The sequence below is a fragment of the Poecilia reticulata genome, chromosome 16 (assembly GCF_904066995.2).
Source record: "Poecilia reticulata chromosome 16, P_reticulata-male-v2, whole genome shotgun sequence".
NCBI classification, from domain to species: domain Eukaryota; kingdom Metazoa; phylum Chordata; class Actinopteri; order Cyprinodontiformes; family Poeciliidae; genus Poecilia; species Poecilia reticulata.
The window spans coordinates 16,394,191-16,634,288 of record NC_088845.1 but is presented as its reverse complement, the minus strand read 5'-3'; the positions used below and the strand labels follow the sequence as shown (position 1 = coordinate 16,634,288).

The window sequence follows — 240,098 nt, the reverse complement described above, 5'->3', positions numbered from 1 at the left end:
TCTTTTCTGTATCTGGTCTTAAAGTAGCATAATCAACACTACAACAAAGTAAATAACAAAATAATGCAACTCTCAGTTTAAGTCAGAGGGATAAATAATGGCAAGAACTACAAGAACTATAACACATATACCATACCATACCAACGTTATTTATAAAGCACTTTAAAACAAGCACAGCTGATACAAAGTGCTGTACATTAAAACACAACATAACAATAAAAATAAATAAAAATAAATAAAAACTCTTACAGTTTAAAAACAAACAAACATACAATTTAAAGCTAGATCCCGCTGGAGTTGAAAGCCAATAGATGGGTTTTAAGACGAGCTTTAAAAGTGGACAGTGAAGGTCAATGCTTATACATATGTATAAGCATTGAATTTATTAATAGCTCATATTTTAAATACTACTTTAAACAAAGTAATAAACTCTTTCATAGTCAACAGATGCACAAAATAAAAATTGGTCACAATGTTAAAAAGGAGAATCATAATTGTGTTTTATTTTCTTTGTTATCAACAAGCTTCACATTTTTTTTTTCTTTTACCAGAATGACTTAATTTAAAATAAAGGATCATTGTCAGATTTCCATGGCTGCCCGGCTGTTCTGAGACGTCCTTGTCCCCAGAGACAAGGTAATTTGTGATTGACTCTCATCACAGCAACGCTGGTGCAAGAATCCGGTTTACGAATGACTTCGCACCATTCTGGGTAGTCAACGGGCTTGGTCGCACTGTAGGGAGGAAGAAAAGTAAATTAGAGCAAGACATCAAGAGAAAATGTCCATAAAAGGTTTATTTGAACTGCATATGAAAACAAACTCACAGGTCACAACATCCCACTCCAAAAGGCTCCAAGCAGACACACTGGTAGCAGTCACTGGTTATCCAGCTCTCCCCAATGCCGTACACCTGACCCGTGTATTCACAGCTTGCTGATGAGGATAAGAGAGAGAACCGTTTACTTAAACAGAACAGTAAAAAATAATGTGCTAAGAATTTTACTTGAATGAATGACAAATAAACTCAGTCAGTAATCATTTTCAGATTTGAAAGTAAAGCTTCTCAAAACATTTTTAGTTTAGAGCGTATCATTAAACAATATGAATACAACATATAATACAGTATAAAAAAGTATGCTTTCTAATGGATGCATTTATTAGCAAAAATGTTACTAAAATCTACCTTTAGTGTTGAAGAAGCATTCGCCACTGTTATACACCGAGAAGCAGGGCAGACTGACTCCCAGGAGCAACAGTGAAGATAAAAGTACTTCCCTTGCGTTGGCCATTTCTGGGGAAAAGCTTTGCAAAGGTTAATGAGAAGAATTTAAAAAAAAAACACTGAAAGCACAAAAATCCAATCACAGGTACAAACCTGGGTCAATTTTTCAGCACTTGTGATTAAATCTTTCCTCAGACCTTACAGTGTTGTGAGTCAGTTCTTCTCTTCCGCTTGCTCTTTGTTGCAGTCACCGTCGCGATGCCTTCATGTTCCCTTCCCTAATTCTATTATTTTCTTCCTAAGCCTCCACACCTCCTCCTTGGTGCCCCAGATGAACCGATGCACTTTCTCCCTTTTGGTCTCAGATATTTATACTGCACCGCTACAGACTCATCAACCCCCACTCATGTATTACCTTCTTCTATCTGCACACAAACACAGATGCATGAACACACAAGCATTATGTTCGTCATTGCTTCTCCCCTCCTGAGCATACAGTGTGCAGGCTTTCAGATAACGTTTGTATCAATGCATCCCATTTGACCCCATCTGTTGCAGCGCTGTTCACGTCGTCCGTAAGACAGTCAGCCTATAGCTGATTGTTCAAGCTAAGAAGCTGCATTTATGTGTGCAGGAAGGTAAACAACAACCTTTGACCTCCCGCTCAAAGTAACATTTTAAAAAAAGGCAAGTGTGTCTCTGATTGTTCAAATGCATCTTTGTAAAAGTTTGGATATAATTTTTTTTGCCTACTTAATGAGAGATTTTATTCAGTTGGTTTGGTTAATAAATCCTTAATTAGCAAATGTGAGCCTCAACCTTCTTCATCTGACGACGTAGCTCTATAAATAGTCCTGTGCGTCAGTGTGAGGTTTGTTTTGAGAAAAAGGAACACAGTGACCTATGAGGGTTTCTTTGTTTAGTTTAAGGTTATTTTTGGCTTTCTACCATTGGTAAAAAAAAAAATGGTGATGGTTGTGGGATGGTCAGGATAGTTTCTGCAGCAGGATGACTCACTGTAATTGATGGAGCCTTGATTTCTGCTCTTTGTTTGAAAATGAGGAATATTTGACCTTCAGTTTGTGACCAAAAACTCAGGTCACTTATGCAGTGATGCAGCAGAACAATGATCCAAAGAACACCATCGTATCCATGCATAAGCATCCACAAAACAAAACGAGCGTCTTGGAGTGACCAAGGAAAAGTCTGAATTTAAATCTTATTTCTGCGACATGAACTTAAACAGTCTGTTTTTGCTTGAAAACTCTCCAGTGGCTCATTGGTCACAACTCAGTTTGAGTCTTTCTCTTGGGATTTGGACTCTTTTTCTGAATGAATGCAATAATTTTTTTTGGATAACACAAAAAAATCTAATTGTTCATCTACAGCTTTGGAAAAAAAATAAAGAGATCACTTAAAATGATCACTTTCTCTGACTTTACTTCTTATAGGTATATGTTTGAGTAAAATGAACATTGTTCTTTTACTCGATGAACTACTTAAAACATGGCTCTGAAATTCCAAGTAAAAAATTTATATTTATTTGCAGAAAATGAAAAATGGTCAAAATAACAAAAAAGGTGCAATGCTTTCAGACCTCAAATAATACAAAGAAAATAAGTTCATATTCATTTAGAAACAACAATACTAAAGTTTTAACTCAGGAAGAGTTCAGAGATCAATATCTGATGGAATAACCATGAGGTTTAAATTAGAAAAAAATCATTTTTAGAGGAGCACCTTTTATTTTGTACTTTTCTAGTTTTTCTCAGTCTACTGTGGGTATTGTGCCAAAAACTAACAAACAAGCAAACACAAAGCAAAAAAAACTGCTGGCCGTTGATTGGACATGTGTACCACCAACTCATCTCTTTTTTTAATAGGAGACGTCGTCTATCATTACTAGTACCCAGTTTGAGTTTTCTATCTCAAATTGCAAATTGTTATTGTAAGGAGCTGGAAACTTGTCCATTGTGTATGTGCCCCTCAAAACTTTACCAGGATGGATGGATGAATGGATGAATGGATGGATGGATGGATGGATGGATGGATGGATGGATGGATGGATGGATGGATGGATGGATGGATGGATGGATGGATGAATGGATGAATGAATGGATGGATGGATGGATGATGGATGGATGGATGGATGGATGGATGGATGGATGGATGGATGGATGGATGGATGGATGGATGGATGGATGGATGGATGGATGGATGGATGGATGGATGGATGGATGGATGGATGGATGGATGGATGGATGGATGGAAACGTCTTTAAATTGGACTTTATATATTTATTTTCACTGACCACAATTTGCAACAAAATATCAACATGTAACAGAAAACTTTTATTTAAATAAATGCAATTAAAACATACAGTAACGGTGAGGGTTAATGAAAATAAAACAACAAACATGCAGGGGATCATGAAGCAAAGATCAGAGGGAGAGCTGACTGATCATATGACTGATCATACTGAAACACTGTTGTCAACCTGGTGTGATGCACAAAAGCTTTACTTAGTTTTCTGCCCCTTTGTAATTTGATGCACCTAAATAAAATTCACCCAACATTTATTCACCCAACATTTATTTGGGGTAGCAGCAAATACCATGTTGCCATAGAGCATTTCAAAAAACATTGTTGTTGAGCGTCTCATTTAGTTAAAAATCAAATTATTCCTCACATTATCTCCTACAAGCTCAATAGGACGATATTAATAGTTCCCTTAAAAATTGACTCTTACATAATAAAATGTCCTTTGGAAAAAAAAAAAAATCTGAATTCGTTGGTAGTTGTTCAGTTACAGCCAAAAGCCAAAAAGCATCTTATCATTACATAAGAGCAGCTGATGAAATGTTAAAATTGGTAACCGAAGCGTGCAGTTATCTTTCTAATTGAAGCGATACAACACGAGTCACGCATGTGACGACATTAACAAATCATTCGCCCTGCTTCCGTTTAAGCCTTGCAGAGAATAAATGCAGAATTCACGAAACAAACACACATACACACAAAGAACAGTTTTTAGAAGAAGAATAATGGGACCAAACAGTGAGTTTCCTGTCCATAACATGGGCTAATTCTTTCCTGCTGTAGTAAGACAAAGACTGTTATCTGGATATTTTGTTTATTCTTTATCTTAAGAACCAGGATCCCAGCTACAGCAGCTGTTTGCTCATGAAGGAGGATCTTCCTGTATACTTAGAAGATACAGTGCAGAGTCACAAACTAATTGTGAGTTTTGGAGGGTGTGTGTTTAAAAACAAGAACAGTGCAGCTTAGAAATTATCATTACTTTGTTTTCCATTCCAACTGTTGTTTGAGGCATTGATAATTTACACAGACATGGTCGGGGCAGGTCATGAATTTGTTTCTAAAGCTTTGCTCTCATGATGATACAAACCACTTATGTAAAGCGTAGCATCCTTTTACCTGAGCAGCCTCTCTGCAGAAGATCAGACGTCAGTGCCAGACTCTGTAGGAATATGTCTGATATTTAGTTGATACGATGAAGCACAAGAACAACCGAATATCAAACATATCACACAGCCTCTGGCGAATTAGTGGCGTGGTCCAGCAGACTGGTAAAACCTATTGGGAACAAAATAAAAAAGAAACTCTATGAAGAAAACAATTCAGAAATCCCCCCCCCCCCTTCCTAAAAGATATCACCGACTGCCAGGTAAAAGACCTGAACAACCAGTTCTGAAGGAAATGACACAGGATCAGCCTTCGGGGCTCTGGGCCTCCGACACTGGGAGTCTGAGACCCTGCTGACATTTCAGATCATGGTGTGTTTGCTTCAGGGAGTGCAGGGTTGAATATTTCTCCTGCATCATGTAGAAACACAAAATGATACTCACCTGCTTCGTTTATCCAAAGATGTTACTACTGTCTCTTTTTGCTTAAATTCAACGGCTAAAAATAAACATTTCAGTGAGTTATAAAAAAATTAATTTGATAGTTTGATAAAAAAAAAAAGTAAAGAAGAAAAAGAAAAGTCTTGCGCTGATTTAGGAGTTTAAATGCTTTACATTGGAAGGGCAGCTCATATTTATACCCGTTGTTTGAGTTTAGGGGGTTGGACCCAATGATCAGTCTTTTGGGAACGTAGAAACTCACACTGATGTAATTAGACATGTATTGATCAGCTGCTCTGGCCTGCAGCCTTTCCTCCACGCATTAACCTGATCAATACATGTGATGTTCATCCTGCTGTGAACACGCTCACGCAGTACAGACACACACACACACGCACACACACATGCACACACACAAGCACACCCATGAAAGCATATGCAGAGTCAAATAACTTTCAGTTTTTGCCTGTAGGGAGGACAAATGTCAAGCATGATGGTCACTTGATTATGTCCTTTGTCATAGGGATAAAATACTAAATGTAAGAAAAAATTTGACACATCCAGTTCAACCAACTCCCTTCAGAAATTAAATAAGTAGTAAATAAGATCCACCTGTGTAGCTATAAATACAATCCTTCTGTGAAGGCGTTAGAGGTTTGTTAGAGAACATCTGTGAACAAATCTTCATGAACACAGCAGACAGGCCAGGGAGAGGATACAGCAAACATGTGGAAGACAGGGCTGTGGTTGGATGAGACCAACTTTTCTTAAACAAACCATCCTGAGAGCGGAACATGGTGGTAACAGGAAATCCTGGAACAAAACCAACCAAAAAAAAAAAAAACAGTTGAGACTGGAGTGGAGGATTAACAGCAGGATAGTAACCCTGAGCATAGAGCTGCATTGAATGGTTTAGCTCAGAGTAGATTCATGTGTCGAATGGCCCAGTCAAAGTACAGATCCAAATGCAGTAAAGAATTTGAGCAACATCTAAAAGTGTATTCTCTCTACCCGATCTGATCGGGCTTGAGGCATTTTACAAAGAAGAACTGCCTAAAATGTCAATTTCTAAAAGTGCAAAGATGTGATAGATCCAACATTTATTATTTCAGTATCACTGCTGCCAACATGCAGGATATTGTAATAAGTGTTAGCTAATTATTTTAGCACCAGGCATCCAGGCTCTCTGCACCCTGTTGTATTTGGTGACCCTTCCTTTTAAACAAATATAAAATGTTTGAGAAGGAATTTAGCAAATTCAACATCAAAAGAAACCACTTTTTAAATAAAACTTAGTGTTTGAGATGAAAATTATGATTTTTTTTTTTTTTTTTAGTGGTCGGGGTCATTATCTACAGTCTGTGTTTGCTATGAACCTAAAGGTAGATGAGAGTAGCATTCAATAATGTTTTGTTTTGAGTTTTACTGTTATCACAACATTCACAAATATCATATGCTCTCCTGACATTGTGCAGCCGTATTTCCTGAGCGCAAATTTTCAGTACCTTGTGTTTGTCTACCACACGTAATCACATTAAAATATTTTTAGATTTGCACTTGTAAAGTCAAAAGCATTTAGAAAATAGTAAGAAATATGAACATAAGGAGCTATATTTTATTTGTGTTCAAGAGAGATCTTTGGCTTGTACCCTGTTTTTAATGACTGTAATCAAAAGTTTCATAATGCATCAAAATTCAATTGTTTTAGTTGTTGTTTTTCATGCATTGTGCCACTTAAGCACGATTTACAACGTTTGGGATTTGCAACAGAGTCAGGATAAACTCAAAGGTTGCACTGTCCTCTGTTTTCAGGTTCTCGGACGTTGGGTTAAAAGTGATTGCAGGCAGGCATATGGTTGGACTCTCACGTGTGAAATCAACATCATCTGCCAGATGCCTGCCAATAACAACACAGTATTTTCACCTCTACATACACTGTAGGTCATAACTGTGTTTGCAGTTAATAATTGATGCAATTCAAAAGCAATCGCCCTTGTAAACAAATAAGATGTCTTGTAGTAATGCATTAATGGATTCTTCGTCATTAAACTCCCTGCATACAGAAACGAGCAATTTTCTCCATTTCAAAATTTACAACTAAATGTAGCAGAACAAGTTTTGAATTTTTGTGTCAAAAAAAATAAAAAAAAATTCTCATTCATGGACAACCCAGATGTCAGTCAGACTACTGTTTCAGTCCCACTCTATCACCTCTGCATCCTCTCCTGCTATGACCTTGACAGCCTATTGGGACGTGATGATGGCTCCCCGATCTCTGATCGCCTGTTGTGAGCCTGGGGGCGACAATTAGGCAATGCTCCATCCGCAACAGATGAAGGACAGTGTGAGAAATAATGGACAGTGCAGAAATCAACAAAACAGTGCATATCCTTTAAATGACAAGTACAGTGCCTGGCAAAAGCATTCGCACACATTTTTGTCAACTTCGGATTGCAAATTTTAGTAAATTTAAGTGGAACTTTGCAGTAGAGATTAACATAAAGTAGTGAATAATACATGTGTAAATAGATAAACGCGTAAGAAAAGCAATACGTGGTTTTCAAGGCAGAGATTCAATTTTACACAGGGAAACTGTTTATATGAAGGCGATGGCTTAAAGTTTTGGAGTGTAGATGAAAACCAAACATTTCATATGTTCATTTGTAGAAACATTAAAAAAAATTCACAATGATTCACCTTGAGTTTATCAAAAGAAAAAGGAGTATGGATGCTTATGTAAGACGCTTGTTTATTTATTTCAGACATTAACCATTTGTGAAATCTTTTTTAAAGACTTCAGAGGAAAATAAATGCAGACTTATTCCATGTTTTATTACAAAGTGACGTGTGTTTAAATGTCAGAAATGTTTAAAATTCAACATCTGGAGATTTTAAACTGGAGATTTTTAGCACTGACAACAGATTCCACATAAATGTTTTAATAACTTAATGTTTTTGTCAAGACAGGCTGATGTATACATTTAGGATTACTCTATGATATAAATGATTTCACTTAGTAAAAATCAGCATAATAGAAATGTCTGTTTTCTCAAAGTGTAGGCAAAGTAATCACAGTAGAAACAAAAAGTCATATTTGATTACTTATTTTTGTGCAATTTTCTAATAAACCTCATTCAAACACTTTTATTTCATCCGATTGTGATAAACAGAAATACCCTTTATTTTTCACAAAGTGGGGAAATTCAGGTACAACAGCTGCAAAGTGACTCATAAAGATGAAAGAACTGAAATAACAAAAGTACTTTGTGAAACTGTTTTGTAGATTTATTTTGATTTAAATTATTGAGCTTCTTTAAAAAACACACACACACACACACAGAAATTGTGTGAACATGTGTGTCACGTTCACACAGACAGCAAAACGAGAACGTTTTATTAATTTATTCAAAGCTAACATCTAAATTGAGATAACCGTACTTTAAGATTAACCCGTACCCAAATGAACCTGCATTTAGTTGTTAGTTTAGACTTTCAACAGAAAACACAAGGATCATCAGGAGTGACAAACATTTCCAGCTACTCTTTCCCTCTGTTGTTCTCTCTCTCTCTCTCTCTCTCTCTCTCTCCCTCTCTGTCTCTCTCGCTTGCTCTCTTTTGGTCTCTGTGTTACATGCTCACCAGCACACAGGCCTGAGGCAGAATCAAAGAGGAAGAGAGAGCCAGGCAAGGTTAACAGTGATTATTCAATACCTATCTCTATGTTTTCAAAATTGAAGGCAAAGGAGTTATCTAACAGAGAGAGGAATGCAAATCTGAAGCCATAGCTAAAAGACGGAAACTATAGGAGCTAAAAGCCAACAGAGAAAGCACAACATAAACCAGAATAGCATATCCAAGCAAATGATGACTCTGCAACGAATCAGTGGAGTGCTGAAAACCAACCACTGACATTCTGCCTTGTTCTTTTTTCACTGTCAGTAATTTGTTTTGATGCCTGTCCTCTGAATTTACATAAAGTCAAATATCAGCCAAATACTTAAACAAATCAACTCTTATGTGCATTTCTGTGTCTCTGTGCTCTAAATGACATGCAGAGAAATATCCTTCCTGCTTTCTGTGGTTGTGTATGCATTAATCATTACCAGCGTAGGAAAGATTCAGGTTTAACAAGTATTTTACAACCACCCATTTGTTCAACACACCCTGATTGAGTGTATTGTGCAGTTACTGAATGTTGATGGCGCAGCACCTGTACCATTCATTCGCCAGAGAAAAACACGCAAGGCTTCTCGTGTTCTTAAATCATTGTGTCGTATATCTTTTATTTTGAAACTGTTTACCGTAACTTTTGCTTGATTTTGGTATGGTTTGTTTACCATTGAGATCATGCTTAAGCGATTTGTGGTATCAAGATATCTCTTTTGTAAGTTCAAAGTTCATTTGAAGTATAATAGCCTTTCATAGTCTTGAGATGCCTCACCCAAACCGGAATGTGTGGATAAGCTCGAAGGACAGCATCTTTCCCCGAACATGTCACAGTCAAGTTAATAAAGACGACATTCCAGAAAATTTCATCTTAAACAACTTATTGAACCAAATCACATGAGAGACAGATACCAGCTGTTAGCCTAGCTGTTTTTGTGACTTTGAACTTGTCAGTACTAAACCTGCTAGCTTTCACATATTCCTCTGTTACTACGTATTGCGAATTGCTTGTTATGTATGGTGTCAATTTAAAAGAATAAAGTTTTTTAAATTTAATTATGTCATCATGTTATGCTAAGAAAAACATTGCCAGCCTTGCTACGTTGAGCAAACATTCTCCTTTCAAAAATGGCTAATAATTACTTGATTTTCACTTTATCTATTGAGTTTATTTAAAGGAAATTTTACTTTAATACTTTTAAGACGTAGTTTAGGGGCTGATAATTGTATAATTCAACATACACCCTCTTCATGGACTGTTGTAAATGTTAATTAAATCCACAGCGGTATGCTAACATCAAACTAGCAATCATATTAAAGTTCACTGAGATTTCTTTTCAAACAAGTTATGTGAACAAAATGTTCTGATTATTCCACTGGTTATATATAATGCTTATTCAATGAGAACTTAGTTCCTCCAAAATTGTTTTATTTTTTTGTTTCTGACCTTGCAAAGACATTGCTAGCCTATCAGACTAGTTTCCCAGGCCAAAATAGCTTATGAGTAATTTGTGAATATCTGTAAAATGAAGGTTGTTTCAGACTAATCAAAGTAGTACTACACTTTAATAACATGTCAATTCAGTAAATATAAAGTCATTTTAAAGTGTATTATTTCATCATCCCATGCTAGCTAACACCAATCAAAATTGTATTTTATCCTCAGTTTTTCTATTAATAGTTTATTAAAAGAACAGTTTTCTTTGTAATTTTACCACATATAATTTAATTATAGAAACTGGAAATGTCAGTTAGCCTCAATTGATTACAACTGCTGCAGAGACAGCAGTAGCTATTATACTGGTTGAATTTCTTATGTCTTTTCAGGTTATTCCAGTTATTTATACATACTGGTCCTTCAATAAGTTTTCTATCATCTAAAATATATTTTGTTTTATTACCTGTTATGTGAAGAAAAACATTATAGCCAAGGTGGTGCAAATCAAAATGAATTGAGATGTTTAAAAGCATGGCATATTAAACTCTTTGGGGGAATTGTGAAAGCAGTTGTGTTGTATTTTACTTTATTTAGGGGCATCAGTGTAAACAAAGAGACACTAGATTTTCACATTTTAATTTGTAGAAAAAAAAAAAAAAAAAAAAAAAAAAAGCTTGAAAACCATGCATCATTGTTCTCCATCTTCACAATATTTAACTACATTGTATTGGTTCATGAAAAAAAATCCCAACCAAATACATCTTTAAGAGACTTGACAAAATGTAAAAAAAAAAAAAAAAAGTTTAAGGGCGGTGTGGCTAATCTAGCTGGGCACTTTAAGTCCAAGCACTTTACTAATATGTTCCAAAAAACATAAAATAAACTTGGCAGTCCCAATCCTTCTAATAAATTATTTCTTTTCAGCTGTGCAGTGCAAGTTTATTTTATCCATATAGCAGAATCTTTTGGGAAAGTGCTTGACATCCATTCATCTATCACCTGCTGGTCCATGCAGGATCATGGGGCAGCTGTTTATCTACTGCAGTCTTTGGCAGGGTTCACCATGGACAGGTCACCAGTCCATTACAGGGTTTCCCATTAAAAATACAAATAAAAAAAAAAACTATCATATTAAAGCTGCTCAGGATTAAAATACAACAAACCCAACAAATTTCACAAAATAAAACCTGTGCAAAACAAACCCTGCACCATGACATGCTTTTATTTTTCCTTTAGTTACGAAAACAGGATCTTGAAAATTCTAATGAAGAGTCATATCTGAGGACCTACCTTTGCTACATGTAACATTTAATGTCTTGAGGCAATTCAGATGACACATGGTAGAAAACCGGGACATATGGCAAATTAGGACATAATATGTCAAGTTAGTGGTTGCAGAGTTGGTCTTTGTCTCAGAACAAAAGCCAATTTTATTTTTAAGTTTACAGAATGTGCGTTTTTACTTATTGATTTAGGTGGGAGGGAACATAACCACATTAATCTATTTATTTTCAATTAGGTTGCTGTGGCTGATTTAATTCACTGTTTAAATCTACGGACTATTGCACTGACCATTTTCAAACCAGAGCTTTAAAATCAAAGGTCAGTTTGCAGAAATGTCAAGTGACTGAAAACCTAATCCACATGTATCCCTTCTTCTTGGAAATCCTTCATGTCACCAGCAACATTGTATCCCAGCCGAAATAAAAAGCCAGAATAGGTGTGTCCTTCTGAACAGATCTGCCGACCTTGAGATGTAGAGGATAAAATGGTTGTTGTGCACATTTTTATATCAAGACATTTGTCTTTATGTCCACTTATTTGGCAGGGTTCACCTATTGTTTGGGAGCCTCTTCCTTTTTCTCCTCTTTTTTGGGGGGTTCTTCTTTCTTCTCTTGTTTTGGGGGTTCTTCCTTTTTCTCCACTTGTTTGGGAGGCTCTGCCTTTTTCTCCTCCTGTTTGGGAGGTTCTGCCTTTTTCTCCTCTTGTTTGGGAGGTTCTGCCTTTTTCTCCTCTTGTTTGGGAGGTTCTTCCTTTTTCTCCTCTTGTTTGGGAGGTTCTTCCTTTTTCTCCTCTTGTTTGGGAGGTTCTGCCTTTTTCTCCTCTTGTTTGGGAGGTTCTGCCTTTTTCTCCTCTTGTTTAGGAGGTTCTGCCTTTTTCTCCTCTTGTTTGGGAGGCTCTGCCTTTGGCTCTTCTTTAATGCCGCACATGGTCCTTGAAGAAAAAAAAAAAAAAAAGTAAAAAGTTATAAAATGTGATCGGTGGACTTATTCTGCAAATTCAACTGAAATAAAGATATGACATTACTTTATTTGGTCTGGGTACTCTTTCAAGAAGTTACACACTGGACTTTTTTCTGTCAGCTGCTTTTTCAGTCGATCTAGTTCTGCGTTCCACTCCGTCTTCTCCTTCTCAGTTTGAGCTGTGGAAGTTATAAAAAATAAAAATTAAATGTTTCAGTATACTGCTAGTAAAAGAAAAAAAAAGTTAGGGGGTTACGCATACAAAAGTGTGAACATCGTTTCCTACATTTAGAGAAATTAAGATTTGATTACCTTTGAGGTTGCCCAAGTTTGTTTCCTCTGCTGCCTGCTGATCTGCACCAGATTTCTGCCAATGAACAAGAAAATGTAAACGTATTGCTTGTAGTTTATCATTTATTTCCATTGCCAAACCACAGTTTTGCTTTTGGGAACAGGGGCTGCCTTAAGTTGGAAAATAAGAGAAAATGTGACTTTGGAACTTGCAGAAAGAATACAAACCACTATAGCTAACAGGCAAACCTTTAATCCTGCTACCGTTTGGCTGGCCTGCTGTCAGCCACTCTGCAAGTGGCCTGCCACTCTGGCCTGCTGTCAGCCACAATATCAGTCAAGCCTGATTTTCTGGTTTGTGCTGATCAAAGATTAAGCATGTCACTTGACATTCCTTCACTCAAAGAAAAGCGTTCTTAATGCTTTTGTTGGAGCAATAAGAAACTTTAAGAGTTAATCCAACAAGAAAATGGGTCATAGGCTCCCACCGGTTTAACACAGAAGTTTGAGTTTTCCAGACATATTTTTAAATGTTAAAAATTAAACAGAATTGCCTTCATTGTCCTATTGTAATGTTGAATATGCCCGTTTTCACACCACTCTGTTCAGTTTGACATTATATTAGGCAGGAATAGATTTGATTCAGACATATTTTAGACATGTATCTCTAAACATATATCTATTGTTAGACGTATGTCTAAAAATATTGAGGAGACCATATAGTAGAATATGACTCTTTTAATAGATAACTACAAATTTGTGTCAATAGTAATACTTATATATCAGATTGCCAATAGTCTCTTCAGATCTGTGTTTTAGTTGGACGTGTCAGAAGTACATTGAATTAAATGATCACGCTGACTTTATGTAACCAATTATAATCACCTGGGAACCCTCGCAGCCGGTTAAATCTCCAGCCGCCTTCTCTGCTTTGGTCTGCGCAACCTTCACTTCCTCCTCCATGGCCTTCAGCTCGCCCTGAACCTTTTCCAGCTCGTTGTGTCTCTCGGCCTTCTCTTTCTGGTACTCCTGGAGGACATCGCTGGTCACCCGCAGCTTGATGTCCTGGAACCGGCTCCGCTTCTCTTCCTTATCGTGGTCCCTTTTGCGCATCTTTAGTAATCCCACCAAAATAACAGACGTCAGCAGCGCCAGAGGGAGCACGAGTTGCACCTTCATCCTGTGCAAGAACAGAACACTTTCTTGTTTGGTGTCCTTAAGTTTCTTAAGGTTTAGGGGGGAGGGCGTGGGGGGGTTAAGAGTTCTTCCTACAGATGTCCGGGTTCTTCACTCTCCATGCGCCATCCGAGAGCTCCTCAAACCTGAACGTGAAAGCTCCGCGTCACCGCGGTTACACCTCCTCTCTGCGCATCGCTGGCAAATTGAAGCCAATCCACCACCCACCTGAGGTTGACTCACCTGAGCTTTCTTTGCTCACCTGTTTGGATCGGAGCTGGAAGCAGGAAGAAACGCCCCCTTCCTGCATCGCTTCTAAAACAGGAACAGGTTGCTGCACCTGTTCGTGCGACGTCCTGGTAACACGTCAGACCTGCCACCTTTTGTCTCGCCACTTAAAGGGAAAGTTCAGAATTTCCACCGTAAGGTTTTGTTGAAAGTTTGCACGGAGTTATTATCTTACCTATACTTGCTGAAGCCCACTACACATTTCTATTTACTGTAAATAAAGTTCAGTTGGACCCGAGTACTGAACTTCTACTCCGCAGAGTCCAAAGGAACTCTAATCTAAAACAAAAAGCAGGTGATATTTTAAAAATCTATAAACCATTAAATTTTGGGTGGTTATTTAGAAATAAGTCAAAAAAATTAAATTATAGGCTTTACGATCCACCATCCTGAGAAACATGCTGAACAGCATGTTATCAGAGTAACTATATGTGTGTATAATCGATATTCAAACTGTACCTTTTTGTTGTGACAAAACATGGAACATGAGGAAGAAGATGTATACAATCCATGGACATATGTGTGCTGTTGTGAAGGAGTCAAAACATGTTGTTAAAGCAGTATTTTTGCATATGTGCAGGTGAAAATATTCTCAAAAGCATCGAAATAAACTCAACATTCATGTAACAGTTATTTAAAAAACAAAAAAGAACAACTATTATTACACTTGACACTCTTACCACCAAGAAGTCACCGTAGATTGGACACACTTGTCTTTGTACTTCTCACCTGGACACCATCTGAACCACATGAGTTTATGTTGGTCTCATCAGACCACAGGACATGTTTCCAGTAATCCATGTGCTTAGTCTACTTGTACTCAGCAAGCAGTTTGTAGGTGTTGTTTTGCATTTCCTTCAGAGGAACCTTCCTCCTGGAAAGATAGCCATGCAGATGAACTTGATGTAGCGAGCGGCGAATGATCTGAGCGCTAACAACCTGACCTCTGCAGGACTGCTGGCAGCACTCATGCATCTATTTTCAAAAGACAAACTGGTGCGGAGCAAAGTGTCATATCTTCAGGCCCATGAAAAGATATAGGCTAACATATTTTCAGAAATTTGATTGGTGTACTTGCTTTTGGTGAGATATTGTATAGTGTTAAAATGTGTTTTAGTACAACTTTACCTATAAGAGTATAGCTCATAAATGTTGATATATTTCAGCACATCATGCCTTCTGTACTTTATTTTATTTTTGTACATCCTAAACTAGTTTAGCACGCTAAGCAAGAAAGAGCAAGCAAACACATATTCCTCCATGCATATGTATGTTTTTCTAGATTTGTGTGACACAAAGGCCATGGCCAAGGGCCATGGGGCAGATTAAGAGGACACTTTAAAATAAATAAAGCTGCATTTGCTTAACACACACCCAAGCAATATTTTTTTTACACCGCTTTACTTTTGTGCCCAAAGTGTCTCTGGCCAGAAATACTTTACTTGTTCCTTTTCCATGAGGATCTTTGAATGCCTCACCTTGAATAAACAACCTAAGGTTTTTTTTTGTTGTTGTTATTTTTTGATGGAGCTGTTTTAAGATGAAGAACTCCACTTTAGTCTTGGAAGTAGCTGCCTCAATCTAACAAGCTAACCTGGATTTTTGAGGCCAAGAGAGTAATTTACTGGTGGTAAATACCTTAACAGAAAGTCACTTAAAAAAACTGAACTATCCCTTTAAGAAATCTAACTGATTTGCAATCTCATATTTTATATAAAACCAACTTAAAAGTTTTCTGAACTTTTAACAAAAGCCACACAAAGATTTAGGTAATTTTCTTGCAAATGAACACATTTAATTATCAATTAACCGTATTTTATATTTAACAGTAAAACTATAATTATGTAGCCTATAAGGATTTTTAAGAAAAAAAATCCAACATCAACTAGTTTTTGGAAAAAATGAAAATTCAAAGGTAATGTAAATATATAAGTTTTTCTTTTCATTTTTTTTTAAAAAAAAGCCTTCTTTAGTGCCAACGCATAAAATATGTCACCAGGAAGCAGGTGAATCGACACGCCCAGCTTGCTCGGCAGGTAGAGCCGGTTACTACAACTTTTGGCGTCGCTGATCTCGGGAAGACGTTCTTCCAGGGATGAACAAGTGACCACCGGCAGGTTTTTACCACAGCAGACGGCCCCAATCAAAATCTACCATCGATCGAGTGAGAACAACAACAACAGAAAAAAAACAAAAAAACGATGAAGCTGGTGATTTTTTTTGTCGCCGTCAGCGTGGCGGTTATGGTCGCGATGATTTTTCAGACTCTGCGTCAGGAGCTGAGTCTGCGTAGCCTGAGGGCCCGCATGGTGGAGAGCTCTGCGGAGGTGAAGAGGAGGGAAGACTCCATCATGGACATGAAAAGTAAAATCCAGGAGCTCAAATCCACAGTGGACAACGCCAACCTGAAGCTGGAGGACCTGAAGAAGGAGAAGACGGAGAAGGAGAAGGCGCTGAAGGAGGCTGAGAAAAGTCTGGAGACCTGCAACGCGGCGAAGGCAAGGCGCAAACACTCACATAAAAGTTTTCAACGTTTCAGGTCCAAGCAGCGGCGGTTGCCCCATGATTTGTACCCCTTTTCTTAAATCTCAGTCTGATTAAAAGAATCTCTCAATCAAACCTTAAAATGTGTACTTTCAGCATAAACTGTTTCTTTTGGTTCTTATAAGGTGCAGAATACATGAGAATGCTTAATCATCCTGGAGAGACATCAAGGCAACTGAAAAGCTATTTAGCACGCAGCTGATATTTTTTCCCCCTATATTTATGAATTTGAACATTAATTATGCGCTAACAGATAACAAGCAAACATAAATTCCTGAAATATGTTTGAAAAATACAAATATTAAATACTCAGCAACTGAGACGGATGGGATTGGGATTCAAACCTGCAGCTCCCCAGTTACAGGATGAACTCCTACCACCCTTGCCACTGTGGTCTCTATAATATATGTTGTTTTGCACATGGCCTTTTTCTTTTCCACTCCTAACAAGTACATTTATATTCGTCATTTTAGGGAAATGCTGAAAAGACGAAGACTGATTTGGAGGAATCCATAAATAAACTCAAAAGTAAGTCCAGACAAAAAAAGAACAATGTCACTGAACTGTAGCAATATGTATGCAAATATGTTTCCTGGTGCAGTCCTACAAACCCACATGAAACTTCATTTGCCCTCTCTTCAAACTTCTTGTTTTGTAACATGATATCATGTACTCAACTCTAATGGCGATGATATAGCAATCGTTTAGACCTGTTTCTAGGCATCAAATACAGAAATTCTCCAATTTATTAATTTTTTTCAGCTGATCATGAAGCAGCTAAGAATAAGGCTCAAGAGGAGATTGGGAATTTGAAACAACAGATCTTGGACAGAGAAAAAGCAATTTGTGTCCATGCAGATATGACTAAGGAAGAAGCACGGTGAGTAAAGCAAAGAGCTACTGGTCATGGAGACATCAAAGCCTTTATTATATCAGGTCCTGATTTCTGATTTTCTCTTTTTGTTTTGGTAGGAAACTGTGTGGAGAGTCCGCTCCACCACAATAAAATCAAATCCGAGTAAACTTGGTTGAACTTTTCCAAACAGGGTCAAACCCGAGAAGGACCATCTATAAGTTCTGTTGGCATCTTTTTGGTTTGTTTGTTTGTTTGTTTGTTTGTTTGTCTTCTTATTTTTATATATATTGTTGTCATGCACATTTAGCTGACTTATGGGAAAAGGGAAATAGTTTTTCACATTTTTATTTAAATTATGTTCTGTTTTTGAAGTGATTTTTTTGGTTGAATATTGTTTTGGCTTATTGAATCTTTAAAATACTTTAAAACGTATTGTGTATTGTGGAATTCATTATTTACACTCCTAGACCCAAATAAGTTTTGTTATTATCTGACACATCACTGTACCCACAACAGTAAAATAGTTAAATAATGTGACAAGCCTTCAGCTGAGAGGTTTAGTCCTTTGACTCCCTCTACTGGAGAATTGAAGGTTTTTTTTCATAGTGTCAATGGCAAAACCTTTTATAATACTTTGGTTGTGCTTAGTAAATATTCATTGTAGAAAAATGTTTTTAAAATCAGAAAAACAATCTGATACTTGAGGGGTTTAAAGCAATGAAAACTTTGCACCATTTATTTTCTGGTTATGAGTTGGTTATTAAAGCTGGCTATTTTCAAAATTGTCTGCTAAAAGCTTTGTGGTTTTTGAATATGTTCAATTTTTAATATTTATTTTCTATGCAGTTGTGCTTAGTCTCTTTATTTTTGCCCATTTATTGTTTTTTTTAATATACTAACTTCCTTAACCATGTTGCCTCTGCAGTCAGACATTTAGCATTTGTTATGTTATTTTTATCAGAATTTCAGAGAAAACGTCTAAAAAATAACATGACTGGTAAAAACTTTCACAACTTTTTAAAAGAGAGCAGATAGTCATTTTCACATAGACCAATTTGTTTGAACTGAGGTTTATCCAAATAAAATGCCTGTAAATTGTAAGTTTTGTTGGCTTTAATCGTTGTTGGTACAAAGAACATCTTTTTTTTTTTTCATACAGAAGGCACATTTACAGAAATGTATGGGAAATGAATACATTTATTGTTGTGTTATAATACATTTAAATTGAGAAAAAATATGTTCTATTGATATATGCGTACTTTGGAATACATTAAAGAAATAATTTAATTTTTTGGGATTTTGGAACAAAGTTGTACACAAAATATATTTAAACATCTATACTTTCAATATTGACTTCATTGTCAACTTGGCTATATATCGACAACAACTTTTTGAAGTAAATTATTCAACAATTAATTTTCCTCTCGGGTTAATACATTTTTTTTAAATTGAATATATAATTTTCTGTATTCTATCTTCTAAGTTGAAATCTACATCCCAGTGACTAAAAATGGAAATTTATTGGATTTAAATTGTTTTTCACTTCAGGTTAAAAGGGCACATTTACGATATCTAACTCATTAATACTCATTGTCTATTTCACTACTAAATAGACATTGAGTCTATACATTACATTGATCAACTAAGTTATTTAGTCCTTCGTCCCTCATTTACATCACATTGTGAAATTGTAAGTACGTGTGACAGAGACTGGGCTTCAAGAAACTGGCCACCTCTCCAACAAATTTAGGAAACTAGTTTTTTCCGTTTCAGTGAGTCAAGAAAGTGAGCAAACGGCGTTAAATCCAACTCCCAGTTGGGCGGTTTATAAAACAGATCACTGGTTGCTATGACAAAGTAGGTGTTACAGGAAGCTTTGTTCATCCTTCAACCAATCCTGATGCAAATCTCAAAGCACGTGACATGACCCGGCACTTACGTCACTGTTACCGATGCCGGAAGTTGGCAGACACTGCGCGTGACACATGAAAGTCACCGGTAAAACAACAACAGTGTTAGAGTTATCCGAGCTCGTTGGCTTAAAAATATATATAAACGAGTTTAATGAAGGAGTTTTTCAAGTTTTTATTGAAGTGGCAGTATTTTAGTCTCGATGTTAGCTATGACAGCGTTTTAAAGCCGTTTAGAAACAAACTCGGAGCGCGTTATTAGAGCAACCTTACAGTCACAGTACTATCCCCATCTTGAATACAAAACATAGTTTTTTTTTCTTAGATTTATCTTCAGATTAGAAATGACACGAAGCGTCGGTCGAATATTCAGCGGATTTCGGTGCTTCGGTTCTCTCCCGTTCGGGAATCCACCACTGAAGACACAATGTTCCAGTGTTTTATTCAGGACCACCTCAGAGCGGACCTTGATGGTAGGTACCATAATAAGCTGGTTATTTGTGCTGAATGACGCTGTGAACCTCATGCTATTCTCATTGGATCCTGGGCCTTCTGTTTAGTGTGACTGCACCATATGAATGACGGACAACCAAAAAATTACTCAGGCACTCTGTCACAGGATGAGAACAATAATATATTTTTGAACGAGATGGACATTTAAAAAAATTAATAAGTAAATCTGTGCTTCAGCGATGACCTAAGCTAGTTTAAAACTACTTTTTTGTCTTGCTTTGCAAAAGTATTCACATTTATTACGTTACAACCACAATGTATGTCATTGGGATATATAGAAACTCTCGTTTTGAAGCAGAAGGAAGGCTTTACATGGTTTTGATCATGCCATGGATTCGGACCAGCTTGCTTGTTTCTGCTATAAAAATACTATACATCTTGAGACTACCACCACATCCCACGGTGGCAATAGTTCTCTCTCATGTTAACATAAGTAGTAGATCTTCTTGCCACTTTTTCGTAAAGGACAGATTTGTGAAGTGTGTCACTAATAGTTGTCCTGTCAACAGATTCTTCCAGCTTAGCTGTGAATCTCTTCAGAGATACTATGTGTATTTTGGCTGCTTGTTCTGTAGATTTACACTTAATGAAGCTTTTTTTTTTTTTAAACAAAAACTGTAATTTGTTTTAATGTTCAGCATGCACTGCCAAAAATCTTTGGCCGAAAACCTCGAGACTTCAGCCTGCCCAACTCGTCATGGGGGAAAGAGATGATGCAGCTGTACAACCATTATAACAGGCTGAGTAAGGAGACGACAGAAGGACAAGAGGACCATGGAGAGCAGTGGACAAGACTGCCAAGCTACAATCGGACTCTAAAGTATGCAACAGGTACAGGTGCAAACTGGTGGCTTTGCTTTGAGACAACTAAGATAGAAATTGTTTGAAGAAAAAAAAAAGGCCACAGAAATCCTGGCCTAAGTTTGCAGCTTAGTGAATTTTTCCAAATACATTTGCACCTTCTTTACATTTAGATGTGAATTATAATTTAAAGCTGAGATTCTCATTTTAAGATCATACACTCAAACTAGTCGGTATTTTAAACAGAATTTAAATCCTCAGAGTGTTTTGAGTCGTTTAATTTGCCACCCATGACCACTGGTTCTCTTGAAAACTCTTCAAAAGGGGAAAGACAAGAGAACATGCTGTTCAAGTACTCAGATGTGTGTTTTTTGCGACTTTGTTTATGTCAGAAAGTCAAGAATGTGGCTACTCCCATAGACTTCACTGTACTTACAGAAAGAGCAACTAAATGAATTCAAATTTTGTTGTAGTAACACATTCTCACACTGTGACATTGTTTCTAAAAATTCTTTTAATTTTAATATATTCAGTTTTTGAAGAAAGTCTAAGGAAATTCAAAGTAAATTCAGTTCCATTCGAAAATACTTGATTAATCTCAGAGGGAAATTAAATGTTGTAACTGCGGTTGTACATCCAGATCTCCTGTAGCAGTCTGAATGAACCCAGTCATGGTTCGCTGCAATTTTCTTGATTTCATGAAGAATCCCTCTTTGCTCCGTCATCTCCAGTGGTTCCACCAGAACAGAACCAACCTTCTTTTTCAGGTTGTTGAGCCTTTTTAAGTCCCTAGTTTTGGTGCTGCTGCCCCCAACAGATGATGGCAGAAGAGATTACTCTCTCCACGACAGACTTATAGAAGATTTGCATATCATCTTGTACAGCCTGCTCTAGTCTGTCCCTTCTTGTAGTTTGTCTCGCTGTTTCATTTCCAGTCTAGTCTGTTGTCCATGTGAACACCGAGGTATTTATGCTCCTCCTCCACCTCTTCCCCCGTCATGTCTCCTGTTTTTCTTGAAATCTGTAATCAGCTCTTTTGTTTAGTTCACATTCAAGATAAGACGATTGTCTCCACATTATGACGCAAAGTGGTATGCAATTCCTGTTCTAGTAAAGTCAGGAGAATCACAATTTGGCACCTGTTTCAATTCTTATAAAAATGAATGCAACAGGCATGTTCGCAGTTGAGCAGAATCTTTAACTTGATAATCAAGGACTTTCTGCTTCCTTGGAGTTAGTTAGCGTTCTTCAAAACTGGTCGGACAACAGCGTAGGCCATTCAGGTTAGGCAAATGTGTGCTGATATGCATCGGCAAGGACACAGCTGCTCATCTAAACTTGTTTATATTTACAGTCGGAGGGATAATTTAAAAGTTCAAAACGGCTGGAGCTGGCAGAAACGAGGCTGGATGAGGGCCCAGGTTAATCTTGTCATCATGCAAGGTGCAGAAGGTGGTAAGGAGGGTTAAACTAAGACAAACACAAAGCTCACTGTAGCACACATTGGCGTCACCATGTTTCTATAAGAGCCATTTTGGTGTTTTGTAAAAATGTACAGATTACATGTAGATGAAGTGATTTGTTTGTAATTCCTCATTCTGGTCTTGGTTATGAAGCACATATATTTCAAACTAATCACTGAAGGCTAGCTGCTGATCGGTCTGTGTTCTTGTGTTGTGTCTCATCAGGGGGAGTGTATCTCAGCAAGATAATCCAGTCAAAAGCTCGCCTTTTCACCCGGAACATCAGGGACCCTGGAGCTTCGTTCGAGTATGTTATATTTTTCAGACAAGATAAGCTCAAGTGCGCGTGCATCTTCCAAGCTGGACACCTTTTAGAGGGGGCGCCAGGGTGAGCTAACGTTTACTCCTGACCATGTTTATGTCTGAAGGTCTATATTTGTTTTCCATTTTTGTCCGTAAATATTTGTCATATTCTTTTGCATGTTTGCTTTATTTAAAGGAAATGTTCCATTTGCTTTGTCTCAAACTTTGAAAACAAAGTCTCTCTTTAATAAAACACAATTAAAACCAATCTCTTTATAGGAAGGTGTTAAAGCTTCATTTGCCACAACTCTTGTAGTTAAACTACGCAATAAATGTTTGAGACATCATGTGTGCTTCCAGACATGTCCACGGGGGGGCGATAGCCACCATGATAGACACCATTACAGGAACGCATGCCTCTCTGCTTTCTGCACCGGTTATGACGGCCAACCTTAACATCAACTACCGCAGGTAAAATAGGGATGGATGGATGGATGGATGGATGGATGGATGGATGGATGGATGGATGGATGGATGGATGGATGGATGGATGGATGGATGGATGGATGGATGGATGGATGGATGGATGGATGGATGGATCTGAGGTTATTTCAAAACCAGGTGGACTAATATATGTGGAGAGCAGAGGATCATTTTTTTTAGTCTAAAATTGTTGTTTTGTCTCTAGTCCCATCCCACTTGGAAGTACTGTGCTGATTGAATCCATTCTGGACAAAGAGGATGGCAGAAAAAGGTATATTTCATGTAGAGTGACCAGCACGGACGGCTCCAAACTGCACACAGAGGCAACAGGTGACTTTCTTCAGTGTCACTTCCATTTCTGTCATGACACCTTCCGCATTTTTACCCTTCTTTTTCTTCTTCTTTTTCTCCTTGCAGGACTGTTTTTGTCAATCAGTGTCAGCCACCTGCTGAAAAGGTGAAGCAGCATGCCAGGCTGGCATAACAGAGGCCAGAACAAGCCAGCGTGTTTGACTTTGTGAGAAATTGGTTTGGATTAAGGACGTATTTTCTAGATTATCTTGAAGAAACCTCTACTAACAGACTGAACTTGAATGCCTTTGCGTAAGGGTACTAACACAAAAACAGTACATATCTGTGGTGTATTTATTGAACCAAATTTTAAGGTTTTACTGACTGCATTTTGAGTTACCCAGGGGCCTTACAGTTTGAAGCTTCCCCTGAGATGTTTTGTATATCTTCTTCAAGATCAAAGATTCTTGTGTGGATGTTATTTTCACTGAAGAAAGAAAAAATATTGTCAATAAAAGCTCTTTTTAAAGACCAAATGTTTATTCTGTGATGTGCTTGAATCTGGGTTAGGAAGTGCTTTTTTTGTGTGATTCTGCTCAAGTATTTATCACAAAGACCTCTAAACCACTTTATTTAAAAGAGTACTGGTACTGCCAGTAACAGAAAAAAAGGAGAGAAAAAACCGGTGTTTAGGATGAAAGGGTAACACTTTTGAATTTGGTCGCCTTTCTAATGAGAAAGCGTGAGTTTCATGCTTCTTGTATTACACCTCTTACACATTTTTTGAGCTTTGATTGTCAGGTGTGGGTTGTTAGCTGCTGCTCCGCCATGTGGTGTCTGTGGTTGGTTTAGAATGTGAAATGTAGCTTTTTTCACCAGCAGAATATCGTAACTTAGTCATGAAGACACGAGGCCTTCGAAAAAAAGTTCATCACGTCGGCCAATGCCGCTCACGCTGGCACTTTGAGCGTGTGTCTGCATATAGAAATGACTGTGGCGTGTTGAAGCAAGCCGTAAATGGTAACGGCTTCCACATCACACAGAGGCACGCTGCTCTGGTATCCACTGCAGGCCACGAAGTCAGAAAAACTGATGAGATGCAGCTGCTTTCTTTTCTCTAGTGCGATGGGATTTTTGAAATTGGCATGTAATAGCAAAAATGTTTAATATCTGTTTGTTGTTAACAAAAAATGGAAGAAAAAAAATTCTCTATTTGCATTATGGGGCTGATGAACGACTTCTAAAAACACAATTGTTTTATTAAAGAGAAATTTTATTACCAGGATCTACAAGACGTGTTTTTGTGAGTTTTCTTTTTCTCGTCTGACACAGATTTTATTTAACCAAGTGGTCATATTAAAGATTTTTTTCTCCTCTAAATGGTTTTTCTGATGCAACGCAAGTTGAGTCAGATTCACATGCAGTCATTACGTCTATAAATATCAGATTAATTTGGTGCTTTTATCAATGAGTTTCACTGGTGTACTTTCCATCTGAGGATGAACAACTAGCACAATGTGCTACACACAGCTTCAGAATCAAGCATTCTAGCTCAAATGCATGTCGATGAAGCCACATATTTATACATTCTGGATAGAATAAGCCGGACAAAATTTCTCCTAATTTAATTCTGTTAAAGAGTTACCAAGATTATTTCTACAAGCCAAATCAATAGCAGAACAGTTTAGTACTACATTCACGAGACCGCTGTAAAATTGTAAGCTTCTGATTCACTGGCGTTAAATGGAGGCCCACATCAAACACAGTGCTACCTCATGTGACATATAAAAACCGTAAGAAACCAGCCAGAACATCTGGAACAGAACTGTGGATCTTTACCACTTTAGCTGGCATAAACAAAGCTTTTGTGTACTGTCCACAAAAGTTATGGCTCTTTCCAGAAACTCAACAATAGTCTATGTCTAAAACAAGACACACATCCAGCCAGAACCTGAGTGTATGCACATATCTGAGCCAAAATGTATGAGGGACTTGACTTGATGGGTGACTTTTGTTTATTTGGCATGTAATAATGACCACCTACTAATAGAATCACTAAACCTTTAAGAGCTCCTCCACACTGATGTTAGATTATGCGTTAGCAAATAATGGTCATAACCGTAGCAGCCTCCACACTCTAACGTCAATTCTTCCACACGTTGGTCTCCTGTGTGGTTTTCTGTGTATGCATGTTCATCGCAGCACAGGCCTGGCGAGTCTTCTGAGGGCCCCTCACATCTCTAACCTCGCTGAAGAAGCATGCATACGAATGGAAATGCTACCTAGTTTTTAAAAGTCTTTCTATTGCATGAAAGTGCAGGACAAATAAACACAAGCTTCTCTTTTTTTCCCCTCTCGCTCCAGTCTCATGTGGTCAAGTTGGGTTTGAAGGAAGCGGGTGAGGGGCGGCTGTTTTCCACTTTCAGTTAAACCACCTGCAGCTTGCTCTGTCCACTGCAGCGCTTCGGGCCCATCAGTCTTTTAATGTGGGGGAGCGCCATTTCACAATCCCTCGGCATTGGCAGCATTTACTGCAATCAAGCTGGCTTTCAGCAGAGCCATTACTGATCTGAAGACAAGATGCAAGCTTTGTTTTACCGGGTACTGTTGATAAAGGGTAGTAGATATTTAGAAATAATAATCATTAATAAGTTTTCTCAAAAAAAAAAAAAAAAAAAAAAACAGACAGGAAATGGCTATGCTTAAACCTTCATAAGATTCTGGTAGTTTGCTTTCATTTAGTGTAATAATTTAAAGTGAAATGCTCCAAGCACCCTCCAGCACAAATGGAAGTCAATGTCAAAAGTGCAAGAAATATTGTTGAACATTTTTGGGTGAAAGACTGATGACCCAAGTTAAATCAAGCAAACTCCTTATTATTAAACTCTACATGTGTATTAATCTTAAATTTTACTTGAACAATTTTACTTAAGCGTTAATTGAATTAATATATAATTAAAAATATTTTTTAACCTACATTGTAAAGAGTTATCATGGTTTTAGGTTAAGTGTTGTATTGTGAGAAACAGATTCCTTTTTCTCTAAGCTACACAACTGAAAACCTAAAACCAACAGAGACTATTAGGTGGATGGATGAAACATATATTTATATTTAACTTTATATTATTTTCACTGACCAAAATGATATAAAGTTAAATATAAACTGCATAAAAAGTGCAAAACACTTTGCACTTTTTATGCAAAGCGTTTAATGCAAACACTTTGCATAAAAATATAACCAAAAAACATTTATCTAAATAGATGCATTTTTTTATATTCTCATTTGTCTTTTTGACCCAGATATATATTTTTTAAATTCATTTTCACAGTTTTGAAGACTTTCTAGACTTACTGTTATTTCTGACATCACTGTGGCTGAGAGAAGTAATTCTTATTTTTACAGCATTGAGCTGAAATGAACTTAAACTTTAATTGAGACCTTCAACCCAACAGATTCTCCACTCCTGGTCCTGTAGGAGACAGAAGCATCCATGTTTCACTGCCTCTCTGTTCGCTGTAAAGCACCAGGTTTTGCCTCCTTGAGTAAAAGTTGCAATAACGCACAGTCGACATGCTCAGATATTCAGAACCAGCTCAAGCTGGAGCTGCTCTCGGCATTAGTCTGGACCCTGCGTAAGCACTGCGTCTTACAGAAACATTTGATCGTGTAAACCGAGAACACATATTGATTATTCATCGTTTTCTTTGTCTTTCCGCTGTTGTAAAAAAAAAAAAAAAAAAAAAAAAAAAAAAGCAGGGATTAGATGCCGTCGATAAAGTGAATCCCTGCAGAGGTGTGCACCTCCGGGGCGCACGCCAGTCGGTCCCTGCAAAAACAAACCATAAAAAAAAGTGGGGCTTTATCCAAGCGTGTTCCCCGTTCGCACATAACATGAAATCAACAGGAACGCCACGTCTCCGCGTTTTATTTTGTCAATTGGACTTTGTGGCAGCAACATGGGATTATATTTCACAGCCGAGCACTTCAAAGCAAACCCGATCCGCTGGCGTTACGTAACAGCCGGTGACATAACTCTCTCCAGCCCGGCTTGGGACGGCCAGGGCGCGCTGGAGGGGGCTGGTGGGGGGTGGGGAGGGGGGGTGAGAGCAAGCGGGGCTTGAGAAGCCACGGCCCGGCCTGGTCCAGCTGCACTCTCCGCACTGCCGCTGCTGCTGCCACGGGGGTGAAAGCAATTATTTCACAACAGCCACACGCAGGAGAAGAAAGAAGAGGAGGAGGAGAAGGAGGAGGAGGAGGAGGCGCGCTGCTAGAAAGAAAAATAAGAGTGGAAGAAGAATGATGGTTGAGCTTTTGGACCTGTGAGGCCGGAAAGAGGAGAGATGGCAGTGCACGTTTTTAAATGCCTGCGCCGGCCCGGGCGCTAGAGCAGCCAACAGGTAGCATGTCTTCTGTCATCTTCGTTTTCTGCTCAAATGGAGGAAAGTAAGTGGAGTTCGAGAGAGGTTCGCTGACTTCTGGTTTGCTTGTGGCTGTGTGGGTGAGAGGTGTGTGAAAGAGTGTGTGTAGGCCCGTCCAGCGCTGTGACAGCAGCGGCATGGAATATGAGGAGTCAGACTTTCTACCTGCAGACACCCCCAGGAAAAAAGGTAAGCCAGATCTTATCCTGCACCCAGGGCCGACCCGAGGAATACGCAAACATGGGGCCCCCTGTTGGCCCCAAGAGAAAGTGTAATTAGCATTTGCACAGAGGCTCATCTCAGTAAATGATTATATTATCGCAATACTAATTTATTTCATAATTTAATTGAAACAGCAAAATGCATGTTATTACGCAGTCACTACAGTGAGCTCTTTATTTCGAGAGTTTATTTTTGTTCATTCTTAAAAATTCTAAATTAATTTTCTCAAGAAAATATATACTACTGATGAAAAGTGTTTTCAGAAATTTATATATCCAGACCAACACAATCACAGCTGCTAACCTGAAAGTCGTCCAGCAGACAGACACTGACAGACAAGAGTCCAAGCATGCTAACAAAAAGTTGAGTGGAAGGACGAAGTGGGGTAGTTAAGTTAAGGTACGTCTGTTGAGCCCTTCCTGAAACAATGCCAGGAAATAGGCCCAAGAAGGAAAAAGACTGGACTATTGCTCCGTGGTACAAAAATCCTCTGCTCAAATAAAAGTAAAATTTCTATAAATGCAAATAAAGATTTTAAAGTCTAGAGGAAGAGAAGAGGGGGAATAAATCCAATTTCCCTGGGTTCTGTGTGAATTTTTGATTCCCATCCATTATTTGAACATTTCATGTTTCCTTCTGGCAATAAAAACTATTTTGTTGCCAGTTTAATAAACCTCTCTGAATGGAAATAACATTGTAGCTACAGAGAGCACATTGTTTCCACAGCAGGCCTTTTCTTACATGAAAGAAAGATTTTTGTAGCTTTTGTTGCAACTAATTCATAAATAAGTTACTCCTTACATTCCTCACATTACACGCAGTTTGCTTAATCAAATAAATCCACGATCGTATTTCTCAACATGCCACACACTATATGTCCTCTTCTACACACTCTTTATCTCACCTTTCTGCCACTCCCATCTCTCACTATTCTTTACCCCAGTAACCCTCTTTATCCCATTGACTGGGCAGCAGCAAGGTGCTCTGAGTGGGTAAGAATGACACTAAGACAGCGTAATCCACTGGGATTAACCCTTATTTTTGCTTCTGCTTGTAGCCAATGCCTTTCTATTCTGAGCAGCCACTTGCTTTAATCAACCAATAAGCTAACATGACAAGATAAGACCGACCGCTCGTCCTTCTGCTGCAAAAACCCACTGCGCATCGTTCGCACAATGCAGGAGGGGGCTTTTCTTAAGGACTTTATAGGAATAATAATGCATGAGTGCAAAATGCGAAGAAGACACCTTCTATCTGTATTTGATGGGGAAATTGCATCAGGAACATGCTGCTTTATCAGAACACGTAGGATGATGACGCTTCAGTGAAGCTGCAGTAAAGTCTGACTTCAGCATTTGACTTATAGTCTTACAGTCAAATCTCAAAATATTAAATACGCTGTAATTAATTAATCATAATTAATTAATGAGGCTAATTAATTAATTAATTAATTAAGTGAGTAATTAAGGCATACATAGTGATGCTTTGTAGATGATATGGACCTTAACTGTTGTTTTCAGACACATTTTTTTCATTCATGGATTAATGGAAGTTTTTTTATCATTTCAATTTATTCAATAAAATACTAGCACACACGCGCACACACACACACACACACACACACACACACACACCCCCACACACACACACACACACACACACACACGCGCGCGCGCACGCACGCACGCATACCCACACGCACTCACACACGCACTCACACACACACACAATAATGGCAAATGTCGATATTAAGCCTACATGCTTATTTTTGGACGACCGGAAGGAGCGCACATGCACACAATCCTGGTCAGAGTTTGAGGGAAAAACATTTTTTGTTGATTGCTAACAACAGCCCCGCCGTGGCAACTTGTACCGAAAGCCCACCTGTGACAAATACTGCTGACTCAACTCGATTTAGAAAGGATTATGCTTGTGTATGGAAGGCTTCATAACTGGCATTCATGTCAGAGCAGAACATAAACAACGAAGGCAAAGGAAATGTTTGCAGACCCCTGGGATGGAATTGCTTTAAAGTCGAAATCTAAGGAAGAACACTATTAAAGAAATTATCTGAATTGAATGTTTTGAGTAAACAGATTGAGGCAGAACGAGGCTGAGCGGTAAGAGCTCGGGGAGGTGAATGAGAACAATGGACCCTGGGTCCACCCCCACTAAGAGGCTAAAACTTTGCCAAATGGCAGCTTAGAGGTTATTTGAACAGCAGATTTATTTACTTACTTTTTTTTGTATAATGAGGCAAAAATAAATGGTCTTAGCTCCAGTCCCCAAGTCGACTTGGCTAAAGCTCTTTTGTGAAAAATGGTGATGGCAGCATCATGCTGTGGGAATATTTTTCTGTGGCAGAAACTGAGTAATACTGGCCTGAGATGACAGCAGTGAAATGTATCAAGATTCTTCAAGAAAACCTCCTGCATGATACCCTGGATCTCAGATTAGCAACAATTCATCTACAACACAGGTGCCAAACTTGAGGACCCCGGGCCAAATCTGGCCCGCCCCAGTTTTTTATCTGGCCCTCTAGGCTCGAAATTACATCACTAAGTCCTTCCAGTTTTTCACAAATCTGCAAAATTCCAACAAAATCTACAAACCTCCATGTTTTTTACCTAATTTTTCAGAACATTTTCTCAAAATTGGTCAAAAACATTGGGTTTAAGTGACTGCTGTCTCAGTCTTACTTGATTTTATAGTCCATAATTGATACAATGAGTAATAAAAAAGGTGTATTTAACATCATACATTAGCACAAACATTGGAACAATCCCTAACGAGCATTTCTAAATCTATTTTGATTGCCAAAAACCTCTAAAACTATAACAAAATCCTGGAGTAACAGCTATGTATTGATATTTTAACAGTTCAATTGGTTTTCTCAATATATTCTGGCACAACCAGACCTTTATGAACATTCAGATTGTTGATATGGCTGACCCTGTGGATGTTCTATGATGGCCAAATCAGAGATAAATCTAGATGAATATCTCCAAAAAAACTAAAAAAAAAACTAAAAAAAAAGGTTACTGATGAAGCCCATGTACCCTGACTGACCTTGAGAATATCTACAAAGACAAATGGGAAAAACACCCAAAAACAGATTTTACACGTTTGTAGAAATACTAAAGAAGACCTAAGGTTGCAATTTGTGCCAAAAAATATTTCAAATAAATGACATAAATGTTTTTTGCCTGTGATGACTAAATGATAATTTGCTTAAATAGTTACAAAATAGTTTCTCTTTGCTATGGTCATTTTTTTAAGAGCTAATCAAATTAGTGTTAATTATGCTTTCTGCTCTGGATCTGACCTTTGATGCACTGAGTAATTCAACTCGGGATTCGCCTGTAGATGACACAAGACCAAATATGATTGAATTTTAGAGCAGCTGCAGGCAGAGCTGAAGCTCCAACGCTGTTATGCAATACACACAGTGTTAAGTAGAAGTGGAAAAAGACAGTTTTAACAAGATCAGAGTTACTTAGAAGGAAACAAAATGTTAAAACTGGATGCTAAGGGGCTTAAGGATTTGGAGTAAAACAGCATCAGCTTACTGATCAGGTCCTGGAAACTGGTTTATTCAGGGTGAGGCGGAGAGTCGCCGTGTTTGTGCAGCTCTTGTTCGGTTTCATGCTGCTGAGCCGGCTGTTCTTGGGGTGATGAGTTTGTTGGGTTTTGTGGCTGTTGTGGGTGTCTTCTCATATTTCTTAAGCAATTTTGGTGTCGCTCACACAAAAAGAAAACCCCTCTTCTCTGTTCAGAAATTAATTCTTTGTGTCGTCACTGCTCATCCGCTGTGGATTCGATCCGCTTCATCAGTCGTTTGTGAATCTGACATCCGTTTCTGTTGCTGCCGCATCCGGTTGCTACCCTGCTTAAATGTTGCAGTTTAATAGTTATACTCTTCTCAGCTGTTCGAGAAATTAAGCTACGATGTCTTAATGATTGTTCTCTATTTCACGAGAGTAAATGCTATTATTAGTCTTAAATTAGAACTTTTTCTATTTTTTTAAATTAAGAAAATAAGATTTTTACTAGAATTCAGTCTCATCATGATGCATGTTGTCAGCCTAAAATATTTAATACATTTTCAACAATTATTATTTTTTAAGTTCATGACCTCTGAGCTGCCTGGCTGAACCCAGAAAGCCTTATTATCTCTAAGGACATGGAGTTAATGCCATTTGTTGGTCAACAGTCCAGTTTAATCCTCATCATCAACTAAGTTATCCTCATCGGGCTTTTATGTAGTTACAATTAGTGCCATTTTTTATTTTTTTTACTTTGATAATTTTCTTTAATATGATTTTTTTCCCCTTTTAATCAACAATGAAATCATATGCATAAAAACGAATGTATTTATTGTAAAGGTGTGTTTTTATTCAGGCAAACCTGTCGTCCTCCTCTCCGGGCTCAGTGGTCTCCTGTGCTGTTATGTAATGCAGCGACTGTCAATTCAGTAGCGAGCCTCGATGTCAGCGCGCAGACAACCCAGTGAAATTTTGACTGACGGGTTTCGCCAGCAGCCGGCTTCCTGTACGGAGGCTTAATGGCCACCCCGAAATCTGGATGTAACTGAACGTGTTTTCACCTAATTTTACAGGAATACGGCTAGTTTTTATTTTTCAAAAGAAACATGAATATGTTTTAGGCACAAAAATAAAAGCAGTAATCCTAATTTTTTGCTGTTCAGTGCATTTCTTTAACTTAGTTCATCATTCACGTAAATGCTAAATTGTATTGTTAAACGGTCAAATGAAAACGGAGCAAAATTTAAGAAAAATGCGTCACTAAAAGTTGAAAAACAAAACCTTTTGCGAAACAATTCCCTTTAAAGCACCTACCCGGCTCGTGTTGACGTGTTTTTTGAATTTTCCGTGCGTGCACTGCTCTGCTTTCATTCCATACTTTCTGCTTATGAAGCAAAACTGATTTGATGAGGGCAAGAAAACAGAGGAAACCACAGAGGACCTGAAGTGGCGCCAGACAAAGGCCGGCAAACTCTGCGCCTTCCATTGATACTTATCTGCTTTGCCTTAAAACATCTCTCTCCTTCTCTTTCTCTCTCTCTTTCTCTGACTGACACACACACACACACACGCGCGCGCACACACACACACACTGATGTGTACGACTCCAGAAATAAACTCTTTGGTTCAGAACCGACCCTCTCTCACACCTACTGCAACACCGACTCTCACAACTGCGGTCAAACAGGCAGACGAAAAAGGAGGACCAGTTGCTTCACAGACACCCACCTTCCTCTGCCTTTATCTCTGCTGTGTAAATGCACTGAAGTGTCACACAAACAGACACCAGCGCAAACAGGAATCTGCTAATTGAACCACTTTTACGCAGGATTCTTATCTGTCCAGTTTGTGCACCAGAAAGAAAAAAAAAGATCTTTCATCCAAGCCACCCGATAGGAAGATGACTTAATTTCAGCTTAGCATGTGTAACTGAATTGCTTTCTGAGTTATTTAATTGTTAGGATGTCCCAAATGTTCAGGAAAGCGGGCTGCCGTGTTTAATTGCGTGTTTTGCTCATGATAAGAGGATGTTGTGATTCTGAATTCAGGCGTCTCTGCAGTTGGCACATCGGCACGTTGTCAGCCACCTCATCACAGTTAGTCATGCTGCAGTGAAGGTTTCGGTGGCAGAAGCATTTAGATTATTCATGTAGTGAAAGACAGTATCAGTGTACTGTAAGTAGCCGAAACATTAGAAGTAGATTATCACAATGTGACGGCAAGATGGTGATTAATTTGGATCATTTTCTGCAGATGGCAGCTGATTTGGTCTTGATAACTTCAATTGTGTCTCCATAATTATTTATCGCGAGACGCGTTATTAGTGTCAAAGAGTTTGTCGTTTATCTGTGTCATTATCTTGTGATTACATTTTAAATATGTAATTTTAAATAAGCTGTAGATGTGACAACAATTTAATTTAACCCTTAACTTTAGACAACTCCTTTTTTGGGAAATGAGTTTAATAATGTAATTGTCCAGAGATGACCTAATTTGTGATAACTCGGATTCTAGGATAACTCAGCTTGTGGCAAATATTTTCTAATTTTATGACTAAAGTTCATCATTATCTCAAAGCTACTCATTTTACAACAACAGTCTCAGTGCTCTAAAATGAATATGAGATGAAATGGAAATGTGAGTAATTAATCACATCTTGAAATAAGAGCTCGCTGCGCCTTGATGACATTTTACATTTTGTCTTGATCTCAACATATTTAATTCAGGATAATAATTTAGTTATCTCGATGTAGTTAGTCCTCATTTTTATGATAACTGTTTATTAAGTCTTTGTGCTCAATATGACTAATTTAGTGATGTTTTGTAGTAGTCCTTTGGCTACGCCCTTTTCTTGACATAAATAATTTCGCCAATACTTGCTAGCTGTATAATTGTCATAACACGTTTTGTGACTACTGCCTCTACTGAGCTGCAATAACAGTTTAATTATTTTGAGACAGCAAAGTTGTTTGTTCTTTTCAGGTAAAGAGTTAACATGGAAATAAGGAAAGGAATCAATGCGATTATAAATTATTCATTAACGTGTTGCTGCTGCAGATCATCAGCTTCTGCCATGATAAGAGCGGCTCTTTCTTGGCATGCAATGGTTATCTGGTGATCTTTAGCAAACAAGGCTCCTTTTCTCAAGATATCTAGAGAGATAAGCAAGCCTCCTTTTGGTTTTGCTAAGATAACAAATACTGTTGTGTTTTGTCTAAACTGTATTTAGTGAAAATGGTAAGCATTTTGATGTTTGTGTTGGCAAAGGCATAGTCTGAGTTTGATTTTTTTTTGTGATTAAATCTCTTACAGATGTGTCAGCATGTCAGTGGTGTTCTTACAGTGTTGTTTTTTTTTTTTTTAGTTTGATATTATTTAGAAATGTTGACAATTTGCTGTAATGTTCAACTGAGACAATGAGCAATCCATATTGTTGTTTTCTTTTAATTTCTGTATTTGGAGCTAAATAATGTTTACTGTTTTCCCCAGGAGGCGCCGTGTCCAAGAAGACTCATTTGAGTAAGTCGTCTGTGTTCCAACCGTCTCTGTGCGTTAGCCTCACATGATGTGTGTGTGTGTGTGTGTGTGTGTCTGCATATGGTAATGACATTGCTCGTGTTTGTGCTAGATATTTGTGCATGCACTGCGGTTAACTTCATAGTTTGTGAACATGCAACTTTGCACCTGTACAGCAAACACACACACACATACACACACACACACACACACACATATTGGTGTCGCTGGGGTTGAGCTATTAGCAAACCCGGTGAGGGTTGTATGTGTTGCACCTGTGCGGCCCCCCTCCCCTCCTTTCTCCCATGTACAGGCACACACACATGTGCTCAGACACACACAAACTCCAGCTACTTTGGCATCTGAATGCAGATGAGAGCGATAGCATCTCGTCTTTTTTTAACTCTTTTGGTTTAACACTTTCTGCCACAACTTTAGCACACCTGGCCGTGTTATCAAGTGTGGGATGCTCTGCGTAACACAGCTTTTGTATTAAGTGGTGTGCTGATAAACAAGCTGAGGCTGAACGGTGATGAATTCGCTGGAAATGTGAATGAAAATTAAACCCAGAGCTATTGAAGCGTTGGTGTCCTTTTTTATTCATCATTCAGCTGCTTCAGAAGGAGAAATATCAGTGTGGGGAGACAAAGAAATGTACTGAGAAAGCAGGAGTGTGTTGCCTATTTGCATATTTACTCAAACACTGTTAATACAGTTTAGAAATTCAGACTGTTTTTGTTTGTTTTAAGTGTTAAAACCTACCCCTGAGGCATTTTAAAGATAGTTTCAGTGTGAAAATTATTAGCTTACGTAATATTTCCTTTGAAAATGTGGGATGAATCATTAAATGGATATTACACACATGACCCTCACTATTTCTCGTGAAATAGAGAACAATCATTAAGACATCGTAACTTAATTTTTCGAACAACTGAAAAGAGCATAACTATTAAGCTGCAACATTTAAGCAGGGCAGCAACCGGATGCCGCAGCAACAGAAACCGATGTCAGATTCACAAACGACTGATGAAGCGGATCGAATCCTCAGCGGATGAGCAGCGGCCCCTCACATGCCCCTCACAGGGCCCTCTTGTTTGCCTTTTCCAACACTCATGTTAATCTGTCAAATTTTTGTGATGAGAAAAAAAACCATTAGAGGTGGGAAAATGTACAAAAACTAATCTTCGCTAACCTTAAACTAGAGCGCTCTTTATGCAGCTTTTGATGCATCCTGCTGATGCTAACAAATTAAATCTGTCTTCATCTTGAGCTCAGTTTAAAAACGACTGGCACTAATCCATACTGATACCAACCAGGTCCATCTGAAGAGAAAAACACCCAGCATGATACTGCCACCACCACGGGGTTCTTTTGGTGATATCCAGTCTTGTTGTTTATGCCAAACGACCCTTTTGGAGCTGCGATCAAAAAATTAAGACTTTGAGAAGTTTTAGCCGAACCTGGATGTTTTCTTTCTTCCAAACAACCCTTCCTCTCAGTCACAGCATGTCTCATGAAAAACACAACTTGCCTTTCTTCACTTAGTAACCAGTGTTTTTAGTTTGTAAGTAATGCTATCAACTCGTTCCACGCGCCCTTGACTGATACCTTTTTTGAAAAGCTCCCTTTTGTTTCAGCTGAGAGGTGTAAACAAGAATATGTTAAGCTAATCAAATGCACAGCAAATTATGTTTGTGTGGATTAAAGTGGTGCATCAAACACCAGCTTATTGTGGCTCTTTAGTTCTTAAAACACATTTTGCCTGTAAATTAACGGAGAAACTTACCTGCGGATCTGCAAGCTAAGCTGAAAGCTTTGGAGTGAAAAGGAGCAAATATGTTGCATAAATATTTGTACAACTCCACAAGCTAACAGGAAAGCAAAAGTTTTTAAACATTGTTTGCACGGTAGGAATCAAATAAAACCCAAGGTCGTTTCTGCAACCAGCACGTTTCAGCTGCGTCGTCCAGGGACGCCTGCTTAGCCGAGTACAGTTTTATTCACATGGAGAGCCTGAGAGGCACCAAACATTATGAGGCTTTTCTTCTTCTCATGTGTGTTATAGAGTGAGGGGGTGCAGGATAACAACAAAGGCATAAGGGGGAAAAAAAAGTACCTTGAGAAAAAAAAAAAAGTCAAGACAGGGGACAGTCCCCCCCTTTTCTTTGTCTTATGTCTCTCTCTCTCTCACACACAGAGAAGGAAGGTGAGGCGGCGACTGTCACTCAAAAGTCTAAATATGTGTGCTGAAGCTGCAGTGAGTACCTGACCCAGCTCTCTGAAGGACGAACAGGAAAAAAAAGAAGAAAAGAAAGAAGGCAGATTAAAAGATATTGTTCACCAAAGAAAAAAGAAAAGAAGTGATAGACGCTAGGCAGACAAAGTGAGAGGAAAGTAGAGTTTGTGAAAGTGGGACAAACGTCTGAGACGAGTGGAGGAGTGAGGATGATGCGAGGTAGGGATGAACTTCTCCGGTCCGTATCTGTGTGTAAGTGTGTGTGGGCAGTGCAATCAAAGATATTTTATCGGGTTAAATCGATTAAAGTCGATGCTTCGTGATGCTCCGAGTGCTTTTGGTTTCAAGCAGCAGCGTTTCTGTTCTGGCTTTCATGAAATACTTGAAATAAGTTTTCTTTCATGCAGACACCTGTCGCTTCAAACAGCTCCCTCGTGCAGCTTGATTAAGCGTTTTGTTCAGTCTCTCTCTCTTTTTTTTTTTTTTAAATAACGCAGTTATTCTTCAAAATCTACTTTGCCACAACTCTCAGGTTCACTCGAGAAATTTTTGGTCACTCTGCTTTGGATCCTCTACGGGTTGCATTTTTATCTCATAACTGCTCTCTATGAAGCCTGGTGTTTTGAAACTTATTTGTTCTCTCCAGAGTTCTGCATTGGTTGACTGTTGGCGACGTTCACGTCGATTGATGTGTTTCGCTTTTATGCTTTGGTAACATGATTCAGAGTTAGCTCCCTTTGATGACTTTAAGATTTGAATCATTGCCACGGTTATTTCTGCCCACAGGTACTGTACAGCTCACCTATGGCATTTCGTTCAATTCAGAGAGCGACAATTCAAAGTGCGGCGAGAAACACACAAAAGACCGGCTGTAACGCAGCGCATCTTGCCCTTGTTCCGAGTCGATTACATATTTAGTTGTAGTATTCCACTGGCTGAACTGAATTATTCATGAAAGCATAAAGTGGAGCAGGTCGAAATGCAATGTTGCAAGCCTGTTTTTTTTTTTTTGCGTTCTCTTCCACTGAATACAAATCAACGGAAAACAGGATGCAACCTGACCGCAGCTTTGGTTTAAATGGACTAACTCCATGCTCAGTCGAAAGTGATGATTGAACAAGAAGAATGTCGCTTTCTGGTGTAGTAGGAACAGAAAGGTGAAAAACTGAGGCGCAAAAAGTTTTCCCGTGCAAAGCTGCTTAAATGGTTTTGCTGTTGCAGCCTGCAGACAGACAGACAGACACACACACACACACACACGCACGCACACACACACACACACACACACACACACACACACACACACACACACGCACACACACACACACACGCACGCACACACACACACACACGCACACACACACACATTTACAAACACACACACCTTCGCAGCTGCTTCTTAGATGGCGCCTAGATGCAGCCTATCTCTCTCCTGCAGCTGCACTGTGGATACTGCGAAACCATAGAGCACCTTCCAACTGATAGAGATATTACTAAATATTTCTGCCTCTTAGCCGCAGCAGGTAAACCTGTTTGCTCCCTGAATTTACACACACACACACACATACACACCCACACACGGCTCAGTTAGTGCATTTTGTGGGATTCCTGTGCAGATCTTAGAGTTTTTTTTGTTTTTTTTTATCAGAAAAAGGATTTCCTTGTTCCTCCCGCTGCAGAAAACTTGCACACAACTCTTCCAAAAGCACCAGAAGCGGTTTTTCTTCAGATCAAAGCCGACTTCACCATCGCAGGTGACACATTCTCCCCAAAATATGGTAAATGAAATACAGCAGTTGAGCTGATTCATACCCACTGCTACCGTCAAAACACGACTTTTGTCTAACACCTCCGAAATCAGAAGGCACTTCAAAGTCCTAACGGATGTCAAGTGGTGCTCAGATCAGCTTTAATAAATCCCCTGTCCTTCAAAAAGGATGCCGTGGGCAGTTTTCTGTCTTTTTTGTTTATTGTCTCAAAGCAGCTCACCGATGAATGACTTATCGATCGTCTACAACCGCATTTGTTTCAAAAACAAAAATCTAACCAGTCATACATTTAAATATATTTAAACAAGATGTACTTTGCAATAGTCGTCCTCCCAAGGTCATGCAGAGTGCTTTTTAATTACTCACTTATGATATTACTGTACTGGCAAAAATCTTTATTTTTATTTTCATTCAAATTTTTTGGCCCTTTTTTGTTAAAAACAAAATTTGCTTTGCTTTTGGTCGCTATTTAAAATTTCAATGAAGTAAAATAACTGATTATTGTTTCTCTATTTATTATGACACAATTAATCTCCTGTGCAATTTAAAACAAGTTATTTTGGCAACGTATTTCACATATAAAAAAACCCTCGGAAATTAATATATTTTCAAATGCATATTCAGAGAATAATTCACTTTCTATATGATGTCTTACTTATTTAATTTCTTGGTTAAAAATTGTCAAACAATTTTTTTCGTTCATACATTAGGAGACGTTTTGCTCTTCAACCCAAGTTTACCTGTAAGGCTTACCTGCATATATTTTATTTTGATTATTGCGATGACTTAAATAAAGAAAACAAATTCAGAAAATAATTTATTCTATGTTGCAAATAAATAGATGAAGTGATTCTAAACTACATTGTCTTTCTCTGGGTAAAATGTGAATAGACTTTCTGATCGTCTTTTTGCTCTGGACAAACTCTTAATGAGTGTGTGTGTGTGTGTGTTTGCGTGTGTGTTTTGTGTACATACAAACTTTGGTTGCTGCTTTGCTTGCGTTTGTAAGCTTCCGTAAGAGGAAAGCTGAGGGTTTTTTTTGTTTTTTACAGTGCAAAGAGCAGATTGCTGACAGGGTGATTTTAGGCGGACTGACTTTAGAGTCGTGCGTAATCAGTAAAGTGTTTTTCTCCGTTGTTTGTCCTCTCGTATGTAAAAATAAATACAGTGGCCTTAAATCAATTTTACACAACTGTGGTGGGAAGAGTTTAGTAAAACTCTTTTAGGGTTAAAAGCTCTCACAAACAAAATCTCTCCGTTAGATTTCCTGAGTATTTGACTTTTTTAAATTTCAATATTTGTTGTTTAAAATGTTTTCCATACCTTTAGCTCGCTAGACCAACCTGAATCTACTTTTACTCATTCATGATTTAGTGGTTGTGATTTTTTTGTTTTTTTTTTAAATCGAGACTTCTCATCTTTGGCCCATTTTCTATCACATAGGAGGATATTACAGAGTGAAGCCTGACACACATTTAGCTGCACAGGGCTGCACCTCGGTCAGATGAACCTGAAGCCAAGTAAAGTTTTAATGTGATGCAGAAATAGGATCGTATTTCTGCATCACATCAGAAATGTTCTGTGTTTTTTGTCTTATCAGATTTTTCTCCTCTTTGTCTTTAATAGATTGTCACAGCTTGGACTTTATAACTTTAGTTAGCTGCAAAACTTTTAAAATGTAGGATTAAATTTCTTAGACTTTGTGAAATCACAGGCACCCTAACCCTATCATAATGCACTGTAACCTTACTAAACTCATAAAAAGTGAGAATGAAAACAGTGCACCTGACCTTCTTTGAAATAAAAGGAAACTCTTTCGAATGTTTGCGTTTGCAGTCATAAGTCATGTTTTAAGTCTCTGCAGCACCTCTGCTTTTCTAAACCGAAGCAGATGAATTATAGATATGGGTAAACATTAATCGAAAGACACGTCTTATCATTAATTGCCAGTCTTCTTTGTTCACTGACAAATCAGAACATTTCCATCACTAAAAATCCACTCAGCTCAAGACTCCTCGCTCCGTAACGTACCACCTCACAGGTGCACACTTAAACTCGTAAATGAGTCGAGTGGGTGTTTTGCTAAAAGCTAACGCGTGTTGTAACAGCAGCTTTCTGTGTGCAGAGCCAGTTCAGCGTCAGCAAAACAGAGCGGAAATGCTGGAAAGCAGAACCGACCTGTGCTTTTAACAAACATGAAGACAGAGAGCTGGTTAATCGACGTGAACGGGAAACTTAGTGGAAAGTCTTTCATGCATCACACTTATTTAAAGATTTTACAAAAAAAAAAAACTATATTTATTTGTACACAGAATGCACCTGTTGGGAATTTAATCAGAACAATTAAGACTTTTTGTGTAAAGCTTGTTTTAGTCCATCATTTAAACGAAACAAACAGAAAAGAAATAAAACAAAGAAAGGTTTCTGATATCATTATCTTTATTCATCAAGGCAGATTTTTTGTCAAATGTTTTTGTCCATTTCAAATAAAAATCATCAGGCACCACGCTTATTGTTCAGGTGTTTAACAAATGATGAAAGCTACATTCTTCGGATTCATTACGATAAATGGGCAGAAAAATTTACATTTTCAGTCTTGACTCTGGCAATCACGGCCTAAATAACGAGTTGGTTTCTGTTAATTGAGTGGTGCAACATGTTAAATGTTAATTATTCAAACTAAGAGAAATCAAGCCCAGATAAATATGTTAACATTTGGACGTTTTCAGCCCATATCTGTAAAAATGTGGCCTCAAAAAAAAAAAAAAAAAGAAGACATTTACAATGTTTCGACAGATGTCTTCTTTTCTTTTTCTTGACTTCTACAGTGCAACACAAAGGGATTCTTACACATTTTTTATTTGCTCTCTTTAAACTGCAATGCATTTTTAGAACTTTACGTACTAAATCAGAAATAATTATTAACAGTAAAGGGAAAGGATGCGTTGCAAAATCCAACTCAACCGAATACCTTACAAAGAGTAAAATAATGTCTTGCCAGTGAACGAGAAGAGATTGAAGAGAATGGCACAGATACAAACCTGTAGAGATGAGGACATCCACGTACGCTGACAGAACGGCTAAGGAAACAGAGCAGCAGCCAAGAGACCAAAGGTCACTTGGAGAAACTGCTGATCCACAACGCAGGTGGGAGAGAGTTTTTACCGGAAGAAAGAGTTTCATTCAGATGAGGATCCAATTAAACCCTACACTTCACATTGCGCTTAATGTTGTAACAAAGCATTTTGTCTTCCACTTGTTGTTGGTCTATCACGTAAAATCCCAACGGAAACCATTGAATTCTGGGGTTTTAAACTGAGGTAATGCAAAAAAAGAAAAAAGTTTTGAGTAGTTTTGCATGGCGCTGTAACTTTCCCAGTCGTCTTTGTCATGTTGCGCTAATAAAAGTAGAAATAATACACAATTTATTTTTGTTGTTTCTATTAGGTTTTTCCTACAATCCCAATTTTTTTAGAGAAAATATCACAATATTTGCAAACCCTGTGCTGCGCTCGCCCCAGACACAATCTCTCTTCCTATGGTTAACAAAAATTACACAAATGAAAGCGATAAAGCTGCAAAGTAATTTTATCTCGCAACCTCTGACAAACCTGCGTGCATCTGGAGATGTTGGGTTTTGATTTTATTGAGCTGTGGCTGGAGATAAGAAGGTGAGTCCCAAAATGCCTGGAAGTGCCGTCTTTCTGCTGCTGATGTCATGATTTTGTTCAATTTTTCTTTGCTCGCGTCTATTGCAGCTTGAGAACCACCAGCGCTGCGATTGCATGGAAACATGGTGTTGTTTGATTATTGTGTGTTTCTGTGTGTGTGACTGAGTGCGTGAGCTGTGAAAGATTGTGGGTCACGGTGGATTTCCTGTTGTTTGAGGTTGACAATCAGAACTGAAATAGCAGAAAAAGACAGAGACCACTGATGCTCTCTCCACATATCCTGCAGCAGCTCTCAGAGAAACTTAGCCCACCTCACGGCTCTTTTTTTTTTTTTTTTTTTTGCAAAACTACACGATCCACAATGGATCTGAGCTCCTACGTCTTGAGGTCAAAGAGTCATGGCTACCTCTGTGAAATACCTTCTTGTCAGCCGTGCTTTTACTGCCTTCCCCACTGTACGTACTTCCGCTTTTATGCGTTCAATTGCTATTTAATCTCATCCTCTGAAGCCTTCGGGTGATCCCTGTGGCACCAGATAAAGAGGGCACACACTGACACACTAACACACACTTGCGACAAAACAAAATCTGACACAGTTCTGCGCGGAAACACAAATACTTTTGTGAATAAAGGCAACATCCACAAGCAGGCGTGCGAGCTCGTCTCGCCGGGGACAGTCACACCTTCGGAGCATGAGTGGAAGGAAGACAGGAGATGACACGACTAGATGAAAAGATTGCGGCGTGTTATGGCTTTCGCACGCTTCCAGATTTCGTACAGTAACGCAGACGGAACGCGCCGAGGCCTTTCTGTGAGGAGACGCGCTGAAAACACACATTTTCTAGATGGCTTTCTCAACATTTCTGCCGGTTTCGCATATTCTTTTGTGACAAAAACCAGCACTGAGCATAAAGACTGAGGGGTGTGAGAGTTTACAGAGATCAGGGGCACAGGGGGAGGCGAGTGGGGGATGGACATTACTGGCAGCGATGAATGAAAGACTGCATTACTGGCAGTTGTCCTTTATGAGCGAGACAGAGAAGAATCACAAAGTAAAGAAATGACATGAAAGAGGGACAGTCAGAATGAAAGAGAAGTCAGGCAACCACTTAAAAGGACTTTGAGGTTGACACCTTCACATTCGCCACCTTTCTCCATTTGCAAATATTCCACGTCCTTAGACGACACCCCTCTTATTGCATTTGATGTTATTTTGTTCATTTTTACTAAGTCAGAAGGCGCTGGAGAGGAAAAAACCTTTGGTTTGCCATGGTCGCACAACTGCTGTTTGATGTTAAAGGGGAAGTACAGCATTAGAGAAATGTTCCCACTGCTGAGTTCACCTTTCTGTCTGCTTCCTTGGGTAAAATTGTGCAATTATTTCAAAGGGACTGAAGGGGTTTCCTGTCTAGAGACACATAAACAAGTTTTAAAGTGATTTTGCTTTTGTAACTGAGATAGTCATTTGTTTAGGCACGGGCAATGTGGCAGAAAAATATCATATTGTTAATTTTTTTGTACATTAAAAATCCCAGTTAGGGTTTTATTACTTTCTGCTTTGAACATTTAACAAAATCTAATACTTCTAACCAGATTTAATCAGCCGTGCAAATTTGAGCAACTTTTGTGAAGTGTAATGAATATAGGATAAATATGGATTCGTGATTTGGTGTGCACTCATTCCCACTCTGTTTGATGAACTTTAATTGCTTATTTTAATTTGAAATGTAGGCAATGACAGTAACACTCGGATTATTTGCACTATCGCGACATTCAGAGTGGTTTCTTAAGTGAAAGGGAAACTGATCATCCTGAACAAGAACCCTCTACTTCGACCGATCGTCAATAATTTCTAATAATTCCAAATATCACATTAAATCATCCACCACTGCTTTTATTAAAACACAGCTTCACAAGACACAGCCTTTGTCTGATTCTAAAGGTATGAATTCATTCCCAGCTATTAAAAAAAAGCTTATACATTTTCAAAATGTTACAAAAGCTCAAATTTATCATTTTTGTTAAAATTAGTTGAATGTTTTACAGATAACATTCTTCACATCAGCTTTATTATCACTTATAGTAACAAAACCATGCTGATTTTCATAAATATAATAATGAAAAAACATATAAACAATGTTCCAACGGTCGCACGGTAGTTTTAAAAATGTCGCAATGCACGTCATTGTCATCTGTACCTTCAAACAAGAGCAAATTTGCACTAATCTGGTGACGAATGCTTGTTTCTGCACCCCGAGGAAACAACAGCCTGGTCTGCCTGACGTCTTCCTCACTCTGAGCTTGTGCCTCAGGAGTTTGCTCCGTTCATCTGCAGAGCCGATTAAGTCGATCTTTGCAAATGATCTATCAGTGGTTTCAAGGCATTTGGGCACTTTGAGTCTTTCTACATTTCAAGTCACCGTTAATGTTAAAAGGCTTTAATGCTTTTTCAGATTTGCATTAAAGAAATCTTTTGACTGTTTGGCCAAACGATTGCGGGGCAGAAACTGTTGCAGCTCAAAAAGGTTTCTTGTTTACTACTTTCACATCTAATGCTGACGCACTCGCCGATAAATCTGCTGACTGTCAAATCTTCCAGACCTCAGGTTACGTCTGTCCTGGCCTCTGTCAGGACTCTGTTTTCAAGTTAGTTACTTAGTTCTGTATGTTGTAAATGCTAAGAAAAAAAAAATAATTATTTATATATACATATATATATACATATATATATATATATATATATATATATGTATATGTGTGTGTGTGTGTGTGTGTGTATTTTTGCATACTTATTAAATAAGAGTTGTCAATTTTTTACAAATTTACTTTATTTCAGAAACTTCATAGATGGCATGGAAATGTTTTTTTTTTTTTTAAGTTGGAACATCAGTGTGATTTATTCACACATTTTCTGAACTTTTAAAGCCATCATATTCAGTTTTTTTTTTTGTTGTTGAATTTTCCTTCCATGTCTGAAGTTGTGATACAAAAGAGTTTAGTGCTAAATCTTGAAAACTGTTAATTAAATTTTTGTTTTTTGTTTTTGCCTCTTTTCAGCCCAGATTGAAGTTATCCCATGCAAGATTTGTGGCGATAAGTCTTCTGGAGTGCATTATGGAGTTATCACATGTGAAGGCTGCAAGGTGAGAAACAACAGACAAGAGAAAGGTGTTAACCACAAACTGTCTCTCTTTAATTTGTCCTCTTGTGGACTTTTTCACCTCTTAACCCCCACTGGGTCTGAGCTTTAAGTGTTGGAGGAAAAATAAGTGCAGCAAATTGTTCCTACATGAGATCTGGAGCACAAATTGCACAAAGTCCTGATGCAAGATAGAAAATTCCTCCAAACAAATTGTACAATCCAGCAGCTTGTATTTTTGTTCTTGTTATCTGTTTGTGTTATGTTTTTATTATTAAAATAATGAACCAATTGTAATCATCCCTTAACATATATTTCAATATTTTTATGTACCTTCATTTTCACAAGTTTTAGGTCATTAGCATGAGAAACAGGGTCTTTTGGTTTGTGAGCAAAGCATTTTCACTGCTATTTACTAGCAAAAATAGAGGATATGAAAGATGAAACCTGAAATCCCTAAAATCTGTGTTTAATGTATTTGATAAGTGTAAACAATTTTCAGATATAGCTAATATTCATTTATCAAAATGGCAAACAAAAAGCTGTAAAATAACCATTTACCAGACTGACGAATTTCGACTCTAAACTCAGCGTTTTGGTAAAACACATAAAATAAAACTCAACCTGATCAATGTTTTGCACCGAAAAGACACAAAACTTTTGATTATGCAAAAGTTTAGCATAATCAAACATTTTAGTCAAGAAAAGTAAGAAATTTTGAAATTAAAATTCAAATGGAGTCCTGTCTTAAGGTAACTTTGTTTTAAAAGCCACAGGCAACATTTCTGCAAAGCATCAGACTGCAAGCTAACTCATGGAGGAGACAGCATTATTTAATAACCAGCTTGTTAGACATGCATTACAATATTTCGCACAATAAGCACGTGTTATTATTGATTATATATTTCATAATAAGTTCTTATACGAGACAGGAGCATCAGAAAATTACCATAATGTGATCATACCAGTCCATGCCTCCCTCAGAAAAGCCTGTTTTCTCACTATATCCAATACAAAGTCTAAGTGTTCAACTAAGTGTATACTTCCAGTAGTTTTTTTCATCAGTAGTTGACAAAATAGCTGGTTAATGTTGCCTTTGTAGCAAAAACACTGCAAAAGAATTAGCCCTGCTGAGTTTTTGCAGTGCAACTCACCCTAACCCAGCCTTCTTCATCTCTGAAGCTCAGTTATTACAGTATCGTTCCTTGATGTTGTTTAAATTGTTATAACAGTTTTCAGTCTGACTGTGCATCGACTTTGAGAGTCAACTGAGATGGTGAGATGAGCTGAAGTGATGTCATATTTGAGAACCGTGCAGCCAGAAGGCCAAGATGGGTAAATCCCAACAAGTTGTGCCAATCCTTTAAACTTCACAGGTAGAAGTCTGTCACAGACCAGACTTAGTTTGTTGTTTTGTTCTTATGCTTATTGTCTTGCAAGTCATTTCACAAGTGAGCTCATCAGAGACGTTGTAAACCTGGAGTCCCGTGACCACAAAAACACTTTCATACCAAAGAAAAGCAGTCTGTCCAGGTGTACGAGTTACTGATGTCTTGAATGTTTCAGAATCTACAGAGCCGTGATGATATATTTCACTAAAGATTTATTCAGTTTTGCTTCTTTTTGCCACACTTATGTGTTTCCGGACGTCACAAAAGTTTAAATAACAAAGTCAAAATGTGGCTTTCAGCTCATGATTCCACTGATTAAGGAAATGAAACTATTCAAACCAACATTATATTAGCCCACCTTGCTTATAGCATGAATTTTGGTTGTATTTCACCACATACACACAGGATTGGTTTCTGCCTGACCCGTAGAATCAGGAAATTTTATAATAAAAGCTGACTGACAGCATGATCTAAAAAAAAATTTAAAAAATGGAAAACATCATGCAGTGTAAAGAAATTCAAGAACAAATGAGGAACAGAGTCTATTAATCTGGAGAGAATTATGTAGTCATTTGTAACCCTCCCACGGTGAGAGCCGTTTTCCACAAACGGAGGAAATATGACACAGTGGTGAACCTTTGCATGAATAGCTAGTTCACCAAAATGGCTCCAAGAGCGAATGAGCAATCAGGAAGTTTTCCTCAAAATCTGCATCCAATGAAGAGTTCAAAAATTGAAACCAAAGCACAAAAGTTCATCTCACATTTGCTTAAAGAATATTCTGAGGATCCCCAAAGGTTTCTGATAAATGATATCCTGATAAATTGCGTTATTTCTCAGGTTACCTTTATCTGAGCTGTTTTTGACTTTGTCTTCTCTGTTATGACAAAATGTATCATTTTCTAGTGAAATAATGAAATATTCAGTAAGAATGTACCTCATGTCTTAGTGTTTCTGATTTAAAACTCATGCTTGTGTCTTGCGCTGTTACCCGAACCCTTAGGGCTTCTTCCGACGCAGCCAGCTTCCCACCGTGTCCTACTCCTGCTCCAGGCAGAGTAACTGTCAGATCGACCGGGCCAGCCGAAACCGCTGCCAGCACTGCCGCTTGCAGAAGTGTTTGGCTCAGGGCATGAGCAGAGACGGTGAGGCAGAACCGGACATGTTGACTTTCCCCTTTGCTTGCAGAAGTTCCCTGATTGCTCGTTTATCACCATGTGCTCTTTACAGCTGTGAAGTTTGGCCGCATGTCCAAACGTCAGAGGGACTCTCTTATTGCCGAAGTGGAGCGACACAGACAGCAGCAGCAACAGCAGCAGCTTCAGGACGACACGCAGGTGGAGCTGTCCTACCCACCAAAAAATCGCCAGGACCACTCCCCGCAGCTCCTCCAGCCCATCGCCACGCCGTACTCCTACGTTGGCGACACCTACGGTGCAGAGGTCCACCCCTATCTGGTTTACTCCCCGAGCGACTCGCAGGGGTACCGGGGCTCCGGTGTCTCCCCTACATCCAGATTCCAGGGGAGGGGGGACAGCGGTGGACACCATGACATCAGAGGTGAAAAACTGCAGTGGGAGCTCTCGTTAAAAGCAGTTTTTTTCGTCTTACTCTTGTCGTTCCTCACTATTGCTATTTTCTTCATTTTTGTCAGGATTTGACTCCAGACAGCAGCATCAGGATCTCATGGCTCTTCATTCCTACAATCCTCTCGATGACCTCTACAACCACTATCCCCACTCTCTGCGAAACATAGGTGAGCAGTCAGCACAGTGAGTTCCTCGTGGTTAATACTTTGTAGAACCGAGTCTTTGCAGGCGAATCTTTACCAGTTTTGCACATGACTTTTTCTCCTATTCTTCTTTGCAAAATAGCTATAGCTCAGTCAGCCTGGATAGAAAGCATTACTGTCATTCGCGTCCAGTCACAAGTGTTTCACAGCCTGGAACATCCATCGTCCTGAGGAACTTTTTACCCACAGCATGATTCTGCTACCGCTGTGTTTGACAGTGAGGAAGCTGTGTTCAGCATTGTTTTAGGAAAACTCAATATGGTCCCACCTGATTGCAGCCTTTCTTTAACATATTTGCTGTGTCTCCGCTTGATTTGGGGCGACATTAAAATGTCTAAAAACTATCTTTCAACAGTGGCTTTCTTCTTGCCACTCTCTCATGAAGACCAGATTTGTAGCGTGAGTGACCAACACTTTTACAGGCAACCGATTCTCCTGCCTCAGTTGTGAACCTCTGCAGCTCCTCCACTTATGTCTCTCTGATTAAAGCTCTGCCTGTCAGTTTGAGTGAGCTTCCATCTCTAGCTCGGTTTGCCTTTGTGCCATCCTCTTAATTTTCAAACATGACAACACTGAGATAATATTTATAACCCTGCCTGCCTTCTCAACCTGCCTGCCGTGTTACTTGATCTTTATAATGGCTAATGTTCACTAACATCCATCCATTCATTTTCTTTACACCCTTGTCCCTTAGTGGGGTCAGGAGGGGTGGTGGTGCCTATCTCCAGCTAACGTTCCGGGCGAGAGGCAGGGTCACCCTGGACAGGTCGCCAGTCTGTCACAGGGCAACACAGAGACAAACAAGACAAACAACCATAGACACACACACTCACACCTAGGGACAATTTGGAGAGGCCAATTAACCAATTAACCCGACAGTCATGTTCTTGGACTGTGGGAGGAAACCGGAGTACCCGGAGAAAACCCACGCATGCACAGGGAGAACATGCAAACTCCATGCAGAAAGACCGGGGCCGGGAATCGAACCCAGAACCTTCTTCCTGCAAGGCAACAGCTCTACCAACTGCGCCACTGTGCACTGTGAAGTTCACTAACAAACAAGTGGAAAAACGGACTTGTTGCAAATTCACGGCACACTTATCCTTTCACTTTCATTTTATAGTTATGCACTTTGTTGTGTTGCATTAAACCCGGATACATGAAGCAAGGTGGTGCAAGGCACTGTATGCCTTCAACTCGTGATTACATTTGTAACACACAGGCGTTTTCTCTCCCTTCTTCAGATGAGCTGTGTGCCAGCATCGTGCGTTCCCACAGAGAAACCAGCCAGTACAGACTGGAGGAGCTGCAGGCACTCAGATGGAAAATGTTCAGCAGAGAGGAGATCCAAGCCTACCAGAGCAAGGTATCACCACACTAAAATTACCGTATTCTACTTGTTTTTTGTTTTTTTTTATTTCTCAGGTTTCCTCTTGTGTGATTCAGACAGTCTCATATCAAAACACGTAGCTTCTCGTGGCTTCAGGTCGCCTTTGTTTGATGAATCAAACAGAAAACAGAGAAAACTTCTTTCATTGTTTTTTCCCCTCCTTCTTGCGCTCTGATCGCTCGCGTTTGTGAAATATAAGGACGGGGTGATGGTGGTGGGAGTAAATTAGGTCATTAAAATTGCAGCAGCAGAAGTATTTATAGTGTCTTTAAAAATATTCCTCCCCTTTGATTGTTTTTTTCCATTTTGTGCTGCTGCAACCACAAATTTCAGGTGAGTTTTTATGTGACAAAGTAGTGCAAGACTCAGAGGCAGGCAGCTAAAGATACACAATTTAAAAAAATTTTATACTAACAGAAATATGAAACATGTGATTAGCCCCGTTTACTCTGATTCCCATAAATAAAATCCAGCTTTAACACCTGCCTTCAGAAATCACGCAAACAGTAAAAGGACTTCTACTGTGTGTCATTTAATCTTAATATAAATCCATCTGCTCTGTGAAGCTCAAAGGTTTGTTACGTTTTGAACAAACATCAACATGAACAACTTATATACACTTACATCTCTGACCTTTATGGATGAGTAACATGAAGAAAACCACATCTAGTCAATTCTGCTGCTCAGACACTTTATCGTGTCGTTAAGCCATACAGGTAACACAAAAAACGTGGAGGATGGTGGCAATGGGTGGCAAAAGATACAGATTTATGCCACACTTAAGATTTTTATTTTGAAGTTTATTTTTGTCATATATTTTTTATTTTATTAACTAAAAAAAAATAAAAAATTCCAATCCCACAAATGCGAGGAACATCTGTTGAGGTTTGTGGTTGTTATGTGAGAAAAGGGTGAAAAAGTTTCAACGAGTTTTAATAAATTTTGCAGGGCTATCTTAGTGGAAATAGAATAAGCTTATGTGGGACTGCAGAAGTTTGCAGCTCATTTATTATGCTGCGGATAAAAACTGTGATAACAAGCAATCCTAATTGCGTTTTCCAGACGGTGGACGAGATGTGGCAGCACTGTGCCGTCCGACTGACTGAAGCTGTTCAGTATGTGGTGGAGTTTGCAAAACACATCCCAGGTTTCCGCATGCTCAGCCAGAACGACCAGATCGCACTCCTCAAAACCGGTAAGACTTCGGCAATCTCTCGCTTTATCCCAGTAAAACTTGAATCCCTGCAGAAAAAAAGGTCAATCCTCCGTCTTTCTTATATCTCCCCCGCCAGGCTCCATGGAGGTGGTTCTGGTCCGAATGTGCCGCTTCTTCAACACAGAAAACAACACTGTTTTCTTTGATGGAAAATTTGCTGGGACTGAAGTCTTCAAGTCTCTGGGTAAGAGTCTGACTCAGGCTCATAAGCCCTTTGTGATTAAGTTGATGGAAAATTTATGGGGACTTATTGGTCATTTCCGATGTCTTTTCCCTGAAGCGTGCGGTGATTTAATCGCAGCGGTGTTCGACTTCGCTCACGGCATGTGTGCTCTGAAACTCACAGAGCAGCAGCTCGCCCTCTTCAGTGCTCTGGTCCTAATCAACGCTGGTAAGTCTATAAAAATAAATAAATAAATAAATGCAAGAAGTTGTTCAGTATTGACATGTTGAAGCTCAGATTTGTCCCACTTTACTCTTCCCCAGGAGTTTTAAACCTTTTCTAGACCATAAAGATCAACTACAAACACATCATAGTGCTCTTTCACCCCCAGATAAAGATGAAAAACAGGTTTGCATCTGGAAAATGCAAACATGATTCATTATTTGATTTATTTATTCACACAAAATTAGTCTTCCTGTCACTGAATGACTCCTAACAGACAGACACTTTTCTCATTTACAAAAATATTCACACCCCTTCAGCTTTTTCACATCATGTCACACCACAACCACAAACCTCAATGTATATTTTCATCAGAATTTCATCAGAAAAAGTGGAGCACAATTGTGAGATAGCTGCAGGCTAACTTTTTTGGCCATTCTTTGCAAAAAAAAATGCTCAAGCTCAGTGGCAATGTAAAGCTTCTGTGTTCTTGGATTTTACCACAGATTTTTTGTTTAGGTCTGGACTTTGACTGGACCAGTACAGCACATGAATCTACTGTGTATGATTAGGATTGTTGTCCTCCTTTTTACAACCCTTTTACATTTATCTTCATCCATCCAGAACAGTTCCTGATCCTTTCATGCAAAAAAAAAAAAAGTCTTAATTTTGAAGCATGTCTCGATACTGTTTTTATAGAAATCGGTACGCAGATGCTTTCCATTCAATCTGCTTAAGCTTAAGCTATTCTGGAAAGAAGAACTGTAAACAATTTTTGTCTCTAGACGTGCAAAAGACACACTTGTTACAGTGAAAGGCGATTCCAAAAAAAAAAACATTAGTTGGAAGAGTTTAGCACAAGGCATGCAAGATTTCTAATTATAACATTGCAGCAATTTCATTTGAGATCGCAATTAGGCACCACGTCACGTTCACATACAGTAAAATTTGTGGTTTGTCAAAGGATATAAATACTTTGCACTTGCATGCTTTCTGTCAATCAGGCAAATTTTATAATTGTTTTAAATTTGTGCAGACCGTCCCTCTCTAGAGGACAGAGTGAGAGTCCAGCGAGTACACAGAAGTGTGGAGGTGGGACTCACTCACATCCTTCACCGAGACAACCACGACAGTCTGTTGCATAAGGTACATGTTTCCTCTCGCATAAATATTCTCACACACGGTCCTCACCGCCTTTGCTCGTCTGACTGTCCACATCCTCTCTGCAGCTCTACCAGAGGATGGCAGTGTTGCGTTCGCTGTGCAGCCTGCACATGGAGAAGCTGCGCTGGTTCAGCCAACGATACCCGCTCACTGCTCACTCCCTGTTCCCCCCGCTCTACAAAGAGCTGTTCGCGTCCGAGGCCGAGCTGCTGCCGGGGGCCACTCACTGAGCGACCGGCGGGAGACCCAGACATACACACATGTCCGCAGACGAGCAGAACCTGGAGTTTTATTGGTACTTCTCAAAGGAATCTGTATTCTGAATAGGAGGAAACTGTAACTGTATTGGATTACTCAATGATTTCCTTTGATTATTTCAGGGAACTGTGAATTTTGATGTTATTTGAGAGTATATTTTTTAGGATTTATTTTGTCTCAGGATGTGCTGTCATGATTCTTCCCAGCTGTAGTTACTGAGTTTGTCACAGTTTGTTTATGCAGTTATTCAAAGAGGCAGGATGCGCTGTCAGTGTCAACTTAAAAATGAGCCCAACATCTCTCTGCAAATGAAAAACGTCACTCAATGCATCTACCTTGTGTGTTTCGCATAAGCTTGGATACAACCTGAAATTACTTTTTTAAAAAAAGTTACAGTAAAAACAAAATACTTTTAGTCCGATTTAAAACCAGAGTGTTTCACTGGTGCTGTAAGCTTTTTTAGCAGTAAATACCACACTGGTTTAAAAAAAAAAAGAAAAAGACACAAACTGTGCTTTCCGGTAAAAAAACAAGCAATAAAGATAACGAACTGTAACAGATGTTGACCCCATTTCACAGGAAAAACATTACATAACCCCAATTTTTCTGCTGTCACTTTATTTTCTTTCCATGTTTCAAGTTAGTGTAAAGTTTCTTTATTATTCACATCTAGAGATGTTGATGTAATGTTAAAATATTCTTGTTCGAAATGTTTTCTGGTTCGACCGTTCTCTCTTCTGCTCAGTGTTTGTTTTCCAAGCGGTTTTTGGCTGCATCATTGCTTTAATAAACATTACAAAAACAGAGACACTTTTTGCCTCATCATAGCATCTCCTCCCTAATGTAAGAAGATTTGTCCCATTGTAAATGTTACTAAGTTCCAGCCAACCTCACTTTCTGTTTCTGTGTCTTCAGAGAAGTTTTTTCCCCCTTTTTTGCTCAGATTGACCATTAAAGCCAACAGAACTGTTTCCCTTTGTTTAGCAAAACTCCTGCAGGGTTTTATAACTTTTAAGCTCTGAAAGGATTTGCATTAAATCTAAAAATGTTTTGTTACATCTAGCCTTTTCCTTTTTTTTTCTCTCAAAATAATATTTGCCCTACATATCACTGACAGGCACTAAGGTCAAAATTGATTTCGGCAAAAGTATTGAACCCTCCCCCACCCCCAGCTCTACACATCTACAGACTGTATTTTAATGTTTTCTTGGCTACATTTTCTTTGTAGAATATCTCAACCTCAGACAGAGTGGATGGAGGATATGTGAATGTTCAATTTCAAGTTGTGCAACAGATCTTCAGCTGGATTTTGGTCTGACTTTACTAAATCATTCTAACACATTAGCATCCTTTCATCTGTACCTCTTTTTGGATGTTTAGTGTTATGTTCCTGCTGTAGATGAACCTCCGGCTCAGTATTAAGTCTTTTGCGACCATTAACAGGTTTTCTTCCAGGATTGCCCTGCATTTAGACCCTGCATTTTTCCATTAACTCTGATAAGCTTCCTTTCTGTTTCTATTGGCCCATTTTTACATTTGCAAAATCCCCTACATTGCTTGTGGCAAACTACAAAATGAACTTTATGTGGCTTTGTCTCAGCATGGTTTTATTTTGTTCCAGTCTTCTGAAAAGGCCGGACAGAAGGAGTGTCCGACTGTTTACCTCTGCAACTCCTCCATCGACCTCTAAATTACTTTCCTTGTTAATTTTCTTCCTTTCTGAGTCAAAAAAGAAGAAAGGATCAACCATCTAAAGTGACAGGTCTAAATAAAAGCTTGTGTTGCTCGCTGTTCTTTTTTGAGATGGTTGGACTTGATGTATCAGAGTAACGGGTGACAGAATACACATTTATGAAAGACTTTTTAGATTTTTAACAAACATGAGAACCATAAATCTCCTTCATTCGTCTTCACGACCCTCAATACTTTGTGCTGATCCCCAAAAGGCCTGCGCAATGCATTGGAATTGGTGGTTGTCACACGATAAACTGAGAAAAAGTTCAACTGGTTTGAAAGAGGTACTGCATTCTTCAGTGTTATTGGAACAGACAATAACCCTGAGTCTACGTAAACCTTCAGATTAACTCCTGAGGTTGTGACAAACAGACGTGGCAGTAAGATTAAACTAACTCTGCATGGATGACTGAACCGTTTTCTCTGGAGTATAAAAATGTTACTTTGTGTAAATGCAACTGTATAACACTGGAAATACTTGTCCTTTTGCATGAGTTTCTTTGGAAAGTTTTCCTCAGTTTGCCAAATGCAAATCTGTTGCTAACCAGGTTAAGAAAATGCCATTTAAAATAGCCTCAGTTTTTATTTGATCTGACAGAGAGCGGACGCTTGAGTTCATATGGGGAGGTAAGGAAACGAAGGCATGACACTACAAGTTAAATAAGACATAAGTCAGATTCTATATAATACAGGTATTTGGATATTAGTTACCGAAACCACTTTAAAAGAGTTATGCTTTTGCCTACCATGAAAATGATTAAATGACCAAGGAGCAAAATAAGAGGACAAAGTTGAACCAAATAAAGTAAAAGTTCTTCTGAAGAGTAGAGAAACTCGAGGACCTTAAAGTAAAACAACATGTGTCAGGAATGTACTCAGTTCAGAAGGGAGTTTTCCCAGCTTGGTACATAAACATGTGGCAGTGTTGGTGATAAAGTCAAACAAACCACAACATAAAGTAGAAATTAATGCGTTACGTGCAACAAGCTTAGTGTAATTAGGAATACAGTGAACGGGACTTTTCACTTCTCGTTTCATTTAGAAAATTTTTTAAAAACAAGCTCTTGGAAAGTCAAACTTCCAGAAAACTGCTCAGACAGAGTTCCTTTAAATCAAGGCTAAAACCCCCATTAACTGGAACATAATTCCTTTTACTCTGTATTCTAGCTATTTTTTATTTCCCCTTACTCTGCCACTGTGATGTCATTTTGGATGTCTCCTTCAAGAAAGGCACTTTGAATTTTTGTTGCTGGAATACAAATACAAATGCAAAGAATCTTCCCTTGCCTAGCAGTGTGTTTGGCACAAAAGCAACACTGCATCACCAAAAATATATAAAAAGAAAACCTTCATATTTCCCCGATGGTGAAATATGAAGGTGGTAGCGGTCTTCAAAAGGAACTGGGCTGGAGCCAAGGTGGATGAAGTTATAAATACTTGCAAATGTTGACCCCGAACCTTCAAGTGTCAGATAGAAAGAGGACTAGTCCAGAGCATAGTGAGCCATTATCATGTCAAGCTGTGGTATGCGGAGGGAAGATTGAATTCCGAAACTGAGCAAACAGCTTGAACGGCGCAAACCTGTGCAGTGAGGTTATTACACCTTTTTAAACGTGATGTTTTTTTTTTCCTTACTGATAGATTTGTTTTTCATTTGAATTGTACACGATATGAGGAAGGTTATGTTTCCCCCGAGGAGCTCACATTTCTGAAAAAGAGACAGTGAATCTAAATGTCAGCTTCTAAAAATGTCCCAAACAAGTGAAGATAAAGAACACAAAGGACCTGCAGACTTTGAGCAGGTCCGTGTTTTTAGAGCTGTTTATTATTTTGTACCCACCGAGCACATAAAAGGATTTCAACACTTCTGTAAAGATTCGGGACTCCCCAACTCAACACCAAGCCAAACGTTTGATCCTGATGTCTGCATGACGTTGTGGGAAGGGCAGAGAGGAAAACAGGAACCTCCTCCCAGTTTGACATCTGGCCATCAGAAAGCAAAGTGTGAGGCATTTGTTAAAACAACTGCTGACATCTGAAAAGGGGAGTTTTTCTTTGGTTTGACTTGTTTTTTTGTGGAGGTCGCAATAACCTTGGTGTCAAACTCAGGGCGTTAGCAAGGAAGGGAAGCAAATGAATGGAAGAAAAATCCATGAAGCTACCACTGCCTTTAGAGCTGTAGAGCTTTATAATAGCTGAAAAATAAACATGGCATGATAATTTTCACATTACTGCCTTCAAATATCACATCATGTAAGGGATCTGTGTAAAAAACACTGATATCTGGATGGATTAATTAATTAATCACTGACAAACTTGTTAAACAGAAACAGAATTTGAACAGAAACAGGACTTTTTTTTCCATACAACATCATCAATCAAAAAGGCTTTAATGGCAACTGATTTATTATCTGTTTGGTGTTATAGTATTGATTATCTCCTAATATCTTAATTTCTTGTAATTGTCTAGATATTAAAGATAAATGATAATGACTAATCAGGAAATTGGGTAAACTGAAGAAAGGTAAGGATGAACGCAGAACTACGGAAGCGCATTGCTATCATGCAGGGGGAAAAAAATTGAGCGCTATCACGTTATAACGTGATAGTTATCTTGTTAAAACGTGATACATATCACGTTATAACGTGATACTATCTTGTTAAAACGTGATAGTTATCTTGTTAAAACGTGTTATGTATGTTGTTAAAACGTGATACGCATCTTGTTAAAACGTGATACGCATCTTGTTAAAACGTGTTACGCATCTTGTTAAAACGTGATAGTTATCTTGTTAAAACGTGATACGCATCTTGTTAAAACGTGTTACGCATCTTGTTAAAACGTGTTACGCATCTTGTTAAAACTTGATAGTTATCTTGTTAAAACGTGATACGTATCTTGTATAAACGTGATAATTTTATGTCCAGGAAGTGGCGGTATTATGCTAAGCTATTACAGTGGCTAACAGGAATTGGTCAGGTTTCCCTTCATGTTTGGTCTACACGGATACGGATGCTGCTTTGCACTGTGGTTAAAACCATTAATAGCATGCAACTCTGAGCAGGATCCTAAATAGAACGGGGCTGCACAGAAGGAAACGTCAATTCGGTTCTCTAGCTGTGGCGGCGTTCCTGACTGTCTGGATCGAAGCTGAAGTTGGCTTCCGATTGTAGCTTCTGATTCGGGAAATGGCTAAAGAGCGATTAGAACGGAGGCTCAGATGTATTTGCTGAATATTTTCTGTTCAGCTTCTTTTCTTTTTAACAGTACACTTATTGAACAACGGCAACGGCTGTTCGTAACCAAGCAACCGAAATCAACAGAAGGCTAGATAGTGGCAAAAGACAAAACTAGATCCTGGTAAGGGACATGCGGAAAATGTTTTCTTTTGCATTAACTTGCAAAACTTTTGCATTACATTATTGCGTTCTCTTGCAATAATGTGCTGATCTGTTCATGCGGCATAACTGAATACTGTCAGCCTTTCTTAAGGTGGCCATGGTATTTTCTGCTATTAAATAAGGTTTTCGTGAGGCTTTTTCATGTATCTTAATATCTTGTTGTGAAATATCTGAAGTTTTATATCCTTTTCTTTGGGATAGAAATGCACCACAAACCCATGATATAAACTGAGACTTTCCATAAGCAGGAAAGAAAGAAAAAAAAATGCATCCATCGTATTTGGACTATTTCTGAGTTATTATCATGGGATAATGAGTCATCTGACAGCTTTGATTGTGTCTTTTTTGTGTTGGTAGTCTGAATGGCTTAAAGGGCCGTTTCCATCTCAACCTTGCACAAACAAACATAAACATGCAGTGAATAAACCGATTTTCAATCCATTTTCTGCACCAAAGAGTTAAGAATAAGCATGTTTTCACTGAGGCTCTTCATATGTGTATATTTGAAATTTTTAATTGACATTTGTGGCTGCATACAAAATAGACCAGCAAATATTGCAGTAAGCTCATTGTGAGGGAAAGCAAAAGTATTGCGAGGTAGCGAAAAAGAAAAATTTGTCCCTAGAGGACTCGTTGCACAAAAACACAACGAGGAGTAAACAAGAAAGAACTAAGAAGTTACCAATATAAACACGAGGATATTTTCATGGTGGCTTATGGCTTCTTCCTCTCTGAGCGACTTATGTTGATGTGACTAGATCAGTGTTTTTCAACCTTTTTTGAGCCAAGGTACGTTATTTTAATTGAAAAAATCTCGAGGCACACCACCAACCAAAAATGTAAACAAAGATACTCTGTAGCCGCCTATATTACATATTTAGTCATTCTTATCAAAGTTTCTTGAATAGGAATCAAATAAACACAAAAATGCATTTTTATCACATTTTGCATGTCTTATTTCAAATTGCACTTAACATGTCCACTTCAAAAAATACCCCTGAACAGTGCCACAACACTGTGGTGTTAAATTTAAAGAAGTTGTAGAAAACTTCAAAGTGTTTTACAAACTAATCCACAAGCATTCTTTTAGCCGGAATACAGAAAATAATTCTTATTCTGAAAGAAGCAATAATATTTGGGAAACATTTCACTTCATATTCACTGTTACAATATGAAGAGTTGCATGTACAAAATGTCAATATCTGTATATTTTACCCATGAAAACAGATCTTTATTTCCTGGCAGAAATTGAAAGACAAAACTCTTCCTCAACATCTCAGTCTCTCTCTGGTTTTAGTTTTTATAGTAGCCAGACTAGAGAAGCTCATTTCACACAGATATGTTGTGGGAAATGAACCCATGTTCTTACCAACCCAACTACTGCTGAGCTTCACTGTCTTTTCCATCACTGTCGTCACAGTCTTGCTAGATACGATGCTCTCACCGCTACCTGTAACATTCATGCATCACTAATTCTCTTGTTGTAATGTAAAATGCTCTGTACCTACTGCCATCTAGTGATAAAAAAAATAACATGATTACGCCGCTAGTCACTGCTACAGCAGACACTCGAAGATGGCATTATTTGCAGATAATTAATTTTCAAAAAATCTTTTAAAATCAATTACCGTATTTTTCAAACTATAGCGCGCACCATACTAGCGCCTTCAATTTTTTTTTTTTTTTAAAAAAAAACAAAACAAAAAAAAAACACTGGAAGCTGCTCTCGGTTTTCCATAAGGACCCAGCAGAGGGCTGCTTCCTAATAAATCTGCTGCATATATTAATTACGCAGCACTCCGTCTCCAAAGCGGAACCATGGTTTCGTTCACACCGAGCTTAAATGCAGCGGCTCTATTTCCCTCCTGTAGTGCCAGATCGACAGCCCGCAACTTAAAAGCTGCATGATATGAGTTTGAAAACGTTTCTCTGTCGTGCCTGCTGCTTAAAAATACCCCTGAACAGATTGAAAATTAGCACGTTCTTCTTTTGATTTACAATTTTGACTTCTAATGATTCACTTCCTGCTAGAGAGCCCCCTGGTGGTTGAAGAAAAATACACAGCAAAGCCACATCGGGCTACAATCCGCATGGTTCAAAGCTTAGGAAAAAAGTAGCAGCTTATAGTCCGGAAAATACGGTACCGTAGGTGAAATTGAATAATTTCCACGGCACACCTGACGATCACTCGCGGAACAGCGGTTGAAAAACACTGGTCTAGATAATGACTCTTAATGGAGACTTACACGCACATTTCAAATTAAACTACTTTAATCTCTTGGACAGAACTCATCTGCTTCCTGAGCGTCGTGATTGTCAGACATTCCCATGCAATTGTTTTGAACAGAAAAAGGTATCTGGAAATTGTTCCCTGGGTCAGACCAGATCGGCAGAGAGCCACATTTCTTAAAGCTTGGCTGATTTCTTTCATGATGCCACAAAAGGAAGACGTGTGTTTGATCCATCCGTGCATGCCTCCCGTTTAACTCAAGTGTTGTGCATAAATAAACCCACAGAGCCATGACACCCTTATGATCTAGACTAGAATTTGGGATGAAGTACCAAAAGTAGAACAAGAGACAGGTTCAGACATGCTGCCTTTTAACGCAGTGGGTTCTCAGTTTTTAATCCAACCAAATCCTGTTATCTAAAACCATTTCTTATGAGTCACGTTGTAAAACTTCCCTCCCAGCCCCCATGTTCTCCCCACTCCGCCTCTGCTGCTCCAGCTGCTACCGTGGAAACGTGTGCCCGGTTGCAGAAGGGTTGAGCTCTCAGACGGACAGACAGACAGACAGCGCAGCAGCTTCTGTCGGACCAATTAACGGACCGGGCTGTTTCCTGGGCGGCCTCTGACCTGCCATAATAACTGGGTCAGGATATTCCGCTCCGTACAGCAGGAGACTCGCAGCGGGACGGACACGACCATGGGCTCCTCCTGGGCATTAGTTTACGCCGCCGCGTCGCTCTTGGTGTTACTGAGCTCAGCCTGCAAAGGTTGGTCCGGATGTTTTCCCTCCCTTTTCTTAGAGTTGTTGTGCTTCCTGGCAGGACTCCATATTTGTTCGTCACAACGGCAGAGAGAGAAAGTCTTTATACTTATATAGTACTTGTTTACATTTTATCTTTCCTCCAAGCTTTTATATATTTTATGTCTTCTGAAACATATATAACCGGATATACTTTTTGCGAATAAATTCTTGTATTTCAGTTGTTTTTTTGTTAGAATAATGATTTTATAAAAAGCCTAAATGTTCTTTTAAAAAAAAAGTAGACTTCTTGTGTTGACTCTGCATTTTCTTCAGTGGAGAATTACAAGCAGTCTGTTATGCAGGAATTGGCATCAAAACAGCTCATGTTGCATAACTTTTTTTCATTCCTTCTGTTTACCATTTTCCAGATGCTGAAACTTGTCTTCAGCGTGAGGTCACAATATCCCCTGACTTTCCCGGTCAAGGTGTGTTTCCCTTCATTACACATGGAGTGACACTGATTATTTATATCTGTTAATTTTGTTGATGAAAACCCAACAGTCCAGAAAATATAACACTGAACCAATAACATGTGCATGTGCTGTAGAGAAAACCCTCTGAATACTTGGTTGGGGCTCTTTTTGGTTGCAGTCTGACATGAAGCTGATCAGCCTGAGGTTTTCAGGGAGTTCAGGTTGCTTTAATAGCAAACTTCAACTCCTCTGCATTGCTGGGTTTGGGGTTTTACATTTTCTTTTTTGACAATGTGAATCTCCCCAGAGGTTCAGCTATCATGTTGCTGGTACACCTTTTCCTACCACCTGTTTTCCTTCCACTCAACTTTCAACGAATCCATATTGAAGCGACCATGTCTGAACAGCTAGTTCCTTTAGCAATCTTTAGGACGGTGTCCATGTCTGTCGGATGGACAAGTCCACATGATTTTGTCGGCCAGAATGTTTAATTTCAGTGTTTTAACTTTTCGTTTTTTATCTTTTGTAATAATGTTTATTCTCTGAGAAACCAAATTTCAGGTTTTCATTTGCATTTTTCTGAACCTGAACTGGACAGAAACAAACAAATGAAGTATATTAGTATGGTGTATGGATTTATATAATCTATGTGTTTAACTTTTTGAATTGAAAAACTATTTGTACACTCTGCTCATCCGGCAAGATAAAAAAATAATTCCCTAAACTCACTGACAATTCTGTCAGTGGATTTGTTTATCTGTTAGAAAAATAACTCAGGGTAAAGCTTTAGAAGGGGGGATCTGAACATAGGTTTGGGCTGTTTCTTTGACTTACTAGTCATGTCCATGTCTCAACTCAAGAGAGCCAAGTTTGATTGACTTCAACAATTGCAATGGGCATTAAATATGACACAAGTAAAAAAAAGAGAGAATACACTTTTGTACTTACAAGGTATTAGTCGATTAACTTAACCATCAATCTTCTGGAATTTCAGTTTGAATGTTTATAATTGTCAAATTTCTATTTTAAATTAATTTAAGAACCAGTTCATGTAAATTTAATTCAAAATACATATTACACCTGCAATAAAAAACAATAGAATATGTTAAAAGTTGAATCAATCTTGATAAAGATGCTATAAATAACAAGAAATCAAGTTCTGTGGGCTCTCCCTGCTGGCATGAAGATCCTAAGCAGGCCAGGCCAGCTATGATGACAAGAATCATTTAATGGCCTAAAGAAAAATTTAATCATCATTTCTATCATCATTTCAAGAAGCTATAAATGACCAGATATATGACTGTGGTGCTGTTTTGTGTGATCCACCTTATTTACTTATTCATTTGTTTTTGCCATCTGTTGTTAATCTGTGGAATTTAGTTGCTCTTTGGGAATGTGTTTTTCGTCTTTCAGTTTATGTTGTCTTGGATATTTTTTTAACCAGTTAAAATGCATTGGTATATTAAAAGTCTCTTTAAAATCAAATGTGTTTTTCAGTTCTGGAGGAACCAGACTTGATGCAGAGAGAAGTGGATTTGTCAGAGCTTCTACATGTTGGCGGTACAGTTTATCTTCTTACATTCTTTAAAAATCGTACGTTTTCCCAGATAAAATAAATTCTACAATTTTCTGCATCACAGATCTATTCACAGTGCAGAGAAAAGGTAAATAACCTTTAATGTCTTAATCACATGCATTCATCCATCCTAATCATCCAGCATAACAGTGTTTGCTTTTTTTTTTTCATGTGATCAAAACCTTCTGCATCAGAAGATAAACCAGGACCAAGAAGAGGTATGCATTTTCTGCTTTGTCTTTTGTTTAACTCACTCAGCGTGCAACACCTCCAACAACAAAACTGTGAACTGCTCGCCGTTTGTCTTTTCCTCAAAGGTCGACCTAGTTTTCAGCCCCGCGCTTTCCAGCCTCCGCAAAATTATCCTGTCCAGTTTCCCCTCGGCCGACCGATGCCCGACAACATCCAGGCCATCTGTGTTCACGCCGACCATCGACCTCGCTACCCAGACTCTTACTTTCCTCGTTCTGGTTTTAGCAAACAAAGGCGCATGGCCACAGCTGTCAATAATGCAGAGTCGTGGTTCAGCACATGCTGCAAAGGGAACCAGACATGGGGGACTGAAGGGACGCTGTGTTGTGCAACACAAGCGGTAAGTTTTTCGTAACGGCAGACTCAGCAAGTTTTTCAATCAAATGACGTGCATTGTCTGTCGTTTTGCAATCAGTGCATCTTGATGCAATTTAAAATGACAGACATGAAATGATGTTTGATTTTACTCCTTGAATAGATTTCTTTATTTTTTGAACTCGAATTAATGTGAATATGAATAGAAGCATAAAACTTCCCTGACATTGAGCATTTTATTTCTGCTAAAGAAATGTGGGTAAAAGGTGCCTCTTATCTTCAAAAATTTTCCTGGGATGCTGTGCAACAAAATGTCTCCGTGCTGCGGATTTTTCGTTAGCATTCGCTTCTTTCAGCATGTCAGCATTCGGTATTTTGTCTGTGTTTTCTCCAGTGGGAGCAATCAGTTCAGCTGTTCTGTGAGGAGGATTCATCTGTGAAAGATCGGCTCTATGAATGCTGCAGGCAGGGAGGAATGAGCAGACTGAGCTGTTTCAATGATGACGCTCAAAATCCCAACTATAATCCATCTCAGGAGTTACCTGTGGAGGAGATTGGCTCTTCAGAAACCTTCCACTTCAACCTAAACAACTGCCCAAGGTCGGTCAACAGGAGTGCCACTTACTGTACATTTTTCACATTTTATCATATTTTTTTTTTCTTTTAGAAATGAACATCCAAATGTGCTCTGCATTTGTATTCATATCCCCTGAGTCAATTCTTTGTAGAACCACATTTTGCTGCAACACATGAGTAGTATCTAGAGAACTAGATTCAAAATGCGCAGAGAGGCATGGGTTATGTGCTGAAACAAATACATAAACTTTTGCGTTCATGCTAAGCAGTTCAAACTTGGTCTTATGGCTTTCTTTCGACAATGACCTTTTCTTTTTAAAAATAAATAAGCGAAGGTTAATTAATGATTCTCCTGCTGACAGTGTCCTGTAAGTCTTTGCAGCTTCTCCAGAGTTACCATGATCCTTTTGACTGCCTTATGGAGATTTTCTGCTGCTGATTTCTGTTTGTATTATTTTAACCTTGTATCGTTTCTCTTCTGCTTCACAATTATGTACTACGCTGTGTTGGCCTATAAAGTGTATTAATGTTTGTGGTTTTAATTTGACTAAATGTTTATTTAGGCCATTAGATCTAGAAAACCTCATTTTGGTGTGATTGCAGGAATAGAAACAAGACAGGCAGCCCATAGGAGTAATGCAACTAAGTGTCTTAGAAAAAAACATTTTGAAAGTTGTGCCAAATGATAAGTTATCCACTAAAGCTCACAGCATAACATCTGCCTCATCAGGTAACTCAAACGAGAAGTCCCTAGGAATAATAAGTCATATGGTAGAAAGGGAAGTGAGACACATTGCAAAACACAGTTCTCTGTTTTATGAATAAATAGCTTGAATGAAGAAATATTTGGATTTGTGCCACTTGCATTGCAGGATCCGAATGAGTCCATCTAGTATCAGAGCATTAGGTGGAGAAAAGCCAGAAATCAACGCACCTGCTTCCCCAAAAACCGACATCAACTTTCCTCCTGGAAGGCCTACAGCAGGCAACATTGAGTCACTGTGTGGCAACCGGAAACGCCGGCCTCTCTACACAACCAAGTGTCTGCCGCGCTCAGGCCATGAGCTGCTGGCCCGTCAGGTTAAGACCATCAACCGCCTGGAAAAGAGATTCAAGCAGTGCTGCAAAAAGAAGAAGGGAGTGCTCAACTGTGCTGAACAGAAGGTACAAGAAGAAGCTTTCAACGTACACAGTATGTCTTATTCCATCTGAATGATTTTGATGGAAATTTCTGGTTTTGTTTCAGTGGCGCGAGGAGCTTAATAGGTACTGCTCGGTTAATGGTCGGCAGGAGTGTTGCCAGACAGATGATCAGTACAGTTGTTTCCAGTCACTTTCTTCAGATCCACTTTATAACACGACGTCTGCTGCCGAGGAACCCACACTGAACAAGATGTGTGATACCCAGATTATCAACAACAGGTCAGACTGCAGTACATTCTGAGGGTTTTCTTTGTTTTTTTCCTGAATACATTTATTCCACTATTGCAGAAAATCAATACTGACGAATTGTAAATATTTATCACAAAAAGTAAAATAATTTTAGTATTTTACTTTCTAAAATTGAAGGTCCTAGAGGTTTTATGCACAGATTGACCTATTTAAAGCGTAAATTGCCATTTTCAGACGCATAGTTTAAAAATTCCAAATTGTGTTTCTCAAAAAATGTCTTTTTTTATTAAGTTAATAAAAATATATCTAATAGGTACAGAAATGTTCTGCTATGGCCTACAAAGTCATGGGAAGGATCGCTAGATTGCCAGTTGTCTACCAGAGAGTCATTTGCAGCGTCCATAAGGACACAAGACACACGAGGGCATTGGTAAAAAAAAGCTGGTTGTTCATAGAGTGCCGTATCTAAGTGTAACCACTACTTAGTTTAATTAGCAATAAACTCAGCGGTAAAGTTACTTTTGTTCTAGGATCACACAGGAGGATGATAAGCAAATAAATTCAACAACTCCAGTTTATTTTTCTTTCCCCACAAAAGAATAATAATTCAGATAACACCAATTACCTTCATGAAGATTAATAAAACTTAAATTGTCCACCCTTAGAAAAAACAAAATATTCAGAAAAATAAGGGTAGGTTTCTTAAGTTATAATAGCTTAAGGAAGCTCATTTCAGCAACCGCTTCTTTTCCAAGAGAAAAAAATTACATTTCCCAGTTAGTCAGTCAATATACAGTTCAGTCAGTCAATTCAGTCAATGTGCACATAGATAGTCAATTTTTTGGGAAAAAATTTTTCTGAACAAATAGTTTGTGGAATAAAAAAACTAATTCGAGGTATTGGGGGCCCCTTTTTGTTCAAAAAGCTTATCTGTTGTCCAAGCAAAATGTCCAGCTTCAGCCGCACAGTCCCTCCTCTTTCCAGGCTTCAGTCCGAGTCACAAAGATGGCGGCGGGGCCCTCCTGCTTCTGGAACTCCACGTTCAGATGTCGGCCATTAAAAAAACCAACCTGCATGCAAAGTGTTAACCGATCATGCAGGTATATGGAAATCAGCGAGATTCTTTCAATTACTTCTCATTAAACAAACAAATTAGCGTTTCAAATAAACCAAAAAAACGCTCAGTAATAAAGAACTTACTTAATAACATCACTTCACCATCAAACAGTCTCATTTCAACGAACTATGCTACTTACAGAGTGACACAATATACTCCGGTTGGTTTTTTTTTCTTGTTCAGAAAAACTGAGCAACATTAGCTCCGGCTAGGTAGCCATTCTGCATAAATAAGCAGCTGAAAATAAAACGACAGACTCACCGGAGAAATCCTGGAACAGAATGTACATAATCCAGTTCAAAATTACAGATTTCTTTCGTATAACAGCAGCAGTAGTGACTAGTGACTTCTCTATTTCTGCTGAAACATGCTTAGTCTGCATAGTCTGCCATTTCTCCTTCTTCTCCCTTATGCCTTACTCTTCTTCTTTTCCGACACAGGAGAAATTTGGGTCTAGTGCCCTCTACAGGACATTCTAAGAACTAAGACAACACATTAAACATACCGACAGACCATGGGGGTTACATAAGCATATTAATAGAAAGTTGAGTGGAAGGAAACAGCGTGGTAGAAAAACACGCACCAGCAACAGGAGTTGCCAAGGTTTGAGAGGATTATAAAGCAACATTCATTAAAGAGTATAGAGGAAAATTCACAACTAGAGTCAGCCCTTCGAGAGCAATCACAAATGATTACAAAAGATGGACTACAACCATTGGGTTCCTTGACTTTAAGTCAGTTCTGCACCAGAGACATCATCAGTAGTGTCTAACCTGCTTCAAAGTCCTCTTTTCAAATAGAAGTACATTTTATTACCCGTTTCATTTAATTTGGAGTTTTAGAGTAAGTAAGTTTGAAAGAACGAAGGGAAACCACAAAATACAAGGTCAAGCGTGAAGGTTTCTCTGTCAGTGATGATTTACAGAGTCTTGTCGTGTACTGGTGTTAGTCCAGTTTGTTTTTATCAGCCCCATGGTCAGCACAGCTGCCTACAAGGAACTTGGAGAGATTTTCATGCCTCCTTCCTCTGACAAGCTTTATATAGATACTGATTTTATTTTCCTTCAGGACTTGCCACCTGTCTACACTGCCAAAAGTACCAAAACCTGCTTTCACGGCTGCTGTACCCGTTGATTAGTCAGCAAACTGACCTGAGCTTAAAATCATAGAGAATGTATATAGTGTGATCTGAATGCAGAAGTTTAATGTGTGCCTTAATGAAAAAACAAAAAGAAATAAATATTAGTGTATAGAATGAAAAATAAATAAATTAATTTGCTTAGATAAATGAACTTCTCAATTGTATTTTTTAGCTGTAGAATAACAACGTGACCTGTGTGCAGATTTCCTGTCGGTTTTCAACTGAAGACCCGATGCTGCCCCCTGCCGGAGCAAGACAGAAACAGTTGTTTTGAGTTAAATGTAAGTTTGAAGGATCTAATCTAAAGGAATGAGTTCAAAAACAATTCAAGCTAAAACGTTTTTATGTGTTAATTAAAAATCTAAACCTGAATTTCTTATACTTTCCATATGGACGTTTTCTCTTGATCACATCAGCTTGAAGAAATGTCCCAGAGTCTGTGTTCATCAAACAAGTCTGCCTCTCCTGTTGTTCGCCGCTGCTGCAAGACGACTTCGCGTGAAGAGATTCAACAGTGTCTCAGCAAAAATGTCATGAAAGCCATCACCAAAGCGACTAAGAAGGGCCAGAAGAAGAAAAAAATATGCCCCATCCCTTAAACGCATATAACACTGGCAGGAAAGTATCCATTTCTGGAAATTGTAAGCTTGCTCCAGAGGTGGTTTCCAGTCACTGAGCACAAACAAATACTGAAGGGATATTAAAAATGTAGACCACTTTGTAGCTTCATCTACTGCTGGTGTAAAATTATCATCACATGAAAAGCATTGCTACAAGAACAAATGAAACTAAATGATTTTTTTAATGCATAGTTTCTAATCAAACTCTCGTCTCTGTTGCTGTACCACTGATTACTTTTTGTTGCTGCTCTGTGCATATTTGAATTTATTCGACTTGGATGAATGCAGTTTTGGTGAAACCTTAAAACGATGTTGCAAACTGAATTTTATATGGATTTTTATCTGACAGTTTAATAAAAACACATTTGACTCTGATTTGGGTTTGTTGTGAGTGACTTGACATTTTAAATCCTGGATTGTGTGAGTATCATAAAGTGCTGATGAGAAGTTTGCATACATTTCTCATTGGGGTAAGTAGTTGGGCATTGTTCATGTTTTGAACATCTTGTACTAAAAAAACTGAAAAAAGAAAAATTGGGTGCACACATCTTAAATTTATTTTGGATTAACTCTAATCCACACAAGGTCCAAATTATACATACAGACTTAAATATGTGTATACAGCTAGAAAGTTGGCAGGACTCTTTGAATTAGAAACTAAAGTACTGCACATATTATTAAGGATTGAACACTGTGCACAATATTAATATCAATAATAATAATAATTCATCTTGTATTTTATATAATATTTTATAGATGAGTAATTTTTATATAGCCTATTTGTATAATATGTTCTGATCTAATAATTATACATATTCTAATATACATTATTGTTATTAGCATTAATAAAACTAACTTTATCAAAGCTGTGGAGGTAACTACAATTTAACTAAATATTATTTCTTTAATAAAGGTTTTTTTCATGGGTTTAACGCAGCAAAATAAAAAATATATTTCATGTCTGTCCGCTGGGGGCGCCGGTGTGCAGGGATCAGAATTCAACCGTAGCTGCAGTTTGTGATGGTTCAGGCGTAATGGCGACTGCTGAAACAGCAGACTCGGGATCAACAGTCCCGACAGGTAGCGTGTCAATTTATCTTCCTCCTTTGTTTTCTGAAAACTGAGATGTAAACAGAAAGAGGGAGCGTTATGTGATTATGAAAATGATTCCACAAGGTGGTTATGGCTTTTTGAGTTAGCATATAGCCAGTTAGCATGGGAGATTTCATCAGAACAAATGAACGGAGTGATAGCTAGCTTAGTTAGCTGCGTAGGTAATTAACATGAGCGAAGCGTGTTTTTGTGTTCAGTATAGCCTTCCATTGTTTCAAACCCGTTTTTTCTGCATACAGAGACGCAGTATGTTTTTGATAATAAAAAATAAATATCTAGGACCACTTTTACTAAGCCGGTGGTGACGTTAACCTTAAAACGGTAATGAAGCATCCTCGGCAAAAGGATGAACTCAATAATAAATCTACTTATAAAGCACCAATAAAGGATAGTTTTTTAGTTATTTAAACATTCACATTCAGGCCTCATGTTCCTCATTGGTTTTCGGTCTGTGGTAAAGGAAAAATCCGCTCTACGTTTGTCACGTCCTGCCTGCGGGTCCGTTTCTTTCCTCTGAGGTTTCACAGTTGACATAGTGTATCATCTAATGGATGTCGATTATTATTGATTTCCTACAACCCTTTAACTAGCAACACATGCTTATCATGCTTTCACCGTTAGTACATGTATTCATTCCCTTTTTTTATTTGTTCAGCTGTTTGAAGTTTAATCCTGGATCACTGATTTCAGCACAAGTAGCATTGACAACACGGTTAAAATTAAATAAGGAATAAGTATGTTTTCTTTTAGTTGTAGCTAAAATGTTTTTAAACCATAGCCCGCATCATATTATGATGGTTCATTCTCTCTGTCATGAGAATTTAGACTTTCTGAGTCCAAGTTAGTTATTTTCCCTGCGTGTTGTGGAGTCACTCTGAACTGGTATCCACCCAGTTTGAATCTGTGATTAAAAATAGTGTCTTAAAAGCACTCCATGTGGCTCCTACATGGCTTAGTCCCAAACACTGTTCAAAAACAAGATGCAGCAAACTGTCAGGCACACAGTTTCATAACCTTGAGTGACAGTAACATCATGTAGTTTCTCTTCCAGTACTCACTTACCCTGTTTCCTATTTTGGGCCAAGAAACACTACATCAACAGGCTCCTCATTGGCTGGAAAGGACGTTAAAAGCATGTCCTATATTATTCTTTAGCTGCAGGGTCCTTGTGATCAATGCTGGCAGAGACTTTAGTAGATACAGAGGAACAGATGGTTCGTCTTTTGCCTTTAGGCTTGCCACTGATGAGCAGAATCCATTGTTAAGCAGTTGGGTTAGTTTAATTCCTTTCTCAAATCGGTTCCTCTTTGTGTATTATTAATACATTTCACTTAGGCATTTGAGAAAAGCAGTAAAACTAGCTATGTACACAGATTACCAAAAATATAGGAAGACCTCTTTGCAAATAAATGGTAAATGACTTGTACTTGTATAACGCTTTGTCATTCACACACACGGTAGTAAACTATTGCAGTGTAGCCACAGCTGCCCAGAGGCAGTCTGACTGCCACCAGGCCCTCAGACCACCACCAGCAGCCAAGGCGGGGGAAGTGTATTGCCCAAGGACACGACGACAAAGTCGGATGGAGAGGCAATCGAACCACCAACCCACTGATTGCGGGACAAACTCTAACCACCGTTACCACGTTCACCCCAGTGCTACAAGAAATCTAGTTGTTTTCAGCAGGCGCACATCATTTTGCCCCTTCATACTTATGCAGTTTTGGTCATTTCACTGGTTTGAGCGGGTTGCTTGCTCCTATACTTTTCAAACCCAAAGTGTTTTATTTTTAAGTATAATCAGTATTGCCTTCCCTACTCACGAGAACGAGCCAGTTTAGGCTGACTGTGTCCTGCTTCACAGATATAAGGACTCAGTTCTGGAGGAGAGCTCTGCAGCGAGGTACCGGCATGGGTGTGATTCAGTGATTCTCTGTGTGTTTGAGCAGAAGATGCATTGGTGCTGGTGATGCAGTGTGTTTTACATAATGATGGGGAATGTGGGCAGACTGATGCTCATTGTTTCCCGCCGGATTGCAGTGTGTCCTTGATAACCGAGACAAGATGCATGATATTCTGTGATTTGGCTTGTTTTGCTGAAATATCTTTTTACAGTGCATCGGATAGAACACGCTTTTGATCATTTTTTTTATAGCTTTGAATGTCTGATTTTCTCAGTCATCAACGCTTTTGTATACATTTTGACCAGCGTTTGTGTAGCTTTGGAGTAGATGTTGCCATTGGTTACAAGTCACAGGGGATTGAACAGTGGGCGACGGAGTAAGTTTGCAAAACAAGTTTATGTAAGGACAAAGTTGTATGACCTCACAAACATTATGTGCTGGGATTTCACTTCTGATATCTAGTTGAAGTATGCATGTCTACATACAGATCTTAACTAGTTGTTGGGCATAACATACAGCTTGTTTATACTTACAGCATACAGCTTTTACACTTCTTTTATTGACTAAGTGGCTTTGTTTGGGGAATTTTTAAGAATTTGAAATATATTTGCCATTATGGAGTTACTCTAAGCGATGAAAGCAAGTTTTGCAGTGCTCTAAAGGTAGGCAGCAGCCTTTTCTCTGAAGTCATAGCGATGTTGACACACATCCTCCGGGAGCAGATGAATGTGGAGCAGTCATCACAGGGGAGAAGTAGCTCCAATTCACATAGATCTGACATATCAGATGGAGCAGTCAGTAACTGTGGCCGCATTTAGGTCTGGACTCGTCATTACCCAAATAGTCATCAGCCATCACTGGAAATAGCCCTCCTAATTAATCAGCAGAGGGTTTTATATTTGGCCGTTAATGGATTCTTTTATGACAAAAGCTTTTAAGCGGCTGAGTTTGTTTTTAGTCGCTCTAGAGATTGCATGTCATAAACAAACTTTTTTTTGTATCTTTTAGGGGCCAGCAGCATTCGAAAAATGGCCCCTGCAGAGGTAAGGATGCCAGAAGATGTTTAGTAGTCGTGAGAAATGTACATTTTTGAAGTATCATTGCGATGGGAAGTGTTTTTTTTTTTTTTTTTTTTTTTTCAAAATTTCTTATTTTACAGCGCTACCACAGCATTATTTTCTACCAAAAACGCCTGTAATTACAAATATGTAGATGAGTTATATTGATTTGATGAGTTTAACAAAAAGACAAATCATAAAACATGCAGTTCCTTTACAGAATATGTTTTAATTTTTTGTACATAAAGTGACTTTGTAAGAAAATGTATGCACTGCACAGGAGAGTAAACTAACAGTCCTGTTTATATCAGTTCCTGACATGAATTTAAAATTCAATCATTACATCAGTATGATATGGCTACCATCACTATACATCAGCAATTTCTATCCATGAAAATGCAGTATGCCAATGTTTCTTAAATATGCAATTTTAATGTATGAAAAAGATTCATTATTTTAGCAGCAAAAGCAAAAACATTTGCCTTTAAAAAAAAAAAAAAAATAAGTTGCATTATGTTATGCATGTTTTAGAAATTTCTTTGCATAAATTTCTAAAAATTTGTAGTGAAACTCAAAATGCGAGACTCTGATAGCAGCCAGTACCTGGTCTCTACATCACTAGTGTGATATGGTCATACTGACTCTTATACCTCTGTTTACGTTCAGGATGCTGCTGCCTCTCCTGTCTGAACATCTGTCATGTGTTACACAAACACAGACTCAGTGAAAGTTAGACGACCTGGAGAAATATCTGATCGTTTTCACGTGAAGCTAAAAAGTGTTTAATAAACTCCTGCATAATTTCTGCAGATCATTACCTGGTTTGTCAGACAATCTCATCAAGACTCAAATGAAGCTCAAAGTAAAGTTAAACGAAATAAAGCCTGCTTTTATGATGCAACAGAGACTGTAGACTTCTGACACCGAAATTTTATTGGTGTTGAAATACAGACAACAAACGTGTTACGTAGCTCTAGTCTTTTATTGGAGTCACAGAATTGCTTTTGTAAACCACATTTATGCTTAACGACTCCAAAAGGTGGTATGACTGTTTCAATGGTGGCCTGTTATAACTATTAAAGATACTATGTTAGACAAATAAGTCTTTATTTGGTTATTTAACTAATGGCTTTGCAGGTCTTTGTGGATTTGTGGATTATTAATAAGTCTGTCCTGAAGTTTACACCCCTTAACTCTTCTGTGTTTACACAGACATTTTACTGAGACAGAGTTTTTTTTCTTTCTCTTGCTGCACAGTTGCCTGGTTCTTCAAGCACAACTCAAAGTATGAAGAAGACCATCGGGCACCGGGGTGTTGAAACCACCACTGGAGAGACCACGTACAAAAAGGTTAATGCGATTCTGTCTATTGCCACCCGCAGCACTGAGCAAGAATAGAAAAGAAAAACCCTTTGTGTAATTACATAGATATATTTATATTTGATGTTTCTGTGACTGGAAACTCGTACATAGCTGTTTAAAAATAAGACTTGAGAGGGGTGAAATGTTTTTTGTTCCCTTGCTAACTCTGTTTTCCTTTCTGACCTCTTTAGACCACGTCATCTGCCCTAAAGGGAGCAATCCAATTGGGCATTGCTCACACAGTAGGCAGCCTAAGCCAAAAGGCAGAACGAGATGTTCTCATGCAGGACTTTGTGGTGGTTGAAAGCATCTTCTTTCCCAGGTTGGTGAAAAATGTTAAGCAAGATATCTATGAAAAAATGTTTTTTTTTGTGTGTTAATTCTGTTAAGTTATTGGAGCTTGAATCTGATGCCATCTCTCTGTATCTCATTTGTTTTCCAGTGAAGGGAGTAACCTGACCCCTGCTCATCACTATAGCGACTTCCGCTTTAAGACCTACGCTCCTATTGCTTTCCGATACTTCAGAGAAATGTTTGGCATTCGGCCAGATGACTACCTGGTCAGTACTAGAACAAAGCTCATCCTGCCATTTTTCACAGCTACAGCTTTTCTTAAGCCTTCAGTGATTCTTCAATAGTTGTTTAGCTTGTAGTTTGAAAGTACTTTTAGCTATATGTTTTTTTACTTTTTCCAAAATTGGCAGTATGAGGGAAAAAAACTCCCACATTTCAAAAACAGTTTTTGTCTCTGTTACAATTGTTTGGTATAGACTAAAAGTGTTTTTCAGATAATGACAGACATTTCCATCTCTGTTATAGTATTCCCTGTGCAATGAGCCACTAATCGAGTTGTCAAACCCGGGAGCCAGTGGATCCATCTTCTACGTTTCTAGTGACGATGAGTTTATCATCAAGACCGTTCAACACAAAGAGGCAGAATTTCTTCAGAAGCTCTTGCCAGGTTATTTCATGGTGAGTCTTTACAGTGTTTACAGGACAGGGGATTATTATTACTATTATTATTGCATTAACTATTACTATCTCGAGGAATGCAGGTTGTCCAGTTGTCTTTAAATTTTGGATACAGGTGCCTCTTCTGGTACTTGCTGTCCCTGTGGCAGTCTGAACATTAGCTAAACATTAAAGACATTGGTCTTTTAAATGTGTGCATATATGAAGGGGAAAACATCTCATTTGGTATATCTGGGTTGAACATGGTGTAAAAAGATTAAAGGTATTTTTTTTTTCTTTTACAGAATATAAACCAAAACAAGCGCACCCTGCTGCCTAAATTCTACGGACTGTACTGCGTTCAGGCCGGGGGAAAGAACATCCGCATTGTTGTGATGAATAACCTTCTTCCCCGGATCATTCCCATGCACCTAAAATACGACTTGAAGGGCTCCACCTACAAGAGACGAGCCTCTCCTAAGGAAAGAGAAAAGGCTGTTCCTACTTACAAAGACCTGGATTTTATCCAGGACATGCCTGACGGTTTGCTGCTGGAAGCTGACAACTACAATGCCCTATGCAAGACTATTCAGAGGGACTGCTTGGTGAGTCTCACAGAGACACTTGTTTTTGTTGACTGATTATTATTCAAGGATCATGCACTGAACAATACTGACCGAGCTCACATATTGACAGCAGAATACATTATTATTGTACAGACAGAGACGGCAGACAGCTCCATTGCCAACATAGTTCTTTTATACCTTGGTGAACTAAAGATTTTTGTTGAGCAATTATTGGGTTAATGTGCTGAATGAGTTTTTCCAACAATTCACTTTGAATGCCAGTGTGGATTATTGTTGGTCTGTCAAAGCATGAATTACTGGAGTTGCTTGTTTTGTAGTGATTACATGTCCTATTAGATGGCTCTTTTTCCACTGCTTTTCTTTTTTTCCTTAGTTTTGTTCTGTTTATTGTTTATTTTTTACACAACTTTGTATATATAAAAAAACAAAACATGACTGGCCAGCAAGGCAAGTCCCGTTCCAATCTCTGCTAATTAGGGTATTTATTAACACTTTTGACTGATTTGGACAAGAATCATTGTTTGAATGAAACTAACATTTTTCCAGGTATTCGTATTCAGTAATTTTGTTTTTAGCGTAGCATTTTTGCCGTTTACCTAGACTTTGTGCAGTGAACCTCTTTCTATTCTTGGTTCAGAATTTGCTGAATTTTCTGTGGAACGTGACTCCCATGTTATTCATTAAAAAAATCCACCTATTCATGATTTCCATAGTTCATATCTGATATATTCTGAAGAAAATACTGCTTGGGAAGCTGAAATAACAGCGCAGTGCTTCTTGATGTGCTATTGGTTGGCGTTTGTAAAGCAGCAAACAGCTGGGGGTCCATTGTATTCCTCGATACCTGTAACTGACCCAATACCTGTTCCGTAGTAACTTGTAACTAGCTTTCTGAATGGTTAGGATTTATCTAGACTTTTGACTTTCCCACAGCTATTTAAATGTAGCTGGTTCAACCAGACATGATTTTTTTTATCCTGGGGACCTTAAAAAAAGAACTTAGAACAACAACATGAAAACAAGTTTTATTTTCTGTGCTGTAGAGCAGCTAAGCTGTCAAACATATCCATTATAGTGACTTTAACTTAGCTCTGATAGAAGTAAGTGTTTTATTCATTTTACATGCTTCTAACAATGTCCTACTTTTCCTTTCTGCTACTAGCAAAGACAATATCAAGTTATTTAATTTTATAACCAGACAGGGAAGTTTCTGCTCTGCATAGTTTCTGCAAGTCGTATTACAGCATATTTGAAGCTTGTTAGGAACAGATGCATTACCAGTCGTAGCTCATCAGCTCATCAATTTGCAACTGTTATTTAAGTGATTTTCTCCTCTCTTGGGGAATTTTTTTTTCTGAGCACATAAGCAGCTAATTCATTCTGTTGGTTCATTTCCTGCAGCTTCTGCAGAGTTTCAAGATCATGGACTACAGCTTGTTAATGGGCATCCACAACATGGAACAAGCAAGTCGAGAGCGTGAGCGTAGCGGAGGTAATTCAGGGGACAGCGTGGCCCTGGAAGGTCCAGTGACTCCTGATCAGCGTCGACCACAAGCCCAGAAGAGTTTGTACTGTACCGCCATGGAGTCCATCCAGGGCGAAGCTCGAGGAAAAGGAGCTCTGGACTCAGAAGACCAGTAAGTGTAGCTACCTGCAGGTCTGAGCTTTTAGTCTTTTGTGGTAAAATGTGGAGTTATGAAATGATGAAATGCATTGACCCGACCCCGACTTTACAGTGTGGGAGGAATTCCGGCTCGCAATGTGAAAGGAGAGAGGTTACTCATTTACATTGGCATCATTGACATTCTCCAGTCCTACAGGTAGGTGTTGAATTCTTCTTAAATGACTAAATTATTTGTTCTTAAGAACAAGACATGCATTTAATACATTTAAAAAGCTCTCACCAGTTTTATCATGGTAATGTTATTCAGGTTTATTAAGAAGTTGGAACACTCCTGGAAAGCACTGGTCCATGATGGGGTAAGAACCTCAATGTGATGTACTGCAATTAAACTACCTGCTAATGATAAAAGCTTCAGTGTTTTAATGAATCACTTCAAGATGTGTTTACCAATGATTTAAATAAGTAAAAGAAACATAATGAAAAACACCTTGCAGTCAGGAGCTTTAACACTAATTCTAGTCTACAACTCTTTGCTACAGATTAAAGGGCAAGCTTTATTACTAGGGAATTAATTGCTGAAAATATTAATTTGTTTAAATGTAAGATTTATCAAAGGTTCGTTGATTTCTCAGGAACCTAACACATAAGACTTTAACTGACCTGGTCATAATACATAATGTTTGTCCGAGAGAGGAAAGGTGATGGAACAATTCAAAGTTTCTGAACTTCTTTTGACCAATCAGCTTTCAACAGCAAATGAGCCGCAATAGAAGAGGAAGACGGGGCTTTACTGTAATAGAAAATCAAGCTGCCCACTCGCAGAATCAACTGCATCACTGTTGGTGTACAGTTTCCTCAATTGCCTGATGGAAAAACCGTTGGCACAAACAGCTGCTGTTTGACTGGAAGGCTGTTGGTTTTGACACAGTTGGTCAGATGCTTTACTGGTTACTCACTTTGGATTTGTTCCCACGGTACCAACGACAAGAACCTTTCTTTAGGCAAGTCACTAAATGAGTGAACAATTGAGTAATATCTTACAGGAACATGACACAAAAATTTGATATATGTATCTTTACCACCAATCTTTATCACAACTGAATCTTGGTTTGGGATCAGGCCTGGCTGCAGTCTGGTTGAATTTGACTAGACCTAAAAAATACCCTCCAAAGTAATTTTGAAGAGCTTTGGAGAAAAACAGTTGCAGCAGAATGGTCAAATCTGATGTGTTTATTTGCATTATGGGTTATGTCTTTCTCGATTCAGGACACCGTTTCAGTTCACAGACCTGGTTTCTATGCGGACCGTTTCCAGCAGTTTATGTGCAACACCGTTTTCAAGAAAATTCCACGTAAGCATCTCTGTTTGTGTTTTACTAAACCTAAGTTTAGCTGTTGCTTTGTTTATATTGACTCGTAATCTTGTGGCCAATCTCTCCTTCAGTTAAGCCGTCACCCTCTAAGAAGAGTCGTGGTGGAGGTCAGGGAGGGCTCAGACGAGCCCCCACTTTGGTGGGTCCCACTCCACTCTCCCACACAGCAGGACAGTCTGCTGGCGACTCCAGACTAGTCTATCACAGCCATTTTAAAAGCACAGAGTCAGAGGCTGAGACCGGTAAGACTTCAGTGTTATCATGGTTGCTCTATTGTCTCTACTGAATTTACCCACTCATTCATTTATTTATTTATTTACACTGGTTTTGTAAATTGGAGTGTTTGTTCTTTCTTTGGTTGTTAGGTGTTCAGTCAGACAAACCAGATCTGGTTCCTAGGACTCCTCCGCCAGCAGACAATCCGGCTGATGCTGAGGCCAATCTATCCACCTCATCTCTAGGCAGCACAGGAGCAGGCTCTGCCTCTCCTCCGCTACGGTAGAACCTTTTCTCTGTCGTTGCTCTTTCACGCTCTTTCAGCTGCTTCTGGTCTGAGTGACATTTCTCTGCAGGTCCGTTGGAGTAGAAGTACACAAATCGGCAAACACAGATCATGACCAGGGAACCTCCCACAGGTACACAGTCGGCCACTTCATAGACGTACTGGCGTGGTTTGTTTATTGCGTGAAAGCAAACAGATTATCCAGCGAAGATTAGGGACAAAGTATGGCAAAGGTTGGAAGTGATGACATATATGTGATATGAAACTTTTAAATCCATGTTAAAAACCTTGCCCTGTGTAAACATAGCAGAAAATCAAAGCCTCTTGGACTTTGATTTCAATTTAAAATGTGATTTTAAATTAAACCAAACCAAATAAACCTGTGGCTCCATTGAACGGAGTGCCATGACAGTAGCCTAAAAATTCCTCTTGTGTCGTGTTAACATTGATTCTCCTGGGAAAAAGGGATTACTGGTGAAAACGTCCTATAAATTCATCAATTTAAGAGTTTAGAAGAGCCAACACATTTATGCCGCTGGAGATTTTAAGCAGCACATTTCTTAACATGGGATTTTTTTTCCCCCTTTATTGAATAAATGTTCAAATAAAGAAAATCTATATTTTAATGAGAGATTATGCTCCTCCAATAATAATAATAATAGCTGGAGTGGCATTTTGTTTAATGTTGTTTGTTGTAGTTGCTGTAGTAATTATCCAGTAAAAGATTTTATGTCCATCCATCACAAAGTGGTTTAGTTTTCCAGCTGCTAATTGCAGGTTGTGTACCCTCCTCCGTCGCATTTCTACATAGCCTGCAGAAAGGAAAGTTGAGCAGTTTGTGCCAACAAACTGTCTCGTGGAGGGTTAATACTAAGTGCTTTGCCTTTCACTTGCCTGTGTGAGTCATTTCGCCTCATTAATTACATTCTCTTTGTTCCAGTTTGGGGGCGGAAGGGGCCGCTGATAATTCAACCAACCTGTCTGGAAATGAAGAGGTAGTTTCTCTCTCCGACATCATCCCAGAGACCAACATCTGTTTTGTAAGTCTAAACTAGTGTTTTTCCACGTTTTTCTTAAAGCAGCGATAGCTTACGAAGAGGTTACTAACAGCAGATTATATTTCACAGTGAAAAAGAAAAAAAAAACCCCAAACAAATCCGGCCACATCTATGAAGATGAGGCGCTTCTGGATGCGACGAGGTGGTTGGAAGTAAGATCAGCATGAGTGAAAGTCATCTGTCCAAGACACCCCTCCTTAGCACCTGTGTTATTTAGTCAACCTTCAGTATAAACTCGAGCCGCTCCGTGATCAACAAGGAGAGCCGTAATGAAAAGAAGTGGACGGCTTCAGTGCTTCACAGGCCGTGTGTTCACGTTTGAACACACAGCCTGGACAGCTGTCTGTCCACAGCTGTCCCAGAGAAACGCTTCGGTCACTTGTGTATTGCAATGAAGCAAGCCCTCCTTCCTGTTGTAGACAAAAGAGATGTGATTGTGCAGATAATCCAGCAGAAGCACACTGAGCTCAGAGCACATGAAGGGCAAACCTCTGTGGATGGAGGGAGCAACTGGGTTCTTAATATGCGACATCACATCCTCTGTACCTCTGATCAGTAAAGACACTCTGAATGGACAATGTAGTTAATAGAAACCATTCAATCAACACTTGCTGCTTGACTCCACAATCACATATGCATTTCTTCCCTATTGTTTTCTGTGTACAGTATTTGTATGGAATCGGAGCAAGAGGCTGCAGCGAGTCGGGTCGAACCAAACCTGAGGACATAAGTTTAGTTTCATGTTTTAAATTATTCTTGTAGAAGCCTCAGTGGTACTATCAAGACATTTGCCACTGATGAATGTATTTTTACGTTCTTCTGAAGTAGAATCAGTCTTACCACATTTATAACAATCTGAAAATCCTCCCAGATCTGATGTGGCCACTAGGGACGCACCGATTGCTGGTCAACCGATCTTTAAAAAGTCTGATCTCCTGATTCAGAATACCGATTATTTTTTAAATTATTTTTTCTTAAACGTTGCTAAATACAGCAACAAAGTTCTTAAGTTAGTAACAGTGGGTGGCTATTGTTAACCTTGCCTGTGCAAACCAGACCTAATGGGTGGGTCTGACAGTCAGTCCTCTCTCACAGCAGAGCAAAATGGGAAAGTGGTTGATTTTCACACCTTTGTGGAGATCGATAAGATTGGTGGATAAGATGGGTTTCTTATATAAACATTGGTAATAAAATTGCGGCTGACGTATTGTTGCGCCCCTAGTGGCCAGATATGCTGAAGTAGGAATGACTTCAGATCAAAGTGTTTGCATCCTGGCTGGATGGTAGATGCTGGCAAATTAATGTTTTTTATATATATAGAATTGTAGTCATTTTTAAGTTATTGTCTACCTGTCATGTCTGTGCCTTGTGTGTTTTTCTTTTACTTTTTTATGTATAGCTGATATTGTTGAAGGTTAGTGCTGTAGTTACACACAGAACCTGCCTTATCACTACTGCTGATGTTCATCAAACTGCCATTTGTACGTCCTAACTAAACCAGTCAGTTGTGAGGGTTTACAAGAGTTTCAGATTTTAATGCAAACACTAACACCAGTTGCCAGTGCGGTTGATTTTTGTTTTTCCTGACTTCAAGCAGGAGTCATTTCTGCTGGTTACAGAAATGACAGCGAGTCTTAGACCAATATTACTAACCGTGAGTTGATGGGGATTTGTTTAAGACTTTTTGAAATGAGGGTCTGTTAAAAAGGTTGCAAGCAGTAAATAACTTACCTGCAGCAGATAACTGCCTTGGCATCTTTATTTAGTATAAATCCAGATTAGTTGGTCGGAGAGGTTGAAGCTAAGTGCTTGTCTGAGAGAATCCAAGGGCAAAGAGGATTTCTTAAAAGGTCTTAAAACAACTACAATCTACAACTACAGACTCATCTAGACTTTATGAGAATTTGTTGGGTGTGAATTTGTAGAGGAAGCGTGCCTAAGCATTTGTAGTTAGTTATATGTTTTTAATGTCATATTATGTTAGCTCATCTACAGCTCATAGTTTCTGTTACAGTTTAGACTGTAATAAAGTTTTATTAACTCGATCACAGTTATTGTCAGCAGGGGATGATGAGGAAGTAACTCATTCAGCTTAAGTAATAGTTAAAATTCCGTTAGCTGTATTGGAACTGAAACAAAAGGTTGGCATTTATTAATTAACAGCAAAATGCCTCTGGACTTTTTTTTTTTTACAATTACTCCATTACATTAACTTTTTAATGACTTTATATGTGATATAAAGTGTACTCACTTTATTGCTAAAAATCATGTTTTGTTTTTTTGTTTTTTTTTGTGTGTGTGCAAGAAACCCCCCGTCTCACGTTCAGCTTCTGAACAAAACGTCGGTGAACAAAAGCTTCACGACAAACAGCCAGGATAAAATAGAAAGTGCCGGAAAATCTGAGGGAAAATATTCTGGGTTTCAATGAAAACACCTATGTGAATGCTACTTTAATAACATTCATTAATGATGCATGAAATCAGACACAAAATTATCTGTTATACGTCACGTTTACTGCTTGTAACTTTCAAAAGAACCTGATTCAAAAATCTTGAAGATTAATGCATTTTAAAAGCCTTAGTGTTTATACACAACAAATTTGGTTTCCTTTATTGTTTGGAACAATGATGTTTATTCATGTTTACAACATGAATAAAGCTACTGATGTAGTTGGTGTTAGTTGTCAGAAGGGACTTCTGTTGCAGAAATTAGATTTACTACCTAGTGACCGTAGCAAAACTTGCCATCGTCTCATTTCCTGTTATTGTCTGAAGCATGTGCTCTATGCAGCCGAGATGGAGAAACTAATCAAGAGAAGCAAATTGGTCATGTTCATACATGCACAGAGTTGAGGGTGTAGGTGTAAGTCTTTTGTATTCATGGCACCAAAGAGAGAAGCAGAGCGGACACATGAAGAGTGCGCCTGAGTTGAAGAATGTGAGATCCACTCCTACTTGGATTTATGTGTTTTTTACATGATAACACACAGGTGACCTGTGTTTTAAAGGTTTATGATGAAACTGGATGTTTGTTTTCCTCCTGAACCATTTCATTTCTGAAATGCTGAATCTATTGTGAATCCAGTAGATTTTTTTTAAAACTGTTTTTCTTTATCATACAGTTGAATTTATAGTCTTGAGACATTTCAAATGATAATTCCACATTCCTGTAAAACTTCTATATACTACAGCTGTGGTAGCGCTTTAGGACCTGCTATTTCCCACCGTTGTGTTCCGTGGATGATGTGCTTCAAGTATTTATGCTGAAATGTTAAATATTAACCATTTGAAACACATTTGTTTAGTTGCATTGGCTGAGAGTCAGACAGTCACCAAAATAACACTCCAAATGTCTGATTCTGATTTGAGAAGAAGTTCATATTGTGTTTTCCACAACTGTTTAATGTGGGGTTTTTTTGTTTGTTTTTTTTTTTTTTGCTGTTTCTTAAAATCTGTGGTTGTTAGGTTCGGGATGAAGACCAAGTCTGAGATTTTCTACCACACTATGGCACAATAGAAACATCCTTTGGTGCTCTGAGGATGCAGGCAAGTGTAGACACTACAAAACTGAAGTAATGCAATACGAACTGCAATCTGCCACCTTTCAGCCCTGTGGGGTTTATTTATTTATGCGATCGATTGTTGTAGGCTGAGATGATGATAGGTTATTTACTGTTGATGATTGTAAACTGACTGAAGGATGTCTGGAACTTTATAGCTTTTAATGCCTATAAAGGGAGACTATTTGACAATTTCACATTTTATATTTCATGTTTAGATTGTGATACCCAATATTCTCTCCATGATGTTTCTGGCTCTTCCATTGTTTTTCTACATGAATGTTTCAAACGGCTTACGAGCCAGTGTTGCTGGTTGTCCTATATGCTTCAATTACTATATTTTTACGGTGTATAAATGTGCATATGTACATATAAGTCACGGAAATGCCTTCTCATACAACATGAACTGCCTGTCCTCCTGCCATCTTTCAGTTATAGTATGTGGTGGTGATGTTTTTTTGTCTGATTTGAAGGATTAAACATATTTTCTAAATCTGTCGTTGGCTTAAATTGTGTTATTAATTTTAATAGGAAATAATTTTACAGCCCATCATGTTTTAAGATTGTGATGGGATGTAGATGGTCTTGTGTCTGACTTTGTTACATAACTTCAGCTTCCTCCTCCTCCACAAAACTGTTCTCTGTGATAAACTCCTGGGCTCTCCAGCTGTCCATCTGCAATCTGGAAACTGCAAAGACGAGCCGAAAAAGAAGAGAAGAAAAACATTTTACCCAAAGAACATTATTTAAGCAAAATTTCATGAGCAAACTTCCAGTTTGTCTTGAATGCAACTGACATTTAAAATTGAAATGCAAATGTTTTAAATTTATAATGTTAGCATAAACACTCATGCAGGGGTTTTTGTTACAGAAAAGCTGCAATAAACAGAATGTGTAGTTTACTTTAGTAGAAATATTGTTCACATTCCAGTATGTCCAGTAGTCAACTTGTTAGCCTCAATTGATGGATTTGCAGTTCATCTGATCAATAAAATAGGCATTTTTTTTTTTTTTTTTTTGCATTTTCTGGAGTTATTTCCATGAAATGATGTATTAGCAAACATAAGTTATAAATTAGCACCAGCTGTATGATTCACCTAACTATAACTGTAAATTACTACTAATAAGAACATTACAAATACAAGTAATCCTGAATAAGCCAGGAATGTGCCTGTTTTCAACCAAGGATCCACACCATTTAATTATACTCTATTAGCCAGACTTGCTTACTTTCTTTAAACTGGTTTTGAAAGACGTTGGAAAACCATAAATAACTCATGAACTATTAACAGTTCAGTTTCTGATTCACATCTTTCACTGATTTTATCATACAAGGTGCCTGCGGCAACATCTCTTTCAGATCTCTTATTTGATATATAAATATTTCAATGTCTTTGTCTTCAGCTGTTCTGATTTCATAAAAGTTTTTAACAGATTGCAGACAACAGAGATTTGTCGAGTTTTATGCAAGTAACATTTTTTGTTGCTGTTAAAGTAAAATATAATTAAACCGCTACTTTATTAATGTTTCATTGATGGTTAATCAGCTTGGGAATAAATGTATTTTATGAAATGCTGTCTCTCTAGGGATAGAATTTTGTTTAAGATGTTAGAGACTTCATTACCCAGGAGCCTTCACGGTGACGTACGAGACGTAGACGGCTTCAAGATGGTGCTTGAAAGTACTATGGTCTGGTAAGAAATTTGAAATATGTTTATAAATTCAAAAATGTGGGTGCTAGCTAAGTTTGGAAGAGGTTATGGCATAAGAAATCGCGTTTATAATGTACGTAAATGTTTGTGTTACGCAGAAATGTCTCGTTTACGCGCTTTGTTTTGGGTTTTATGTCTCCACTGAGTCACTCTTAGCCACAACTAGTAGCTAACCGTTTTTATTTCAAATATAGCCTTTTTACAAGTCCCTTGTTTGGTAAAAATCTTTATGTCTATATTGTTCTCACCTGCTGATTTTATAACCGAACTGAACAGTTCAGGTTGTTTCCGTCGGTGAAGGAAAATGCTTCTTTGAAATGGTTTAGCTTTGGCTAGCTAACAAAACCAAAAAGCCGCTGTCATTGTTCTAAGGACGAGTTTCTACCTTTAATTCTGCCATTCATTTATATTTTGAACGGAACATGTATGCCGCATTACATAAAGTATCATAAGTAAATCAAACAGTTCATATTTTTTAGAACATTTGTTGCCTAAATACAAAATATCAAGAATAGCACCTTTGAATCTGGTTTCTTTACATCGATTAGCTTGTACGAGCAACTCACCCTAAAATATTGAAATCCCCAGTAGGCTTTTGCGATTTTTGCAGAAGATTTATGAGCTAATGATTCCTCAATAGAGACTTATTCCTGTGCATTAAAGAAGAAACTGAAATGGAGACTCACGGTGACATGGTCAGACTTTTTTGGGTGTTTTCTTCAATAATCTACTAATATTTACATATTGTGACAACATTAACTAAGGTTATTATGTCCACAAACCCTGTGGCTCCATTACTCTGAATAGTGGTAATTTGGCACTAGTCTGGCATGTAACTAAATTGACTTTAAAAAATAGGAGCAATATCTTGGATTTGTTTTTGTAGAATTCATTAATATCAGAAGTTGGCTCACTGCAATAAGAAAGAGGAATTAGAAAAAGATTACAAAGTATCTTGGGTTCCGGTTGATGAAGGATGGCAAGAAAAAGTATGAGATGGATAAATTGACTCTTTGACAGGAGTAATGGTGGAGGGGCTTCTTTAGCCTTTTAATCAAGCCGTTGTCTTCGACTTGTCCAAGATTGGTTCATAAGAGTACAAGGAGAGCTGCACCTGCATTTAAAGGCCGTAAAGAAAGCAGGAATTATCATATATATATTAAATTAATTTCAATTATTTCTCATCACATCCAGACCTACATGAAGCATGATCGCTTATCTTTGATTTTTAACAGCATAAAGTTCCTTTTTGCCATCATCAAAACATCAAATGGGAACATCTCTTGAATAAATCCTTAGTTGGAAACACTGCAGCCAAAAACAGTCTCTTCATTTTTCCCTTCACACTTTACTAAGAGGTGTTAAGGACAATTTTTCTTGCATTTTGTGTTACTTATCCATGTCTTATTAATTTGTAGACATTACTCGTCTAAAGTGTAATATTTAAATGATTTCTCCAACACAGTTCATGGTTTTACCTACTTGTTTCCCCCCCCAGTGTGGACAACAGTGAGTACATGCGAAATGGAGACTTTCTGCCCACCAGGCTGCAGGCTCAGCAGGATGCAGTTAACATCGTTTGTCACTCCAAGACCCGCAGTAACCCAGAAAATAACGTGGGCCTCATCACCATGGCAAAGTAAGGGGGACTGTGCTTTACTTTGTGCACTGACATTTAAAACGTTACCTAACAAAGCCGCTGTTCTGTCCCCCCGTACAGCAACTGTGAAGTGCTGACCACACTGACTCCAGACACAGGGAGGATACTGTCTAAGCTGCATGCGGTGCAGCCTCGAGGAAACATTAGTTTCTGCACTGGCATCAGGGTGGCGCATGTGAGTCTGGAACTGGTTTATTGAACGGTGTTTCTCTAGGAACCAATAAGGAATAGCATGTTATTCTAGTGCAATAAAATCAATACACGCAGTATAGTTTAACGTCGATATAAGAAATAAACTGGCTTTTTCACTCAAGAGTTATTTGATTCATTGCTGCATCTTCTCTCCTAATACACAGCAGGTCTTTTATTTATGACATTTGTCTTTTTTTTCTGTTAACTGGAGATTCAACAATCAGGTTTTTCCTTCTTGATGCAGATAAAATTTTCTTTGGACTCTGATAGAGATTTTCTCACTAAGATTGGATTGTATCATTTGTGGAAATATTGATACAATCCAACAATTAAATGCAACAAATATTGACAAAGGAGAAAAATGTGCTGCTGACTTTTTTTTTTGTAGAGGTTGTAGTTTTGAATCCAATAGAAAATGAAGGAATTTGTATTTTATACACCAATGCATCTCGATGTTTAACTGATGGCAATCAAACTCAAAGAGCATTAAGGAACCTGCTGTCGACTGAGGTACATTTAGAGAAAAGTGGAATGTTTTTTGTTCTTCTTTTGTAAATTTGTTGTACTTAATAAGCAGGGAAACATTCTTTTTTTCCCAGTAATTAACTGGGCCATTAAAGGTAAAACTGCTTCAGTGCAACACTATTTGGGACATTTCAGGATTTCCACAGTAAAAATTTCTTGCGGTTGTTTCTTCTAAAACATCTTTTTTCAAAAACATGAATAAGTCTCTTCATGTGTTTTTTTTCTGTTTTGTTGATTTGGTTTGTTTCTGTGTGCAGCTGGCGCTGAAGCACAGGCAGGGCAAAAACCACAAGATGCGCATTATTGCATTTGTGGGCAGCCCAGTGGAGGACAATGAAAAAGAAGTGAGTTAAGTCCTGACATAAACTCTCCATATTCATGTGTTAGAAGATGTTTCAGGCCTCAGATACACTATTTATGCCGGTGGCTTAAAGAAAGTAGATAACTTGGTGAAAGAATTTTATGATAAATAGTGACGCCTAAAGTAGCATGATGGGCATTGAATATTTCCTGAATGTGTTTTATCATTGCTGGATTGACTAAGGAACTAAAAAAAAAAACATGGAGCTACACAATTGGTGTAGATTTGCTCAGAAGTTAATTGTTGAGCAGCTGTTTAATGAGGCTTAAACATTCACTCAAACTAAAATGGCTTTTCTTGCAGTTGGTCAAAATGGCAAAGCGTCTGAAGAAAGAGAAAGTCAATGTGGACATCATTAACTTTGGCGAGGAGGTAAATTTAAAGCTGTTGGCCCCGTTTGGACCAGTGACTCTTTCTGAACCATCCTGTCCTCTTCAGGAGATGAACACAGAGAAGCTGACGGCTTTCATCAACACACTTAATGGCAAAGAGGGCGCTGGCTCCCACCTGGTCACAGTACCTCCAGGTCCCAGTCTGGCAGATGCCCTGCTCTCCTCGCCCATCCTGGCAGGGGAAGGAGGCGCCGTGTTGGGTCTCGGTGCCAGTGACTTTGAGTTTGGAGTGGATCCCAGTGCAGACCCAGAGCTGGCCTTGGTAGGAGACAACTTACAAAATCTAGCGAAACATTTTTTTTTTTTTTTAAGTTTAATTGATAATCAGCCGTTTTTAAAGTGTCTTGACTCTTGCAGGCTCTTCGCGTTTCCATGGAGGAACAGAGACAAAGACAGGAGGATGAAGCTCGCAGAGCTGCTGTTGCATCAGCGGCTGAAGCCAACATTTCCTCCCCTGTAGCAGACGGTGAGAAAAGTCACATAACATCGATCGAATCAAAGACGCCGATTTCGGCTCATTTTCACTGAGTGCAACAGACAAACGCGAGGGTGCAAGCAACGCTGCATATTTTCCTGTCTGCTCCAGAGTCGGAGGACGCCCTGTTGAAGATGTCGGTCTCGCATGCAGACTCGGCTGCACCTGCTCTGCCAGACTTCAGCCGCATGACGGAGGAGGAACAGATCGCCTATGCTCTGCAGATGTCCATGCAGGGAGCTGGAGCAGGTTCAGGAATATCAATTTTTGTAAAAAAAAAAATAAAATAAAAAAATTGTTCTTTTGTTTGTTTTTCAGCCTCTCTACCATTTGTAAAATAACCACAAATTTTTCGTAATCATCACAAAGCTTCTGATGCAATTCTTGTTTGATATTTAACAACTCTTTTTTTATCGAAATTGGTAGAACTTGTTTAATTAGTTTAGAGTGCTGGCTACACATTCAACTCTTAAAAAAAAAAAAGAAAAAGTTAGAAATCTTTAAAAGACCTAAATTTGCTTGGCATTCATGCCCACGATAAGCATGTTGACATTTCTAACTCGGACTGTACATTTCTGCTCCATTTACAAAACTATTTTCAGCTAATTTTAGGTTATCTTACCAAGTCTAAATGTCCATTCCCTTTTTGTTTTGCATAATCTTTCTTTTTTCCACCCTGCAGAGTTTGTTGGCGAGGAGATGGACACGGGCGCCGACATAGATTCCAGTGAAGCGAAGGTCAGCAGCGGCTGGTTTAGGTATTAGGTATTTTGTCTATTTTAAGCTTTTAAAACATGTGGTTAAAAGCTTGTCGTGTCTCTCCGCAGGATGAAGAGGACTATGATGTAATGCAGGATCCGGAGTTCCTGCAGAGTGTTTTAGAGAACCTCCCCGGGGTCGACCCCAACAATGAGGCCATCCGGAACGCCATGGGCTCGCTGGCTTCCCAAACGGGCTCCAAGTCTGACACCAAGAAGGACGAGGAGAAAAAGAAATGAGCATTTTAGAAGAGATTATGAAACTGTGTGATAAATGAGACTTATGAGAGTTGCTCTGCATGTCTTCACCGTAACATTACATTTAAACCCAGCATAATTTTTATTTTTCCCCTCTGTATAGAATGTAAACAGTCTTTGGCTTTTGTTTTTGGGCTGATTTTAACCCCTTTTTCATTTTTGTAACGTATCTCCTCATTAACATAGAGACGTTTCTTCAATAAATCTACAGAACAGAGTGTTTGAAGACCTCTTGGTTACTTTAATAACATATTTGCTAAAGCAAACTTTTTCTGTTAATGATTTTCATCATACATTTACATAGACTTCTTAGTATCAATTCCAGGGATGGGGATTGAAAAAAAAACAAACATTGGATTTGAGTTAAAGGATTTAAAATAACATTCCAGGTAGCTTGAAGGGAGAATTGCATTTATTGTTCCTGGAAAAGCTAATGTTTTAGACATCTTTAGAGGAAGGGCAGTGGACGTATTGGATTAAAGATGTTGAACATGGTGAAGAATATCCCAGAAAAGGTTAACGTTATCACTGAAAGAGACAGAATTGGGAAGATCCTGGAGAAACGCTGGGAATGTCTTTAAGATTAATACCTGTGTAGACTAAGAGAACATGGAAATTGTTCTCTCAGAACAATTTCTCTGTCAGAAATTGCACATACTACTAATAACAATATTGACTAAAATATTTTCCTTTCTCTTTTCCACCATTGCAATAAAATCTTAATTGGAATCTTTGAGTTTTAGCATTGTGATTAACACTTCAGATGTGGTAAGAGAGGTAAAAGTTCATCCAGCTGATATTCTTTGCATGCAGAACTTAAACTTGATTTATATCTGCTGTACAATGCATCCATGCTGTTCTTTGTGACAAATCCAACTTACTGTAGTGTAAAACTTTGCTTAAACCCATAGGTCAATTAAAAATAGAGCATTTATTAATGATGTATAAAATCCACAATTCTATATCACTTGGATTTGCGTATAGGAATTGATCAGCAGAAATCTCGGATTAAACACATGGTGTGAGTTTTAATGGGGGTTTTTATATATTATAAACAAAGAATTGTAGAAATAACTGCAGGTTTGTATATTGATAAAATCCTGTCTTTGCCAAGAATAGTACTGATATGTGAAACTTATTTCTCCTGTAACATTTCACAAGTGACAGAGCAAAAACCTTTGATTTTGCTTTAGAATTGAGCTTTTTCCATTTTTAAAATGACATGTAGTGGAACAGGTTAGTGATAAAACATTTTTTTTTTAAGATAAAACTTTTATACGAGTATATGGAAATGATATATTACAATAGATACAGAATACTAATGATAATTACATACTACTAATTTATTGCTATTAAATTATTACTGCATACTATCACTAAAAATCCAATCCCAAATTATTAATAATCAAATGCTCTATTATTATTGCTATGATTGTTGCCGCTTATTTTGAACACAATCAAATCAAACTGCACAACGTTAAATAGGTAGAAATAAAAAAAAAGTGTTCTCATTACTTTCTTCAATATGTAACAATAATTTACATGAACCCTTTACATATTTGACGCAATTAAAATCAACTCTATGGTGTACAGTGCAGTGTGCAACTTTAGGACAACATCGATAAAATATATAATACTTCCTTTGTGTAATATTTTGTATTTTCTGATCTATTTGCATATATAGAAAAAAGTTAACTAAATACTAATGATAATGTTTGGCTTAGCGTTCAGAGATGAATGTGTGCCTGTTGTGCTCAGACTGTTAACCTGCTGCTGCTGCTGAAAGTCGACTGTCGCAGAGTTTTTGACGGAAAACTGACGGGACCAACAGGAAAAGTCAGGAACCAACTTCGCTAACCGTCAGGTAGCAAAATTATTTATCTGTTTGGTGATGAAGGAAAGCACAGCGTGCATTTGATGTGATTAAACGAGGCCGTAATAACCTGACTGTCTCATTTGTTAAGTTAAGGCGTTTTAACAGCTCCGTGGGCGCTAGCAGGGGATGCTAACAGTTAGCGGCTAACGCTGCTAGCTGCTAGCTCCAACTTGTTGCAGATAAAGTTTGAAAGCTCTGTTACTGTCTGACCTTTAACTGTTACTCATTGTCTTTGTTTTGCATACATCAAATACATGCATGCACAGAATGCACAGCCTGTTTTGGCAATATAGTTGTTTTAATTCACCAGCTGCTCGGTTGTAACTCGGCATTAACTCGCAACTGTTAGCCGAGTTCACGCTGCTATCACTGACTCAGCTGCTACTTCTGCAGGTTTCGGGGCTTGGCGATGGGGGACATGAAGACCCCTGATTTTGATGACTTGCTTGCAGCTTTCGACATCCCTGACATTGACGCACAAGAGGCCATTCAGTCAAACCCAGCCGAGCAGCGGGATGGAGGGGCTACTAGTGCACCTGGGGGAAGCAAGAGTGGGACTTCTTCGTGCTTCCCCAGCTCTGAGCCGCCTGTGGTCAGCGTCATAGTGAAGAACACGGTTCGGTCTGAGTCTCTGGAGGAGGAAGACAGGTCTGCAAGGGATAAAGCTGATAATCCACCGGGCAGTGCCTTAACCTCTCAGGTTCCAGTCAAGTTAGAGGATTTCACTTCAGAGTTGGAGCCCAAACTGCCTGCCAGCGCTGCCATGGAGCCTCAGATTACCAATGGCTTTGAGGAAGCTCAAGCCATCAATCAGGGACAGGCCAGCGCACAACCCTGGTCCGAGCCTCCTCCTTTCAGCTCCCCGCTGAGTGATAATGAGGGCGATGAAGGAGCCGGACCCGGCTCTGATGTTATTAACAGTTTGTCGCCCCTTCTGTACCCAGAGTCTTCAACACCAGCTGGTACCACCCGATCACCTCCTCGCTCCCCACCTTCGTTAATCCCTTGCTCGCCTCTGCAAGAAAAACATGCTAATCCTTTGTCGCCTCCTTTGCAACAAAACGGAAGCATGACAGATGAAACCAAATGTGATGCGGACACAGATGAAGACGAGTCCGATCCGGACTTCGGAAGCCCGCTGGTGATTCAGGAGAGCCCAGAATCGATGATGTTCTCCCCTCCAAAACGCAGACGCCGAGAAAAACTCCTTTCGGATCGTCCTCTGGCGTATCAGGACACATCTTCTGTTTTTCCGCAGCCTCCCAGTCTTTCTGCTAAACCTAAATCCCCAAAAGAGGAAGAGGAACAGCCTTTGAAACCTAGCTCTTCCTCCACAGCTCCACAGCCCCAGGCCCTCTCTGCCGTCGACACAAACTCAGCGGCACTGAAGGAGGAGAAATACCCAGAGCATGTGATCGATGAGAGGGACTCGCCCGAGAGCCCGCCACCCAGTGAGACCGGGCTTCTGTTCAACAGGAACAGCAGCTCTGATTTTGGTTCGACACCAGGCCCAGATCCGAATAAGGAGAAACTCCTGGAAAAAGATCCGCCTGCTGAAGCTGAGCAGCGAGAGGAGGACAGATCTCAGGGAACTGAAGATCTGGGTGAAAAGACGGCAGCAGATGGAGAAAAATCAAACGAGAATTGCCATGCTGGTAGCGAGCACACAGAGACGCCATCCTCCCCACCCAGACCTCTCAAAGTAAAAATTAAAATGCCAACGGGCAGCATCACAAGAACCGTGACTAATCTGGCTCCTAAACGAATCGCAAAAGCCTCCACGAAAGACGCCGAGAGCTCAAAACCGTCTCCAGAAGGCCAAAAGTTCAAAAAGGAGCTGCAACAGCAGTCGGACTTGACTACAGCGGCAACAGCAGAAAGCGTCATTACAGTGAAGGAGAAAAAGCCCAGAGTGTCCCCTACAGCGGTCAGCATCACTAAGACTGCAACACTGCCGTCTGTCTCTTCCTCCTCCTCCTCCTCTTCCTCCTCCTCCAGGGCCAACCCAGGTGCAATCAACCTCCGCAGCCTCGGTAAGAAAACTCTCAACAGCGGGATCGCCCTGCCGGCACCTCTGGCGCCTCAAACCAGCAGCAGGCCGGCCTCTATAGTCAACAGCACCGGGGCGATCATTTCCAAGAGCCAGACCAACCTGGTGGAAGCCTTCAACAAAATCCTCAACAACAAAAACCTTCTGCCCAGTTATAAGCCAGACCTGAGCTCCCCAGTACCAGCAGAGTGGGGCATTTCCCTCCCATCACAGGTGAGCCTGCACCGCTACACCAATGGGAGAGTTATAATTTATAAAGAAATGTTGCTGTTTTTAGTCATTTGTAACACTTTTTTTTTTTATTTAATCAAGACATTTAGAGCTGCGGGCTACATTTCCCAATATTGTTCTTTGAAGTCAATATTTATTTTTAACCTGCAGTAACCTTTTTTTCCTCGAAAATGCAAAAACACAAACTTGTACCGAGTACTTTTGGTGTAGTTTCTAGTGCAAATATTTTAGTACACTTGAAATAAAACAAAACTAACTTAGAGGTAACTTTTCATCTTGATTTAAACAAGTAACTCTTTAATATTGATGAAAAAATACTAGTTACAGGCAAAGTAATCAGCCAGTGGAACAATACATCATATAATGCTCATGTAAAATCGACTTAGTATGAGCATATTATAAGATTTAATGTGGGAAAAATGTTTTATCCCAGACCAGATGTTTAGTTTTCCCGTCTGCTTGCTTCCCTGCAGGGCTACCGGTGTCTGGAGTGCGGCGACGCCTTCGCCCTGGAGCACAGCTTGGCGCAGCACTACGACAGGCGCTCGCTCCGGATCGAGGTGACGTGCAATCACTGCGCCAAGCGGCTGGCCTTCTTCAACAAGTGCAGCTTGCTTTTGCACGCCCGAGAGCACAAAGAGAAAGGCCTGATCATGCAGTGCTCGCATCTGGTCATGAAGCCTGTACCTGTGGAGCAGATGATCAGCCAGCCTGAACCTGCAGCTGCGGCTGCGGCAGGGGGTGAGAGGAGGATTATGCCTTCTGTCTCCTTAAAGTGATGACTGGAATGTCTTCATGTGATCAAGTCTGGTTTTGTGATCTTTTATGTCTTTTTTTTTTTTTTAGGCCAGGTCACTCTAAAGCCGGCACATCACGCTGCACCATCCAAGAAAGAAACGGATATGTTGCTGTACACAAATAATAAATGCCCTGAGTGTCAGACTCAGTTTGGCAGCAAAGAGGAGGTTTCTGACCATTTCCAAGAGGTCAAACCAGCTAAAGGCACTGTAAGTTTTACTTATGTGCACTTTTATAAACAAAAGTGAAGGTAATGAGATGGTTGAAGCCAAAAACAATCACTTCTGTGTAAATTGCTGGTCGGAATTGGCGTTGGAAAGAGAGTTAAAAAGGTTATATCGGGACAGTGATTCTTTTTTATCTGAAGACTGAACATAATGAGAGCAAAAACACAAAGAGGAATTTTATGAAATCTGTAAAAGATAATTAAAAAGCTGAAATAAGCAAAAGTAGGCAAAGGATATGACTAGATTTAAAAGTTTTAACGGCGTTTCTAGATGAAAGTACGTGGAAGTAGTTAGCTGTGAGAGCGCACAATTTGTAGCATAATTTTTCACAATTTATGGGACGTTTCATTCATTTCAATGACGCCAAAGATGATCACAAAAAGTTGAGTATATTATATATACAGCAGAAGATGTCGATACCAATATACATGGGGGGATGTATTAAATGAGCAGAACATGGTGAAATTGAATGGTTGAAATGGAAAAAGGAAGCAATATAAGCTGCACCCACTAACTGGAAAAAAAAAAGTGCACATAAATAGGCTGCACGTGTTTATAAGCCGCAGGTTTTAATGTTGAAACATGAGATACTTACACAGATTTTTATTTTTTTTACTATTAATGAAATATGTACCGGCAACATGCAGTAGCCTACCATGAAATGTCATTGAGTGCATCTTGCTCCTGCCCACTACCGTCTCCAAAGAAACCTTTTTTGGTGTTAAAAACTGAACAGCCTCACACACTTCCTCAGTCTCACTTTCATTTTGCTCGTCAGCTTGCGCTCTCCTCTTCATCACTCAGAAGTTCAGCCCTTAGAAACTCTTTGGTAAAAAGCTGCATTTCAGTTTCATCTCAGTGTTTAAAGTGTGTTTGCAGTTTTGGTGTGACAGAATGTGTAAAAGCTAAAGGCCATTTGGAAGCTTTAAACCGACCGAGTGTTTCAAAATGAGTATGTTTGCCTCAAGTTATAGTCTGTAGCAATGTGAGCATTTCTATGTCTAATAAGTAGTTTTCACCCATTTCTTATTTATGTCCTTCCTGCTCCCTGCAGTCTTGCACAGAGTGCTCTCCTCCCATGCTCCTGCCCAACAGCTGCAGCGCCGCAGCCCATCAGCGAATCCACCAAGGCTCCTCGCCGCACGTCTGCCCAGAGTGCGGCGGCACCGCCAAGCAGCAGCTGCTTCAAAAACACCTGCAGGAGAGCTGCTTGCACTTTTCCCGCCGCATCGGCTACAGGTGCATTAAAAGCAAGCACTTCTGTGCTTCCAAACCCCCATAAAGTTGTTTTTGTCCCAGTGGAGTTGTAAGGATTCGCTTTCTTTACTGTGGTGGTTGTTGTTGATAAAAATCCTCTGCACCAGTCAACGTTTCTCAGTCTGTTCCCGTTGCTCGGTGCAGATGTTCCAGTTGCCTGGTGGTGTTTGGGGGGCTGAACTCAGTGAAGTCCCACATCCAGCAGGCTCATTGCGACATGTTCCATAAATGCCCCAGCTGCCCCATGGCCTTCAAATCTGCCCCCAGCATCCAGAACCACATCTCAGCTCAGCATTCAGACCTCACGGACGCAAAGGCCATGTAAACGCTGTTCATTCACGTTCACCTGCTCTCTAAACAAACCGTGCTCGTTTCAGGTTCCTGACTGTTTTCTGCCTCCTTTCAGGCTGATTTATAAATGCGTCATGTGCGACACAGTTTTCACTCACAAGCCGCTGCTGTACACCCACTTCGACACTCACTTGGCCAATCAGAAGGTGCACGTGTTCAAATGCCCTGAATGCACCAAGCTGTTTTCTCAGAGGAATTCCCTGCTGGATCATTTCAAGGTGCGTGTCCGTGCGCATTAAGGTAACCTCACAAAACTCTTCCCCCAGCCGTTGTCTGATGGTTTACGCTTGGCTGTCTCTGCTTCAGACCCACCAGGCTCCCACGTTGAAGGAAGAGCTGCCTTCACCTCCAGCGGCCGTCTCACATTTGGCTGGGAAACCCGAGAGCTCAGAGGAGGAATGGATGGGGAAGGAGAAAGTGAAGCCCGAAAGGATGAAGGCGCCTACATTGTGGAAATGTCGCGCGTGCAACACCCAGTTCACAGAACGGGAGGAATACATTTCTCATATGGGCGAGCAGCACGGCAAGGTCAGGGGACGCATCTCTGAAGGCTTGCACTAGAAATTATTAGGCGAAAATAGAAATGAGCTGATGTATGCTTATTATTTTCTATGATGTTTTAGTTTCTCAAGAAGTTTCCCTGCAACAAATGTGAGAGCTCCTTCACCACCACGTCCAGCATGAGGCGCCACATAAGAGACAAACACAAAGTCATGAACCGCGGCTTCCGCTGCCAGTGAGTTTATTCGGTATTCAATTTTCCATGCCAGTGGTGGAAAATGGCAAGCTGGTGTACATATCTTAGATTTTCAGAATCTGCTCAAGATGTGCAACTAATATTGCCATCACAAACTTTGCAGATTTAAAATTGTCATCATATACAGTTTTTTAATCATTTGATAGCCTAGTTCCACCACAGTGAGAGCTACTTTAAGGTTTACAATAATACAAATTAAGTGCAATGATTGCAAAGTTTACCAAAACAGCAAAAATTTAACTTTTTAAAATATATATTATGCCACAATAAAAGCTGTTTTTTTTCTATAAACACTAAGTTTGTGTTATTTTTTTAGATATTGTTCTGAGAGTAAGAAAGCGTTCAGCAGCAGGTCGATGTTGGAGCGGCACATCCAGATGAGACACAGCATGACCAGCCCGGGTCAGGACTCGCTCTTGGTGAGCTGCTTTCACCGCTGAACCTCGGCAACAGGAAGCCGACGCTGGAGACGAGCCGGATGGAAAACGCTTGAACATTTGTGTCTGCTCTGCACGCAGGGGGCCGACGAAGCCGAAAGCTCTTCGGAGCAAGACAGCGGCTCGGCGTCCCGCAGGAGACGTCGAGCTAAGACGGAGCAGGACGCAGAGGCGACGGACAGAGCGAGTCCAGCGAAGAAGGTGCGATCGACCGCCGCGCCGTACGTCCAGCCCGAGTCCGGGTTCAGCTGCGCTCCCTGCGGCTTCACCACGGAGGACAAGCCGAGGTTCCTGGAGCACATCAGCCAGCACAGGCGAGGCGGGACGGAGGGCGGCGGCCTGCAGTGTCTGCAGTGTGGCGCCTGCTTCACATCCCCGTCCTCCCTGTCCCGCCACCGCTTCATCATCCACAAGGTGAAAGATGCTTTCAGCGACAGCCAGCAGAGCCCCGTTGTGTCTCCGTCGCCCTCTGCTGGAAACGCCAAGAACCACGACGACAGGAGCTCCCTGAACGGCTCCGAGCCGGCTTCGCCCTCCGGTCAGCCTCTGGCTGGTCAGGGGAAGGACGACGACGGAGCGCTGGCCTGCAAGGTGTGCGGTAAACACTTTGAAAAAGCGACAGATCTCAACACACACTTCAGAACTCACGGGATGGCTTTTATTATCGCAAGAAACGCAGGGAAGACCACCTAGAATGAGTGACGGAAAGCAAATGGTTCGTTTTAAGAAAATCTGTAAGTGCCTCTTTTGAATCTGTCATTCATATCCGGGCCCCTGCATCTATGCACTAATTCAACCAAAGATTGTTCATTTGAAGCTTATAAAACAGTTTAATGTTTCTGACTGTTCGAGTAAAGCCTTAACCCTCTGATTCTCAGGATCTGCTGCTTACTCTCCGTTTCATCAGGATACTGATCAGATTTTTAACCTCCCGTTTCCCTGCTTTGACTCACTCACATTAATCACGTGCCTGTAGAAAACTGTGACTGTTGTATTAACTCAATCCTGCTGTGATCATGAAAGCAATTTCACTTGACGTTTAATATTGCTGATGTCATTTTTAAGGCGACCGGGGCGATTCATCAAGAGGCGCGCTCTAAAATCTTGTGCTAAGAATCACTGAAGTGGTTTGAATTGTGTTCAGTTTCTGAAAATCATTTTCTAAAACCTGTTCTGAGTTTAGTAACTTAACTGTAGATGATTTGTTTACATTTTCGTGACGTATTAAAACTGGGTTTCTGTACATTTTCCATTGCAAAATTCCAGCATGAAAGGTATAGGTTTTTCGACATTTTTTTTCGTCACATTCTGGACATTTTACATGTTAAATATTTCACTTTTCTGAACTTGGCTTCTTTTTGGTACATCACTTTTTTTCAGTGTTTTATTCACCTCAGTTTCAAAATAAATGTCAGCTCTTGTCTGAATTATTGTACACTAAATTTATTCTTTGAAGCAGTCTGTAATTTTTTTCTGTAAACATATTTTTTAAAAGCATGTCAGAGCTTAAAAGCAGGTCCAGTTTCAAACCCCAGTCTCAAAAGGTCCAGGGGTCCAAACAGCAGCGACTGCATTTAATGATTATTATTGTTTTGAATAATCAACAGGATAAGAATACAAGCTGACGAAAAAAAAAAATCACCTTTTGAAAAAACCCTCAATGTTTCAGACATGATTTATTTTTTTAAATATGGGAATGATGAATGTTTGAAAAATTTCCATCTCAATTTAGATTTCTCCAGAATTATAAAATTAGCAAATAAAACCTATTTTTTTAGATCAAACTGGAGCCTTTTTAAAAAATTTGTTTCCTCACAGGCGGTGAAAACTTTTGTTTTCAGCTTTGTTTTCAGTATAAAAATAAAATGTATTGGTGTGACAGTCAGGACAAGAAATAATTTATATTTTAAATGTTCATTGCAAAAAAAAACTACAAGCTGTGTGCTCTGGAATGTGACTTGGATCCAATTTACTGTGTGAAACGTTCAAAAGCGGCTCTGAACCCCTTTTTAAATTGAATGTACTTTCTGTAAAATGAACTGATTTATATCTCAACAATGAGCTGAAAATGGAAGTAAATGATGTATTTGTTACACAACCAGATGTTTCTGTAAATCTTGCTTGAACAGAGTACTGTAAAGAAAAAGTATATTTGATGTTTGTCTACTTTTTATGCTTCTCTTAGCAAATGAGCATTGTTTTCCTTTAGTTTGAGGCATGTGTAAAACATTAAATGATTAATATGCACAAATTAAGTTGTACCTGTAGTTACTGATAAATCACATCAGTGTTCAACATCACACCAAAGAATGTTGTGCGTAGAAACCTTAACTGGGTTATGATTTAACAGATTTAGTTTTTTTTTTATTTTTTAGCCACAATATCTAATTGCCATAAACACGACCACTATAAATGGTTTCAGTTTTCTCGTCAATTTAATTTAGTGGGTCAGGCTGATTTTTGGTTCAATAAATAAAATATTTTCTGTTCTTTCACCAAACATGTCAATGCCATATTTTTTTTATTTCCATCAACACAATACTTTCTAACTTAAATTTTTTTACATGAAAATAAACCCGAATTTTTATTTATTTTTTTGCTTAGGTACTTCAATGAATTTATTTACTTTCTAACATTTCATCAACAGGTGTGGTTTTCCAAACAAAATATAAATTGTACATCCAATATTTCTCTTTGCTCTAGTAAAATATACTCTCTTATGAATATACATTTAATAAAAGCTTAGCAATAATCAGTACATGGCTTAAGTCATCAAATAAAACTCACTCACTATAGCCACACGCTTACAATCATGGAGTCTAAAAAATATAAATCTTAGCTAAAATCAGGTCCAATCTGGAAGAATGACACAGTACAGAAAAGTGCATTGTGAGGATAAATCCCCAAAAACATGAGCTGCTGTTTCTGCGGGATGTGATAACTTATCAATAAGAGACAGAAACGGCTTCATGAAGGTGGCGATAACTTCTACATCCATTCTAGTGAAACTTGCTGAAATATTTGAAGCTTATCCATAACCCTTAAGCAGTTTACAAGGTTGTTTTATAAATGACTCTTTACCCACAACCCCCCAGTTACAGTTTAAATAATCTAAGGCTTAAATACAGTCAAGACAAATTCAAATATATATTGTGATGAAAGTGCTTAAGAAAGATAACTCCTGCGGAGGATCCAACTAATTTTGCAGGAGGATGAGATGAATCCATTTTTACAGCAGAAAGAATCCAATAAAGAGAAACAGAACAGGCTTCATGAGGGTGGAGATTCCTTCCAGGCTCAGCGCAGCAGCTCCTGGACAGAAGTATGAAATATCTCAGACAACCAATGATTCTGAATCAATCGAGTCTCATTTTGAGCCTGTTACTCAAACTAGTGTAGATTGATCAGGATTTAGATGATGTACCTTAACTTACAGTAGAAACATTTCTCTTTTTTTTTGTATTTACCTGACTGTGCTGTCTGGGCCTCCCTCTGTTCCTCCTGGCCACCAATGGCCGCCTTTTCAAGGACGCTCAGTTGTTCAGCTGTTAGCTTTGCTTGCTGCTCACTGGTCACCATGGCGGCGTTGTCAGGACCGAGAGCCTCCAGCTGAGCCACAGAGAGCGCCTGAAGGGAAACCAGTAAGGCTAATTAAGGTCTGCTCAGACTGTACCAATTTAAAGTTCATCTCAGGGGACCTGAAAACATATAGCACGGAAACAAGCAGGATGACAATATCAAACTGAGTCTGAGCCTAAAATAGTTTCCAATTTAAACAACAAAAGGTAAAAAAAACCCTGTTATTTTTCCATGGTAAATGATGTGCTGCTGTAAAACGATTACATATAAATAATCTGAGACAAAAAGGTCAAGTGATTCCGATTTACGGAACCGGTGTTTTGTTTCTGCATTGTCCAGATTTTAAACTTATGAGCGACAATTTGTGTAGTTCACTTTAGTTTTCAAGTTTTACCAATCTCCGACAGAAAACACATCACTGAACTCGTGCTTGTCTTCATGGTGGTTTTAACACATTTACACCAAAACCCCCGTCACAGCTCTGCGTATCACTGCTCTTGGCTCTCAGCTGGTATTGGAAAAGCACAATCACAGAGCCGATCCGTTGAAGGTACTTACAGCAAAGTTTCCAGGAGGAATTTGGGGGATGCAGCTCTTGCTGATGAACGGGAAGACGGAGGGGCAGAGCGAGGCCATTTCAGATCCATTCAAACCGGCTGATGGGGAGACAAACCGATAAGAATTAAACTGCTTCGGCTTTTGAGTGGATAGCAGGTAAATAAATAAATCTCACCAATGATAGAGTCCAGGTGAGAAACCTCAGCCTCAGTCCAGTTGCGGGGGAGTCCAAATGCAGACACGGCAACATTTTTCAGCTGCTGTAAAGCCTCAACAGGACACTGAAGACCATCCATGGAGCCCACCGCGTCGCTGTGACCAAAACACAGCAGTTACTCCATGGACCTCAGACAACAAGAACAAGTGAGCCTCACAATGTTTCACTTTGTACACGGAAAAGCAGGCATCAATAATAAAAACAAACAAACAAATGAACTGAAAACAAAATGAAACAACAGAATCTTACAGATCAACACAAAAGGTGTGCGTAATAGTGAGGTGGAAGTACAAGGAGCTTTGTTTTCCGACCTGAAGGCGCCCGCGCTGAGCTGGCTGATCTCGCTGGCGTTCAGGCCACAGATGAACCGGCTCAGCTGGACCATCTCTGTGGATCCCAGCAGCGGCGCTGTCAGGTTGTTATATTTAGCGACGCCCTTCCACACCGACGCCAGCTGTCGAGACACGCGCCGCGCTGTGGTTAGTAAACTGGTGTTGTATAGTCGCAGAGGAGTGGAGCAGTTTCTATACTTCACCTGTGAACCTTTCCAGCCGCAGGCGTTGATTTCGCTCAGACTGTCCAGAGACAAGGGAAGCTTTTCCAGCTCAGAGTTGGAGAAGCTCTGAGTTATGCACCCCAGCTGAACGACGTCACCCTCAGTCATATTCGACACCGGGCCAAACACCTGCAGAGCATAAACACAATTTTATTTTTATTTGAACGCAGTGAGCGAACAATACTTTCTTATTGCAGTAGATCAAGCCTTAAAAAGTGATCATATTTTTGAGTTCTTCATCTTAAATAAAATGTCGGGCTACTTGTATAATTTCTGGTAGAGAAGATTCAATATTACAACTAGTGAAAATGTCTAATTTTCCGTATTTCAATGCATCTACAATAAATAAGAAAATAACAAAATAAAACTTAAAATGAAAAGTCACAAATTCTCAAATAAACAAGTCTGAGACCATTTAGATAACTTTACCTCAACAGCCTTTCTGTAGAGCACTTTCAGCTGGTCTGAGCTGTAACCAGTGACAGATCCCAGTGTGTCCACAGCAGCCAGGAATGTTCTGTTGGACATCAGATCCAGCTGTGCTGGTGTCCAGAACACATTGTCCGCTCCCAGTTCTTCAATAACTACTTCTGTAGGTTCTGTGCCACTGCTGAATATATCACTATTAACTGAGAAAAATAAAAATAAGTAAAAATCATTGACCTTATTACTGATTTATGTCCATGTACGAGTGGGTGATTGAAGATTATGTCAGAACCAGGAATCCAAAACAGACTTTCAAATAAAAGATTTACTAAAAACTTTTTCAAAGCGTTCGCTTGACCTTTCTGTGTCAGTGACATGGGAAGAGCTTGAAGGGTGCAGAGGTTCTTGTGGGTAATGTTAGTTTATTACCTGCTCGCCTATTACGTGCTGTGCTTGACGTGGCGGTGGTGATGAGATCAAAGATCTTCTTTTTAAAAGCATCTGAAACCTGGATGAGCTGCGGCTTCAGGAAGACAAGAACATCCTTCGTCCACGGCTGAAAACGCACAGAGAAGTGAAAACAAAAAAATAGCTCACGTTACTTTTAAGTGCCAAAATGTTAATGCTGAAGCATTAATTATATAACACCTTTCACAAATAATATCACAAGAGCGTAAGGATGTTAGGAAAACAGCAGATGCATACGTTGTTTGGCAAAGCGGAGGTGACGTTATCATCCAACAGAACAAGGGGACCCAGCGTCTCCATGGTTTCAGCCGACCAATTAGAAGGACTCCTGCAGGCGGCAAATGATCCTACATCAGGTCCTGCTTCCTCTGAAGCAGCTCCAGCAGCATCCACTGAGACCTACCCAAACACCTGGTTGACCAGTGTGATCAGATCCGCCCTGTGAGGCTGAGGAATGTGTTCGCAGGAAGCCACGGCCTGGAGGCTGAACTTCATCACTTCAGGGGCCATGAGGAGCAGCGTGGAGGGTTTCAGCTCACACAGGAGCGGACCGAGCCTCGATACGTCCGAAATGGTTAATCCGGAGATATTTGTTCCCTGAAAATCCACAGGAAGATGTCACCGAGGGACTCCTACAGTAAAAATACTGACGAACGTTTCAAATTGAGCTATTTAAGTATTAATTTTTTTGGCAGAGCATACATTTGTGTGCGTGTGTGTGTGAGTGTGTGTGCGTGCGCATACACTGGACAGGCAAAGCAGAGCTCTTTCAGCAAGTGCAAGGCGTGACGGGGCATGAGGAGGCAGGGAGGTCAGGTTGGCTGTTCCCATCTTGTCGAGGAAGACCTGGCACACAGAGTCAGGTAGATCCCTCACCTTTGAAGGCCTGGGATGAGTAAAACAGAGAACAGAAAAAATAAGGAAACAAAAGGTTTTATATCGACTAAAAATATAACTGTGCTGTTGTCTGCTCACGGCAGGTGAAGTAGCAGCGTAGCGGGAATGCTCTCCAGCTCCTGCGCGGTAATATTCTTGAAATAATCTGCCGTTTTGTTTTCCAAAGTCTGGAAAAGCTTTTGTGCAGCACATTGTGCCTAAACAAAAAACACAGTAAGTACACTGCCATTAGTTATTAGGTATATTTATGCATGTTTCAGTTAATAATAATAATAATAATAATAATAATAATAATATATAAAACAGTTTACCTGGACTTTGGAAAGCCACTGTGGCGTCTCTGTCATGGATTCAGCCATGTCCAGTGCAGAGCTGCCATTAACTTCATCAATCATCTTGCAGGTTATGCCCTGGAGGACTGAATTCAGCCTCCTACCACAGAAACAAAACGTGTGTAAACAGTGCTAAAGGTAAATACTGTAGCATAACAGCACACCTAACTAAAACACTTCACAGAATGCTTGACATGATATGCAGGAAAATCAGAAGTCAGACTTTTTGTGGCGTTAAACGAAGATGACGTTATTTTTAAATTGGAAGACAACTAATAAGTTCTCTGGCTACTATAACTGTACACTTTACCTGTACTGCAGCTTCCTTAGGCCATGCATTTTCTTTGCCAAATAGGCAGCCTAGAACATCAAGAAAAAAAAACAGTACAAGTTGTCAACACAAAATATTGTTTAGAATTTTTTTACTGGTAGTAAATAATCATAAACTGAGGTAGTATGGCACAGCTGGTAACAGAACAATAGTATGGTAAGTAGAGTAACAATAAATTTTAGATGAACAAATTCTATATGTTTTCCAGACAAACTTGTCAAATATTTAAAAAATGGATGGATGGAACAGCCAGTGTGATGGGGAACGAATCCAAATACGTTTCCTATGTCTTTTCTCTATTTCCTACTTCTCCACACTTGACAGGTAACATGTTACGCACTTTTACAGTCTCCATTGAAACTCTAGGTGTATGCACATTACCTGTGGCAGACTCCAGGTTTTATTTTCCAGCTGGTCTAAGGAGGTGATGTTTGCTTTTTCTAGGTTCTTCAGAGAAACGCTGCGAAGCAAAGGGCCAGCCAACTTCTGCAGCAGCTCTGAGGGATTAACTTTCTCACTCAGCTACAAGAAAGAAAAGCATTAATCAAATAGCTGGTTACAGTGTGTAAGCACCGCCTCGCTGTTTTCCTTCTCACTCACCCCCTGCAGCATGGCCTTCAGCTGCCCCTTCCTCATGTGCTCCGAGATGGTCTTCAAGGTTTCCGTGTTGTTCAGGACGTCCTGCGGTTTCACATTTCTCACGGCGCAGCTCGGCAAACCGGCAGCGACCGACTGAAGCTCCATCAACTGTTGGCCTGACAACTCTCCACACTAACAGGGATAACAGAGAGAAGTACATTGAGATGGGTTATAGACAGAAAGCGCTTTGAGTGGTCAAAATGACTGGAAAAGTGCTATACAAGTTCAGTCCATTTACGATTTACAGAAAAAAAACAGTCTTCATCTTAAAAAGCTCACCTTCTTCTCCCCCAGTTGCTTCTCGACCAGAACGCCCATCTGGCTCCTGGACCATTTCACACTGTTTCCCACGGTTTGAAGAACATCTTTGAGATTTTTTGGAGAGATTTCAGACAGCTGTTTAGGTGACAGCAAAGTAACACTCCTGCCAAGGTCTCGCAGATCTTGAGCGTTTTTGAGACTGGACACCAAGCTGTCCACAAGGCGCTTCTTCAGCTTTGGTCAGAGGACAAGAACAACGTTTATATCTTTTTCTTCTTTGGTAAATGAACAGAAGCGCAGCAGTTTAGATAAGTGTGGGAAACTGAAAGGTACCTTAAAGACTGTGGGACTGTCGCAGACATTGAGCTGAGGAAGAAGCTTCTTGCTGGTGTCAGAAGTCAAGTTTGTAACATCGTAATAACAAGCAAGAGGGCCAAGCCTGGGAAGAGTCATAAGCACCAATGTCTTCAAATCAGTTGAGCTTAAAATCATGTCAAATTATTACCTTTTCATCTAAAATTACTCGATTTTTTAAATACCCGGATGTGTTCATACTCCAGGAGGTTTTTCCTGATATATTTTTTCCTTCACCTTTATGATTATACACAATTTTGTGTATTATCACACCATGGCTACAAGGAAGTTTGCGGTTGCACCATAATCGAATGAGAAAAACTCAAGTGGTGAAAGGTTTTAAAAAGAAAGACGGGAAACTGACAAAAAGATTCACCCTGGCAATATCAAAAATCTTTTTTTTTTTTTTTTTCTTAAAAAAATAAATAACAGCAATAAAGAAATCAATCATTTGAATGAAGTAAAATTTTTCCCAGAAATGAATATACAGTACACACTTATCGATGAGCTCTGGGACACTGGAGCACTCTTGAATCCTCTGAAGGAACTTCCTGCCCAGGCTGGGTTTCATGTTGGTGGTCATGTTAGATTTAAACTGGCCCGAGAGATAATATCCACACAGCTGGGAGAGATAATAAATGAAGTAAAGTAGAGGCAGGTTTTGTAAGAACTGACAGTTGGTAATCCCAGTTTTAGAAGTGATTTAGCATTGTTTGCCACCTACAGTTCCATTAGGGAATGAATCTACATCGTCTGGCTTCAAGCTGGAGACGTAAGGTCCCAGCATGGTCAGGGTTTCAGAGTCCAGCCACTCCAGAGTTGGTTTGCAGGGTTTCACAGTCGCTGTGAAAAAAAAGGACGGTTTACACAACTTATGTTTATTCTCAACGCACAGTAAACAAACTAACAGAGATTTCACACATCAGGAGCTTGGTGTTTACATTGCACTTTTCCAGTTGGTTTTAAGTTACGTCTTTCCATCTTGTTTCATAGTCAATGAAGGAAACAGGAAGCAAATGGAAACAGGACATCTTCTAAGATTTGCATGCATTTCTTTACTGAAATGCATGCAAATCTTGCGTCCCTAAGAACGCACTTTTGCCTGCATATACGCATCTGCATATACGCATCTGCATATACGCATGCATGCTGCAACTTGCAAATGCATTGGCCAGAAAGATGAAACAAGTGAAGTGCCACACCCAGTGCTCTTCTTTTTAACATGTACACCTGTCAAGCTTTCCACCTTCAGATTTTATTTAAAAAAGATTTTGATTGAATATTTTTCTAAAAAAAATGTTTTAATATCTAAATTTCTGGTTATTTTCTGCTTTAGAATATTTTAGGGGGATATTTAACATGGAGCAATATCAATTTTAGAAGGAATTTAGTTCTTCATTTCAAAGTGCACATTTCCTCCTTCTATTACCATTAAAAATTGGGCGTTATTTTAGAAAAGCAAGTTCCTCCATGTAAATCAGTGAACGTTACAGAAAGAAAGATGTTGACAGAAAGGTTATGACATTGTGTAAAACGGTTTGATTTCAAAACAAGAATTCATCCCAGAATTCAGTTTCTGATCAAATTCCAAAGTTCTTACTTGATTTTGGGCCAGCAGATGGCCTCATTGTGCAGCTAAAGTTGTTCTGTAGGATTTGGTCTTTGGCCCAGTTGAACACCTCAGCTCTTTGCGCCTCGGTCATAGAGGTGTACACCTCCTGCAGCATGTTCATCCTGGAGGAAACGGATATCTTAGTTTCAGGTCAGAAACAATGCACATGAAGAATATGGCAAGATGAAGTATTAAAGCGTACTCACATATTCACCATGTTGTGCGAGCCCACTCTGGAGGGGAGCGTCGTTCTGGCTGAGGGTATGTCCTGCAGCACAGGTTTGGCGGCCCACAGCAAAGTGTTGTAGTCACTGGAGTCAAAGTAGTTTTCACTCTGTGCTGTCAAAGTGGCCCAGGACAGAGGGGCCACGAAAGCATTCATGTAGCAGCAGGATGGGTCCTGTGGGAACAAACAAACAAACAAACAAACAAACAAACAAACAAACAAACAAACAAACAAACAAACAAACAAACAAACAAGAAGGTCAGACTGCAACAAACCAGACATTATTCAAATATACATATGATAGTGTTTGGTTTTACTGTACTGACTGAGGAGTTCTTCATCATCCTTATAACAGCTGGAAGGTTACTGCAATTCCACATCTTGATTTTTAACAAAAGAAAGGACAAACTTTTAACCTCTGACAGAAGAAAATAATTCAGTTATTTGAATGAATATGTAAACCAGAAATCTACATACACTGTATTAAAAACATCACTTTTTTAAAATGTGTAACATTAAATTAAACTAAATATTGCCTTTCTCAGGTCAGTAGGGATTAACAGAATAATTGTTTTGTTTATACCTGAATAATGCTTGATTAAAAAAACAAAACAAAAAAACAATTACTTTTTTTTAAAGTTAAAATTTTACATACAACATAAATACCATGGCTTCAATGTGTGTTTTCCTCCTCTATCCAGAGGAAAACACTAAAAATCCAGCAAACTATTGTGAGAAGCTTTTTATGTCGAAAAATAAGCAAGTCAGGACAAGTTTAAAAGCATTTCTATCAGATCTTTATATTTGTAATCCCAAACAACCTTAAACAGGAAGTGTCAAATCTGATTAATTTTCCAACATTGGGGATAAATAAATCATGTTAACAGTCTATGTAAACTTCTGGTTTGAACAGTTTATGGTTTTTTTTTTATTTATTTTTTTGGAAAACAAACTAACAAAACAAAAACAAAGAGGTTGTGTGTTAATATCGGTAAATGTATTCATACCCTGGTCTCTGCAGCGTCCATGAGGGGTGGACTCTGTGAGTTTTTGTTTGTGGCTCCAGTGACCATGTTCAGGATATAAAGAAAGGTGGACAGGAAGTTGCTGGACTGATCAGCAGCTCTACCTCCTTCTGACAGGTTACTAAAAAAAAAAAAAAAAAACAAGAATGAAAATGAAGAGAGAGAAAAAAACAAGAGAGCAGTAAAAGTTTCCAATGCTAAATATGTAAAAAAAAACAACAACATACATTTGAAACTTTAAAAAGTTTTTAATTCCATTTGAAGTAAATAAGGTATAAAATATGCGCATACAATTACCTGCTGTTGAAGATATTTCTCAACAGAATCATCTTAGGCAGAGGGCGTCCTGTAACAGCAAACACATTAATGCGCTGCACAATCAAAACGTAAAAGCAATGGTTGACCTGCTGTGCAAATATTGGCTGTCATCAGACACCACAACATTATGCACCTTCCTTCTCACTAATGCAGCCTCATTGGGATGATTTGAGGCATATCTTTCATCCGTTTCGCTAATTGTTATTGTAGTTTTAAATACCAATAACAGTACAAGAAAAGCAGTTAATAAAATAATACAAGTGTTTTCTTACCCTGGTTGTAGCATTTCATCATCTAATAAAAGGAAAAAAGAAAAGTTGATTGGGTATTTTCAGTAAAGCATTTGATCCTGAATGTTGACACTGAAAATGACTGAGCTCAAACCTTTGACATGATTTCATACATTGGTAATAATGAAGACAGAAGTGTATATTTAACATTATTAATAAGGAGAAACATATATTTAAAAATAGATTCTTAAAAAAATTCTCATATCCACTAATGGTAGGTCTTAGAAATGTACTTTAAAAATAAAAGTCTAACATTGGATAATGTTTTTAACTCAGGTCCAGATTTTAAGACTTTACAATCCAGCAAAGATCAGAGCAATGATGACCAAGAATGAGATCAAATCATCTCAGCTAATCGAAAATTCACACTAAAACCTCTTTACTCAAAAATGTAATTTTCTTACCAGTTTTTTAACAAAGAAGACCGCGTTATCAGCAGACATAATATCTGGAGTCCCAGCTGGACGCACAGCAGCTGTGAACCAATACAGCATATTATAATAACTTGTGAGTGCAAACTGTTACAAAGTAGTGTTCCTAAAACATATCAAACCAGTTATAAGTACACTGGTTCGATGTGATGATGATGGTTTGTTACTAACCAAAGGCTGTGCAGACCATAATGAGCGCAAATAAACGCGCTGCTCCATTTGGAGACATCTGGGAAAATGTTTCTGTTTGAGAAACATTTCAAGAGTATTAACATTCAGATATATGAAGACATTAATCAGGCAAAATAAGATAAATAATCCTTCAGTTACAATTTTGCTTTCATTACATTTCTTCAATGACATAAAGCAGGATGCCAAGGTTTTTTGAAAGGTTCACGGTTGCTATGGAACCTGTCTCCAAGTGAGACGCCTGAAGTTTACCGATAAACTTCCTCTGAGGTTTTGAAGTCATACCTCCCTGGTAACCGTCTTTGTTACTCACCCTGAGGGAGACTTTGGCACAATCGAGGATAACACGGAGCGAAAAACAGACTTGTTAACTCACAAAGGCGTTTGGTCACCTTCTCTCTCTTTTTCCCCCCCCACCTAATCCTATCACTGTCCAAGAAATTTGCATCCCGCCTTTTATTTGCATTGCAGTGATTTGACTTCCTATTTAAATGTATGACATCAGGAAACTGTACAGAAGAACAACAAAGAACAATGACTACCTGTTCACTGTTCACCAAGTATGTTCTCCTGAAAAAGAAACAAATGGATGTCATCACCATGCATATTTAAATCCACTGATTTAAATGTACATGTGCAGACCCTGGGTCGCTTGCAAATTTCAATCCAGCTGCAGTGGATATTTACAAAAACTAAAGCTAGTTAAGGATTTCTTGGGTTTTTAGTTACAGATTAGTGCCTGCTGACGAATCGTGTTTTGTCTTCATTGTGGCTCTTTTGGAAAACAAAATCAGATGAAGCAATATGTAGACAAGTAAGTAAATGACTTATTGGAAAGGTTGGCTTCTTTGCAAATTTATTAAACGTTTGTTGTTGTCCATCTTTAAAAGGAACAATAAAAAGACAGATATTATCTCTGCATAAATTAGCTATGACATACAGATTAGTTTTCTTCCCGTTTCTTTGTAAAGCATAATGAAAAACAGTAAAAAAAACAAAAAAACACTCTACTGAACTCATTCATTTCATTTTAATTTAGCCATTACTTACCGAATATCGGCCCTCTTCTGTGAAGATCTTTTGAAAAATAGGCAAAGTGAGAATGTGTGTGCTCTTCCTCTAATCTCTCATCTGATATGAGCCGGATGGGTGTCTACCTGTCCATCCTTATTCAAAGCAGGTGTGTGGCATTATGTAATTCACGTTGGAGGAAGGGTGGGGTGGGGGGGACAGAGAGCGATAACCCCCTGTCCTCCCATCCCCCCCAAATCAGAAGAAAACTAAACAGTTGTCTGAAATTACAATTTTATCGACTGACTCTTAGCTAGAGTTGACATTACAATAATTTTATAATATATAAAACTGCTTCAGTTACAAAATTTTCAAAGATAATTCACAAAAACTGATGAGAATGAGTCACAGACACAGGACAGCAGAAAACCGACGGGCTCCACCCGCCACAACTCTACCACAGCGTTACCCAATTCGAGTTAGTCAACTAAAAACAAGAGGAGGCAAACACACACTAAAAGCTCCATTCAGATCGTCATAGAAAAAAAAAAAAATCAAGTAAATATGGTGATGAGACGCCAGAATTACACGATGCTACAGCTGAAAAGCTTTTAGATGACAGTGAAGTCGTCTTCTCTTTGTAGGAAGTAAACCTTCTCACAGATGTAACATTTACCATTGTTTTTGCTGTTTTATCAAGAAGATGTAAAAATACATTTGAAGGAGATTATATTTTCATGAAAAATATATTGTGCATTTGAACCAGTAATCACATGAGACCAGGCCACATTACTTTTCTTTCCCCCAAGTTTATTTGTGTTTTATGTTAAGGTGCAACGTAAAGGCAGCAGACCAACTGTTACAAAGTCACGTTAAAATAAGGTCAATTAGTTGAACATGTGACGACAGTGAGTCTGTGAACAATCCTGTCAAAATAAGTTGGTCAAAGTGTCAAAGAGCATTGTGTAACCTTCGCCTCCTCTTTCACAATCACACATTAGTTTAATCGTCTGAGGCATTTCTAGGAATACCACAATGAGTAATATGAATACAAGCATAACGGATCAACATTGATGTAAATTTAGAACCCATCCACATCCGATCTCTGACTCAAGAAAGGTACGAGGAGGACGTTGTCAGATCTTTCAGTCCGTTTCACTGTTTTCTTTCGATACAGAGTCAGAAGGATCGCTAAGGGAGGAGAAGTGATCTGAAAAAGATGATCAGCATTACAAATAGCCTTAACTGAATCTCCACCAATTTTGATCTTGCTTTGTAGCTGTCTTTATTATATTAGTCCATATTCTGCTATCTGTCCAACATTTTGTCTCTGGAACTGTTCCATGTGACACCAGTTGTCTTCATGAATAAACTACATTTTATATTACTTGAAAAAGTTGTAGTTAGTGTCAAAAGTAACTAAGCAAAGTAATCTAAGGAAATAAAATGCAGCAATAATACTTGACTCTCTCTCGGTGTCAATTATTTTAATATGTATGTCAACTAGGATTTAACTGAGATTAAGGTGACTGTTAGCACTAGGATTAAAATGTAATTATGAGAGGTTGGAGCAATAATCCCAAAAGTGTGTCTATGTTTATGACTCACCTGCAGCAAACTCACGAATGTCAGACGGTTTTTTAACCAACAAATGTCTGTTAAATGAAAGAGAAACAAGGTCAACTTAATGTTTCATTTAATGTGATCATTTAAGCGAAGATATTGTAGATCAAGATATTGATGATCAAATAAAGGTCCAAAAGTATTGAGATAAAATAAACAACTGAAAACATTCGTAGCAAATAAAGCAATAGTCACAGATTATTAAACACACACTTTTATTGATTTCACAGTTAGATCTATGTCTTTTTAAGTGTATGTAAACGTCTGGATTCAACTGTATGTTGACTGACTTGTAAACAATTAGTCATATCCCATATCCTACAAGAACGTTGAACTTTTGATAACTTATCACAATTTTGAATCTTTTTTTCCACATTCACCAAGATGTGGTAGCCTATATGAAAAACATTATTTTTATATTCCACATATACTTTTGAAGATTTCTTCGAAACCCCGATAGACCTAAATATTGGTCACAGCTGAGGCAAACAAATAAAAAAAAAATACTGTACTTCTTTGAGTTTTCCAAACCTCTGTTTATCTCTGTCAGGAAAATGTATGGGATCTTTTTCGGATCTTTTTGAGCCGAAAAACGCTGATAAATTGAGAGCTTTTGAAACTTTAATGATGACTTTCTGGTAAAAATAGGGTGAAATAAACCAACCTTAGAAAGTCACCAATGATTTCATCCACTTCTGGATGGGCTCTCAAATACGTTTCGTTGTTGATTCTTGTTTGAATCTGAAGCAAAACAAACCGCAGATTCGGAATAAATCCAAAAACAATTTAAGCAACATATTTTTGTCTAGTTTTTCTCTTCCTCCGCGGAGAGTTACCTTAAACTGTCGCAGTTTCTCTTGTTGTTCGGTAGTTAAAATAGAAACGTTAGGATTCTTCTGAGCATCTTCCACAACTTCTCCCATGGCTTTGTAAAGCGCGTCCAAATCTAAATCTAAATGGCGATGTCCTCTGTTGCTCCGAAAAACTGAAAACCAAACGGTCACCAACGTTTGTTAACCTGTTTCCATGAAGACGTTGCCATGGAAGCGGACGAGTCTAACTGCTTGTCCACGAGGGGGCGCAGTTGAGTCAGGTTAAAAACCTAACGTTACAGTAAATATAAATCTAACTTAATGTTAATTTAAAACTATGGAAGCTCATTTATGCAGTGTGATAAAAAATATGCATTACATAATTTAAAAATAGCTAGTTCATAATTCTCGTATGCGGTAATTTATTTGAACAAAACATGCATACTAAATAATATATTTCAGTGATTCTTGAAAATAGGGACAAAATGGGTTTTAATTTTCCCATAATTGTTTTTTGTTATTTCTCAACCTTATGTATGCAAATATGACAAATAATGTTTTGGAAATGTAAAGATGCTAAGGTGCAGGCTCCCAGTTGCAACATTTTTTTTTTTTAATTACATTTTGAATCGACCTGACCACGTTGTCATCACCATCTGACAAAAATAAATAAAAAATAATTTTTAATGACCCTATTAGTGATATTTTTGCTCATTTTACAGACAAATGTACTTGGAGTGTGACATTTTGAAGTAAAGATAGAAATAAATGTACACCATCACAATACAAATCATGCAAGTTAGTTATTGATTAGTCAACAACTAAAATGTATTTGAATTTAAAAACTAATCATTGTCGGATAAATATACCATTAGTTAATTACAAAGCCTTTAATTAATTAAAGCCTTTAATATAATTTTTTTAATCATGTTCCACCACTGTTTATTATTAATAATCAATCAATCATTATGAGATAGGTAGCAAAAGCAAAATAATAACATATTAATCAGTAATTTTCTCATAAACATGCCATAGATCAATATGAAATAATAGCTCATAACTTTGAGTTAGCTAATTCAAAATAGCATTAGTCAAAAAGTCAAATGAGTCAAAAAGTCAGATGACTTTTTGACTCATTTGACTAGTCAAAAAGTCAAATGAATTTAATTGGCATAATTTTGACTAATGATGAAAAATATTTTTAGTTCATGACAGTGGAAGAAAGCTCTAGAAAGTGTATTTTAGTACAGAAATCCAACATCAATATCAACTTAAACTTTTCAGTAACATAAAATAAACTAAATATTTATTGTGATGAAGTCACCTCTGCAGGTAATTTCAAAATTTTAACATCACACCAATAGACAAAAGAGAAAGAAACATAACCACATAAAAAAACATTTTGGCACAAGTTTAAGCACGGCACGAATATAAAGAAATGAATATACAATCTGTACAAATTTTCTCTGGGTGTTAATCCTTCAGCTCAGTCCCTTTTCTCTGATTTTCTAAAACTGGTTCGTTCACAACTACATCTGAAGAAAATAAATTTAGAATATGCTAGTTTTAAAACTTAACATGTTTTGATTGAAATAGCCTAATTATAGTTTTAAAATTATGACTTATTCTGGCCTATTGACCTTTATTTTACCTGTAGTTACAGCAGATCGTTTGCTAAGATCTTTTGATCTGCCCTTTGTCTGAGTGGGAAAACAAAACAGGAAAAGTTCCAGCTTTCACACTGATCTGTGAAAGCCATAAAACAGCAGGATTTCAGGAGAAGCTCTGCTTCCACTTTATTTAGATAATGGTGACAACTGGTGTTGGATCTTGGAAACAAATGACTTTAGAGAGAGGGTCAGAGACAGCTCCTGGTAGAATGAGCAAAGATACGCCCTATTTGAATCCTTGACTATAAAACTTTGTGCACAGGAGTAACAAATTAGATTTGCTCTTGCAATTCTCCAAAAACGTCTTTGCTTTTCTTTCTTTCCTTTTTCTTCTTTCCATTTGTATCAGGTAAATGAATGTATGCCTCTGTTGTTCTGCAGATTCTGTTGTAATTTCATACGTTGTCTTCTATTGGTTTAAACTATGCAATTCTGTGATGTCAACACTCATTGTTGTTTTTCTCTGTGGCTACACGCGGCCTGCAGGGAGAACCTGGGAGCCAAAGAGGAAGATAGAGCCAGATATTTCCAAAATTAACTAATTCAGAAAATCTTCCACAACAATCGGCAGGAAGAAGTAACTTTTGTTGTTGAAATTTGTGGCTTCTAATCTGTCCATCTCAGTTCGTCCTTTCTCGTTTTCCCCGTCTTCTTGTGTGTCGCTTTGTTTATAGAGCTGCGGTCCAGAGTCCGACACCAGGGCTTCTTCCTCTGAGGATGAAGGGATGGAAGGACGAGGTGGAGACAAGTCCTCACTGTGGGTGGTGCTACTTAGACTATAGAGTTTGGACATATACCTGTCTTTGTGTCTGAAAGACAAAAGAAAACCAGAAAACCAGTTGTTCAAATCAAAAAGCCAGATAAATCTATCAGCTAAGATATAAATCAATTTGCTGCAATGCCAACATTTTTTATTTAAATGAAAAATCGAACTGCTGAACCTGAAGATGTAGACAGCCAAAAGGACGCACATGATGGCAAAAATGGCAGAGATCCAAATAACATAGTGTACGTTGCATAAAACTGAGTTGGCATATAACTCATTTGTTGTACCTGCAGCAAAAAGAGAAGAAAACCACAAGAAATTGTTACGGTTACATGTATGACGAGGTGTTATAAAAAAAGGTGTTATTTCAACAGAACTATGTCTCTTGTGGCTTGTTTGGCTGTTGAGCCTGAGTTATTGTGATGCCATGGCTTCCTGTTAAAACCCAGTGGACTATAGGTCAGTTTCAGGGTGTTTACTCCCACTTCTCGTGCTTTTATCTTAGACATGTGTACCGAAAAAATTTACTGCCAGCAAACTAACCATTAAGGTAGCTTTCATCAGGAAATCCAGAACCATAGTCTTCAGTGAAGGGCAAGTCGATCTGATGATGACAAATAAATGGACAAATAAAGAAAATCAAGACAGAAGAATATGTTAAGATGGAGCAATTAAAAGTGAATAAGTTTATACTTTCCGACTGAAAGTTAAAGTTCCTACCGTTGTGGCCGTCAGATCACTCTTTTCTTCTATATTAGTTGAAAGCAACAGAAAGGAAGAAAATAATTTAATAAAACATATTAAAAGTGATATTTTGTAAAAGTAAAGACATTAAAATTTGTGAAAAGTAAGCACAATAAAGCTAATGTGCATGGCATCAAAGAGTAATACAAAAAGCATCCAGGAGACATGCATGAAACAAAATATCCCACTTACGTTTATTGCTAAATTTTAAGAATTTGAGACTAAATATTTGAAGCTATAAAAATCAGCATGTGGTTGAAGTTTAACTGTAACTATTGTTAAATGCAGAGCAGAGTTATAGACAAACAATGGAAAATAATGATCGTTTTTTTGTTGGAGAAATACAGATAGTAAAATGAGATTAAAAAGTAAAGAAATTACGGTGTTTGCAAAAGTTACTTGAATTGTTCCACGCGTTCTCATTTCACAACCACAAACCTCTGTGTATTTTATTGGAAGTGTATGCTATAGACCGACATAGATTAGCATATAAATTTGAATTACAAGAACAAATGATACAGGGGTTAAATGTTTTGCTATTTTTTCTTTTTGGTTTCATTTGACCAAGGCACCTTCTCATACATGTTTGCTTATTTGTGATTCATGGTGAAGTCACAGGGCATGAGATAAGCTGGACAATATCGAACCTCAGCACAAACAGGAAGTTGGAAGAGATTTCACTTTCTTTCAATAACCTGGAAACAATGTGCTCTTCAAATCACTTGTGTCCATATTGTGTGATTAACAAGCTCAGGACAAAATGTGCACAATTGGTACACTTACTCAAACAGGAAGGCCAACAGGAAGAGGTAAAAGGGAGTTAACTTTCACAGATCTAATGTCTTGGAAAAATTTGTTATTGTAGGAAGGAAACAAAAGACATTTGAGGTAAAGGTGTTATGATTAGTCATGGAGCTCTACCACTAAGCTGCTGTTGCCATCAGTTACTTCTTTTAACATGTATTGCTTCTTTCTGGTTACTGTCCTTTATTGTTAATCGTCTTGGTCGTGTTTTAACTACCACTGCAAAAGCAAAATCTTCCTCTGAGGAACAGCAAGGCTCTGAATCTGGAAATTCACATGCATATTATGGCTTTAGAAATGTACAAACCTCATGAGATAACCTAACCTGGTACTCTTCTCACGTGTGTGTTTTTATCTACCTGTCCAACTTCTGGCAGAGACCGGTGAACTCCACTCGCTCCACTGACCGTCGTACTCCTCTCTAGTTCTGAGTTGAATCAGGTACTCGACACCAGGCAGAGCGTCAGTAATCAGGTACGACTGTTCTTTAATTGTATTTTCCTGCAAGAACACATTCAGACCATAGGAACAAGAAATCAATCAACGGAAACATCCCAGGTTCATCGGTTTGGATCCCATGACTGAAACATTAATTCGTCAAACATACCTGTTCATTTGAAGAGGTCGAAGGTCTGTATCTGATCTCATACATTATGTCATAAAAGTCATCCTTCTCCTTCCAGGTTATTGGTAACTTCCAGGTCACCTTTATCATCCTCTCTCGTCTCTCCACCGGGTGGGCCATCACATTAGATGGGGGGTCTGGCATCACTTCAGTCGCAGGAAAGGGTTAAAACGAATTTTTAAAAAAGTCTTACTTTCATCGAAACAGTTGCATAAAAACAGACTCGCTTACAATTATCCAGAGGAGTGAAATTGATCACAGGACTGGTGGCGTTGCCCAAGATGTTTGTGACACACAGGAAAGCCTGATGGTTCTTCCTCCGGTCATCCTCAATGTGCTCCAGAGCACACCAACAGCGGGAGTGCTGAGATGAGTATGAGCACCGCTTTCGCTTGAAATGCTCTATTTTTCCATCAGGTAAACTGGAAAGGAAAAAGAAAATCAAGTTTTCCAGTAAGATGTAACAAAGTAAAAGATAAACTTACAAACAGAAGCTCTGCAGGAAAAAAGTTCAACGATTCAGGTAGTTATGCATGAGGTAGCTTACTTCAATCCTGTATTATTATTAAACCAACAAATGAACCATGGGTAAAATTTTGTTTTTATTCAGAACTATTTTATTGTTTTTATTCTAAAAACATGTTTTGTTGTATGAACTTTAGATGTATCACTATTCCTGCAGAGCTCCCTGAGAGCACAAAGGTTTCAGTCAATCAGAGTTAGGGTTACAGGGTTAGGATTGGATTGTTGTGTTGCAACAACAACAAAAAAATAAATCAAAAATAAATCAGGCTTAGGTGAATTTAAAACCTAAGTGCCTTACTCCTTGCTCAGAAAAAGGTAGCAGTTAGGTTGCTTGATTACTGGCTTCTGAGGCCTCCATTCACAGCGAATTTTACTTCTGGGCGACTTCTTGTAGCAAAAGACAGCTGGAGTCTCAGGAGGATCTAGGATATAGAAAAACATTCAATCAGACATGTGTTTGGAGTAGCAGGAAATTATTTTCAGATAAGTATTTTGACAGGACGACATCCAGCAGACCCACATCACCATGACGTCTCCTCAAGACCGACCACGGTCCCACAGCCAGCAGACCAGAACCCATGACCAAAACCTTTCTCTGCCGCAGTTCGTAATGCATCAATATTCATGTTCTGACACATTGTGTCACATTACAGTCACTGATGGTGTTGAGATTATATAAAGTGGTGAATTAAAGAGTGAATTTGTGTTGTTGTGAGTCATGTCACACAGACCGACTTTAAAGAATGCTGTTGAAAAGAGACAAAATAAAGTCTCCTCAATGACTTTCTGATCATCTAATTTGGAGTTTGATCAAGCTGTTTCAAATTGGGTAATTTGTGTAATTTTTATTTTTCTCTCATTTTTGTTTGAAGGTCAGTTTAGTCTTTCTTCCACACTTTGATGAAAGACTAAGTAGGACTCTTGTCAGTTCTGTTGTGGCTCACTTTGACTTCATCCTTCCCTTTCGATCCCTAAATCACAGCTTAACTCAAAAATCAGATTGCAAACCCTGTCTATAAACTTGAAGTCAAGAAACCTTCATGATGTTAAACATTTAATTAGCTTGGTTATCGCTCTAAATTTGCATTTCTGTCTAGGTGCAAAGTTTGCTTTTCATACTTGGATCATGTGGGCTTTGGTTGATTTACCTATTTAAGGATTAGAGCGCTGCCCTTAAAATGATTAGTGAGAAACATACTCCTGAAAAACATGAAACTGATTTGATTGATTTAAGATCCTGCCATTCCTTGCATGAAATATTTGGTGAGAAACCTCAGTGATTTGGAAGGATACCTCCACCCACATGTTGATTTTTCAATACATAAATTGGACTGATCAGTTCTTTTAATGAAACGGATGAAATTCTGCACACACTGCAGTTGAGTGTCTATGTAGGCATCGCGTTGTAACTCACCTGCAACAATCACCTTAACAGCAAGTGTTTCTTCTCCCATGTGGTGACACGTGTATTTCCCAGCGTCCGTCAGTCGCACTGAGCTCAGAGACAGACCGCTGCCGTCACTCAGAAATTCAAGTCCTCCCCAGTCTCTGTCTGCGCTCTCCATCAGCTGTTTGTTCCACTGCCACTGAGGCCTCATTTTAACCTCTCTGGTTGCTCTGCCGCCTCCCTCTGACTCCTTGTCTTTATATTCACCCTCGAGTTTCATCTCTTCATCCTCCCAGTCTGACCTCTCCCCTGTTGTGGTTTTGCTGGGAGGGCTTGGCTGGACCACTTGTGGAGAAGTGGCGTGTTCCACGTCTGAATATCCGCTGCTTCGGTTCTCTCCTAGCAGAGTGCTGATTCCGGTCGCCGTGGTGGGAATGGCGAATCTCCCGCTTACTGTAGAAGATTTATCACTTCTTTTTGTAAAAGCCCTGTTTCTTCCAGCTTGCTCCGTGGTGGGAGTTCTCTCCGACGTAGATCCTTGCTTGTTTTCACTTGAGACATTTCTAGTTAAGGTGACTTTCACTCCATTCACCTTCACATGGCCACTGCAGGTCAGTTCCAGCCTGCTTCCTGGAGACACAACCACCACACCAGGAGGAGGGTCTGTACACACACACACACACACACACACACACACACACACACACACACACACACACACACACACACACACACACACACACACACACACACACACACACACACACACACACACACACACACACACACACACAAACAAACATTTGTTGCAAAGATACAAACGAGGCTGGCTGTCTTTGTGGGTTTAATCAGGGCCTTATTGTGCTGCACTGTGCTGTCTTTAAATGTTCTTAGGGCATGATCGCTGGTCCCAGATCAGTAAGCACAGAACAGATAGGATGCAGCGTTGCATAACAAAAATTACCAACTCCTTCAAAACTTCCTCTTTTAATCTGTCTCTCTCTCTCGCCTACACAGTCGCTCTTCTGTCCTGAACTTTTTCTTCTCTGATAATCACACTTTTTGTGCATGAAAAGTTCCTCAAATCTTATTGACGCTTTGATTTATCTGAACAAATGTCTCTCTCTACCACTGGATAAAAGAACAAGTGATCCAACTTAAATATGTCGCCACAATTGGTCACAAGTAATCAAAATAAGTTACTTTATTACATTTGATAAGTTGCTTTTTTTCCTCAAACTAATTTTAGTAACTTTTTGTCCAACGATATGAAAGAATCTAAGTTCTAAAAATGTAAAAAAAAAAGATCTACAAATTATATCCCAATAAGTTTATTAGACTGAGTTCAGTAATCTGAACAGAACAGCGCTAAAGATGAACCGCTATCCTGCTGGAATGATGAAAAAAAAAAAACAATAAGAAAAGACAAAACACCAGTTAAACTATTCAGAATGTAGAGGAAATATAGGTAAAATATTAATTAGTTACTTTTTTTTTTCTACAAGAAAAAACGTGAAACTAAATGTGAAATTAAACCCAGCCGCTGCAAAGGAGATTTTTTTGAAATCTTAACAATGAAACAAAGTCATAACAAAACAGTAAAAATTCAAAAACACATTTATATTATTGACTTATGACTCACCTTTTCTAGGACAAATGCCATCAAAAATGCTCCACACTGGCAGGACGTACAAAAAGCACGACAAAAGTAGCAGAACATCCATCTTTGGAGCTGGTCCCCCCGTCGACAAGTCCTCAGACCATCACTGACACTTGCGCTGCGGCTGCAGAACACCAAGTACCGTTTAACTTCATAAAGTCTGAGAAGACACTGACTGTATTCCAGTACAGGCAGGATTATTAAACCAGAGTTCATGTGGCCGCAGCAGCGCGTTGTCCGTAAGACCCGTTATTGTGAAATCCCAGTGCTCTTCCCCCTGTTTAGCGCCGTTACACAGAGGAAATCCTCCTCAGCGTCAAAATAAAACCCCCCTTGAACGCTGAATTTAGGTCTACAACTGTAATGTCAGTTTAGTACAATCTTTCTGTGCAGTTTTGACATTTATTACAATCTTTTGTGCAGTTTTGACATTTATTTTAAGTACTTTTCTGACTGATATTATAACTTGGACACCAAAATCACATAATGAGTGTCCATCTTTCATAGTTTTTTTAAAAAATGTAAAGTTTGACAAAAGAATTTTAACTTAAAATCCTCTAATAATCATCAGACATTTGTCTTTGTGGCTTAATGTAGAATTATTTAGAATTTATTTTTATTTTGAACATTACAGATAATGAATCCTTGTGTTGTCCGTTTTGTCTCAAATTACATTTGCATAGTAAAGGTCTGGTTACCCAAAGATAATAAAAGAAAACAAACAATGTGTGCTATTGATTTGTTTTGGAAAGTTTTGCACAAACAAGACTAAGTTTTGAACGGATCTTGTACATCATAAAGAAAAGGTAAATTTACAGTAATTTGTCAAAGTATTTTCATCCTTAAACTTACTCACATTTTGTCTCATTACTGCTGCATGTTGTTGTGTTCTGTTCTGGTAATTTGTAATAATTTAAAAAAAATATTATAATATAGAAACAGATGTTCTGTGAAAACCTGAGAGGTTTGTTTGAAAACATTAGTTATCACTAATCATGAAAACTAAGAAATACAGCAAACCGGTCCGGCCTTATGTGTTGAAGTTTGAAGCAGAATCAGGTTAGAAAACTTTGAATATTTCACTGAGCCTTAAGTCCAAATATAAACATGGAGTGTGGGGCAACTAGAAAACCAACCAACACATGAGAGTTCCTTAAAGTGACTGGTTAGACAAGGAGAACATTAACCAGCAAACAGATCTATGGTAACTTTGGGAGAAATGAATAGATCAATAATTCAGTTGGAAGAATCTGACAGGACAACTGCTGGGTCTGCAGTCCACAAATCCGGCCTGCATGTAGAAAAAAGCCACAGGAGGTACAACTTCGCAAAACATGAGGGAAACACAGCAGACATGCAGAAGAAAGTCCTCTGGGGACATGAGACCAAAACTTATCTCTTTGTGTCATATGCAAAACATTTTATGTGGGTGACAAACTGCGCTGCACAACACACTGAACATATCAATGAAAAAAATTGGTGGCTGTATCATAATGTGGGGATGCTTTTCTTCAACAGGGCCAGGTAAGCTTGTCAGATTTGATATGAAGACAGATGAAGCTAATTACTGGTGGAAAACCTGCTAGAGGTTGACAAAGAATTGAGACTGGGGCTTCAACAGAGCAACGACCCTGAACATACAGTCAGAACTATAAGTCAGTGGTGCTGATCAAAGCATATTTATGTGTTAAAATGGTCTAGTCAAAGTCAAGACCTAAACACAAATCAGAATCAGTGACGAGACTTGTATATTGGTGAGCAAAGATGTTCTCCATCTTATCTGAGACAGAGCAAATTGGCAAAGAAAAGATTTTAGTAATACCTCAACAGGCTTGCAACAGCAGTTACAAGTTTGTGGTTTATAAACTATTAACTTAGAGGTCCTGAACACTTACAGCAAATGGACTGAACAAGCCAGTCTTTTCAAATTTCTTAAATATTTTTTTTCAAAGTTAGCGTTTTTCTTCTACTTCACAATAAGACATTACGTTGCGCGGCCAATCACGTAAAATCCCAATACAATGTAGTGAAACATGCTTCTAATGTGACAAAATGTAGCATAATTCAAGTAGAAATAGTACTTTCGCAATTCACTGCAGTTCCTCTTTGTAATCTGCTTCGAAATGAACTAAGCTCAGAAAGGTCAGGGGTCAGCGCTTGCCAAAAAAAAATCTCATGTTGACCATTTGAAAGGGAAGCAAAAAGAAAACCTGTAATTCGGGATTACGAAGGAAAGACGACCCAGAAATGTGATATTTTCAGTTTTTATTTACAAGTAAAAACAAGAAAACTTCACAGGAGTGTTTGTTTACAACAAAAAATAGGAATTTGTAAAACAACTTCAGCTATTCTTTGCACTCTGCCCAGATCTGACCTAAAGTAAACAGTCATGAGTTTGCCTGTTTATTCATTTTTATTTAAGAGGCACATGAAACTAATAAAAAACAAAAACAAAAAATGGCTTTTGTCAAAACCAAGGCCTAACGTTAAAATCAAAGCACTAAATGCTTCATTTAAGGTGCGACTCAACCAGGCCTTTAAAAACACATCAATATGATGCAAAAAATAGAAACAGAATATTAACACAGCAGATGGAAAAAAAAACAAAAACAAAAATGTTGCGACAGACTTGTGGTTAAATTAAGTTGCGTTCTCACTGAGAACTATAATAAACAGATTTTTCAACAGTGAAAGCTTTTACTGCGTCTTACTTCCCTCTCATTCGTCTACTTATTTTTAAGTGTAAGGCATGTGAAGTATACAGGAGAAAAGTGACTAATAGCTAAATGTCTCGCCGTCTGCTTTCAAATCGGCTGCAACACTTGAACACATTAAACCTCATTTTAAAAAAAATCAGAACTATTGATGGGAAGGTCAAGGCCATTAGAATAAGCCGCTTCCTCTTGTGAGATATTTTGAGACGAAAACTCAATCTCAGTTATGTTTCTGTAAGAATCAGTCATTGCATGGATCCAGAGAGCAACCCACCATGCTTTCTGAGCAAACTAGCTTGTGCATGGGTTTCACTCAATATGGGGGGGGGGGGTTTCTGTGGCAACACAAGGCGAGTCTTGGGTGCTAGAAGCACTGGCACAGCCCCTCCGACCAAACAGAGCTTCCTATAGAGATGAGAGAAGTCGTAATATAGTTAACGTGCAAATGTGCATCATTTAAGAAGAGAAAAAGCAGCTGACCTGCACAGTCTCCAGAGAGCGTGTCCAGCCTCCGGGTGAGTCCGTCCTGGCTGCAGCAGACGTAGAGCTGTCAGCAGGAGCGACCTGAGCAGGGGCCCGAGGCTCAGCTGGTTCCGAGGCTGCCGGATGTGACGATGAAGACAAGACGACTGCTGCGTCGGTTTCCTCCTCGATTGGCGTTTCTTGCGAGCCTCCCAGAACAGAGGAAGAGTTTGACAGAGCCGGACCCGTCCCAGACACGTTGCTGGGCGCCGGGCTGCACTCTCCAGACGTGCTCGGTGGAGTGTGATTGGTTTTCTTCCTGCGAAGCGTTTCGATCCAGCTGGAGCTGTGTTTGGAGGCAAAGTTGGCGAGGGCCAAGGAGGACAGCCTCATGTTTTTTCCCGAGGTTATCAGCTCTCCAAAGCCTTCCTGATGGGAGAAGGCGTAGCCGGACCGCCTGGAGCCCCCTCGGGCGCCGAGGCGACCCTCGGAGACGCTGCCTGTGCCGCGCCAGGCCCCTCCGATGCTGCGACCTGCAGGTTTCCGCCTCTTCTGCCTCACCAGCTGCGTGTGACGCACCTGTAAGATGCACCAGAAGAATGGAAGATGGCTATTACTTTTAGTTGCTGTGACATAAAAGTTGTTTTAAGAATTATAAAAAGTATAGTGTTAATTTCATTTTGCTGTATTTTTTTTGCATATAATATGCACAACATCGGCGCCGTGTTTTGCTTTCAGTTCCGATTTGACTCGACGGGGAATCCACAGGCTGAAACTCCCGAGTCAGAAGCAAGTGTTTGTCACTATCTCATCGAAACTCCAAACTTTTTTCAACTGTAGAGAAGCTAATGTCAAATTAAAGAGGAACCTTGTCACAGCAGATTTGCTTGGCTGACTTTCTCCCCTCCACCCTCTCCCACAGTTTCGGAAAGCAGCACTTATTATTCCACACTGATTAAGTCAATATTTGCTGGACATTTAGGCTGCATGCAGGTTTTTTTTAGCTACGCAGTTAATGATTGGTCTAACCTGATTTCAAGCCGACACATTGGGAAGGCACATCAGCTCTTGCTGCAACGAGGATGAAAACATCATTTCTGACAACTGTGCTGTTTCTCACCGTGTCTGAGAGCTGAGGCTTGAGGTCCAGCTTGAGGAAGCGGAATGCCAAAACTGGAACTACGCATATTGCTGTTGCTAGTGCAATAGTTAACCACACAACTGGCTGCAATAGAGTGTTCTGGGCACTACCTGTGCTCAGAAAACACAAACACACAGACAAACATGAGCACGTATCCTTTGAAATTTGAAGAATCCTTTTGATGCAACAGGAAAGTTAGTTCTTAGAATTATAAAATGAATTATATGCCATGACTAACATACAGTTACAATTTAGATATATATTAGATAATACAGATCTGTTAAAAGTGTAAACAATTATCTCACCTGAGATGGAAAACAAAATACATCTTTACACGTTTTGTTTAGTTGAGTGCTTTGCGAGTGTAGTTTTATTCCTTAATGTTTTATCACATTCAGGAATGTTAATCTTTTTCTTTTCTTTTCTGCGACATACCAACACAAAGCTGCGAATAAAAGTGAAGTGCAGAGAAAAGTGTATGCAGTTTCGTTTAAATAGATAAACATCTGAAAAGGATTAAATTGATTTTATTCAGTTTAATTTACTTTCGCAGATAAGACTAAGCACCGAGCAGGGCAGACCCTCCCACAGGCTACCCAACATGCCACGCATGTCAGCGAGAAAGTTGTGGAGATGTTAGAATATAAAACAAAATCCCAAGGTTTGAATATCTCCTGGAGATTTATTCAGACCATCATCATGAAAATGAAAGTGCAAACATACCAACACATGACCTTCCAAATAAACCTCAAAATGGTTGTTCAAATATATTCTCCATCTGTCCTCCAGTCTGAGTTTAACTAGACAATTTTTAGTTAAAGAAAATCTTACATAATTTTCTTTCAAATATACAAGTAAACTACTTTGTGTTGGGTTTATTACATAAAATGAAATAAATGACACTGAAGTTTGTGGTTGTGACAAAATGTAAGAATGTTGAAGGCCGTGAACATTTTTGCAGGGCTTCGTATGGAGGCCAAAGACGAGAGCAAGGGACCAACCTATGAAGCGGAACTGATTGGGAAAGATCCTGAAGAGGGTCTGGCTGTGCAGCGCAAACATGATGGTGAAATAGCAGCCCACAGAGCCCCAAACGAACATGTGGTTAAAGACCGTCCAGAAGCCTGTATCTAGAGCGATCTGCAAATAAAGGCATCATGATTACTTGCCAGCGGAGTAAACGGCTGCAAGATAAGCCGACTCCGAACAAGAGTCTCTCACCTGCACACTGACAACAATAACCAGGGCCGTCGCCGTCGTGACTGCGAATGTCTGGTAGTCGGCGAGGGGCACGCCGTTGCTCTGAGTGGCATTGGACAGCACGGCGTAGGGCACAAAGAAAAGCACCACTGAGGTGTAGATGCCCTGGGTGATGCAGATGAAGAACTCCTTCTTGTTGAAGAGGAGGTTGAGCTGCCCGGGCTCGTACAACTTAGGATACTCCAGACTTCTGTGATCTGGAACATCCTGCCATAAAAGGGGAAACGAGAGATGCTATTTGCTAAAATAAGAGTGCGGACAAGTCAACGGCAGAGCTGATCGCTTGGTGGTTTTGAGCAAAATGCAGACATAAGCAAGTACTAAAAAAAAGCAGAACAAACGTCACGCACATTAGACAGCCGATACGCAACATGTGGGAACATTAAAAGATGAGTTAATGGTTCAGGTGTAAAAACAAATCGGTGCTGGTTTGTGCTTTTACTGCGTCCTGCTGGAAAAGAACATTGTGTGACATGTAAACTTGGTGTAAAGTAATAACGAAAAAGACCTGGTCAAAAACCCCCATGGCCAGCACAGGGAGGGAGGTGTACACAATGTTGTAGAGTGTGATGAAGAACTGATCATACACCGTCTACAACAGAAGAAGACAGCAGACAAACACAGAGACGAGGTGAAACTCTCAATCGGCTCATACCCTCCCAGCACCTTTTCGTTCCTAACGCATCGTTCTGCTTGTACCTGGGCAGAGAAGCCGCAGAAGAAGCCGAACCAGAAGTGCACCATGGTGAAGGCAAAGTTCTTGTAGAAGAAGTAGCAGAGGAAATGGCACATGCGCAGGTAGGACCAGCGGCCGTGGACCAGCAGGAGGCGCTGGAGGAAGCGGAACTGGGCAAAGGAGTAGTCGCTGGCCAGCACGGCCTGGATCCCCTCCTGACCGGAGATGCCCACTCCAATGTGAGCGCCTGCAGGGAGAAAGAAACAAACCAATATATGTAGAGCTAAATCACTCCGTAGCGTTGCAAACATCACAAACTTCAGAGCAACAGGAAGTGTTTGGAGCACAATTCTGATCAGCATCTGGTTAATAAGCAAAAATATCACACATGTATGAACTAGTCTAAAACAGGCTGCAGCTTTGTTTTATAACTGGAAGTCTTACAATTTCACTTTCGGCTGCAGTTCCAGCCGTTTCATAACAAATATGGCATCGGTACTGTTGTAATCAAAAACCCACATGGAGTCACCATGGACATGAAGGATACATTCATTTGTTCTTTTTGTGATGCTTTTTTCCAGTTTGGGCTGATTATTCACCAAACAGCTCCAATGATTTTTAAAGAATTTGGTGCTCAAGTTTGGATTTAAAGAAGAGTTGGAATCATTGTGCTGTCTGAAAATCCAAACAAGTTTCAATCAACTGATCGACCTCGACGTGACAGGAAATTGGTACAGATTCTCAAGAACAACTTTTGTTCTGTGTGAACGTTTGAGCATGGTGGCAGCGGACAGCGAAACACCCTGTTAAGTCTGTTTACCGGTCAGCGGTTCTGGGACATTGGAGGATGGCACAAAATTATGTGAAGTTTCCCCAACTTAATCTAAAATCAACTGCCAGGTGATTGAAACGGGGACAAAATTGAGAAGTTTCAATCAATTTTGTAAGACAATGATCCAAATACTTGTCATAAATAGTTGCAGATTATTATTCTGTAGTGACCCCGACCTCAACCTTGTTATTGATATGCTGACGAAGCTTAAGAGCAAAGAATGTGACTGAAAACTAGCTAAGAAAAATAAACACTCCCAAAAAACATTGTTCTCCTAGATTTTCTTAACAACTTTTAGCCCATTACTTTAGTGTGAAGAAAACAGATTTTATTTTTTTCTCACAAATTGACTCTAGCAATCACAGGATGGGAACAAACCACACCCGTCAGTATTGCACTGATTGCATTCCTGCTTCAGGCTTGCTTAAATTCATTTCATACACATAGAGACAGACAAAAACACAAAAAGTGGTGCAACCCACAAAAAACCAGAAACCATGTTGAGTTAGCTACAAACCACAATGCTTCTCCATGTAATTAAAAAGACAAATTGCATTCAACATTACACATCAGTACTTGAGAGCTTTTGCATGAGTCCTGTTTTTTTTTTGTTTTTGTTTAAAGTTTTGCACAAATTTCAGTTTAAAAGGTGACTAAACCCAATTCAGACAGTAAAACGCTAAATGTCTTACCTCATGAAAGCATTGCAACCGGCACATTTCAACATGACCGACGTCACAACTGGTAACACGTAAACAACTCTTACAGCCACTTCTTCTGAGAATTACAGCGGACCTGACAGCTCTCTTTTATTACCCTGCAGTAATCCCGTTACTCTCCTTCCTCTCACAGGTCCTTCCTTCTTCCTTCTGCACAACTCACTTTTGATCATGCTGACGTCGTTGGCGCCATCTCCGATAGCCAGAGTGACAGCCTTCTTATGTTTCTTGATGAGCTCCACCACCTGAGCTTTCTGCAGCGGTGTGACTCTGCAGCAGATAACTGCTTTGCAGGCACAGGCTGTCGACACGAACTCGGCTTCCATGTCTGCCTCAAGCGCATGCGCCTGTCGTAGAGCAGGGAGAAAAAAATTGTTAAAAAATCAAGAGATTAGAAGTTTCTTTTGGATATGTCAAAGATAAAGCTGCAGGAGTTACTGCAAATGCTCACTTCATGTTTTAAATTTGCTTAAGGAGTGTTGTTCTTACCAAACTATGACCACTGATTATGAGGGCAAACTCTCCTGAGATGCTGTCCATGTCACCAGAGGCAGACGGAGGGAGAGAGGAGCAATGCAGCTGTTTCGACCCTCTTCCTGTTGTACAGTCTCCTTCTTGCCCGTCTTTCATCCCGTTACCCACGAAACATGCCTCAGCCCAGGCCTCCATCCCTTCAGTTTTCCCTCGGGATAGCTCCATCATCCTTTCCCTCGCACTCCTGAAGAGCGAGAGGAAAAAAAAGTTACTGAACTCTGGCTCATCAGTTTTTAAGGCATAAACAACCAAAAGGGGGAAAAAAAACAAAAATGGAGGAACATAACAGGCAACTTATAACATGATAGAGTTTAAATTGGCTAGCTGAAGGATGATGTATTTTTCAGGTTTCGTCAGATTAAATTAAATTTGTATTTGCATATTAAAGAGCTGACTTTAAGATACTGTCATCTGCTGTTTGCAGTTTAGCACTTATTTTTCCCTTTGTTTATCTTCTGTCTGCCCTTTTTATGGATCCATTGAACTGAGCTAAAAAAAACAACCTAAAGCTGAAGTAACCTAAGAAATGGAACAAATGATAAACTAACATGAGTGGAACATAATCAAAACACAGATAAACTAAAATAAGAAAAAGAGAGTTAATTTAGACAAAACAAGCAAAACTGTGCTAAACTAAAGCAACTTCTGTCGTATTTTCCTGAAGGAACCAGCTGTATTTTGAAGCCTACAGGCAACAGCTGACCTGAGTTCTTGTCGTACACTCTGAACGGTGTGACCACCTATGATGAACACCTCAGTCATGTCATCGGTCAACATTTTACAGGAGTAGCCTATGTTGACTGCCGTCTCTGTAGGAAAGAAAAGGGAGGAGATTAACTCGCGCTATTACACAAATGTTTAGTTTTCACAACTAAATTCTCTACACACTTCCTGCTGCAGTGCGCAATATTTTGGGTGTCAATTGCAAGCATAGCCTTACTTCTGCTAATTATATTTATCTCACTCAGTGGAAACTCTGCAGTTATTGTATCTGATTAGTTTAGTTTAGTTTAGTTTATGATTTGTCCTTTATTAAGGCATGGCAAGCAAAAAAAAAACCCTAAGCGTTTGGATCAAATAAGTCTGTCATATCGTACTTTGAGTGTTCAAAATAAAGATGAATAGCTGAAATTAATAACTCAGAATATCCCACTTTTTCTACTTTTCTGAACACCAGATGGCAAATTAACCTGACAGCTGGTATAAAGTGTGTTCATCTCACCCTGTTTGTCTCCAGTCAGAACCCAGACCTTAATGTTGGCCAGAGAGAGGAGAGCAATGGTCTCTGGGACTCCTTCCTGCAGCTTGTCCTCAATAGCTGTAGCACCTAGGAGCTGGACGCACAGAGACAAATGTTTACATGCAAATTAGATTATGGTCAAAATTAGAAATTTTAATCTTGTTTTGTAGGGGAAACCACGGAAGCAACTATTGACTAACCTTCATATCCTGTTCTATCTTGTCATAAGCTGCAGCCAGCCTGTCCTCCCTGCAGTCAGTGGCCTTGTCTGCACAGCGGTGGCTCTCTGACCAGGCCTCCCACTCGTCCTCAGAAAGCTCCCTGTACGCCAGAGCAAGAGTCCGTAACCCATCGGCTCCATACTCCTGGAAACAAAAAATGACACATGCAGCATGTGTAAACATATCAACTGTAAGCAACCTGAGGTAAGCGTACACCGCATGCGAATACTATTTAAAGGAACGCCATATGTTACACTTTTAACTGTCTCTGATGCTTCAGTTAAACAAGGAGACACTAGGTGGCACTGCAGCACCAATTATATTCATAAACTACTGTTTACTTACATTTAGGTGGTCTGAGGTGATGCTCATCAGTTCCTGGTTGCAAGGGTGGAGTCTCTCTAATAGTACCGTGTCAGCTCCTTTACAGTACAGGCAGATCCTGCCTTCTGGGTTACGCACTAAATTCAGATGACAAAGATGCATATAAAATATCATGAAATCATCACCTCTCCTCCGTTGCCCTTAGATACATATATTGTTGCTTCATGGCTGATTTAGCAAAACTCATTGCTTTACAAATGTGCTATGCACGGTGTGCAATGCCATTAGATGGTATAAATGGATGTGTTTACATTTTCTAAAATCTGCCTATGAGATTAAAAAGTAACTCAGATCAAGACTTCCTATCATCTTGTGAATGTCATGACTGGAGGATATATTTGGGTTTCTCAGAAGTGGGGTTCTGTGGAGCTGGTTTTAGCTGTCAGTAGTCATTCTGAATGAAGTTTGCATATTTTCCTGGTTCTGTCTGACTGGATGGATGTTTTCTTATTTACTCAGGTTATTTTTGTTTGATATAACAAAGTGTTTGTTGGTCTACAACATTTAAAAAACAACAGAAATCTATAAAACTCAAATGTTTTTTTTTTTTTTACATTACGTTAAATAAAACAAAACAAAAAAAAGACTTTTTAAGTCACTGTTCTGCCAAAGAACACAAAGAAAAAGAGGAAAATATTCCTTAGTAAAAAAAAAAAATCTTTCTTTGGGGCCAGTTAGTAAAAGTTAATAGAACAACTCCTTGACAAGTTTAGCAGTATGTTAACAATCCTCCCTACCTATGACAGACATCCTCTTGCGGATGTTGTTGAAGTCCAGTATGGCGAGCAGCGAGTAGGTGACGGTTCTGCCCATCTCGGTTGTAGTAATCGTCCCTGGCGTTCGAGAGCGAAACACGAATCCAAAGTTTCGAGCTGCCGTCACCAGAGCGCCCTCATCTGGAGATTGTGCCTTATAGACCAGCTCTCCTGGGTGGACAGACGAAAAACAATGAACGACATCGGAAGAAATAGACAAATGGCAAGTTGCTGTTTGTGTTTCCCTTCCTTCTGCTCACCTTCACTCTTCTCCTCACTCATGACGGTATGACAGAGAGAAAGTAGGCGGAAAAACTCGTGAGTGTGCAAATCTCCTACTTTCACCGATTCCAGCAGCTTTTCATCATAGAAACAGAAATCTGGATTTGCCAGGGGGTTGAAAGGGGTGAAATCCAGCCTCTGGAAGATTGACAGGAGAGAATTAGACTCCAACCTGAAGAAACGATTTACTTCCAGGTAAAGAAAGAAAGGTCTACCTTTGGTTGTTTTCCTACCGGATCCGTGACTTCACCTGGCAGAAAAACAAATGACAGGTAAGAATGTGGAATATAGTTTGGATATATAAACTTCTGTGCACATGATTTGTTGATCTCTTACCATAAGTTTGCCCATTGATGGAGCACTTATTAAAGGTCATAATGTTCTGAGTTAGAGTTCCAGTTTTATCGCTGAAGATGTATTCAACCTGAATAAACATGAGCATAATTTCCAAAATGTATTTATTTATTTTTTTAATCATAGAGAAAAAAGGTTCAGGAACTGGATTCATTTTATTTTAAACATCACCTAAAACTGACATCCCTTTAAGATTAATGCATGCTTTTGTAAAGATTTCCTCCATTTTGCATTTGTACGTCACACATCAACAATAGTTGAGCAAACTGTGCATCTACTTTAAAATATGATACAAGCTCTAAATAATTGAGCTGAATTGAATCACCAGAGCTAACACAAGTTATAGGCAACGTTTGCAACAGTTTAAAGATCACTGTGACTCACTTATTGTCCCAAATCTTTAATAATTACGATGGGTTTTAGCTGGAAATGCCACTTAAATGAAATTCTGCCCTTGTGCCAGCCCTGTGAGTAACATTTAGATTAGAAGGTAAGCTGTGAAGCATTAGAGACCATCTGATGAGCCCACCTGGCCAAGCTCCTCGTTCAGAGTGGTGGTCCTGGACTCGGCCGCCGTGTTGCACTGAGAGCAGAACATCTGCCGATCCCAGTTAATGAAGTAGCTGTGACCCAACCGGATCACCTCCACACTAGCAGATAAAAAAAAAAAAAAAAAGTTTTTTAAACGAAGAAATAAGCAGGATGCTGGTTGTGTTTTTTTATGCACAACTTAACTCCTGTAAAAACAATTGCGATACTGATTTGGAAAATGGTAAGGAAAATACCTAAGGAAAATGGTATTTTATTATTTTTATGCAAAACCTGACTGAATTTCACCCACTCTAGCTCAAAATCTTATACATTTAGAGAATATATAGAGGAAGTGTAACCAACACAGCTCTAGCTGCAGTGGACCCCCACCTAGTCAGGATTTAGTATTCAAAGATTCATCTGTTCATGTTGTTTTTGTGGAACATAACTGTAAATTATTCATGAAAAACTTGCTTATCTGCACGTTTTTAGCTTTAGTTTTGTTGTTATTGGTCCAGTGTTCATGTCCGACATGTGACGCTGTCTTTCTTGGTGAGGTCATATCAATGGGTCTTTTATCTGATTAAATAAAAGTCTCAAGTACAAAATTGATTAAATCTGATCTACCTTACATAGTTTGACCTTGTAAGTGTTTCAATTAAATCTTTTTGTGGTGCAGCCCCTTTCTTAATTTCATTTTGCGTATGGTTTTATAAACATGCCTTCAGATAGAAATAGCTGTCATGGGGCAAGTGCTACTTTCAATTGTTATCTCAACAACAATATTCATAAATTTCATATATCTTTGTCCTTTTTGACATCCTGCACTTTTTCTTACCTGACATATAGAGAAATAGGAACGACAGTGTTAAGGATGATGATGTAGGACCAGAAGGAAAGGAAGGCCGAGAACAAAAAGTTGTCCACTGGAGGGTCCCAGGGAAGGTAGCTCTGGAACAAGGAGCCCACCTCTCTCTCCCACACCGCATTGCCCACAGCCAGGATCACACCCATACACACCAGGAAACCAAAGATCTAACGGCGATGAACAAAAAGAAACACCACAAAGGCAGAGTCAGGTCCACTGTCTTGCAATCCAAAATTAGAACGAGTCTGTCATCAGCATGTGCAGATGTAAACAAAAGCCCCTGAAATGATATTCTGAAATAGTTTGGGGCTATGAAAGTGAGAGGTTTCTTACCCAGAGGACCAGAGTGTTCATCAAACGATCGATGCTTGTACGCTTAAACTTGGTGCGACCGCTGTTCTGCATTAGCTTGGTATCTGGACCTGCGGTGGCAACAGAGTCAAATCTGCTTGTTACACGCACCGCATACACCCAATCATTCACAAATAAAAAACATTTTAAATACGCAAACGCAGACCTGCAAAGATGACCAGGCCGAAGCACGCCTCCGTGTTGCGGAGGACACATCCTCGGAGCAGCATGTTCTGGTTGGTCAGGGGGTATTTCTTCTCTCGCCAGTACAGAGTGCCACAGAAGCGATCTAGTTTGTTGTTGGGAGGCTCGCACACCACTTCACCTTCACACAAGAAGACGTTGTAGCGTATTAAATAAAAATAGCGCACCCCTACATGGCAGGCAATTACCAAACCCAGTTATTGCAAAGCATCTACATCAGAGGCAACATGATCTCGAGCTGAATTTATCATCCTGATGCTGCTGTCACACTATAAACACACCCGGAGAGACACTTCTTTTGTAAGATGATATCAGGCAGAGTGTGGGTTGATTTGCTGCAGTATTGCTTTTTCCTGAGTAAGTGTGTGTGTGCGGTTGCGTGCGCATGCATGTGTGTGTGTGTGTGTGTGTGTGTGTGCGTGTGCATTGGGGGCGTGCTTTGCTGACTCAAAGCTCTTTCCGTGGCGGGTGGGTGGATGGGTGATGACACCGTGTCATTCAGCCGCAGCAGAGGACGTACAATGTGAGGATGTGAATGTTTCAATTATTTATTTGTCAGACCGTGAAAGGAGGAAAACGTCTGAATTACACAGTTGGCTGCACAACTGAAAATCATCAGAAAGATGTTCCGGACGGGGAAACCAAGAGAAAATCAACTTGTTCGAACCGGTCTCACCGTCAAACGACGCCAAGTTGTTTGGATCGCCAAGTTCAGCCGTCACCGACACAGACTGACGCACCTTCATGTTGGTCTCTCTGCGGGTTGACAGAAAAAAAAAAAAAACACATCCTTTTAGAAGCAGTTGCCTTTGGAGGTTAGAACGAACTGCGAGTGGATACTGATGGGAGGTTTCTGACCCGTCGAGCTCGGCCGTCTCGATGTAGCACAGGCCGTGTGGTTCGGTGCTCGATAACAGGAGCAGGTCCGCCTGAAAGCAGACGGCTGACGTTAGCATTAACGGCAAGGTACATGCAGCAAAGTTACAGAGAGAAGTCGATAATAATTACACATGAGAGTTGGAGATTAAATGAATGATTATTAGAACTTCTGCTGAGAAAGCAAAAAAAAAAAAGAAGAAAAATCCATTTGCAATCTTATGCTTTAATCTATTAGAATAGCTTTCATAAGCAATAATAACTGAAGATAATTAGCGAGAAACTGAATCCTGGCAATAAAACAAATATAGTGCTGAACTGGTGTTTGCTGTGTTTTGGTATAGATAGATATAATCATAAATATCAATTTAGGATTTATTTAGATTAGAAAATTTAGATTTTTATTAATTTATTTTTTTTCCGACTCATCCATATTGCTGGATATTGGTGAATAAAGTGGATGTTTCATCTGGCCTCTAGTTTCTTTTTCTTTATCACAATAGCTCTACTATTCTTTAAGTGCCGATTGAGAGGCAACATATTGTGCAGATTTTATGGCTTAAATGAATGTTGAAAAGTGCTAATTATCCATATGCACCTCAAAACAAGAGATTTACCACTGACTGAAATAAAATCTGGTCAAAATCTTTCATGTTTTAATAAAACCATTCATCCAGTCATCCATTATCCACCTCGCTTATCCCGAGTGGGGTAAGATCAGGGCTTTATAAAAAAAAAATTAAAAAAATGAAACACTGACTTAAGCCACTTTGTCTTCTGATGTGAATGGATTGAATATTTATTATTGCATCTAAATTAGTGTCAAAATAAACATAATAAACTCTCACACTTACCGCCACAAACTGATTGTTTTCCAGCTTAATGACATCACCCACTTTTACGTTCATCCACTTTTCGTTCTGCAGCCTGCCACAGCGAATCAGAAAAACACATGAATCACAAACAGGACAGTTTGAATCGCTAAAAGCAAGAGAGGGCGCATGTTAGGGGTTCGGCTGCGATGACTTACGAGCCTCGGATGAGAACCTGAGACTGCCGATTGTTCACTTGGTTGTCGCTCTTGTGGCGAAACTGCAGGGCACAGACACAGTGGTGTTACGTCAATGTGATGAGTGTGTTGCGCTCAGCTTCAGCGTGTGGAGAACACATGCTCACATAGTCATCGGTGGCATCCTTTACTGCGGTGATGCTCAGCACCAGAGCCAAAGGCACAATGGTAGTGAACCAGGACAGGGAGGAAATCTGAGGTATCAGCTAACAAGGACAGGAGAAGATGAGATTTTTCATCACATTAGTATAAATGGGTAGTAACAATGCCTTTAGAATTATTTAAACATTTAACCCTCTGTGTATTTAATTGGGGTTTTATGTGATGAACCATTATGAAACAGTTCCTAATTTTAAACTGGACAGGAAGTGATGCATAGTTTTCAAAGTTTCAAGGGATACAAATCTGACAAGTGTGGTGTGCTTTTGTATTTAGCTCCGCGAGTGAAAGACGTTTATGCAATTACGGCTGCAGGTCTGTTGGGGTTTGTCTCTATTAATTGTGCCCATCTAGAAACTGAAAATGTTATCGATTCTTCTTTGAAAGAGCTCAGCCAGATTAGGATGGTAGTTTCTGCAAAAAGCAGGTTTTAAGTCTGGTTATAGATTCTCAAATGGGTTTAGGTCTGGACTTGAATGAGGCATTACAACACATGAAGGCAATATGTCTGGTGTCAAATCTGCCCACTGCAGCGTTGGGTTTCTGTTTCGGGTCATTGTTCCAGTAGAAGGTGATCCTCCGCCTCAGTCCCAAGTCTGTTTCTGCTTTCAGTTTCATTTCTTTGAGTGCTCGCCTGTTTAACAAACTTTTTGTTAACACTGACTTGCTTCCGTGCCCTTGAATAACGTCCCCCCAGCATGATGCTGCCACAAATATGATTCATGGTGAGATTTGTAAGTACATGATGTTGATCATCCCGATAAAATACGTAGAGGTTTACTGCTGTGATGTGATAAAATGTTCAACATTGGTTCATGATGGGAGGAACAAAGTTTCAGAAGTTAATTCTATAAAACAAAGACTGGTTCCTGTTAAATTTGCAGCTTTAAGAAATTATTGTCCAGTTTTATATTCATGTTATGACAACATTGTGAGAAAAATAGAACATATATGAACATAGAGAGTTTCAGATCCAACTCCCACTGTTAATTTCCCGGTTTCAGAAGACAAAATCTGCAACACAAAGGTTTCAAAACAACAGGAGACACTACAGTGTCACTACACTGTCACTACAGTGTCACTACAGTGAGACACTACAGACACTACAGTGTCTCCTGTTGAAACGTATGAAACCTATCTATTTCATACAGCGGGAGGATAAAAACTGCTATGAATAAAAATCTTAAATACTTATCAGACTTTTTCATTGGCCAAAATGTAGATGTAGATTTTGTTGCTTATTATTCTGCATTCAGTAAACAGAAAGGACTTTGGTTTCTGTAACTGGCCTAAAACAGAAAACATTGAGTCTGAGAGTGAGAAAAAGAAGACCGCCTTCACTGTAAATATAGATATCTGGTTTCAGCTCGAGATACTTTATCTGATCACTTCCTACGTGTTGCAATATGATGAGCGCCTGTCTCTTAGGCATATGAGAACGATTCTCATATGAATCGTTCTCAAGTTTTTATTTTGTCAAACAAACAGTGTGGAAATGCCAAGTTTCCTAATCCCTGCCTGGCTATACTCACCTGTAGGATGAGCAGGAAAAGGAAGTAAGTGTTGGCTACTTCCTGGAACTGCTCAAACAGATTGACAGGCAGGAAGGTGAGGATGTTGTACTTTGATGTCACGATGCAGTTGCTCTGTGTTGACAAGAGAGAAAAGGAAAAATTATTAGTTTAAAGATCATCATCCGAACTTTGTAATACCTACGGAGGAAACAAAGGGACCCAATCTCACCGCATACTGAAACTTTTCATTGTGTTCTCTGTCATTGGCTTTGACCCTTCTCTCCTCCTCTGCGGAAATAAAATGAGGTAAAAGATGGTGAACAATGAAATTCATATAAAGTAAAAGAACAGATACAACAGCATTGCACAGCACTAAAGTTATATAGACTTAATCTTTTTTTTGGGTCCTGACACTCTCATCATGTGAGCCTGCAGTTTATATGCTTTTGTTGTTAGCATAATCAATTTTCCTTCTGCCAAAACCTTCTCCTCTGGATGTCAAAAATAGAAGCCACTGGCAAAAGAAAGCCAAAAGAAGTACGACTGACAGTTAGCCACAGGTGGCATCTTGTCAGTCGACGTCGTAAAATAACTCTTCAGCTAATACAGTGAGGCCGAAAACTCCCTTCTCCAAGCATAGTGATGGTGGGATCATGCTGTGGGGAGGAACAAGGCAGCTTGGATGGGAAGACGAATGGACCCAAATTCAGAGCAATCCTGGAAGAAAACCCTCTGAGAGGCTGTAAAACCCTTGAGTCTGGATGGAGCTTCACCTTCAAGCAGGACAACGACCCAACATACAGAAATATAGCTTAGACCAGGGATGTGAAACTCCTAAACTCAGAGGTCAGTGTGCTGTAGGTTGCAGGTGTGTTTCTGCTTCAGCTCAACCGAATCACATAATTAGGTGATTGGCAGGACATTGTTGAACTTAACCTTCAAGTGATTTGGGATTGCTGAAACAAGAACGTACATCTGAAGGCTGCAGCACACCCTTGAAGAGCGTCTCCGCCTAAAGCTGTTTTTGCACTAAAATAATGTCCAGTCTCTAGACATATAAAGCTGGTAGCTGGAGCTGTAACTGCAGCTATAGGTAGATCTACATGCTTTTTAACTCGGTGCGCACTGCATTCTTTTTGGCAGATGAAAACCACATGTCAGTTTTACTTCACCTCAAAATCTGCATTAGTTAAACTCTTCTTTGGGTGAGACAACACAGCTCCAGACATGTATGCAACAAATATTATCACCGAGGCATAAGTGCACGCACTGGACTGAAACGCCTGCATCCTCAACAAACCTTTGACATTTAAAAATGAGTCGGTGCGGCTCTACAGGAAGGGACATCGCACTAGAGAAGCCAATAAACCCATAATAAACATGCACACATAACACAAACAGAGACTCTGTGGTTTCCTGTGTCATTGCAGCTCTGTGAAACTCTCTAAAACCAAGTAGAGCCCATGATCTAGATCTGCACCTCTTCTGAGCTGCGTTTCAGCAAACAAACACAGGCTTAAAGAGTTCCCACAAGGACAAGCTTCTCGTGTGACGCTCTAAGACCGACCTGAGGTGGAGGATGAGTAGCTGATCTGTTGAAGAGGTTCTCAGAAAATGGATTTATACCCAAGCAAAACCTTCACCATGTGGTGGAAAAGATTATCTCAAGTAGAAACTTATTCAAAGACATTAAAGGATGTTCAGCTGATTACATTGGTTTTTGAGGCCAAACCAAAGATATTTTGTGTGTGCAGACTAGTGCAGATACTACTATCTTCTTATATATTGCCAAATAAACTCAAATATATTAAAATTGGTGAATGTGTGTAGGCTGTATCATCTCTTTGAGAGCTCAATGTTTGTTATTTTACAGAAGAAACCTGCCATAGATATTATGACTAAGAAATGAATCTAGAACCAAAGATGCTTTCGTGATCACTGTCTGAATCTGACTTGAGGGCGGCAACAATTTCTGACTAAATCCTCAACTGTGATTTCAGAAATGAAATTCCCCAAAACTTTCACCGTGCTCAACTGTTGGGAGCTATGCAACAACAGAGGATAGCTATCATTTAACTACTAAAGTACTGCCTGGTGCTACGGCAGAATGCCACAGGTGCAATTCTGAAAATATCCCACTGTCAATTGTTAGTGTTATTATAGGAAAAATGGAAGAAACTGGGAATGACAGCAACATCAAATAAAATCCCAGAGGGCTCAGGGGTCAACATGCTGAGAGGCACAGTGAACAAATATTTTAGCTGTCAGAGTTTGGAAGTGAACAAACTCAGCCCCCAGCTCTCGCTTCATGTTCTTTCAATTTCAGATAGTAGTTGTGTGGGTGTCCATTCTCTTAAACGTATTCCACTTAAACCCCTACACCTCCTCCGCTTTTCGATTCTCTCTTCTGTCTTCTGACATTGCCGTTTCATTGCATTTAAAGGTCACGGTGCTGATGTTTACTTGCACTGCTAACACTGAGGAGAGCGAGGTGCCGCTGCTGGGTAAGCACTGAGGGTTCCAGCCGCCTTACAGCTGGCCCTGGCCTGCCCCCTGTGAGCTGACCACCTCAGCCTGAATGAACGATAGTCTTTACCAAACTGCGCAGTAAGTGTTTAATGTTCAAGGGCGTCAGAAGCCCTGACACATTCAGCGTGCTGCACGGTGGGCCAACATCAATCTATACAGCTGCAAACGTTCAATTGCAGACATTAGAGTCTAAATAAATTTTGCTTCATGTAAAAAGAAAAGAAAAAAACATCATTCCCTCATAAGCCACCGATCTGAGTCACACAACATCAGCGTTAGGGAGTGAAGTCACAGCAATAATGACCACATTAGCAGGTCAGTCTGAGTTATAGGAGATGATGGTGTGATACTGAGCTTCACTCAGAATCATAGTCACGAGACTCTCCGGAAGAGTGCATCTTTGTTGATGATGATGATCTAATTAGGCAAAAAGAATCGTCTGCAGTCCTGCTCATCCACAAACCCAGAGCTAATTAGATGGAAAACAATATTGCATGTGACAGACTGATTGAGTGGGGGGTGGAATGAAAGGGGACAATCTGTGATCGTTATGCAGAGGAATGAGGTGAACCTGGAGGATTGATCAATGTCAATAAACACAGGGAGGCAGGGCATTCATTGCAGGGTTCCTGCAAATTTTACATTTCAAATTCAGTAAGGTCCTACACTCAATTTGTTTGGTTTATTATCTGTTATTTTCTAAAAGTTCTTTTAGTGCTCTGGACATTGAATTAAATGATTTGGCCTAGTTGAGTCCAAATCATGTAATAATTTATGGAGTTGACTTCAGGTTTGATATCCAGATAAAAGAAAATTTGCATCCATCAGGTTTTTCAAGTCTGAATTGGATTGTCTTATTCTAAATGCAGATTATTTAAGGCATAGTTTGTTATCTATGAAACATTCTCTTCATTAAGATTCGACAGGATCCTCAATGCTTTGTTGATTTCAAAATTTGCAAATTCAAACTAAAAACGTTGTTTGAGTAAATGTAAAAAAAAAAAAAAAACCTGTGATTTTAGTTTTCAACTAAATATGTTCCTATCTGTGCATTCTGATGGTAACTCAAAAATCAAAACAATCAAAGAGTTGGGCAAAAGAATAATGGTTGGAAACTCAAAAATGTTTCCATAACAATTTTTTTTAAACAAACTAATATCAAGCCAGGAAAATGACCAAAGCAAATTCCAGACTTTTTTTTAGACCATGGTGGATCCCTGTAACTCACACAAAACTCAGACTCAAACCCACTACTGTTGAAAATGAACAAAAACAAAAAAAAATCAAAGAAAGTCAAGCCTATAAAACTGAAGGTAAAAAGTAGAATGTCTGTTTATCATTTTATCCGTTATCATATCTAATAATTGCATGACTAGATGGCACCAAGTAGACTACCACTAATCAAGTGTCATAATTCTTAAATAATCATATGTGATTTAAATAGAACTGAAAATGCACTTATTAAACAAATATGAAAGCATTTAATACAGTTTTATTATATGTTCAATCAGTATGTAAGTCATGTATTTATCATTTTATCATTTTGATAAAATATGTATGTAATGTAACCCTTACACATCAAAGTCAGTGGGCCGGCCTTTAGATAAGATGACTGGTCTGCAGTAAGCTGCTGCACAGATTGACCAATCAGATATGAGACTCTAAGTGGATCTAAATTATGTCATAATGGATTGTGGCAAAGAAAATATTGAATGATAACATATGACTTTACAAAGAAGTTACATAAAATTTTAAAAATCGATTATGGCATCTAATTATTCAATGTCAAATTATTTCCTTCTGGGATTACTGCACGTCCATACTAGAACAAAATAAAAGCACATTCCTTCCTTCTTATGGAGATGTGATGTGAGGAGGGATGCAGATAGAAATGACTGAAACTGGTTTGGATGGAGATGGGGTGAGACTTGAACTTATCTAAAGTGATAATGATAGATGGTCTTTATTTGCAAAATGAGATGGCATTTGCACAAACAACCGCAGCCTTAAACTCGTACCTGTCCGCTTCTTTTTCGATTTTCCTCCCCCAAATCCTGCCTTTTTCTTTTTTTTAATGGGGAGAACCACTGGAAACCATTTCTCCGGGATCTCTGTCAGCACCGTCATCTTTTCCTATTTCTTCTTCTGCTGCATGGAGAATAACCTCGACCGTCAAATCTCCGCGAGCAAGAGGTGACGAAGCTTCCGAACCAACTTCAGTAGAGTTGGATGGATCGGACCATCTTCACCCTGCCTCTCTGCTGCTTCCTCGCGCTGCACTCCTGAAGTCGCGCGCACGGGGCTCACGCTCAGCGGCGCGTGCCTGGCTCAGATGTCTCGCTCTCTGTCTGCACAAAATGATGAGGTCATGGTTTTTCTAAAATGACCGATCCATCCCCGTGCAGTCGCAGCCCCCGGACTCCCTCAGGTCTGGCTCCCGCTATGACCGCTACTTCGCTGCAGACGCTTCTTCTGCATGTTGCAAGGGCGCCGATGAAGCGCCGCGATATCTCAAACTGCAACTTCAATCAATCGAGGCTCGCCTCGAGTTTCGTCCACAACATAAACACTGCCCCAACGTGGAGCATTACGTAACCCCCGTTGCGGTTACCATGGAAACCGCCACTGCAGGGATCCCACAGCTGAGCAAAGTCGCTGATTAAGAAGGACGCACGCCGTTTTGGCTCAAGAACCACTGAGAGCGCTACAGCCAGATTGAGGAGTTTGGGAGCCAAAATCTTTTCCTGCAAGTTGAGCACGAGAGGGTGCGCCGCAGTGGGCGGGGCCAGGCAGGTGGCACAGCACGTGCCTCGTGCCAGCTTTGAGACACAAACGGTTCTCCTTTTTCATTGGCACAACAGCAAAAATATCGCCGTTTGAAAGATTTGGAAGACTATTTAAGAGAAAATGTAACACCCATAAAGTTACCAAATGAAAAATAGGTGAAACATCACTGAAAATGAAGATGAATGACGCATTTCCCTGATCCTGTCTTAGGTGACATAACATCCCTGATTCTTGAAGCACATGCTGTACAAAATACTGACTTGAGGAGCGCGTGATGAGATGCTGATTAAGATAATATACAGAGGTGTATTTTTGACACTGAGTCAACAAAAATATGAGTAGATATACAATGTCTGGTTCAGGATGTTATAAAATATAAAATTTCTAAAGTAGACAGGAAAAAAATAAATCGTAGTAGTCATTGACAAGAGGAACAAGAACCAAGTCAGTCAGCTGCATGTTTAACTCTAGTTACTAAACATTTGATAGATTTTGATATAGTTGTAAAATGTCTGAAATGAATTTGAGTTGCAAGTAGTAGCTGAGCTTTACCTGCTCGAGAGAAAACAATTTCAGGTGGTGTTAAACAAATGGATGCTAGTACAAACCAAGTCAACCTTGTGGTGTTAGTGCTCTGATTTACAGTGAAAATACAGAAGAAACCTGGAGGTTTTCATCCAAGTTATGACCACAGCTATAAAATATTTTGTTCACAAACTAAAATAATTCAAAAGCTTGTTCCCGTTTCTTTCCCGCTCTTTGGCGTGATTTGCCCCAACAACGGGGTCACACACTGACCAATTTGCGGCATGCTTTGACATTGATCTGAGCACACAGATCTATGTGAACAAATAACTTACAGCGTGGGTCACTTAAATCTCTCACACGCTCACTTAATGGTGTTCTGTTACACGCCCAACCCTGGCAAACGCTCAGCTGTGAGCTTTCGAGAGCACAGAAACAACACTTCTGCAGGACATTCAGACCAAGAAGCTGTGGTTCTGGATGAACTTCAGATTGAGGCATAATCCAACAAACCACTGAGAGGGCGTCATCAAGGATTCTATTTAGTCAATCATATCTAAATCTAAAGTTTAGAGATGGAAATGTTTTTATTTGTAAACACATATACAGATTTGGCAAATTCCTAAATTAAGTTCCTATCTGTTTCAGATGGCAAAGGAACCATGAGTGCTTAAATGTGCACTGTAAAACAAATTTTCTGTGAGCTAACTAATAGCACCAGGTTAATTTTAGATCCGTTTCACTTCCTTTGTTTCACACAGCTTGAGTACTCAGGTGTTGAATGTGTTTAATATTAGGTACTGACCTGGAGGAGGCCTCTTTCTGAACATCTCCGCTCTGCCGCCGTCCTTCTGCTCAGGCCCATGAGACTGTCTGCAGAGATATTACAGTAAGACCATTACAGGCTCCTTTATTGCAACAAACCAGTCACAAAAAATTAAGAGCAAAGGGTGGCACTGATTCAAGGCAGGAGGGAGAAGGGACTTAAGAACCACAAAAACAAGTAGTGACAAAAAGCACTAACAAACAGTCACCTTTCTTTGATTCAAACTAAACTGTTAAGTGATATCTTTTGATGCACAGGGTTTATTTTCAAGTGAAAATAGGATGCAAATCAGACATGCACTGAGACTGCTGCACAACGGGACCAACGTGCACATCCAGCAGACCATCTCTGCTCTCTGAGGGCAGGAATGAGGAAATGACATTCAGCAGATGGCTGCATCTGTCTCACTGACGCTCTCTGTCTGGGAGGCTGGTGGCGTTGGCCAGATACACCATCACTCTTTCCTCTCCGGCGGAGGAGACGGAATAGCAGAGCGGACGCACTGCACAATTAAAGCTCTCCTTTTTCCTCCCCTCTTCATTTATGCTGACTTGATTCTGTGGCATACCTCGGTGCTTTTATTCACCGTACTTTGTCTCGGTTAAGTACAGAAGCTGGGAGGCAGAGGATGACAGATGAGCCATTACACATCTTCCTCTTGGGTTCAGCAGTGCATACAATACAGCAGACGCTAAAGGCAGCAAACATCAAATCACTAATCAATACTCTTTGAGAAGGAGCTGCTCTGCTCTTCTCCATGCCAGTTGGGCAGATTAACTTTCAGCTACTGTTTCCATCTTCGCTTTCCAACCCTGCTTTACTTTTTTTTCCCTCCCTGCCTGCTATCGTGTTACTCCTTGCACTCCACAAACCCGCAGAGGCATGAAAACATTTGGAAACAGCAGGCTAAAATTTCTCGTTGTGACGATTTCAGTAAGAAGTGGAGCAGAATTGTTATTTTTATCAAGACATGGTGATTAATTGTATTATTATGGCTTGTTACAGGTAATTTAAGGCTTAGGCAATAAATCTTCAGGCAGAAAAAGAAAAAAAACTGAAGAAGGCTGCGAGACAAACGTAAAATGCTTTAAGCTAGCTCTTTTTCCTTGGTGCATAATGTGATTATCAAATGACTGTTACTGGAACTGTGGAGGTCACGCAGAGGTCTGGAAACCCAAAGCGTAAATCGGTCTCATTTGAAAGTAAAAACTCTCGATTGTGATTTAAAGGAGTTTGGAGCAATTTAATAAACTCTAATGAATATGGGTGTCAGGAAACAATACAGGCTTATAGATCAAAAAGGTTAGATGTATTTACTGATGGAGGAAAGGTTAGAACTTTGTGGATGTACTGAGCAAATAAAGATTTAAGTGTGAGGAGAGAAAACATCAATTTCTACCAACATCTAAGTATCAAAGAGACAACTGCAAAAGTGTAATCAAGCGTCAGTGATGAAGAACAAGAAACACAGCAGACAGGTCAGAGAGGAAACTACTGAGACATTTGAGACTGTGTTAGTTTAGAAAACATTTTTCTAAGCTTTGAACTAAGAGGCTGGTTTTGCAAAGAGAGCATTGATCAGAGAAGCAGCTGAGTGGATCCCAGTTCTTACACAATCACCTTAATGCATTTTAGAAATCACACAATCCTTTACATATATCACAGTAACAGCAGCCTGGACCTTTAGTTTCCTTCCTCCATTATGTCACTGTGTTTTTTTTCATGGAGGTACAACAATGTGAGAGCGAGAACAGCTTGCCGTACTCTGTCACCTTTCTTCGCTCTTCAGCCTTTGTGTTTTCAAGCCTCTTCCTTCCTCTCTGCTTGTCCATCAGTGACGTCCGGTGTGAACCTAGAGACCCGCAGGTCAGTTGAACCGAAACCGATTTCTTGGGGAAGTGAGAACCGCTAGAGACAAACTGAGTAATTGAGCCCCGTTCCTGACATCTGGGTTAAATGTGTTTCAGTACTGTGACTGAAGAGTTTGGTGGATGTTTGTGAAAATCCCCAGTGAAATCTACCACTTTGAACTGCAACACCACCTGCAAGACTCTCGTCATTACTGTACAAAAGCAATGCAGGAGTCTGTCACCCAGTTATTTTACAAGACTGTCATTCACATTCATTTCACTCACAAGCTAACACTTCTTATGTTACTGCTTCTATGATTTCTGCTATAAAACAAAGTATCCATATCTTCAGAATTCATCATCAGGATCATATTGTAGCATTTGTGAGATTTCTTTAAAACACTTTTTTGGGAGTTGTGTAATTTCCTCTAACAACATCTGTCCATCCATCTATTAAAATGGTCTCTCCAGTGATTTTAGTGTTGCCCTAATCTCCTCCCAGTCTTACTTTAAAGGTTAAAGTAAGACTTAAAGTTTTAAAGACTAAGGCACCTTGGTGACATCCTGACCAGATGCCTGAACAACCTTTTTTCACTGCAGAAGAGCTTTCTGGTTTCTACCTCCAGATAACTTCCAAATGTCTGAACCTCCTCAGCTCTATACGGGGGCAGTCTTACCACCTTTCAGTTTTCAACCACATGTATCACATTGATGTAGTTTGTACAGATTTGTACAGCTCTGATCTACTTACGGTGGTGGCAGTTTCAGGATTTTCTTCAGCAATAGTAACAGTTCAGGGACTGCTATGCGCTTACTTTATTTATCAAACGTTTAAAATATGTGTTCCCAGAAAGATATTTATGTTTACACGTCATGCAGGGACAATTTAAAATATTCAGGACAGAGAATACTGAGAGCTACGGTGTAGCAGGAGAAACAGCAATCAGAAGGTCCTCTGCTTAGACAAGACCAAAATACAACTTTGTGCGCTATGTGTGTCAGGAAAACTAAGACTCCACATCAGTTTGAAAGCACTGCCCCAACTGTAAAAGATGGCGGCGGCAGCATCATGCTGTGTGGATTCTTCTATTCAACAGGAACGGAGAAGCTGGTCAGAGTTGGTGGGATGAAGGATGGAGAGGAAGACAACGCAAGACTTTTTGAAGCTATAAAGACTTGAGACTGGGGCAGAGACCCTCCAGCAGGACAACAACACTAAACACACAGCCACAGCTATGACGTTTAAAACCATTCTTTTTCCTTCCACTTCATTTCTATCTGTGACGTTGTGTCGACTTATCACATGAAATCTTGATAAAACACAGAAAAGTTTGTGTTTGTTACAAGAAAAAAATGGAAAAGTATGTGAATACTTCTGCAAGATGCTGTGAATAATACCCAACGTCTTGTATTTCTACTTGTACTCCATATCAACACATCATGTCAGATTTAGTCAGTTTAGAGAGGCATTTATTCAACTGACGTACAACAAATGAAAGTAAAGGCAGTCTGCAGGCACAAGAGGAACTCTGAGTTTCTGAGTTTCATAAACGTTATGACTCACAGAAAGCGACAGTGACTTTATTTAAAATCCACCTCTTCCAACCACCTCTTCTACATAAACTGCTCTATATGATTGGCAATTTTGAGAAACAGATTTTTTAGTGTAACAACACAAACCAATCACTCTCCCATCGAGACAAACCCTTACATTTCCAGGTGATGAAGTCATAAAACATCAAAATTGAAAGCTACATACATTAAAAAAAGGGGTGTCAACTCAAAAACATCCTACCTTTTTCAACTTTGCGTCAGAAATGTGTTTCTGGAGGAAACGCTGTGGAGCTGGAGGTCATGATGAGGTTCAAACTTCAGCTAGAGACGATGCGATGAGAGGAGGACTTAGTGGGGAGAGGAGAAGCAAAGGTGGAGGCTCAGCCAGCATTCAGAGGGGTCAGGATCAGGGAGGACTGGCTTTGATTGGAGGAGGGACAGACAGAGAGAGAGAGAGGGAGACAGAGAGAGAGAGAGAGAGATGTTGATGAGCAGAGGTAGGAGGAAGGGTTTCACCTACTTCACCTTCTCCATCTGAACTTCCTGCTTCCAGGAGCTAAACCTGCTGAGTCTCACATTTCTCTTTCATTATGCCTTACGTCTGCAAGACAAATATATAAACTGCTTTAGACCAATTTGCCTTTTTTTTAAATATCATTTTTATTTTATACGTCACTGTTTTACAACCTCAAACAAACGTCTTACCACTTATCTATACTTTTTGTCTGCTTAGTGTCATGGCGCCCTCTGCTGTTTACTAGGTGCTCTACAGCAGCTCCTCACTTCTTGTTACACCTCATTAATTAAAAAAATATATATATTTATAACATTATATTCTATTACTGTGCCAATGAATAAAATAAGTAAAAATAAATGGGTTTCATTTGTTTTTGTTTTGATCATTTGTTTATTTACTTTCTTGAATCTTGACGTATAAGTTTGTACTTTTGTGTTAGTTTGTTTAATTGTTAGTTTTGTTCTTTGTGCTTTTGATTTTTGTTTTGTTTTTTGTTAGTCTTATTTCCCCCCCTCTTAATTTGTAACTTCTGACTCCTAGTTCATCTCTCTGCTAATTTTTCACCTTCCCTCAGCTGCTGTCCATCACACGAATCTCCTTTACCTGCATTTTCCCTCAGCTGTTCCCAGTTGTCTCTGATTAGTCCTTCTAGTTTAGTCATTTCCACATTCTTCTTCACTCTTCTTCATTCTTCTTCACTTGTGCTGTGGTTTCTTTTATTTCATCATCAAATACTCAGTTTGATTACTCCAAGTTCTGCATTTTGGTCCAGACTTAAACTCACATGCTACATTGTGTGATCAGAAAAGAAAACTGTGATAAAGACTTTTTCTTGTTTTTTTTTTAACATTCAATTTGATCTTTTATAGGTAGTTCAAGCAGAACAGAAAAAATGTGGCATGTTTAGAGTAAAAATCATACTTTTGTAACACCTTGAAGTCTTCTGGATCATAACTGGGATTATCAGAAGCCAAGTGTTTGGCTGAATGGTTGTAAGTTGTTGTATCTACAAGCCTTTTATACTGTTCATAAATCAAAACCTAACCGCAGAGCTTCACATGGACTTATCTAATGGTTGCTTTATTAAGCATTGCAGCCTTGCAGATAAGTAAATATACTGTATTTCCTCACTTTCTACAACTATTTTAATATCTTTGTTTGACCTGCGCTTACTGCTCACTGAGGCATTTCATAGAAAGTAAACAGTTTTCTGATACAATGAATCAAATATCATAATGAACAACAACATTGATGTAAAAAAAACAAACACTTTATTTATTTAATGAATACGCAATTTCCTCTGCTGGTTGAGTTCAGGAAGCTTAAAATTCAAAGTGTACAATTTTCACAGTCTAATAGCATGGTGCTGTTTGCTTATACATAGTGTGGAAAATGACATGAAAAATGTGCTACCGATACAAGTTTCCTACAATAAAAGATATCACTGCTATAACAAACTGAAAATGTTCTCTTCAACATGTTGTACACAAACACACGTTGGATCAAACTTTACACTCACAAAAACTCTCCTCTTACGGACCACTTCAAATTGCTTTGCTGTACTTCAGGTCGAGTCAAAACAAGTCTCACTAAAGTGCCCTGAGGTCTTAAAACACGAGGAGTAAGTTTTAAAGTGTTTTATCTAAATGTTTGCGTAAAAAGTATATTTTTTTTCTTGTATCATTAGGCAAGTTATCCGGTTATTCACGGGTAGCTGCCTGCAATTATCTGTGAATCCATGAAACTCTCTCAGAAAACACATACAACTTGATTATTTGAACAGTTCAAACAGGATATTTACCTTAATGTACATTAATGCGCACCGTGGAAACCATCTTGGCACTACCACAGAAGTTAACTTCAACAGACTTCCTCATTTATGCTCTAGAGGCTAGAGCCAATCATTGCTAAGAAAATGAGCAGCACTCTTGGATTGACTAATTGAAGAAACGGCAAACAATAGCGTGTCACGTATGGGATACCAGGTCCTTTTATATGGACTATTAATTCCCAGTTCGACTGGTGCCAGAAATTGATCCACGATGCCGGCACTAAGTTGGATTTGTTTCCAGTGAGAGTTGGACCGCACCAAGTCTGCCCTAGGTGTAGCCTTGAGGGGATCCATTTTGGTGGCCTTAGGATTGCGTATTTGCTTTTTACAGATGATATGGTTCTATTGGCTTCATTAGATTACGATCTATGAGGCAGCCAGAATGAGGATCAGTGTCTCCAAATCTGAGGCCGCAGTCTTGAGCCAAAAAAGAGCATGCAAAGTTTACAAAATGTACAAAGTTTTGTTCACAGATGAGGGAAAAATGGAATGAGTGATAGATGAGCTGATCGGTGCTGTTTCTGCAGCGACCCAACCCTGCATAAGTGGAAGACAATAGATTGTAAATATGTAGAACCTTGAAGGTGAATGTTGTGTTTTATTCAATGGACTAAATCGTATGTTTGCAATGGTTAGACGTAAAACAGCCTCATTCCTGAGAAAGTTATTATGACTAAAGATATACAAGCTCCGTTATAAAAAGAAATGTATAAATCTGTCTACCCAGCCTCCCCAGTTCTTTGCTGAGAGGCAGGGTTCACCCTGGACAGGTAACCCTTCAATGATATCGCAGTTTCATTCTAGGAAACCATTTCACCGATTATATCAGGGAGGCAAAGTGGGAGAATGTTTTAGAAAAATGGAAACACACAGAGGTTTAATGTAACAAACAGCATGATTCTGCTAAAAATGTTTCTGCAAATGTATAGTTATCCATAAAAATAAATAATTATAACTCTGTTAACAGAAGCTCTTAAGATGTGTGCAATTTACCAGCATCTATAAATAGCTGAACATCCTCAATTTACAACCAACCAGTCAGATTTATTATTTTATGCCAAGTGTATTGATTTGCTACCGATCAATGACTAAAAATATGTTGACTTAAAGTTGTCTCCTGTTCCCCATCTGGTGGCCGGCTCTTTGATGCTGTTGCTGATGGTGGAGATTGTTGCCCTCCTGTCCTGAGGAGGTTCTGGAGCGGGCAGCTGCCATTCGACGAAGACCAAGTAAAGGCAAGAACCCAAAGGGCCTCCAATAAGTGGAGCCACTATTGGGACCCAGAACCAGTAATTGTAACACCTGAGGAGAAATCGCAATTAAAAACCTGAGGAAAGAGCTTAGGATTATAGTTTCTGTTTGTGAAAAACATAACAACTTGTGAATGCTGCTTTGTAAATTTGCAAGGTTCTTAAATTCATTTGAAGAGCTTTGACTGGAAGAAACAGAAGTTTGATTATCTGTTCTCTGAAAAGGTGGCATGTGTCTTTCAGAAAGATACCATTTTCTGAGAAACAGAAAATAATGTCTGTTTATCTCAGCTGTATAAATGTGTGCTTTTCTCTTTAGTGTGAAATTTTATCATACATAAGCAAAACAAGATAAAAGTTCTTACGTAAAGACTTCGGTTCCCCAGCCTGCAGTCAGAGTGAAAAGGCGTGGCCCCAGGTCACGAGCGGGATTTATTGCAGCTCCGCAGTTAGCCGACATGGACATGGAGATCCCGAGGACAATTGTTGCAACTATTGGAGGAACCAGACCAGAAGGAGCAGGGGTGTTCCTCTTTTCCTCCAAACTCAGGATGCACAACATCAGTAACAAAGTCCCCACTACCTGAAGACAGGAACATTTAAACATTTTGCTGATGGCTGGTAAAAAATTGACAAAGCAATGGTTTGATTCTGGTAAACTCGTACTTGATCAAGGAAACTCCTCCCTAACGTGAGGTATTGGGATGGATACGTTGCAAATATAGATGCTGTTTCATTTGGGCCATAAACAGTCAACACGCCTCCACTAAACTCCATTATAGCATCTGCAACAGAAACATTTAAAAAATTTACTGCAAACATTGTCCGAATAAAAATATTTTCTGATTTGAATGCAAACAAACCAATTCTGACATTTCAGAATAACCTTATGTAAAGTGTCTCAAGTTACTCCATAAAGTAGGAGATTGCAAAAAATGTTGGTGTATTGAAAACCTCTGCCAATAATTTTCCCTTTGTAATATGTATTTTGAAATGTATTTCATTTGTTTGTTAATTTAGGTTCGTGCCAATCTCTTATCACCATGGAAGGCAATGGGAGAGGACAGTTTTCTCTCAGGAAATCTGCATTTAAAGATATTGAAATGAAATGAGAAGTAATAGACTCCTGAACAAAGAACATCCAGGACATTGTGAGACATAGGATTTCATGTTGGCTGACATTGCCGTAGTCTACTTTGTAGGCCTTTAAAACCACTGCTGCAGACAGATTTGGGTTGGTACAACTATTGGGCTGCACTTCAGGACATTAATGCAGAACCTAGTCCAGTTAAACCTGTTCAGGGTTGTTGGTTCTGAACTTGATTACAATGGACACAATCTCCCAGGCAACACGTCAGACGGAGAAAGAATGAGTTCAGGCTCTTTCTTTAGAGATCACTGAGTTTATATGAGTCCAGTTAGACATTAGAGTAGCCAGAACGAAATCCAAAGTTGATTGAATCTCCAGAAAATTTTTAAATTCAAGATTTTATTTTGTTCCATTTGTTTTTTTTTTTTTTTTTTTTTTAAAATATGATTTTTATGACAGTTTCTGTGTCCATATTTCAATCATCTACTTCAAGAATCTATCATTTAACTATGTCAGTTACTGAATTTGGAGAATTTTCTTGAAGGATTATTTTTGGTTCAGTACTTGTTTGTTTGCATTCATGCTGCTTGTAATAGATCGGTGCAGGTTTGTATGAAGATATTCCAGTGATTGTAGAAAAACTAACCGTGGTAAACCGCGTAGGCCAGCGCCGATGCCACATATGCCCCGAGCACTTGGGAGAGGCAGTACGGTACCAGCCTCCCCCACTTCACCTTCCTCAAGACACAGAAACTTAGAGTCACTGCAGGGTTCAGATGGGCTCCTGAGGGCGAAACGTAGGAGAAGGAATACAAGAAGTGAAAAAGAAAGTTATGAGAATCTGATGGTTTATTTGATTATCTCCACAAAATAAATAAGTCAGTCAAAAGAACGCTTTTAAAAACTTCATGACTGTTTTTAAGATTTCCAGTGATACATTTGAGGAGTAAAATCAATAAATCTCATCTTATCAAGAAGAATAAGCAACCAGCCACTGTGCAGTTGGTTATAGAAGTGATATTTTGATAACTTTACACATCAACCAATTTAAACAGTGATGGCTAATGTTAGTTTGTGATATATTTCACCTGAGATCCCCTTGGTCAGGTACATGGCTGACATCACCCCCACAGAGAAGGACATGTTGATCGACAGATATTGGCCTTTGGTGTCTCGGCTGGTTTTTACCTGCGCTGTTGCAGAGCAACCAAATAGCTGCATGGAACACAGAGAGAGGAGCGGAAAATGGTTGGAGGCAAAATTATTTTGCAAAGCTCAGGTTAGGAAATTAATATGAGGGAAATGTGATTTCAATATTACTGCTGCGCAGCTGAGATAAACAAGAAAGTGAAACGGTCGCCTTTTACACAACATTATGCAACCCTTAATTTAAAAAGCTGCAATGATGTATCATTTTTGATGTTTCTGACCACCATGAAGCATAAATATGTGAAGACAGATTAATGCTACAGTGACTTTTACTTGAACGCCGAGTTTTAGTCAAACCTTTACAACAAATGCTCCAGACTGGTCTGGTGTGAAACAGAAATTTGCACACTGTTAAATACAGTGGAGGAGTTGATGATGTGGTTCAAGAGGCTCTGACGCCTTGCAAAAGTGCAAGGCTTTATGATCTTTAAAATACCAAGAGATTTTAATAAAGATCATGGGCCATATTCTCAAAAAAATCCTAAAACTAAAAGTTACGCATAGTGACATCATTTTTTAGGAAATATCTTGGAATATCTATGATTCCAAGATATTTCTGTAGAGAATATAAAAGTAAAATAAAAAAAAAGTTATTCACAAAGTTACTCTTTAAGAGCTTCTAAAGAGACAAAATGCTAGGAGTAGCGAGGAGTTTTTTTTATTTTTTCCATGAACCTAAGAATGTCTTAAGCAGAGAAGATGGAGTAAAGACTGACTGGAGAGAGATTCTCCGTAATATGGCGCTGCAATCCTGTCCTGTTTGTTTTTCCTTCCTGTACTTCCTCATTTTAAGACGATTGTTTTGCCAGATCAAACAAGCTTATGCAAGCAGGCAATCATGATGAACTGCTGACAGCTGTTAATATCTCATTAATGATGTAATAAAATGACCGATGCCGTGTGGCAATTAATTCTACTTTACATAGTCTTTTTTTTTATCATGATACACTTTCCTTAATCCAGACTACGTATGTGATGGGTTCATTTCGATCAATTTCTCACTAGTCATATAGCATATATATATATATATACTGCTCAAAAAAATAAAGGGAACACTTCAGTGTTCACTTAAATGTTAAAGTGTTCCCTTTATTTTTTTGAGCAGTGTATATCTATCTTTTTTTAAACCCACCAAGACATAAGAGAAGCAGCCAAGAGGCTCCTAGCATCTCTGGAAGAGCTGTAGAGTTCGACAACTCAGTTGGTAGAGGTGTACCGATCGATCGGCCACCGATCATAATCGGCCGATTTCCATGAAAAAGTGCACGATCTGTGATCGGCGATCATTGGCTCTTGTTGCCGATACCGATCACCTGCTTCTCATTTTGCAGCCTGCCTGTGCAGCTGGTCTCCTCTTTCCTTCACACTGCGCAAACGCGCAGCAACAAATCCTAGGCAATGTGGAACGCACTGAGTGAATGGGGAAGTTTGCCTGTTGCAGCGGAAAATTGAAGCACGTCAAAATGCATCAACACAACGAAGCTAATACGACATAAAAACAATGGCATACTTGACAGAGTTTGGCTACATCGAGGCTCACTGCAGTAAAAAAGACATACGGAGGATCAGATAGCAGGTAAAGCAGCGCAGCTACAAACACTCACCCAGATTAGCATGACGGTCAGAAAGCTAAACAAATAACCCGCAAAATTATTTAAATCTTCGAGCTGCAATGTAAGACGCTGGTTCTGCTCTCGCTGTTGAACCGCTGCTACGCGCTACAGGTAGTAATATTTCACAGACGGAGCACCGCTTCTGCTCCACCTGGTAGTGACTCTCACACCGAACCTCTGCTTAAAGCTGCAGCATCTAACCTAAAAAAAATTATTTTACATACGTATTAAAACTTTCACTGTCCTAATATGAGACAAATAATCTCTAAAAAAATAATCGATCTCCCTGTTCTGCATAATTACTCCGCTCAGTCAGAAACAGCCAATCAGAACTAGCAGTAATCAGCTAGCCACCATGGTATCAGGAAGTTTTCATGCAGCAACTTCATCCTGTAGTTGCCTTTCAATGTTAAGTTTTATACTTGAATGTTTTGGCAATGTTGAGAGGTTTTATTTTGATTCTTTGCATTATTTAGCCACTTCAGAGCCTTCATATGTTATCAGTCTGTTAAAGATAGTATTACTGATAGTACAATTTGCACAATGCCTGTATTGTTTTTTTCTTGGATAAAGTTATTAAAAACAAGTTTTTGTCTAAATTAAGGTGACTTCATGGTTCCTTTTCCCACATAATGTAACCGTAGTGCTTATGATTAAAAAATAATAATTGTGTGATCGGTATCGGCGATTGGCCATGAGTGATCGGAATCGACAAGAAAAAACCTGATCGGCACATCTCTCTCTCTCTCTCTCTCTCTCTCTCTATATATATATATATATATATATATATATATATATATATATATATATATATATATATATATATATAATAGATATCTTCTTCTAAATGCTATGTTTTATGTCTGAATGGTTATTTACAGGTTTAAGAAATATTAATACATCTCCAGTCTTACTCACCAACAAGACAAATGTTCCCAGGAACTCAGCCATACATTCTCGGACCAAGGCGCTCCTCAGCATTGGCGTATGCAGCTTCATCGTGAACTTGACTGTCCTGGTGCTGAATCACTCGTCTCCACCTGAGCATCAGAGGATGTGCGGACCGTATCACTTGTCTCTCCTGGTTTGCCTTAACGCCCCACTGAGTTGGATAAACACTATGGGCTGTAACTTAGTTATTAACCGCAGTGGACTTGCTGTCACAGATAATGTGATTTACTGCTTCTGTTAGAAGGTTGCACAATATGAACAGAGTCCATAAATGTTCAGATAATAGAATAGAACGGACCTCACAGAGGCTGTTTAACCCACACGGTGTTTGTCTTGGAAAATAAAACTTTTGCTTAGGAAGAATGAACTGATGATGAAGCTTTCTGAGCAAGTATTAAATAAGTATTATAGAGCAGATAACAGAGTTTTCTCTTTTCCAACCGAAACTCCTGTGAACCAGGTTTGATTTAGGGACAGATGTACTAATTAACCAGAGATGGGAGAAACTTAGAGAAACTCCCTGCAGGAGAGAGATGGGTGGAAAGCATCGTGTATGTGACTGATCAGATATAAAAGGAGAATTGTATTTGTCAAGTTTCACTTATTCTACCTTCTTCTGTCTTGCTTTTGTTTTCTCAGACGCTAATATTTACTCTGATTTTCTAAATAAAAAATCTAAAGACAAATATCTAAAGAAATTTATCTGACTGAGTCAGTGTATTGCTCTCTCCCAAAATAAAAAATATTTTTCCTAAACATGTTTTACTACCTGTCAGCAAATTTCTTAATGTTCCAAAAGTGAGACATTTAAGTTTCATCAGAAAACTTAAAGCATCTTCTAAATGCTCTCTTTGCAAAATTTAATATATAGTGGAGTATTTTTTTTTCTTGACCATTTTCTTGTTAGGCATAAACTGTGCATATAAACAGTTCAGAAACACTAACATTTTAATTTGATAACTTTTATTGACTCAGAGATGTACAATATCTAAAATTCTGCTTTACTTTCTTTAAAACGTATGAATACACGAATGCTTTAAATTCAGAGTTTTCCAAGATTATTTTAGAGCAGGAAAACGATTTACATCAATATAGTTTACATGAATTTACATCAGTGAATTTAAGGGGCTAATATGATAGAAACAGTAAGAACTGTCTAGCTGAACTCTGGACTCCTGTTACCCTGCTGGGTCTTAAAACTGTTATCGCCCACAGGAGGGCTCCTATGGAGTCCTTTGGACGAGTATACCAGCAGTACTACATAGCAGACAATCAGACCGTTCTGTTATGAAGTTGCTTATCTGTACAGTTTGTTCTTATCATAAGACTCTCATGGTGTGGAAGATCTAAAGAACAGCTGCTTACAGGCTTTTGAAATATTGATATTTTTATGCAAGTGATGGAAAAAGAAAATACATGGAATGTGCTTATAAAGCAATAAGGTAATACCCAGCAAACATGCTCATCATGTAAGCCCACAAGAGGGCTTTTCTGCACAATTTCTGATGGTTTGCAGTTAAATTACACAGGATTTATGTCAAATTACAGGTAAGGTTTCTATAATATATTGACCATGATCTGACTTGTTTTATGTCACTACAATCTGCATTTCATACAGACCATAAATTAGATTAAATGAAACATCAATCAACACAACTTCTTAAAAGAAAAAAACTAAAACTTACACACAAATAAATGTTACAGCAATCTTTATTGTCAGCATTGTTTCCACTATCGTGAAAATACTCATTACTTCTACCAAAACATCCAAATGAAATCAATTTAAAAAATTTTAAGTTACAATGTAAGAATTTAAATTGTGAACAATATAGCACTCTTAATTTTTTACACATTTATTTAACATAACTGTCATACTTTGAATACATTTTATGAACAAAGAAGAAAGATTAAACGTGTCTTTACACATCTGTTTTAACACAGTATGCAATGGCATGTGCAATTAAACAAATGCATGCAAAAAAGGTCTATTAAAAAACTAATTTGAACAAACATCAACTTGTCAGTTGCACACCTTCACATCAGCTTTAGTCGTAATTTTAAAATTATATATCTTAAAGCAAGAAATGACTGGTTGTGCAAATACGATTAATTTTTCTGAGTTAAAACAAAGGAAAGACAAGTGCAGCAATATAAACCTCTCAATGACCTGTAGAAAAAGTTGTACTCATATAAAATATGCTTGTAGAAGACGAGTTCTAGTTTAGTCTCTCTCTATTTTAGACATACTAACATAGGGTGTAAACATCTGGGAAGCGTTGGAGTGCCAATTTGAAAAACTTTTGTGATAAACCTTTAAGATTTGCTTGCACCTGCATATTCATATTCACACACTCATATTCAGGATTTAAGGAAAATCCAGTGCTCCCTCTGTCAGCAACAAGCGTGCTGCACCTACTTCACACAAAAGGGAACAAATTCCTCACTTTCTGCACACACAAAGAATGCAATATAATAATCCCTCTGGGCTTCACCAGCAGAAAAAAAGAAACTTGTTGGTATATGTAACTGGTGCTCTGACATTGGGAGCATGAAAGTAATTAAAATGTCTTGTTATTCATTAAAAAAAGTATGAATTTGTCACATTTAAAGGAGCTTATATGGCATTTTCCAGGGAAGACTCTGAGACACAAGCCTGTATGAATAAAAGAAAGAACATTATTTCAAACAAGCCCACTATATATTTTTGCTTGAGGCAAGAAGAATGTAAGGATTGAATTCTAGAAATGATCTTCTCAGATCTACTTGTAGCCTGCAGATGGCCTCCAATGTTTGGTTTTTGTGCCAAACTTTGGAGCCACATAAGCCCACTCTATACAGAGCTCTGTGTGAAGGCCAAAATAAGGCGTGGAGATCTGTAGTTGTTGACTTTGCGCAAACTTTCAGCTTTTTACACCACGGCATCTCTTGACCCCACTCTACAATTTAAAGTGGCCAACCACTTTGTGGCTGAGTTGCCAACTAACTCAACTGCTACCACTGATATTTTACTGTGGAATATGTAGTTGCAGAAAATTTAACAGCAGAACATATTGCACAGGTAGTCAACAGGAAATGTTTTAGCATTTGTTGAGTTTAAAGGAACAGTGCAATCCCACCTCACCATTTGTAATACTGGTTTTGCCACATAAGATCAACCAGGGAACATAAACGCAGGGTGCTGCTGTTGGCATTGAGCTTAAACATGAGATTGGTCTTGTTTCTTTAAAAAAAAAAAAAAGATTACAACTGAATAGCACCAAGTGGCAGCAAGTTCAAGAATGGAGCCCCGTAGAGTTAAAATCACTGAAGCATACAGTACTGAAGAGTCTCAGTACCAATAATCACCACTAAACAAATTTCCTGTTCTTCTCCTGACTTGTTGGTTCTCATGTTGATTTGGTTCTGGTTTTGTGCTATGGTTGTAGTGCAGTTTAGTTTTCTTGGTTTCTATTTTCTCCTGCTCCACTTACAGCTACAACCCAACTGTAGGATAAAACTTGCTCCACTGTGTAGAACTTTACAAATTGTAATCGGACTCCTCTGCACTTCCATCGTCTAGTTTCCTCTTGCTATCCATTGTGTCTCTTTCAAGTCTTGATTTTCTCAGCCGGTTTTGACAGTATTCCTAAGAATTCAGTAACTTGTTCTAGTAATCTGTTTTCGCTTCAGTTTTGGATTACTTTGGTTCATGCTGGAGTGTATTTTACAGTTTTCTTGTAAAAGACCACAGCTTGTTGTTAACATATTACAGTAATTTACTATTAATTGTTCAGATTAACATGAGTTTTTGATGCAACCGATGCATATTGAACTGCAACTTTCAAATGTAGAGAAGTACAGAGTAAAACTGTTATGTTACCTCAGCAATTTTACAGTAGTTTTTAAGTAGGATTAACGCAGTTCATTGACATAACTCAGGAGATGATTGTCTTTTACCTGCAGAGCTAAATACTTCATCTTTATAAAATATCACCAACCAACTGCAACGAACAATTAGTAGTTATTTGCATTGGCATGAAGGCTTTAAGGTCTCTCACTAACATTTAGGATTCATGGTAATTACTTTGATTCCTCTCCTTTTTCCAACAAAGCGACGGACGGCTTGATGCTCCCACTGATGGAGTAGATTTCTGGGTGACTCTCCTGCGGTTCATCAGGCAGCTGCCATTCGATGAAGACCAAATACAAAGAAGTGCCTGTAAGAGCCCCAATAATTGGAGCCACAATTGGTACCCAGAACCAGTAGTTGTAACACCTGAGGAGAAATAATAAAATTACAAAAATGTTCAAGATTTAAATGTTTGCGAGGTGGCAAGACATTATCAGTGTTGTAAACTAAGACAAATCTAAATATCGATGGGACAAATAAAATTTCTATAGATTTTCAAAGCATATTAGTCAACTTAAAATGGACTTTTCTGATGTCAGAAGACTTTCGAGACTCTGAAAAATTAAATCTGCACTTTTTCTTGACCTAAGGAAATTACTTTAACAATATCCATATGAAATGGATGTGTGGGCTCTCATTGGTGGAAAATGGATACAATTGCAGTAATAATCTTCCTATGCACCCTTTCCATTCCAGGCAATAATCACTTTTTAATAATCACTTGTTAAACTGAACTATAAATAAAACGACAAGAGATGCCGCTTCTCTTTGCAAGTGTTGTAAATAATGAGTCAGCAGCGGAAAGCCGCACCTTAAAGCTTTTTGGAGTTTTGCCCTGAAACTGAAGAGTCAACACACGCCGCCTTGAGCAGATAATATCTGGCGAGTCAAGTATTTGTGGAACGAGGCTCTTAAAATCCTATTCACAGCTTGTGTCGTGGAACAAACAACAGATTCTTATCAGGTGTTGAGTAAAACAGTCCCTCATCTTTCGGATCGCAACTACGGAGCAAAGAGTTCCTGTAAATGTGTTAGGCGTTCATTCTTCAGCTGTCTGACTGCTGAATTCGAGGTGAATGAGCAAACGCAGGAGAACGTTCTCACGTAAAGACTTCGGTTCCCCAGCCTGCAGTCAGCGTGAGGAGGCGTGGCCCCAGGTCTCGAGCGGGATTTAAAGCAGCGCCGCAGTTAGCCGACATGGACATGATGATGCCGAGCACGACGCCCGCAACTATGGGAGCAATCAGATCAGGGGGTGCGGGGGTGTTCCTCTTTTCGGTCAAACTCAGGATGCACAACAGCAGCGTTCCGGTGCCCACTACCTGATGAAAGGAAGATTTTAGGATCAAAAGAAGGTTCTGCTACTAAAGATTTCAGTTTTCATCTTGATAAACACTGACTTGGTCCAGAAAACCCCCTCCTAATGGGAGGTACTCAGTTGGATACGTGGCAAATATAGATGCTGTTTCGTTTGGGCCATAGACGGTCAACACGCCTCCACTGAACTCCATTATAGCATCTGCAGAAAAAAAAAGAGAACAGGTTTAGCAAGAGACAAAATGATTAGGTTTATGTCTTACTTTTCTGAATATTATTACAATCTCTCCACTGAATGTCTTGGTATTAGTTTGAAAAATAAATTAAACATCCTTTAATGAATTTTTAATCTCTGCAGGTGTTTTATTTGATCCCTTAAATCCTGATTCAGCTGAGCCGGTTTTAAATCCTGAAGCTCCTGTAATTATCAGATTATCTAAACCTCACCCCTTCAGACTTACTCCAGTTTGCTGCAGATGTTCACAGCACAGAAAAATAAATTGTGATAAAAAAGCAGCTAGTCCAGAAAAGCTGAATCCTTGCTTTATTAAAATGGCAGCCCACTTTATTCCTGAGCCACTCTCCCATATTTTTAACTAAAGCCTAAAACATGACAAAACCTTCCAAATCTAGAAGTTTTCATTTTTCTTCTTTTTCTGTAGAGTTGAGGTTTGGGCTCGGCATATTTTAAATGAATTTCAGAACTGTGTCATCGGTTATTGTTGCTCTTAACATTTTAAATAATATTACCCGGGCATTGTAAAAAATACAGATTTGTCATTTTTATTGCTCTGCCTAACCAGTGCCAAGCAATAAAACAATTTTAATATTTTACCATGGAACCAAAATTATGACAGATGATAATGTGGCCAATCAGATAATGTGTGGGCCACCTTTTTTTTCCAGTGTTTTCAGATGATAGAGAGGCGATTATGACCTGATTTGCCTCATTTTATGCTTTTACTGAAACATATTTGAACTCTTATACAATATTGCTGATGGATTTTGTACCTTAATATACTGCTCATTGAGGAGGTGCCCAAAAATATCCAAGTTTTTCAAAAGTTATTCAAAATGTTCTGCATATTTTTATATTATTCTATTTTTATAGAACTGATTGGTTTGGCTTCATCTTTATTTCTTCTGGTATTAAAATAAAAAAAGGTGTCAGCATTTCTGAAAGGTACTGCAGGAACACATACAGTAATAACAGAAAGACAAACCGTAGTAGAGCACGTAGACCATCGCTGCTCCCACATACGCCCCTAAGAGCTGTGACACACAATACGGCAACAGCTGTCCCCACCGCAGCTTCCCCAAAATACAGAAACACAGCGACACAGCGGGGTTCAGGTGGGCACCTGGGGAGAAATGAAGACACAGATACTTGTAGCGCAACACCAAACTTCGAATGTCACTGATGCATTTTGAGCAGAGGCTCAAATCAGCTGACGCACTAAAAGTCAATGTTCTTATCTTTCTGCTTATCAGCAATTAATCCTCACTTTCATTTTCTGTGATGCATTAACAACGTGAGTTTACTCGTTACACGGAGAACGTGTCTGTGAATACTGCAGCTTGCCTTCGACTTTTACCTGAGATCCCCTTGGTGAGATATGTGGCTGACATGACTCCCACGGCCCAAGACAGGTGGATCGACAGAGTTTGGCCTTTAGTCTCTCTGCTGGTTTTTACCTGCGCTGCTGCTGATAAGCCAAAGAGCTTCATGACACACAAACACACACAGACACAAACAGAGACATGTTAGGTTTAAATCAAAAGAAACACTCCTTTCACTGGGAAGAATATGAAGGTAGGCTTAATGTAGATATACATTTTGCTGCAATATTCTTACTCATCAACAGGTATAAATTGATGAAAAAGTGAGTCCAGTTAAAAACGTTCAATGTCAAACTGGTGTTAGAAATAGATATTTCTTATGTCCAACATTAGTATCTGCCCTCATAAATAGGAATCTGGAAGAAAACATAAAACAATAAAACGCTTGTAAACTTCATGGAAAGTCTTCCTAGAAATGCTGAAGCTGACTTAGCTCCAAAGAGTGGTCTAATAAAATATTAATCTCTTTGTTGTAAGAATATTACGTCTTTAAAATTCCTGTAACAGCTATTGATCTGATACATTTGCCAACCAAGTGAAGGATATCAAAAACAACAAGATAAAACACTATAAATCAAGTTATTACAGGTTGGAGATAAAATCGCCAAGGTTGGATCTGATAGAGCAACAGACCTAAATACTTTTTAAAAATCCCTTTAAAACCTAATATGAAAATAAGTGTAAAAATCTGTATTCTAAATAATGAGCTGCAGAACATTTATGTAAATATTCAAAGCCCTTCATACATTTAAATCTACAGAATGCTCTAGGCTTATGGAGCTTTCATAGTCACATAACTGCTTATTACATAAGAGCCACTTTAACCCAGTCACAGTCTCAATGCTCAAACGTTCACACACCAAGATCTGGAGGCCCAAGAGTATTGGCATGTGATGGGAGAAACTGCACTTTATGTGGTATTTGAACTCCCAATTAAAATAAGCTATGCACTACTGCACACAATATACCTCTGCAAACTATCACAATTGATGCAAATAGACACCAAAGTCTTTTCATGACATTTTAAGGTCTTTGTATGAGGTTCCTGTGCATTTAAAATAGATTAAATTGCCTCAACTGGTATTTTAAACTGGTAATGATCTTAGTCCAGTGGTTCCCAAAGTGTGGGGCGCCCCCTAGGGGGTGGCGCTGTGCCATTGCAAGGGGGTGAGGGGTGTGTGTGTGGGGTGGGGGTGGGGGGGCGAGATAAAAAAAACAAACTCTCAGGGAGCTGTTCGTGTTTTAACCCCATTTTGCACACAGGCTTTTTTTAATGTACTGATGATAGCAAAGTTGAATATTGTTACAAATAAAAGAAAGAAATATTTTTGAAATAACAATGAGAGCAAAGAAAACTCTTCTACAGTATAGAACTAAAAAAACAACAACAAAAAAAAAACAAAAAAAAAACAGTGACACAAAAGTGTTTCACTGTAAAGAAACACTTGTTTGTAGTTTGCTTTATTGCAACCTGAAGTGTGAAATAAACTTCAGTGGAGTTTGAAGACACAATATGTGTCTTGGTTTATCTCTGGTTGAACGATGTGTGTGCCCAGTTGATTTTTTTTTCATTTTTGGGGGGGATTTTATTGTAATCCATAGGGGGGCCTTGGTGTGTGAAGAAGAAAATCTTTGGGAACCACTGTCTTAGTCCAACTTACTTTTATCTTATTTGCTGTTGTAGACCCCTAAGGTCTTTTGGAAAAGCTTGTCTGTCGATACCTAAACTAAGAATTAAAACCTGTATGGAGACACCTGAAGACCTGAGGACAACTTAGACGGTCTACAAAGCAAACCAAGGACACATCCGTGTAGAGTTTGGCTTTTTTTAAACAGTGCTACATTTTCTCAAGATCTCATTCTTTTAAACCATTTCACATTTATTTACTTTTTCAAGTTCTTTTTCATGTAGTTTGGTTCTTGTCTGTTCTTAACTTTTATAAGAAATGTTCTAAATGAGTGAATAACTTCTGATCAGGCAGCTACAGCTCAGCTAGAACGCCGCTGACTAAAAAATCTATCATTTTTTTGCCATATATTTCAAAATCTGATCATGTGTCCATGAGGCACTGAATGGTCTTGAGTTTAATTAGATATAATAGTTCCTTATCAAGTAGCAACCCTACATAACCTCACACATCATTACAGACTAGTTGTCTCATTTGTCTTATTGTTTGTTTATATGTGATGCCCAAATTTTAATGTAATTCTTTAGAAATTTCTCATGTTTAGTCAATTCCTGATTTATTTTTTTTAAACTCCACTTGAAATCACTTTGACAATGAAAAATCAATAAATCATAAAATGAAGTCTAGGAGTAAATTCAACCTGTGAGACTCTCTTCAGCCTTCCGGGGCACAATCAATTATCACGCCTCCGCCTCAGCCAACCAGCACCAGATTGTCGCTCCGCCCCAGCCAATCACCACTCAAGACCTCTTTCAAAAGGCCAAACAACCACGGATCCACCTGCTTCAGTCGCTCCTCGACCTACTTCTTCTCCGTCTCCACCCTCATCCTCCCGGACATCTTCCAGGCTCCCTCTCCAGGCTGAGCTCCACCACCAGTGCCCGGGTCCAGGGGAAGACCACCCTGAGCTTCGCCCCGAGCCGATCGTCCAAGCTCGCGGAGACTCTCTGCATGCACGTCGTCTGCCGGTGTCCGAGCGCCAAAACATTCGGGCCAATAAAACTGTCTAACTGCTATATTTCTATCTATAGTTTTGAATTAGCTTTGCAAAACTGCAGGAAAATTATTTGCTTTTGCCAAATTGCGCAGTTTTGGTTGAAAACCAGATAAGCATGCTCTCATTGTTTAAAAAAAAAAGATTTTAAGGGTGAGTTAAAACTTTAGTGTAACTTACAATCAAGACGAATGTTCCCAAGAACTCAGCCATGCATTGTCGGGTCAGAGCGCTCCTCACTCTCAGCAAGCGTGGATTCAGCATGGTTGGATTGGAGTCACAGCACTCTTCACCTATAAGTGACTAAATCTGCTCAGGATCTGATCAGTTTTAATAAATGCAGGGTCGCGCGTTGGGGATAAATAACTGCCTAACATGAGTGTATAAAGATCCTCCCCTCCTTTCAGGTTCACCCTGCAGCTCTGCAGAATCAGACAAACACAAGACTATCACCTATTTATTAAGTTAAACCTCTTGAGGATTGGCTGCTGCAGATAACATGATGTGTTACATCTATTAGGGGCTGCTTACATAATGCGAGGCCATAAAAACATATAATCAAAGAGCTGGAATAGAGTATAATGAACCATTGGAGCAGTTTTAAAACCTATCAAAGGTTTTCTTCAATTACACAGAACAAATAAGGATTAGTACCGATCAAATCAAGTAAGATTTTGAAGCCTACTAAACATTCAAGACAATGTGCAATGCATCCAACTCACAAAGATACAGATGGAATGCATTATACCAAAATAAATGTTTGCGCTGTGCAAGTTACATAAGCACAGAGATTTATACTGCATCCTGACTGTACTCATTATAACCCATGGTGAAAGTTTTTAATCCTTGAAATTAATTATTTTGATGTGATAATAATTTGTATGCAAACGGTTATTAAATGCGAACATAATATTGTCTTTAGAACAATATCTGTGCAGGAGTGCTTCCTGGATTTGCTGTTAGTTACATTTGCAAATGTGTGCTCTAATGAAGATTTCCGTTCAGGGGTTTAATCACTGTGAACCTGCAGTAGTCACTAAAAGTAAGATTTGGTGTGAATTCATTTGACTTAAGCTGTTCTTAGGGGAATCTGTTTGTTTCAAACACCTGGATGTATCGCCAGTACAGCAAATGTGCAGTGAACATTAAGTCATTATAGTTGTAACTGTAATAATTATATATTTAAAGTTAGTTACATGCTTGCATCAGAAAAGGGGTCATTGTCAAGTCAGTGACTTTGACCCAATATAATCTGTCGGACTTCCTTAAGATACTATATACAGTATATACATATGTGTGCGTGTATGTGAGAGAGAGAGAGATAGCCTTTGACTGGTTGGCATTATGAAATGAATTTGACTGCACTATTGGTTCAAGGTGACATGACAGTAATGTATTTGAATCTGCTCATATATGTAACAGCTTCACTGACAAAATTTGATTCATGTATTTCGGTACACCTAGATATGAACAGAATTAATTTGTCCCACAAATTACCAAGAGAGACACTTCTAGTATCTGGTTTTGATCTGTTATCATCTTGTGTGACATTAAGCTGCAGTTAATAAAACACTTTCATCACAACTAATGACCACCTGCTGAACCCATGACTGTTATGCAACCCTAATAATTTACTTGCTTTATCAAGGTTTTATTGCTCTTAATCTCCATCAACAGAGGTGCACTGAATGAGAGCGAGCAACAGATAAGATAAACGATTCTATGATGAAGCACTTCCGTCCTGCTTTCTGCCAGGATGAAAATGTCTGATCATGTATTTCAGTAGTTTTCATCTTAATGGTAAGCTTCTATTTTTTAACAGTTAATTCTTGGCATCATGTCCACACAACATATTTTTTATTTATTTAATTCAAATTGAATAAAATTAGGTTTGCAGCTGCATCTATTGTAAAAATAAGTATTAGCTTGTTGATGGGGGAAATGGCCAGGATGTTATTCAATAACGGATCCACTTCCCTGACAATTTTAAGGAAAGTTCAATGTTAACTTCACAGGGTTTCTGCAGACTTTACTATCACATTGTACATATTATTGTAATAATAAAAGGTATTTTAATAAGAAACACACACAAGCATTTAATTCTTCATCTCTGTATCTCCATAATCAAACAAGCATCTAGACCAGGGGTGGACAATCCTGGTCCTCGAGGGCTGGTGTCCTGCAACTCTTAGATGTCTCCCTGGTCCAACACAATTGAATCCAACAGCTGAATCACCTCCTAAGTGCTGTCAGGTTCTCCAGAGTCCTGCTAATGACCTCAATGTTTGACTCAGGTGTGTTGAAGTAGAGATGCATCTAAAAATTGCAGGAGACCGGCCCTCCAGGCCTGGAGTTGCCCACCCCTGATCAAGACGGTAAAGTAACAGCAACAAGAGGAAAATATTTGAAGCAAGTGTAGAAATGTTCAGTCTAATATCTGCAGTTTCAACTGCTGATAGCTGTAGCTGATCAACGGTATTCACGTTGCATACTGTATGCTTCCCCTGGGTCATATTTACCATAATCCACTTTTCTGCAGACGATACTCTGATTTGTGTCTTTTTGACTTGATAACTTGTCATTTATAACTTTCTTCCTAAAGAGCACGTAAACAAGTCTTGCATTTGAGTTTTGCATCATTGATAACTGATCTCCAGATTTATGCAGGAGTAAAACCCACTTTTGGGTTTTACTTTTGATAGATATTACCTAAATTATTTTCACACAGTGGTTTATTTCAACAGTTATTTTCTGTCACATTTCATGACTATAATCTACTGGTAAAGAAAACACGATATTCAAGTAAATTAGAATAAAAACGGATTGTTAAAGCAAAAATGTCAGCCTTCTGAAAATGTTCTGTGAAGGATCTGCATTCAGTACTTGGTTTGGGGTCCTTTTGCATGAATTACTGCATCAATGAAGTTGGCATGGAGGCGATCCACCTGTGGTGCCGCAACTCAACTTTCTTTAATTGCAGCCCTCTGCATTGTTGAATTGGATGCGTCTCGTCTTTCAAGCCATAAAGATCTAGGCCAGGTCAGCTTGCTGGCCAATCAAGCACAGGGACACTGTGGTCATTAAATCAGGTATTAGTACGTGTCACATGTTTGACGGTGTTATCAGGTACAAAGTCCCATTAATAAAAAGAGCATCTCCATAAAGCTCGTCACTAGGGAAGAATGAAGTGCTCTAAAATGTCCTGATTGGTGGCTGCGCTGATTTTGGACTTGATAAAACTCAGTGGACCATCACGTTATGACTTTCCACTGTCTGTGGAAACTTCACTCTGGTTATCAAGTAACTTAGAAATTTCACTCATCCCCTAAATTATTGAATTGTTTTGCCTGTCACCCTTTTTCCTTTCACTTAACTTTCCAACATTATGTTTACATATAGCGCTCTGTGGACAAGCATCTTCAGCACTGAGGGTTTGCGGTTTACCCTATTATTTCACTTTCATCAAAAGTTAAATAATCACCTCCATGGTGTTATTTTGCTATTATCATGTCCCTTTTACTTCTTCTAGCTGGTTAATAATTTTACTGACAAACTTTAAAATGGTACCAATGAAAGAACCTTTGTTAGTTCTGTATTAGTGTCTCTTGACTTGCTTATAATTTTTAAAATAATATTTATTTAAACATTATTAGGCAACACTTTATTTGACGGGGTGTGAATAAGACTGACATGACACTGTCATAAACATGACATAACATCTGTCATGAACATGAACGAGTCTTTATGAACGTTTATGACAGTTGTCATGAAGTGTCATTCGGTAAATAATGACACTTTTAATGCAAAGTTGCTCTAAAAGTTGCATTAAAAGTCCATTAAAAATGCCAGCGTTGCATTAAATTGTCATGATTTACAAAATCATGCAAAGTTGGCATTTTTAATGGACTTTTAATGCAACTTTTAAAGCAACTTTGAATTAAAAGTGTCATTTACTGAATGACACTTCATGACAACTGTCATAGACATTCATAAGGACTCATTCATGTTCATGACAGATGTTATGTCATGTTTATGACAGTGTTGTGTCAGTCTGATGCACACCCCTTCAAATAAAGTTTTACGCACTATCATTATACTGCCATCAATATCGTTCATCATCCACCGTGGCAATGATGTGTTCAGGGTTTGCTGGTTTTCCTAGATACATTTTACATATTTTGCAAAGTTCAGTTTTTCTGCCACCTGAGTTGTCGATCTCTACAGCTCTTCCAGAGAAGCAGCCAGGAGCCTCCTGGCTGCTTCTCTGATGTCTTGGTGGGTTTGCAGATGTGCTGCAGACCCAATTTTGAATGATGAACTTAACATCATTGCTCCATGCTACAGGAACAATGTGGGATTATTTCACAATCAAATCCTTCATTATACTTCTCCACAAAACTCTTCCTAAGCTGTCTGCTGAGTTTTTCATGCTGTTGTTTGTTCACTAATTACTTCTAACAAACATCTGAAACCTTCACTGAATCACTGAATTTATGCACAAATTAAAGTGAAAAGGGAAGCGTTCCTTTGGGCGACTTTATTTTACTGGATTCTATTTAGAGGAATCAGAGTAAAGAGGCATGAATATCACACATCACACATTTAAAATTTTTATATGTAAATCAATTTCATTAATTCAATTTCATTAAAACCACCGGACTTTTTTGTATCTTATGCCATTTTGTATGTTTTACTTGATTTGATATTTTATGGTTTTAAATTTCTGATTCTTTTATGTCATGTTTAATATTATATTGATCATTTTTGCCGTTAGTTTTTAAATTAATCGATGATGACAACAAGGTTTTATGACCTATCTGCAGGTTGTTTCTATTTTTGTTCTCTTTTTGTGTTTTTATCAGGACATAGGAACTACTATGGCCTGCCTTTAGCGGTTTATCACAACCATTGTCAGATACTGTTATCTTGTCTTCATTACAAAAGGAAGCCTGTGCTTCACATTTACATCCAAAGGTTTGACTGTAACAAAAAATAAGTCCTGTTTTTTCAAATAAATATGACCAGCAAAAGGTCATGCTTCAGTTAATTCAGAATGTACATGTACATTACATACAACGGTGTTTTACAGCTTGGATTTTCTTTAAAACAGTTGAACTTAGTAACATTGACATCTCTAGTATTTGTATGTTTAACGCAAAAAATATCCTTACCTTTAAATTGATCTCTGTTTTAACATTTCTTCACCACGTAAACTTTACACAGTTCAAATAAAGACTCAGCTTCTGCCTTTCAAAATTTTCGATCAATAAGTTGAACCGTCTGGTCTTAAAGGGACAGCAACTAAAACAGCGTTAAAAAGAGACGGACATGCTGCAAAAATGTACAGTATAAAAATATCAAGTACTTTTTTAAAGTATTGTTTTCTCCCTTTAACAAACCCTCAAAGATTATTAAAAAGTCAGAAGAAATATTTCATAAGCATTTTAAAATTATAGTTGTGTTAAAAACATTAACCCATATATCAATCAAAATAAAGCAGGTTAATGTTCCTCTCTGTAGTAAAACTAAAAATACTTAATTTAATCAAAATATTTGTATTTATTAAAACAAACGTCAAAATAAAAGCAGTTATTCACAATAAAACATGTTCTGTAAAATACTTAAAGTGTCAAGATTTTTACATATTTACAAAATCTTTTCTTCTTAAATGTTGGTTGGTTTTATAAATGTGTAACACATTTATACAATTTATTACACTGAACATCTCAGGCCTTGAGGTAGATTTACATTAAGACACAGCGAGAAAAATGTACACCTTTGACCTGGTTTTCGGCTTCCGTTGCTCATACTGTCATGAAGACTGTTTGTTCAACACATTCAAAGTCCAGACGGTTTTGTTTTTAAAGGTTAGTTTCCATGGCAGGATCCAAAGCCGTCAATTGCACAGCTTCTGAGTTTCTGGTTGGTCCACATTCTTTAAATTGTGAACAAGGTGAATCATCAGAACTGTCCTCATAATTGAGTAACTTTAAGCGGCCGCCGTAGCACCACCTCCACAGGCCCGGAGGCGAGAGTTTTGATGAAATTCCACACTTCCAGGCGTCTCCTCCCCACCACGCTGAAGCCTTGGATTTCTAAAATCTCATCACCAGGGAACACCTTGTCAACAGGACCACCTGAAAAGAGAAAAAAAAAACAACTTTAAATACAACTTTATATTACAGTGGCTTTTCAAAAAGCTATATTAAAAAAATATTTTAACAGGAAGATGTTAATTGAAAGGTTTTTTTTATAAAGTCCTACTTGCTTCGTCCAAACTACATCCAAACAGGCATGGGACTGCTATTTCACTCAGTTTGTCTATTTAATATTTTGAATTAAAGCTGAACAAAAATTCACTTATTATCTTCTATATTACACATATTGGGTAAGCTCCTAAATCATTTCAATTTTAGAGCCACGTGTTGTTGTACAGCACAAAAGAAAAGAACCCAAAATACTTCCAACATACCCAATATTTTGACATACATACAACTGGAAAAACAAATGGCTTGATTGCTGGACAAAACGACTGACAGATTAAAAGTTGCAAGCATTTTTAGGTTTTCTTAAAGACTTTTCTGGATCTACAAGACATGATTGACTGTGTTCGTTACTTCTGATACAAATTCTTAAATAATTTGATTCATGATATAATTTTCTCCATTTGACCACAACTTACAGAGAGCTGTTATACAGCAATATAATATAATGTAACAAAATATAATGCAATGTAATATAGTATGATGAAATTGAGGATCTTGCTTTTTATTTAATAAGTGATATCGGTCTATTCCGGATGCATGGTTCAAATAGTGTTTTTGATGTTCTTACCCTGGAAGATCTTCTGGACGGTGAGTGGTTTGTTCCCTACATGGGAATCCTCACCTCCCTTCAGGCTAAAACCCAGATCCCCGCTGTTCTTCTCGAGCTGGATGCACACACGCTGGCCTTTAAGGTGTACAAATACACACACATTGTTCTTACTTTAAGTTCCAAAGTCAAAGACTCACATGTTTAGACTTTATGTAAAGCATCACCTCTCACCTGTCTCATAGTGAGTCTCTGTCTGACTGAGGTCACCTTTCCTCACCACCACCACTGCCATCTCTCGACTCTTGGCCTTTTTGAGGGTCCTCAGAGCCTCCCCGTGAGTGCTTTTTGAAAAGGCAGTGCCGTTAATGGACAAAACGTGGTCTCCCTCACTAATCGAACCCTCCTGGGCTGCAACGCCTGAGTTAAAAACCTTGTGTACCTGAAAAGCGAGATAATGAGAGCAGAAAAATGAAGACAGAAACTGTCATGACATTTACCATGGGAGATAGAGAAATGGGCGATTTTCTTACAGTGACAGGTTTGTTTTGGTCTACACCCCCTGCCAGACTGAAGCCAAGTCCTACTCCCACCTCCTTGTGCAGGACCACCACCTGCACATCATCATAGTCCTGCAAGACAGACAAGAAAGAGAAAAAAGATTGGTGCTGTAATACTTTTCATTCTAAAAAGAAATGAAGTTTTGAAGAAAATGGTAAAATTTAAATGCAGAGTCCCTCAAGAAAATGTGAGTCTAGCTTGAATGCACTGTCTCAACATTACACGCCTCGGAGTACATTTGCACACTCACACAAGCTCTGCATGCAGGCCTTGCACATGCTACTGGAATGCAGCTGGATCACTTTAGCATTCAGAGCTTTTTACTACAGAGACAAAGGTAGTTTGGTTGGAAACAAACAAATGGGAAACAATCGTTTCACCTTTTCTTCCTGAAACACACGAGACCTTAAGAAGACCAAATGTTTCCTATATGAGGGCAATAGACGGAAATAGTTTAGCTCTCACCGCCTAAGAAAATGATGATTCTTTAGCCTTTACTTACTGCGGTTGGACACAAACACGTTTTTTTTTATCCAGTTATCATTTGTTTAAAACACTGGCATAAAATAATTTAAAACATTTTTCATCGCCTGTACCTGTAATGTTTCTTCCCCTAGGTTCTTGACTTCCTCTACCAGCTTGTCGAGCTCATCAGAGGGAAGCAGAGAGACGCAGGAAAAGGCAGAGACATCTGAGCTTAATGAGGCAGACCGTCGGCCTGGCAGCTGCCAATCATCGTTGTCATAATCTGATTCGACGTCAGTACCAGAGAAGTAGCACAAGTTTGAAAGGCTGTGATGCAGCAGGAGTGTGAGAAGAAAACAAGTAAGTCACTTTAACTACAACTTCCATGAAACAAGAAATCCGATAATGCAAACATAAGCTACCTGAGGCTGAAACTCCTGTTTTCTGACTGGCTCGTGTTGCTCGTTATGGTCGCTGAAGAATCCCCAGAGTCAGAGTCGTCTGAATCATCATCCTTCTGTGTGCTTTCATCATCATCCTCACAACCCTCCATGTATTCGTTCCAGTTTTTATACTCTGGGTCCAGGCCGGCTATCCATGCATTCAGATCCAACAGCTGTTTCCTTCCTTTAGGTAATTCTGCTTTTATATTTGAATAGGAGACATCCGACAAGCTGTTTTGGCAAGAAGTGTTGGGAGGGAGACCTAGGGAGTCATTGTCTTTAGTTTTTTCGTTGTCTGTTATGAAAACGTCTGACTCGCTGGTCTGAGAGAGAATGACTGGAGGAGGAAGAGTAGAGTCTGTGTCTTTAGCTTTGACTTCTTGCCCAGTGACATGAAGGCTCATGTTATCTGCAATGGGAAAGAAACCCTCTGGTTCTTGGAAAAGCGAAGGAAAAGGCGAGGTGTTCAGAGGGGTGTTTGTTGGAGTCTTGTCATCATCACTAACCGGTGAAGAAATTTCCCACTGTGGCCTTGACTGCCTGTCTGATGTATGTGTTAATCTCAAAGTGTCTCTCAAGTTTGAGTTCTCGGAGAAAAGAAATCTGCTGCGCTTTTGCGCTCCTTCATTGAGAGGGATGTGCAAAGTTTTCTTGTGGCTGGATAAATCGTTTTTCCTTTTGTCTAATGAGTTACCTGAATCTGTCTCTGACATTCCTGATTTGAATCCAAGGTCAACCAGTGATAAAGACTTCTCTGATGCAAACATCATCCTTTTTTCACTGCTTTCATCTGTCTTCTGTCTTCGCTCACCTATGCATTTTGCAGACTCGCTCTTCTTAATCTTTTTTTGGGGTTGGCAGGGCTGTGCCTGTACAGATAAAGATCGCCTGGCGAGCTGTACTTCGCTTGCTGCTCTCTGTGTCAGAGCTTCAAACTGATTTATCTTATTTCTCACGCTGGCTGAAGAGGGGGCTGACTGAATCTCTGGAAGTTTTTTCCACTCTGGCGATGGCAGGGTGCCCTCACTTGGCTTTGCATAAAAAACGTCGTCTGCAATTCCACTCCAGGGTTTACTTTGTTGTTTTGTTCCTTCATCTCTTTCTTTGTCGCCCTTCTGGGCTTCACTTATTTCAGTCACGCCTGTTCTTCTGTCTTCTTGATTGTACCATCTTCTCTGTGCAAGTATGGATCCTTCATGTGTTTGGGACTGTACCATGCCAGCTGCGGTCCTGGCAGACCTAATTCGACCTGCAACTGTGTTCCTGCTCCTCGCTCTATCCAATGACTTTGTGCCCGTTTCTATTGTCTCCCTCCAGTAACTATCTTCCCCTAAATACTTGCTACTTAACTCTTCTTGCCTACGTGTGTCTGTTGATCTCCCTTTGAGTTTGACTGTCTCAAAAGAAGCTGACGTCTCAGAGCTTGGAGGATTTGCTTCCTTTGGAGCCCACATGGTTGCCGCTGCTTTTCTCACCGGAATGCAGTCGTCACACAATGAGAACCGCCTGGGAAAGGTTCCCCCAGCTGTTGTATCACCAGCAGATTCAAAGAGTTTCTGTATGCGCGCTTTGATGCTCTGCCCACCTTGGTGCCCTGACGGACAGTCGAGCCTCGAGCCAGGCCCAGACCCAGTCTTAAATCTGACAGGAAGTGTGCTGTTCTTACTGACTCTGTCTGCAAAGTCTCTGTGATTTACTGAGCGATTGTCTTCAGAGTAACTTGGACTTGAGGAAGAAGTCCCACCTCTCGGTATTTTCTCAATTTCTGTCCTTTGTTCCTCGAAACCTCTAGCTTCTGTTTTACCAAGCAATCTGGGTTCGCCCGCTGTGGCAATCCTTCTTGGCTTTGATGTCCAGTCTAAACTCCTACTTCTGCTCGGCAGGTTGTCTCCCCTTCCCTCTGTCCTGCCCAGGCCATGGAGTGCCAGGCTTCCTCCAACTTCAGTCCCATTCTCTTGGGGGCTTCTCTCGACTGTATCATTCTGGTTGATGTCTTTCTGGTAGACAAAACCCAAGTCCTCTTTTGTGTTTGAACATTTGGTGTCATCAGCATTCCCAGCTGTCAACCTCTTCCTTACCCCTGTCCTACGACTGAGACTGTATGAAGGAGAGTTAGCTGAGCGGACAGTGAAGCGCGTACTTGTCCTCTCTGGGATATTTTCACTTGTTGAAGATGGGAGCAGGTCCATTGTTTGAGAGTTAAAAAATAAATGGTTTTTTATTAAAGAAATTGTGTTTCTCTCAAAAAGAGAAAAGTAGAAATTAATGTTTGACAGATCCCAGTCTTTTTGACGGACTTTTGCAAAAAAAAAAACAGAAAAAGCTTATTTCAAAATTGAAATACTCTGGATTTATCCCTAAACATGGTCGACACTTAGACCGTCTTCTTTGGTTCCTCTTCTGAATTTGTTTTCCAAGACTTCAAATTTCAATTCTCAGCTTCAGTGACAAACTTCCAGGACCTGCCAAATATAAAAAAGGTAATTTTTTAGTCTTCAGAGGTTAGTGTTCATTATACATTTTGACATGTATAGCAAAAACAGTCTGGCAGAAATCTGTGACAAAACTTAAAAACTATTGTTACAGTTTCTCTCTTTTAAGTCTGAGTAAATTTGAGCTATTCTGTGAACAACTTGAAGTTTTTTTTGTGTGTGTGTAAAGTTGGACGAAACGTACCTTGAAAGCAAAAAATTACTAAATACTCATATTAAATCATGTGCTGGACAAAATTTTCAGATTTGTATTTCTAAAGAAAACAACATCTTTTTTTTCTACTTCCACTTTATTATTATGTAGAATAATGTGGAAACTTTGTGTTAGTATTTCAACAAAACTGCAATGTGTGAAATGTATACATATTAATGTTGTATGGATCTTTTTGCAGGCCACTGTAAAAACAAACAATATTTACTGGAAGGAAAACATAGAAGAACTAAACTTACTTTGAACTTTTCAGTCATCTAATATTACAATATTTTACTGTCTTTGTGAAATTCTCCTCAAAGTAAAATAAAACACCCAAACCCTGACCAGCTCTCTGCTTTTGACACACACCATGATATCTGTTTATACAGGCAACAAGCTCAAGACAACTTGTTGGCTAAACCTGAACCAAAAACTGGAAAAACTCACCTTACAGCAATCCTACTCAGCTAAAAACAATGCTTTTAAATCACCTCCATAACACCAGTCTCTATGCAGTGTGTATCGGTCTCAGTGTGACATCCAAACTAATTGAAAAATCCTGTGTTAGTGGATTCAGATACAATAAGCAGATATAGTAACAACAGATAATGACAAAGTCACCTTAATTTCCATACAGGCCACTGAGAGAAAGATAATATTGCTGTCAGACAATGTCTTATCATTGATCTGAGTGTACAGCAGCAACATAACAGGCATTTCCAGCAGGTGAAACTGTCCCAGAGTTGATGACTGATAAGAAAAAAAATCCAATAAATTATTCAAATATAAAGTCTAAAAACCCAAAGCACTATTACTTGTCAAGGTTCGAAGCATTTTAAGACTATTTTACAGTATGTATTTTCTTAATAATAGCCAATAATAGAGGTGCTTTCCAGTGTAGGAGAGTCCGAGTGTCAGCTTACAGAAACACCTGTGCTGCAGGCTTCCTAAGCCTCCCATCTGTGTAACCTGGGATAAAACTTTAAACCCGCATTAATACAAAGAAACAAAGCTTCTTATTTACACAAACGCCAGCCGTACCTTCACAAAACGTGTCCTCTGATCACATCCCAAGCCATCATGTCGGTCGATGTGTACAGCGCTCAGTGGTGACATCAGCACCCAACTCCTCTCTTTCTCTCTGTGTCGCTCTTCTTCTCTTTCCATCAGCTTTGCATGATGGACTGCGTACAGTGACGCAAACCTGCTACACTGGTTTGTCTTCCTGTCTTGGCTCTCTAGCTTCCTCTCAGCTTCTCTCTCTGTCATTCTGTCTCCTCCCACTTTGCCATTGTTTTCCACCCCTCGCAGGGTAGCATTCCTGACTGCAGAGTCTAGTCCTCTCTGCAGAGTAGTCCAAAAGCATTTGCTCCATTGCAGATTTCTTCTGATTTTCCACAAGTTATTTAAATGAACTTTGCCATCAACAAACCTTTTTTTTCTTAATTGAGGGTAATAAGACATCTAAACCAACTTGAGCTTCTAGCCCTAATAATTGGTTCTGCATCCTTGGCGGTAACGATTGCCATCAGCCCTTTGTGTTAAGTGCCAACCAGTTGCTGAGGAATTGATTGTTTAGCCACATTGGAGAGTTTTTAAGCATGAGCAAACTGTTTCACACTACGGGGTTGCAATTGGATTGAAGTCCAGACTTTAACTAGGCCAAAGCAAATACTTAATTTTGTTATTTGAACCATCCAGAGAAGGACTGTACTTAAATTCAGGTTCAGCCAGTGTGTTTATCTCAGCCAAATTATTTTGCCAGGCATCAGGCATCAAGCATCAAGCAGTGTCTGATACTTTCTGGGAAAACATGACTGGTGCTGTGACTAACGTCTGATTCTTGACCTGTTCAAGCCTTCAGATGTTAACATTTGCACCGGTAAATTGTGTTCTTTCCTTTTGCTTCCATACTCCTCTCCCTCTTTTAAGCACATAACTACAATAATAAGCACATTGACAGTAATAACTGGATTTTCATTTATTGATCGACTGATGTGTCTGTTGGATCGGTCTGATACGATAGTGATCCAGCAACTTTGAGTCATATAGAGTGACAGCAGCTTCTGCAGCATCTCACTTGCATCGTGTGACACAATCAAGTCCAACATTATTTTTTAAATGTTAAAGTCTATGCTGGGCTTGAGGTCTTTGTCTCCCTTAGGATTTTCTGATGGTTGAATTCATGGTTCTACCAATTCTGAGAAGCCATATAGATTCTAAAGCACCTCCCAGTTTTGACCTCTGAACTCTCCCATTTTGACCAGAACATTGAGGCCTACATGTTGTTCTAGGCTCTGTTGTGACCTCCTGGATGCTTTGATGTGATCTTAGAGTAGTTTTAGTTGACCTGCCATTTTGGAAAGTGTCACTTTGTGGATAATGGTTCTTGCTAGAGCCCCAAAGCCTTAAAAGAGGTTTTGCAAATTGTTCCACATGGAAATGTCAATTTTTTGTTTAGTTTTTTTTTAACCTGTTACTGAATTTGTTTAAATCAGAAGGAGAAGAATATTAGCCTACTTAATGCAGTCAGAGAAGTTATATTTCTGCAGGTCAAGGAGTAATCAGCCCAGGGTGCAGCTAGGGCAATTCAACCAATTAATAATTAGGCTGATGATCTAAAACACGTATCTGTCACTTTGCTGTTGTTCCATAGAAATGTCCCCATTGTGGGACAATAAAGTATATTTCTATTCTGTGTCTATTTGATTTCTACTCTACTCTATGTACACTTGATAAAGAAGGGCAAACTGTATTTAACCATGCAAACAATCTTTAAGTCTTTAAGGGGGAAATATGCACGCGCACACACACACCTACCAACCAACTCAGTTAGGTTTGCTATGTTTACGTATGATCTACACATTCTTCAGAGTGACTTCTTCAACCTATGAAATGTGACATCAGCATTTTAGCCTCCAGAGAAAGGAGAAGCAATTGTGAAACTTGTGTGAAATGAGCATGATTGGCATTTCCCACAAGACGATGATAATTACATCCTCCTCGACACAATGTCAAGCAAAGCGGAGTCGATATACGAAAACAGAGCACTATTATACTGAGCCGAAAGAATCATATTAATGTTTTATGTGTAACTCTGATGTCATAGCTTCAACGTAACCGTGTGTATAACACTCATGTTGGTTGAAAAACTTAGGCAGAGCAATGAGATAGAAAGTACTACATTGCAGTTTATTAATATCCAGTTAGTAGGGTAGTGAGCAAACATGTTTTCTACAGAATCCCAAAGACAAAACAGATAGATTTAACATTAAGTGTACTTACAGGGTTTGCTGTAGACTTGGGGTGCGTCATCCTCCTGGCGCTGTTGTTTTGCATGCACCTGCTTCTCGCCTTGTCTTCTGTTTAAACAAAGGAAACTGTGGTTTTGTGCTGCTCTAAATATGAGAAGGCTTGATTTCTGTCAGAGCCTGTCAAACTAAGCTGAATTATACTCAGTAATTTCAAGAAACCTGTTGCTGGTAGTCTTATTTTCTCAGTGAAGGATTTGCAGTACAGATGTAAGGGCTGGTGCCTTTCTGGGCTGGGAAAAGTGTGTGAGTGGGGGTAAATAGCTCAGACACAACTCCACAGGCACCCACACTTGTTCGTGACAGAAGAAAGACCCTCAGTGTGTCTGCAGATGGATGCAAATGAAGGTCTGCCTTACACAGGGCCACTGCTGCTTTAAATAGATTTTTTGATTTATGGTGTAGGACTCTGTAAATGTCATAAGGACTGGAATGGGCTTTTTGAGCAACATAGAGCAAAACAACATGGGGAGATGGAGAATAAAAGGCAAAACAGTGGATGCTGGGAAATTCACTGTTTGGATGAAACCTTTTCACAATATGATACATAGAAAGGGTTTATTAATATTTCATAAGAGATTTCAGTCGTTTGAATGTAATTTGTCTGTTTCTTCAGTGAAGTGAAACCATCAGCAGGTGGCAGCAGAAGACTATAGACCAGGACAAATCGTACGTCACCGCCACATTGTGAGTGGCACTTTCTTTGAGCCAAAAAGATGTGCCAGACTTTTGAGTATCAATTGTGTCATGCGAAACTGTGGGAATGAGTGATCTGGTATGTGTTTGACTTAGTGTTTCACATTAGATGTAAAGCGAAGAAAAATATAGTGTTACGAAGAGCACTTGTTGTTTTTTAAATGATCAGAAGAAGTTTTGCGAACTACCTCAGATACTCTACAAAATACATTTGTGTTCTTAACAAATCAAACCAATGTGCCGTTTTTCATAGTGTAAATTCTAAGGGATCTCCAGTAGACAAGACGATGTAAAACTAAAAGTGAAACATACGCACTTTTACTAGAGGTTCGTTTTAATAGAAGTTGGTTAGATTTGCCTGATATAATCTAGCTAATGAATCTTTTATTTTACTGGTAAACAATATATTTAAGAGTTAAACTAGCTATCCCTTTTTCGCCATGCAACGTCTACGTCGGTAGACAAATTTATTTACTTCAAGAATGGGCGAAGCTTTTTGAAATGAAAAGATTATTCTTATGTTGTTCCAAAAAAACATGGACACTCTTGTCGTGAAAAGCACTGGTAGAAAATGCTTTTGAGCCATAAGCTGCTTTAGGTTAGTCCTGAAGCTTCAAATGATCAACATTGGCATAATTTTTAATATGTAAGATAGCCCTGGTGTCGCATTTTATGTCAGAATCTTTCTCTTTCCGGTATTACGTCAGTCACGTGACTATTGCGGAAGTCAACAAAGGAAGCAGGGAGTGTAGCGACCTGAACCTTCCTGGTGTTTTACTTTTTAGACATTTTATAATGTATTTTTTAAGCGGAAACCTAAAGGAAGCCTCAGATCGAATGAAGATAAAAGTATTAATTTACTGAGAGACGATTTTTATCTGGCTAATCTGAAGAAAAACACATTTTAATAATGGACAAAGATAAATATGGAGCCTCAAAAGTGAACGTATTTCTTGTTTTGACGTACGGCATTTTGGTGAGTTTCATGATTTCTGTAGGTTTTATTACGTTTTAACCAGATAAAGCATATCTGGTTCTAAAAAGTCTGAATGAAAAAGTGAACATGATCTAGTTGCATTTATTTGAACCCAATCTGCTACTGCTACCTTTGCCACCTGCTTAGCAAAGATGGTGCTTGTGACTTGTTAACTGGATCTCCAGGCTGTTTTTCGCAGCATGAAGTATTTCTAATCTAGCAGATTTTACTTTTCAATAGGAAGTGCGCAGCAACATGTTACTATACAATTTAATGCATCCAGGGAAAAGTGTTGCATCTCATTAGAATGGCTTTAAATTTTAGGGGCAGTGTAACACAATATTTTATCAGTTTTCAAGCTAACTTTTTAAAACCGTGGTGTATCATAGTGGCGTGGGGCCCATACTGCAGACAGACCGACAGGGTCAAATTCCCACATAAAGAAAAGGAAAGTCCATAGTTTCTGTGTCCCAGCAGGACAAACCTGTTCAACTGTCAACAAGGTGGACCTGCATGTCTCGAGGCAGATGGTTTTAATGTTCTGGCTAAGCTTTGTATATCCATACATCTGTAAGAAGAGTTTAAAAAGACTGTTTTATTTGTGTTTAGGTGTTTGTTTTGCTGTTCATCTTTATAAAAAGACAAATTATGCACTTTGCCATTAAGTCTCGGAGAGGACCACATGTTCCCATTGGCCACAATGCTCCGAAGGTGGAACACACACACACACACACACACACACATAACAAGTTTGATCCTGCAAAGTATTTTAATTGTTAATCTACCAGTTTAATGTGCTTTGTTGGTCTTGTAGGAGCTGAAACAAGTAATTGAAGCCAAATTGTGCGAGGTCCAGAAAATCCACTTTGAGCCCCGTCTGTTGTCCCCAGCTGATGACCGAGTAACACAGAGGCGACAGTCTGGTCAGAGCGTACAGAGCTTGTACATGAGCACTGCAGCCATCAGGAATAATGCCACTGATAGAGATGTGTTTTGTGTATTCATGTTTATAGGTCCTGATGACTACCTGTACAGGATGAAAGCACTAGACGCTGTCCGGGACACTGGTAATATCAGTTTTTTTTTTTCTGTAATTGCAAGAGAAATAATCCCATCTCCTACATCGACATCTTTCCTCTGATTTCTTTAGATTTTCCTTTCCGTGAACTGGGTGGCACTCCCACCGCTGTGACAGGAAAAAGGTTTCGGACCTGGCTGCTGCAGCTGCGAAATTCCCACTGCATGTTTGAAGACAAGCAGAGCTCTCTGATAGACACGGTGTTGGATGGCTACAACAAAGCACGCCATGGGGCCGAGGTCAGCGGTTTCTCTCATCTACTACAGTAATCTGAATTGTGTTGCCATCAATGATATGATGCAGTACAACAGGAAACCAAATGGAAAGTTACTGCATAAATGTGCATATAATGCGCTTGGTTTTGATCCTCAATCATCTTTTACTAAACCAGAGTTTTCTCATAGTTCTGCAAAAAAGCCAAACCTTTGTTTTCTTCCTACTGCGTTTTTAGTAGTTTTGATCAAATATTGTGACTTCTTCAAGGTCTGGTCATTTCTTCAATCCGTTTGGAGATGTGCAGCAGTCATGGTGAAACACATTCACAAAGTGCTGCCATAGAAGCATTTTGTGCAAACCTCACGTATCAAACTAAAGTGAATTTCTGTCTGAGTGGCACATGATGGATTCAGTTTTCTCGGTTTGTGTCCTCAGGCTTTCGGAGAAGCAGAGTTCATCAAGTACCAGGAAGCTCTAACTGAGCTAGCCGCCGTGTAAGAACGCGCCACCCCTTCCCGCACTGCTCCTTCCCAGATTTTGCGTTAATCCCAACACGGAATGTCAATTACGCAGTAAGCAAATCTGCTTTTCTGTTCTGTTGCTTCAGCGTGAAGTCTCGCGGCAGCACTCTGAGCCAACACCACCAGACCGCAGCCAGAGACCTGACCGGCACCACCGAGCCCAGCAGCCCCTCCTCCTGCTCCTCGTCCCCCACCCAAACCACCTACCTCACATCTGCAGCGCAGCAGCGCAGCAAGAGGCCCAGGAACTTCCTGGAGCTGAAGAACTTCAAAGATAACTACAACACGCTAGACAGCACGCTCTGAAATAATTATGGATGTGTCCCAAAGGAAAGAAGTTTTAAGTCATGTACTACTGCCTGTAATCCCAGTGCCTCGCTCGCTGTCACCCGACAGTATCAGATTAAACACACTGCCTTCGTGTTACGACGTGCACTGCAGAACGCCGCGCATCAGACTACTGATTCAAGCACTGCTATTTGCCTATGTGTGGCGCCTTTCTATCATTGCATGTACACTGTAAAGTGCTATAATATAACTGATGGTAAGCAGGGTTGACTTGACCAAAACAAAGAAATCTATAGAGCTTATGCAGCAGCATAGGACAATCAGTGTTTATTGCACAACGTATTCGCCTATGCAGATATGTTTGAATTAACCGCCTGTGTTTATAAAATAATAGATAATAGTCATGAAATTAACTACTGTATATGCATTTTTCTATCATGAAAGAAAACACTGTTTATGCCAGTAATTTTTATGTCTATGTATGTTTCTGTGTTGTTCCTTTGAGCCATATTTTTTATTTTTTTACTTTAAGCCTTTTCTTACAAAAGCCATATAATTCAGGAACTGTATTGATTAAGTGCCTCTTTTTTGATCAGTTATCTTCATTGAGCAGTATTTTAGTGTTTTAATATGTGTCAGGGTTGAGGTATGACTTCAGGGGAAAACTGTTAACTGTTTAGTCTTACAAGCTGGCCTGCTGATATGAGAAGCATCTATTTTTTAAATTGTTAGACATATCTAACTTTGAGTACTTTTTTATTTCCTGCGGTGCTTATGAATACATGCTGCCATGCAATAAAAGGCGATACTGTCAAGTTGCATAATATGCTTAACGTAATAAACAGTAAATTCTTAACTGAAATATTCACTTCTTGCCATCTTCCTTTGTTATGGAGTCTGCACAATTTCAAAATGCAGAATGACACGGTTCTCTCAAACACAAGCATCGCCATGGAGACTTCCAACCATTTTGTGAATTTGTTGTTACAGACGTAGCTCTTAAGGACATGAAGTCATTCTACTTGTCACAGCAAGTAGGAAGCAACTTCCTGCCTCAGGAAAGATGTAGTTTCGTAATTAGGCTTTATGTATGTATTCCTAGACATTTCTCTTTCGAAAATAAATGTCGTTTATAAAGTAAAGATTTAAAAGTATTTATAAATACCTCATCCAATTGCATGCAATTTACTACTTTAACATATTGGAATATGTTAAAGTAGTAAATTGCATGCAATTGGAAATTGAATACAAATGCAAATTTGTATTCAATTTCAATCTATATTGCAATTGAATACAAAGAGTAAATAAGACACAGATCCGGGTCAATTTATACTCAAATTTGACTCCCCAAGTCGTACCGGAAACCATTACATGGGTGCAAAGGTATTTTTGCAACGTTTGAGTTTGTCATGGCAGCAATTTGTAGTGAGAGAAGTGTCCAGCAGAGGTCGCCCTCGTTATTTTAATCTGCCAGTGTTACTGGAATGAAATGGGAGCCTCACCACCGAGCCCGATTCCTCACAGGAAGTTTACATTTCATCTGTCGCAGGCCTCTACTAGGAATTTAAATATTTTCTTTTACCAGGAATTTTTTTTTTAGTTATTTCTAGCTAATAGGTATTTCTAAGAAATTTCTAAGAAATTACTAAAGCGGTTGTTTATGCGTCTCTTCTCGGTGACCTATCACGAATAGTGTTTATAATAATTATAAAGCATGCACTTAAGTAGGGATGTTTAGTTAAAGTGTTTATTCTGAAAATTGCAGAGATAACAGATCAGGACATGCACTTCATACAAAAGCTCTTCTATCAAACAGATTTTATTTTAGCATAAATAAATAAAAAGCAGAAAGTCGTTTGAATCTTAAACATCTAATTACATTCACTGAAATATGTACAAGGTGAGGATTCAGACAATGACGTGGAAGTGAAATGAACATTAAGTTTAGAGGAAAAATGCAAATTAAGACACCTTCAGTTTTCCTTCTGTGTGCTCACAGTTTCATAAAGATTTTTAGGGGACCAAACAAATTCTGAAAATGTTAAAGACCCAAATAGTAATTAAATTTTTTTTGTACATAAATTTCTACTCACGTATGACTGTGTACATATGAAAGGGTCATATATTCGCAAATGACAAACATGTACAAAGACACAGTTTAGATCATGTCAGTGCTTTTTACGTGATCTATCAGGACAGTGTGAGTAAGCAACAGAACATCGATGGTACATTAATTTAGTTGAGCGTTGTTATGTTGTCATGTTGTCATGAACAGGGAATAAACCGAACAGTCAACGCTATAAACTCAAAGTTCAAACATGTGATAAGGACGAAAACAGGTCAGAACAAGGAGAGCTCTCACTCTACCAACAGCAAAAACACAAAATGCACATCTGAGTCACTAACGTTATCTACATAAAGCTGACTCGCACACAGTCATGAAGCAAATACACAGTGGGTGCTGCTGGTCACTCCACTGTTTCCTTCAAACATCGTTTAGTCGGGACGCGGCTTTAGTGGAGCTGCTACAGTTGCGGTTTGGGAAGGCTCAGCTCTGATTCTCCTTTCGATCCGACGAGGCCACCAGCAGAGCTGCTGTCTGAATTCAGTCTGGAAAAACAGTCTGCTGCTTCTGGTTCTTCTGTTTCCTCATGACCGGATCTCGATGACTTTGATGAAGGGCAGCGGTTTGTTAGAGGAGGTGGATGGCTTCAGTGGTTTACTGCAACAACAAGGGCACAGTGAATTAATCACTTTTTACTGGAAACAGCAGGAGTCAGACATTTAGGATATTAACTAAATGAAAAGACACATTAAATTAGAATAAACTTTACATGTTTTGGTTCAGTTAGGATTACCCCGATTATTAACATTTTCTAAATGCCGGAATAATGAGAGCAAGTTTTTAGATGGATCTTATTTGGAGAAATCGGGTCACGTTTTTTGGGGGTTATTGTTCTCCTGAATTGTGATCCATTTCTCTTGACAAAAAGAATGAGGTCAAATTCTTGTGATGGTCACTCCTAATCATCCACTTTATTGTGTGGAAGTTACTTTTTAACTCATCTAACTGAACGCTAAGCGTCATTGTCTATTTGCTCCCAAGTTTTGACTTCCTGGCTGATGTCTTTTGATGTTGCACCAGTTTTTCCACATAATGTTCTTTCCTCGTGATGCTACCAGTTTTATGATGTGCAGTGCACAGTTCACCCTGCAGCAAAACAACCCCACAACATAATGCTGCCACTCCCCTGCTGTTCGGTTGGGATGGTGTTTTCATGTTTTCAAAAATAAAATAAATAAATAAATAAATTTTGGATTTTTGTCCTTTGTGTGCATTTGCAAACTGTAATCTGGCTTGTTGCTGTTTTTGTTCAACAACTTTGTCTGATTTAGTGATAATACTAAGGAAATGTACATAAATATGGTACTAAAAAATATTTTATTTGAATGGTAGTTCTTTTGTCTTTGCTAATTTAGTAGTGGTTTGTCAAAATGGTTCTTTGTTACATAAGATGTGTACTTTAGGAAACCAGAAAATCACAGACCACTATAAGTTTATAGATATTATAATCCCCTTAAAAATATTTGTCAATTCGAAACATTTTCCCCCACTACTTAAAGATACATTTCCTAAATTTCTAGTGTTAGATTATGTTACTACAGTACAAGATGAATTTATTTGAAGTTTTTTTTGTCAGATAAGTCACAACTTTGCCACAGTGGTGCCATAAATTATGGAAAGTGTTGCTTCTGCAGAAAAAAAAAAAAAAAAAAATCGAGGACAAAATAGGTTACCTGTACACAATCTGTGGATTGCGCTCCGTTGAGAGATAGGAGCTTGACCTTTGTCCTCCCAGGAAGTAGTCCATCTGGTCACGCATTTCTCGATTCTTAATAAGCAAAATGGTTTCAGGGTTATTTACAGTATTACCAAGCATTGCATTTTCTTTCTCTTTCCAGAACAAGATTTTTTTTTTTATTTCCCTCCCACGGTCCAGAGATTTTTTTTTATTTAATTTTATTTTACTATAGCAGAGGCCAGCAGCACTTCTCACCTCAGCCTCCAAGAATGCCACTTTCTCCTCCAGCTCTTGGATCACGCGGTCCCGCTCCTGGATCACCATGCGAGAGTTCTGGAGCTAAAGACGAGCAAACAGAGGAGCCAAACAGTGAGCAAACCCTGCGCAAATATGAGCACGGAGTCGACGTGTTTGCCTCGCTGAGGCTGGCGTATGTGCTTCTCACCTGCTCAATCATGTGTCTGACTTTCCTCTGTTGGCTTTTCAGCATGTCATCCAGATGGTGGATCTTTTCTTTGAGAATAGCCACCTCCTTCTCCAACTGCTCAGCCCTAAAAAAATACACACAGACAGTTACGGCACATTGTAATTTTGGGGGTAGGAGGGGTTTGTTAATTTTTTTTCCATTGTGCAGAATGAAGAACCTATCAGGGAGAAATCTACGGTCTAAATAAAACTATAAGGTGTCCAGTTTGCTGCATTCGACGGGACACAAGACACGTGTAGAGGAAGGTTTTCTGGTGAAATGAGGCCAGAGCTGAATTTTACGGTCTTCCTTCAGAACCCTAACACTCAGTGGTGAAAAACACAAAGACAATGACATCGTTCAGAGGAGATGGCCTTCCACCAGGACAACTGTGATTTCTAAAGTAGATTGCTGCCACTAGATTTCTGGCAGGGAATCATTGTAAAAAAAAAAAACAAAAAAAAACGGACTTTTTCAGATTTTAACTTATGAAAATGATCAATTTTCTTCTGATTTTCAATTATGCACTACTTTATTTTCATCTACTAGATAATATCCCATCAACTACGCTGAAGCTTCAGGTTGAAACATATCAAAACGTGGAAAATGTTGGGTGAGTACTTTATTGATGCAGTTGGTGTTGTGTGACTGTAAAGGCTGACCTCTGCTCCCCCTGGTGGCCTTCCTCTCTCATCTTCCGCAGCTCACGCAGTTCGTCCTCGCGGCTGCGGATGGTCTCCCTCAGGGTGGCGCTCTCGTGCTCCATTCCTCCCAGCAGCCTCTGCAGCTCTTCAATGCGCTTGTCTTTCTTCTCGCCGGCTTCTTCAGTGACCCTCAGCTTCTCCTCCTTGTCGCTCAGACAGTCTCTAAGCCTGCTGCCTTCAGCCTAAATAAGACAGAGCGTTGAGCTTCTTTAGAAGATGAGATAAATAACGGAGGGTACGGGTTATAACCTCTGTGTGTGAATACATTACCTGCAGTTTCTCTTTCTCCTCCTGGTGCTTCTTTTCTGCCTCCTGCAGCTGTGCATACAGACGCTTGCTGACCTCTCTCAGCTTGTCTCTCTCTGCTTCTTCATCCGCCTCCTGTAGATAAACAGCAAAGTGTTAGCTTTGCAACTTTACAGTTGGGCACATATTTTTATGGTGACCTAATAAAAACTGTTTTTGTTTCGCCTAAGCTCTGAGGGTTTGCCTATCATAAACACAACGGGTGTGTCTGCGTGCGTCACTGGAACATTTAGGTTGCAGGGGTTTCCTTCTTGCTTGTGCAGCATGCAGTGCATACGTTGGAGATGTAGCGTGAGTCACAGACACGAGTACAATTGGGACGTAAACACAGAGTGCTTCGTTGTGTTTGTACAAAACTCTGATGGCAGCAAGGCGGTTGTGGAGGTGAGGAAATGTGTGGAAACTTTAGTTTAAAGCATCTGTGGAATGAGGAGGGTCTGAAAACAACAACATGTGCAGTGGGAGGAACAACAAAGCAGCATGTTCCAACGATATTTTTCACACACCCCCAGGGGGGAATATAAGGAACATTGACGCCTTATTTCTTATGTTCTTCTCTTTATGTTCTTCTTCCCCACATAACCTTTCTGTTTGTGCCTCTGGGAGCGGATTGCTTTACACAATGTTCTGTGAGCTGACGCTACAAACGTGAGATTCAATATGTTCTCTAAAAGACTCGCACGGAAGAAAAAAAAACAAAAACAAAAACAACAACAACAGCAGCTTGAAGCAGAGCCTGCTCATGTGTTTTTCTGCTCACCTGCCCGTCGGTTTTGGATCCGGTTTTGGGAGCAGACAATCCGTTCTTTCGGAACGGGATTCCGACCTTCCACCCGTTTGTGTGCGGCTGGATAAAGAAAGACAGGAAGTCAGCAGGGACAAAAAAAATGAACCATGGCAGGAATGATAATAGAGGCGAAAGGAAATGCCATAAAGCACACAGGATGAGAGGTAGAAAATAAATGCAGTGAGCGGCAAATTTGGGGTACCTTTGTTTTGGCCGCCATCTGCTCCCTCAGGTTCTTCAGGCAGTACCTCACCTGCAACAAACACAGACACAGTGTGAGTGTTTCAGATGTTATTCAGGCATTTTAATGAATTAAAACAAACAACTTCCCAACTTTTAAATACTCAGCATGATGCATTTAAAAATATTCCATTTCATAATTATCAACAACTTTTAGTAATCAGATGTGATACACATTAAAATACAATCAGGTTAGGCTGTTACTGGATTAACATACAAGAACATATCGGTAGTTGTAACTACAACTTTCTGCAGAAACCAAATAGGAACTTGTCAGGTATTTTAGTCTCCAATTTTCTGTGCAGGAACTTAGTAAACTGAGATAAAACAAGGAGGGCATTGAATGTTAGCCAGAAGGATTATTTAAATGACCCAAAGATGCAAATGCTTCATAATCCAGGAAACATTCTCACTGACACGAGCGTCGTTGCGTCAGGAATAATCATAGTTCAGCCACTGACCTCCTGTATCTGTGAAACTTCGTCTGACAGCATCTTCAGGCTCTCCTGTTGCTTCTGCTGCTCTTGTCTGCGAGCCTCCAGATAAACCTAAAGCAAAAGAGCCTCATCAATACTAGACACCAGAGCCAAGTCAAATGCCTTTGACGGGAACCAGAGATCCATATCTGCTACACACACCTTGATGATCTCCACCTGTTCCTCTTTTGACTTCACTGGTTCAGGGTACGAAGCGGTCCTATCGCTGGCCGGCTGCACCAGGGCGAAAGCTCGTCCAATTGGCTGCAAATCAGTGACGAGAGGAGGTTAAGAGCGCAAAGCATTTCCCACATCTGTCAAATCTAGGCCTGATTGCGAAGGAGTTGTTTGTGATCAACATTACAACACAGCATTTGCGGGAGCAGCTTGGATGTTAAATAATCGTTATGAAACATTGCTCTGGAATGTCGGCAGCAATGATGCAATTAAACTGTTAGCTAGTAGAAGAAAGGGGAACATACTGTCCCTTCATGAGCAAGCTATTCCTGTGTTGCATGTCATTATTGTGAGCCTGCATCACAAGAGACATTTAGTAGAAATCTCTATGGAGACCAGCCCTTAAACATCTGCTGGTTTCCTGAGAATGGGTGGAGCACAGAGAGAGAGAGCGAATGTTACGCAACCTCGCTGCAGCAGACGTCCCCTCAGTTCTGCTAGAACAAAACGAGTGGCAAGACACCCAGATGCTTGTAAACTACTGTAATAAAACCTGATGGCCGCTGTGACATGATTATGAGCTGTACTTACAGTTGATGTGCGAGAACGCTGCATGATGCATTACCCTCTCTCTGAACTAATTCTTGAGAGTCACTGAAAACGTCACGTAAAAGTGTCAGGTTTGAAATAGAGACTTCGTGACTAATTTCTCGGAATATTTATCCGTGAGCGTGTGGAAATTCTGGCTTGGATGTGCAAATAATTAATACACAAGTGTATATACAAAAACACAACTTTCTTTTTACTCCAATTAAGTCCTAGAATAAAAAATTTTTTAAATTCTGTATGGTTCCTCAACTCTGGGTCTGACCTGTTTAGATTCAGTCAACTTTGACTCATTAGCAAACCTAACCCAATTCAGTAAAATATTGTAAAATCTTTGTAAATAGAAAAACTTAATATTTCAGACAATCAGCATCACCGGACCCATTTTACTAGGGCATGAGACAGTCTAAAAGCCTGTGTCCCCCCTAAATAGGACTAAATGATAATGTTGAGGTGAAGAAGACTCGTGTGGTTGTGTCTACTTTTAATGTGCTCCTAGCATATCAAAGTAAAGCCATCAAAGTGTTTACATTCAAAAGACTGAAAAATATAAAAATGTAATTACTGATCTGGACAACAAGTACTGATCACAGTCAGTATATCCACAGCACTTCTCCTTGCCGCTACAATCACATAGTTATCTTCTACATGGTGGGTTCTGCTTTCTATCACTTATCCAAAGTGTTTCTCATCTGCAGGAAATGTCTCACCTTATCTCTGTGCTGCTCTGCGCTCCGGTTCGCCTCTCTCTGGTCGTGGAGCGTGAGTCGCAGTCGTCTACAACCGTCCTGAAAAGCGAGGCAAAACGAAATGATTCAAAAGAGTCCGTTATGTGATAAAGAGTCTGTTTGAGGGCTATTTTGAGGAGGAGAAGAGCAGGGGGGGGAGAAAAGAGGAGGAGGACAGAATGATTCATAGGGTGGGAGAAAGTGGGCAGCAACCAGTATGAGACTGGGAACAGACGTCAGAAAGAAAGCGAAACTTTTTCCAGCCCTGCACAGAGACAGATTGTTTGGTTTAAATTGTGCGCTGCGGACGTCAGAGGGACTTAGGCGAAAAACCCTCCAGACGCTCGCAGCCAGCTGGAAGCCGAGGCTGGATTTGAGGGGAAAACTGTTATGTGGAGTAAAACAGAGCCTTTCCATGGCAACAAATCCTCCCAGTAGCCATAAACAATCTGGCAGAGGAATAAAATAAGTGTGCCCATGAAGACTGAGAGTGAAAGTTATATAAAACACTTGAAGAAAACTACCATTATCACCAATTTGAACATGATTGTGTGCTTTTATTTTTAAAAAGCAAAAGTTCCATTTGGAGCCTTTTTATCCACCAGAATCTAAATAACCAGCCATTACAATTACTGTGAAGTTTTATTACAGTTGGATCTAAGTGCAACCATGCGAAGGTAACACTTTTTAAAGCATTTTGAGTTCAGCACTCAAATAGTTTGCATCTTCTTCAAAGTCTAAGACTGCTTCAGTGCACGTTAATAAAGCGACTCTCTTTATTACCCAGTTTATATTTGCACTGTACATCCTATTCATAGCAAAGCACCGTCACACATATGGTCTGCAACTAAAGCCGAAAAATTAAGCAGGACAAAGTTTAGGTGAAAAAGTGGACGGAAGTCAGCTTTTTCAATTTAAATGAAAGCAAGACAGAAATATAAAAATATTTGGAATCTACTGATGCTGCAGTTCATTTGGCTCTCAGTTTGGAAAACCACGTAAAGCTACCCGTTCTTATGCCTGGACTACAATGCTCTGGATTTTGAGGTAAGCCATCTTTCCCCGTTTCATATGCAGACACTAACTCGATTGAGATGTTGCACTACATGAATTTTAGAGTCAAATTTCATAATTCCGTCATTTTTTTGAGAAGACATTGCCTGGAGGAGAAGCAGCCTTTATCGCTGATTTCCTTCCTCGTCAGAGAGCCGAGATTCACGGCTTCTCTCTGGTCAAACCGGCCGTTTGAGGTGGAAAGGTGGCCAAGCCCATTTGAGGCACGGCCCAAAGCACATACTTTTTCAACAATGTCTGCTCCTTTTATTTGATTTCAGCTTGTTGTTTCTCTGTATAGTAGAGTATGGAATAAAAAGTCTTAGATAGTCGCATATTTTGAGAAGAATCCCGGACATGCATGAAATGGAATGTGAAAGTAGCTCCTGTAGCGGGAAATCTCTGGAACAGGATGTTTACTGGGAGTGTGTCTGGAAGCCCCCCTGAAAGAGCGGCTCAGTGAAAATGTCATGGGTAAACTCTACGGATGTGAGGGAAGAGGTCACAGACGTTACGCAACTCACTCAAAGCAAAGTAGCATGTTCTGCCTGTTGGGTTATCTTTTGTTCAACGCATATGCAGAGATAAATACAACAGTTCAACAAATCATTTCATAACTTTAAAATACAAACACGGACGCAGAGGTTCGTTAACAGCGTCGCTCGTGTGCAAAAGGAAAATCTGAGCATCGTTCTGCTTTAAACTCACAGTTAAACTATGATGGATCGCCTGCTGGTCGTGGTTAAGTAGTCATGATTTGTCATTTATTTTTCAGAGCCTCAGCTTTCTTTCCACAGCTGACCTGCCAAGCTCCGACTTGTTTCCATATTTGTAACGGATTTAAAGACAATACTTCATCAGCTGAAACACAATAGCGTACAGAGGTGGGGTTGTTATACAAAGTCCTGCTTTTAGCCTCAAGAAGATTAGATCAAGGATCAACAATGTCTTTCACATCAAAACAGAAATTATTGCAGTAGCAGTAATGACCAGACGATGAATCAGATAATACTTAGAAGCAAGAAACTGCTAATATATCCAACCAGATAAACTCCTTCAATGTCTGCACATTGAACATGTTTGTCTTCTGATATGTTTCTGTTCTGAAAAGCTGGCGGTTAGATTTTATTTGTAGGGTATCCTACTCTTAAAATAAAAAATCTTACTGCATATCAACATATGGTGCATCAATCTCCCTCTGCATTTTTAGTTTCATGTCTTTGTGAGGCATTTATTGACCTAACGTGTTCTTGTTTTTTTTTATTACTTCATATTTGGACTATCAAGGAAAGTATGGAAGAAATATTTATTTCTTCCCACCTTCTATGATGTTTCTGTGCACTGAAATGATGTCTGGGTTTGTTTTTCTGTCCTTTTTTTGGAGCACTGGTTCAATTACTCATTAAGAAACATATAAAATCAGCTAACTACCTGGCAGCAACTCAAAGCATTTAGGGGTTTAGATCTGGGGGGAAATAGGAATTTAGGTGATTTTCTTGTTTGTTTTTAGAGACCTCTGTTGGTAGGGGTGTCTGTCGTTGCACACAACCTGTACTAAAAAACAAAATAAGAATTTGCTTTGTAATTTGTGAAGAGTAAAGTGTGATTATCGGTCAGACTTTGCAAGGAAACCCTACTGTCTCTTACTTTGACCAAATAAATTAGGTCTTGTTGCATAATGTAACGATAAGAAGCTGTCATAAAAGAGAAGCTTTGTTTGCAGTCTTTCAATTTGCTGCTTATCTTTTCAGGGCTAACAGCAATAAAAGCACAGGCACTGACAGGTGGATTTAAATGGGAAAATTAGAAGGCAAGACATAAAAAGCAAAAAAAACACCGTCTAAATGACTCAAGTCCAAGTAAACCAACAAAAATCCAACTACAAAAGGGAAAATTCTCCTATTGTTCAACAGGCTTTCCTCTCGGATTGCAGACTGAAGGGGAAAAGCCGTCTCTGAAAGCTCTAGTGCACCCCGATGAGGCCGGGAGCAGAAAGGAAGGGTTTTGAGAAACAGGGAACAGTGGGAGAGTTGTTAAGAAGGAATGCTTTATTGTACAACTTCCCCGGCTCCTCACACACAGCACTCCGCTAATCCTCATTCTGGGGCGAGCTATTTACACGGTAGCCTCCCCGTCTGCTGCTGGAAAAACGCTGTCCATCCCTCAGCTGTAATACTAGCCTTCCTGTGAACTCGGACAAAAGAGTGCAGTCGGACGGGACCTGCAAGCAGCCGCTTTAACGCAAACACAAGCAGAGCGCATTAGCTTCTGGCCACTGGCAGAAACATGAGCCTGAGCTCACACACAACCCACGGTGCCTCAGTGAGGACAAAAGATCAGGACACGCCGAGAGGACATGGGGACGCTTTTGTTTTGGATTCAGACATGAGGAGGGCTGTAAATTATTGGAGGTAAACATGCTGAGGCGTGGGGAGACACCTGGGAATTCACCTGGTAAACAACATTTTTGAAGATCTCCGTTTCACACACTCAAACAGGGTTCAGATTTCTGACTTTGTGCTTTCAGCTGCATACCACAAAGGATACCACAAGATGTTTTGTGTGCACACATCATCATGCATTAAATGTTTTGTTTCCCCCTGTGCACACAGGCTGAACAGATGTCACTTTTGTCTTTAGTCCAACAGCAATATAAACCTCAGCTCTGAGGCGACAGGTGTGATCCGACAGATCAGCTGCAGGTGAATCAATTATCACTCCAGATTCATCCATCCCTGCACCGATCCTGTACCAAAGGTTCAGTATGACACTCAAACAAGGAAAACATCAATGCAAAGACTGTTCCTCTGTGAGCATCAGGAAATGCTTTTCATCCAAATAACAGATAATCTCCCCTCTAAGTTATTTCTAAGATCAGAAAATATTTGACTAAAGAGTAAGTCAACAGAGCTCTTGCACCAACTTTAAAGGCCTGACGGAAACTTGGGCTTTATTCTGGGAACATCAGTCTTCTCAGTAAAATAAATACTGTGGCTAACACACCCAGCCTGAGTTGACAAGGTGCACTTATAGGTAAGCTCAAGGCTTTGAGGGTCCGAAATCTCTCAAAGGTTGATTGGAATCGACCGGTTTCAACTTGATCAGCCAGTCAGAACATCAAAAATCAAAACAATTGGGTAACAAGCTTTTTTTAGAAAGAAAACTACACTTTCTTTTTTGCAACATGCAACATGTTATATTTGGAAATTGGCAGCAATTTAATTTGGTATGGGTCTACATTCTGCTCGTGGTTTGCAATGCTAGCTAAGCTAACTGTGCTAATTAGTAATATGAATTATTAAAGCCAGTTAATTCATACTCAATTGTGCTTATTTTAAAGTATTAGTAAAAGTTATTTTTTTTTCACATGAAGTCTTACTATGTTAGAAGGAAAAGTTTTTTCTACAAAACATATTTTTGTGATATCTTCTCATAATATAGATTTTAAAATCAAAAGAGAGTCAATTGAAAATGGGATTGGAAGGTTAGATGTCACAATAACCAGATTGGTAATCTGATTGGTGCTTCTCTAAAATATATAAAAAGGTTTTTGGACATTTTGTTTATTTATGGTGCCACTTTCTGATTTGAGAAGTCACAATATTAATGTCTTAAACAAGAAAAAGTTTTCCAATCGCAAAAAGCACTGGGCGAAAGGTTATTTTATCGAACTGGGGCAGTTCCGCAGAAAGTTGGGTTGTCCCAGCGCTGCCATCATGTGACACCGTATAGGGCTGACGATACACATAAAAGTATTTCCATGGAACTGAGTCACAGAGTGAGAGTTGTTGGATCAGGACAAACTCCACACTGACATGGAGATACTTGACACTTAACAACCCCCCTAAAATCCACACTTTCTACATAAAGCAGGTGTGCTCTGGCATGTTTCAGATACGTGTGTAAGTCATGTGTAAGTCACGTCTCGCCCATTCCCTGCCACTGATGTCAGACTCTCCAGACGGAATAGTGAGGAAAGACATGAGGAATGTGCTCAACGGGGAAGTTACAACAACCGAAGGGATAATTGTGTCATTATTTAAAACGTGCCTCACCAGACAAAAAAGGGAATTTGTAAGCAGTGGCTTTAAAATGACATAATATCACATACTGATATTTTTAGATGATTTTAGAAAATGTTTTAGAATGTTTCGTTTTAAAGTCTGTGTTGTGTGTCTGTGTGCCTCCTGGGTACAAAACATTGTGACACTTGCTGAACAAAGTTGTCTCCTGTACATCAAAAAATCCCCTCACATCACCATTTATTCACATTTTAGTTCCGCGTAGCCTTTTTGGCACGCTAGGAGGTGAGACTGCATTCACTTCCCTTACCTTGAATAAACATATCAGACACCAGATATGTAAATACTGAAGTTGGGAGATTATTTGCCTGCTGAACTTAACGTTGATAAGGGCAGACCGGTCTTCTGTGTGACGCTGATGCAAAGTTGCCTTTTTCAAAAAGTAATGACTGATTGATTAAGTGCGGCCTGGACAAACAGAGGGTTTATTGTAGCTGTACGCATTCCTCTGTGCGGTTATCGGTTTAATGGGTATGTGAGAGGTGCTGCCCTTGTTACACTTTGACCATTCTGTTGGATATACTTCGCACGGAGAAGAGCGATAGATTATCAGTCTAGACCGCAGGGCAGAAATGGGCAACTTTATCTTTTAGTGGGTTACATCTTTCAGCTCAAGCTTAGCTGGCAGGGTTTATGAAGTGTGGCCTGATGGGAGCTCAGCAGGAGAGCGCCGAAGTGGAAGACAGAGGGTGAAAGTGTCATGTTGCTCCGCAACCTCGTAAAATGAACAGTTTGCCTTTTCAGGCAAGGTCAATGATTAAACCAAAGAGAGTCACACACTGATAACCCCAATCAGCGTAAATCATCTTATGAAATGTTGCCCTGGGTTACTCTCATGTTGCATTAACACCAAAAAATAACCCAAAGTTCTCTCTTTTGTGTTTTTACACATACAACATGTCTTCAGGAATCCCAGAATAAACCAGGTCTGATCTTAAAATTTAAAAGGAGGACATTTCAAATGTAGTCCAGATTATTTAAAAAACCAGGCCTTTCATAGGAATCTTCTGGCTTGCAAGGTATACAGCACCCCTGACATGGTGAAAAGCACTTCGCTCAAATCAAAAACCCTTACAGAAGTGAATCCAGCGCATAGTATTTAAAATATCCTCCTTTCTTTGAATGTAGCAAAGCAAAAATTGCAAAAAAAAAAAAAGGACCACTTTTAATCTGTCTTTGCACAGGTGGCAGACAAAGTGCACAACCTGGGCTGCCTTCTCCGTCTGTCACAACTGCTTGGATAAGCCTTTACATGATGTGACCAGAAGGCACCTGACACAGACACAGATGTTATCTGGACTAATACTGACCTGGTCTCTATGCGAGTCTGTTCAGGAGCTGAAGGGAGGGGGATAATGCTTTAATTACTTTAGAGATTTAAGTAAATACAGCACTTAGAGCAGATGAAGGCATGTGGCTTCAGGAACCATCACAAAGGTATGCAATTAAGAAAAAAAAACAAAAAGACATGTGGAAGAAGTAAAAGGGGTAAAAATTAAAGAGAACAAAAGTTTCCAACGTTTTCCATAGGGGGCACAAACATACAGAGATAAAGTTGGAAACGTATGAATATTTGAAGGAACTTACAGAATATTCATCGTTCCTGATGTCTTCAATGGTGCAAAGACTCCTTGTCACTCCGTTCATCTTCCTCTCGGATTCAATAAATACCCCACACACAAAGAAATAAATAGATGAATAAATAAATGAACTGCGCTGTGTCTCCCGGCGGACCGTCCACAGTAGCTGCTCGGTGTCTCTCCGTCTAACCCACGCTTACTGTCTGGCTCCTCTCTTTGGGAATAACTTTTCTCGGTGCGTCACTGTGGGAGTGAACAGCAAAACCAAACAGAGCCGCCCACAAAACGGACCGAAACAGCCAAATAGGGAGCAGGAGCGAAAGAAAAAAAAAAAAAAAAAAACCCACTGAGCTTGACTGTAAGGGGAGTGTCAGAAACACATTGTTGGACAGAAGCTGCAGCCACCGGTACAGCAACTTCTGGAACAATAACCTCCTGTAGCTTCACCTCCTCTGAGGGGAAAAAATAAAGTATGAAACATTACAATATGGCCATTCTTATTATATAATACAAATGGTCAACCCCGTATTTAAACGCTGCCGTGAGGGGAGCAGCCCAGTTTCCGTGTAAATTATTAAGTGAGATAGCTTAAACGCCTGACTGAGCCTCTTTAAAAAAAAAAAACTCATATTACAAAGCAGTGGAAACAAACTGTGATTTCGGAGCTCTGAAAATATAACTATGTAAACAAAGTTAGAGAGTTCTAACTATTTTTTTTAATGAACAAATTTAATTAACAAAATGTGATAAATTTTGCTGAAATATTTGATTTTCCGTCAGCGGGGAGTTCTGGTTGGTCGCACTACTCGATCTAGGCGAGGCGGAATGACGTCACATTTAGCGCCTTTTTGTTTTGATGCTAACTATCGAGATAAGCCAATAGAGCACAGAAATGTAAGATAAAACACAAACAGAAGACACAAATCTGGTCCTACACAAACTAGAAAACAATTCCTTGAATGCAGCCCTGGTTAATTGGAAAACATAGATAAATTCAGAAACAAAAATGGATAAGAAAACCTAACTGCAAAAACCTGGATGGACAGGATGTAGCTACAAATGGTCGCTAAGAACAAAGTGTTTCTAGCAATCTCCAGATACAGTTTTTGAGACTTTCTCATGTTTACTTTTTATTTTACTACTATATTTTCTCCTTTTTTTCAGTTTATTAATCCAATAATTGGTAAATAATTACCAAGATATTTTTTTTCTTTAAAACGTATGATGATTCGCCATACACTTTTTGCAGGGGTGACAGAGGAATGGGTTACAACCATTCCTGAGGATTTAGGACTCCAGTGTACCACAGGGAGATTCATTATCCACAAATGGACCAAACATGACCAGCCTACCAAAATTACTCCAAGTTTATCAAAAGAACCCAGAACAACATTTAAACTAAAGTATGACAAACCTCACAGTTAGGGTCAGTGCTTAAGCTTAAGCAATAACAAAAAGACTGTGACTATAAATACCATGGGAGAGTTTCATGACCAAACCACAGCTGAACACACACACCCCTCTCTTCCCAACTTCACAATGGTAATGGACTGAATTTATATAGTCATACTGAGAATTTTTTAGTCATACTTATCACTCAAAACACTTTGCACCACAGGCATATTCACTCATTTGCAAACACATTTATACGCTGATACACTGACAGGTATTGGTGCACATCAACATGTGACAAGAGGAAGCTGGAATCAAAACAACAGCCTTTTGATTGGAGGCCCCTCCAACGGAGCCACATAATCTCCAAGACTTTTAGGTAAATATTCAGTGGACTTATGGGACAAAAGTGACACATCAAGGAAGACGTGTGTCTGGTTGAATATAGATTTAGCTTTTAAAAAACTACAATTACACCTGTAGTGTTCCAATGTAATGTTCTGAGGGTGATTTGGGTCTTTGTAACCAGGACGATTCGCTGTAATGGATGGAATCACAAATTCATCTCTCTATCAGACAACTCAGAAGAAGGTAGTCTGTGCCTCAGTTTGTGACCTTAGATTTGGTGCAAGAGCAAAACCGGTTATTAGATTTAGGGGTCAATTACTTTGAGACCTCCTCCCCAATAACTAAAATCCAAATTTGAACAGTTTTTTGTATTAACTGAAGTTATCACCATCAGAAGAAATCTGTAAAGTTACGAATATAATGTAAAATGTCTCAAAAGTAAAACACGCTCATGTATCGCTTCTTTGTTACTTAATTGCTGATGTACAGTATGCATGTTTTCGGTGTTAACTCAGGTCATTTTACTGGAACAAGATGACAGTGCAAAGTAACAAACAAAGCATTCCTCTGGCAGCATGTAGCTGACTGACCGAGGTCACAGCACAAAGACTAAAACAATTAATGGCACAGGAAGGACAAACACAAACACAGAGTGGCACAAAATATAAAACTGGATGTATTAAAGGAAGGAGGGAGACTAAAACAGAGATTCGCATTGAAATAAAATGAATTTGCCTTTCATTCACCTGCTTAGTTGCAGTTTTGAGTCCTTAATTAGTAAACCTTTTACCCTAATGAATCACCAGGCAAGAATGTGGTTATTTTTAAAGTCACAGTGGGAGGTGTTTTTTTTTTTTTTAATGGTTGGATTATGCTGTGGAATGAAAATCCTCCACATGCACAATATCCTCAAAACCGCAGCACACCCAAACCTCAGGGCTGCGTGTTGAGATGTGTCCCACAAACAAAGGAGTCGTGAGGCTGCATCCGACCATTTTCAGACACGTTGATCCGGAGATTAGACACCAGACTGTTTTGGGAATCAAACTTTATGTGCATCCAAGTCCCGGATTGAAAATATAATTGGGGACTCAAACCTATTATGTCACTGTTATGTCTGCCTTTCTGGTTGACTGCAAAATCGTAGAGCGTAAAAGTTTCACTTGAAGGATTTTCCAAAAAAAAAATCTGAAGATGTTTGGTTATGTAAAAATAAATACATGAGCTTTTTTCCAGTGCAAGGCTACATCTCCACCAGCAGAGAAGCTTAAGTTTAAGTTCTTTTGCCTGTCATCACTTCTGTTGATAGGCAGGAGCAGCAGATGGATCGGCGGATTGGTGTGGTAATGTAGATCGTTCTATCGGCTGAAAACGACAATCAGATCAGAATCAGTTTCTTTGCCAAGGTTGTGCACACAAACAAGAAATTTGACTTCAATTCAATCTGACTTTTCTCTCAATGTAGATATGCAAATATATACAAACATATATGTAGAGTGTTTTCACAAAAGCGAACAACCAGGTTTGACTTAGTGCAAATATACCCGGTATTGATCTGAGTGCTGTTTAAAACCCAGATATGGATCATGGCTGAAAAAATGAGATCCGCTCTACAAGCAGCTCAGATGAGCTCGACCTGCAGGTTGGCTGGACTCAGCGGCCGTGGAGACGAGGTGAGGAGCTCAGAGTAGAGTCACCACTCCTCTGAATAGAAACATGTCTCCTGCTCTAGTAAGGCGACATCCTGTCAGGTTTGATATACTTGCTTGGCTTTTCAAATCCTTTAATGTTTTTCTCCGTATGAAGTCATTCTTTCACTGAAATGCGTGTAAGCTTTGACTATTAGCCTTCAAGTTTTCAGCTGTTACCTGAAGGTTTTGGGTCGTGTTTACAACTTCATTCACCTTGACGAAAACTTAATTTATATTTGAAGAAATGTAATCCAAGTGCATAATGCTGCCACCACCGTATTGCGCTGTGGGTTTGGTGTTCTTTCCATGACGTGCTTTGGTGATTTTGGTGCCAAATACAACTATGGCAGCAAACACATTATCTGGAAAGATTTTCCCAGACTCGTTTTCTTTTGAAGAAAAGGCAGCCATTGTCCAAAAATATGATGAATACAGTCAGATTTCGTTTACTGAATGTGGCTAAAATAAATAATATGCATCCTCATTATGCCCATTTGTCAGATTAAACATGCTTTTTGAAAACAACAGCATTTACGCCTTTAATAAAAATGTTTTCTTTTTTTTTTTTTGGTCTGACGTAAGATTCAAACCTTAAAAGCTGTGTTTTTGTTAGATTGAGGTGGAAAATCCACATAGTTAACAAAAGTAAAGGCTTCAAGACATCAGTCTGTGTGTAACCAATCTAAAAAACATAATTCACAAAATGGGCCAGTATAAATACACTGTATGTACAGGAATGACCTGAATCAAAAGGTGTTTTAATAGCGTAAGGGTGTGCACTCTTATGCAACAGGCACCTCGTTATGTTTCACATTTTCCACTCTACTGCCGTTTGTTTGTGTTATTTCAGTCGTACAAGCTAGATGTCACACATTTGTGGGAAAAGTTTCAAGTCAGAATTCTTCACATCACAAAATTCTGTCTTTTTAAAGCTGGTGTGATGTGAGCAAACGTTTACGTCACATGTTAAGTGGAGATTAAATACAGATTAGAGTTACAAAACTTTGAGTTGAAATGCCGAGGTGGATACCTCACCTGGATTATGAAAGGTTAGAATCACTACTTCAGAAGCTAGAGAGTTATGTGAATGAACACTTTAAATGTCAAATTGGCGGTGTGGGAGTGGGTTTAAACTGTTTCCATGAGTCAGTGGGCCACGACAGTGATGAAATTTCAAAGAAAAAAATAATTATGACAGATGCTTTAACTGATGTCATTTGTTCTTTGTCAGAAAGGTGAGTCTGGTGAAAAACAAATCGTTTCCCCGTCATTTTCACTCCTTTTTCATCACCAGGGCTGTGGCTGCTTTTCAAATTATGACCTCTGTGTTTTTTCAGTAAACTCAGAAAATCCCTGTTTCTTCTGTTATATAACAGGACTAAAGTAAGCCTGGCTGCTACAGTTTGTTAACTTTTCCACCAAAACATTGCTTCACCTGTTCTCAGTCTGTTTTCGTCACTACCTCGGCCTACATGTCGTCCGCAAGGATCGGTATTTATAGCACTGAAGTGTTGGAATGATGACAGAGTTGATCTCCACTCCTCAGGTCTACGAGTTTCTCAAAGGGCAGGTGGCAACACGCCGTTTTGTCCAGGCCTGAAAGACTTGTGCTTCTTTTACGTGGAAGCCTTGGAGGCAGGTGGAAACACTTCACACTTAGATGACAAAGGCAGACATTTGTAAGAGCAAACCCACAACAGTTTCAAAACTGGACACACGCCCAGTTCTTGACCAATCAGCTCTCAGGTACGACAGTTGTGTCTCGAAAGCTGCAATATGGAAACCCAGTCCTGCCCATAGAAAGTATGTACCAGTTTATAGCCTATAGTCTTACAAAACAGGTCATGCACACAACATGTTGATGGCGTGCAGGTTTGGCCACTCCAGCGTAGTGAGAGCTGGATCTAGTCTCATAGTAAACACTGAAGGTGTGACTTTAAATTATCATTGAACAAAACCTTTGAAGGTCAGCTCCTCCTAAGCAGAACCATAAAGGGTTTCTCTTGTGTCTCTTTTGAACGTCAATCACACAATAAAACCACGGGCTACAAAGGTACACTAACTTTGTTCATTTTCAATGAGCAGATGCAGTGATAAACTAAACACAAACAGTCCAAAAGAGACAGTTCTGTGAACCAAGACAGGATGTAAACACTTCTATAACCCAAGTAGAAGCTGGGAGCTGAAGCTTCAGGGTGCCGACTTTTCATCGCTTTTCAAACAAATTCCTCACCTGATGGAAATGTTTTGTGTTTAAGAATAAGAGCGCAAACTTCAAAAAGATCATTCTGATGTTACACTGCGTTATGTCAACATTTGTTACATAAAATCACATCTGGTGTCACAGAAACATCTTACAGTGGTGAAAAACAAAAACAAAAAAATCCTCTGAAGGTGTTTTCACGCTGACACTGCACATTCCAGACGTGCTTTGGCCCACAGAGCTCCTGACAGCAACGTACGATCCATCTGTCATCTACTGTACTGACTTCTCTCTGCCACAGAACCCCTCTAATATCTGGACTAAAAGTCTCTGAGACAAACTATATGCCTCAGAGAATCGGTAGCTTGTTTATGTTGATTGGTATCAGACGCAGTGGCAGCTTAAGCATGGTCTATAAATATTCAACGGGGTTGAGATCATTTAAGTTTGTTTAATTCTGTTTTATCTGCTTTTATGAGCATTTTGGGATCATTATCCTGCTGGAAGATTGAGTTTAACAATGATTTAGGAATAACTCTAGAGCGCATGTGTCAAACTCAAGGCACGGGGGCCAAATCTGGCCCACCGTAGCTTTTTATGTGACCCTTTAGACTCCAAATTACCTTCCAGATTTTCACAAAACTCCAAAACTCACACAAAATCAACAAATTTCAGTTTAAGTGACTGTTGCCTCAGCCTTACTTGATAAGTTGTAGTCCGTAATTGATTCGGCGAGTAATAGAAAGTCATATTTAACATCATACAATAGCGCATATATTGTAAAAATGTCTTACAAACATTTCTAAATTGGCACCACAAAATCTGTAATTTTGATTAAAAAAAAAAAACAATCACAAAATCCTGGAAGAACATTTATTTATTGATATTTTAACAGTCTAAACGGTTTTGTCACTTCATTCCGGCACAACCGGCCCTTTAAGAACATTCAGATTTTCGATAAGACCCAAAATGAAAATGAGTTTGACGCCCCTGCTCTGGAGCATGACGCTGCCACCACCGTGTTTGACTGTTAATATTGTTTCACAGTCTCACCTTGACTGTATAAAAAATACTCTTAACTTTAGGCAAAAATAGCCACATTATTGTCTGTGAATTTCTTTTCCAGATGTTTTCTTTCTTGTCCAGGGGATTAATTAATAAGATATGCTGAAGGTAAGTTGTGTGGTTGCAAAGGAACAATTAACCTAAAACTGGATTGAAAGTACATTTGAGCCTAAATGTTTTTGAACCAGTTTGGATTGTAGAAAAACAAATTCAAACTTGCAGTCAGTTCTTTTTAGAAATCACTGAAGTCTTTTGGGGCTGTAAAGTTGCTGGGTCAAGAAATAAAACCGTCAGTTAGTCTGAAACATTTCAGCCGAGAGGCAGAGGAAGATGTTTCCCTCTGTGAAGAAAGAAAAAAGTAAATCCTGTTTTTGAGTCCATGTCTCTGGACCCCTTATATGTAAACACGGTCTGGAAAATTACCCACTTAGAAACGTATAATACATTCCTTGTTTACACACTCTCAGCAAACACAATCTTTTGTATACTTGGTTAAAAATATTAGTTAATATGTTCTCACCAATATTTAGAACTCAAACAACAAAGAAAATTGAGGTTTTCAGGGAACTATTCACTGACATTGGTATGTATGATCTGTCTTCCTGCCCTGCATGATGAACAATAACAGTTTTGCAACAATAGATAAGACAAAAACAACCCCAACATTGTGACATTTGTTGCTTCTGCAGCAATGCCAGTCTGAGTCTGGATTTTAGAGCTCTCTGTAAAGCTATTATTTAGTTACAATTCAAATATTTTTGTCCCACTATCTTGTAGCTTCTGTAAACCCAATCTCCCACTGGTTGCTCAGAAATATTTCTCATCTGCTTTTGGATAAGGAAGTCATGCCATGCCGTTATTGTCCGTAAAATACCTTCAAAGCATTCAGTCGTGTTCGAGTCACGCAACATTCCTGGGAACTTCATAGTTTTCAGGTTTATTTACCGGCAATTTTATTTGTGATGCCTTCAAGCAGGACCATTCAAGCATGTCATATCTTCAAGTTACTTCTTTATCTGCAGCTTTAGCTTGTATCACAGAGCAAGTTTTCCCACATCACTGCTGTTCACGTTCTGCCAGTTTAAAAAAAAAAAAGGTTTGTTTTTCTCCACCGGGGAGTCGTCATTTTACTGTCTCACCTCGTCAGGAAAAGAAGGTTGCATTGACAAAGATGTTGTTGTTGCCATGATGAAACCATAACAATTCAGCAGCTGTTAATGTCAAGACAGAAAAATAACCTAGAGAGAGCTCACACATCACAGATGTTTATTATATACAATAGGATGCCTGCAGAGATTTTCCTCCTTGCTGTGATATCATCTCGTCATCATTCTTACTGTTTTTACCCCTTTAGTTATTGCAGACTTCATACACATCTGCCTCAACTGGAGTGTATTTTCTCCTGTTTTCCACTTCAAAGGTAAAAAGGTAAAGGTAATTTTGTTTATATAGCACATTTTCAGCAACAAGGCAATACAAAGTGTTTTACAGGATTTAAAAAGGAAAATTAAAAGGTCTTTTAGAGAACTGGCTGTGAGAAAAGGGCCTCGGCCACAAATCATATTTATACCCTATGGAAGTCATTAATAATAACAAAATGTGTGTATGCGCTTAACCATCTTCAAAATGTAAAGTAGTTACGACTACTGAAATGCATCAGTATTAAATTTATCAGGGTTGACTTGAGAATGCCTAGTTTCAATCTCACTTCCCCGAACAGTCTGAGTTTTTATAACATTTGTTTCTTTTTTTTGTTCAGTAAATGATGGGACTAACTTCCAGTAAGTTATTTTAGGAGAACTGCTGACGGTCTGAATAAAACTCAAACCGTGTAATTTGGGCTTAAAACTTATTACATTTTTAAAAATTCTTTTACAATCTGTATCCTCGTGAAGACATGCTTATGTTCACATGGTAATTTCTGAATATCCCTTTTAAAACTCTTCCATAAAAGCATAATGACCTCTATTAACTAAACATTCAATGGGGCCGATACCTGAACTCCCTCACTCCCATAGGGTATAGGACGTAGGTTTATTGCTCATTGAGACTCATTTAATTGTGTGAATTTGAATCTTATTGACAAATTAATGTTCCTGTTTGCAGCCCAACAGTCATTTAAGGCCATGAACGTCGTTGCTCAAAACAACGAGAACGAAAAATGCTGTCAGAACACAAACATGCTCCGTTTCATTATCCATGTCCTCTGAAGAGCAGATCCCTTTCCAGTGTTGGCATGCTTCACTTTAATTCCCTAAAAGCTTATCGTTTCCTTTTTGTTTTTATCACATGATAAGTTGCTGCAGTGTTTTTTGGCTTTTGCACAAAGCAATGTGACAAACCGTTTCTTCTGAAGTAGTCCTGACACGTCTTTTGTTGACAGTCTGACTACAATCTCTTCCGCAGAAGTCATCCATCTTCCTGAGAAATGTGCTGAAACATGACGGTAAACCTTTCAAAGGTCACTCGTATCGTAGCTGGCAGAGAGTTATTGTTTGAAATAATAATACAAAAAAGAGGTCTGAGCGTGTGTGTGCGCTCTGAAACAAAAGAGAATGTGTTAATTTAACATATTTATTGTAGCTAAATTAACAGATAACAGAAAACTAAAATATCTATTTTGTTAAGTACAGTAAGTAAATTACAGTACAAATCAGAATTGTTTCATTCTTTTGCACAGAACAAATTGTTAAGTACCATTTTCCACATAAACCGAAAATACACACATAAACATTGCGTTTTATTTATCTGAAGCCAATCACTTAAAGTGTAAACAAAAAAAAAACAAAAAAAACAATACACAAACATTGAATTTTTTTTTTCAGAATTGAAAGGCATTGTAATAAATTGACAGTAAATACAAGTTTCACTGACTTAATACAAAGAAATGCATAGTAATTAGGCCGTCTTTATAAATACCTGGCAGAAGAATGTTTTGGCCTTTATTTTCTATTGCAAGAGAAAAAAAAATACTTTAATTAGATTTGAATCCAATGAAAGTGGTTTCCAACAACAGTGCCTCACTTTGAGCTGCAAACCGACTCAAGGTCGGCAAACAAAGACGCACCAGGTTGGTTCAACCTAAACGACTGCAGGGCAATTCTTACACATTTACACGATTATACAACAGTACAATATAACACCAAGCAGTACTTCTCGTTTCTCCACAAAATTCTGGTAGAGATTAGATTATCAGTATTTTGTGCAGATTAAGATGGAAATGTGGAGTAAATTCTTATTCCCAACTATCCTAAAAATAATAGGCTTTATTTTTTTTTTTGTTTTACTGAAAAGCATTTATACAAACAACATGTTACTCGTCTCAGTGAACAAAATGCAGCAGCTCATTCAAATGTGATTTTATAAATTTATTATATTCGATTAGGTTAATAGGAAAGAAGTGTACATAAACTCCTCTGCTGTGGAATAGTGTGTCACAATCACAAGTATTACAGTATTAATCCCTTCAAAGTAAAACGATGATGGACTCTGACTGGTACCACCTCGTTTATGACGCCGAGCTAACTACTGGTGAAGAAACGCTGAGAAAACAAAAAAGGCAAGGTGCAGTTACAGGGATCAGCAAACTCAGGTTTTACAAAAAAATTACGATTTTAAAACGGCATCAATTCCCGATCGTGCCGTTCCTGTGGTGTAAAGCCTCTGCTGCGTGCAGCTGGTCAGCTGGCTGAAGGAAGGTCGGCTTTCTTTCACTTACAAAGAACATTTGTTTGGCTGTCAAAAGGGAAGTGGAAGCTGAGGGACAGTCCACAGGCACTGCCGTTATAGAGACAGTTTTAAAACTCTTTTACAAGTGTCATTTCTGCAAAGCAGCTGACTTGACTGGCCGGCTCATAAAGGTGTGTTATAATCAGTCTTTCTTTATAAAGAGCAGAACAGCAAAAAAAAAAAGAAAAAGTGATAAAAAAAAAAAAAAGACTCAAATTTCTGGGGGGGGTTTTGGCCCAGAGTTTTAGGACATTGTGGACATTTGAGAACAAATAATGAAACAAAAGCCTTCATAGTGTGTTACAGGCCCACTTCACTGCCTTTTTAGGCATCTTAACTACAATAAATCCACTTGTAAAAAAGGAGTGAAGTAAGCTACATTAAATGCAGATTATCTAAACGCGATGCAAGTGAGCTTTGGCCCCTTTATTCTGCTTGTTAAAAAAATATATATATTTGTTTATCACTTTGTTTTGAGACCAAGACTAAAAAATAAAAGTCCAGCTCAATCTGATCCTAAAAAGTTGCTTTTTATGGATCCTGAAGGCATTCAATCAACAAATTAAACACCGAGACTCACAGACAAAACTGTAAACCCAAAATGTGATGTGAAAAATCAAAGATGGAGGACATAATACAAATTTGAATCAATGAAAAATCAACTGGCTACACCGTTAGAAAATAGAAAAAGGATAAAAGTCTGGAAAACTAAGCATTTTTTGCACTCAAAAAACACATAAAAACTATTCATTTAATGGGCCTTTATTCCATACTTTCTGTTCAAGTTTTTTCCACCAAACTCAAAATAATAAACTAATAATCAACAGTAAAAAGTCACATTTGGTCCTTTTCTGCTTTATTATATTATATTGTTCTGTTCAAATAATCAAATAATCTGTTGTGGTTTTTCTTGGTGTTCACAGCACAGGAATCTCATAACTTCATCATGGATAATGATCTCTGCAGCTGCAGAAAGCTGTGAAGCTTCTGACGAACAATCTCTACGGTCTGATGGTTTGCCTCTTTTTCAAATATAAACTAAAAGCTTACGGCTGTTTGATCCACTGCTGCTGTGGTTACGTCTATATAATTTAGCCAGATTTGATCTGAAGACATCTGCACGGGAAACTGTTACAGAAAATAACTTTTTAGTGGTAGTAAAGAAAGAAAGAAAAAAAAAAAAAACAGAGCTGAGCTTCTCAAAGTGAAGCAGTTCTGAAATGATCAGACTCTGAATTTGTTCCAAAAGGTGCAGTAAAGTCTGTTTCGGCAGTACCTTGAGTTGGGTCATGTATTGTGTGCATGAGAAGGAGGGGGAAGTTCCTTTAAATGGTGGGGATGTGGTGTTTCCTTACATTCATGCTGGTGTGGAAAAATCAGTCCCCATGTTCAGCTCTACAATGAGTCGTTAAGCTCCTTGCCGCTCGCCCTCATTGTCTGCTGTGTTTACCGTTCCCCTTTAGCTTTTCCCCCAGTCTACACAAGCCTCCTTTTTAGTTATAGTTCTCAGCAGAACCTCTTGATCTGTTCTAACCCAGAAGTTGATCCTCAGCAGGAGCTGGTCTGGAGGTTGCTCTCGGTGAGGAACGAGGTGATGGTGGACGGGTCGTACAGGCTGTCGTCGTCGTCGTCTGAGCTGAGGGCGGACGAATCCAAAGCCGGCCTCATCGATGCTTGAGTTTTCCTCCTGTCAGACACAGACAGCAATGGGTCATTTTTAAATGTTCGGCTTAAAACATTATGAAGGGTTCTTTTACTTGGTCTACACAGACAGTCAACGCATTCTGGAGAGCAGAGCGCCATCCGCTGGCTGGTTAAAGTAACAACGTGTCACTCCGTTTTTTTGCCAGCATGTTTGTGAAGTAATCTTGCCTGTAGTAAATGAGTAATGTACAACTTCAGCCTAATAAAGTAAATAGGGCATTCCAGGGAGGTTGTGCAAGCCTCCGTGTACGCGTCACAGCCGACCGATCTGATTGGTGTCATTTTTACGAGCGGTTTTATTCGTCTCGTGATGTAAAGAGAAGGAGGAGACTCTGTTCTTCTGCTAGTGACTCAGAAAAACAGCTATGATGATCTCAGCTGCACAAAGTGTGTAACAAACCCAAAAAAGAAAAAACTCACTTGAGCTCTGCTTCCAGAGCGGTGACTCTGGCCTGCAGAGCGTCCTTCAGTTCCGTTTGCTCCTCCATGTCTCTCTGGGCTTTCCTCCTCAGAGTCTCGATCCTCTCCAGCTCCGTCTCTCCCTCGTCCACCTGCCGCTTCAGCGCCTTCACCCTCAGGGTGAGCTGCAACACGCGTCAAGTCTTAAATCTGCTGCAGGGTGTTCCGGCGTGTCAAACACCGATTTCATCACCGTGATTATACCTGATCTCTCTGTTCGGTGTGCGTCTGTCTCTCCTCGTCCAGCGTCATGTTGAGCTCTTTTAGCTTCCTCTCCAGTCGACGTTGTGACGACAAAATGGTGTTCTTCTCTCTTTATTATAGAGAAAAAAATTTAAATAAAAGCTAACCAACTTCTCACACTTGCCATTCTCTTGGATTAGTGTCTGTTGCTAAAAAAATTTTAATCTTACTTTTTTTACACAAGAATAAGGCACGTTTTTCTCTGCATGTTGCGCTCACCTCTCCTCGGCTCGCAGACGGTCCTCCAGCTCCTGGATCTTGTTCTCCAGCTGGGAAACTCCCGCTGACGAGCGCGACTGACCCTCCATCTCAGCCACGCGGTTCCTCAGCTCCTTCAGCTGCCGACACACAAAAATCACACGCATTTTACTTCCTGCTTTCTTTCTTGCTTATTTGAATTGGGACAAGTGTTAAGAATAAACAAATACTGAACACTACAACCTTTACGACCTAACAAATGTGAAAATGTTCCAAGGGGCATGACTGCCGTTTCACTGTACTGTATTACTCCTCATTGCTAAAGCAGGTGGACGTACGTGTCTCTCCATGGCGTTCTTGTCCAGCTCCAGGTCCTGTTTGGAGGATCTCTCCTGCATGAGCTCAGAGCGGAGCTGGTCGATCTGGTCTCTGCTCCTGGACACTCGGTCCGTCAGCATCTCCACGGAGCTTTTCTCCTCCTCCAGCTCCAACTCCACACGCTTCAGCTTGTCCTGGTGGAAGGAAGAAGATGTCAGCAAGCTCTCTATGAAACGTTGTCACCCAACACCACATTTGTGCCCAGTTTCTGTATTATTGTTCTAGAACAGACACTAAAAGTGAGCGTCGTACCTCCAGGATGCGAATCTCGCGCGTTTTCTCATTAAGGCTGTTTTTGCTGGCCTCTACCTCTCCCTCTAGGTGGCGCAGTCTGTTGGTGAGGAGCTCCTTGTCCAGCTGGTGGTTGTCCCTCTCTTCGCACGAAAGTTGAAGCTCCTTCTTTTGTCGCAACATCTAGTTAAACAGATAAAATACCCATGTGTTATACTGTGTTGTCTTATGAATTAGTTACTGCATAAATTCATTTTTTTTAGAAATGCAGCTTAAAAAGTGCAACTCATAGATTCATTCCAAGTGCCACACTGCTTTTTTTCTTCCACTCAACTGTCCAGGAATATGCATACCAATGATGAGCTTGATCCCTGGAACAACACCACTCTGTACAATGAATCTTTATGACGCGTTTTATTTTTTTTAAACTAAATTATTGAAATAACTTCATATTTAAATGGTATTCTAAATTGCACAAAGGTTACTGTATGTCAGCCATTCATCCCCAACAAAAAAAAATTGATCCTTAAAACATTTATAAGTGAAAACAATTTGAACAGCTTCATACTTCTTCCTCCAGTCGCCTTAAGCTTTGTTGGTTTCGTTCCAGCTCGGATTTTGTGTCGTTTCCATGACGGTGTGCCTCGTGCACCTCCTTTCGTGTTCGCTCTCTCTGCTCCTCCAGCTGACCCTTCAGAGCCTGGATCTCTTCTTTTGAGGTCACATTCAGAGACTCGTACTGAGAGAGACAGAGAAAAGTGTGAGAAATGCATATAAATGGACTGAACTTATTGAACCATTTCCTTCTAAGAAGCGAGGATGAACTGTGAAATCAGTCTCTCGTACTTCTTTGTTGAGTTTCTCCATGGCTTTCTCCTGCTGCCGTTTGCTGTCCTCCAGCTGGGTGATTGTCTGCTTGAGCATCTCTCTGTCCCTCTCCGTGTCCTCCAGACGCAGGCCGAGTTCACGGTGTTCCTGGCTCAGTCTGGAAGCTTTTCTCTTCCCCTCATCCAGCTCGGATCGGAGGCTCCTGACCTCGGAGTGCAGGGCGAGCTCCGCCTCAGAGCTCTCGGTCGCGTTGCTCTGAAGCTGAGCCTGAGTACATCACAGAGCAGATCAGTTATTCTTCTATGTCTGATGGTTTTAGAGCGTCTCTGAGTAGGATAATGTTTCAGCTTCACCTCTAATCGTGAGAGTTTCTCTTTGAGCCGGGTCTTAGCCGCCTCCTGATCCTTCTGAGCGTCTTGGAGGGAGTTAAAGTCCATCTGAGCTTTACTCAAACCCATTCTAGCAGTTTCCAGTTCTTCCTCGGTTGCAGAGAGTTTCGCTTTAAGCTGGCTGGCTTCTCTTTGAGCATCACTGAGCTTCTGCTCCAGCTCCGAGATGGTTGCTGGGCTCGGGAGCTATTTGGAGGAGGACAAAAAAAAAAAAAGAGAATAAGTTGTTTTCCAGGTGCAAAGCTTAATATCTTAGTATAATTTTTCGATGAGAGTGAACTGACCTGTTTATTTTTCTCTTGTGCCTTTACACAGTCATCTTTGGCCCTCTGTAACTGGTCCTTCAGCCTGTCGATCTCATACTTTAGCTCTGCCTCCTGGTTCTGGTGAGACTTTTTCAGGGAAATGGTTTCCAGGACCTTCTTGTCGTACTCAGTCCTCTGCTTCTCCAGATCTAACCTGGTCTTGTGCAGATCAGCGCTGCACCGCTGGAGCTCCTGCACACATTTAGTTTATACAATCTGATGATTACACTTCCTGTACAGGTCATTACGCTGTAGGTCAGAAGTTTACATATACCAAACATTGGCAGGAGTGTCAGATTAATTCAGTGTTTTTAATGATGCATTTGAACTTTTCTTTTAGGGTGGAATGATAATACAACCAACAGCAAAGAGTGTTTAAGAAGAAAGAATGAAGAACTTTGAATCTAATGTGGAGTTGGAGTTCTCCGTTTCGTTTAGGCCCATTTTAAAATTTAAAATGCAAAAATTCACTATGAATTTACAAGAGGCATTTCTAAACTTCTAATGCTTTAAATATGGAATCTGTAAAAATAGAGACTGTAGTGATGAAAGCAAAAAAGGACAAAAGAAAAGACAAGTACAAGGGAAAGTGGGACACAAGAGCGGAAGGTAAGACTTTTATAGAAACATCTGAAGGAAGGAAAAACAAAAGAACAAAGCGAGGGAAGAAAGACCTGAGAAAAGAACGACAAGGCAAGGAAGGAAGTGATGGAGGAAGGATGAAAAGACGGAAAGAAGACAGTCAAGAAAGAAGCTAGGTAAATAAGGAGACAACAAAGGGAGAAAAGAAGGGAAGGAAGAAATCAAACAACATAGTTTTCAAGTTTTCCAGACTTCATAAGGACCCTGCTTTAAAATTGGGCCTTGTTTGGATCCCGTTTTATAAAATTGAAAATTTTAAACTGAAAAAGCTCTAAGAGCTCCCAGGAGCCCTGGAGTAATGCCAGTAAACATACTGCACCTGGTTGAGAGCCTCTGACTGGCTGGAGTCTGCTGTCTGCTGCTTCACTGCGCTCATTCTCTCCTGCAGCTCCTTCAACTCATCCTCAGATTCCTCTTTCTCCAGACGGATTTGCAGAAGCCTGAAAAATGTTCAAAAGCAACCAATCACAAAACATCGCACCGTGTACTGTTATTTTAAGAACCGTTTAATCACCTCATCAGAAGCTGCTGGATTGAATGGGTGAAAATCATGAATTCGATTCGGTTTAGTTAATGAGCAAATAAATGCTGCAGCTCGAGTTATCACATCAAAGAGATGTATTCACAGGAACACATTATGTTTTCACTAAACGCAGACTATCCACACCACTCCTGTGTTTTAATGTCTCTGCTAACATAGGAGGTCACAGATTTTAATAAATAACTTCAGGAAATAATCATAACCCCACTTGTCCTAAAATAATAATGATCTTTAATTTGTATTTGGTCATCACGGACCCTATGGTTAAGCTAAAGCATCATGAATGAATGACGCTGTGTGTGGATAGTCTTAACACAATGGTGAGAAAGCTGTTAGCACAGTTAGCCAAATCTAAACTTCCACATGTCAACACATAAACGCTGTGAAATACGTGACCCTCACTGTGTTTCAGGGTTGCTGGGCGGCTCTCTGACAAAGACAGGAAGAAGCAGTGACCAGGAAGAATGAGAGAGGGGAAAAAAGAAAAAAAAAAGAAACACATTAGTAGAAACGAAAGTGAAAAAAAGCATGGAAAACCCATGTGCAGGTGAAGAGTCCCGAGGAGAAACTTTGCGAACCATCTGAGCTCTTGGCTTAACTCACTCTTGTTTGGTGCTTCGAAGCTCGTCTCTGGTGGAGTGAAACTGCTCCATCCAGTGGTTGCTCTCGTCTCTGCAGTCCTCCAGCTGCTGCTGCAAGGTGCGGACGGACGAGTTCACGCGCAGCCGCTCGGCCTCGATCCCTGCGTGAGACTTTGGCAGAGGGCAGAAGAAGAAAGAACAGATTGAATGTGATGCTCCACATATATTTCTGTTTAAACTCAGATTACATGCAACCAAACAAGCCACTTTTTGAGCCATATCAAATAACGTCAGTAATGACATGGGCCAATATAGTTAAGTGAGTCCTTGGCCTTAACGATAGTCAAGCTCAGTCTAGTTTAATATGTTACACCACTCAGATGCAAAAAACATAAATATAAATGTATGTCACGTCAATCACTTTTTCAAGCTCAAATTATTTGATGATTTAATACATGTTCTTAAATACTTAGACCACAGTCAGGTAGCTGTTATCTCCATCCTTCATCAACCTTAATTAAAATCTAATAAAGTTGCTGTCAAATGGACTCCTGGCTCTAGACTATCCTTACATGTTTTAGCTAAAAATTACATTTGCTGAGAGGTTAAAGAACAGTTATACTTTGTAGGACAAACGTCTAGACGTGTTCTTTGGTCTTCATCAAGCCGTTTGTTCACCAATGTTCTCTAACAAACCTCTGAGGTTTGAGAATACAAATTAAGTAACTTTTAGACACAATTTGTTACAGGGTATATTTATGTGCATCACAATAAAGCGGGGACACACTTTTCCCCGCTTTATTGGGGAAAAGCAAATTTGCTTTGCCAGCAAATTTGCTTTGCTGGCAAAGCAAATTTCAAAACCATGTAAAACTTTCCTTCCACTGAAAAACGATGTCCTACTTTCTCCCCCTAATAAAGTCCAAATAAAATCCACTCAAGTTTTGCATTTTATCAGGACAAAATGTGGGAATCTTCCAGGTTGTGCCTACACACTATTATTGACCTCAATACCCCTGTGGTCATTCAGCTAGCTTGTCGCCACTCAGGGTTGCTCTCAACATTTTGGCTCCGTGTCTAAGTGGCTGCGGTGCGCTCAGCACACCTGGGACACCTGCTCCATGCTGCTGCGCAGCTTCTCCATGTCAGCGCTGTACTGCTCTCGCAGCGCCTCGATCTCTCGGTCGTGTGATGCCACCTCTTCCTTCAGAGCGCCTTTCAGAGCGGTGAGCTCCCTCTCTCGTTGTCTGAGTGTCTCCTCCAGCTTGTGCTTCAGCTGGGAGAGCTCCATCAGCTGTGCTTGACTAGACATCAGGTCCTATAAACAGTAAGGCTACAGTGAGTACAGACAGGGGTTTTTAGTAAATGTGTCTTTTCACAAGAATCCCCCTGAAGGACAACGTTGTACCGTCTTGCTGCCGTTTTCTCTTCGTAGCTCATCTTGAAGCTCCGCCAGGTGGTCCTCCATCTCTCTCACCCGACTTTCTGCTTTCTCTCTGTCCATGCGCAGATGAGTCAGCCTGCAACAAAAACAAAGTCCCACTTATATTCTTTCAATAGAAAAAACAGACTGTTTTGTATGTGGTGCAAATAAGCAACAATAACTCCTTGTTTCATTAAACTGTGTTGAGTCATGACCCAACCAGTGGCATTAAGCCCTCATGTGAGTATGCGTGTGTGTGTGTGTGATTCTGTATCCTCACTCTGATTGTGTTTCGCTTAGCTCCTTCTTCTTCCGGTCCAGAAGCTCCTGGAGCTGCAGATTTTCATCCAGACACGACTCGAGCTCGGCTTTCAGAGCGGGGTCAGAATTGCTGGCCGAGTCCTGCACACAAGCAGACGCGATAAATAAATAAGAGCGCTGAAACACGAGGCGTCAGGCGGTGCTGGCTGAATAAACAACTGGCTTTTAGGAAACGCTTCGGCAGGTTTGCTTTTACCCAATAATCAATATGCAGAAGAGCTCAAGTTATTAAGAGCTATTTGAACTTAGGATTTCTAAGCTACTTTAAACCAATGTATAATGAGTCATTATTGAAGATGGATTTTTTTTTGTGAGTATTTGTGTACATCTCTGACAAAGCCTGAAAGGCTTTAAGGATTAATCTAAGGATTAATCTGAAACACCCTCCCACAGAAACCCCATTAGCCCTTCTGGTTAGATTAGTTAAACAGCTGAAGAACACTGGAAACTCTTTCCTCTTCTTAGGCAAGCTAAACAATAGGCGAACCCGCTTCTCATGACCAGGCAGCTTAAAATGAGTGTTGGACTGGAAGTGAGCCATATTATTAGAGCCAAGTTGCTCTATGAATGCCAAGCCCTTGATGAAAAACTCTTTATATAATCCAAAATGCAAAAACTACTGGAAATCCTCATAAAGTCCAGCACGCATTTAAGGAACCATAAAAATCTGATCAGATGTTTACATGTATTCAATTATTTTTCAAGGAAGATAATACAAAGAGCTCAATCTCTCTCTTGTCTGACTGAAACTTTTTCAACAGAGGCCATGCAGCTTGTTCACGTGGACAGCTGGAAAATTCAGTCTCGTCTTAAATGTGGCCTTTTTCTTTAATTCAGCTTCAGCAGCGGCATTTCTTGAAATTCATAACCAATTTCCACTTGTCTGATGGTGGCATTTTAGAGTAGATGGTTGAAAGTTTGTTTGACCCTGAACTCAACTATATGTTGGACATGGGAACTTAAAAGCCAGGTTTTTGCAAGGATACCAAGCAGTATAATAGAACTGAACCGGTTCTGTCAAGAACTGTCGTCAAACATCCTAAATAATGTTTAGACGGATGGATTGCATCCAAATTGCACCAAAATAGGTGCAATTTCTCTGCAACATGTTACATTTCTCCTAGTATAAATATTTACATTTATATGTATGCTTTTCCTGTCAGTTCATATGAGTGGTGTAAAGTAAATCATATATAAATCCTAATAAAAAAATACCTATTGTATGTTGTATTATAGGCCCACCCTAAATACAGAGTATATGAAATACAGAATTAAATTCGTCAAATTAATGAACAACCTAACATGACCGAAACTATACTAAGCTGAGAATATCCCAACTTTGGTCTGGTAGAAAGAAAGTAGGAAGAACCAGGACAAGTCGTACCTTGTGCCTGAAGGTCACAAGAAACCTCCGAAACCTTTTCACATTTTTCTCTCTGTTCCACTTACCCTCCTTTCTTCGCGCAGGGCAGTCTGCAGTTGAGCCACTTTTGTCTCCAACTCCCTTTTTTCTCTTATCCACTCCTCCCGAGGGCTTTCCTTAGGCTGCCCAGAGAAAGAGTAAAGGAGACAGAACTGTAACCATTCTCTGCATTGAACACTAGGAGGGATAATTCCTAAAAAAACCCATAAAAAATATTGTCGTTTCAGGAAGAACAAACCATTATGCTCTGAAAATTCAGAAAAATACTCCTGACTTTGTGTCTGATGACATCATCACTCTCAGAAGAACTAAGGAACGTAAAAAGGGACAAGTTAACTTCAACACTCTGATCAGATCAGTCTAATGTGATCTACAGGTATGTGGAGGTCTGTACCCCTGTCTCAGGATGTTGTACACAGTCCTCATCACCTGGTCCTCCTCAGAACTTATCTCAGCACTCTGAACCTGGTCCAGCAAAAGGTCAGGGGTCACCTTAAGACATAGATCAGAAAACTACCCTTGCAATGTTGCATGCTTTGTTTTGTGTATAGCTCACAGAAAAGCCTGCTGTGATGCCCGGCCAGAACACAGCTGGGTTCTTACCTGCGACTCGGTCCGATCCACGTCTCGGGGCTCCTCTGAGGTCCATTGATTGGCTGAGAGTCCAGCGACTCTGGAGCCCGGAGCCTGGCCGTGTACCATGCCGCTGTGAGCTGAGGATGGGGGTGAGGTGTAAGGTTTGGGGTGGAGGAGAGGAGACGTAGCTCTTGTATGCTGTTGAGTAGGTGCAAGTCCTCTATGTTGGTTTCCAGGTGCTGCACCGTCATACCTGGCAACCGGTCTGTTGACAGGAGTCTGTCTCTGATAGGGGGGAGGCACGTTTGCCTGCTGGCGAGGGTCAGGGTACGAATCATTGTTCCTAACCGATTCCAATGACCTGTTAGAGCCTGTCTGGTGAGAACGATCCCACATAGTGCTTTCTGCAACCCTTCCTCTGTCACTGGTACCCCACACCTCCTCTCTGCCTCTCCTCACTCCAATCCCTCCATCCAAATTCCCATAACTACCAGACTTCCCATCCCCAGGGGGTCTAGATAGCTGAAAATCCTCACTACTGCCGCCTCCATCCGTGTCTAGCAGTGAGCCGTGAGACTGAACCCGGCGGAGCGGTCCCAGCTGGCCTCCCGCTCCCCCAGAAGCGCCCCTCTCTGCTTGAACCTCTGTCTTCTCTTTCCTCCGGGGAAGGCTGCCGTAGCCAGAGGAGTAGTCGGTCCTGAGCTGGACCCCGTACGAGTCTCCCCTCTGTCCATCCTTCAGGACCACGTACGGCTGTCCGGCGATGCCCTGCACCCTGACCGCTACGCCATATTTGGAGGTGCTCTGAGGTTTGGGCCTCTGCTTGGGCAGCCCTTCCCCAGAGTCACCGAGATTGTTGCTGACGCGGACCTGGGCATTGTAGTCCGTCGGTTGCCTTCTGTCCTTCTGCCAGGACCGTGTGCTCATACTACAAAAAAGAAAAGGAAGAAAAATCTGATTTGGTTATAAAAAAAACAACAAACAAACAAAAAAACTTAAGAGGCTGGAAATGGATAAAAAAAATCCTCTATTGACAATAATTTAGCTTGATCGGCCCCCAAACAGATGCTCCGTTTCATCCATTCATACTTCCAACTTTTGTTGTGGGAAAAATCACATTTGAAATGTTTGCAATATTTTTGGAAATCTGAGAGTCTACACCCTAAAAGGGAACACAGAGGTCTTCATAATACTATTTGCTAATACAGGATGCTAAGGACAATTTTCAAATTTCAATTCCAATTACTTTATCGTTAATAATAGAAAAGATCATGTTACATGAACTGCTCTCAGATATCATCTCTAAATAATTAATAACCATTTACTGAAGAAATAATATGAATAAATATTCTGAATTATGTTGTTAATTCAGCCTTAAGAAAGGCTGATTTTCTTAAAGAGAAAATCAGCCTTAGCAGGTCAAAGTTCTAAAAAAATTAAAATAAAACAGATATCAGAAATCTGTGACAGATTTCTGATCAATGCTTCTCCAAATAAAGACATATTTTTTAACTGCTGACTATAAAGCAGAAACATTCGCTTTGCTAAAATTATTTAAGGGCCATCTCCACAAGAGATCTTAACCTGAACTAATGATAAGAAAGTGCATGTTTACTGGTGAACAATAGTGTTTTGTAAACAGTGAGGATGATGTCACACTGTGACATCAGGCCGCAAAAAAATACTGCAGACGACCTTCTACTGCAGGAAAGCACAAAAAGAGGAAACGCAAACCATACGTAGACGAATGGAGGTTGTTGGGTAAAATTCAACAGAGACAAGATTTGTTTTTAGAGGAGCCATCAGTCTATGGAAGACAATGTCTATTTTTAATGCAATTCCAAGTTAAAGAATCCTTGCAATTATGAAAAAGGATGTGAGGAAATCATTTTAGAATTTCAGCCAATCATTTAAAATACATAGTTTAGATAATAAAATGAAACCAGTTTTCTTCCACAGCTAAAACAGAAAGTCAGAAATGAAGCAACATAAACTTAAAGCACTTGACTAGATTTTTTTTGTTTTCTTACATTAAAACAAAATTATACAAATTATGAAAAGAGCTCGTTTTTTTAAGACAACATTTTAACCCGATGAGAAAAGTGATGGAATATCAGACATTTTCAAACTGGTTTACAGCTTTTATTATTATTTAAAGAAATATTCTAAACATGACCCCAACCGTTACAGTTTTAAACCGTCTTTGATTGTACAAAAGATTGGAAACAAGATTTTTGTTCACAGTATCTCATAACATTTTTCCAAACGCACACCAATGTAGTAGTATAGCAGACATCTGAAAAGTGAATTATTTGACTCTTAAAATGAACAGTTCAAGTTGTAAATGAACTGATTCGCAAGCCACATGAATCGTTTAAGCTAAAAGGAAAAAAAAGATCATGACACAATCTTTTTTTTTGAACATTATTTTGCATGAGACTCTCAATGTAGTCCTCCTCTGTTGAAAAGCAGATCCTGCTGACTTCTAGACCGTGATGTCTGGTGGATCTAATGTGGATTTCTAATGTGAAATCCACATTAGATTTCAGCTTTCTGATTTGAATGTTCCAGGGAGATAAAGACAAAATGTTTTTGTTTTTTTACATGGATAGCAAAGTTTGCCATTTGCATAGTTTGTGGCTGAATTAAACACTTTCTGAGAAATTCAGACAGTGTACATCAGATGATATCATCATCATATGATGATGATGATGATGCACATATTTTTCCCAGAAAGGAGAAAAAATGTGCGCACACACCTTAAATAAGCAGGATCATTTAGCAGGATGAATAAGCAAAAATGTTCCAAAGAAACAAAGAACAGAGAAATGATACAAGGTTGGCCAGGAAGGTCAGACTTTTCAAAACTAAAGGAAAAAAAAACAGATACGACAATTAAAGGCCTTTTTTTGTTTCGTAGTTTTTTCTTTGTTTCATAATATATTCATAGTAGAAAAACTACAATTAAAAGCTGTATTGTTTGAAATTTTAATGACAGCATTATTGTGTAAAAGTATGAACATTTTGACAACTTGTCACATTACAATCATATATTTCACTGCATTGAAATACAATTTTATATGAAAGATCAACACAAAGTAGCACATAACTGTGAAGGAGAAGCAGAAAGGTAGATGGTTTTCACATAAGGCCGAACATTTTAGTGAGGTTTTATGGAAGAGTGTCATGTTGAAAGAAATCCATAAGAAGTCCCGTTGACAGTTTGCCACAAGCCCAAATTATTGAAAGATGTTGCTTGAAAAATGAAACTTTGGCCAACATGCAACACTTTATGAGTGTAGGAAGACCAACAACGCACAACACAGTAAAGACACAATCTTCACAGTGACATGCTATTGGCGGCATCATGCTGCAGGGTTGCCTTTCTTTGACAGGGATATGGAAGCTAATCAGAGTTGATGAATGGAGGTAAATATGGACCAATAATGACAAAAAAAACTGTTAAAAGGCTTGAGAATATTTGAGCCTGGGGTGAAGGTTCACATTCCAGTAGGACAGCAACACTAAAAGAGCCAAAGCTACAATAGACTGGTGTAAATCAAATGACATTTATGTGTTAGAATGACCCAGTTAAAGCTTAGACCTAAATTGAATTTAAATTCTGTGGTAAAACTAGAGAACACGCTGCATCCAATCTGGCTGACCTTGAGCTACATCTGATTGAGAAAAATCCTAAAACGCCTCCAAATGAAACCGTTCGGGTTTAAGGAACTCCGAATCCTTATGCGTCCTAGTTTGTTAAAGTCTGTCACATAAAATATGATAGTTTGTGGCTGTAGAGTTCAAGGAGTTCCAATACTTTTTTAAGTTACTGTAACTGGTTTAGTAAAGTAACCAATTTGACAATGGATAAGCTTTATCTTTCAGAAACACGTTTGTCTTTGAGAGGCAGTGATAGACTCCTAGCCAGGTAGACTGAGCTGAAGCCGTGAGCCTCCTACAGACTCTCCACCTCGACATCCTACCACAAAATGGCATGATAAAGTTTTACTTTCACATCGCTGCTTCCCATCTGAATACTTTCAGCCGCTCAAGAACTCAAGAGACAATTTAAGATCCTAGAACTCTCAACTACAAATATAACACTTTGTATAAAATGAACACATATTTACTTCTCCTGGTATAAAGCAGGTACGGATGAGTGGGAGAGATTTACAGACACAGACAGTTTCTGAGCCTTGACTGTCTGTGTGAACTTTGTTCCTGTTGCTCCCTATTAGTCATTAACCTGAAAGCACACACCCAGACACGACGCTCCCTTTGAGAGGAGCAACACAAAAACTTTAGGAAGTTTCTGTGGCTCATATCAGGGTGAACTCCTTTTCCAACACTGAACAGCCAGAAGGCAGACAGGTGCCGTATTTGACTGGCTCAACTCAACACGCTAATAATGCCTGGCAATGCTTTTCAGTTCTACTCACTAAAAGTAGTGAATTAAGCATTCCAAGTATCGTCTCATAATAATGCCCTGTGTTCTGTAACAATACAAGATCCAACGTTGCAAAGCTACGGTTGATAATTGCGACTACGTAACAAAAACACTCCCTCCTAACCTAGCTACCACTCTCCTTCCATCGCACTTCATAACTCAGGGTCTGAGAGACAGAAAGTGGGCAGGGAAAAAGAGAGGGAGGGTGAGCTGAAAGACAAAAAACAGCCAACTTTTCTTCTCTTATCAGCGCTTCGTGCGATAAAATCCAGCCAAGCTGATACAGTGAGTGAGCAACCCTCCCTCCCATTCACACAGAGGGACCGACTGTAAAAGCAAGCATCAAAAACATAACCCTGCCTCGCACTGAAACATCAATTCAACCTCTAAACAAAGGATATCTTGTTCAGGAGACCCTTTGGGGGGTTTCTTTAAGAAAAAAAAAAGCCTTTTTTTTCTTACAAAGAATGCTTTAGTCCACTTCAAGAAAATGTACAAGCTAGCCAAAAGGGAGAGCCCTTGCTTTTTGCGCAATAGCAACAAATGAAAGAGGAAGAACGTGAAGATGGCGCTTGTGCTGTCATTAAAGATGACACAAACAGGTTTCGAGGATATTAGAGTTGCATGGGAATTATCTGTAGGAGGATTCAATTGTCAGGATAGAGCAGTTTGTGCAGTTTTCCCAGCCTCCAAACCGGAGGAAGCGTTGTGTCAAAAGAAATATGTGAAGTCATGCATGAGGTCTGTGACCCAGTGAGATTTACACAGAACCCAGGCATACCTGTTTGACATCGTTTCACACACGTATTATGTAAAAAGTAAAGAATAGCATAGGTTGACGGAAATAGGATCGACTTACAGGAATGTGGAAAATGGTGAACGGTCTTTATTTGTGTAGCGCTTTATAAAGTTCATAGAACTCCAAAGTGCTTCATGCGACATTCAATCAATCACACGCTGATGGTGACAAGCCTGATCAGCAAGTGGGGAATGTGGAGTTGGAGCTGAAGTTGCTGTTACCATCTAAATATTTGATCCATTGTGCCTTTTCCATTAGTTTCACTTTTTATGTGTCAGAGGAAAAATGAAATCCAGTTCATGGGGATGGGGACGGTGCCAGGGCAACTCATCCCATTGTCCGTCTGATGTGGGGCGGAAAACAAGGGCAGCGATTTTGAGAATGCAAAGAACTGCCCCTCTTCAGACCCTTCCCTCTCTGGTCCAATTTCAAAGAGCTGCCTTCAATAACTTCTCTATCCCCAAACTCCACTGTTAAAGTTTTATTTATTTTTAAAAGAAATTTAGGAAACAACTGATCACTGCTTGCTGAATAACCATCAACCCTTCAGTCCAGCTTCTTAGCTTTAAGTATTATGACTAGAAACACCATCAATCATTTCATAAAGCATCTAAACAAAACATGCTGGTTATGGACCAATCAACTGACGGGTAAGTGAAGTCAACTATATTTCCTTGATCGGCTCTGACCACAGACCCGCAGGTCAAATACAACACAAAGGTTTTTTCCCCTGCTCACTGAATGCATCAAAACTGGGAAGGCAAACAATTTTTGGGTCTGTAAATGAATCAAAGAGCAGCATGTTGTTTGATACTCTGTTCTGAGAAAATAAGATTCAGATTAAGCACTTACATTTTGATAAATAAAGATGATCTTTGTGTTTTACTGCCCTTATTATAGAATCTGTAGCATTTTTTCCTTCTGTCAATGTTTCTTACATTCATTTATAGAAATTAATTATTTTTTATGTGTTACAGACAGAATGAAGATTTAACATTTAAAATCTTCTTAAATGTTAAATGGGTTGTTCAGACCTGAAAGAAAAAAATATATTGGCCAATAAAAGGCTGGTTGATGCTTTAATATTTTCATTCATTTTATGTTTTGGCAAGTTTAATGATGTACTTCTCTTTGGTCATTCAAATTTTAAAGCAAGATCACAACAAAAGCAAACATAGCATCACTTAAAAGAAATATTAATTTATGTCCATTCTTGCAGCGATTCCAGGTCTGTTTTGCTGTTACTGAAAAACTTAACTTTAATGCAATAAGATATAAACGTCAAAGTCTGTTTCCATTTCCATTTATCCTCCATCACTGACCGATAACACTAAAGATCCCACAAAACACAGGTATGCGTTTTCAGGTCAGCTTGCTCAGCTCTTACAAGTCATTATCCTGTAGTTATGCTGACATGATCTCTGCCTCTGATCGCTAATTTAATTCTCAGACAGGAAATTGAATTGGAGCCACCCTGCTATTAGGAGGGAAAGGAAAATAGAATAAGGGGAAGACTGTCAACAAGAGGAGAGACCCAGAGTGTCGAATGATGCTGAAACATGCAGTCAAAATATAAATCCTCTGATCCATCATTTTCATTTTTCTCTCACCAGTCTGTCATATTTTTGTGCATGTTAATTGTGCCAAAGTTTATTATCAAGGTGATATGTCAACATCCAACTCAACAAAATTTGGAGCAGAATAAAAATCTATAAACTATCATACTGAAGTGTTAATTTGTACCATGTAAAAGGTCATGGAGGCAAACATATGCGACTGAGCCCACACCAATTTCACTGATTATTTTTTTAATAATCAGAGTAGAATGGGGATTACTCCCGTCTGATCAGGATTTTTTGTTCCGATGCAAAGTTGAGCCATTAAGGATCAGATATTTCACCAACACATATCATCAGTCTGATGCTTCATCGAAGATAACAAAATGAATGCCATGATAATGCTGGTCAACTGAGTAGCTTCAAAAGCACAGTAAATTAACACTCTTAATTCCAACAGCTTTAAACTTAAAAATGCCTTTAATTGTGCTGCATTCACTGGTTTTCTAACAGCAACATATTTAGTCTTAATCCAAGATTTTGTCTGGAAATCTTAAACGCTTTGATCCACCATAAACTAGAATAACAAAGCCACTACAATGTTCTAATTAAAACTAAATATTAATGAACACATGTTTTGTTCTGAATGCTTATGATTTTATGTTGAGAAATTTCTCAATAACTTAAGCTCGTGTTTGCTAAGGCTGAGAAACTGAGAAAATCCTGCAATGTCAATTATATTGGTAAATATTGCAATGGCAATATCGTCTGCAGTACACCTGCTTTCTTCTTTCCTCACTTTCTGCGATTTCATCACTCTGTTACCAGGATTTCGAGAAACGTAGCATCTCTGCAGAGGAATGAGCAAAGCAGGTCACATACCATAAAAAGAGAAAGACAGCCAATACAGTCTTTCATTGTAACGGGTGAAAAACTACCAAAATAAAAGCTAAACCCTATCCAAGTGGTTTTCCTTTTTCTTCTGAGCGAAATATTAATGACTTGAAACGTCAACGACTGGTTAAAAGTAACAGAACTCCCTCTCTGCTCCTAGTGAACAGTTATCCACTTACTGCAGAGGGATATTCTTCTTCTCAATTACACCCTTGACATAAAACCAAACCCTTGTCCTCTCTCCAAACTAGTTACTACTCCTCTTTCACATACACACACACACACACACACACACACACACACACACACACACACACACACACACACACACACACACACACACACACAAATGTCCATTTATTCCTCTTTTCAAGTCCAAAGTAGTTCATTGGCATGACAAAGCCTGACTTCAGTGTCGCCACACAGTACACAAATGACACCATATTAGAAGCACATAAGTATGGCCCTCCCTTCCCTCACATTCCTGACACTTGTGCCTCTGTACCAAGAGGCTGATTTGTGGGATCTTTAAACACACTCAACGGCATCTACGGCTTGTCATGTTAGACCAGTTTGATTTGTGCCAAAGTAGGTGTGGATTAAAAAAAAAATGTGTCAGGATCAAAAGCTTTTTCAGTGAAATGTGTGACACCAATTTGTGAGCCCTTCCCTACATCAGAACTATAATCTTCTGAGATTTATTCCACCATCCTTCTTTTTCTAACCATCTAATTCAATACATTCTAGAGAAAATCTCTTTCAGGTGGTTTTACTGTAGTATTTTTTACTTTCATTTAATAAAATGGGGTTAAAGCTACTTTTAAAAATGGTACACAATGAATTTTTTTAAAAAAATCATCAAAAACATATTAACATTTTTAAAATACTATAAAATAATAAGATCAAACATTAATTACAAAGTAGCCCAATCTCGACTTACCCATCTTGAATGTCTAAATTCAATTCAGATTTGCTTGTATGACCTGTTTTCATTTAATGACACAAAATATAAAAAAAACAGCAGACAGTCCAAGTGCCAGTGGCATTTAACTGTTAAATAAAACCAATATAGAGCTGTGAAGCCACTTGAATTTTGTCACAGATGTTCTTTAGGAAAGAATAAAAATAAGTTGAAAACTTTTGTCTGACAGGATTTTGATTTTATTATTTTAAAGTGTTGTAAAAAATTGGCCAGTGTAAAACTGACTGTATGAAACTGTGTTTTAATCATGTTCTACCATTCAGTGGAACCCTTATACAACAGTTTATTGAATGATATATTGATATAATATATAATGATATATTGTCACATTAATCATTGGCTAAATAAGAATGCAGTGCAGTTTCTCAGTAACTATTTTATCTTTTTATTGCCGTTTCAGAACATATGTAGTTTAGTGTAATTAAAGGCACCTTTAAGCAATTGCAGTTTTTACCATGTCGACCATAAAATGCAGAGCAGAAACATAATCTATTGTTTAAATAGGCAGAAGTGTAGCTGTGTGAACACTTTATTAAACGGCAGTATAACAAAATTACATGCAGCATCAAGAGCCACTTCATTGTTTTTACTCATTTTTAGCACCGTTTATTTCACATTTTATTTGATCATTTCTAGAGTTACCACTTTCTGAAATTCTTAAGACCCCACACTTGTTGAGTTGTGACCCCCAGTGTGTTCCCGACCCTAATTGTTAGAACCGCTGCTCTAAAAGCACAGGTGCGTAGGTTTGTTTTTTTTTTCCCCCATACTCCTCGTGTGTACAAATACAATGAATATTCACACTCCTTACATTTTAAAAACGAACTCTTTTACAATTATACGGTTATAATCACTCTTCCAGCTTTAACGTAACCGTTTAAAGTTGGTTGTTTCACTTCACAGAATTGATAAGTCACCAAAAGGCTAATTCAGTTACTCTTTTCAATAGCTAACAAGTTGAACTTGTAAATAAATAAAAACATAGCATCATTGTATTCTAATGTACTCGTCTAAAAAAGGAACAAAGTACATAAAATCCCTGCTAAAGCGTATAACTGTCGTTAAATCACACTGACTGTCTGGTTGACCCGTCTGGCGCTTCGAGAAGATCCAGTTCCAACCGAAACTTACCTTTTTTTTTTAAAGTCTCTCCTCTGTTTCTCTTCTTATGCTTTGTTTCGTCTCGTCGCCGGAGATTCTTTAAATATCTTTCCAGACATCCATCAAAGTCCACACAAAGGGTGTGTGGAAAAGCAACTCCTTCGCAAACGACCGTAGAAACAAGTTCATTACGTTGCTGCTGGAACTGCAACCTGTTACCTTTTTTCTCGGGAAAAAAACGTGCCGCCCACTCGCATCAAATCGAGTTCTCTGATTGGCCCAATCCTCTGGAATGGGCGGGGTTTGATGTGTTAGCCATCTCTTCATTGGTAAACCCTTACATCAATCATCCAGCTCGTTCTAAACACTTTTTGGACATTTACTTTGAAAGCTTGAAAAATTACCACAAGTGAACTAAAATGGACAATATCTGTTGCAGGATGAACTGCAACATCGATGATTTTCAAGGTGGACGCAATTTAATTATAGAATGACTACTTCTTCAATTTGTCCGCTAGATGGCGCAAATATTCTCATATATGCACCACTGTCCCAATACAGGCTGCTCAGTTGGTAGAGTTGTTGCCTTGCAGCAAGAAGGTTCTGGATTCGATTCCCGGCCCCGGTCTTTCTGCATGGATTCTGCATGTGCATTTGTGGATTTTCTCCAGGTACTCCGGTTTCCTCCCACAATTTGGCCTTTCCAAATTGCCCCTAGGTGTGAGAGTGTGTGTGCATGATTGTTTGTCCTCTGTGTCTAATATGTGTGATGTCCCAATACATCACACATATTAGATTTACAATAAAACTTAAAGTGAACAGAAGTTAAAACAAATATGAAGCCTAAAATAAGATTTTTGACAGGAAAAATACATGAACACAAAACTTGTTCAATCACACAATTACATATTTGAAAGCACACCAGTGGGAATTTCAATAAATGGGCAGTGTATAAAATAATATTCCAATAATATTCCAATAAACTACTACACACGCAACCTTCTTCTTAAGAGTTTCACATCTACAGTTCTTGTTGCCATGACCTAATGCTGAAGAATGATACATTTAATCAACATTGGGTGTCCGCAGAAGTGTCATTACTATCTTTAGTGGAAGGAAAATATGCTGAAGTTGTTGCTTCCTGGGCATTGAGTCATTCCTGAGTGAAGACAATTTAATAAGTGTCTTTCCTGGGTGAAAAGAGGCTGGGAAAGGTCCCCAATGGTCTACTGTTGTTAAAGATTTAAGTAAATTATCTGATTACAGACATTATTGGATTATAGTTTTGTAAAGATTATTTTCAGGGCTTCACCAGTGAAGCAACATGCTTTGCACAAACATCTCCAGACTCAAAACCACACCCAAGAACAGAGCCAGTGTTGTTTATCAGCATGTTCAGCTTCAATGCTACCACAACAGATGACTGAAGATGGGTTCACAACTGATTCCCCAAGAAGTGACGGTAAGGCACATCTCTCCACAAACTCCGCTTCTTCTCCATTTATGCTTGACATATTTCCGTTTCACTGGAAATTTATTACATAATCGCTTTTGTCAAGTTCAGATCCAGATTTATCATCCCTGCACCGTGTGAAAAAGCAAGTCAACCAGCTCTCTGCACTCAGACATCTCTGATACACTCAGCATCTGCCGAATTTCAAGTAATGACTTAACTCTGTGTTGAAAATACTAAGTGTGCAGAATAAATGCAATGGGGAGAGTACAGTTCCAATGGTGCTTGTTAGGTAATCATGGTCCCAGGTTGGAGAGGTGCTGCAGAATCCCACATAGTAGATTCTCACAGGCCTTCAGCACTCTGACGCTGACCTTAACTGGTTATTATTGCTCCTTTTTTTTTCTTACAATATCAATACACAACCTGACTGTGGACATACTTTGAAGACTTTCACTCCCACACCGCCCCTTCCACACAGCTCCTCCCCACGACTCTAGCTTTATCCATTCACAGCAGCTTGTCTCTCCATCTCATCACTTCTCTTGACTGGCTGACTGGACGCACCCGCATCTCACGGTCTGGGAATGGGATCTGTACTGAGTTCAAAGAAAAACTTCCAGTTCTTTCGGGTGTTCGCTCTGCAGAAGCTGCTTTTCAAACTGCAGGGATAGTTGTCGCTGCAGGTGCAGAGTGACCGCAGCACAGCCTCTGACGAGAAAACCTGTCCAAGAACGCATCAGAGCCTCAGGAAGTCTCCAGGGCAAGAAACCATCACACTGGTACAGTTGGATTCGCTAGATATAACTGCATACCAAAGTCATCTCGACGTCAAAGTAGGCGAAATAAGCGTGCGTAAAAGTTGGAGCTGTTACGCATGGGCAAAGTTTAGCCTAATGCAAGAAAAAGTTGAAGAACACGGATCTATTGGCGTTTAAAACCTCGGAAAAGTGCAATCATGGCAAAATGGTTCCGAGATTTCCCCATCAACCTGAAAAATGGAACTGAGAGAGTCCGTTCTGCCTCTGAGTCGGGTTCACAAACTAGACCCAAGCCCACATTTTCACGGGACAGTTTGAAGGGAAATCAGCGCAAAGATGGAGGAGTGGGGAGTTTGTTAGCTGGGAGAAACAGGAAAAACTCTGCCACAGAGCTGGGTAGCAAAAACGCAGGTTATGGAGGAACTGTCTGGGACAGCCTGACCACTGGGAAAGGTCGAAAAAACTCCAAAACTGAGAATGGGGCGCCAGAAGAAAACCGTCCGGTGAGGAGCTCCAGTCTGGCACAGGCGTACATCAGCAGGATGATCAAAGTGGACAAGCAGGACAAGACCCCCAAACTCGATGGGATAAGTGAACAGAAGTTATCCGAGAACGAGAAGGGAAAGTCAGACATAAAAACTACGGTGAGTCACTACAGACTGAACTAAAAGCTACCAGAATTAGAGGAATTAAAAAATATATATATTACTACAGGTTTTACTTTGAAACAAAACTGAAGCAGAGAAAAATCCACTATTTTTTTCTCTCTCTTTAAAAAACTGAACCAAAACAGAAGGAAGATGCATCAATTGAATTAGAAACCCCCCCAACAAAACCTATAGATATTTAAAAAATTTCCTACGTTTTCTTTGCGAATAAAACGGAAACAATGAAAAGAAAAAAGAAAAAAGTGAACCAAATGTGATTTTAAATGTACCAAAAATAATTTCTATTGACTTTGCTTTGCAAATAAAACCAAAAGGGATACGCACGTCATTTTTATATACATAGCTGTTTCTTAATATCAGTTTCTAAAAAACATAATCAAAACAGACAAAAATCCAAGGTGTTTTTTTTTTTTTTACAATGTTCTTTATTTAAAGCAAACAAACAAAAACTAACATTAAATTTTACCAAATGCATTTTCTTTCAATTAAAATTTTTGAAGCTGGTTAAGGGCCATTGTTCAAGTAAATTATTTGTCATTGTTATTTCTAGATCTTCAAGTTAAAATAAAACCAAAGCAAACACAAAAAGAGATAGTTGTTTTTTCTTTACAAACAGAAACAAACAAAGGAGCATTAGATTGAAAGGCATCAGTTCATAAAGTTTTGAGTGTTTTTCTTTGTGTTCTCCCTCCTCACCTCAGTTCATATTCAATTTCCATCCCTCTCAAAAGAACACAATGTAGTTTCACTGCATTGTGTCACATCAAACAGGCAAACACAATGCACTGACCTCTTTGCACAAACATTTCCGCTTGTCCCTCTATTACTTGTCACTCAGTTATGGACACCACACACATGCACGCACACGCACACAATCACACACACTCATTGGGTCCTGGATTCCTAATGTTCTCTTCTGAAAAGCTTCATCAGAGAAATAGCAGGCCTTCATTTTGATTCTCCCTTTTCACAGTTGATAATCTTGGAGGATTATGCAGATCCTTTTGATGCAGAGAAGACCAAAGAGCAGCGAGAGGCGGAAAGAGCAGGGGTGAACGATGGTTACATGGAGCCATATGATGCCCAGGTCATCATCACAGGTGAGTTTGAGTTAAGACATCTTTTAAAGCAATTATAATTTTACCTCAGAGTCTAAGGTGGCATCCTGACTAAATGAGTGTTCACCTGTTCAACTCTTTAATCATCAATGAGTTTTTGAAAACGATTCAACAGAATAAGTCAAAACTCACTCACATGAAAACAGTACATTGTTTACATCTGTTCACCCTGTCCCACCGTCTTTTTAAATAATGACTTTTAAAAGGGACCTGGAGCCAAACTATACCCTCTGTCTGTGCAAAGACTTTCCTCCTGGCCGGCGGCTGCTATAGTAACACTGTTGTGCAGGGACAATGGGTGCAGCTTCCTCTTCCAGCTTCCTGTCTCCTGCCTCTGTTTCCTTTGCCCCATTCTCTTGATAGAACATTGGCTCTAAATGTGCCCCTGCACTCCAACTACCCTGCACACATACAAACACACAGAAGCAGACACATCTAACACTTCATGGTCCCCCGCGTGTGTGACAACAATCCAAAGGGTCCCCCGTCCCCACCACCACCCCTCACATCCCACCACCACTTCTCTCCTGGTCCCGGTCCTAAACCCAATCACTTCCCAGCAGTCAGGAAGTGGTGCGGTCACCCAGCCAATCAGCAACGGCGCTGACCTTTTCTTCCTGTAACTCCATTGTTTGGTCACACAATAGTGCAGACACACAGGCTACCTGTCAGGCTGCGAGGAAATATAAGTAAAATTCCCCCGAACAAGATGCATGCGAGCAGTGCCCAATTAGTACATTTTAGTAAAAGAAAGAAGATAATTGTCTTCGGATGAATATAAAAATAATCACGTTGCTCTGCTTATGTAATTGAAAAATGGAACAACAAAGTCAGTCATAAATGTATTCCTAATTTGCCTTATTTGATCTTATTTACAAAAATATAGTGTTTTGGAAATGTTCTATTGATCTTTGATAATGTATTGGAACTGTTCCTTATTTAGTCGGAATGGTCACAGTTAACAGGCAACACTGATACATCTCCAAAACAAGAATTAGGTGATCAAATATAAATTTTGGACGGGATTTTTGGACTAATTCATACATGACCTATGTTTCACATAAATGCTTAGAAATATCCATGAATCTTCACTAATACTTAAACAGATGTCCCTTAACTAACTTCAAAAACTGGAAACCTACCTCTGACCGGAAACTACCATGACTGCAACAGCAGTGCCATTCTCTGCTGAGATGACTAAACACTGTTCCAAAATTTACATTTGTAGGTCTAATTGAAATTTGCTGCTCCCCACCAGAACAAACCAAATGTCTTTCAGAGAATAGCTTTACTGTCAGGCAAGGCGATCATTGGTCTATTTGGCTATAATAACAAGAAAAATGTCTGGTGAAGTCAATGTGAGTTCAGTCATGATATATCTTGCGAAAGCTTTCCTGATCAAATATTACTAGCGAATAGAGATGGTTATGATTGAGCCCAGAGCGGTAATTTTGACCCAGTTTGGATAAGAGAAAATCTATCTTCCTATAACTATAATAATTTGTCCTTGGAAGGTTTCAGGGATGCTGGTGCCTATTTTCAGTCCGAAGACGCCATGGACAAGTCACCAATCTCACTGGACAGGATTAGCAAAAATTAGTGACTTGTGATTGAAGTTATTTGTAGTATGAACATCCCACCACGCTAAAAGAACAGTTCAAACGCACCCTGACACTGAACAGAAACTTTGACAATGAGTTTGCACATAGCCCTATATTACAGTCTTGTTAAATAGAAATTCTTGACTCTGTCCCATGACAGAGGTTCGTCGGCGGGGCTCCAAAGACCTCCTGAAAGTGTGCGTCTTGTTGGACCGAGGTCAGAAAGAGGAGAAGGGGGAGGATGGGACACCTTCGCCCCCTAACATCTACGACACGCCCTACGAAGGCGGACTGGAGGGCGACAGCGAGGGCGTGTGGATCCCTGTCACACGACCAGAGTCTGATGTCCGTCCGGCTGGGGAGTATGAGCTGCCATGGGAGTGGAGAAAGGAGGACATTGTCAGAGCATTGTCAGGTAGAGAAAGGAGGCAGGGGATGATAGGAAGGGTGGAGGACCGGGGCGTGGAGGAAGAATGCCATTTGTACAGCAGTTTTATACAACAGCTTTGTGTTTGCTTTAGAGAGGAAACAAAACTATGTTTCTGAATGGACTTCCAGGGAAATGTTTACTTAGTATCCCTGGCATGCTTTGATAGGACTTGTTATGAAATGTTGATATTATCTGTCCTGCTTCGTTTCAGCTCAGTTTGAGGGAGTGGACTGCTCTTCCAGTAAAGAGAATACTGCAACCTCTGGCCGTCAGCAGCAGCAGCAGACGCTGAAGGCGAGGAACTGGAGCCACAAGACTCTCGTCTCAACTTCTGCGTCAACTTCCTCCTCCACGTCTTTTCCATCTTCTCCTATTCTTAAACTCTCCCCTCTGACCTCACCGTCTCCTTCTTACCCCACTCTCAAGTTGTCTCCCCTCTCACCCTCGTCCAGTCCAACTAAACTGTCCCCTCCATCACCTACTTCGCCCTGTTTTCCTCTGGATGGGGAGATGTCTAAAATGGACTGCAGTCTGCCCCTGGAGAAGCAGAGGTAAGACAATAACATCCTCTGCCTCCTTGCTAGACTTCTCTTGTCACTGCTTTGTCCCTCTGAATAAAAATATGAAAGTCCTGCTGTAGAGCTGTCGTTTTGTGCCTGTAAGTAAATATGACACGTTCTGCATAACAGGACCTCAACATTCTCTGGCACTCCTGAAACAAATGTAAAAAGCCCAAGAAGCCTCATTTTTACCAGTCTTTTTTGCCCAGTATGCCAAGATTCCTGGGTCCAGGTTTGTTTTTTTTTGTTTTTTTGCAGGATTTGAGTCTGAGGTTCCAGGTGGCCAAGGAGGAAGGCTAATTTTATATATTTTATAATTTTTGAGAGACTTTCTCTAATTTTCATTGTCCACGTGAACACGTCATGTACTTTATGCCAGAAGCACATAGTGTCCATTACCAAAATGTTTCATCTTACTCTTATCTGAACAAAACATATGGTTCCAGTTTAGGGCCAGATGTAAATCATTATCACTAAACAAAAAAGATAAATATGATTTATTTAAATGTTTCTGGTAAAGGGAGTATATTCTTGCATGAAGCCTTGCAGTATTTCAGACTGTTGATGACACTATGCCCTCTAACGAGGGCCTTCAGAAGAGAAACAAGCCCACAGCATCACAGATTCCTCACTTTGGTTAACAGTGGGAATGTGATGTTTTTCCACATATTAATCTTTGGTTTTGTGCCAGAAACACTTAAGGTGTTTGTGATATAAAACATTTTATCAAAGAACCCAGTTCCAGCAAAGGTTCAATTAGCGATGGCTGGACAAAAAAAATACTTTTTCCTGACTTGTCTTCCTGGTTGTTATAGGTACTTAACAACCACAAGATGGCAGTCTTTACTGTGGTTCTTCAACTGTGACTATGTAACCATTAGTTTTACTGTTATTTACATTCTGCTCACTGTGTGTAGTAAGAACATAACCTTGGGTCACATCCAAGCCCTGTTTGTAATAATTCCTGTTTTAAATATTATAATTATTTCTTTGATTGTTATGGGCAAGTTTAAGGAAATGACTGTTTTCTCGTAGCCATGTCATAACCTCTTAAATAAACCTACATTTGCCTTGTGGATGTTGATACAGCAAATTTCCTTTTTCTTCCTTAAGGGAAGTCATGAGATCACATGTAGTTAAGGGAGAAAGAAAAAGGCTAAATTCATACAGGTCCTTCTCAAAAAATTAGCATGTTGTGATAAAATTCATTATTTTCCATAATGTAATGATAAAAAATTAACCTGTCATATATTTTAGATTCATTGCACATCAACTGAAATATTTCAGGTCTTTTATTGTTTTAATACTGATGATTTTGGCATACAGCTCATGAAAACCCAAAATCCTTGTCTCAAAAAATTATGTTCAGTTATGCACTCAATACTTGGTCAGAAATCCTTTTGCAGCCTTCAATGCGGCGTGGCATGAAGGCAATCAGCCTGTGGCACTGCTGAGGTGTTATGGAGGCCCAGGATGCTTCGATGGCGGCCTTAAGCTCATCTAGAGTCTTGGGTCTTGCGTCTCTCAACTTTCTCTTCACAATATCCCACATATTCTCTATGGGGTTCAGGTCAGGAGAGTTGGCAGGCCAATTGAGCACAGTAATACCATGGTCAGTAATACCAGTGGTTTTGGCACTGTGAACAGGTGCCAGGTTGTGCTGAAAAATAAAATTTTCATCTCCATAAAGCTTTTCAGCAGATGGAGCATGAAGGGCTCCAAAACCTCCTGATAGCTGCTGCATTGACCCTGCCCTTGATGAAACACAGTGGACCAACACCAGCAGCTGACGTGGCTCCCCAGACCATCACTGACTGTGGCTACTTGACACTGGACTTCTGGCCTTTTGGGATTTCCTTCTCCCCAGTCTTCCTCCAGACTCTGGCACCTTGATTTCCGAATGACATGCAAAATTTGCTTTCATCCAAAAAAAGTACTTTGGACCACTGAGCAACAGTCCAGTGCTGCTTCTCTGTAGCCTAGGTCAGGCGCTTCTGCCGCCGTTTCTGATTCAAAAGTGTCTT

General features: G+C 39.3%; 20 protein-coding genes across 34 annotated transcripts in view; 9 read left to right on the top strand and 11 right to left on the bottom strand.

Annotated features, from left to right (window-relative positions):
• Positions 1 to 475: 475 nt before the first annotated feature.
• Positions 476 to 6,305, bottom strand: LOC103478138 (prostate-associated microseminoprotein-like). Of its 2 annotated transcripts, XM_008431672.2 has the most exons (4): positions 1,378 to 6,303; positions 1,186 to 1,293; positions 827 to 935; positions 476 to 734 (listed from the first exon to the last, which is right to left on the bottom strand). In XM_008431672.2, exons 2-4 carry the CDS (start codon positions 1,289 to 1,291, stop codon positions 563 to 565), a joined length of 387 nt encoding a protein of 128 aa, XP_008429894.1. In that variant the 5' UTR covers positions 1,292 to 1,293; positions 1,378 to 6,303; the 3' UTR covers positions 476 to 562. The 2 variants fall into 2 exon arrangements, with proteins under 2 accessions (XP_008429894.1, XP_008429895.1); XM_008431673.2 differs by having other exon boundaries at positions 1,186 to 6,305.
• A 4,329-nt stretch (positions 6,306 to 10,634) lies between these two features.
• Positions 10,635 to 14,402, bottom strand: LOC103478188 (uncharacterized). 2 transcript variants are annotated; one of them, XM_081597335.1, is made up of 5 exons: positions 14,148 to 14,402; positions 13,614 to 13,908; positions 12,750 to 12,804; positions 12,502 to 12,616; positions 10,635 to 12,408 (listed from the first exon to the last, which is right to left on the bottom strand). In XM_081597335.1, the coding sequence occupies exons 2-5, from the start codon at positions 13,905 to 13,907 to the stop codon at positions 12,030 to 12,032; spliced, it is 843 nt and encodes a 280-aa protein (XP_081453461.1). In that variant the 5' UTR covers position 13,908; positions 14,148 to 14,402; the 3' UTR covers positions 10,635 to 12,029. The 2 variants fall into 2 exon arrangements, with proteins under 2 accessions (XP_081453461.1, XP_081453462.1); XM_081597336.1 differs by having other exon boundaries at positions 14,167 to 14,396.
• A 1,800-nt stretch (positions 14,403 to 16,202) lies between these two features.
• LOC103478139 (uncharacterized) lies at positions 16,203 to 18,374 on the top strand. Its single transcript, XM_008431674.3, has 4 exons — positions 16,203 to 16,690; positions 17,210 to 17,264; positions 17,499 to 17,616; positions 17,709 to 18,374. Exons 1-4 carry the CDS (start codon positions 16,394 to 16,396, stop codon positions 17,740 to 17,742), a joined length of 504 nt encoding a protein of 167 aa, XP_008429896.1. The 5' UTR covers positions 16,203 to 16,393; the 3' UTR covers positions 17,743 to 18,374.
• A 1,157-nt stretch (positions 18,375 to 19,531) lies between these two features.
• Positions 19,532 to 23,892, top strand: them4 (thioesterase superfamily member 4). The gene is made up of 6 exons (XM_008431675.2): positions 19,532 to 19,975; positions 20,654 to 20,846; positions 22,505 to 22,667; positions 22,943 to 23,053; positions 23,271 to 23,395; positions 23,483 to 23,892. Exons 1-6 carry the CDS (start codon positions 19,847 to 19,849, stop codon positions 23,524 to 23,526), a joined length of 765 nt encoding a protein of 254 aa, XP_008429897.1. The 5' UTR covers positions 19,532 to 19,846; the 3' UTR covers positions 23,527 to 23,892.
• Positions 23,893 to 27,460: 3,568 nt separating this feature from the next.
• rorc (RAR-related orphan receptor C) lies at positions 27,461 to 54,275 on the top strand. Of its 2 annotated transcripts, XM_008431676.3 has the most exons (13): positions 27,461 to 27,754; positions 27,863 to 27,964; positions 35,032 to 35,061; positions 45,792 to 45,877; positions 48,268 to 48,409; positions 48,495 to 48,824; positions 48,919 to 49,020; positions 50,301 to 50,422; positions 51,509 to 51,641; positions 51,739 to 51,846; positions 51,943 to 52,053; positions 53,084 to 53,193; positions 53,277 to 54,275. In XM_008431676.3, exons 2-13 carry the CDS (start codon positions 27,913 to 27,915, stop codon positions 53,439 to 53,441), a joined length of 1,491 nt encoding a protein of 496 aa, XP_008429898.1. In that variant the 5' UTR covers positions 27,461 to 27,754; positions 27,863 to 27,912; the 3' UTR covers positions 53,442 to 54,275. The 2 variants fall into 2 exon arrangements, with proteins under 2 accessions (XP_008429898.1, XP_017164712.1); XM_017309223.2 differs by lacking the exons at positions 27,461 to 27,754; positions 27,863 to 27,964; positions 35,032 to 35,061 and adding an exon at positions 36,922 to 37,513.
• A 7,053-nt stretch (positions 54,276 to 61,328) lies between these two features.
• Positions 61,329 to 69,414, top strand: ecm1b (extracellular matrix protein 1b). 2 transcript variants are annotated; one of them, XM_017309224.2, is made up of 11 exons: positions 61,329 to 61,602; positions 62,006 to 62,062; positions 63,548 to 63,610; positions 63,691 to 63,714; positions 63,824 to 63,844; positions 63,944 to 64,218; positions 64,588 to 64,793; positions 65,642 to 65,933; positions 66,016 to 66,191; positions 68,622 to 68,700; positions 68,836 to 69,414. In XM_017309224.2, exons 1-11 carry the CDS (start codon positions 61,533 to 61,535, stop codon positions 69,016 to 69,018), a joined length of 1,446 nt encoding a protein of 481 aa, XP_017164713.2. In that variant the 5' UTR covers positions 61,329 to 61,532; the 3' UTR covers positions 69,019 to 69,414. The 2 variants fall into 2 exon arrangements, with proteins under 2 accessions (XP_017164713.2, XP_008429899.2); XM_008431677.2 differs by having other exon boundaries at positions 63,821 to 63,844.
• Positions 69,415 to 70,007: 593 nt separating this feature from the next.
• pip5k1ab (phosphatidylinositol-4-phosphate 5-kinase, type I, alpha, b) lies at positions 70,008 to 84,628 on the top strand. Of its 2 annotated transcripts, XM_008431679.2 has the most exons (17): positions 70,041 to 70,119; positions 72,017 to 72,055; positions 73,065 to 73,099; positions 74,372 to 74,464; positions 74,668 to 74,798; positions 74,919 to 75,036; positions 75,296 to 75,448; positions 75,733 to 76,032; positions 77,416 to 77,651; positions 77,751 to 77,834; positions 77,946 to 77,994; positions 78,905 to 78,989; positions 79,082 to 79,252; positions 79,376 to 79,508; positions 79,583 to 79,645; positions 80,453 to 80,552; positions 80,640 to 84,628. In XM_008431679.2, exons 1-17 carry the CDS (start codon positions 70,074 to 70,076, stop codon positions 80,640 to 80,642), a joined length of 1,839 nt encoding a protein of 612 aa, XP_008429901.1. In that variant the 5' UTR covers positions 70,041 to 70,073; the 3' UTR covers positions 80,643 to 84,628. The 2 variants fall into 2 exon arrangements, with proteins under 2 accessions (XP_008429902.1, XP_008429901.1); XM_008431680.2 differs by lacking the exon at positions 72,017 to 72,055 and having other exon boundaries at positions 70,008 to 70,119.
• Positions 84,629 to 85,706: 1,078 nt separating this feature from the next.
• On the top strand, positions 85,707 to 90,682 carry LOC103478144 (26S proteasome non-ATPase regulatory subunit 4-like). The gene is made up of 10 exons (XM_008431681.2): positions 85,707 to 85,825; positions 87,342 to 87,482; positions 87,564 to 87,678; positions 88,478 to 88,564; positions 88,885 to 88,953; positions 89,020 to 89,235; positions 89,331 to 89,439; positions 89,560 to 89,697; positions 90,131 to 90,186; positions 90,276 to 90,682. Exons 1-10 carry the CDS (start codon positions 85,737 to 85,739, stop codon positions 90,444 to 90,446), a joined length of 1,191 nt encoding a protein of 396 aa, XP_008429903.2. The 5' UTR covers positions 85,707 to 85,736; the 3' UTR covers positions 90,447 to 90,682.
• Positions 90,683 to 92,160: 1,478 nt separating this feature from the next.
• On the top strand, positions 92,161 to 100,699 carry znf687a (zinc finger protein 687a). The gene is made up of 11 exons (XM_017309754.2): positions 92,161 to 92,328; positions 92,734 to 94,603; positions 95,095 to 95,362; positions 95,468 to 95,628; positions 96,701 to 96,885; positions 97,048 to 97,224; positions 97,310 to 97,472; positions 97,561 to 97,782; positions 97,878 to 97,990; positions 98,328 to 98,430; positions 98,530 to 100,699. Exons 2-11 carry the CDS (start codon positions 92,750 to 92,752, stop codon positions 99,139 to 99,141), a joined length of 3,858 nt encoding a protein of 1,285 aa, XP_017165243.1. The 5' UTR covers positions 92,161 to 92,328; positions 92,734 to 92,749; the 3' UTR covers positions 99,142 to 100,699.
• Positions 100,700 to 101,571: 872 nt separating this feature from the next.
• Positions 101,572 to 112,857, bottom strand: otoa (otoancorin). Of its 2 annotated transcripts, XM_081597473.1 has the most exons (28): positions 111,140 to 112,857; positions 110,942 to 111,012; positions 110,520 to 110,541; positions 110,227 to 110,275; positions 109,912 to 110,050; positions 109,231 to 109,284; positions 108,885 to 109,078; positions 108,667 to 108,800; positions 107,791 to 107,909; positions 107,564 to 107,688; positions 107,046 to 107,151; positions 106,731 to 106,946; positions 106,413 to 106,583; positions 106,194 to 106,334; positions 105,792 to 105,841; positions 105,461 to 105,581; positions 105,228 to 105,346; positions 104,997 to 105,138; positions 104,656 to 104,849; positions 104,490 to 104,580; positions 104,214 to 104,340; positions 103,788 to 103,987; positions 103,338 to 103,487; positions 103,114 to 103,256; positions 102,761 to 102,897; positions 102,586 to 102,683; positions 101,916 to 102,075; positions 101,572 to 101,760 (listed from the first exon to the last, which is right to left on the bottom strand). In XM_081597473.1, the coding sequence occupies exons 1-28, from the start codon at positions 111,195 to 111,197 to the stop codon at positions 101,678 to 101,680; spliced, it is 3,414 nt and encodes a 1,137-aa protein (XP_081453599.1). In that variant the 5' UTR covers positions 111,198 to 112,857; the 3' UTR covers positions 101,572 to 101,677. The 2 variants fall into 2 exon arrangements, 1 of the variants encoding a protein (XP_081453599.1); XR_014083969.1 differs by lacking the exons at positions 101,572 to 101,760; positions 101,916 to 102,075 and having other exon boundaries at positions 102,587 to 102,683; positions 103,052 to 103,256.
• Positions 112,858 to 112,957: 100 nt separating this feature from the next.
• Positions 112,958 to 114,830, bottom strand: riiad1 (regulatory subunit of type II PKA R-subunit domain containing 1). Its single transcript, XM_008431685.3, has 4 exons — positions 114,628 to 114,830; positions 114,456 to 114,532; positions 113,777 to 113,823; positions 112,958 to 113,378 (listed from the first exon to the last, which is right to left on the bottom strand). Exons 1-4 carry the CDS (start codon positions 114,712 to 114,714, stop codon positions 113,314 to 113,316), a joined length of 276 nt encoding a protein of 91 aa, XP_008429907.2. The 5' UTR covers positions 114,715 to 114,830; the 3' UTR covers positions 112,958 to 113,313.
• A 1,062-nt stretch (positions 114,831 to 115,892) lies between these two features.
• On the bottom strand, positions 115,893 to 123,081 carry il6r (interleukin 6 receptor). The gene is made up of 10 exons (XM_008431686.3): positions 122,767 to 123,081; positions 121,152 to 121,787; positions 120,036 to 120,159; positions 119,444 to 119,634; positions 119,195 to 119,358; positions 118,947 to 119,088; positions 117,760 to 117,788; positions 117,583 to 117,643; positions 117,215 to 117,326; positions 115,893 to 117,082 (listed from the first exon to the last, which is right to left on the bottom strand). Exons 1-10 carry the CDS (start codon positions 122,846 to 122,848, stop codon positions 116,812 to 116,814), a joined length of 1,812 nt encoding a protein of 603 aa, XP_008429908.2. The 5' UTR covers positions 122,849 to 123,081; the 3' UTR covers positions 115,893 to 116,811.
• A 1,953-nt stretch (positions 123,082 to 125,034) lies between these two features.
• On the bottom strand, positions 125,035 to 145,005 carry atp8b2 (ATPase phospholipid transporting 8B2). 2 transcript variants are annotated; one of them, XM_008431688.3, is made up of 29 exons: positions 144,478 to 145,005; positions 140,160 to 140,218; positions 139,949 to 140,062; positions 138,365 to 138,463; positions 138,219 to 138,280; positions 138,043 to 138,115; positions 137,171 to 137,241; positions 136,989 to 137,068; positions 136,275 to 136,433; positions 136,091 to 136,179; positions 135,728 to 135,924; positions 134,888 to 135,008; positions 134,341 to 134,428; positions 134,220 to 134,254; positions 133,983 to 134,142; positions 133,705 to 133,893; positions 132,929 to 133,044; positions 132,563 to 132,727; positions 132,345 to 132,456; positions 131,826 to 131,931; positions 131,078 to 131,306; positions 130,752 to 130,935; positions 129,061 to 129,284; positions 128,870 to 128,953; positions 128,323 to 128,568; positions 128,103 to 128,241; positions 127,081 to 127,211; positions 125,979 to 126,539; positions 125,035 to 125,903 (listed from the first exon to the last, which is right to left on the bottom strand). In XM_008431688.3, exons 1-29 carry the CDS (start codon positions 144,584 to 144,586, stop codon positions 125,808 to 125,810), a joined length of 4,098 nt encoding a protein of 1,365 aa, XP_008429910.2. In that variant the 5' UTR covers positions 144,587 to 145,005; the 3' UTR covers positions 125,035 to 125,807. The 2 variants fall into 2 exon arrangements, with proteins under 2 accessions (XP_008429910.2, XP_008429912.2); XM_008431690.3 differs by lacking the exon at positions 128,870 to 128,953 and having other exon boundaries at positions 144,478 to 145,004.
• Positions 145,006 to 145,285: 280 nt separating this feature from the next.
• Positions 145,286 to 158,803, bottom strand: LOC103478150 (aquaporin-10-like). Its single transcript, XM_008431691.3, has 7 exons — positions 158,430 to 158,803; positions 155,778 to 155,904; positions 155,336 to 155,473; positions 154,266 to 154,384; positions 153,965 to 154,182; positions 150,243 to 153,651; positions 145,286 to 146,644 (listed from the first exon to the last, which is right to left on the bottom strand). Exons 1-6 carry the CDS (start codon positions 158,508 to 158,510, stop codon positions 153,438 to 153,440), a joined length of 897 nt encoding a protein of 298 aa, XP_008429913.1. The 5' UTR covers positions 158,511 to 158,803; the 3' UTR covers positions 145,286 to 146,644; positions 150,243 to 153,437.
• Positions 158,804 to 158,997: 194 nt separating this feature from the next.
• On the bottom strand, positions 158,998 to 173,377 carry LOC103478152 (aquaporin-10-like). The gene is made up of 7 exons (XM_008431693.2): positions 173,142 to 173,377; positions 168,151 to 168,263; positions 165,264 to 165,390; positions 164,892 to 165,029; positions 163,752 to 163,870; positions 163,456 to 163,673; positions 158,998 to 162,717 (listed from the first exon to the last, which is right to left on the bottom strand). The coding sequence occupies exons 2-7, from the start codon at positions 168,232 to 168,234 to the stop codon at positions 162,522 to 162,524; spliced, it is 882 nt and encodes a 293-aa protein (XP_008429915.2). The 5' UTR covers positions 168,235 to 168,263; positions 173,142 to 173,377; the 3' UTR covers positions 158,998 to 162,521.
• A 132-nt stretch (positions 173,378 to 173,509) lies between these two features.
• Positions 173,510 to 182,489, bottom strand: LOC103478189 (uncharacterized). Of its 3 annotated transcripts, none has more exons than XM_081597267.1 (7): positions 182,223 to 182,489; positions 176,232 to 178,714; positions 175,941 to 176,136; positions 175,317 to 175,415; positions 175,018 to 175,225; positions 174,805 to 174,921; positions 173,510 to 174,107 (listed from the first exon to the last, which is right to left on the bottom strand). In XM_081597267.1, the coding sequence occupies exons 2-7, from the start codon at positions 178,439 to 178,441 to the stop codon at positions 173,944 to 173,946; spliced, it is 2,994 nt and encodes a 997-aa protein (XP_081453393.1). In that variant the 5' UTR covers positions 178,442 to 178,714; positions 182,223 to 182,489; the 3' UTR covers positions 173,510 to 173,943. The 3 variants fall into 3 exon arrangements, 2 of the variants coding, with proteins under 2 accessions (XP_081453393.1, XP_081453392.1); XM_081597266.1 differs by lacking the exon at positions 182,223 to 182,489 and adding an exon at positions 179,979 to 181,125; XR_014083898.1 differs by lacking the exons at positions 173,510 to 174,107; positions 174,805 to 174,921; positions 175,018 to 175,225; positions 182,223 to 182,489 and adding exons at positions 175,595 to 175,667; positions 179,979 to 182,184 and having other exon boundaries at positions 175,325 to 175,415.
• A 507-nt stretch (positions 182,490 to 182,996) lies between these two features.
• On the top strand, positions 182,997 to 186,885 carry ltap1 (lipid transport auxiliary protein 1). 3 transcript variants are annotated; one of them, XM_008431697.3, is made up of 7 exons: positions 182,997 to 183,023; positions 184,530 to 184,631; positions 184,735 to 184,843; positions 184,934 to 184,987; positions 185,071 to 185,237; positions 185,650 to 185,708; positions 185,822 to 186,885. In XM_008431697.3, the coding sequence occupies exons 1-7, from the start codon at positions 183,012 to 183,014 to the stop codon at positions 186,039 to 186,041; spliced, it is 723 nt and encodes a 240-aa protein (XP_008429919.2). In that variant the 5' UTR covers positions 182,997 to 183,011; the 3' UTR covers positions 186,042 to 186,885. The 3 variants fall into 3 exon arrangements, with proteins under 3 accessions (XP_008429919.2, XP_008429920.2, XP_008429917.2); XM_008431695.2 differs by lacking the exon at positions 182,997 to 183,023 and adding an exon at positions 183,645 to 183,920; XM_008431698.2 differs by lacking the exons at positions 182,997 to 183,023; positions 184,530 to 184,631 and adding an exon at positions 183,644 to 183,920.
• Positions 186,886 to 187,756: 871 nt separating this feature from the next.
• tuft1a (tuftelin 1a) lies at positions 187,757 to 201,249 on the bottom strand. Of its 2 annotated transcripts, none has more exons than XM_081597303.1 (12): positions 201,039 to 201,249; positions 194,299 to 194,376; positions 192,968 to 193,069; positions 192,791 to 192,877; positions 192,292 to 192,342; positions 192,071 to 192,149; positions 191,267 to 191,379; positions 190,955 to 191,178; positions 190,272 to 190,377; positions 190,082 to 190,165; positions 189,822 to 189,916; positions 187,757 to 188,745 (listed from the first exon to the last, which is right to left on the bottom strand). In XM_081597303.1, exons 1-12 carry the CDS (start codon positions 201,096 to 201,098, stop codon positions 188,673 to 188,675), a joined length of 1,152 nt encoding a protein of 383 aa, XP_081453429.1. In that variant the 5' UTR covers positions 201,099 to 201,249; the 3' UTR covers positions 187,757 to 188,672. The 2 variants fall into 2 exon arrangements, with proteins under 2 accessions (XP_081453429.1, XP_008429922.1); XM_008431700.3 differs by having other exon boundaries at positions 191,267 to 191,377; positions 192,063 to 192,149; positions 201,039 to 201,247.
• Positions 201,250 to 210,290: 9,041 nt separating this feature from the next.
• On the bottom strand, positions 210,291 to 231,730 carry cgna (cingulin a). 3 transcript variants are annotated; one of them, XM_081597370.1, is made up of 21 exons: positions 231,514 to 231,730; positions 221,729 to 222,629; positions 221,520 to 221,617; positions 221,364 to 221,433; positions 221,152 to 221,247; positions 219,662 to 219,783; positions 219,367 to 219,478; positions 219,064 to 219,276; positions 217,981 to 218,129; positions 217,780 to 217,806; positions 217,156 to 217,276; positions 216,174 to 216,386; positions 215,854 to 216,075; positions 215,519 to 215,767; positions 215,241 to 215,411; positions 214,694 to 214,855; positions 214,402 to 214,575; positions 214,085 to 214,203; positions 213,827 to 213,935; positions 213,584 to 213,747; positions 210,291 to 213,146 (listed from the first exon to the last, which is right to left on the bottom strand). In XM_081597370.1, exons 2-21 carry the CDS (start codon positions 222,626 to 222,628, stop codon positions 213,008 to 213,010), a joined length of 3,630 nt encoding a protein of 1,209 aa, XP_081453496.1. In that variant the 5' UTR covers position 222,629; positions 231,514 to 231,730; the 3' UTR covers positions 210,291 to 213,007. The 3 variants fall into 3 exon arrangements, with proteins under 3 accessions (XP_081453496.1, XP_081453497.1, XP_008429924.1); XM_081597371.1 differs by having other exon boundaries at positions 221,520 to 221,590; XM_008431702.2 differs by lacking the exon at positions 217,780 to 217,806 and having other exon boundaries at positions 231,514 to 231,729.
• A 1,726-nt stretch (positions 231,731 to 233,456) lies between these two features.
• Positions 233,457 to 240,098, top strand: part of she (Src homology 2 domain containing E) — a 10,638-nt gene continuing 3,996 nt past the window's right edge. Inside the window, exons 1-4 of the mRNA XM_008431703.3 lie at positions 233,457 to 234,341; positions 235,339 to 235,465; positions 237,245 to 237,499; positions 237,726 to 238,065. Coding sequence (XP_008429925.1) covers positions 233,895 to 234,341; positions 235,339 to 235,465; positions 237,245 to 237,499; positions 237,726 to 238,065 — 1,169 coding nt within the window. The 5' untranslated portion in view covers positions 233,457 to 233,894. The remainder of the gene's footprint in view (positions 234,342 to 235,338; positions 235,466 to 237,244; positions 237,500 to 237,725; positions 238,066 to 240,098) is intronic.

Bases quoted from the DNA above. Each gene is read 5' to 3' on its own strand.
- LOC103478138 (XM_008431673.2), bottom strand. From the start codon at position 1,291: ATGGCCAACGCAAGGGAAGTACTTTTATCTTCACTGTTGCTCCTGGGA. The intron at 936-1,185 runs GTAGATTTTAGT...TATCCTCATCAG, and splicing joins ATGCTTCTTCAACACTAAAG to CAAGCTGTGAATACACGGGT. The intron at 735-826 runs GTGAGTTTGTTT...TCCTCCCTACAG, and splicing joins GGAGTGGGATGTTGTGACCT to TGCGACCAAGCCCGTTGACT.
- LOC103478188 (XM_081597335.1), bottom strand. From the start codon at position 13,907: ATGAAGGTGCAACTCGTGCTCCCTCTGGCGCTGCTGACGTCTGTTATT. The intron at 12,805-13,613 runs GTGATTATAATT...GTTCATTGGCAG, and splicing joins CCGGCTGCGAGGGTTCCCAG to AAATCTGGTGCAGATCAGCA. The intron at 12,409-12,501 runs GTAATGTCATAT...TTTTTCTTCAAG, and splicing joins GAGTACCCAGACCAAATAAA to GACCATGTGCGGCATTAAAG.
- LOC103478139 (XM_008431674.3), top strand. From the start codon at position 16,394: ATGAAGCTGGTGATTTTTTTTGTCGCCGTCAGCGTGGCGGTTATGGTC. The intron at 16,691-17,209 runs GCAAGGCGCAAA...TCGTCATTTTAG, and splicing joins AGACCTGCAACGCGGCGAAG to GGAAATGCTGAAAAGACGAA. The intron at 17,265-17,498 runs GTAAGTCCAGAC...AATTTTTTTCAG, and splicing joins ATCCATAAATAAACTCAAAA to CTGATCATGAAGCAGCTAAG.
- them4 (XM_008431675.2), top strand. From the start codon at position 19,847: ATGACACGAAGCGTCGGTCGAATATTCAGCGGATTTCGGTGCTTCGGT. The intron at 19,976-20,653 runs GTAGGTACCATA...TTTAATGTTCAG, and splicing joins CCTCAGAGCGGACCTTGATG to CATGCACTGCCAAAAATCTT. The intron at 23,054-23,270 runs GTAAAATAGGGA...TTTTGTCTCTAG, and splicing joins CTTAACATCAACTACCGCAG to TCCCATCCCACTTGGAAGTA.
- rorc (XM_008431676.3), top strand. From the start codon at position 27,913: ATGGAATATGAGGAGTCAGACTTTCTACCTGCAGACACCCCCAGGAAA. The intron at 48,410-48,494 runs GTGAGGCAGAAC...TGCTCTTTACAG, and splicing joins TCAGGGCATGAGCAGAGACG to CTGTGAAGTTTGGCCGCATG. The intron at 50,423-51,508 runs GTATCACCACAC...TGCGTTTTCCAG, and splicing joins TCCAAGCCTACCAGAGCAAG to ACGGTGGACGAGATGTGGCA.
- ecm1b (XM_008431677.2), top strand. From the start codon at position 61,533: ATGGGCTCCTCCTGGGCATTAGTTTACGCCGCCGCGTCGCTCTTGGTG. The intron at 63,845-63,943 runs GTATGCATTTTC...TTTTCCTCAAAG, and splicing joins TAAACCAGGACCAAGAAGAG to GTCGACCTAGTTTTCAGCCC. The intron at 65,934-66,015 runs GTACAAGAAGAA...GTTTTGTTTCAG, and splicing joins TCAACTGTGCTGAACAGAAG to TGGCGCGAGGAGCTTAATAG.
- pip5k1ab (XM_008431679.2), top strand. From the start codon at position 70,074: ATGGCGACTGCTGAAACAGCAGACTCGGGATCAACAGTCCCGACAG. The intron at 75,037-75,295 runs GTCAGTACTAGA...TCTCTGTTATAG, and splicing joins TTCGGCCAGATGACTACCTG to TATTCCCTGTGCAATGAGCC. The intron at 76,033-77,415 runs GTGAGTCTCACA...CATTTCCTGCAG, and splicing joins CTATTCAGAGGGACTGCTTG to CTTCTGCAGAGTTTCAAGAT.
- LOC103478144 (XM_008431681.2), top strand. From the start codon at position 85,737: ATGTTAGAGACTTCATTACCCAGGAGCCTTCACGGTGACGTACGAGAC. The intron at 89,236-89,330 runs GTAGGAGACAAC...TGACTCTTGCAG, and splicing joins CAGACCCAGAGCTGGCCTTG to GCTCTTCGCGTTTCCATGGA. The intron at 89,440-89,559 runs GTGAGAAAAGTC...TGTCTGCTCCAG, and splicing joins TTCCTCCCCTGTAGCAGACG to AGTCGGAGGACGCCCTGTTG.
- znf687a (XM_017309754.2), top strand. From the start codon at position 92,750: ATGGGGGACATGAAGACCCCTGATTTTGATGACTTGCTTGCAGCTTTC. The intron at 97,225-97,309 runs GTAAACGCTGTT...GCCTCCTTTCAG, and splicing joins CTCACGGACGCAAAGGCCAT to GCTGATTTATAAATGCGTCA. The intron at 98,431-98,529 runs GTGAGCTGCTTT...CTCTGCACGCAG, and splicing joins CGGGTCAGGACTCGCTCTTG to GGGGCCGACGAAGCCGAAAG.
- otoa (XM_081597473.1), bottom strand. From the start codon at position 111,197: ATGTCTCCAAATGGAGCAGCGCGTTTATTTGCGCTCATTATGGTCTGC. The intron at 109,285-109,911 runs GTATGAATACAT...TTAAAAATCAAG, and splicing joins TGGACGCTGCAGAGACCAGG to ATGTGGAATTGCAGTAACCT. The intron at 106,584-106,730 runs GTGAGCTTTTTA...TATCCCTGTTAG, and splicing joins AGCAACTGGGGGAGAAGAAG to TGTGGAGAGTTGTCAGGCCA.
- riiad1 (XM_008431685.3), bottom strand. From the start codon at position 114,714: ATGGGAGAAGTTGTGGAAGATGCTCAGAAGAATCCTAACGTTTCTATT. The intron at 114,533-114,627 runs GTAACTCTCCGC...GTTTTGCTTCAG, and splicing joins AGAAACTGCGACAGTTTAAG to ATTCAAACAAGAATCAACAA. The intron at 113,379-113,776 runs GTGAGTCATAAA...CATCTTTTTCAG, and splicing joins CATTCGTGAGTTTGCTGCAG to ATCACTTCTCCTCCCTTAGC.
- il6r (XM_008431686.3), bottom strand. From the start codon at position 122,848: ATGGATGTTCTGCTACTTTTGTCGTGCTTTTTGTACGTCCTGCCAGTG. The intron at 119,359-119,443 runs GTAAGCGAGTCT...CTGCGACTGAAG, and splicing joins TTTCACTCCTCTGGATAATT to TGATGCCAGACCCCCCATCT. The intron at 117,644-117,759 runs GTAGGAACTTTA...TGTCATCATCAG, and splicing joins GTGATCTGACGGCCACAACG to ATCGACTTGCCCTTCACTGA.
- atp8b2 (XM_008431688.3), bottom strand. From the start codon at position 144,586: ATGACGGTGCTGACAGAGATCCCGGAGAAATGGTTTCCAGTGGTTCTC. The intron at 131,307-131,825 runs GTCAGCTGTTGC...CTCGCTCTTCAG, and splicing joins AGTGTACGACAAGAACTCAG to GAGTGCGAGGGAAAGGATGA. The intron at 128,569-128,869 runs GTCTTTTTCGTT...CTTTTATGGCAG, and splicing joins CCATGGGGGTTTTTGACCAG to GATGTTCCAGATCACAGAAG.
- LOC103478150 (XM_008431691.3), bottom strand. From the start codon at position 158,510: ATGAAGCTGCATACGCCAATGCTGAGGAGCGCCTTGGTCCGAGAATGT. The intron at 154,385-155,335 runs GTTAGTTTTTCT...TTTCTGTTGCAG, and splicing joins GGCCTACGCGGTTTACCACG to ATGCTATAATGGAGTTTAGT. The intron at 154,183-154,265 runs GTACGAGTTTAC...TCCTGTCTTCAG, and splicing joins GGAGGAGTTTCCTTGATCAA to GTAGTGGGGACTTTGTTACT.
- LOC103478152 (XM_008431693.2), bottom strand. From the start codon at position 168,234: ATGCTGAATCCACGCTTGCTGAGAGTGAGGAGCGCTCTGACCCGACAA. The intron at 165,391-168,150 runs GTAAGTTACACT...TGTGTCATGAAG, and splicing joins TGGGAACATTCGTCTTGATT to CTCTTTGGCTTATCAGCAGC. The intron at 163,871-164,891 runs GTTTGTCTTTCT...TTTTTTCTGCAG, and splicing joins GGTCTACGTGCTCTACTACG to ATGCTATAATGGAGTTCAGT.
- LOC103478189 (XM_081597267.1), bottom strand. From the start codon at position 178,441: ATGGACCTGCTCCCATCTTCAACAAGTGAAAATATCCCAGAGAGGACA. The intron at 175,416-175,940 runs GTACAGGCGATG...TCTGTCTTGCAG, and splicing joins TAGGGGAAGAAACATTACAG to GACTATGATGATGTGCAGGT. The intron at 174,108-174,804 runs GTAAGAACATCA...TTCTCTTTTCAG, and splicing joins CGTCCAGAAGATCTTCCAGG to GTGGTCCTGTTGACAAGGTG.
- ltap1 (XM_008431695.2), top strand. From the start codon at position 183,855: ATGGACAAAGATAAATATGGAGCCTCAAAAGTGAACGTATTTCTTGTT. The intron at 184,632-184,734 runs GTGGAACACACA...TTGGTCTTGTAG, and splicing joins TTGGCCACAATGCTCCGAAG to GAGCTGAAACAAGTAATTGA. The intron at 185,709-185,821 runs GTAAGAACGCGC...CTGTTGCTTCAG, and splicing joins CTAACTGAGCTAGCCGCCGT to CGTGAAGTCTCGCGGCAGCA.
- tuft1a (XM_008431700.3), bottom strand. From the start codon at position 201,098: ATGAACGGAGTGACAAGGAGTCTTTGCACCATTGAAGACATCAGGAAC. The intron at 192,878-192,967 runs GTGTGTGTAGCA...CTTTTGCTTTAG, and splicing joins AACAGGTGGAGATCATCAAG to GTTTATCTGGAGGCTCGCAG. The intron at 192,150-192,291 runs GTACCCCAAATT...TTCTTTATCCAG, and splicing joins AGATGGCGGCCAAAACAAAG to CCGCACACAAACGGGTGGAA.
- cgna (XM_081597370.1), bottom strand. From the start codon at position 222,628: ATGAGCACACGGTCCTGGCAGAAGGACAGAAGGCAACCGACGGACTAC. The intron at 219,479-219,661 runs GTGAGGATACAG...TTTTTGTTGCAG, and splicing joins CTAAGCGAAACACAATCAGA to GCTGACTCATCTGCGCATGG. The intron at 215,768-215,853 runs GTGAAGCTGAAA...TGATGTACTCAG, and splicing joins AGAAACTCTCACGATTAGAG to GCTCAGCTTCAGAGCAACGC.